The sequence below is a fragment of the Anticarsia gemmatalis genome, chromosome 8 (assembly GCF_050436995.1).
Source record: "Anticarsia gemmatalis isolate Benzon Research Colony breed Stoneville strain chromosome 8, ilAntGemm2 primary, whole genome shotgun sequence".
In the NCBI taxonomy this organism is placed as follows: Eukaryota; Metazoa; Arthropoda; class Insecta; order Lepidoptera; family Erebidae; genus Anticarsia; species Anticarsia gemmatalis.
In genome coordinates this window covers 9,481,615-9,744,942 of record NC_134752.1, presented here as the reverse complement: position 1 = coordinate 9,744,942, position 263,328 = coordinate 9,481,615, and the positions used below count along the sequence as shown (strand labels likewise).

Here is a 263,328-nt window from a genome sequence, read left to right as displayed (position 1 = left end):
GTGTATTTCTATATTATCGTTTTGTTTTGTGCCTATCCAGCGTGAAACTTTTAATTGATTCAGACGACAAATATCATTTCTGATGCTTATCCAATCGTTGAGAATATCTTTAGGTAATTGATCATCCCAACCGATATCTCGCTGCCAAACGTTTTGAAAAATTATTTTTAGTTTCGTTGATAGAGGTGACAGCCATCCCAACGGATCGAATAACTTTGATATATCCGATAATAACGATCTTTTAGTCACTGGCAATTTTGATGGTTCAATTTTTAATTCAAATTTGAAAATGTCTTCGTTAGGGTCCCAAATGAGCCCTAGTGTTTTTGTTGGTTCTGACTGCTTGAAACTGAAATTATCTTGACTGTTGTTATCGATTGATATGTGATCTAATAGTTCCGGCACATTTGATTTCCATTTTCTTAGATTGAAACCTCCGGACTTGAGAAGTTTGATAAGGTCTTTTGTCAATAGTTTTGCTGATTCAGCAGAATGTGATCCATGAAGTAAGTCATCCATAAAAAATGAATTTTCAAGGACTTCGGGCGCTAAGCTATTGGTGTAATTGCATTTCTCGTCGTGTGCTAATTGTTTTAGTGTCATCATCGAGAGAAATGGCGCAGCCTTGGTGCCGTACGTAACAGTTGTTAATTGATATTCCTGCAGATTTGGTGATGAATCACGCCAAATAATTTTCTGAAAACGCTGATCCTCTTTGTGAATCCTGATTTGGCGGAACATTTTTTCAATATCCGCAGTGTATGCAAATTGATACTGTCTCCATTTAAGGATTAGACCCTGTAGGTCTTGCTGCAGATTCGGCCCGGCCTCCATCACGTCATTTAAGCTATAACCTGATGATGTCTTTGCAGATGCATTGAACACAACCCTCAACTTGGTAGTGGTAGAGTCCGGGCGCAGTACATGATGATGAGTTAAAAAACAATCTTGTGTTGAATCACTGCTGTTCACTAATTTCATGTGACCTAGTTCTTGATATTCGATCATAAATTTTTGATACTCATCCCGAATGTCTGGGTGTTGTTTAAACTTTCGCTCTAATGATTTAAACTGTGCTATTGCTTTTGGTTTAGATGCTCCTAACATTTCCGAGAAATTGGGCTTTAGAGGCAGTCTTACTTGATACCGACCATCCTCTTGTCGTATGGTAGTTTTCTGATAATACTCCATAGTCTGCTGATCCCCTGATGATAACGAAGTTTTGTCAGTGATGTCTTCTATTTCCCAGAACTGCTGAATGTCGTCCAGGTTATTTAAAATTACATTGCACTGAAATGATTGAATGATATCTCCACTTAATATCCACCCAACTCGTGTGTTTTGAGCTGACGCAGATTCTTCGGTCTCTCTACAGACCCCCTCTAATAATAATTTTGAGTAAACACTACTGCCAAAAAGTAAATCGACAGGTCGGCTGATATTGAAATCGGGATCTGCTAATGTTATGTTCTCCAAATACGACCACTGTGGTTTTTCAAATGTACGATTAGGTAAGTTCTTGATTAATTTATTCATGATGTAAACATCAACATCAAATTCGAAGTTATTTCTCATTGATGCGCATTTAATACTCATAATACCCTTACAGTTGGTTTCCTTTTCGCCTACTCCCGAAATGATTCCCGGGCATTTTTTGCGTGAAATGCCCAACAATTGTGCTGCGTTCTCGCTGATGAGAGACATTTGCGACCCTTGGTCTAAAAGTGCTCTTAAAATATGAAATGATCCGTCATTTGTTTGGACTTTAATCATTACAGTAGGTAAAAGAACTTCAGGGAAATTATGTTGTAAAGACACGTGCGAATTGCCTCGTGACAGCTGCTGAGTTTCGGATTTCGTAGCGCCTGACGCTTGGTCAGTGACTTTTGCAATGCTTGCAACGGAAGTCTGGCTTGGTTGCGAAAACGCCGCATGTAATAATCTATAATATAAAAATAAGTCGGGTTTTCCTTCCTGACGCTATAACTCCAGAACGCACGAACCGATTGCCACGGTTTTGCATTCGTTGGAAAGGTCTCGGACTCCGTGAGGTTTGTAGCAAACAAAATTCAGGGAAAATTTCACCGACCTCCACGCGGGCGGAGCCGCGGGCGACCGCTAGTGTGTTATGATTTTCATTACATTAATCCATAGGTCGCTGGTTCAGATCCGGCTCGAAGGACCAAAAGAGATGTACGGTTTTCACCGTATCTCTTTGAGGAGTTGATATTGATAATGATAACTAAAGTTGATATTGAATGAAACTAGGAAATTAACTGAATGAATGTATTGAGTCCACTTGTAAAGTAATGATAAATGATAGATGTTGCTATGACGCGAACCGAACGTGAACTGACTAACATATGAAATGTATGGAAAATTAATACAGATTGATTTTGCTTACAATGCATAATTGCAATGTGCGGTTGCACCGTACAGAAGATAAGTCACAATATGAGTTTCCTTTAAAGCATCAATCAATAATATTAAGTTAAAGAAACTATAAATCAGAAACTCCCATAAAATACTAAAGTAAAGTATTTCGGCTCGTCTACTATTTCATTACAATTTTACTTATCGAAAAAATTTTGGATAAAGTCACAAAGAGTTTAGAACATCCTTCAAATATAAAATTAGAACCATTGTTACTCAAATAAAGTGTAAAGAAAATTTCCCTCTATTTTAATAATGACTTGAACAAAATGCTTAAAATTTTCGTAAGTATAAACCCATTCAAGTGCGCATCAACAATGAGTTCTATTGTTTCATGTTGCCATAGAAATGGAATCCCGCTTACTAATTAGGATGCCCGCTTATTTCTCATTTAACATGAAAAAGCATTTTGTATTTTTTTATAACACTTTTCCTACTTCGTGGTATAAACTATTTTTAAAAGTAATGCTTGCTCGTTCAGACTCTTTTTACTAGATTTTTTGTTTCATTATATCTGACTATATTTAGTTTTAGTTTAATAATTGGTTGAAATATTTCAAGTAAAAGCAACATTACCCCTTTTTCTATCATTCTATGTGATAGATATTGTAATGTTACATTTCAATAACGGGTAACAAGACGTCATACAGCCCTGAAATTTCTTTACACTTTAGTATATACGAACGTATCTAAAACTAGCTTAACCTTTTTTTTTTCTAAAAGTAAAAATACCAAGTTACTTAGCAACATAGTTCAAACAAAACATTCTAGATAACTATGACGAAATGAGAGTAACAAACTTGAAATCATTGGATAAGCAGCCTTGCTCTCTGGGGGCGGAATCAAAGCCATCTGAATCCGTAAATTGGCAATGGCCTTTACGCCGAAATGCCCTGGAGCAGGCCGGCTAATTCCAATTATTGAACACTAGGTAAGTGACGCGACTATGTCTATGACATCTAGGATTTAACATTACTTTTTCTGAGAACGAAAATACTAATATATGGAAAGGTGATGCATAAGAACTCTGTTTTTCTAATTGAAAAATATAATTTTTAAACTGGTTTAAATACATTAAACATGGTAATGCAGCAGTTGCTAGCGTGTTTAGTCTCATCTAGTACTTTATATGTGTACATGTTGAATGTTGAAAATCTTAAGAATTATATTGTACTCGTAATACGCATGTCACATAGCAGAATCCAAAAAGCCACCGAGCTAGGGTGATTATGTATTTCGAAAAGTCCTAAGCAAGCATTGTGCTTTGAGTTTCAAAATACTAGTGTATAACTAAAACGGGACTTCCTATTATTGTAAGGAACCTATCAAAACTAGTGTAAATGAAGAAATATGAATTTGCCTTCACAAACTAGCCTTCCAGGAACTTTTATTATTGATTACTGTTCAGTACACGTGGTAAAGATATGTCCTTTAATTATTCTATTTATGCTAGCATTTAGTATTTAAGTATATATTATAGTTGATATCAAATACACAATATATGTTCAAAGAATTTAACAAGTGAGATATTATCGTAATCTGAGGATATCTTATAAGTACTCACAGGATTGGTACCTGCTTAAATTTTATTCTTGAATACCTAAAAGGGTCAAACTGATTCAGAAGTGAAAAAATGAAGCGCATTTTTTTTCTAAAAATAGTAGCAGCACTTATCGAATTTCCTTTCAAAAAACTAATCTTCTTATGTAACGTGGTTTCCCTCAATTTGAAGTCTAAAACATCCATATAAAATAATATTATACATATCTGTAAAGTTGTAGGTAAGCTTGAGAAAGAGGTCCGCCAAAGTTTCTCAATCACGATTTACGACGCGTAGAGACTACTCCCCAAGTTTGTTATATTAAAGCTAGTATTAGTCTGCCCCTAAAACTTTGAGCATCCTTGGAAATTTCGACAGTGAAATAACAGACAGAGTGATTTTTCTCTCGTAAGTGAATACAGGTGGAATGTAGTGCCAAGGGCAGGCCAGTGGACATGGAAATGAAACTATAATTGTCAATCTAGGCCTTCATTTGGCAACGGATATTAGCTGATGGAACTAACGAGAGGGAAATTTCGCTTTCGTAAGAAAGGTTTATCAAAGTTTTTAACAGAATTAAGACATTAACGCGGATTAAACTAGAAGCATTGAATGGTACGCTCTTTAAACCGAATACTTTACAAATTTTGTGAATTTTGTTATAAGCTCTACAGTTATGACATTTGTCGGATAAATTTTGATTCCACACAACCTTGATACGACCATACATAATTCAGGATAAAACGCAAATATTCACCGCACCGGTTACCAATATTTATTTATTCACAGTGGAAGCGGATTATTCATTCGGAACAGTATAAAACTCTTTCAGTTGCACCGCAGGCAGCGGGCCCACTTCATCATGGCGGGTTTTCTTCCAGCAATAAATAAAAAAAGAAACTTTGTACCGTCTTCGCAGGATCTGCCTGTTGCTTCGACAGATTGAACTTTCTCAACATTCATCGACCGCTTTTCAAATACTTTGAAAGATATCGCTTGAGGCTTCGGGAATTGATGGAATTCTCACACAAAGTTTTACGTGGTGTTTTTTTACTTATTTATTTGGTTACTACATATTTTGTGACTTTCGTTTTTACAGTTGAAGCAAAAAAATAATGTAACGCAGTAAACTAGGTTCTTTACGAATTGACCTAATATTTTTGTAAATATTTTTTTAGTAACAAGTAATGGTTCTTGTTGTTCTAAATTTAAGAATCTAATTTTTAACTTTTTTCATGAATCAAGGAAATGGCGGAGTTCCCAAGAACTTCTGCCCGGATGGAAATAAAAGATTTGAACATAAAATATGTAAGATATAATTCATATGAGAGTTTTCAAAAAGCCTTGTAAAGGCATCGAGCGACAATATAATTAAAGAACAAACCACATGAAAGGCGTTTCGGGAGCATCTCGTTTAATTACACGCGTTCAGTACTTTCGCAGTGTGGTGTCAACCCTTTGAGACATGTCAACAATCTTGCTCTTCCCGTTTGTGGAAAAACATTTATTTTGGTAGAAAATATGGTTCAGTTAAATAATTGCTTTTGTGTACTCTGTGTCTTGGCTTGAACAATGATGATAAAGATTTGAACTACTTGCGACTTGTTGAAATATTTATCTACGTATATTTTTATGGTATGAACTTATAAAGCCCTGTTACCATGAAAAGAAATATTGTTTTGTATCGTTCTTATGTCAAACATTAAGAACGTGTTTCATTAGATCAACATTTTTGGGAATGCGAACTTTTTAAAAGGTTTTTTCAATAAATAATAAGCTTATAAAAAAAAATATTATCCACTACTGTCCCACTGCTGGGCAAAAGTCTCTTCCTGTAATGAGGGAGGGGCTAGGTCCTTGACTCCACCACGCTAGCTAAGTGCAGGTTGGGGAACTTTATTAACCTTAAAGGAAAAGACGAAGAAGTAAAAAAGAGTGTTAATGAATTAAAATTCAGTATTTTTGTTGTAGAAGGTTTCTTGACAAGTTTCAATGGAAGTTGCTTATGCAGTCTCAACTTAAAGTCGCTGAATTTTTCATTACTAATACCTTTATGGGCTTTACCTTACCTCAGCGTCTTTCCTGTCAATATCCATATATATTCAATACGTCAAAGTTTCATCAGATATAATTTATGAATAGCGTACTTCAGGCAGGTGTGTATCGTATTTTAATTTCTATTACGGATCAGTCGGATCCAATTAGCATTATAAACGATTTCTCTTCATCTAGCCAGTTTTAATTGAAAATGAATATTATTGGATTGCGATAGAAAATTCTTTTGAATTTTTCATTATTTGTTGACGACTTAGAGGAAAATTGTTCGTTGAGCTCTCGACAAATTAAACTAATAAAACGTGAAATCTTTTCAATACCTGTTTGAAGAAGCGAACTTAATCTTCAGTTGAGTTTCATTTTGCTATTTTAATTCGTAATACTAGGAATAACGTACTTTGATGTAGACTCTACTTAGTACCTCTGCGTTTTGATTATAGATTAAGTAAACCATTTAACGAGACTAATACTTCTATAATACAGTTTTAGTTCAAAACATTGTATTCATTGATTGTATGTCCCAGCGAAGTAAAATGAAAAATAATAATAGTAGTAGAAGAAAGCCAGATGAAGATATCTCAAAAAGAATTGAAGTAAGACTTAGGTACTTCTGAAATGAAGTGCTGCTACAGATTAGTTTCAATATAATATTCAAATTATACGGGTCATCACGGTCGATGTAATTCGATCGAAACGTCGGGTGAACAAATAAGGTATTCTACCTTTTATTTTCGATCGCGTCTAAGACCCGTTATATTACAATACATATTATGTGTCGATCCCGAGCGTTTAAATTCGTTAGTTTCAATATATTCGACGTACTCGATTACTGAATGGTATTCACCTGATTTATCTATGAAATTGAAACAGCAACGGAGTAGTTCGTTGGGCTTTGATACCGTCAAGTTACGGGCGTCGTCGTGTGCTGAAGAGGGACCAAGAGGCGCCTCATCTGCATAATAGGATTACCTGTCGAGACGCGACACCTTGTGACATATTACTGACTCCAAAATGTGACATGAGAACACTCGTTAGCACAGGGGCTCCCAACCTTTTCTTAGTCTGGAACCACTTTAATATTATTTTTATTAGCAGGGACCACTATGTAAGTAAATTCAAAATAAAGTGCAATAAAAATTAAATTTTAATTTTAAAATCATTCGCGGATTTATTTTGAATTCCACGGACCACTGGTGGTCCGCGGACCACAGGTTGGAAACCACTGAGTTAGCACGTGTCAACGAAATGCGTTACGAACTGATGAAGGATAGTTTAAGTGTATTTGTTATGAATAGGAATATTAATGAAATGAATTGATAGTGTTTTTCGATAGTTGATAGTAGCAGGAAATAGTTTTTTTTTTAATACTTATGAATGTTGAGAGTTCTGTTTAGAGATTTAAAATCAAATTACACATTCACAATTTTATAAAATGTTATCTATTTAAAATAAACTCACATAATTGAAATAACTTAATAATATAAGTTAGTTCTGAACTTCTATTATTTATTTACTTCAAGGTTCTGAACACTCAATTTTTTATAAGGTATCGTTATGAAGACAATACATGAGCTCATTATAGTTGTAAAAGTCCATAAAAAGAAAATAAATGTATGTACCCTAGAAACAAGTGACTGGCTCACACTGAAAAAAAAGTTTATTCTTTTTGTCCCCGTTCCTTAATAAATAAAAATAAAAAAGTTTCAATACTTTACGTTTTGTATTTTTTTGAACAGTAATCATTATTAATGTACGGTACTACTATCACCCATTGACAACCGACTAGCTATAGGGAAAACTAGCTGACCCGCACAACTTCGCTTGCGTCACGTAAGAGAGAATGGGTCAACTTTTTCCCCGTTTTTGTAACATTTTTTACTGGTACTCTGCTCCTATTGGTCGTAGCGTGATGATATATAGCCTATAGCCTTCTTCGATAAATGGGCTGTCTGACACTGAAATATTTTTTGATATTGAACCAGTGGTTCCTGAGATAAGCGCGTTCAAACAAACAAACAAACTGTTCAGCTTTATAATATTAGTATAGATTTGTATGAGAACTTGATCACCGCCCCTAACAGGTACCGCAGGAACTATTTGTTCAGTACATTTTAAATGTCAAATTCTCGATACTCTTTAGTTACCGACTATAGGGAATCGCGCTACTGCTTTCCTTTACCATTATTTAATTATTATTTGACAGTAAAATAAATACATTTTGTTTAAGCTTCGACAAGTCTGTCGAAGCTTTAAAAAGTTTTGAAGTTAATAGGTTTCCAGTATTTACATTATGTTTATATTTGATAACCTCCCCGCCAATATTGAATAACCTGGTAAATCACATGTGTAGACACTGTCTACTCAGGAATCATTTGGCCAGGTACACATATGAACACACCTGTAAAACGAGATCACAGTCTCTATGAATATATAGTAGTTTAGTCTGTTATAACCTTCCTCTATGTACCCCTTGTTTGTGCACAATTTTTTGGAGTTCTACGATGAGAGGCGACATAAAAAAAACAGTACGCTTTTACAAGTATTTTCTAAATATCATCATATCATCAATTATAAAAATAAAATATTGTTCATTGCAACGGTTTTATACATCAAAGAAAGGTATTCAGTACCTCGATTCTCTACCACTATCGACTACCGACAACCGGCTAGCTATCGAGATTTGACATTTAGAATGTACTGCCAAAATGTTTCATACGGCACCCGTCAGAGGCGCTGATCAGATTTTCATACAAAATTTCTCGATGACAGTTCGGTTGTCGGTAGTCGATAGTAGTAGAGAATCGAGCTACAGTAAGTCATTAGTTGTTTCTTTTTATGTGTGAAAAAATATATTATGATTTATATATTTAACCAATAAATATGTATATTCAAAAGTTATTATGGAAATCGAAAATTTTGTTTAACCTATTAGATTAGTTTGATAACGCTTAGATTCTGGGTGTCATATATATGTTACTGTAAAAGCCCGAACTGTGGTAAATCCTAAGATTTTCCGGTAAAACCTAAGATTTACCAACTCTCAATGGTAAAAGTCCGAACGTTCTTTTATTTCGAACTTTTACCACCATTTAATTGGCAAATCTTAGGATTTACATAATGACACGGTAAAAGTCATATTGTAATGTGTTTGAGCCGTAATATAATGATATTGCTAGGGATATAATTATATGCCGTAACATAATTATAATGAGAGTTTGAAGATGTCGCCGGAGCCCCGCTTCGCGGGGCTCCTCCTTCTGGGTGGTTTAAAAAAAAATAATAGAGTTATTCGGACTTTTACCGTTGAGAGTTGGTAAATCTTAGGTTTAACCGGAAAATCTTAGGATTGACCACAGTCCGGGCTTTTACAGTAACATATACACCTGTTATCCTGTTTAATATGAGTAGTGAGGTAGAGTAAGTCAATGTTGGATACAATACTCACCAGATAATGTCGTCTGCTGCTGTCGAGTCTTCTCATAGACTGATATATAGGCATAGTATGAACCCAGCCACGTTAAAATAATTTTAAATTGCGTTAACATTGTGATGGAGCACTGTATATTTTGACATTTTAAACCTTCTATATTACCTCTATTAACCTCTAGTTAAGTAATTTATTATGATTGGAACGACATTATACGTCGAGGAATGGTGACAGTCCGTATAATTTAACGACATTTTCGACCTTTTAAATTAAAGACACGCGAAAGTGTTAGAAAACTAAACAATATTTGAATCGAATAAAATTCAATGCGGAATGTTTACACTTGTACACAATTGGTTCATTTGTCCATAGTCTAGTCTGATCATTTATCGCAAATACCACAATTAGAGTGTTTTTGTTTACGTATTCTAGATGCTCAAAGACCGTCGTTATAATAAGAAGCGGTGTTCATTACCTGGAATTCATTTTCACTACTTCTTGTGGCTCACAAGTACGGATTCACATAAAAATGTAAGTACTTTAATAAACTTTTAATAATATTATTATAATCTTTGCCTATGACCAAATGGGGAAGGCTCACAATTTGGCGGTTTGGAATTGACTTTGGTTTGTAATGTAAGAATAAAAATATTACATTTAAAATTTTACGTGTAAAATTTTAAAAGTAATATTTTTATTCTTACATTCCAAACCAAAGTCAATGAAATTGTAAACTGCACAAAGGTGCAGTAGCGCGATTATCTACAGTCGGTACTATCGAGAAATAAGAGTTTGAAATTTGAAATGTAGGGACAGTGGGGGCTCTGATGGACAAACAATACAGTGAAATATCATTAATAATATAATTACGATCAAGCTGCCGCGCTTTTACTTCGGCCTTCAAATGCCACTTCAAATCGCGCATTAGTATTGCAAATAAAGAAGTTATAGCAAGTATAATAATACATTTATTTGGAAGACTCTTGTGAAGCCATGGAAATTTGCTTCTAGTTCTACGCAAATACAAGGCTTAACATTTATGTTTGTATATGTCGCAGTAAGATAGATAAAGCCGTAACATAGTTATATCCCTAGGGATATAATTATATGCCGTAACATAGTTATAATGAGAGTTTGAAGATGTCGCCGGACCCCCGCTTCGCGGGGCTCCTCCTTCTGGGTGGTTTAAAAAAAAATAACCACGAAGGCTGAGGTGGGAGCTTCGCTTCGCTCGCTCCCACCTCAGCCTTCTAACCTAACCTACCCATGTCGGTTTGCCCAAAACTTCTTCTTTATAACTATATTACGGTATATAATTATATCCCTAGGGATATAACTATGTTACGGCTTTATCTATCTTACTGCGACATATACATACTTGTTTGCATTGTATATGACCTATCAATATTTTCTAAAACAAGAGGTATCGCTAGTATTCCTTGTTTTTTCTTTAGTGGATGTGGCAGGCTCTCTCGTCATGCTACATGCTCACTATACCTACTATTATTGTTTTCGGCGGCTTCGTTTCCGTCGTGTGCTTGGTCGCATTTTTGCCTAAATACCTTGGTTTTGCGACATATTAGTAGTTTTTATTTCTTAGACACCCACTAGAGGCGTTCCTCAAGTTTTCGATACTGGTAGAAAATTACGCTACTGTAGCGCAATTCTCTAGAGTCGTCGCGTATCGAGGGTTTGACATTTATAACGTAGGTACTGCCAAAATTCCTACGGAGCCCGCTATAGCTGGTGATCAGATTTTGGTGCAAAATTTCTCGATAGATAGCCGGTTGCTGGTAGTCGATACAGGAAGAGAATCGAGGTTCTGTTTGTAATTTTATTTAACATCCCCACATACACACATCTCCCAATGTAACTAAAGAAAAGCTGTGAAGAATGAATGATGATTACGATAATTATTAATGTTTTAATGACTTAATATCTAATATTAAGACTTTTTTAGGTTCCTGTTAATTTTGCTTGTAGCATTGGAATATAACATGGACCAAACCCTAAGTAAAAGAATAAAGTACACATGGATGGAACATAATGATAATTACGATTTTGTTGTGGGTATATCTTACGAAGGCAAACCTTTATGTACTGGAGTGTGGACTTGGGCTTACAAGCTTCAGCCAATCCATTTCGGCCTATCACTGGCGCAAAAAATGATATGGTTAAAATGGAAGGTAAGAATTTAAAAATTCATGTTGTACGCGGTGACTGGACACAGAGCTATGCAATAGAAGCTGCTAATTTAATTTACCAATACGATATACTTGAGACTTCATACGTAGCAGTTCACGAGGAGGCGCCATTAATTTCCCCACTACACGACGTTGTGGCGCTGGCTGTAAAAAACTCAGTTCCAGTATCTGAGGAAGCTCAAAAAATGCGGCATCCGTTCATGATTCAAATGCCGATTAGTCGAAGAGTTAAAATAAAGCCTGACGGAATATTTAGTATAGTCGGTTTCGGTTTCATTGACCGGTTACATGTAAAACAAAACGTTCAACTAGATGCTGTTGATTACGTAGTAGACACTGTTTGGACGGACTGTGATGAATGGATTCCTAGATCTTGGGGATATTTTATATGTTTATTAAACATTGACAACCTTGTAGGAGTATCATCTGGTGCTGTGTTATTGCATAATGGTGTATTTTTGGGCTTGGGAAGCTTTTCTTTGCTAAAAGAAAATGAAACAATATTGGTGTTTACCGATATAAGAGCGTATAGATTCATACGTACCACTCACTATCCGGATGCGCCATCCGCCATATTTTAGTAAACAATTTGTTTAATGCTTTCACTAAAATCCGACTATAGCCCACGTTTAATACGACTGCGGCGCAAGAGTTCTTGGGTCGTGTCAAAAAGTTTTTTCTGAGATTAGCCACCTTTGCGCACACAGTCTACAGCACGTTCTTGGGAGAGCTGTCGCTCGCGATTTTCTTCGTGGGCTTGACTGATGAGCACGGCGCGTGGTTATTCCTTCCTTTCCCTGGTACACCCTCTCTACTTGCGATATTGTTGTTTCATGCGCGATAGAGTGTGTGTGTAAAGGTGGCTATTGCTATCTTCTTCAGTGCAAATACATATTTTATCCTTGCATTTTGATATCAACTGAAAGTAATGTAATAATTATGCATTTAATAGCAATAAATTAACCAGATCTCGATATATATAACTATGAATAGAATCATAATAGCGCGATGTAAAAGATCAACGACCTAAAATAGCTGTTTCCATTATTTACCCAAAATTAACCAGTAGCGCGATTCACTGCCTGTTTCGACTATCGACATCTATAGAGATATTCTGTAACAAAATCTGATCACTGCCTCTAGTGGGCGCCGTGGCAACTATTTTGTTGCAGTAAATTGTAAATGTCAGATTCTCGATACTCGATACGCTTTACGTTTAAGTTTATTATTAAAAATCTCCATAAAAAAATATTAGTACATCAAACATTGTAAAATGATGAAAGTATAATAATGCAATAAATGCATTTTAAGACAGTTATAAGGTCAAACTAGTGTAGAACGTTGTTGACTTCAGTACCTCGATTCTCTACCACTATCGACTACCGACAACCGGCTAGCTATCGAAATTTTGACATTTAGAATGTACTGCCAAAATGTTTCCTACGACACCCGTCTGGCCGTCAGAGGCGCTGATCAGATTTTCATGCAAAATTTCTCGATGACAGTTCGGTTGTCGGTAGTCGATAGTAGTAGAGAATCGAGGCACAGTTTGGGCTACTCCTGGTCGAGCTGTTATATATATAAGGTAAATATTGTACAACAGGACTATTCGGGATTCAAATGGATCATAGTTATAGGACAATGTACCTCTAATACATCTTTATTGGGATACCGCTCGGATGTATACGGCTGATGTAGTTGTAGGTAAATCAGCAATATGAATGCAATTACGTTATAGCTTGTAAACATTAGTACTTAACTAATGTGGATTCTAATAAAATAAAGTATTGTAATAAAGACTATCGTTTGAAGAAAAAAAATAATTGTAAGTAGTTTCATATTTTGTGTTGCAATTATAATGTTTATTAATAAAATATACTCTAAACACTACTTCATATTATTTCATTCATCTCTACGTGGCTATTTTATCTCTGTAATCGTGAATCGACGAATACTTATTTTTACAGTCAACACCAGACCCATAATAAAGCAAGTATAAGCGAAAGTTCAGATAAAAATAACATTTTCAGTACAGGTTCAAATGTTTGTAATAGCCCAAGTTTTGTTATCTATACTAATCTATACTAATATTATAAAGCTGAAGTTTGTTAATTGTTTGTTTCTTTGAACGCGCTAATCTCAGGAACTACTGGTCCGATTTGAAAAATTCTTTCAGTGTTAGATAGTTTATTTATCGAGGAAGGCTATATGTTATATACCATTACGCTACGAACAATAGAAGCAGAGTTCTAGTAAAAAATGTTACAAGAAGGGGAAAATGTTGACCCATTCTCCCTTATGTGACGCAAGTGACGTTGCGCGGGTCAGCTAGTAAATTTATATATAGATATATTTCTAGTTTAGATTTCGGTCGAACACAGCTGCCCATAGGTCTGGTGACGTACTTCTAAAATATGACAAATGTTTCTTATTATTATACCCGCTACAGCTATCAGCAAAAAAATGTGTAAAAACCTGTAGCTCGACTCTCTACCACTATCGAGTAATTAAGTGAGCGTTGCAGAAACCAATTTTAGAGTACATTTTAAAAGACAAACTCTTGGGTATATACTATATATGTTATACCCATCCATTTGCATAAATATCTAAATCACAGATAAATTCATCAAAAGGCAGTTTATTTTTCAAATTTATTCTTCAAAACAAACAGTAGTTTATGAGTTATTGCGTAGTACACTTACAGTTTGACGTAGTTTGTTTACGCAAACATTAAAGACATCTCATTAGGCTTCAGTAGACTGTGAAAGACAACTTATACTACTTTAAATATGCAAGGCGACGACGACAGAGTGTACTGTAAAACTATCTATGTCAGTGGGTGTTGTTCGCAATAATAGATCAGACATTAATTTTACTAGATGCTCCCATCATGCTTCCAATCCCATTGTCATCTTACTTATTAGCACCTTTGTATTGATTTTATTTATTTATATTATGACTTATGTGTGTTTGGTAGTGTTGGTAGCAGCTCCTTACATCATCAAAGATTTATACCTAATAGAAAGATTGTTAAAACTAATTGGCGATTAAAAAGAGTGGCCTGGAGTTTCTTGCCAGCTCTTCTCATTGGCCCTACCTTCCGAACTGGCGGTAAATTCACTCTCTGTATCATTGACTATCATAAGTGTCAGCATTTGACCTATATGAATAAATGATTTGATTTTGATTTGATTTTGACTATTTATTGATTCCGGTAGGGTAATTAAACGGTATTAAAATAAAATAAAAAAATTGTAGGACTATACCGAGTTATGACGACCAAATAAAATAAAATAAAACGTTATATTAAAGCTCGAAACAAAGTCAAATTCACACAAAACGTCTTTCATTTCCAGTCGACGTTGTACAATGTTTGTAAACCTTTTCAAAACTGTGTCACTCACTGGCCTTTGTTTTCTTAAAACAAGCTAACAATAGCAAAAGTAAATGTCAAATGTCACGTTAGTTCCTCGAGCGAAACGTTTCTAGCTAAATCTGTGGTCCCGAGAGACGAATTAATTTTATAAGAAAAAGTTCCTCAGTCATGTGTTAGTTTGTTTTTGAAAAGGTCACACAGAACTGTCACTTGAAGTTAGAGGGGAATTAGACGCAAACAGACTTGTGTAAATGGTTTAAGTACAAGTTGAAGAAAATTTAATGGAGGACAAATTTAAAATGTGTTAAAATTATTATCATCATTATACAGAAGCGCGATTCCCTACAGTCAATGCTTAGTAAGTACCGTATTTTATAATATACTGAAAATATAATTAAATAGCCCCCGCTAGAGGTACTGAGCAGATATCTATATAAAAAATCTCGATAGCTAGTTGTTAATTATTATTGATAGTGGTAGGTTTTTTGGCATTTTGACTACGTCTTGTACATTTGACTCTGAGTATCTCCATACCAGTATATTCTTAGTAAGTTTTGAAGGAATTCCTGAAGTGGAAACATATCGCTGCGAGCAATCTCGTGTAGATGACATCATAGGCCTAGTAAGTTTAGCTTAAGTTTCTAAACGCAATCTAATGTCCAAACTTTCTTGTTTAGTAGGTGTAGCACTGTCTTAAAATATAATGGGGTTACTACTAACTTTTAAATAGTTAGTGTGTGAGATAGTACACTCGATAGCCTAAAAATGTTTTCAGATTAACAACTTAAACGCCAAGAACCACTTTTAATAAAAATAATCTCAACTTTTAGGTATAAATAATTACACAGAAATAAAACCTTCTTTCTACTAAGGTTTGTGTACTTCTGGTAGAAAAAAGTTCATTCTTTGGCTTAAGGTTGACTCTGTAATAGTAAAAGTAAGCTTGTAAGTACTAACTAGTATTAAGTCGGAATATTGCATACACAAACGTATGTAAACACATAACAGAAGGTAAGCATTTAGATTAGAAACTTTATTTTTGTTTTAGATTTTGTATATACATATAACAGTAATTATACTTATGTAAATAATAATTTCACCTAAATTAATAAGTAATATAATATTTTGACACATAGTGTACACTCAAACAATAAACAAATATACAATGCTGGCCGTAATTTTAACACAAGAATAAGTTATTATAAAAAAAACAAATAAAAGTGGTGTACAAGTAATATAGTTAGGTAGAGTCCGCCCATTTAGACGGCGCGTGCACTCGACGGGCGCAATTACGTCACGACGTCGCCTAACGACGCTTCATGTCACCCGCGTGAACGTCTAATGCTAACGTCTTGACGCCTGTTCTGCAGACCGTACAATGCAATATATGTATAAGTATATTGCTCTTGTAGAAGGTTATTGACTTGACTGTGGGACGATTTTTAGTAACAGTACCTACACCGTAACTTCGATCATGTAGGAAAAAGTAATCAGTACCTAGCACAATTTTGGCGAGCGTTTGACATTTAAAATAATACAGAAAATAGGGGTTATTCCCTGAGTACCCCGATTCCCGAGGCCCCCGTCGCGGAGGGCCCCGATTTATTTTTAAAATAGTTCGTGAAGATAAACTCAGGGAACTCAGGTACCTACTCAGGCAATAACCCGAAAATAGCTAGTTCGCGCAGAATACACTAGGGGCGCTATTAAAGTTTATATATTTTTTTTTTCAATAGTTACTCGAATGTGGTTGAAAATTAGTATTTCTAAAGAAATATTGTTTCAGGTAGGTTTTAAATATTAAAATTTCTATACGATAGCGATGCTATAGTACTGTGTGCTGAAAATAACGCGGACTTATTATTCTCAACACTTAAAGAACGTAGCCGAATTGATGATGAATGATTAAACCCTTCTTCTGTAGTTGGTCAATTATATTATCTTTCACATATATAAATATTAAAGCAGGAAGTTGACTCACAGACTGATTGAGATCATATCTACTTACATTAAGACATCGTAATAAAAGTGATAAGAGACCAGATAACAGACAATCAACAGATGGAACTATAGTAATCTGATCGTCAATTTTACGTTTGAAAATCTGATTAGCGCCTCTAATGTCTTTCATATGAATTATTTTTCTTAAATGATGAAATGTTAAGCGTTCGCTAACCGATAGTTCTCTACAGTAGATACTATGGAGTTTCGAGTTTCTGCTAAAATAGTTCCCACGGCATCCGCTAAAGGCGCTGAACACGTGTCACGTATATAGTCGATAGTGGCTGAGAAGCGCGCTACTGTTTTAGCTACTTTCAGGATTTTTAAAACCTTTTTTCACGGTAAAGCACTGACAGCACGCGTAGCAAACGCGTGCTATCAGTCTATTCAAAAATTGCTATAGGTTCAGTTTCTTTATCTTTTGTTAAAAACTGTGATCTTATTATAGCATTGTAATATTAATACAACATTCAACCAGATTATCTTTTGGTTTAAGATAAGCTTAGACATTGTGGCCATATTATTAAGTGCGATAAATAATCGCAATTAACAGACATTTATCAGATAACGGTAAATAAAACCAGGAAATAGATGATATCACAAAAAAAGATTATTTATTAGGTACTAACTCTTAATATTAACTGGATTTCTGAAAGGCCTTTCAACAATATTGTAAAAGTAACAATGCGGTCACATCAAATCAGTAGCGCGATTTTCTACCGCCGCGCCGGTACTATCGAGTGTAGAGAGTTTGACATCAAAAATGTATTGCATACACAGTTTCTACGGCGACTGCTAGAGGCGCTGATCAGATTTTAGCCAGTTGGCGATAGTCGATAGTGGTAGAGAATCGCACTACAAGTATTTGAGCAGTATTGAAAGAAATATTACTATAATCTAAATAAGACCAATTTAAAATTGATTAAAAGTTGTTTGAGTTAATCAAACCATTCAATCAAGTAATTAGATGAATATAATTAGGTCGAGGAAAAAGTCTTTTCGCATTATAATATGTATAACCTTGTAATAAAATCTCTGTGGCTTCAAGAATCACAAATGAGTACACGGTTCATTAGGTTTCTTTCAGTGAGCTCGTGGGGTACCTACCCAAATATCGAGCTTTATTGTGTAGAGAAAAGATTTTATTACAAGTTCATACATACTATAATGCGAAAAGACTTTTTCCCCGACCTAATATTTATACGATGATCTTCCTTTCAGAGAGGGTTAATCTATTCTGACAGCCATTAACTTAGCTATCTTAGGACTGCCCTCGAAGCTGACACCGTGTAGTTTACCAAACTCTTCGAAGTCAAGTTCTTCCATAGTTTGCCATCCATCACGCTCTGCGGCTTTCTGGGTACCGATTGCCGTCATCATGGCGCATGTTAATGGTACTCCTTTCTCTTTACATACTAACCGCCTGGAATTAAATAAAAACTTTAGTCTCTTCGTTTTCCCTTTCCTTCGTTTTGAGATCCTCTAACGCAAAGGTTTTGTTTAAGTAGAATTAACCCTTTGACCGTCACGGTCGGCTATACTCTACAAATCAGAAAGTGCTCACTACGCTATATTTTTGTCGACATTTGCCGACGTAAGTGTCGTGAGCACTCAAAAATGGAAAAAAATGTTATTTTCTATTTTTAAGCATACTGCATCTGTAGGTATAACTGCTTAATGAGGGATCATCGATGAATTGAAAGAATTCAATAATTATTTTCGGCTTAACCCGTGTTTTGTAATTGAAATAATGGCAGCAGACAAATATCCGAAAATATGTTTCAGCATATCATATCAAGTCTGTAAATGTAAATAAATTTAATAAAGACTAAACTTGTCAGTTAATAACTTTGCATATCTCACCTGACTTTAAGGAACTCCTGAGCTATACCGCATCCTCTGTACTTGGAGCTCACCACGACTCCTCTGCCATCGTAATACTGGTCAATGTTTAACTCATCCATCTTCGTGGTCAAACTTGGTAAAGTGAGGATCATTTCGAAAGCTTTTAGAAGTTCCTTTGATTGCGGGTGGAACTAATCAGAATCAAAATAAATAAGTAACGGTCAGTTAGTACGGTCAAATAAATATTAGGTTGGGGAAAAAGTTTTTTCGCATTACAGTATGTATGAAATTTGTGTGTGTGAATGAGTACACGGTTCATTAGGTTTCTATCAGCGAGCTCGTGAGATACCCAAATATCAGTTTTTTGTGTAGCAAAAAAAAAATATTACAAGTTCACACATACTATAATGCGAAAAGACTTTTTCCCCGACCTAATATTTTTTTATTTACCAAACCGCTCCAAGATTTTTTAAATTAAATTTGAATCTAATTAAAATAATTTCCAGTGATAAAATAACAGGTATTGCAGTATTAGACTAGAAATAATAGACGTTTATTATTTTGTATGCAAATATTAATTCAATTAAATAAAAACCTGCAGTTCCAGAGGCGTATTCTTCTTTGTAAGTGTCATGAAAGATGCTCCAACAATTTCCCCAATTTCCTCATTGTCATTATCCACACAACACACAGTTGTATGAAATAACTCGTCACTTATGTATCCAGTTACCAATAATTCGTATTCTGCTTTCAGTGCCTCTTGGTCACCTTTCGGTACTCCTAAAAAAACAATTAAAACACGTTATATTATCGTCTATGTACCAATATTTATAGTTACCCTTTTAACAAAACCTCTTAATTATAATATACTTGAATAAGAATCAACCGAAACAACATAAATGTATTATATCAACCAGGTAGTCATAATTATTATCCTGTTCCCATAGAATTTGTTGAAAGAGGTATTGTATCATTATTATGACATTGTTAATAATTTGGAAATATTGACATTTAAAAAGAGCAAGCCGAGTTTCATCTCACGAGCAACAGTTTTTCCGAAACGGTGGTAGATAAAAAATATTTTGACGTTTTCAAATACTTGTTAAAGTTTATGAAATAAAGAATATTTGACTTTGACTTTGACTAACCCAACTTTAGATTTATTAAACATAATACCTACACATAGAGTCACCACTAATAATAGTATAGTATTTTTTTTTTGATAAAACAACTCCCGCACTAAGAATTTCTCTTGTGTCGCGGGGACTTTTACAAACATACAAACAACGGACACAAAGTACAACCAGACCCGAAACAATTATTTGTACAAAATTGCACAAACTTTTACACAAAGAATTGCTCCGTGTGGGAATCGAACCCACGGCCTCCCGACGCAATGGTATCGGCGTGGCGACATAAACCACAGCGCCACGGAGGCTGTCAAATTAATTGATTAACATCGAAGAATTGAAGGAGTAACCTTACCTGCAGCTTTGAAGATAGACTCTTCTTTCATAAAGTACTTATATACTAGATCCATGACGTCATCTAGCCGGTCTATCGGTGGTTCCATCATTTTAAACTTAAAGGTCTCAGTACCCTTAGTTACTGAGAACTTCGACCACACTTTGAAGGGTTCAGTCATCTTGGAGGTAGAACAAAGTTTGGAACTACACGTGTTTGTAACGCAAAAGAACAATTAATAGTACACGCAAACGCTCGATTTTTTTCTTATATGTATATTGTATCAAAATATTATTATTCATTATCTTATCATAATTGTTGCTGTTAATAAGATTATATTATGTAGAAGTTGTTTGAATAGATAAAGTAATTCGCCATTCAGAATCACGGTCACGCGACTAGCCGAAGTTCCCTTAAACATTTTCCTCAAAGTAATGTTTTGTAAACACGTAATGTTTATCTGCAATATTATTTGTATTTTAATAAAGCCTAAAATATATTGCCACCTTTGTCTTCACAAAAAACCCATATGAAGTGTGTTAAGGAAATAACAAAGCGGAGTGCAGTATATTTAACTAAACATTAAAATTCTAACTATTAAATAAGGTCAAAGTCTCTTTAAGTACTACGTAGTAAATATACTAAAAAGCTCAACAGTGCTGAAATAGCTGAATGGTACTTAAAGGTTTGTTGCTGTACAATATTACTGATTGTATTGGAAAGATAAGGTAAACAAATGATTGCTATCTCATTTTATCTATCACGGATCAATGTGATCATATGATTTATAAAGTTAATCATTTAGCTCACCGCTGTGCCTTGTATCCGGAGTTCAGGTACGGATTGGGAATTTATATTTATTTCTAGAACTCTTTAATAAACTATCAGACATGCAAGCTTTTTACGATGTTTCCTTTTGATTCAAAATTAGGTATGGAAATAAACAGTGCTAGAAATTGAATATTGACTTGATGGTAGTTTATGCGGCTGCTAAGCAAAGTTCGACGGTATGATCAAAAAATATTCCTGACTTTTTCTGTTAAGAGATTCTCAGTGAATCGCCCGAAGTCAAGGAGTTGAGGCCGCAGACCTCTGTGCCTCATTATGCACGTAAAACCTGAGCTGGTCCGCCACCTGACTTATCACTGATGGTGTTGGTTATTCGCCTCACCGGCCTACGAGAGTGAGAAAATAGGGAGTGCACCTGTATTCTGTGCACACACGTGTAAAATATAAACAACTAGAGGCCGCCCGCTACTTTGTCCGCATGGAAACCCTTCCCGTGTATATCCCGATCTCTCGGGAACTCCGGGATAAAAAACCTATGTGTTATTCTTGATCTTCAGCTACCTACTTACCAAATTTCATCGTAATCGATTTAGTAGTATTTGCTTGAAAGGGTAATAAACATTTATACATACATACTCACAATCGTTTGCATTTATAATATTAGTAGAATGTCCTGCATAGTTGGCTGGTATTAATCCTAGTTAAATATGAACACTACGCTTTTTGTTAATTTAGAGTACGGCCCATACTTCCGCTTGAATCACCACCTGTGCGTAGTAAGATTAATGATATAAATAAACCTGCACAATCATTGTATTATCCGCATTATCAGTTATTCATATCATAATATCATTGTGCAATTGATCTGACTCATTAATGTTCTTAATTTTCCAGATTATTTATTCATATTTAACTAACTGTTGTCACATAAAGAGGATATAAATTGCGATACCGAATATCGGAATCAGTCCTGTTACCATAAAAGTTGATTCATTAACCCCACCATAATTCCGGGAGGAGACCCTTACCTAGCAGTTGTATAATACTAAATTCTATTTAGATTGACATAATAATATAGTATACTAAAAAATGCTGTTTTTTTAAATTATATTTTTCTGATACACAAAAAGGCAATTTCTCACTACTATCGAATATCACTTTTACACTCGCTACAAATATTTGTGTGATCTACATGATTATTTGCCTGATTATATATCGTCTATTGTTTGTTATAGTCTTATCAACGTAATTTACAGCTGCTGTATAATTCTGCCTACTGCAGAGCACGAGAATCCTCCCGTTTAGCAACACATTCAATTTCATAGCGGGTTTTTCAAAACTGAAATAGTTTAATATGTAAAGGAATTTACTGAAACAATCGTAATCCGTATAAACTGAAGAACAACAACAGTTTATGGAATTTCTATGTCAGATAAACGTATGGGGGATTTTTATGATGTTTACAAAAGAACAATAAAACAAAGAAACAACATAAAACTAAATAAACATACATAATTTTCATGAATACGACAGAAGTTTTTTTTATATAAATCTTAGTACAACTATGGCATCCTTATTGTTAATACGTGTTGAAGAAATATATTACTTTTTGCTGTAAAATTCTGAGTGTTAACAACTTTGAGGACAATAAACGCGATTTATTACATGGGGTTTTTACACGAGGTTCAATCGTAACTAACGCACTGTGGATGGATTTAAATTGCTTCTATTCAGGTAGTAGGTTTAACATCTAATAATTTTAAAATATTTCTAAATAAGGCTAGTAGAATAATAAATTCTTTCTAAGGACCAACTGACATTTTCTAAATGTTCATCCAATATTTTACTCCCTTAGCCAGTAGATTTCATGCCATTCTTGTATACGATTTTACGATACAGATTTCTTTGGTAAAATTTCAGAATCATGGGTTATTAAAAAAAAATAAAATAAATAAAAAATTACCCATTACTTTCCCACTACTGGGCAAGGGTCTCCTCCTAAAGGTAATGAGGGAGGGGTTAGTCCTTGAGTCCACCACGCTGCCCAAGTGCGGGTTGGGGACTTTGCATGCCCTCAAATAATAAATAAATAATAATAAAAAAAAATACTTTAGAATTATTAACATTTTTGTTATTGGATAAAATATCTGCAAATATTTCGTCAACAATCTGTGTTTTCTGAGAATCTAGTATAATCCAACTTGTTTATGTTTACGTGTTTCACAGCTTTCACATTAATTGAAAACAAACAGTCTGTATGATATCGTTAAATCCCTACCCGCTGCTCCGCTCTCGTATTGGGGCTTTGGCCTTTTTATACAAAAATGTTAACGCAAAATTGAGTGTAGGATTAATTGTTTGAAATTATTTTTTTCGAATACCTGTTAATATACTTAAGGTCGAAATGTTAATCTTATAATCTTGTAGTATGTAGGTATTGTTTTTCAAAGCCTTACTTTGGCTCTGGATACATTTGAATTACTAGAATAAACATTAAACATCCTAAATAAAGTCATTGAAATCATCTGAAAAGAAGGTTTGAGGCCAATCACGACAGTTATGCCATTATCGTAAGCTTTCATCTTTGTGTTTCAAGGTGTGACAAAGATCTCGGTCTCTCGTCTGTGGCCAACAATGGTTTGCAGGTATTATTGCAGTTTATTATAAGGAAAATGACACTTTAACGTAATTCAGATATCTACTATGCAAATCACAGTGTGTAATAGGTAGGTAGATCATGGGTCTAATCAAGTTGGTCACCAAGATCGGGAACTTAGACAATCTATCTAGGGACTAGCATTTAGGTACACGAATAACGAACGGCTTTCGGTCCAACAGCATCAAGTTAGCCGGCTGGCTGAGTTCTATACCTTGGGGAAGGACAGGGGTTAACAAGATTAAACCACAGTCATAGAACCTATCGCTGGATTACGTCCTCTAACTGATATTCTAGATTACTAATTCCTGCATAATTGACTAACAGTTAAATTGAACCTCAGTTTTATTAATCTTTTTCGTAGGCTGGAATGGATATTGGTGAAGGTGCCATTTCATTTCATCTACTTCATTATTATACATCACTGAAATTTCTCTGGCAAGAATATCTACCGCCTCCATTTTTTTTAAATAAAAAATCTGAATCTTTGAAAAACATAAGAAATAACCCAACTAGCACACAAGCTGCTTATACAGTCGTTATACAGCCTGATAGTTGCATAAGAGTCGTTCAAATGCTGTACAATTCTCTATAAGTTGTATACTAGCTATTTAGAAAACCCTTTAACAGCTAGGCGGGACAGTAGCCGTTTAGTAGGAAACTAATGACTTATAGTGATATATGAGCCTGTAATTGCATCGCTAGACAGCCTAGGGAAGTATAACTGAGTTAATGGAATCTTCTATAACACCGTTAACTGTATAAGGGGACTTTAGGAGATAAAGGAGTTTAAACGGAGTTATGCGTTGCGCTTATAGCGCTCAAGAGCGTAAATAAGCTTTTTGTAATGCCTTAGGTTCTATAACAGATTTTTTTAGGGCTAGTGTATTACTCATCTATAAAAGAGTTGCGTAGGTCTTTAATAGCGCCTTGAGCGTTATATCAGATATTTATATGGCTTCTGTACGGCAAATAGATGTATGAGGTATCATTCGAAACATTTTTACAGCCATGGGGATTACAGAATTATGTTAAGCACCTAAAGCGCTATAACCGAGTAATATACCTTTATACTAAAGCTTAAAATTATTATCATAATATATTTACATAGGTGCAGTGGTGGTTCAGTCTGTCAACTGTTTTTAAAGATAAAATAAAATAAAATAAAATAAAATAAATTAAAATAAAATAAAATAAAATAAAATAAAATAAAATAAAATAAAATAAAATAAAATAAAATAAAATAAAATAAAATAAAATAAAATAAAATAAAATAAAATAAAATAAAATAAAATAAAATAAAATAAAATAAAATAAAATAAAATAAAATAAAATAAAATAAAATAAAATAAAATAAAATAAAATAAAATAAAATAAAATAAAATAAAATAAAATAAAATAAAATAAAATAAAATAAAATAAAATAAAATAAAATAAAATAAAATAAAATAAAATAAAATAAAAAAGATTTTCAAACTATTTTAATATTCAACGACTGACCCCTAAAAGTACGAGTAAAATGCTGGTGTGCGACCAAAACAGTTATATTGAAGCACTCCTATGCCACAACTGCAAAACCTTGAGGTCTACAACAGCAAACACTAGAGCCTTTGTACAGCTTAAGGCGCTACAGCAGATGTAACCAACTCTGAGAGCTGCTTGATCGAGACGCCATTATAGCATTTGGTAAACATATTTTTTGAGGTTATTACGATCTTTTGAAGATCATATAAATCTATAGCCTGGTAACGTTAACATAATTAAAATCATTTTTTATTACCTATAACCCTAATTAAATTATCTGTAACCCTCAAAGTCTTATTTATGTTTAAAATACAATTTCCAAATCCACATATCTATATAATTTTTGCACTTAAAACTGAATATTTTGAGGGCGCATGAAAATATTGACGATAATATACATATATATTGACAGCAAACTTGAACTCGCACTTTCATATCACGTACACAAAGAAATAAAAGCGATAGACTACTTGTTATTTTAATAATCCAATCCGTAAAAATAAAATGTCTCCTCATTTGTCACTGATGATTCATTTTAAAAAAATATATTTAGTTTACACCATAATAAACCGACTATATTACTAATTTAGAGCGTTAGCATTTATAACCGTTACACAGTAGCGCTAAAATAAGGTAAAGGTGGTATAATCGCGCTGCAAGAGCTTTTTCGAACGCTCGTGGCGCTAACCACCTCTGTACAACAGCTGGTAAGCGCCACGAAGCTGCGAAAAAGCTCTTGTAGCGCGATTATACCACCTTCATCTTATTTTAGCGCTCCTGTATTACTACTATACTACGTACTATTATAATTATTATTTACGACCACTGTAGATCCAATGTCGAGCTATAAGCTGGACAGTATGGGCCTATTTGACGCTACAAGAGATCTGTAGCCGCTTATAGAACCACTATACTTCTTACTAAGGAGCCTAAGGCGTTATAAAAATCCTTTAACCGGCCATTGTACAGCTTGTTATAGCGCTTGTGTGCTAGTTGGGAATGTAATAAGAAATTAGCAAGTTTGTTTTAAGTATCTGTAGTGCCAAAAGATTTAGGATTACACATATGCGGTTCGGCACGTTTGGTTCGGCAATATTTATCTACAAAAAAGCTCGACTCGACTTACTCGTTTACCTTATTATGCCCAGCAGGTTCATCATTAATGCCAACACGAATATGTGTAACGAATAATAAAACGCCAATATCAACAACATAATATTTATATTTTATAGATCATAAATTCGATAGTTGGAGGTGTATTTGGATCGTGCATTGCATCAAATTTAGTAATGAATTCGTGTCTATCAATTGTACACACTATTTCCCAGCCATCGCGCCGGCCAGCTTTCTGTGTACCAAATGCTGACATCCATGCTCCCGTTAAAGGTACTCCGTGTTCTTTGCATTCCATTCTCCTGAAAAAAGTGTATCATATTTTAATCTTTTGAAATGTGCGATGACATAACCAATTTTACATCATCTGATAATTTTATTCGATAATTATAATGTCTATGTAGATGTTTTGTCAAAATAATATAACCAGGATATGAAAAAATCAGTTCTAACGCAGCGCAGTGGAGAACACACAGTATACCTAATATTTAAACAAATTTGACTTTGACTGGACTACATAATATTGGTAAATTACCCGTAAGCTTGAAAATAAAATAACATCATCAGACTAGACTGCCTCTCAAAGTAATATGAAATCTCAGTGTCAGGGGTAAAATAACTCAAGGCAAGAAATGGAAATGGAAAAATGGCAAGAAATAAAATATTACAAACTAACCTGACTTTCAGGAATTCCTGTGCAATACCATAGCCTCTGTAGTCAGGATGAACTGCGATGCCTCTGTCGATATAATACTTGTCTTGTTTGTGTTTCACTGTGATATCATAATATGTTTTCATGCCAGCTGATAACTGCATAAACTTTTGATATTCTTTTGCTTTTACCTGAAACTAAATGTCAGAGTATTAAAATGAATTTATAATAGCTTTTTAAATTCAATCAAAAAGATTTTTTAGCAAAAATACTTCCACATTATTGTAACCATCTTTGGTAACAAAATTTTCTGCTTACTTAATGGTAGAAAAATTTTGATTTGGTAATGCTTAAGTTTGAGCAAGTCTTACCCCCGGTTTCTGAATACATTTAGCGGTAGTTTATCTATTCAATAGCGTTTAAACTCATATAAAAAAAAACTCTATTAAATAGATAAACTACCTACGCTTTGCTAAATGTACTCAGAAACCAGGAGTTAGCAGGTTTTGCCACGGGAAATATTATTAGGATTAAATAGGACTCGCTTTCAGTAACTTTGATAGTACATTGACCACAAAAATTACACTTCAGTTATCGAACATGTAGCGCTGTAAACGCATCTGAACATAGCCTTACCTTCTCAACACATGCATCCTTCGTGGTTCGCCACGTAACAGATGCTCCGACAAAATCTCCTATTTCCTCATCGTTGCCGTTATCTACGCAACAGACTACTGCGTGGTACGCTCCGTTGTTCAGCTGTTGTGTCATATAATCTCGATATTCTTTCAATGCTTCTTCACTATTGGGGACTCCTATAATGCAATAAATATATATTATCGACATTTCCAAACAGTAGCAAAACTCTATACAGTCGGTACTATCGAACGTCGAGAGTTTGACATTTAAAATGCACTGCAATAATAATCCCTATGACCCCCACTAGAAGCGCTGATCAGATTTTCATACAACATTTCTCGATAGTTAGCCGCTTGTCGATAATGATACAGAATCACGCTAATCATTTCGTTACTGTAGATAAGCTCAAGAACAAAAGAAAAACCAGGCGATAAGAAGATACTTTGATACATTTTTCAGTAGTTCAAATGTAGGCCACAATATTTTTACCATTTCCTTATTGTCATGTTTATCAAATAAATATTACTCAAACATGCAAATTATGTTTTATTATGATTACAAATTGTTATCTTAGAAGATGATATTTATGTAAAAGATAATATTTACCTGAAGCTCTAAAGTTATTTTCTTCCTTAACGAAGTAATTGGCCATGAATTCCGCTAATTCTTGGACTCGATCTAAAGGTGCTACAACTATTTTGAACTTTTTACTAGGGTCCTTAGACCCTGAAAATTTTGACCACACTTTTATATAACTCATAGTTAAAACGCAACACTCAATAATCTCCCTAAACGAAAGAGAAGAGATAAAATACTACGTGACTGTATAGAGCGAACTGTTTGATTGTACTGATACCAACTATCTCTACGTAAATGCATAATGTTACTCAACAAATAATTCTTAAATGTGTTTAGAAATGTGATAAGGAAATCTTGTTCCTGCCTATATCCAAAGAATAATACTTATAGAGATAACGTTGAACAGATAAGTAAATACAATTTTAAAATGCAGCCTGTGCTTAGCAACTAAATTGAATTAGTACTACAAATCATTTCCTCAACAATATTATAGACTTAACGCAGTGCACCTGTTACAAATCCGGCAAGTTTCGAATATAATTGATGGTTCATTCGCACTATAAGCCCCGAGGCCTCATCGCGGCGGTCATTTGAGCCGGCCGGCTTACCGCAAAAGCAAGCCGCTGGGCATATCATGTATGAGCTTGTATGTATCTATGTTTCGACAATGCCCGCAGCATATCCGCACGCCAAAAACGATGCATATTCCTGTCTAGCAACGAAGTATACGTATTATGAACTATAATTTCGGATTCGCAATGTTTTACCTAGATTTGAAAATCCATCCTCAATTTCCAGCAATTCTTTTGCAGTTACACTGTCTAACTTTAAAGTGTATGGTAGCATCAGAAATACTTTTGAGAATCACATAGAACTGAATTGAGCTTTTGGAGGTTACTTCAAAATACTAAATGAAACAAAAAAAATATAATTTTATATTTGTATTCTAGCAAGCATATACTTGATTGAAGTAGGTGAATACGGTTCGTAGGTAACTCCCATTTGTTTAGCGAATTCGTCTCTATCAACTGTGACCACTGTCTCCCAACCGTCACGCTGTGCAGACTTCTGTGTGCCATGTGCCGTCATCCACGCTCCCGTCATTGTCACTCCATGTTCTTTACATATTAAACGCCTGAAAAAAATGTTTAGCATTTCATTGTAATATGGAGAGTTGACGATAACGTAAATGCAGTAAATACTCCTAAGGTAACACATTCGGGACTATCGTGTCGCATTTGTATATTTTCTTTATTCAAATAATAGTTCCTTCAAAAGCTAGGGGCGCTGTGTAGTTTTTCATGCGAACATCTTTGATTTGCAAATATGATTACACCATACTCTTGACCTACAAATATTTAAGCAAGTAATTTGACATGGACGTCAACGTTTAATTATTTATTTTATACTTGAATATGTACACGACTTTCAATCTTACAGGTATAAAATGTTACTAACCTGGCTTTAAAAAATTCTAGCGCAATACCATAGCCTCTATAGTCTGGGCGAACTACGATTCCTCTGTCATCATAGAACTTGTCTAGTTTATGAACATTCATAGTATTGTAGTTACCATCTAATACATAAGACATCTCTATCAACTTCTTCAACTCTTTTGTTTCGGGATTTTTGTACTGTAAAAAAAATATGCAAGTTAATTTATTTTAAGAATTAGCGCATTATAAAAAAATCAAAGGGGAATAAATTAAGATTCAATCTTGTAAAATGGGTTTGGAATTATGTGTTTCATGACACTGAAGCAAGATTTCTTACACTGGGTGTCATCGATTCTGACGTGTTTGAATAATCTATTTGAAAAATGCGTTCGTACAAAATATGCTAGGAGCGCTGATTGATTTGCACTGACTCGTTTATCTTTACTAATATTATAAAGCTGAAGAGTTTGTTTGTTTGAACGACCTAATCTCAGTAACTACTTTTTGAAAAATTCTTTAAGTTTTAGATAGCCCATTTATCGAGGAAGGCTATAAGCTATATATCATTACGCTGCGCCCAATAGGAGCAGAGTACCAGTAAAAAATGTTAGAAAAACGGGCAAAATTATGACCCATTCACTCTTATGTAACGCAAGCGAAGTTGCGCGGGTCAGCTAGTATTCGATAGTGTTAAGAATTGTCCATCAGCAGATATTACTAAAGCAGTGAATTCATCGTGTTTTGCTTATTTATTTTTGATTTGACGTTATTACCATCTCTTTACTCTCTTCTCCATTGACGAGCAGTAGCAAAATGGATCCAGCTACAAACTCTCCGACTTCATCGTTGTCATTATCTTCACAACATACTTGGCCGTAATAACAACCGCTGCGTAAAAAATATAGTAAAGCTTCTTTATACTCCCTTATGGATTCTTCGTTCTGTGGGACCCCTGCAACCATACAATTGTGCACTCAATTATTTAGGAAATAATAAATTGATATATCACGAAATTAGATATTTAAATAAATGTAACTGGACTGTGTGTGTCACATGGTCATCGAACCCCAAACTAAGAAGAAATTGTATGTAGGTGCTAGACAACTAATAAGTATACTTATTTATTACGTACAGTCAGCTCCAAAAGCAGCTAAACCACTTCATATTTTCAAAACCTCTGTGTTACGTAACTTTAAAAAAAAGCTGATCAAAATCAGGTAGCATGAGTAGCATTTCAATCAATGGCAAATGTTTTTTCCATGGAATAATATGCACACTTCAGTATATAGAGTATCAAAAGATTGAGTATGAACAGCTACTTTTGGAGCTGACTGTACATGACATTAAACCTTAGGACAGATACTGGAGCTCATCAGACAAATATTATGGGTTCACTATTCTTAAAAGAAGATATATTATCAAATACAGCTGAAATCTGGGGTTGGTTGTTATCATTGTATACTATGATAAAATTTCTAATTAGAATTAAGAATTCTTCTAGTCATAATGACTACGCGTCATTTCATAATGAATGAAATGTACGGAAATTATCGTTAGCACATGATAACAATTTTTCATTCAGATATTCTAGGACAAATTTGATGTGAGTTACCCTGTACTAATGTTACTATGTCCAATGGTTACACATGTAGAGAAAAGACTATATTGTTTCTTAACTCTTCCCTATATCCACCACCACGAACAACAGTTAAAATAATTATACAACCTAAAAAAATATATCATTTACAAAAAGACTTTTATTTTAAACCAAACTACTACGCGGAAGAATCACCATTATATGATTAAAGCTGACTATAATATAAATTATAATTTTACCTGCGGCTACGAATGTATGTTCCTCTTTAATGTAGTAATTGATCAACAGATTTGCCAATTCTTCTGCACGATCGATAGGTGTAGATCTACAATTTTAAACTTTTTGCCTGTATCCCTTGAAAATCTTGCCCACACTTTTGGTGATTCAACCATATTGAAGAATCGGATGGTGACAATCCTGTTTATGCAAACAAACGATGTTTTTAAATATAAATTATATAGCGACTATCATGAGCAAATTCTACGAAAATACTGATATGACATAATTTACATTATTTATTTTCGAGCAACAAAAGTGTGTAATTCAGTAAAATCTTATCTTGACGATAAGATTTTTTTGAATTACAACTACAAGATTTGTAGATATTCATGTTTAAGGAGATTTTCCTCATGATATTATAAATGTTTATCAATGAAAGCATGATGACTCACCATCGCACTGTTACCATCTATAGCGACAAGGTAAGGTCGATAAATCAGCAGAATCATCGAACGAATATCGATTAACGACAACCGACTAGCTATCAAGCAATTTTGGATGACAAAAGGATCAGCGCCTCTAATATCGAGTATCGGGAGTTTTACATTTAAAATCTACAGCAAAAATAGTTCATACGAAAAGATTTCTTAGCAGTGCGTTATCTTCATAGAAACTTTTTTTGCTGTATATTTTAAATGTCAAACTCTCAATGCCCGAAAGTACTGATTGTAGAGAATCGCGAACAGTAGCTCGATTCTCTACTACTATCGACTACCGACAACCAGCTAGTCATCGAGAAATTTTATTTCAAAGTCGGTTCAGCCCTTCTATCAGGTGTCGTATGAACTATTCAGCAGCACATTTTAAAGGTCAAACTTTCGTTACTTGACAGTACCGACTGTAGATAATCGCGCTACTGAATGTTTTCAGAGAGCGATCAAATCATTTGAACTACAGGCGACGCCATTTCCCCATCCGCTACGACAATTGTCTAAGTCGTAACATTAACACTGTAATAACTGTTATACTCTCGCTATGATTACCAAACTCATTTTACGTTTGTTTTGCGACTAGACAAACATTTTTTCCTAAATAAATTCTGAAAGTTACAAATGATGGTGTTATTTTTGCTCTCTTTATTGCATACTCTAGTGTTTTGTTCAGAAGTAGGCAGGACCTTGTTTTTCTTGTAACTTGTTTTCTATGGTTATTTATTTGTTAGTTTTCCTGGATAATAATTTTATGTGTAGCTCGTATTTAATCAGGTTTGTTCACGGAGAACATCGTGTATCAAATATGTTTACTTATAAGGTTTTGCAGACTGTACGGAAGTAGAGCTTTATTCTTTTGAAATATTTTTCTAGAACAGTATTTCAAAGAGTTGTAGTATCACTCCGTAGAAAATAATTTATCTACATACATACAAACATACAAAAAATCCCTTTGTTTCCATTGAGGTAGGCAGAGACCAAAGAACGCCACTTGGTACGATCCTTACAATACTTTACTCATCTTACGCCCTTAAAATGAATTCAGAACATTTCCATCAAAAACACAAAATAATTTCCCACGTAACTTTTGAAACAACAAAGTAACAAAGCCAAGGTACATACAATTTATACAAAAACAATGATTACCGGGAATATGTCAGTGTGGTGACGAGGGTGTGATCTACTTTAGATAAAGGAAACGTGACGAAAGAACGAACGTGCCTCAAATGCGGCTCTTGATGAACAATATTTATACTCTACTAGCTGACCCGCGCAACTCCGCTCACGCTTTCTTGGTTTTATTTAATACGGCGATTTTAAAATGTATTCTCCTTTTACACCTTCTCTGGACTTCCACAAATAATTCAAGACCAAAATTAGCCAAATCGGTCCAGTCGTTCACGAGTTTTAGCGAGACTTACGAACAGCAATTCATTTTTATATATATAGAAGATTTTACCATTGACCTTACGTTTTAAAGGACCTTTTAACATAATTAAGAGGTAGTTAGATTAAATAAGTTTGGGCAGAAGATGTTATGTGTTGCCAATATGATTAGTTCACGTAGTATACCTGAGTAGATAAATATCATTTTTTGCGGTTATGAAATCCAAATGGATTCTGGGGGTCTTTTTTGTTTTTGTGTATTTCAGCATTTAAATCTGATTACTTTTAGGAGTTATTTATACCTAATATTTCGTAGATTTTCTTCACAAAAAGAAATAATACAATACTTTTTTAATGTAGGCTAAAATATTCCACTTGCCGTTACCATAATGGATTTCCAGATAATACATTAATAAAGATTCACTTAGGACAAAAATCTTATTAGTAGCAAGTAGGCAATCCTGAGGCTTTAGTCTAATCTCTATTTCATTTAGTCTCTCAAACGTTCAAGCCTACTCTCATCTATTTATTCTAGGAAATAAAGCTATAGATGGACTGTGCTGATTGTTTGCTGCAAACTTTTAGTTAACTGTTTAGTAGTATATCTTATGTTCAGAAAGTATTTTTTGTTTTCTGAAGACAAAAACAGTCTTAGTTACTGAGACCATTCTCGCTGAGAACCTTACGGTATTTAGGCGTATTACGTGTGGTAGGCGCCTTGGCGTTACCCTACTGACTAGACCCCAAAAGCTATTTTTTTTTTACTATTTTAAGCAGTATTCAATATTTAGTAACGGTGCTCTTTTATTTGACCATTTAAACAAACAGTCGATATTCCTCTAGACAGCTGTACCTCGATTCTCTACCACTATCGACTACCGACAACCGGCTAGCTATCGAATTTTGACATTTAGAATGTACTGCCAAAATGTTTTTTACGACACCCGTCAGAGGCGCTGATCAGATTTTCATACAAAATTTCTCGATGACAGTTCGGTTGTCGGTAGTCGATAGTAGTAGAGAATCGAGGCACTGATTGTCTGCCAATTGTAAATAATGCATCAATTCGTATAATTTTAAAATAAATTAGTCACAGAAATATAGGACAACAAAATCACGCTAATGAAATAATTAAATAAAAATTAATTTCAATAAATTAAAACATTAATTTGAATTTGGAGCAGAATAACAAAAACTTAATCTAATTACTCAAAAACAATTACAATTGTGTCACGAAATATTACAACAATAAAATTATTGAAATTAGGATGATATTTGTTGTAGTATTGATTTTCTTACCCTACTCTTTTACTGAACGATATATAGTTTAGTAAACAATTATTTGCTGCACTGTTGATTCACATACAAGGCACACATAATAATGTACACACGTCATAGGTGTGTACACATCATTATGGTCTAGTTTACTTTGCATAGTGCATTCACTATGTATGATAGAACTATGTGTAAACACTGTCTGAAAGTGAACTTACCAATATGTTTACTCCGTTAAGAAACTAATAGTCTTAAGTTTTTTGGAAGAAAGTTTATGTAAATGAATGTTTGTTGCGTAGTTTATGAAGACGTGACAAATAATATAAAATTGATACAAAAGGTAAAGTCAGAGACAATACGGTAAGAAATCACCGTCAAAATTAAAATTAGCATACCTATACTTATCAAAAACTGGGGAAACAGGCCTTTAATATATTAATTGCGCTGTTAATTTAGGTCGATAGGAGATATTGTAAGCTAGCTTGGATTATTTTATATTCACATTTTTTATCAGCGTAGTAAGTGTATTTGATAATATCACAGAGTTGTTAATGTAATCAAAGTAAAACAAACATACCATTCAACAAAGACAATATTTAACCGCCTCAGATTAAAATACGACTAATTAGTTGCAACCAAAAGTAGCATATTTGTATGATATCATTAATAATTTATTGACGTTTACTTATCGCAAATATTGGCGCATAATCAATCATTCATTGGCAATTTAACCACGTTGCACCAAATTGTATAATTTATGAGTGAAACTTGTGGCGTCCGATCAATCAATCAATTCAGCCTGTTGCAGTTTATTGTTGAACGTACATAGCTCACTCACACCACACTCCACGTCTTTTTGGAGATACATGAATAAATACAAAAAATAGGTCTTGCTCCAAAAAGGGTAGGCAGAAACGTCACTTGGTACGATCCTTACAAACGTACCTACTAGATTCAATCACATCTATACATCTTGTCAAAAGGACAGCCGGTTACGACTACTACGCACCTAACCTTTGCGTAAACATAAATTGAAAGTTACTTTACACACCTGTTTATCTATCTTAAGACCTCTTAAGATTATGTGATTTAATATTTACTAACTAATTTAGTAGATTTATAGTTAAATCTTTTCATGAAGACCGTATTGTTTTTGTGATATCAACATAACCTAAACGCGACCAACATAATAAATATTGCTACTATATTTTTAACACTATTTATGTACTCACCAGGGTTTTCTTTTAATTTGTCTGCGAAAGTACACTCAAACTCAACTCCATTTATTCACTGATTACAAGATTGGGTTTTTGAAATGAGTAATATTAAGATATGATAAAAATATATTCTGATAAATGTTGACACAGTGACACAACCGATCTGAACACACATGTAACATACTCGTAGTATTACATCAGACAGACTACGGTATAAATAGCTTAGCGTTATTACATTAACATCCATACCTTCCTCCATACTAATACTATAAATTCAAACGTCTGTCTATTCATTCTTCCAAAACTGTTTAACCACGGAACTGATTGTTAAAAAATCTATCTTTACTTACTTCAGAAACTAAATATTCGTATCACCTCCACGACAGTAGCGAAACGGCGAAGCCTTACATTTTTACTGATATGTAGAATGTGTGAAGTTAGGGTCAGCAGAGTGAAGCCGAGAAGAATAAAAAGCTTGACTCTACATGAGATCTGTAGCTCGATTCTCTACTACTATTGACCACCGACGAACGACGACGACTTAACGTAAATATATATTACCAAACAGAGCTTTCCAATGCATTCAACTGAATAATGAAATTTGTAGTAATCCTATGTTGACCTATTTTAAAATAGAATCAGTTTTTGTACCTGCATATATTTTACTGTGCGTTACTAAGTAATTAGTTGCGATAGTATTGTTTGTTTTATTCTGTACAAAATTTTTGAATATTAAACCTTACTTATACAACAAAATAATGTGTATGTAATGTTCTTCAAGCCGATTTAAAACGGCGCGGTGGGCAGTTTCAGTTTCATTGAAACCAGTTATTTTTGCAGCACTTTTTAACTTACAAGTGTGTTTACAATACACAGTTACCTACAACTTCATATACTAACACTCTGATCACCTGATGGGACAGCTAGCTGACACGGTCAGTAAAAAGGCAAGGCCGACGGCTTTACCTGTATTTACAACTATACATAAAATACATTATAATAACCTCAACGTAGAAACAATGTGCAAGGTTTCTAGCTAGGAGTGTTCCTGTGTCTCTATATTCCCTCATGGGAACAAAGTGTGGTTTTATATTTTTTTATGGCGAGTGTGAAAGTGTCTTCCTGAAAATGCTTAGCAACAATTTTCTTTCTAAATTTTGTAGCAAGTAAACTTAGGTTATTGGAATTACTTTGATGGAATAAGTTCGACGGCAAAATGGTGTGGAAAGCTACTGGTTTCAGATCCTGAAAAATATAATATATTTCAAATAGCATATAAACTTTACGTTGTTTGCGGTTATATTACCTACAGGCACATTTACTATTACAAAGTTAGCGCTGTTGATTTGCTTCGGGTTAAAAGTTTAGAATTTTTAATCCAACAACATCCCTCAATACCTGTGTCAATGGACCAAGACATAAATAATTATCAGAAAGAATTTATTTTCGGAAGACAATAAAATATCACTATAGCGAGAGATGGTTTTAATTTAACTTGTTTCTACGAGGCAGCATTCATACTCATATTTGTATAATATCATATTTAATAATGCGATGGCTGATTCTCTCCGACAGTCATATCTACGAACATTTCTTTGACACCAGACTTCGTATATTAAAGTAACGACTTCCACATAGCAGTGCCATTAAACAAACAGTCCTAGACGGTAGTAATTCTAGAAGAAAAAGCTAGTGTCCATAAAAACATTTTCTAGACAGTGTTGTCGGGACATTAAACGTTTTATGGCAGATTAACTAGAGTGTGAGAACAGAAGCTCCAAGTTGTCACACAAAACAGGTCAAGTATACAATGCGAGAGAAAAACAAGAAATTGAAATATTTAAACAGCGGAACCGCGTTTGTTTTACGATGCCTGAAACGATGTTAGGATAAGGGCCACCATGCGATACGAATATTGAAACTGGATTTTTGTACCGTTTTCCTTGTTAAATCTACAGGTTTCGTATACAAAATAGTGTTCCTTTAAAGAATTTCGCGGATTATGTAAGAATTTTTGGTAAGTTAGAACCTTCTAACTTACCAAAACTATTTACTTAGTAATCATCCCTACTACCTTCTTGTACATAGGACTTCAGTTAGTCACGTTTTTCTTTCGTCAGAAAACATTTATCGAGGAATATTTTTTAAGCTTTTTGATTTTGACAGACATATTATGTCAATTACGACAGAACAATCCTCATGCAAATTAATTTCACCATGGACAACCAACTTTTACTACAAAAATATTTTATTCTGCGTTTCTTCTACGTTATATTAATATTCGTTGGTCACCCTACCGTCGGTAGCGTGGCAATGTAATGTTGTTTTCCTTGCGGGCAGGCCGGCAGATGGCCGTTACGACCACTGATACCGATACCGTTGTTTAATTGTCGCCTTAAATAAATGCTGACCAACACTCTCTTTATTTTTATATGACGACGATCCCGGCTACTTTTATAGCCTCAGAGTTTTTTGCTCTCTATAAAACAATTTGTTGCGTGGAAAAATACGTGGGTATCGGAATGTTTACTTTTATTTTTGTGTAGAAGTTTTTTGACGAAGGAAGTTTTGGTTAGAATAACATAGCTTTATATTTATGGGATCTGAAACCTCTATTACATAATAACCAAGAATCCTCGTAATAACTACTCATAGGCTGTTGTCCTTTGAAGAACTATAACGAGATTACGGTACTGGTATATTTATGTATCGTATGGTTGGTGGTTAACTTAGTTGAGTTGTTCATGTTAAGTGAAGGCCTTTTGGCATTGGCCGATAGTTGGCGCAACTGATAGATTCATAAAAGAAATGAGTGCAATTAAAACATTTTTTCAGCGGTTGTCGTTAGATCTTCTGCGGTCAATCTAAATGGTACAATAATATTTTGAAACGTTTCTCAACCACTTTCTTGCATATTTTAATCAGCAGGGCTTATTACTTTTATATTGTGTTTATTATATTATAGCACTAGCTGACCCGCGCAACTTCGCTTGCGTCACCTAAGAGAATGGGTCAAAATTTTCCCCGTTTTTGTAACATGTTTCGGTGCTACTCCGCTCCTAATTACCGTAGCGTGATGTTATATAGCCTATAGCCTTCCTCGATAAATGGGCTATCTAACACTGAAAGAATTTTTCAAATCGGACCAGTAGTTCCTGAGATTAGCGTGTTCAAACAAACAAACAAACAATCAAACAAACAAACTCTTCAGCTTTATTATATTAGTATAGATATTAAATACTATTTAAATAAGCTTATTAACTACTGATAATAAAACCTCATAAACGTTTCCTTAATGACAAGCAGCTGTAATGTTGTTTGCAAATATATTAAAAGCAATATATTTGAGACTGTAAACTTCTAGCAACTTCGTAATTGTGTAATTGATGGAAAAATGACGTCAGAAGCAATTACGTCAAACAATTTTCATAAGGCTTCGTTAGATCGACAAAGTGAGCGAACAATTCACACGGAATGGTGGAAGAAAATCTTATTTTTATAAACTTGGTTACATAATAATGTATCCATTAGTTATAAAATAGCCGAGAAAATACAAGAATTTTGTATTTTATATGTTTGAAGGCGAAATATCTCTATTAATGGAATTAACGAGAGAATCTTTTTTCTGGAACCTTAACTAATGATATAATGCACTCGAGCATTGCAAGAATACTACTTGTAGCTGTATACCAAAGTTGAGTCTATTTGTCTACGAAAACCAAAACATAAGACTTCAAAAACATTTTAAATTAATTCTAAAAAGCTCTAAACAGATAAAGATCTCTACAAAATTAATTATTGTTGAAACAAAAACAATTACTTTGAAAAGCGATCACGATTCTTCAAATTAATTTTCATTTTGCTAAATGAGTTGAAATGAAAATTTTAGGAATAAGTTTTAAATCAGATCTAAATAGAAATAGGTATACCGTGGGACTTTAATCATTGAAACTTTTAATTAAAAACGAAACATCAGATATTTTTGAAACATTTAAATGTCTATATATATTTTTATAGCCAAACAACTGAGTTTGTTTATACACAGATTCTCCAATTTTTTGTAATTGTTTGAGGAAACTGATAACTTATATGACACATGTACTTAATTACATTTAATATAAAGCGTAACTTTTTTCTTATTCTTCTCGACAAAAATTCATATACGGAAATTGCTAACTTTATGGTCGTTTTCTATCGAGTAACTGCCATAGCAGTTGAAGATTTATTTTCGTTCATTTGCTCAGAAAAAAGACCACTATCAAAAGATATATTGACCATGGAGAACAAAGAGTGATGCATTTAAACTACGAGTACCTACTACAGCGCGATTCTGCACAGTCGGTACTGTCGATTATCGAAAGTTTGACATTTAAATGTACTGCCAAAATAATTCTTACGACGCCCGTCAGAGGCGCTGATCAAATTTTCATTCAAAGTTTCTCGATGATAAGCCGGTTGTCGGTAGTCCATACTGGTAGAGATACGATCGAGCTACTATTTGGATTAGAGTACTGGATGCGCTTAAGTAGGAGTCTTGTAACTAGTTGTTTTGTATACAGCTACTACTTTGGTTTGTAACATAATGGAGTATGATTCAATCATTACCAGTAGGGAAGACAATTACTTGAATATGGGTGTGGAATATGAATTTCATTTCTCTTCAATACCCTGAGGGATAATAACGCTGAGTCCTTCGTAGTTTGGTTATACACTGTACATTGTCATACATTATACATTATTCATACTATATGTATACGTTATCGAGGTCGTGAGAATGTCTTATACTAAACTCATTGTAATCTGTAGTTAATCGAAGAAATTGCATTTAGGTTGGAGGACTTGTATGGTAGGGTTTTTATCAAGGGAAATTGATGGCTAGATTTACTTCCAGAGTTAGTACAATTTATTATGACAAAAGAACTATTAAATCAAATAGATGTTCAAATAGATTACTCAAGTTTTATCAATTCATAAACCTAGACTGCTACTACTGCTAGTTTTTACAACTAAAAAAAAAAGAAAACTATTAACTATTCTTATTCTAGTTTTTCAACACGCAGCTAGCAGCAGTAGGCTGGGGAGGGTCCCACCATTCTCGAAGGTTCTGAACTACTGACTTGGTCTTCATTGTGACATTGTCATTCAACAGCGCGCACATGCGACAATATTCATCAGTCTCTGGACTATCCGTCGTTTTGTGGTACGAATAGTGGTTCCTCCATCGAAAATACTGAGCGTACAGTTCCGGCTTTTTTATTAGTCTGTACATTTTTCTTGCTAATTTATCCGCACTCAACTCTTTAGCATCTAAATACGACCCAGGAGGAAGAAATCTGAAATTCATACCACGTTAAATATTTGTTTTGATAAAAGAATATTGTTTAGAAAATGTTTACTTACTTTGAATAGTTAGCACCTCCGAAAACAATTGGTACTGCATAATTTTGTAAAGCAGTTAGCAACTTCTCAGTCACGTAGTCTTCGCTTAAAGAGTTCTCAAAAGCCAAATAAAAATAGTAACTTAGCTGAATCCTTCTATTACAATGTTTTGCGTTTTTACGGGGGCATTTCAAGGAATTACAACTTCCATAAATGTCTAGGTCTAAATTGTAAGGTTTCAAAGCTTCTTGTAAGGCATCAGCCACGTTTTCTCGATGACTGTACGTAAGGCAGTTAGACACAAACCACGCTGCAGCTCTCGTTTTGTTCTGAAGCTGCTTTTTTATTTCCGGACTGACGCGGTCCATTTCGTGCAGACCCAGCCAATGCATCTCATTCTTTGGACCTACGACGTTACCTTCACTATCTCTTATCACGATATAGCCCCAGCGCACTTCTGACTCCAGCCTGTACGTCCACGTCCAGTTAAAATATCCTTCGAATCTTGTAGAGCATATCGGGTAATAATCAGACGACTCTATACTAGCAAATACGTATTTTTGAGACTGCGATCGCTTAGATGGAAGTTCGTAGTCGTTCATGTAAGTAACCTCAGGTGCATTGAAAACGACTGCATCAAATAAACTAACGTCCAACAGTTTTTTGTCAGCTGTAACTATACAATTTGTAAACGAGCAATTTCTTGATTTAAATGTTTCTCTACCTTCTAGCAAGTCGCAGAACGGAACAGAATCCCGTAGTTCAGTCCACAACAATATGTATTTTAATTCCGTATTATCCAATGGCTTTATATCTGTTTCTTCTTCCACACGTATGTTGAATGTAGTTGTTAAGGCAGAGTTTTCATTAAAATTCGACGACAATGTTAAAAACATTATAGAGAAAGTTAAATATACCGTTTTTCTCATTTAGAAAGCAAGTAGATTTTAATTCACACACTGTAAAATTATCCGTTGTTGTGAAAAACAATTAAAATTTAAGTATGTTAGAGTAATTAATGCCTACTTATCACGCTGATTAAATTAATGGATATTGTATACGATTTATCAATAATGTTCGTAAGTAGTAAATATTGATTGCGTTGAACTTGGTTAATACGAGTATATCGTCTTCATTATACACCGAGACATGATGCTAATCAGCTGTGTCCTAGAATACTGGGATTTATGTTTTGTTAAACATATACCTGGCTAGTGTATTACTGTATCTATATTATCATAACCAGGGGCGTATGTAAGGTCAGTGACATAGCTGAGTCACCGGTACTTCATAGATTAGTAGCCGTGCGTGGTGCTTTGTACGGGAGATTACAAGATGCATAATATAATCGCATAGCCTTATCAAATTCTTTTTTGATTAATATATCTCCGTAGCCTTATCAATCGCAGTCACTTTAACTTTAGTGAGCTTAGTTACTAAAGACAAGAAAAGTTCATACAAAATGACGTGTATCCGTTAGAAAAGGTTAGTAATCAGGTAGAGTAAACATGTGAAAAAACTTAATATAAAAAAATATGATTAATCAATTTTAATATTAAGCCTGAAATAAGTTGAGCAATCTTCAACTTTCCATCGTTTACACGTTCTTTTTAAACTATTTTTTTTCTGAATTCTTAAAGTTTCATAGCAAAGTTTTTTTCGGTAGCATGCGGCACACTTGAGCCGGATATTTTAACCTTCGACGCAAAAAAAAAGGGTTTTATAAGTTTGACGTGTCTGTCTGTGTGTCAGTCTGTGGAATAATTTTTATTCAGATATACACAATATATATAATATTGTATTTATAATTTATAAACCATGAATTTATAAACAGGAGGCGGATTGTTCAGTGTAACATTAAGCAACTTGGCTATTTCTTCAGGTTTCACTTCAAATTCTGTAATCCATCCGTTCTTTTTAGCCGCTTTCTGTGTACCTTCTGACGTCATCCACGAGATGCACAGCCCGACATTATGAGCTGTACACATATCGGGTCTAAAAAAAATATACATTATTTTTTAGAAAGAGTAGCACGTATTAATTCAATGACACTCATCGAGTTTCGAGAGTTTGACATATAAAATGTACTGCAAAACTAGTTCCTACGACTCCCATTAGGGCGCTGATCAGATTGCCAAACAAAATTATTTGGTAACCAGCCGCAGCTACGTAATCAAAATATTTTCAGAAATTGTGATAATTAAGGTAACCCAGACATATGTAGGTATTTTATATAAAATGCATAAGAAAAATAATATAATGAGAAAATTAATAAACTAATAATATTGCATTATTATTATCAGTAAGTGAAATACACTCACGATTCGCCGGTAACAATATTGTTCCATGTAATAGAGGGAGAGCCTATTCGGGGCTATTATTGACAAATATTATTTTATAAATTAGAAAAGTCTAATAGCACTTTGTCTAACACAGGGAACGAGCCCGTAACCTCATGATCAACAGTAGACTGCCTCTATGCTGCGATTGGTAGTGTATCTGACACTACCAATCGCAGCATAGAGGCAGTCTTATATTCATAAAGAAAAAAATATATAAATGCGATATATACAAACCTTATAAGTCCCACTTGACTGGCGATGCCTCGTCTGCCATAATCGTGATGAACAGCCACCGACTGATAGTCGAAGATATTATCCACACCATACTTGTTCATAAGTTCGGGAATAGGACACAAGCTATTCCACTTATCTGATATTTCATAGAACCGCTTTACTTCTGTTGTTTTGCCCTATAAAAATAATTATAATTTAATGGTACACATTATGAGTACTACGTTGATATTATATACAAGTACACGCCGAAATAGACAACGATAATTGAATAAATAAAAATAAAATTAATCGAAATAAAAAAAAATCTGTCATCCGATTTATAGAGATTAAGTAACTGCCAATTAAAAGGTCTCCAGCTTGATAATCGGGAAAAGTTAAGTGTTTTCAGGTAAGTTATTTTTTGTTTTTCAATAGGGATTAGTCAAAATGTCACTTAATTATGGCAAAATGGTGACATCAGTAGCTCGATTCTCTACTTCTATCGACTCCCGACAACCGAACTGTCATCGAGAAATTTTGTATGAAAATCTGATCAGCGCCTCTGACGGGTGCCGTATGAAACATTTTGGCAGTACATTCTAAATGTCAAATGTCGATAGCTAGCCGGTTGTCGGTAGTCGATAGTGGTACAGAATCGAGGTACAGTACCTCGATTCTCTACCACTCAGATCATACAAAATTTCTCGATGACAGTTCGGTTGTCGGTAGTCGATAGTAGTAGAGAATCGAGCTACAGTGCCTCGATTCTCTACTACTATCGACTACCGACAACCGAACTGTCATCGAGAAATTTTGTATGAAAGTCTGATCAGCGCCTCTGGCGGGTGTCGTAGGAAACATTTTGGCAGTACATTCTAAATGTCAAAATTTCGAAGGCTAGCCGGTTGTCGGTAGTCGATAGTGGTAGAGAATCGAGGTACAGATATATATATTTAGACCCAAGTGTAGCGAAAAATACTTTCACCGTACATGGTCGGGTCAGGGAAAAAAGTATTTATTTAGCTATTGATAACTGTCACATATTTTACCTGAATGTCATCAGCCCAATTACTCTTAGTCAGTAGTTTTACTGTAGAAGCAGCAACGATTTTCGGCACAATTTCTCCATTAACCTCTGGACAACACATGACACTATAATATTGTGGTGCTTTTATGCTAGTGTATCTAAGAATATCCCTGTACTCGTCCATTGCTCTAACACTGAGAGGAATACCTGAAAACATGATCCCGATAAGAATATTAAATACCTACTTTATAAATTATTTTGTTAACGATTTGAATTAACGGCTCAGGGCTCCTACACACTACCGGCAGCGGGGCCGCCGGGCATGGACGCCGGGGTGTGCCGTTGGGTTATGCGGCTTGCCAGCGTCAGTTAGTGCTTCACATTCGAGCGAATGGTTCGGTATTGGCGGCTTTGTGCGGCTTGTATGAAGTAGCCTTTACAGTACGGCGATTGCCTATATTATCGCCGCCAAGCTATCGAGTAATTTTGTATGAAAATCTGATCAGCGCTTCTGACGGGCGTCGTAGGAACTATTTGACAGTATATTTTAAATGTCAAACTTTCCCGGCTGTAGAGAATCGCTTTAACTGATCTCTACCTCAGGCAAGTGACAATTACCTGCCAAGCGATGCATCAATTCCTTTTTAACAAAATGGTTCATTTGAAAGTCGACAAATTCTTCAAGTACACTGGCACTTTCTGGAACGTTAACTATACGATAATATTCAAGAACTCCATCACAATTTTTAGCTGCGAATCGTAGTATCGTTTTGAGAGCACTTTTGTTGATATGTTTTAACATTTTGAACAGAGGGGGTTACACTCTTAGACGTCAATGTGAATATTTTATTTCTAACACAGATAGAAGTCTAGGTACTAGTCTAGTTCTGATATTTATTAAGAAGAGTCAATAAACTTGTATCGATTTGCTTCTCGTTCCGTTACGCACTCTACCGGCAAATATTCTGTTCAAAGATGTTTATATTATGTCCCAGGTATGATATGAAATATGTCGTATTGAAACTTTACTAAACTTGCACGCGCCCGTGTAAGAATGCTACACCAAAGTGATGGACTTGATGCTCTAGCGCCTGCTTAAGTGAGCTACAAAAGTTTGCGTCATTTATTTTGTAATTTAAATATTCTAATATGATAAAATATTTGATTTTTGTTTGTTTGTTTGTGAAGATAGTAACATGGTAAGTACTGTAACTGATATTAATTGTATGTATGTCCATAAATAAGCTAATACGCGGCTTAATCCCGGGTCAATCATGCTTAGTCATAGTGATAGTAGAAGCCCTAGGGACAACGTAGGCTTCTTTTAACTTTACAAAAAAAAATACAAATTTCAAGTGAGTGGAATCGTGCATCTTTTATATTGTTATATGCTTAAGATTACTGCTACTGGTTATTCTTTGAGCATGAGAATTACAAGATGAACAAGAAATAAAAGGAGGTTAATGGCAGTTATGCTATGGTTTTAATCTTAAATTGTTAGCATTAAGGATAAGTATCCAATTAGACATTTTTTATTTCAGCAAATTAGTACTTGGGTAAAATAAGAAAATGCGCCTTTGACGAACCTTCTAGATAGTAAAAACGCAATCCCATTAAACGATCGTAAGATAAATACTATGGCCAGAGATGCGTGTCAACATTAGTAAGATTGAAAAACAACTTTATTTTACCATAAACCTGCGACTTAAACTATTTATTACGTATTCAATAATGGTGTTTGCATTCTTCAAGAAATTTATTATGAGAATTAAATGAGTACTTACCTCATAAGAATTATTTATGATATTTATACAATTGTCACAGATTTTTCATAATAGGCTCTATTATTATAGTAGCAGTTCTCTTATATGTTGGGAAATAAAATTGTGAAATTGCTACCGAATACAATGTATGAAATATTAAGTTTAACTCTGAACCTTCATTTAAATAAAAGAAACAATTTCTTCAACAATCATTTCTTAGAACGAAAATATTTTATTTTGTTTAGTGCTCGGGGAAGAAAACAACTAGATGCGTCTAGAAAAAGTTAACTTGTTTCTTTCAAGGTTAAACGAGCTAATTAATTCAAGAAATATGTTTGTCTTTTGGTCATTTTAAAGTTCTTCACACAATTCATCAAAATGTTAGTTAGTTAGTTTTCGGATAAATTATATGTAGACCAATTTCCCTACCACTATCGACTAGGTACTACTATGTAGCTATCGACTTTGTGCAAAAACCCGATCAGCGCCTCTAGCGGATGCTGCGAGAATTATTATTACAGTACATGCCGTCTAGAATATAGTCTAGGTATGAATCTTTTTTCGTTATAATGTGGATTGTCTCTGACATTGAAAAATTATTCACTCAACAGATTAAATAAATCAAATGCACAAATATTTTATTCTGAAGAATTGACAAAAACTTACAAGGCTAGTTTATTCTCTAACATTTTTTTTTATTAATTATCCAAGAATATAATAATATATTTTATTACATAATTCAAATAAATAAAAAATATATTATATTTTATATTAAAATACAGTATCTCGAAAATATCGTTGCTCCGATATTTGTTGTTTGTGTATCTTTATTAAATTCTACTACTTCTTTACAAAAAAATGTATTTTTATTGAAATCATTTTTACGTATAATTGGCTGCATTTGGCATTGATGAGACACGACATGACAATTGAGACCAGATAAATTCTTTATGGAAAACATTGTCTCACCCTCATGGTTCGTACTTGTTTATGTCGTGTGTCGCACCACAACACGTCCACTCTTCCACGATATACTCCGCGGTCCCTAAAGAGTAAATATATAGAGAAACCTCCAAAAAATTACGAGCACCATTTCATCTCGTTTTAGATTCATATTCCAAAGGTTATTAACATTAAAAACTTTAGCTGCGTTCCACATCCCCGACACCAAATAGAATCAAATAAATTCGTGCTAATAAAATATATATAGCTCGTATAAAGAATATTAAGCTATATATTTAGAAGTACGCTGTAACCCGATTTTATATCTACGAACTCGAAATATCTATATGGATCCGTAGAGGCTAAGTATTCGATGGATTTATTCAAAGGCATGCTATAATATAAAACATGCGTAATCCTCTCATTCGTCTTTTCAATACGGTTTCCATTTACATCAAATTGTCAGGTTATTTCCACGTGTACGATGCATTGGGGGCCCATACAACTGTTTATGGGCATGTTTAAGTACGCATACATTGCTTCGTCGGCTCGTTTAGAACTGAACTGAATCAAGTGTCTAGTGATTACGGTCTTTCAAATGTACTTATTTGGTAACCTGTTTTTTATTTGTAATGTAAACAAGGAAAGAGATTGTTCCGATGTCGAAAGAAAATATAACTGTGTAGCTTTCTATGGAGTTATTATCTTGTAAGTATTTTATTTGTGTAATCTATACTAATATTATAAAGCTAAAGAGTTTGTTTGTTTGCTTGAACGCGCTACCTCTCAGGAACTACCGGTCCGATTTGAAATTTTTTTTCTGTGTTTGATAGCCCATTTATCGACAAAGGTATATAGGCTATATATCATCACGCTACGACTTATAGGAGCAGAGTACCAGTAAAAATTTTTACAAAAACGGGGAAAATTTTGACTCATTCTCTCTTATGTGACGGAAGCGAAGTTGCGCGGGTCAGCTAGTCTGTAATAAAATTGCCCAAGTTGAAATTGCAGTTTATCAATGTAAAGTATATACATCGCGCTATACACAATATAATTGATCCTGCTTAATATACAATGTGGTTAGAAAAATCTTTACTATTTTCTTTTAAAGCAGTTATTAAATTACTATCATTAAAATCTCATTTAACTTAAAAATTTCATCAATTTACATCTACAATATTACACTAAAAATCTATAAAGAAGTTATTTTCGATACATATAAATTTTGAAGATTTACTCCAACTACTCTGAACTAAATGCAATACTTAGGTAAATTGAAACAGTAACACGTTCAATTGAGTGGAATCGTCTTCGGTATGAGATGTTGATTAATGCGGTAGACATAATGGAGCTATTAGGCACAGACAATCAACGCACAGTCAACATACTCAGGTCTTAATGATGTGTTCTATTATAAATCACGTGCCTACTCGAATGAGATTTCTACGAACCTGAAATTATTACTAAGATTTCGTATTACGCGTATCTAGAATGCTCTTTGAATTTTAAGTATGTTTGCATTTGATAACGGGTGTGTTCGTTGTAGTTGTTTCTATTATTCACACAATATTTCTATTGTACTCTTATTATATTTACTGCTCATACAAAAAGTAAAAACTGTTTTTTTTTTGTTTCCTATTTTGGTATAATTGTTTGCATTCGCAAATATTTGATTAAGTTTGGATAAAATATTTTTTGTCATGATCATGTTATGTTAAAATATTTGAAGTCAGTTCATCGACTTAATAGCTGCGATATAAAGATGTTTGTTAAGAAACTAGAGTAACCACATAACACTTCAAATCACCACTTTTCAGTAAGGTAAATAGGTGAAATTTTGATAATTATTTTCTTACATTTCCCTTCACTTTTCCTATCTGATACGTTATTCAATACTTATCCATAAACCGTGAAACTGGCTTCAAGTATTTGGACACATTTATTTTACAAAATCTAGGCATTCACATAAATATATCAAAAGTGAGACCGGCACATGTGATTTTGAATTATGTAATTTATACTCTCGTCCGCTGTACGTTTCGGTTGCGAGGCCTTGAAACACTGTGTGTCAGAGATTTATGTCCAATGCTCCGGAAATAAATATGAGGGACGTTTAAGGTTTAATAATAATATAAACGTAAGGCATTAAAGTCTAATATTTCTGTTGACGTGTTGCTAGACGGGTAAACGATTGAAAAAAGATTTTTGTTGGCATGTTTGAAAAGTAACGGTAACGCTGTTATGTCTATTGACTGAAATGCTTACCTTTTATAAATTTTGAACTTTTTGTAACCCATATTTAGTAATATTACCAGCTAGACTTATTTCATAGCGATAAAAGCTTTATAAAAATAAAATCAATTTACGAAATTTTACAAATAACCTGGATTTTAAAGTTTGTCGTCCTATTTGACTCATTTTACTACAATTCATTGTAAAACCATGAAAATATCTAGTGGTGGGTCAATTAATTAAGTTTCAGAACATTTTACTCCAAATACAATTCTTCAAACCCTATTTCCGTATCTATTTTCATCAGATATACAAGAACATCTAGTAGATTCCACATTTGTATATTACACACAAACTAACTTGCGGTTATACAACAAACGATGACAAAGTTACATCGTTAATAGATTCGTTAGGTAACTGAAACTTCGTGTCACTGGAAGTGTAGATTCAAGAGGCTTTTCGTACGAAACGCTACGCTCCAAGCGTCTGCACAACAGATTCTAGGAATATGCTCATCGGTTGTTGTTTTAAAGCTTTGCCGTTTCAGGTACTGCTTTATAATTAACTTGAGTTTCTTAGTCTTAGGTTTATTTGTGATAGAGTAATTATATGTAGTTGAAGTTGTGATTTTAAGGCATGCAAAATGAGGTTCAGTGTCGAAAAGAATGTGAGCGAGTTACGGTTTTTATCTTAATCATAACACTTACAATATGGGCCGCTTGACCAGTGTTTAGATATTATATAAAATAATCATTTTGATGTTTAACTGAATTCCGTGATTTCCATTTGGAATTTAAATAAATTATATCATCCGCAAATAATATCATTATTTCGAGATTAGTTGCTCTTTGTGTCCGCTGTTTGTTAGTTTGTTGAAGTCCTACTGTATTATCATTAAAACAAAAATTGTCTTCCTATAAATATCCACTGTACACCCTTCAGAAAATAAGTAAACCGAGGTTTTAAACTGTATTTTCGTTACGGGTTACGTCACGACCTTTTCAAGTAGACTGACATCTGGTATACCACATTACACATTTGTAATTCAATTCCTTATATTCGAAAGTGATTCGTTACACACAGCGCTAACGAGTTATCGATTAGTTAGTAAATAGTTGTGTTCCACTTATTTTAAGTGGTCCGTAATAAATTGAATCGGAATCACTTACGGGATTGCTTCCCGGGTGTTTACCTCGGGTCCAACCCTTCTCTCGTGGTAGACACCTGATTGTGACACAATTATTGCTTTACATACTTAACTGCTACTTTGTAAGCTTCCGTGTTAAGTAGATTCTCGTTAAGATTCATTGTTTTACTATTTATATTTTAAGAAGATTTGTAATTTTATCTCTGGATTAACATAACAAGGATTTTCTAAACCTAGATTTGAGAGGTGAATTTTTTTTATTTATTGAAATAGTAATGTGCGTATAATATAATACAATTTCTTGTATTTAATTACTAATGAGACACAATTGAGTACCATTAACCAATTCTAGTAAGAAAGCTTCAGACCACTTCAATCAGCAACCTAAATTATCATAAACATCAAACAAAAACACATGTTTACTTTAAACCAACTCAACATAATTAAATTTACAAAATTATTCGCTGTCATACAACGTGTACTACGTTGAGAGTTTCGCCTTCATGAGCGAGACAATTTATCATGATTATGTCAAACACATTTGAGCCACACATCATCTGTCAAATAAACAAACGTGCCTACAAAAGTTTTGTGAAAACATCTCGATGTATTCAAGTAAGTTCGACGTGAATTACGCTTAACATTATCCTGGGTGTCTCGCTTCGTTGTGTGGAATCCATTGTTCCTTTCAGTCAACACGGACATAGAGACGACACTAAGTTCAGACAAATAGGCTTCTTCTGCGACGTACATACGCGCACACAAATCATTATGTAGATTTGCAGGGATTTCGGCGTTATGTACCAAGTTTGTTTTGTACAGTCGTGATGTAAAGAGCTGTGTAGACTAGATTATGTAAATGAATTTGGATTAAAATAATAGTGTGACTTATTGTGTTATTTCTATTACTTGTAGAGTACATTCTTGTAACGCAGATACATCAAAACAGAGACGATAAAGGCTTATTTTTTAATCTTAAATAAGTATAATGAAAAAAAAACAGGACCTTTTTCAAGTCCGCTGATAAATTTGAACTTATTAAAACAACGTTGGCAGTAGATTAGAACAGGTTCACTTCAGACGGATAGAATACTCCATCTCGCAAACTTAGTAAAACGTCGCGTAATTTCAACGTGCACCACATTCCGTGCTGCGCCTCGCTGAGCACCTAGCTTTACCTAGCCTTTGAGGCAGAAAGTTAGCCGGGACGAGGCGGTTGAGCCACATCCGTAAAGAGACACTGAACCGAATCTGCATTGTTTAGGAGACACGACGTTTGGTAACTGGATGCCTAATCTGAAGAGGTGAACTTTGTGACGTCACTATTTGGTTTTGGTTGACGATCGTATTCAGTGGTCGGTGTTTGTTTATTAGGTATACCAGTTCATTAATTAGACTCCAAGGTTTCTTTGAATAAACTAACATTAACATAGCCCAATCAATCAATTATAACAATATGACTGATTTTAAGATTTAAACCATCAATATAATAATTACAGGATCAGTAGCGCAATTTTAATCAGATTTTGATTCAATTCTTTTCAACAGTTACCCGGTTATCGATACTCGAGAGTAGTAGAGAATCAGGCTATATTACAATGACTGCATTTGATGGACGTATCTATAGTAATTTTTCTGATATTATTGTATACACAAAAATGTTAATATGTATACTTAGTGTCAAGCATTGAAAATGCAGTGAAAGGACATTGCCCTCCGTTTTACACAGACATGATAATTGACCGAATATGCTTGCTTTTCGTGACGTCGTGTCAGTTACATAAACGATAGTATACATTTTGTAGTTTGTGGTTTTATGATGGAAAAATTACTGTACCGGGTACTCAAAATAAATAATGACGTAAATAGTCACAAAGTTCTATGAATTTAGAGATTAAAAGTACAAATCTCAGGTTTGTTGTAAGTACACAATATATACTTCTATATTGACTGTGTGTAATTTATGTATATTGAAGGATGTTAGGAATAAAACTAGAACCAAACTTTTTATTAGTCGGTAAAGAAACGTCTTAATACAATAAACTTATCGTGTACATAAGCAGTTTAAAGAATACAACAATTGTCTTTTTTACTTAACAACACAAACACACATTATGTAATTTTTATACTACAGGTATATTTCTAATTAATTTTATTCAATCAACTTCAAAGGAGCCTCTAGTTAAACAAGATTGAGAAAGTTTCGTGGGATCCCACCAGTCATACAGATTCTTGTACACAGACTTTGTTCTAATCGTATGACTATTTAAAAGAGCGCACATTTGACAGTACTCGTTCGTTTCAGGATCGTCTATTGTCTTATGGTATGAATAATGATTCCTCCATCTAAAATACTGCGCGTATAATTCTGGTTCTTCCATGAGATGCCTCATCTTCTCTACCAGGAGATATAATCCCAATTCTCTAGCGTTTAAATACGATCCCGGTGGTAGAAACCTATGAACAAAGAATTTAATTTATAATACTTTTAGTAAGTATTCTGAAGTATTATATTTTACAATGTATATAGGTTCGTTACTAAGCAAACGCTACTTTATATTTCAATCAAATGTAAGTACAATATCCATACTAATATTATAAATGCGAAAGTAACTCTGTCTGTCTGTCTGTCTGTCTGTCTGTCTGCTACTCAATCACGCCTAAACTACTGAACCAATTTGCATGAAATTTGGTATGGAGATAGTTTGATACCCGAGAAAGGACATAGGCTACTTTTTACCCCGGGAAAATGACGCATTTTCCGGGAAAATTCGAAGTCGCGAATAATCAATATTATAATGACATTAAATTAACAAAATTCCGTTGTCATGGCAACTGTTTTAATGGCGGATATGCCTTAGCGCGACTTCGTTATATTTAAGAGATATAAATAATTTTGAGAATATTTTTCGAGAAAAAGAGCATATTTTATATCATCACGCTACCAATAGGAGTAACAGAGTAACAGTAAAAAGTGTTATAAAAGCGTGAAAAATTCTGACCCATTCTCTCTTATGTGACGCAAGCGAAGTTGCGCGGGTCAGCTAGTCATCTATAAATCCCACAAGGTTATTGAAATTGTGTAACTTCGCTACTATGCTGCAGCGATAGCCACAAGTCACACCTGAGACCAAACTTCAAGCGTTATTGACAAAATTAAATGAAAGATACAAAGAAAACAAGTTTCACTTACCGGGAATAGTCAGCTCCTCCATAAACAATAGGTACTACGTCATTGTTTAAAGCTTTTAACAGTTTCTCAGTCACATAATCTTCACTAAGAGAATTCTCGAAAGACAAATAGAAATAGTATTTCTCTGACAACATTTTGTTGCATCCAGTCTCATTCGATCGAGGACACTTTAACTTATCACAATTTCCATATATGTCTAACTCCAAGCCGTAACGACGCAGTTGTTGGTCGAGAGCCAGTGCGAAACCTTCCCGCCGACTATTAGTTATACAATTAGACACAAACCACGCAGCAGCTCTCGTTTTGCTCTTCAACTTTTCTTTCAGTTTAGAATCGACCTGAGCCATTTTATTCGGATTTACCCAGTGCATTTTTTTCTTCGGGCCAACGATTTTACCTATTGAATTTCTAATGACGATGTAGCCCCAACGTAGATCGGAATCTAACCTGTACGTCCAGGTCCAATTGAAGTAGCCATCAAATTTGGTGCTGCATATTGGGTAATTATCAGCTGACTCTATACAAGCGAAAACATATTTTTGATGTGGCGATCGTTTTTTGGGGAACTCTTCTTTGGATAATTCAACAGCTTCTGGTGCGTGGAAGAGAATCGCGTCAAATAAGCTGACATCACCCAAAAGGTTCCTGTTACCTGTGACTATACAGTTTGTGTAACGACAATTTCTATACACAAACCCTGATCGTCCTTCTCCTATGTCAGAAAACGGTAAGCGGTCTGGGTTTGTCCACAGCAATATATATTTTAGTTTATTGCCGGTCAGTCCAACTGGTAGAAAATGCCAAGTAATTGAGTTTAAAAAGTTAATATTCCACATTAATATTATCACATATATCACGCACAGTAAGCACAGTGTCACTTTAATCGCGTACATAAACCGTATTTCCATTTTGCTTGTTTGTATCGAGTTCTTGAAGCGTCCGTGTTGGAATGACCAAAAATATGTGGTGAGTGACTGACTTGTAACTTGATTATATTATGAAATGTTACATAGTAGTGTAAATTGGTCGCCGGACATCGGGTTCCCTCGCTCTTGCTCTGACTAACAGTAAACAAATAATATCATGTACATATATTTCGTTCGTAATCCATAACTGACGTTGACTCTTTTACGATTCCGATAACATGGATATTTTATTCGTTACAATCAGCCGTATCAAGATGAAGTTATTATTTTTCAAGTTTATATGAACATACTTGACTCTAATACATTCGCGGAAAATATTGTTCATGATTTTACGGCATTTTAGCATATTCTATGAAATAAGTAACAAGATTTTTTTATGCAATAAGTGCCTGCTACACTTTTGTAAAAACTTTTCTGCAAAAGTATGAAAAATGTTCATGAAAGCCTATTAAAAATTCAGGAATGTGTACTAAATGTCAGTACATTTCTAGGTACAATGTTTTTTAAGTCTCCTATTTTATATTTCTCGGTTTCATCACTCCAATGGTCTTGAAGTAAGCTTTGTACGAAACACAGTCCAATGAAAATGAATAAAATACTTCATGGAATAAAAATTGGTAAAAATATAAATATGGTACAATATTGATACTAAGATGCTTCTGAGTTTACAGATCAGCGACCCAAACGTAAGCTACTACAATTTCATTTTGTTCATCTTTACAATGTTTCTTCTTAACAAAGATACAACAATAAGATAAAATAAAAATAAATTATTTCGCTATTCATACTTTTGGTCTCATGTTATTGTAATTAAATTCAATATTAGTGGCTGTCCGACGCAGAAATCGACATTTTCGATCAGTATCCCCAAGACCAAGAAGATTCATATTAGTAAAAGTATGGACTGGTAAATGGCTGGTAATGATTTTTTCATCATTAGTAAGTATACTTTTGTACTCATATACTCATTAAATGTCTTCTTCTAAGCTATTTTTTGTCTGAAGTGGATGGAAAAGTAGGCTTTAAATAATTTATGAATATTCTTATCTCCCATGAGAGGTTCTTATCTAGGCTTTCACAAATCGTCCTTAATTCATCAACGTCGGGGTTAATGACTTCAATTATGTGCTAATTGGCGCGGTTACAGAATTAAATACGAATATTCTAGTAGCCTTCGGTTAATCTTCTAAAGCATTCGTGATTAACGTTAAACCTGAAATTCTACGTAAATTCAATTATACGATCGCCAACTTATGCTCGCGGCACCGCCTGCTGTATTTTGTTTTCAACAAAAGGAACTGTGTCAGCAAACTTTATCCAAATCGGTTCAGCTGATTTGTGCTTAAACTCACGAGTTTATTATACATGCATGATATAATTGACTAGTACAAACACATTTCAGCCTTTTTCTGTTTTACTATTGAAATATTAGAAATCGCTATACATACTGTATAGATATCTTACTTGTATGGGACTATTAATCACAAAGTATTAATAAGTATTACTTTAGTTTAAAAGGCCTTTACCGAACCTCTCCTTATTGACCAAATCCAATTTATTGAATGCCTTAGTTCTTACCAATTACTGACCAACACAATAAAATAAAGTAGTCCAAACTTTATTTTTGTATCAGAAATTGCATGAAAATGTTCATAGAATCGATTTATTTAATGTTGGTAATAAATGCTTGGCACTCGATGGTTGCATTCCGCCGATAGGTCACGCTTTGACTGGTGGCGCCATCTAGCGACTGTTGTCAAAGCAAACGAGGATATAAATAAAATCTCAAGTCGTTCGTAACGTGTGAAATGATCGCGGATGCGAATGCATTAATTGCCGTGTTTGCGCAAATATCTGTATTTAGATTCTATTCTTGTCTTATTACGCATAAATAATAATATTGTATGCAGCTGCTCTATGTAAAATTACGCGATTTGATAGAATATTTGCAGCGGCACGATTTTCTATATTCGGTACACTAGCGAATCGACTTGATAAAATTTGTTCCTCCGAAGTACGCTAGGGGCGCTGACTCGGTTTTTTTTATAAAATCGTTTGCTTGTCGATTTTTTATATTAAAGGAAAACGCATTGATTAATATTTTTGGAAAATTGTAAGTGTCATGCCAGCAAATAATTTAAAAGTAAGATAATCATATTTACCTTAAAGAGAGTACGTAATGTACGTTAGCGAAAATGTTCCGTATTAACTAGAATAATCATGTTATTGTGTGCTAACGACGTGTGTTACCCCTTTGAATACAAACGCTATTACATGGCTTTATCACAAATCACAATGCTTTGTGTAAGCCAGATTACATGATTTATCTGTCCTTTTCATTACTCTGTGACCTGTTGAACGAAATCACTGTAGAGAAATTATCGTATATGTTTAAAAATAGCAATAGATCTATGAAGTTTTCGTATAGTATCATAAATGCTTTCTTTTTTCATATTGCAAGGCCAAAGGTATTCGCCTTTCGCAGTAAAATGCATCAAAACACAAGGAAAACTGTACGAGAGGAGCGATACTAAATCACTATCAAGTAATTATTCGAAAGATTTATACGGAATATTGACTCAACACACGCATCTTTTCTTTAAAAAAAATATCAGCGCTCCTAGTATATTCTGAGGAACTAATAATGTTTTAATTAAAAAATTACAATCTTCATCGAATTGAAACAAAAAAAAGTATTAATTAAAAAAATGCTTTACAATGCAGTTTGTCCCCCTAGAACTATATTCCCCTTGCCTAGTTTTAAATCATCATTTTCCACAGAATACAAGCGAACGAGATAAAGCAATTCACATCATAAGCTTTCTGATCATTAATGAACACGCAATAATCACCCCTACGATAATTTCCATACAAAATCCATTAGGCCGGATGTATTTCTATTAATATTCATTTCCCCGATACACGATGTACATATTTCATCTATCTACACTCCTCTTGAGATTGGCAGAGTAAATAAACAATAATGCATCTTATACTTATTTATTTGTATATTATATTATACTGTACATTTGACAATTATCTCAATAAAAAATTTGATTTTACTATATAAAATTACTGTCCTATAGCGCAATTCTCTACCACTATCGACTATTGACGATTGACTTGCTATCGAAAAGTATTATAAACCTGATAAGCGCCTCCAGCGGGCGTCGTTGAAACTATTTTGCAGTACATTTAAATGACAAACTTTTGATAGTACATACTGTAGAGAATCGCGCTGTTGGTTTATTTTCCGTACAAAATTCTGGCTTGTAGTCGATATTGTTTCGACGAAATGATGATCGTCGCAGTAAATTATGTTGAAAGTTGAACTTTAGGTTTAGCTGTCCGCAGTGAACTTAGGAACTGACTTAGAACAGCTTTAATTTGAACGACCTGCACTTCAATATTTAACTATCAATTAAACTATAATCTAGTTTTGGGGTAATAAAATACTTTTAACGTAAGTGTAACAAGACATTGGAAGTATATAAAATAATATATAAAATATTTTACCTAAACATTATTACCTTAAAAAAATACTGTGATACAAGCACAGGTAAAGTTGAGTCTAATTTCTTAGTTTCATTACTTAGTTCTTAGGTTATTCATCTTCTGATGTGAATGACAAAAATTAGAATACATATTTATTTATTTTTTTATAATTTTTCGGACGAACCTTTGCGTCCACACCACACCAAGGCGCGATAGTAGCAAACATACATAATAAGTTGCGGACATTGCATGCAGCAAATTACTGTATAGGGCCTCGAAACAATTCTCCAACGAATTCAATTTACAATGTTACATGTGTTAATGAAAATAAAAGTCAATGTAGCGTGCATTTTAATCACTTCGCTTTTAATCCAAGGTAACAATGCAACAAGCGAAGTGCGAACGTGGACAGTAATTAACTTTATTTTAAACTCATTTTATAATTAAAGCTTTTCAGAAATGCAACAACTGGCAGCCCTTATTATCAATTATTATTTATTTAATCATACGAATTCTCCCATTGCCATCTTAATCTGTAATGAAAGTGTAGTGTTAGCATTCGTTTTTTACGTAAGTGGTCGAGTCTTAGAGGCGTCGGTCCTAAAACTAAAGCTGACACTTGGTTTAACAGCAAAAAAAAAGCATCGTAAAGTACCCTTTATTTAAAATTCTTAAATGAGTTTATGAAAGAACTGAATATCCCTAAAGTAGGTACACTCGGTCAGGCTACGACCCATTGCCGAAAAATGACATTAGTTTATTACTACACAGTGGGACATTCGGTAGTGGATTTAATTTACTACCGGCCAACTTAAAACAAAATAGAAGAAAGAAGAAGGATTCTTTTCCACGCAATTATGCTACCTATTTAATAGTCTTATGATGTTCCATCCCTATATTTATTGTGGTCCTAATTATTGCGAGTTAATAATAACCCTTTTGCAATATCTAATAAAATAGCTTGATAACGTGAGCGCTAACATTGAATACCATGTCTGCATACTTATGAACTTGGTTAATATATCGTCTTCATTATACACCGAGACACGTTCATCGATCATGATGCTAATCAGCTGTGTACTAGAATACTGGCATTAATATTTTCTCAAACATACCTGGCTGTTATTGTATATATCATCATAAGTAAGGGCGATTGCCTTTCTGTAAGGTCAGCTACCTAAGAAAACTTCGACACAATCAGTTCAAAGACGGTTGACCAATGTGTACTTAGTGTACCTAGTATTTAAGCTGATCCCCCTGCTTCAACGACATATGATGAGATGATTGTTGTCGGTAAAGACAACAGTCTTAAAGATATACAGAGTAGCTTGATTCTCTACTACTATCAACTACCGACAACCGGCTAGCTATGGAAAAAAAATACATCATAATCTGTTAAGCGCCTCTACCGGGCTCCGAACTATATTGGCCGTACATTTTAAATGTTTAACACTCGATACTCGACAGTAACGAGTGTAGAGAGTTGCTCTAGTAGCTTGACATTAATTTAATAAATAATCCCATTAAAAACCCTACAACCGTGACGTGTGCTGCTTAGATATGGAATAGGATATGATCAAGTTAAAGACCAAACAGTGTGGTAATAAGTAAATTCTAGGTAGGTAGTAATTCTAGGGGTATCTCTTTGACTATTAGATAGGTTATCCGCCGCTTATCTTGCACTCGTGCGAGTGGTCTTCTAATTAAAAAAAACTGAAATGATGAATGATTTTTATATTATTCGTGAAAGAACTTGTGCAATTTTCAACTTTTCGTCGCTTACACTTTCCTTTGAAACTTCAATACGTATTTTTTTGTAAAGTTGTAAAGTTTCATCGCAAAGTTTTTCGGTAGCATGTGGTGCACTTGAGCTGGATATTTTAATAATATGCGACAAATAGCCGATAATACGATCAACTTTTCACGACACTTGCATTCAATGACAACTTTCAACAATGTTTTAATGTCCTATATTTTAAGAATTTAAGAACAGTACCTCGATTCTGTACATTCGATACTAACGTCACGCTATCGAATACCATACATTACTATCGAGCTACTCGTTAGGAAACCGGCAGCAATCCGGCAGAGAATCGCGACCTATCGAGTATCGAAAACTTGACATTTAAAGTGAGAAAAAGATTCGTTCTGAAAATTTGTTCTTTAAATAAAATTTTATGGGTAATAATTGTGTATAAACTAATTTTAAATATATTATATAGTGGATAAAAAATAATCATAAAAGGTATTATTCTCATCTATACTAATATAATAAAACTGAAGAGTTTGTTTGTTTGTTTGTTTGTTTGAACGCGCTAATCTCAGGAACTACTGGTCCGATTTGAAAAATACTTTCAGGGTTAGATAGCCCATTTATCAAGGAAGGTTATAGGCTATATAACATCACGCTACGGTCATTAGGAGCGGAGCAGTGACGAAAAATGTTACAAAAACGGGGAAAATTTTGACCCATTCTCTTAGGTGACGCAAGCGAAGTTGCGCGGAGCAGCTAGTAATTAATAATTATAGTCTACTTTAAACGGTATTAGTAAAAATAAATCAATAACATAAATATCATAATTAATGTTGTTCAACGAAACATTATCAACACAAAAAAAGAATCAGCGTCGTTTTTTTTCTACGTTGAAGCAGGCAAAGGAGACAATACCTTTTCAGCCTCGTTGGCCTCGTCTTCCTAAAATTATCTAATAAAGAATATTTAAATAATTTATTAAAATTAAAAATGGAAAGAACATTTTATTTCGAAATTCGATTTTCGAATTGCCGCTAAGTGCGCTGCAGCTAAAAAAAATATTTAATTTTATTTTATTTTAATGTTTGGTGGAAAATGGTGCCATTGAAGAACATAGTTGTTGCGAAAATCCGCTAGGGGCGCTGATCAATTTTTCATACAAAATATTTCGATAGCTACTCGGTAGTCGATACTCGATAGTTGTACAGAATCGCGGTACTGATAACAATCAATTTCTATCCATAAACTATAAATATATTTCGATTTTATTTTCTCATTCTCTTTATAATTTTCAAATTATATTCAAAGTTAAGCAATAACTACAATAATATTTTTAAAAGTTTACTTATTTTGAAAACTTTCATACCGTCAAATGAAATTAAGGGTCCTTACAACATTGATGATTCAAACTTAACTTTATTACACAAACATTAAGAACATGATTGAACACCAAAGCACAATACATGTCAACATTTTGAATACGAAGCGCGTTGTCATGCCGACCTTTCCGGGGTCCGTTAAAAATAATACACCGTTTCGTGGTGATGGCTCGATAAATCACCTTATTTTCTCTACGGAGTGTGAGGCTTCGTGAATAGACTCCGTAATCAGGTGGATGCAAGTTCGTCGAGTAAATCACTTCGTGCTTTATAGGACGTCAGGGAAATTGAGCGTCGGTTTTTGCTAACAGACTACTTATTGTTATCTTATATTATACGGGAATTAGTACGGGTATATATTAGTATTCACTTAGCTGTTTTATCTTTTTATCTCCAAAGAAACGTTCTCCGGATCTCATTTTTATTTAGTTACCTTTATAGATTATTCCATCATCATCTATCAACAAAAATGTATTTATAATTTATAAATCATGAACTTAAAAACAGGAGGCGGATTGTTCAGTGTAACATTTAGCAACTTGGCTATTTCTTCAGGTTTCGCTTCAAATTCTGTAATACATCCATTTCTTTCAGACAATTTCTGTGTACCTTCTGACGTCATCCATGAGATGCACAGCCCAACATTATGTGCTCTGCATATTTCTGGTCTAAAAAAACACATATCTTTTTTATTAGAAAATTTTGAAACAGGTTTAAGTAGCTTCTTTCGACTACCGCAGAGTATGCCGCTGCCGTAAAGAAAAATAAATATAATATTATGATATCTTTAAACAAACCTTACAAGTCCCACTCGACTGGCGATGCCACGTCTGCTGTAATCATGATGAACAGCCACCGACTGATAGTCGAAGATATTATCCACACCGTACTTGTTCATAAGATCAGGAATGGGACACAAGCTATTAAATTTTTCTACTATTTCATAGAACCGCTTCACTTCTGTTGTTTTACCCTATTAAAATTTAATTGTACACATTATGAGTGCTACTTTGATATTAAATACAAGTACACGCCAAAAGACATAATGAAAATTGCAACAAAACTTATAGACACGTCAAACACAATATACCTGAATTTCTTCACCCCAATTACTTTTAGTCAGTAGTTTAAACGTCGAAGCAGCAACAATTTTCGGCACAATTTCTCCATTAGCCTCCGGACAACACATAATACTATGATATTGTGGTGCTTTTGTGCTTGTGTTTTTAAGAATATCCCTGTACTCGTCCATCGCTTTGACACTGAAAGGAATACCTGAAAACATGACCCTGATAAATACATTAAATACATACCTAAATTGTAAATAATTTTTTCAACAATTTGAAATTGTCGGCTTCCAGTGGGCCGATATATCGACAACCGGCTAGCCATTGACAACCGGCTATCTATCGACAAATTTTGTATGAAAAACTGCTCATATTCGACACCTATCCACTATTTCAATGAGAGTAATTGATCAACAGCCTTAGCATATTTCAAGTCAGTGTATTATTCTGTTACGGATTTGCAGATCTCTACCCCTACCAAATGACAATTAGGTACCTGCTAAGCGATGCATTAATTCCTTTTTAACAAAATGGTTCATTTGAAATTCGACAAATTCTTCAAGGACACCAGCACTTTCTGGAACGTTAACTATACGATAGTATTCAAGAGCTCCATTACGATTTTTAGCTGCGAATCGATGTATCGTTTTGAGAGCACTCTTGTTGATACGTTTTAACATTTTGCCGCCAAAGAATGTTGTAAAGTTACACTCTTTAACGTTAATGTGATTATTTAATTACTTTCACTGAACTACTAGTCTACTTGCTTCTAGTCTAGTCCTGATATTTATTCAGAAGACCCGATAAACTACTACCGCCTTGCTTCTCGTTCCGTTACGCACTCTACCGGCAAGTATTCCGTCCAAAGATTTTTATATTACGTCTCAGGTTTGTTGTAAGAATGCTGGACCGAAGTGATGGTTATAATAGGATACAACAGTTTGCGTCATTTATCTTGTAATTTCAATGTGCTACTATGATAAAATATTTATGATAAAAAAGGATGTTAATGACAGTTTTTATACTATTTTATTTTAATTGATAAGCATTAAAGGATTAGTATCCAATTAGCAATTTTTTATTTGAACAAATTGGTACTTAGGAAAAATAAGGAAATGCGTCATTAAAGTACCTTTTGGATAGTAAAAACGCAATACCATTAAACATTATTAGTAAAATTTACTGTTTGAAAGATCGTTATCATTATACACTTGATTCAGTTCTAATATATCGCAATAAAATGTATGAAATCGAGCCGTAGAAGCAATGTATGCGTACCTAAACATGCCCATAAACAGTTGTATGGGCCCCCAATGCATCGTACACGTGGAAATAACCTGACAATTTGATGTAAATGGAAACCGTATTGAAAAGACGAATGAGAGGATTACACATGTTTTATATTATAGCATGCCTTTGAATAAATCCATCGAATACTTAGCCTCTACGGATCCATATAGATATTTCGAGTTCGTAGATATAAAATCGTGTTACAGCGTACTTCTAAATATATAGCTTAATATTCTTTATACGAGATATAGATATTTTATTAGCACGAATTTATTTGATTCTATTTGGTGTCGGGGATGTGGAACGCAGCTAAAGTTTTTAATGTTAATAACCTTTGGAATATGAATCTAAAACGAGATGAAATGGTGCTCGTAATTTTTTGGGAAGTTTATCTACATTTACTATTTAGGGACCGTGGAGTATACCGCATTGGAAGAGTGAACGTGTTGTGGTGCGACACATTTTTTTTTCGGATACGGATAATCATTACTGCAACCAGTGCTATCTTTTTATTAAACAATATGCACATTGCAAATTGCAGCTAGTTTTACTTAAAAAAGGTTTTCATCCAAAAACCGTTGCTATATCTATACTTATCTATACTTAATATTATAAAGCTGAAGAGTTTGTTTGTTTGTTTGTTTGTTTGAACGCGCTAATCTCAGGAACTACTGGTCCGATTTGAAAAATTCTTTCAGTGTTAGATAGTCCATTTATCGAGGAAGGTTATAGGCTATATATCATCACGCTACGACCAATAAGAGCAGAGTACCAGTAGAAAATGTTACAAAAACGGGGAACTTGTTGACCGATTCTCTTATGTGACGCAAGCGAAGTTGCGCGGGTCAGCTTTACAAATATTTTCGAAGTTCTATACCTACGTTATTTTTATTCCTTTGCCAACTTTAAACTAGCAAGCATCACATGCCAAAATAAAGTTATTATTCTTTTGGAAGATTGATTGGAACTTTTTGTTAGTGAATGAAGTAGCCTTGAAAGTTGTTGTCAATTCTTCAGAATAAAATATTTGGTGCATTTGATTTATTTCATCTATTGAGGAGATAACTTTTCAATGTCGACGGCAACATTATAAATTATAACTGAAAATAGATTAAAGGACCGTTTTTAGATCTACGTAGTCTCTAGTAAATTTAAACATTGACCCTTGCTGTAATTCCCAGAAGGCTAAAAATTTTCATAGATTCACAAAATTGTGTAAAGTTTTAGAATATGTTACAAACAGTTTAAGTCGCCCGTTTTTGGTAAAATAAAGTGGTAAAATTTTACTAATATTGTTTAATGGGATTGCGTTTTTACCATCCAGAAGGTACTTTAACGACGCATTTCCTTATTTTTCCTAAGTACCAATTTGTTCAAATTAAAAATGGCTAATTGGATACTAAACCTTTAATGCTTATCAATTAAAATAAAATAGTATAAAAACTGTCATTAACTTCCTATTTTTTCTTGTTTACATAGTTTTTATTTCTCACACTTAAAGACGCACGGTTTCACTCACATGAAATTTCGGTAAAAAAACAGAACTGAAGAACTGCACGTTTGGCGTGGCACCTCGCTGCAATAACCGTAGCGCCGCGAGTGGCGAGTTTGAATCCCATCCGAAGCAGATAGTTGTGTAATGAGCACGAGTTTCTAAGCCGGATTGTAAAATTTATCCATGTATTGTGTAATTAGAAGTATATATATTATGTAGGTTTATCAGTTATTTGGTAGCCCGATTTTTATTTATTTTATTATACTTTTCCGGCTGCATTATGTGCAACATTATATTAAAGTTTCAACTGTGACTAAAACTCAAAAATAAGAAAGTGAATTCATACCGTTTCTAAATATTCGCTACAAAAGAAGATTACCGAAAATAAAAAAAAAACATTTAGGAATTCATGTGGTGACTGTTTTTATTTCAATCTGTAGTTTTATAAATCGTATAATGTGAAGATAAACGAATACTAATAGTTAACTAACTGAGACTATTTAGCGAAACGAAGCGTGTGTTATAAAAGTACAATACTCGTACAATCTGTTCAAATAAGGGCTCAGATGTAAACATTGCTAAGTGCCTGTGTCAATGAAAACAAGTTGCGACTCTTTAATGTTTGTTTATAAAAGTTCTGATTAAAATCCTTAAATTTATAAGAAATTATGGATTACACATTAAGAAAAAAAGACCTACATTTGTAGTCACTGTAAGTCACAGAATAACATATAAGGGGTAAACAGGCATAGTTTATTAAACACGCATAAAATTTAATTGAGGATTATAGGTTTATTCAAACTCAGTATATCGGACTAATAATATTCTTTAATGGAAAGAATTGCTATTCTGCTCTGCCTCGCGCAAGTGAATGAAATTTGCAGCCCTAAAAATGTGCAGTTGAAAATTTTGCAAAATTTCTACTCTAAAGCTGTTCAGTGTATTCACTTTGTGACTTTACACGGGAATATATTAGTTTATTTTTAACGTGCCTTAGAGGACATATTCAAATGTAATAGATTCTTAACCAAATTTAAATATAAAGAAGTTTAATAATGCAAAATAGATTATTGAACATATTTCTTAGATTTGACATACAGAATAATTTGCTTATTCACTTTGATGAGCTCTGTCAAAGATAATAAATTGCTTAAATGTACTAAGTAGATTGAGATTACGGTTGCTCTTTATAGTCCGTGGAATTTAATGACATAAAAAGTCTGGCTTTGAAAAAACACAGCCCTATGTCATTTACAATGTCACCTCTTCAAGAACAGTGAATACGTCTACAATTTCAATTACACTTTATCTTAGAGAACATTCTTAAGCCAGTTCTTATTTCAATCAAAATGAGTTTATTAAATGTATAGTACCTAAATAGGATTTTAAGTATTTACTATGATAGTAATGAAACTTGATTTTAATAACGTTTATATAAATTCTCTTTATAATGTAATGTCATAAGAATCTTCATCCAGTTAGATACAGCTGTAAAGTTTAAAAGTCATCCAAAGGGCAATGAGTTATATCTGGCCGCAAGCGATAAATTAACAATCTATCTGTAATTAAATATAAGCATCACGACTATTAGATGGAGACCTAGATATTTAAAAGGCTAGGAGGCCAATGACGACTAGAATGAAGACAAGATCCAGACAATCCTGACTACTGTATTAAGGTTTTTTTTTTTTCAAAGTGGCGTACCTACTGTTAGTAAAATAAAATATGAAAAACGTACCGCAATAAAACGATTTTCTTCTTTATTCTACAACTCGCAAAAACTGAGCAAATTTTGACAAACAAGATGACCTCTTTTACGTCGACATAACTGAAATTAGTCACGGGGAGTGGGATAAGTGAAAAGGAAAAAGTCAGGGCGGGGCTGAGGTACCAAATTGCAGACAATATTTTACCTGAAGCGTACCATCTGGCCACAGCAAATGAAACACATTTAGATACTCAGAGGGATATTAAAAAGTCAGATCGCTCGCGTGATCTCAACATTCTCAACACGCATTAAAATATGAATGGTCTTGTAGATGCGTGCTGTAATTTTAAAATATACTGCTACATTTTTAGTGCTTCGTATTATGTAGAGTGACATTTAAGTTCTTGTGGGCAAGATTTATGTTTAAATGTAAAGATTTCAACTCGGTTTTTAATACATTGTTTAAACACGTAGTTTACTTAGTAAAATTCTCAGCAGAATTTTAAAAATACTGTCATATTTAATATAATGTAATAAAATTACAAATGAAGCCAAAGATTTTTGTCAGCCATTATTTATTGAAACCTGAAAATATTGCAGAATAAAAATTATCAAGAGAGGCATCGAACAACATTTTCCTCGTAACACGAAATACATTACTTCCCGTGTTGGTATCTAAGATTACTAAAACGTGATAAATTCGGTCACTCGATACTTATCGATGATTTCTTGGCCTTTATTACTTTTTAATATGCCTTTTAAGATCCGTAATATTTTTAACGAAAAAACACGCGTGAATCCTACATCATAAAATAAAAAATACGGTTAAAAATTATGTCTTTCAACGTTACGGAAAAATTGTCAGTCCTAAATTTTCAAGCGCCTATTATGTGCTTAACGACGTAATATAATTTCTTGAAGGAAACACTTAAACAGATCAAATTGATCGCACAGAATGACGCCAAGGAATCAAGTTAAAAACGGATCTCGAGCAATTTATTAGACAATTCGATTGGCACAATGGTTCGGATTCAATATTCGGCGGTGGAACGATTTGCATTTGGGCCGGGAGAAAAAATCTCGAGATTTGAACGATATTTGAGAGTAGGTGTGCAGGAATGTAATGTCAACCCCTAAGGAAGCTATTCTGAATCTATACTCACTATGCGAGATTTTACACGGGTTTTCCTTGTAGATTTGATTAAGTTGAACAACTGAATTTAAAAAGGTTGGTTTTATTCGCTTTGCTTGAGATATTTTTATTTCAATGCTCTTTTATTTTGTTACAAGGCTATGTGAAAGAGGTATGTAAGCTTGAATGTTGGCCAAAAATAAACTGCTTTTACTTGTAGGTATCTTAGTTTCAAATATATAAATATATATAGGAGCTAGTAGCTGACAAGATAAGTTTTATTAATAACTTAGACGTGGCAAACTCTGCAATGCTTTTGAAATCTGCACTGAATGCTTTGAGAAAACACGAAGTTCACGTCTCTACTCACAGACCTAATAATAAGAGTACCTTGTTTCCAAAAGTTCGTCTTTGTTAATAATATTTTATGATCGTCTGTTAGCAAGTTTCGCAATAAACTATTGTTTATCGAAATACGATGTTGACGCGTATTTTATGCGACTCATTTATGGATCTTCTGCTATACGTTTGTTCTTTACTCCTCTTCCGCTGTATACAAATAATAAATTTTATTTTTTCAACTCCAGACACGTCATTTTACGATGACGTTTTAATTTTAATGATGTTTGTTTTGGCATCCCGTTACGTTTTAAAACATCACTCAATTAAGCAGCTGACATGTTAAAATTAATACACAAATAAACGTCGAAAGGTCATTTACATATTTAATTATTACTGAAAATAAGTTCCACAAAGCTGAAACAGACGATGACGGACAAAAGTCATGTTAAACTTACGTAATTATTTGTTATAACCAAAGATTTTCGGTAAATTCCACCAGTCTAGCTGATGTTTATCGTTAGGCGAAAATTTATGAATCTCCAGAAATTCCGGGAAGCGTAACACTATAAGCGAAGAAAAATAGCATTACCGTATTAATCCGACACACGGTAATCGCGAGGCGCGCGAAAATGCGAAAATCAATTCGGTTTGTCCATCAATAGCAGCTACTTAGTGCTGGATGTATGGGGACGGTGCTCACCGTACCTGTAACAGGTATAGGGGAAGGCAGGGCGGGCGGGAACGCAGGACCAGTGCAACCGCCGCCGCCGCCCACCGTGGACGCCTCGCGCGCTCCCGCCGCACAACACGCGTCTCACGAACCCACCAACCTACCAACAATATACATAAGTGGACAAGTGAACTGTTTAACAGTGTTCTTTTCAAACGTGTTCTCGTTTTTTGAAGTATATTCTATTTTTTCTCCTTTTTGGTATTTTCGAGCTTTTGCGTTTGACTCCGAAATCTGCGATTGTTAATTATTTAGGTATGTACCTAATTATACGTAGATTTAATATAGATTAAGCACTTATAATCGAAATAATATTTACGCATAAATCTATCGACATCGATTAATATTTGTGTAAATATTCAATTAAACAGTATTGCATGATTAAGTTAAAAGCTACACCGAAAGCACCGACCTTTCATATTTTCCGAGAGCTTTTCCATACGCGATTACATTAGGATTACATGCATTAATAAAGACGCGGTACTGAACGAAATAAACTATGTACAAAAGGGGGTTGTAGCGGGGTTTGTAATAAATATAAGTGGTACATAATAAGAGAATAATCGCGGTAAGGTAACAAAAGACCCGCGGGTTACCGCTGGCTTAACTTGTTGCATTCAATTCGTACGAATCCTGGTGTAAAATGTTACCTACATTTTATTCAGCGCTCACTTACTGAATTTAATATGGCGGTATTAACATGTGTGGTCGAAATGTAATACGAAGAGTTCTACATAATCGATAACTGTGCGGGGAAATATTTTTTGTTTGAATAGTGCTTTAATGATGAGTAAGAAAGTATTACATTAAACAGACAATTTACTGAACTTCTGACAATAATCGCACATTTTCCATTTGAAGAAAAATCTATTTTTCATGAACAGCATGAAAACAAAACATTTCTATTCTAATATAACATTCGTGTCTGACCAAAGCCATCCAACATGTACCTGCAGTTTTTTTACACAGAAAAAGAATAGTAAAGGAATCAAATCTATTTAAAACCTAGCCATATAAAATAAAAACGAGCCATTTCCAACAAGCCGTATCAAATGCAGCTCTACATTATAATGACACGATAACTTTTAAAACAATATACGAACTACAAAAGTCATTCAAACGCGCCAAATAGTTTGCGATATTAATTTCCAGTTCGGCAAAACCAAATCAAGTTGTTATTAAACTCCAACCGGATTGTAAGTTGGGCACACAAAGGGTATTTCTTAGGGGACTGCTAATCTGTATTTTGGCAAGGTTCCAAGACCCGGGATTAGATAATATGGCAATGGTGCCCCTTGTTGTCATTAACTTTTGTTTTCTATATTGCTTTAAGTCCACAAACTGTACTACTGTTCACATTAATAAATATACTCTGATCGTTTAAGCGACAGTTCCCGTTCGTTTCTGAAAGTTGGGCTCTATTATACCCAATTGGCGTGACTATAATCTTATTAAAAGTATTTTGCAACAGATATAACGTCTCTAACTTTTTCTAATACCATAAACGTTGATATTACTTCTTATTTAAGGCCTATTATTCTATCGAATGATGTTTTATCCCTCGGGAGACAATTATAAGAACAACAATAACAATCAGAGAAAATATTTAAACATATTTGTTAAAACAGTTCCAAATTATTCCTCATACTTACAACGTTACTTGACGAAGAATAAATTTGCCCTAAATCTTAATTTCCAAAGGAACAACTAAAAACATGTCCGTATTTCATAAAATTGAATTCTGTAACTAATTTTATTAAGTAACAAATGTGTTTGAGCAAAATTAATGTGAATGGAAGCAAATGAAGGCAAATAGCCAAAATGTTGTCCTTGCTCGTTTTACTGAATGAATTGTAGGAGACTGTAATATAAGATGAGATTTGTCGTAAAATGCCCAACATTATATTTTTCTGCAGACATAATGTAGCAAATAAAAACCACATATTTTGCGCCTATAAGTTTAAGGGCGAGTTTCACAGGTTATAAATAAGTGTCGGTTAACTTACACGATAGATGAAGTGACAGGGAATGTATGAAAAAGAAATTATCATAATTCCAAATGGTAAAATAACCGCTAACTAAAGCTATAAGGAGACATTTGTGATTTTTTTGTCATTTGTATATCCAGGAATATAAACCCACGTCCGCAGCCGCTCATATTTTAACCATCAATAACACAGTTTTTAAGCAAGTCCCTGAGAGTGACTTGGACGTAATAACAAATGGTCACATGTCGCCAAATTTCAAAACTAGACGCAACTCATCTTAAAGTCAAGCGCCTGTACAAAAAAAATGGCTCCCGACAAATCATTTTAGGTGCCCCAAGTTGAGGATTTGTCTCTAGAAATATAAATATAATGTTTTATGCGAACTACACATTGCGTCTTCTACGATACAACATGGCGCAAAAAATTGTACTTAGGATCGGTTTCAAACCAGAACTTGTAAAAATCATAGCTATATCTGGTATCACTTTCAGTTGCGTCTCCAAAAAATTATTTTAGAAACTGGCTCAATCTATTCTCCTTATACAGAGCTCAAAAGTTTGTTCGATCGCGCTTATCTCAGAAACTACTGGTTCGAATTGAAAAAATATTTTTGTGTTGAATAGTGCATATTTTCAGGAATAATCAAAGTGTATTTTTGACTAATATACAAGCGGACGAAGTCAGGGACAGTCGCTAGTATTTCATACATAATAAGAAAACCTTAAAGTAAATAGTTATGACTAGCCTAACATAACTCAAATATTTTCTCATCAGAAATTAAAAAGTATCTGAAATTTGTTTAAGAATTGAAGACTTTATATTGGCTTAGTAAGGTCAGTCGTATTCAGAGGCATTTCCCACAAATCAATTTAAAGAACAAACCCCGGAGCATTCCGTTAAAAAATTACATGAGGAACCATTATTATAATTTAATGTTCTTGCACTTAAAACTTCTATGATGGATAAAGATTTTTTGAGAAATATTCAGATGTAAATGCAAAAGGTTTGAAAATAGTGATATAATTCCTGCCGAAAATGTTGATAAACTTGTAAGTACATAAAAAAATATATGTTTCACCTGGTCATTAGGCAAACAACACCTTTAAGAATTTTTATCCTATGTAAAAATTGCAATAATTTTTCTAGTCAGTTTTACAGACAGGGGACTGACAAAAATGTATATCCTCTGTATAAATGCAATAAAAATATTTCTGTAGACTTAGTAAGAAAAAGAATCGAGTAAGATAAAGTCGATACGAATCAATTGCCCAAAACTAATATTCTAAGTATCTAATTGAAAAGCAACGAGAGAGGGTGATTATTCTAAATTCGCCGTATTCGTATTGTCGCCGCACTTAACCCTGTTAGCGCGCGAGTTGTAATCGGTACGTGAGGCCTCTCAACACACCAGCGATATTACCAACAGTTTATGATTTTAGTTTGTGTTACATGTTCCGCATTATCATATTAGTGCGTAATTAACTCGCCCTATCCTTGTGGGGATGTAGATTTAGATAATAGCGGGAATATGCCGCTGTTCTGAGGTTTCGAACGACTGTTAGAGGTCTGGTTTAATGGCTGTGTGGTGCTCATATCATTACGTATTTGTTAGATGTTTTCGGGCTTTTGTGTAGGTAATATTTGTATTATTCTGCTTTTGTTTGAGCTGATTGACCGTATTTTTCAAGACTTCAAAATTATTGATTTGAGTAAATAACTTGCTAAAGTTAGTCCTACTGTATACGACCGACTGGTCAAACATTTTTTAAATTTACGATCATTTTTTATTATTATCACTCATTCTATGAATAAATCGAATTAAAAGATTACCCAATATATACCATATTGGTTTAACACACTCGTTTTATGTTATTAAATGAAGCATAATATCATGAACCGAACCTTTTTGAAGTCAGTTAGCCAAAGTGAATTCAGTCAATGTAAAGCGATTCATCTATTATCTTTTTCGGGACACAACCAAAACATGCTTTGCATTTCTGGGTCAGTGTGACAGAATTAACATACTGACACAGGAAAACCCACTGTCTATTATGTTCTAATAGAAGAAACCTTGTGTTCTATTCTTTGGGGATCAACTTCGGGTATATTGGTCGTAGATTTGCATAAGTTATTAGACTACCACTGCTTAATTATGATACTGTTAGTGTAAATTATGTTGTAGTTTTGTTATTCACTTTCTGTTTTTCTAAGGGAGACACAAATAATAGGTACTTTGGTAAAGCACAAGTGGTACGAAAAGTTTTTGAAAATTGTAATTTCTGAAAGTTGTAGTTTCTGTAGTGAGTGAATTTTTAATATTTACGGTAATCATGTGTGATGTAATATTTATCTCTGATTTTGTTGCTGCTATCAGCTCTGCCATTTCATATTTGGTATTATATTCGATATTATTGATTAAATGATGCAAATCTTATGCACTACTGGTAAGAGTTCCTGTCATTACGAAATTCTTTAGAAAAATCTTTTGCCGTGATACAGTCATGCAGGTTGTTACAATCCTTTTACGGCTCGTTCATTTGACGAGACATAGGGGAAGCACGACAAACAAAAATCGCGAACACATGGGACCAAGTGAACGAAGGCTTTACCTTCGGCGCAAATATTGGTGATCAAAGACCGTGTTTGAAGTTGCAACAAAACGTGAGCTCTTTCCTTGATTGAATATTGTTTTTAAATTCTAGTTTTTTTCGTTGTTTTAATGTTTTGTGTATAATTTTCTTTGGAGATGTATGTATTCTTTGGTTGTTTCAATTTAAATCCTTTAATAATGCAATTTTCACATCGCGTAGAGTATACAATAGATTGCAAGTCAAAACACTTCTTGCTTAACTATTTATAATCTATTATAACCAAAATAATATTGTTTCTGTCAGATACCAATTAATTTCAAGCAGGTGTAATAAAATACGACGTAAACATAAGTTTTAGTATGAACGAAGGCAAGAAATCTCTATAATTATATTAATTGTAAACAAGGACTTATTATCTTGATTATAATTTATTTTTATTCCACGCCCATTTCTATAGTATTCAATAAATTGGAGGGCAAATAATAATTAATATTTCTAAAGCTTTCTTCCTATATTCGGAGCTCTTTGGACTCTTTTCATCTGAGATATGAAAGCGAGTTATGCTCGAAATCATATTAAAAAACATTTTAATGGCTTCACTTCGCGTCCGAGATAAAGAATTTGGTAGGTATTTTTGTGCGTTGTTCGTATCAAAATGGTATAATAACGATGAAGTAATGTAATAATAAAGTTTTTCAAAGTCAAATGTTAATGTCATTAGAATATTCTAGGTTTTGTAAAAATGCTGTTCTTAGCTTCCACGCTCCACGCAGCAAAATGAGATTGTGTATTCGACGTATGGTATGTGTAGTGACTATCATCCAGTGTCATTTTCATAAAAATACATTGTTAAAATCGTTACTACGTTGTTAGAGCTTGAAAAACAGGTACTAGATGCTCAACCTATAATCCCAGGATGATTGTCGATAAGAACCGTATTGATGAAACGTTAAGTAAACGATCCATCAAAATTGTGGATTGATCGCGCCGGCCACCTTTACTTTAATACTAAAACTTATAGCTACGGACTTTTTGGTAAAAAAGCGATAAGTGGAATTAGCAACCTTCAATGCATTCATATAGACAAGATAAATGCATACCTATATAAAATCACGTTGCTTATTTATAAAAATAATATTATACGGAAATTTACACGAACATGCACTTGACCTTGGACCTTGGTGTTTCTGTTCAGTATACACTGGCTAAGGACCCAACATGAAATCGTGTGTACCTACAGTCCATACATGAACAGTTGAATAGTAAGCTTGGTGTCTCTGTGCACAGAGAGCATTAAATTCGACCCAGATTGTTATAAAAGACCATAATCAGTGACATATCATTCGAGGAATTCGAATAACTTCGAATCTTAGAAAATACGAAAGTAAGAAGTACTTAGTAACAGAAACCAATCAAGTCCTCCTCCCATTTCCAGATGATCACGGAACAATAAAGAGCGTAGTTCGTGTTAATCTCGTTGATGGCTAAATTATGAACGATAGTGGAATTCCTTCGGGATATTCTACAGACAGAGTACGGACGGACGTTTCGATTTTTCCCGTCGGGACTTCGCGGGCATTATTTATAGACGACGAAGCTTCGAGTCGCTCGATTCCGCCTGGATAAAGAAAACCAAGGATTGTTACTTACCGACTTCTGTAGACGATTTTAGGGCTTGCTGTCGTGGAGCAAACAATTTGTGGCTTAGTATATGCTAGACTTTTTAGACATAATTGAAAATCGGCTATCAAGAGGCCCGATTGTGTTACATGATACATTTTTTCCTAGTCCACTGAGGAACAAAATATTCACATCAATCGTAATAATTTCGCTAAGCTCGTTGTCAATAATCTTTATATCGTCTGAAAATAGCAAACAGTTTTCTGCTTACCTTGATGAGAGAGAATGCCTTTTGTGATCTCAGACGCAACTGTCTAGTGTCCCGAGCTGCTCTTAAGTATTTAATAATGCTTGTAAAGTTTTCAAATGAATTTATCTTGTTGAACTACAGCTTGCGGAAATAACTTTCCGGACGTTTTTTCGAAACTTCCGTGAATATTTTTGTGCAACGGATGTTTTACTACGTTTTATTAAGAAATATTTTTGAACCAACTGTTTAAATAATGAATGTTTATTGCAGCATTATAAATGCAAACGTCCAACCGGTTGTTCTGCTTTTATATCCAAACAGTCTAGCTGATTTTATAAAACTCAGAAAAACTTAGAAGATATTTTTTTTATTCAAAACCAACACCTCATAAACGGTATTTCTTGAGATTCATTTTATATCCATTATATTTGCAGCAGGCACTTAATATGAGAAGAAATCTTGACTTCTAAGATAAAACCACAGAATAACCCTGACCTGACACAACAAACAATATCAATGCACATATCGAATTACTTCTAAGTTCTAACATTGCAGTATAAGGCTGCGTGTATGGCATAGCAACAGGCCACGAGTTAACTCAGAGCCCGAGCAGTTTCGGATATATTTTTTATACGATTGTTCCATACAGAAAAACTCCTCCAATTTCTATTTTTTGATAATTATTTTATTAGTAAAAAATATTGGTTTCGTTTATGTTTCATAATAGCAACGTTCTAAAAAGAACACATGATTCGCCCATCCATAATATCTGTATACACAGAGCGCAGATATAAACCCGGTGCGAAATAATTTAATACGCTTTCCGAAGGGCGAACGGTCTACAAAATAAAAGTAAATATTTGATATATTTGATGGTAGCTCACACAATAACAGCGGTACTTCGGCCGCGCGAGCCATCGAACGAGACGCGTATATCACACGCACCTATAAACGTTTACTTTCGGATTCCAGTTCCTTAACACTTCACCGCTATAGGAATTAGCTGCTGAAATAGAATAATAATATATTGTTGAAAACTGATGCTTTGGTAAAAATCAAAAAATCAAAATCAAATCATTTATTCATTTAGGTCAAGTGCTGACGCTTATGATAGTCAATGATACAGAGAGTGAATTTACCGCCAGTTCGGAAGGTAGGGCCAATGAGAAGAGCTGGCAAGAAACTCCTGGCCACTCTTTTTAATCGCCAAATGATTTTAACAATATTTATGCTGGTATAAAACATTGATGATGTAAGTAGTTGCTACCTACCAACACTACCGAACACACTTTGGTCATAACATAAATTAAATCAATATATTAAGGTGCTAATAAACAAGATATAAATAGTATTGGAAGCATGATGGGAGCATCTACCCACATAATAATATAAATGAAATCATAAGAGGCATTTCAAGAGCATACTGTGGTAAAGGAAGTACAGTTAGTGAAACGTAGTTGCTTAAAAAAAAAAATATGGCAGTCACCACACCCAGGACGACCAGTCACCCCAAGCAGCACCCGTTCACGAGTATGACGCGTGGACCAGCCATCACCCCCTTCGCACATATTAGAGGGAAGGGGGTGACCCGGCACACGACGCCGCCGCAAGCAATGACATTTTAGTGAGCATGACGAACCTTGGCATGGGAGCCCGCCATTTCAATGAAAAAAAAGAAAAAAGAATACCACTGAGACTCGTGCAATTCCTCTCTGTTACAGAGTTGAAATGACTGATTAATGTTTATACAATGCAAAGATGTATATATAAATATATAGATATTTAATCTCGATTTCTGTAGAACGCGTAACTAACTAATCCCATGTTTTCTTATCCATTAAGTAATCGTCAACCTTATAATAACCCCTTTTAATAAGATGATCTTTAACAACTACTTTGAATTTTTGTTGGGGAAGATCCATAACACTGCTAGGGAGTTTGTTATACAACCGAACACCAAGACCTGCAAATGAGTTGTGTACTTTTTGCAATCTATTGCAGGGACCTACTAATTTGTGCTTATTTCTGGTATTAATGTTATGAATGTCACTATTCTTAGCAAACGAATTTATGTTTTGTTTGATGAACATCAAATTCGCAAAAATATACTGTGATGCCAACGTCAGTATGCCTATTTTCCCAAATACATCCCGCAGAGAGTCCCGCGCTCCTAAGCCGTAAATAGCGCGAATTGCTCTTTTTTGAATTACGAAAATTGTGTCTATATCAGCAGCTCTGCCCCAAAGTAGAATACCGTAGGACAAAACGCTGTGAAAATAACCATAGTAAACCAGTCTTGCCGCATCTACACCAGCAAACTGTCTTACTTTTCTTATCGCATAGGCTGCGGAGCTGAGCCTGCCCGCGAGCTTTGTTATTTGGGTGCCCCATTGAAGCTTATTATCTAAATCTATACCTAGGAAGGTTGCGGAATTGACCATTTCTAATACCTCACCATTTAGAACTACGTTCGTACCTAGATTCCTAGCGTTGGGCATGGTAAATCTAATGCATTTGGTTTTCCTTGAATTTAACAACAAATTGTTGGCTGTAAACCAATTGAGAACCTGTGTAAGAGCACCATTTACATCGTCAAAATCAGTTTTCTTACGATCTACTTTAAATATAAGCGACGTATCATCAGCAAATAGTACGATATCACACAGATCCTGTACCTGATGTGGCAAATCATTAATATAAACCAGAAAAAGGAACGGACCAAGGATAGAGCCCTGTGGTACCCCGAGACTAACCGCAGATCCAGTGGATCTTGACCCATTTATGTCTGTATAATGCACTCTCTCAGACAAGTAGGATGCAAGTAAGTCAAGTGCCACATCCCCAATTCCATAGTACTTAAGTTTATATAAAAGAGTATTGTGGTCAACACAATCAAACGCTTTGGAGAGATCGCAAAATACCCCAATAGCATCCTGCGACATCTCCCAAGCATCGAAAATATGCCTAATAAGTGTGACCCCTGCATCGATGGTAGATCGACCCTTTGTAAAGCCAAACTGTTCGCTGTGGAGTAAATTATACAAACTGAAATGGCTTTCTAGTTGCTCTAATATAGCCCTTTCAAATATTTTGCTAATAGCAGGCAAGATGGATATTGGCCTAAAGTTACTGGGCTCAGTTTTACATCCGTTTTTAAACAGGGGAATTATCTTACTGTGCTTCATTAAATTAGGAAACACACCTACATCTACACATCGATTAAAAGTTGCAGCTAAATGAGGTGCTATTTCAGCGATAATACTCTCAAGTAACTTGACAGAAATACCCCACAAGTCCGCAGTATTTTTGGAATTAAGCGACTTGAATACTCTGATTACGTCAGAGGGGTTTATATACTTAAAATAAAATGAGACATTGCACTGACTCACATTGCTCCTAAGTAATGATTCTGCTTTAGCGGTAGAGGAATTTAAGGAACTAGTCGTAATGACTGGTATGTCAGAAAAATAATTATTAAATGTTTGAGCTACGCCTAGGCTATCTGTAATAACCCGATTGTTAACATTTAACTCGAAGTCGTGATCGGGTGGTGTTGATCGTCCTGTTTCATTATTAATAATATTCCAAGTTGTTTTTATTTTGTTGTTGGAATTTTTAATCTTGTTGCTTAAATACAAAGACTTAGCAGCAGCACAAGATTTTTTTAAAAAATTTTGAATAATTCCTAACATATTCAAGAAAACCTGGATTGAAAATGTATTGTTTCATGGCATACAGCTCATACATCCTAGCTCTACTTTTGTAAATTCCTACAGTCGCCCAATCGCAAAATTTCAGTTTTGTATTTTCCTTAGCGATCGTTTTTTCTTTAAAAATCGTATTAAACTGAGATTCAATAACGCTAAACAAAGATTTATAGAGATCGTCTGGGTCATTCTGAGTAATATCAATGTTGGAAATCTTGGCGGCTACCTCATGATTAAACAATGTCAAGCGGTTGTGTGTAATAGGTCTAAAAGTTATCGTGTTAGATTTGATAACATTCTTCCTAGAGAAGACTGCGTTCAGCCCACAGTGGTCTGACGTTAAATCGTTAACTATGACCCTGTCTAGACATACGCAGTTGCTAAACATATTGTCCAAGCATGTGGCCGAATGTTCGGTAATTCTAGTTGGATTATTAAAAAGATGTTTTAGATTAAATGATTTGAAAAGAGTAATCAGTCTGGTGGTAGTGATGGACTGCTCCAATATGTTAACATTAAAATCACCACAGACAACCACATACTTGTTACTAACACTTAAACGCTTTAATATATCTTCAACTATAGTTTCAAACAAACTGAAGTCACTCATTGGTGGACGGTATATGCATACTATAACATGCTGCTCGAGTTCTACACAAGATACTTCGGCAGTGCGTTCTACTGACAAGCTAACTATATCCTTACGTTCTTTGCATTTTATGTCGTTGCTAACTAAGATCATTGACCCTCCATGTATTGCCTTCTTCCTACTGAATGCACTTGTCATAGAATAATATTGATTATTAAATATTAATTGGTGCGACAGCAACCAATGTTCGGTGACACAAAATACGTGTGTGTCATGTTTTTTCAAAAATAATTCTATCTCTAATTCTTTGCCGGATAAACCTTGTATATTTTGGTGTACTACGTTCAGAAAACCTGCCTGTTTATCCGTTGTCTTGCTTAAGCGTTTAAATTATTGTTGTGCTTTGTTACATTATGCGTAACAGTGTCCTTACAAACTAAATTATCAATAATATTAATCACAGTATTGTTAGTAAAGCAACTAGACAATACTGTTTCGTCCTTAAATCTAGGTTGTGTTATATTGCCTATAACTAAGTTAATATTATATGCTAACAAACTAGCATTTATATGTCGATTTTTACAAGAAAGAAACATTCTTTCTTTAGTTAAATAAAAATTACTAAGTAGTTTTTGAATGGAAGCGATTTGTGAAATTTTGAAAATGTTTAAATGTTTTTTGGTTTGTCCGTCTGAGTTATTCCCTCTTTACAAATTCCAATGATTACAGTTGCGTCTTTTGTCATCTCTCACAAAATAGTCTGACATTATAAATTCCCAATATTTTTCAAACAAAACTTTTGACCTCTTTGGAGTCGAAACCAGAACTTGGAAACTGCCGGGGGCAAGAAGGACACCCCACGGGTACTTATAACGACTAAGTCGAAGAAGCGGCACATAAAACCTTTAAATATTTAATATTAAATTCTCAGCGACTTCAAACGGCTTCTATTAAAAATGAATTACATTCGGGGAATAAATTATTTAATATTAACCGAGTCGGGCGACAGAAATATTGTTCAGTTTACCTTTTTCATTTTTATCGGCAGGCGAATAAAGCGCCTCCATTAGTAACGTACACATCGGCAGGTTATTTCACCCGGGGGAGGATACACGGAATTTTTAAAATCATAATACGAACTGTGCGATATAATAAAATACTGAAGCCACTGGGGGCAGACGAGGAAGGCTTCCCGAACTTTTAGACTTGAACATTTTTATGAGGACAAGTTGCTTTGTTTTCTTTTTCGCGCCGCGTTTATGGCTAAAATGTAGGCTTTTCATGACGCTGTTTTGGAGACAATGATGAGGCACTACATAATCATTATGATCATAAAATTACGCTCATATTTTGCTGTGTTTGGATCTGTGGTCGGTATGAATTTATTCTAATAGAGATGACTTACGCTAAAAATACACTTTTTGTTTTTCTGCAGTAAGTCGGGAAATATTAATATAAAATGTGGGGGATGGACGCTGAGCGAGTACCGGCACAACGGTTGCGGACGCGACGGAAGCATTTTTGCCTTAAGCCAGCATTTCCCTACTTTAAGAGAACCGCATCAATATTGGATAACGGTTTTGTGGATTTCTTTTTTATTTATTTACTATGAGCTTGTTTTGGTAAATCTGCATGAAGTTGTAAGGATACAATATTTTTCTAGGCAAAAAAGTTGTTATACGATATATTGTATAATGAATTTACTAACGGCTACTTTATATAAATTAAATCTTAGTGCCTAAAACATACCTTACTTGTGACGGATAATAATGTATAATGCACATACACGAATGATACCTCGTATGTTTGTTATTAAAAGACATTATAACGTGGGTACGGCTAAGCTCTCGTTTCAAATGTAACATGTATCTTTTTATACATTTGCATAAAAAGATCGTTAGTACAAGTATGTTGAGTCAAGTGAGTGTTTATAATGACCATGAGATAAATCATCGTCAACGGCCTCCGAGTGCTACAAAGGGATAGTACATTCCCTGACAGATTCACCAAGTGGGAGGTAGTATCCTCATTCGCATGGTACTTCCACATGCTGTCAAAGTTAATGTGCTCCGGAGCACACGGTGGAAGGTTGGAGGTTATTCCTCTCGAGGGGTACCCTCACGAATTTTTAAAATCACAATACAAACCCCCGAATATAATAAAATACAATTCCCCGCAGAGCGCGCATTGAAAAGGGCCTCGTATTCAAAATTTTATTCACAAAAATCTTATTTTCATGTTTTTATTGTGGCACATATTTCACAAATGCCTGCCTCGGCCGTTCGGGAATTTTAATGGCGTGTTTATTATTAAGACACAACAATGAACATAAATTAAAATTTCTACCACCCTTATTTGTTACTTATTCATTAAGTCACGATATAAACACTCTTAACTCTTCAATTATTAAGCATAAGCTATTCAAGAATTTATTACGGCAATAAAAATTAGATGGTTATCGTTTATTATTAAAATTCTTATAAATTACATGAGTTAAGCGTTTAATTTACGATTACGGCTAGTAATTTTTACAAGCAATTATAAGGTATTAGCAACACGAAGCGTTGTGATCCCTTTTCCCACAGGTGTCTCCTTGGAATAGAATATCAAAATCCATTTTGACCTACTTTCATCTAATTGATTCAAATCCCTCTTGAGTACTGCTCTAATGACATTATAACAAAAAGTTTCGTTTAATTTTACGTTACTATATTTAATTCTTTAGAAATAAAAAAAAAGATTAAAGTCGGAAAAAGTGTGTGTGAGTGTAGTTTTTTTAGTCCATCTATACAAGCCTCATGACAGCATTTCTATGTTTGAAAAATCCTACATTGATACGAAATAATAATATAAATAAATAAAAAATAGACCCACAATTTATCTGCGTAATTTTAATGAACGACATGGTGAAGTTATAAAAGATATTTTATAGTAAAACTAGATAAGTATAACAATACCGTCTACCGAACTTAGTCAAAACTTTAATTGATAAATACTTAATCACTCGAGTGATCAATTCACGAGAATTGTCAAAAAGTTGGAATTACTTAATTTGAATTTCTTGCCAGAAATTTTCAGCTACTGACGAAGATGAACGACATTGTTTCATTAAACTTTTAGTTATTTATTGGAAATACTAGTATTTGTTTTAATTTGATTTTGTTTTGACAGTTGTTTAGAAAATTCAACGGTATTTGGCCGGCAATGTCACTTTATTTTTCCTTTTCATATTATTATAGTTAACTACCAACATAATGTCATAGTTATTCAAGCCGCCTCAAGCTCTTTGATGTAACTTAACGATTTTACCACATTCTCTATACTTGCTAATTTACAAATTTGTAAAATGAGAATAAGTTTCATGCGATACATTATCTATAAAAAAAAGATTAAAATACACTATCCACAAGAAAATGAGATGTGTTTTCACAAAGAACGTCACTGCTACGTTGGTAGCAAAGACAAGGGCAAGAAATCTTCTGAATTATTGAGATTCCACTAGAACTGTAGGAGCGGAATGTCAATTGCTTGACTTCTTGCTTCAACATTTTTATTCATGCATTTTCTTAGCTTTCTTAACGCCATCTCTTACACTAACAATGAATTTTGTATCACGGGAGACGCTACATACAATTTTTTAAATTAAATTCTATTGAGTTTTCTTACTAACTTTACATAATATATGCATCTTAGTATGTTTGCTTTATTTGCACCTCTGTTCTATGTACAAATCAAGGCTAGGTAGATGAATACAGACTTACTCAAAATGAATATGAATAACTCAAATACTAGTACCGTGTGGAAATTGTAGCAATGACGGCTACACCCAGTGCAATAGTATAAGTATAGCAGACACCAAAATAGGCTTTGCCCCTCCGTATATAATACACATACGACATAACATAACAGACTCAGTTTCACAAAGTGACGTATTATACAGAGCCGTTTGACTTATTTTTCATTATACCCATATTCAACCTAATGGAAGTCAATCGATCAAAACGGCCTGTGTAATTGTCTATTGATGAACACACTTCCCTATAGACGCCAACAATGAATGATTGGTGCAGATACAGGAGAATGGGGAATGTAGTAAATACAAGCAATAGTACCACAAAGCCTATGTATTCACTGATCAATGAACAAACGGAATTAAGGAATGTTCGCTTTCGCTAGCATTTCGTTAGAAATTACAGTACTCTGGGATCAAAACACTCACGTTTAAAGCGACGTAGTAAGAGGGAACACCAAAAATTGCCTTCTATAATATGTGGACAGTAATATCATATTAAACAGACGGAATGGATTTTGTAGTAAAAGCTTAAGCCACTCCCAAAATCACAAAATACTTTCTCCAGCGTTTCTTGCTACAAACGGAAGGGTGTTTTCATTAACATATTAAAAGCAACAGATTAATTTATCAGAATATTCTAAGTTAAACTGCCTTGAATAATTTGACACTATCAGTGCCTCGATTCTCTACTACTATCGACTACCGCCAACCGAACTGTCATCGAGAAAATTTGTATGAAAATCTGATCAGCGCCTCTGACGGATGTCGTAGGAAACATTTTGGCAGTACATTCTAAATGTCAAAATTTCGATAGCTAGCCGGTTGTCGGTTGTCGATAGTGGTAGAGAATCGAGGTATGGATCAAAGAAACGACACACATCACTGGCCATTATTTGCCTTAACTTTTATTCACCAAACAGATAAACCTCTCCAGTTCCATATTCACAAACATTGGAACTAAAACACGCGGACTCTGGAACCAAGTGACACGAATAAAGGCAACAAGGTGTTGCAGGATAACGTATCGATTGACGTATCCACCGCTGTGCCACTACCGAGTGATTAATGATTCCGTATTCCGCCCTGCACCGACTCTATCAAGCCAAACATGCTTTTTGTTCGGCCATATTTCGAGGAAAACTCTTTTTACATAAAAGCCTACATTGTTTTTTATGGGAAACAGTTTTGTTGTTATTTAGTAGTATAGTTGAGGGAAAGTTATTGCTGTAACTAATATTAGTGTCGCCTTAATTTTATTTTGTGTTAAGATGTTAGTTTGTTTAGTGGCAGAAAAATTGGCTCAGAGCAATGAATTACAAGCTTTCATTGGCACATTTTCTATATTTAATGTTACGCAGATCCTTGACTACAGTCTTTGAGCTTTACTGGATAGCTAAGCTGTATTGCTAACCCAAAATGCTACAGTAATACTGAAACAATTACAATAAAATCAATGTTGATTAAACAGATTCTTAAATAGCAGATACCAAAAAACAAATTTAAATGATCTTTAGTGATTTTTTTCATAATAGTTAAAAGCTGTTACAATTTCCTCTTCTTGCAATGTCTTAAGTACTAGGAAACTACTTAAAAATGTTACAAAGCTACTCAGAGACATTGCAGTGTGATGTATTATTCCGTACTTTACATTTATAGCTCCGTTGTCTTCAACGTAACGTTGACGAGCAAAAAGCTTGAAAGACTACAATGTAATGTTCTACAGTATATTTTGTTTGTGTACTCTCCAATTTTGTAGGTTTCGATAGGTTTTACCTCCAATTTTGGATGCGAAAATATTGTGAGAGAATCTGCGGTATAGAGAACAAATAAAATCAATAGGCAGACTGTGTATGAACATGAAATACTGTGATTCGTTGCTCTACAGTATGTGAGACTGTGCACGTCGTTTCGGTGCCTATGTTGGTGATTGTGATTTGCTTTTTAGGAAAATTATTCTTCATAATGTACTTCATTTAAAGTCAGTAGGTTTTTCGGATTAAAATTTCTCTCTGGTGTCATTTTAACGGTTAAAATTGATACTGAAATTAAATACAATGTTCTCAATTTCTAAATACTATTTGTAGGAAATAGTAGAAGTTTTTAGTTCCTATAGTGGTTTAAACTGTTGAGTCATTCATTCACTAGTTTTCAGTACAACAACTATAATTTTAAACAAAAGGCAAAGTCTACGCGAATGTAAATAGTTTTCCAGTGACGGACATTTAGACGCAAACCTCGTTAAAAGTTGAGACTACTTATTACTTGCAAGTGTCTATGGGGAGCAAGTTTCTTGGCATTAAGAGTTGCCAAGAGTGGCTAGAGTACGTTTGGGAAAGGCCTACTTTAAAACAATACTTATTCATTAGGAAAACGCTAATAGTTCCTTTGAGAAGTCTGTCTGTCTAGTTCCTGTTAAACAGCTTTATCCGGGACTTATCTGCGACACTATAAAAACTAACAGAATGCAAGATATTTTCAAAAAGAAATGCGTTAAGTCTGCAATTATTGTATGGTTAAATATGCTTTCCTCCAATACATAAGCGACAATATTTGGTGTGACAAAATTCTTTATAAATGTAAGTAAATAAATCAGGTGTCCCTATAATGTTGGTGTGTGGCCCTACAATACCACATTCAAATTCAATCACAAACTTCAAAACAATGCTCAATCAACCCTCAAATAAAATGCGAATCACAGAGTTTTCATTGTTTTGACTGTGGAGTACATCAGTACATCGGCAACAATTGCGCCTTTCACAGCCAGACAAGAATGCTTCAAATATATATTATTGGATTTATTTTCTCGTACAAACGAACAAGGTTTTCGGGTCAAGAGTCGGCTTCGAGTGCGCATGCTATGGATGGCTACATCGGCAACATTGGCTAGCAGTCGTTACGCTTTCCATCGCAATGTTTACCAATCATAAAGTAGGGAAGTAACGCTATTTGCTACCGTTTATATTGAGTGGTGATGGATATTGGGCGGGAGATTTTGTTGGGAGTTTTCCTTGAAATAAAATCTTGTTTTTATGAACTTTCTTTCTTTTCACGTTTGATTTTTTGACTCGTATTTAGCCAGTTTGAACGTGTTCGAATGATAACTAAAACTAGTTCTGATTCAGAAAGTATCTCATAATAACATTAATACCATACAAATTAGTCTAGGCAGCTATTTTTAATATAAACTAACTCTTCAAAATAAAGCTCCGACGTATAAAGAAAATGTTTCGTTCAGAAAACCTAAAGTTTATCAAAGGAATAAGACGCAACAAGTACATGAAACAACAACTTGTACCTGACTTGTGTTAGGAGAGGTTTAAAATTTCAAACGCTGTAACAAGGGTGATTCCGTTAAGTTTATCAGATTAAGGTAATGACACTTAAGTTGCTTACTCGAATCCGCGTCATGATAGTCCGGAGATCGGCCCCTCTGATTTCCTCCTCGCCCTCTGAAGTATTGCCCTCTACTGAAAGCCTATTCTGTAAATTTTCCTAATGTATTCAATGGTTATAGTCGACTGTTTCTAATAGTAAATTAGCCTTTATCTCAGGTACGGTAATTGAATGTCTAATAGACGATTACAATTAATTCGGATTTAACATTTTCATTTAGATTTCCGGGAGATGACCTCTTTCATTTGTAATTATATTTTGTTGTAATTTTAGATCAAATTATACAATTTAAATATCTATTGTTTTTGACTACCATACCATACTAAATAGTTTAAATATGATTATGATATGATTCCCATAATGTCAAAAAACGGCGAATGAAAATAAAAAGTAAAAATTTCATTAAAAATAATTGGCATACCTCACCATTCATACGAAGCAATTATGTAAATACCATAACGAAATATGCGAAAAGAATCCGCACCAGATAACACATTCTACTGAACATTATAAAAGTGAAAAGGTCGCCATTACCTTTCACCACACCCGTTCATTCGGGCGGAAAATATCGCGCACCGAAAAATTCAATAATAAAAAGTTGTAAGTCCGAATCCGGGGCCGAGATAGGAACGGCGATTTCTACGTCATTTGTCCCGTTGAGATGGGGTTCAGCAGCCATCGCACTGATCTATTGTGCGATCGAGCTCGTGAGGACCGCCTTAAGTGAATATTTTTCTGACTGCCAACCGCTCGTGGTTCCGATCGACTAGAACGAGTGGAGAGAATTTATATTGTTGAATTTGGAATCTGGTTCGCGTATTCGTCCATATTTCCGGCAATATTCAAATAAGAATTGTTACATAAAGTATTTTGACTAGTTTTAGCAGCTATATTTTAACAAATAGTAGTAGTTTTATAACATTTTCGCATATCATACAAAATATTCAAAATTTCGTCAATATCACAATCCGTGATTGGAACGCAAATAGTTTTCAGCATATGCGGCACAGTTATCTGGATATCGTATCAATATTGACGGCAACATTGCCTTATTAACTAATATAATATTATGTGATAATGCAGCAAAATTAAAATGGAACTCTAACATCAGCAAATATTGAAACCCGAGAGTTCATTTTAAACTGTACGAGTTTTAGCACGCTGTCTAAACGCTCGTATTTCGGACGTTTTGCGACAGTTTCTGTTCGTTATTGAATGCAATTTAGTTTTGAAATCAAATAAAGACTTTGAATTTATTATGTTTGTATGATTTTGACAAATAAATATTAAAGTTGGGAAACATTGACACATGAATATCGCCGACCTGAATGTATTGAAATCTTTACAAACAAACGTAATTAAATTGAAAAAAAAACATAAAAATAATCTATTTGTATATAAAACCTAGGAATATTGTGTCCACTGACACCTGCATCGGTACCACATATTGATAATGAACGAAATACTCGTATTCTCTCGAGTGGTTTAGATAAGCCAATATGCGGGCTTAGCAAACACTGTTTTATTACTTTTTATCTTTATTTCAATTTACAAAATCACTATCAATAAAATAAAATATTTTCCGAGAAATGAGGAAAGTTTTTCAAATATTGAAAAGCTTTTTATGAAATTGTAATAAAAGCCGATTACGTGCGTACGTCAATATACGCATTTTACGTAAGCTTAAAGCAATGAAATGTGAATGAAGATGACATTAATTTAGTATAAATAATATTTATAATAACACTGTTTTATAATATTTTCCTTACTTGAAAATACAGTTCAACATTCTATTTATTAGGTCTTTTATATTCATGATCCGAAAAATAACTAAAATTAGCCACTATCTGTCGAAGATAATGTGCCTAGTTATTACAATAACCAGAATAATATACAATGGCCAGTACTGTCCAGTAAATAATTTGTTAGAGGGTACTCAAAAAATACTATCGCTCATATACTGGAGCCATTTAGATCCCCATTTTATGTATTAATATTTCCTTCAGGCTGTTTCACGTTTTCGTCGGAACGAGATAATAGGGTAGTTTCCGTATGTCCGTCATACTACGCACAAATACCTACGAGTTTTACGAGAACACATTATATAGATTGATATGGGTTTGTGGACCGCCTTTCTGATTAAGAAGATTGACTTTTCACAGATGTTGACAGTAATATTTATGGTGCACCTTTATGTTCGTGTGTTAGGCTTGCTACACACATATTCGGTTCGGCACGCTCGGTTCGGCAATATTTGTCTAACAACAAAGCCGACTCGAAACAATACTACTCTTGTTCGGCTTGTGCCCATTGGGTTATTCTTTCGGCTGAACAAATCATTTAATTCGATCTTGACCCGTAACAACTACTACATAAGGACTTATGTCGATCGCGTAGGTTCTTCGCGTGTGATCGTCACATTCCGATTTTTATTAAGCCATGGCAATGTCAAGAGGCATTTTTGCCGAACATTTATCTACACATATTTGATTTTAGTCCAGTAGCTAAGCTGAATCATGCCGAATCGAATATATCTGTTGCAAGTCTGATAACTTAGTCATAAAGTTCTACTTTTACGCTTATGTATTTCTGATATAATTGCCTGGTTCATATAGAATCTAAGTTAAGTATTCTGTTCTTGGTTCGTATTGAATCTAAGATGAACTTCTGCTGCGGTTTGTGTCACACCGCAAGCTTGTTTCAATCAATGAGTCTATGTAATAGTTTCTATAGGTGAAATTACTATACAGATATTCAACTGAAACCAGGTGAATTCCTCTGTGTGTAGTCGCGGTTTGCGATCTTGATCTTGCCCTATATCTTAATTGTTCTTTAATAAAGAGAAGAACAAATAAAATTTGCCTTACGTTAAGTGATTTATTTTGGCACCTTATTTTATTTTAGCATTACGTTTTTTTCTCGCTAAACATTACAGAATCAAGAACATAATCAAACAAATACACAAAGAAAAATTCATTTATACTTAAATATAGTTTGTTGTTTTGTAGCACATGTTTTATGTTAGTAGGTACTTAAGTATCAATACAATAAAATAGAATCCACACGTGTAAGAGATAAGAGAGAATTGATATAAATTACTCAATCTACATTCAGTTCTCTGTTACGATCAGTAAGGATCTAATTCGTAATAAAGTCTTTTCTATCGGTATCTGATACGTGTTCGTTGTAACAATGAGTGCAACCTCGGCGCCATTGGCCTACCGACTATTAACTCGGGTTATATACTTTTGTTCGAAAATAAGGTAAGGTAATATTTCCACTACTTTAATATTTTTAAGTAATGGGAATAAGAATATTAATGTTAGTCAAATTTATGTTAGAATAACAGACGTTAGTTTTAGTTATTTATATTTTGAGGTCCCCCTTAATAGCTTTAAAAATATATAAAGATGTAACAAAATAAATAAAATGAAAAAAGTAAAATGCTACAAAAAAAAACTTAAAAATAAACGTTTGCGTCAGATGTGAATTCTTATGGTATGTTAGGCTTGCTAGACACATTTCGGTTCAGCATTAATTGGTCTAGCCAGACGGCAAAACCAAATATGTGTAGATGAACCCGATCGGCAAAAGCCGAACAAGTGAGTCGGGTCGGTTTTGTTCGATAAATATTGCCGAACTGAATTTTATGTAGCAAGCCTCACAATTACTAAATCTTCGGAATACAAAGACAAATAGAAAAACTGGAACATATTTTCTTTATAAGGTATTTTTTCAGATCACATAAGTTCGAAAGCATCACCTTGAGTACCTAATCGTTTGTTACAGATTGTTATACCTAACGATCTTATGATTCCAGATAAAGGAAATGGACGTAATCCATCATATTATTATATTATATCGTGAGAACAACATAGCAATGAAAACGTTGGCTTTTATTACAATGATTATACTAAGATCTTTGATCGTACCACTTAGTCATCACATATGTAGGTCTAACAAAATAAATGATAACTATTGTTCTTGTATGTTGTATAAATCTTACCTTTTGCAAGCTATGGATTATCAAAGCTTTTTATCCGATACATACTCGAGACTTCGACCGCGAAAACATATCACATTAACAATGCAAGGTCTCCAATCTGCTATTGCGGTGGTGGACCTAAGGCCTAAATATTCCCTCTTTCGAGAAAAAACCCTTGCCGAGCAGTGGGACAATTATGTAGAAAAAGAATCTCGATTATTCGGGATCGAAATACATAATTATTTGTTTGCGTAGCGTGTATCAAAAATGTTGCCGTTATAAGTAAGATTCCTTATTTATTTAAGCCTAGCTTTGTTCTGGCTACTTGAATAAATCTTGACTTGTCATAAACGTAAGTAGTTGCTAAGTAAGATACAACAGAATCACCAACCAGAACGGTAGGAAGCCCAAGTTTTTTTCCTACTTAAGCACAAAGGAAACCATTTGGGAGCCGGAAAGACAAACATTGTCACAGGACTGAATAAAACGTAATTCACACTGTACTGTAGAGTTCTATAACCTGAAATGTACTCGAATAAAAAAGTTCTTCATTTCAAATTGTTTAAAAAAGTCTAGTTAAATAACTTACGAATATACTTACAACATTTACTTATATAAAGTGGTCGCAAATGTATGAAATTATATCAGCTTAGCCTTTTTCCAAACTATGCTGGAGTCGGCTACCAGTCTCACCGGATGCAGCTGAATACCAGTGTTTTACATGAAGCGACTGCCTATCTGACCTCCGCAACCCAGTTACCTGGGATCTAACACGATACCCTTCGGTAAGACTGGTTGTCAGACTTTCAAGCTTCTGACTACTGTTAACGACTGTCAAAGATCTTCGAAAATGACAGCCGGGACCCACAATTTAACGTGCCTTCCGAAACACGGAGGAACTCGATATGAGTTAGATGATCACCCATCCACAGAACAACCTCGGCAAACATAGCTTAATCTCAGAGATCGATCCGCGCGGCTATCTTTAGCTAAATAATAAAATCGAACATATCTAAAACGAGCCATAAAAAAGCAAAAGATTCGTGAATTTAATTTTCATATCTTAACGCTTTTGCAGAACTGTCAAAGGACTAGTTTTAATTAATCCTACTCAAAGCTTGAATGCTGAGAACTTAATACTTAGGTCACTATTTATATTTTGAGCCTTGACGAATCTGATTGTTTTAGACCCAATTTGGCGTTTTCATCGTAAAGTTTGATCTTTTTGACTACTACATTCCTAAGAAAGTTTTGAAATCTGCGCTGAAAATATTTTCAACATCGTCGATCGAAAATTGTAAGTGTGCGGGAAAATGGAATTAGGATGTTAACATTTTCGTGCAAATATTTTTTAGGACTTTCGACGTGACTTATAGAAACAGTCGTGTCTATATCGACTTATTTATTATTTTGGTGATAAAGTCTGATCCTTTGAAAATTTAAAACGCCAATAAATAGAGTTCTATCATGATTATTTTTCCATCACCAATGAAATTCCTGAAGGTCGTCCAAGGTCACCAGTTGTCTCCGGAAAAATTGATGCTGTGGGAAAATTTATTATGCATTTTAGTTTCCTGATACAAGAAAAGAATGACACAATCCTAAACATTATTTCCACTCTTAGATATAAAATATTAGGTAACAACATTTCCGATTAGAAGATTTTTTCTAAATGAACCAATTTTTTTTCTGCAACAATTCGAGAAGGTCCTCGTGCCGATTAGTGCAAACAAATGCTTGAAAAGTCCATCGTTTGGCTTCAAAATACGTGTGTCAAATTGTGATAAAACAGGGATCTAGGATATAATGCGCATGAGCCCAAAAATAAACACCAGTCGACTTTATGGAAGCTTTAAAATGAACCAAATCCAGAAAAAAATATTCGCGCTTGAAGCACTTCGGAACAAATGGTCCCTTGATTTTTGATAAAAACTTTGTTACGGTGAAAAGTGCCTTTAGAAAAATGCAGAATGGTTGATTCTTATTGATTTACAACCAAAAATTTACCTAAAAACCGGTTTAAAATATGGAAAAATCACAAAATCCTACAGATCGAGCTCAATAAAATCAATGCCGGCTGTAACGCATCTCGCTAAACAGCCGGCTATTATGTGCACGAAAAAAACTAATTAATGAGTTTCTCGTAATGCCGTTACAGTTTGACATCAAATGACTTTATTAAGATCCAAAACGTCAAAAATAAATACCGTAAACATTGGTTTTTCATCGCCTCAAGAAACAGGTTATGCTTTTAAACACCCTGTTTTTGAGGGGTCTTCGGGAAAGAAAAAAAAATATTAAAAAAATATTTCGATCGGATAAAAATCTATCTAGATCATGCATAAGAATACCCGAGAACACGATAAAGTAGTTATCACTCACATATTTACCGTTTTTCATAGTTAGGCTCAAAATATAAGTAGTGGCCCACGTATTAACTCTTATAGAGGTATTTCAAAATGTCAAATATTCAAATAATAATTATGGATGTAACTATTTTGATTGACGATGGTAAATAGTCGTCATCTAAAACATAATAATCTTGCTGGATATCTTATACGTGAGGTAGAAACAGCCGGCGTATTACAAAATAATATTAAGGAAAAGAGAAAAGGTGTTTGTTTGTCTTTAAGACAATAATTGATTAGATTCTTCGTTGATCGAATTTCGTATCATACTTCCCAGAAGTGTGAATGGGCTTTTGTTTCTTAAGATCGGTGCTTCTACCGTAGCTTTTTTTTTGTAAAATAGAGTAATATCTGATCTTCTGCAAAATCTTCTAATTACAGTTCACGATAGAAAACACTATTTTTAGTCTTTTTTAACACAGCGTATGTAAATCTCGTCCTATCCTACGACAAATATACGTTTTAGAAAACTATCAGTTGATTAAGGCCATGAATTTTAGTAACCTTTTTGCCATCAGAACTCGGGCTAGTTAATATTTGGTAAAACAAAACTAGATACGATTTGTAACCGAAAAAATAAACAACTGAATAAATAGACTCGATGAAGTTCTTGTTGGCCCACGCTTCAAAAAACTGTCCTTCTTCACGAAAAAGTTGTGAGCCCCTATACTAGATAAAATAAGGAGTAGAGGGCAAGCAAGTTATCGTGAATCAACGAGGTGACAAGGAATCCTGTCTCGCTTGCAACTCCCATTGCAAGGATATGTTTTGCCGTCGACAAGATTGTCGCACAAGCAGAATAATGTAACGATGTGTTTCCGTTTTGCTTGCAAGACTTTTTATATCTTATTCAAGATTAAGAACCTGAATACATGCATCATTGAAAACAGTAAATTAACTAATTATATAAACAATTTTTGCCTAAAAGCATTACAGAGCTTACTCGTTTGATGCAGTAAGTTGCATATAAAAAACTCAGTTCTGTATTCTTGGCAAAATCATTGTTTTTTTCTCTCCATAAAAATGTCATCTGAACCCTGAAGTGAATCAGTCGAATTGGTCATTTGACTAACTCTTTTAGTCGTTTTGAGAACTATGAGACGTTCTCGACTTTTTCACTTAGCAACACAAATGACTACTCCCTTTGATTTTTGGTTGTTATTCGTTGCAGTACAGTGTTTATTAAAAAGCATAAATTATTTATAGTACATGATGAAATTCGACAAGCTCTTAATTAAAAACATATGTAAAGAAAAATACAGCCCTCAGCAATCAGTCAGCTTGTATTTTCGTGAAAATTTCGATATGAATTTTTACTTAATATTTCAATCAGAATTGTAAATCCTTTTCTGTATTTTGTGCAGCAGTTTTCTGGAAATATTTTCGCAAAAGTATTTTTGGATCTCAATGAATAAATACGTGAAATTTTTGTTCATTTACTTTACGCACTTTGCTATATTGTAAAAGAATATTCTCAATGAAAATTTACCTTACTGACGTACACAGATACTGGATTTCGTTCAAAATTAGTTGAAAATTCGTTCTATAAAACAAATACACGTACGTTTTATTTACAAATTCTACAACCAGCACAGATTTTTATAAAAAGAGGCTAAAACAAATAAACAAAAATTAAAAGCACTGCACGTTTTTTGTAAAACATTCGTATTTTTGAACAAAAAATATATTAAGCTTTTAACTACAACATTTAATATTCACAAATCCATTGTGCAAACTAGAAATATTTTATTAAAACCGATAAGCGTAGGTACATTCATTCATCTCTACAAGCACTTGACAAATAGAGCGAGAGTAATCTGATATTTAGATAAACCTATAGTCCCTACATTTGAGTCGGCTTTGGATATCAGCTTTTGATGTTATCTACTCAACTATACTTATCTTCACGCACTTATGCCTTTATAGGATAAGTATAATAGGAATTCGTATTTGTGTTGATTTCATACCAAAGTGAAAAAGACCAACTTTATCTATAAAATCTATCCGCACTTACTTCTTGGTAAAGCTACGACGTTACTTCACGTTTTCATGTTAATATCGTCTATAAAAATAGATTTACTACGAACTAATAGTAAAATAATCTTTAAAAGTTTGAAACAAATAACATTTTATACTAAACCTAGAAAACATTTTCGAGCTGATTTACAGTCGCTTGTTACCTTAGCACATTCAGAGAAAAGAAAATAATGCTCCGATATTCTAGAAAATTTATTAACAACTCTATTTCAATTACAACGTTATTAGATCTTAAAACAAAGAATTGTATCCATCTATTACTTAAGTAAGAAGAAATACGTCGTCGAGGTGGCCGGTATGAGGCCAGTCTTCTTCGCTAGGACAATGAATGTGTTTTATTTATTTGGTCTAATGTAACGACGTGTAATCACGGTAATACCACCGGGATAACGTGCTTATAAATCCTTGTTACTTTCTACAGTAAGTACTGGGAGTTTTTATCATTGTTAATGGTGAAATGTCTCTTGAGATCACCGGCAACTTATTCTGTTATAATTAGACAAGAACTCCACTTATTTATAAGAAGGTTACGTCCACATAGTGTTTTTAAGAAATTAGAGTAGCGGTTATCCAGTCGCTACTGGAGAACTATGTAGATTTTTATGGAATTGTTTAAGAACATGGTTTGTTCTTATGGTTTTAAATGTCAAGAATACGAGCGAATACGAAGGCAATACGCTACCAAAGAAAGTTCAAAATCACGTTACAGTTCATTTCTGTATTCCGTACTGTTGTAGAATTTAATCAAAACAATTACAAAGGAAATCAGAGACAGAAAATGTATTCCAATTGAAATCCAATTTCATTGGAAAGTGTCAAAGTCGTGCTTCCGTATCAGTTGTTAATCTCATAACGGAGTGAGTGACGTACATCAAATCAGTCCCTTGGAGACAAAACAACGCGGAACGTCATTGCTCATTCGCTCGACTGAGCGTCATGTCACGCGCAGTCGTCACGCACGCGTCAAGCTTCCGTCACGCTCCCGCCACGTCACGATAACACGCCAGTGAGATGAGATGGAAACCGATGCGTTATTAGTTTGTGGATATTAATTTTAGTGTTTCAAAACATAACGGCCTGTAATTTAGGTATTCAGATTCGTGTCTCGTTCGATGTACTGCTCTACTGAAGAGTTATGAGATGCCTGGGTACTTAGTCACACCTGTTACTAATTAAAAACAAGCAGATTGCCGTCTCCGCTTTTCTGCGGGCTCTGGCCGCTTCGTAATTTACCGAGCAAGTACAATTTGTAAAACGAAAAGTATCTTCCACATATTTTCTGTACACTTGATTTTTCCCGTGATTTCACTTACAGTAAGATACCTGTATTTTCTGTAATTAGACAACTTTTGTGGCATTAAGATAGATTTTGGAGAATGAGATGGTAATATAATGTTTAATAAAAATTTACTTAACAATCAAATCTTCGGTACGTAATTTTACTCTTATTTTGATTGAGCTTTAACAAATTCATTTAGAACATTTTCTTATAGAGTAAAAGGGTTAAGTTATTGATATAACAGAAACAATTCGCATATTGAGAGAGTGGTTCAAAGACACGTCACGGGTGTCTCCGGCCGGTCGATTGAGCCGACACGTCATGCGAGCACGGCGTCACGCTCGGCACGACACAATCACTGCGCTCGCATGCCACGGTATGTTAGTTGATATTCTGTTTTTTATTTGTTGTATGGATTCTGTTGGACGATTTCAATTTTTGCGGATATTTTTTTGATATGCATTGGATGGCTTAGAAGCTTTGTTTTTTATTATCATATTGATCGAATGGCTTCGAAAAAATAAAATACATTTTAATTACGAATATGCATTGTTGAGTTGAAAAGTTATGATAGGAAATACAATTCTTAGTTTAAGTCTATCCTCATAAGAAAATCACTTACGGTCACAATCGAGTTACCTACGTTTTGAACACAAGCTTTTAACTAAATTACATGGGCGACCTCAAACTTACTCAATTATGATGATATTAGTCCATCAGCTTATTGTATCACTAACATTGTACACTATGAATGTATTCGATAATCAATATTTTCAAGAGACATACATAGATTGAAATGCTTTACTGTATAGGTCACGGCTATCCACGTTATATTTTTCCTGAAATTTGTCATTCACTTTGCGGTGCCGAATGTCAGCATTGAAAATTTTACACAGTACCTCGATTCTCTATCACTATCGACTACCGACAACCGGCTAGCTATCAAATTTTGACATTTAGAATGTACTGCCAAAATGTTTCCTACGACACCCGTCAGAGGCGCTGATCAGATTTTCATACAAAATTTCTCGATGACAGTTCGGTTGTCGGTAGTCGATAGTAGTAGCGAATTGAGCTATTGACCTTCGTTTCTAGAATAAAGAAGTAACCAACAACGTTTTCAACTTATGTTACTTACTTAATTACAGTTATATAAATGGAAGCTTCGGCTGAGTAAAATAAAATCACTTTTAATGAGCACGTAAGTCATCACCCACAGCTACAATAAAAAAGTGTTTTTGCTGAATAAAATCGTGACGGGCGTTAGTAAAATCATTCATTTGTTACTAGGTATATGTTTAAATAAATATAATAAACATTGACGTGGCGTTTATTGGCGAAGCCCGTTGATTCCAGTATAAACAAGACGTGCGTTGGTTTATGCGAATTTGTCGCTGTTTATATACTTTCGCGTAAAAGATATAGAAATAGATAGCTTGCTGCCTGGGCGCTTACTATTCAACAAAAACGAAACTTCGCACAACATTTTGAAATTCTTACCACTTCATTCATCTCCAAGCTTTCACTTCAACCTCGCTAAAGTACAAAACCAAACACTAAGACACAATCATGATATGTAGTTATCGAACATTGAAGTCGTAACAAAACGTCGGATTTACGAAACATAGTAGGCCTACTGAACGATGATGACGAAGTAATACGCCGTGCTAAAAACAAAATAGAAAATGTTCTGATTTGTCAGTTCCAGAAAAATGTTTTTCTTTTGTTTCACGTACGTAAGTAACTGTTTTTCTCGTTTCATTATTATTGTTTAATGTGACAAATAGTCCAGTAGGACTAAAACCGACCGTGTATTAATCAATACAAAGTTTACCGTTGGTATATTGATTACAATATTTAGGCATTGTTAAATAATTTTTAAAAAATATTTTTATTATTAAAGTCGTCAATTTTTGTTGTATATTTTAGTTTAGTTAAAAAATAAAAACAACATACTAGTCAATATAATTGTCATTACCACTGAAACAGATTCTAATACTCGGTATCTCTTGTAAAACAATTATCAATAAATATTTTACTTCTGTGTAAAGCGCGTATCGCCTCGGGTGGCAATCGCGGTTCCGATATTGTTATGTCATTTTCAGACATTACGTAACGAATAAAAATAATATTTTTTCTCAAATCAAACGATATGAACGAAATATACATCTATCTATGTGACAATAGGAAGTTTAATTATAGAAAAAGGACTCTGAGAACTTGATTTTTTACCTATGTAATGCACGGTACATGACATAGGTCAAATAGCGTATAGACATTCGATTATAAAACCCTGATAATAGTCGTAAATAACACAACAGTCATCTACAAAATTAAAATTAGGTCTAATGGGCACAGTAACTAGGCGGTAGTTTTACAAAATTTCAGGAAGCCTGTATCAAAGATGACTTGAAAACATATCGCCATAAACGCTATATTTCTTAATACTAAAAGGACGCATTTATAAAAAAATCCCGCTTGTACCATTACTGAGATGGCACATTACCCCATATAAAGTTTCCTATCGATAGAAAAACCGGTCTTTAATAAAGGAAAATATTATTTCATAATGGAAAGCAGATTTCCCTTGTTATTACTTAACTTTCCGTTTGTATTAAGTTCCTGGGTACGGCAATTTAGTTTGCATGCTCTGTTGGCTCTGTAACTAGTGAACTAGTAACTGGTTAATTTGTAGCCACTAAAAGAAAAACAAGTCAGATTGTTACTGAGTTTATAAAGTTAGGAATTTGTATATTTGTTTAACGAAAATTACTGATTGTTTTAAATTGGTTATTAAATTTAAATTGGTAATTGCGTAAATATCGTTAGTAGCTTAAAGCTTTCCATTTTACTAATAAAGTCCATTTTTAGATATTGATGGAAACCTCAAAACATGTTTTGTAAAAACTTTGTAGAATCTGTTAAGATATTATTTATCATCTACAAAGTATGAAGGCGGGCCATATCCCCGTTGTAGTGCGTAAGTCAACTTACGCGGGATCGTGTCGTGGAATGTATCATCACAATAATATTTCAAACACACTGTATTTTTGTAGCTTTGAATTAATTTCATTGTTCGTCATAGGACTGTGTTCATACGTCCAATACATGCGCAAACTAAACTATTTTTCAAAAAAATAAGCGTCATAACGAAAAGACATTCAGAAAATATTTTTGTAAAGTTCGGAAACTCCGTGTGATCGTTTGACGCAGTCGATGCGTGTTTTATCGTTCACTCATATTTAGACGTCAGTGCAGAGTGACGACATCAAACAAACTGACACGTGGACCACTGATTGAGACCGCGATGAGGTGAAGGCGAGAAAACACATTCGTCGATGTAAATAATATTTCGGATATAAAACAGAGTAGCGGCAACATTACCAAATTGATTTCGAAGCTTAGGTGCTATTGATAATTTTTATTTAAAAAAATTACGTCGTCATCTTACCCTAACTGGAAATGTACAAGAAAATCTAGGAAAAGTTTTAAAATGAAAACTTTAACTTAACAATTTAAACACATTTTCATTAAATTCACAACTTGATTTAGGGCAATATTATTCTTAAAAACAATGATTAATTTTTAAAACGAATACTAAAACTAAAAAAACAACAATATTAAAAATCTAAAAATATCTTAATTTTGTTTTTACTTAGTACTTAGTCTCTACGACATTTGAATTACTGACTGATACAACATAAATAAGACATACGAACTGACGGGTAACGGTCACAGGATATTATATTATCATTCTATACAAAGATCCAAGCGGATATTAACTGTATGTTGGAGATATTTCGAACATTTCTTCGGCCGATATTTTGATATTCAATTCAACATAGATATTCAATGAATATCAACACAACATACTACTTATTATTACTGAATAATAAGTAGTATGCTTATCAAAATCGCCGATCTTTATATACCACATTTATATATCCCCTTATGCACAAGAAAGTACCTAACACACTATTAACGTATCATTCTTCTACTGTAAGAAGTAAAGTTGAGTCTATCGGAGTATGATTTAATTTAAGTGCGGATTTGTTGATTTGCATTTTCTCAAGAAAAACCCTCCGAGACTGTTCTAAACACCTCCGAGACTCATAAGGTCCAATGTTTTCTGTCACTATTAGTACAGGTGATATTTTTTAGAAGTATTGTTATTTTAAGATCTTCTGGGATCTTTCATAAAGACATAACAGTATTCTCATAGCATTTAATGAACAAAGTATTATTTTGACTAAACATTAGGAACGATAGTAATCGTTTTACGTATAACTATAGTACCATTTTAAGGTTTTAGTGCAAGTAGTTTGGCCAGAATTCACATCAATATTTCAGCTTTGAGCAGGTGTATTTTGCAAACTTATTCACGAAGTATAAATGCAGATAATATTATTACCTAGAGTACTGAATTTCAAGTTTATTCGGCTGCAAATAAAAATATACGTTGTTTATTTATATTGCCGGTGGCACTGCATATTGTATGAATTTATTCATGTAAAGTAGGAACAGCTTTTACATAGCCAACACTCGTTACAATCATGCTTCTTAAATGTTCCCTGTTACAATAATAATTTATGTGTCCCAGTATTTGTGACGAAGTATCTTAGCACATGAAGCCCGATCGCTGTATTTTTGTTTAAACGCCTTATCAGCGTATCCCTTTATTTATTGATGAAAACCGTATGAAAATATTTTAAGCAGTGTTTGAGTATATCGCCAATAGGGAGACAGACGCGGTTATAGAATATTTTTTACAAAAATAATATGTACAGATATTCAAGAAGGAACTATTTTCGTTTACATAATTGTCTTTTGTTCCTACAAAATGGCCTCTCATAGTCTAAATATAAGTACACCACACTTAGATACAGTACATTATTTCCGTCAGTTTATAATAGAGCAAACTAGGGCCTGCGACATCCGTACAACAATCCTTTCGGGTCGGAAGTCAAAGTTCCTGTGTTTAGCAAAATTGTAGTCGCAAAGCCCGCATGTTCGAGACGACGATAACAATTGTCAGGTTATCAGTCTATTGTGGGAACGTGCAATACCATTTGTGCAAGTTGATGGATCAAAGCTGGCGGTATCAAAAAGACAGGATTTCATGTGTGGGAACGACAGCTGCGAAATGACAGGGATGCTTCGTTTAATAGCAGAATTTGTAATTGGTTTTGTATTGTCAAAAATCATTCTTCTCCTATTGGTTTAATAATAGATCTCTTTATTCATTACAACGAAACGAAAGTCTTTTATAAAAAGTATGATCGAATTTTTTTACAGCCACGTCGTAATATTAAATGTGTGTTTATATTTAAAACACTTGTACAGACGTTTGTATTATTGAGTGTGTCTATTCTTTGATAGTGAGCTCATGAATATCAATGTCACGTGTATTGATACGGGTATTTGCTTAAAATAATACCGTTTTATAAGTGTTCATTTCTAAAACAGTTATTGAAACGTTCTATTCTCGGAAACTGAATACAATTGAATATGTTAATTCGAAAAAGGTACTTATCTTATGTCTTTGTTATGTGAAATGTTCCCTTTTCGAATTGAATTATATTTAAACAGTATTGCACTGTAATCTACATAGATTAGTATATTTACTTTAAACAGACATTTAACAATTGAATTCTCGAAATACAGAAACACATGTCTAGTATCAAAACACATTAGCCATTTGAGCATTCATTTTATCGTAGTACAGTGGCTTAGTACATCTATTTTACGTTTGAAACCCTGTATTACATTATTCGATTCACTCAGTGTGTTCATTACTAGCGCGGAGATACGAGAATGCAGTGATAAATCTCTACGAACACGTATTGGATAAACTACAAATGTTACTAGCTAATGCATAACTTGATAACTAAAAGCTTTGCTACGTCAGTGTGTAATCCAAGGCCGGTATTGTACCGACGTTTGCTGAACTACGCGCAAAACAATGTTGCATATACAAATACTACGAACTTGTATTTGTTGATTGATTTTGTTCGTGATATTATTTATTTATTTTTTATTCGTAGCTTCGCTAAAAAATAATAATAACGCCCTTATTGTTTAAAACTTACTGGAATAAAAAAATATGTAGGTATTGAGACTGCTAGTTTATTATTCAAGGGCTGAGTTATAACGTTACTTTCAAACACCGCCTAAGCGCCTCTTTACTAAGTTTAGGCATGACCTCGGGTTATATTCAGTAATCAGCCAAAACCTGGCTATTCCACTTAAGGCCGAAAGGAAATATTTCAGGCTTCTTCATTCACAGCTTCTCGAATTGAAGTCTGCATAGAAAACTCCAGAAAGGTAGATTTCAATAAACCTCTTGCGGACCCGAGTTTCTCACAAAACTGAATTAGTATTCCTGTACCGTCCAGTCGAATAAATAAGTAAATGTTTACCTCGATGCAAAGCCTTTGAGCTCTGTGTTCGTGTCCGAGCCATTTGCTTCCATATCAAAGTGCGAATGAGATATACATATGTTTGTTTGTTAATTTGCTGCAAATGAAAAGTCGAGTGTAGAATATGTCCGCGACGAAACATAAATTCCATCTTTTAGTTCTTTAGTGTACAATTTGATTAAGCTTGTAGATAGAAATAGCGTTGTAATAGAAAAGGTTTGTTTACATTAAATAAGCGCAGGTTGCATTTGTAACGTTAGTTGTTTGCGTTTTTAGATTAAACATTTATAGGAGATAACTACAAATTACTTGAGACTTTCATATTGAAAATACACTTCAATAATACATTATAGCATTAGTATATTTCATAAGTACTATACTTTAAAGTGACACGTCAACGCACGAAAGATTAAAGTCTGATTGGAATAATATGTGCAATTCTTTTTACAGCATATAGTATAAAAAAATATAATATCGCTGTGGCCGCACTGAAGACCGAATTTGAATAATTTGGGAGCCCTCTAAAGGCAATATTAAATAGATCTTCAGATATTACCGAGCACTAGCATTCAATGCATAATCAAGACCGTTTCATGCCGGGGAGGGTCCTTGTGATGCTAAGCAGCGGCTTAACGGGCTCTACGGTAAAGTGGCACGGGTATTATATGCAATTAGTGGCCGGCATTGACCACATGACGATGCTTAGTTCAGATTGATTGTTGAGAGGTTATAAATACCATTAATAAATGAGAAAACTTACAGAGATGAGAGATAATTTTTGAAATAATGTTTCTTTAAGCGCTCTTAGATAAAAGGTAACTCTATAAGAAAGATTTAAGAGCAAACCATGAAAATAATTAATTGCAACTTCCGCTACTGGTGTACTGTACACTCAATGTTTATTTATTGGGACCTATTTTTCAAAGGCATCATAGGCACATGTCCAGCTAAAACAAGTGCGTGACTACAAAAATCATCAAAACTGAAAACAAAATTATACTGATGCAAATAAGTTTGACATAGCCTTGGATCGTAAAACGCACCACACACGTTTTTTCATAAACTTACAGAAAACAATATCGTAATCACTAAATTCATAGGCCTCAAACATTGTAGGAAGTACGAATAAAAGAAAAACTAGTTTGAAAGGATTTTAAGTATTTGCCATTGCGTCAAGTTATTTACGTTCTGACTATATTTAGCAACTTTGGTTACTGACGTTGAAGTTTTTATTCTAACTCTATATTTTAACAATAGCTGCTATTGTTAAAACATAGAATAGAACCTTTACAAGTCAAAACAGATACAGTTATCATCCGTACAATCTAAGACGTGGAACGATCGTTCTTTTAGTGCTACGAGTATATTATCGTGATACGAAGCGGTTATGTTGCGTGATTTGCAGTAGTCAGCAAACAGCAGTTACAATCGCACGTCTTCAATAAAAGTACATACCTGATACAGACATTATCAAGCTTAACTACATGAGTAGAAAATATATCTTTCAGTTTTGCCAAACATCCATTAAACTACTAAATTAAGAGGTAGTATGTATTTTACACGTGGACTTACAATTACAATCAGTTTTCGGTCCGTATGAATGATGTATAAACGGCGAAATGATTTTAGATTATTGATTGATGGAAGGGAATTGTTCTCTGATTAATAAAGGCTACATTATCTTGTAAGTAATTGATTAGAGAAACTAGAATGAGTTCCAAAATGTTTTCTAAAACAACGGCGAAATTGAATCGTATTAATCGAATGCAAAACAGCTTAATCTTTCCTTCATTGGTGTTCCACGTAATTTATTCGCTGAACGCAGCGCTGCGGGCGGTGTGCGGGCGTTGTGCGGCCGGACTGTTGTTTCAACAATAAATTGATTTATGCGCTCCCCGTATTTGTAATACGTCTATTTTAATATATTAGACAGGAATGTCTATGAGTTCCGACTGAAAATAGAACTGCTACCATTGCGAAGTGCATAGTTCGGTAAATCTGGATTGCTTTGTTTGATTCGCTCGTGCATAATAGCCCTGATTTAATGGTACTTTTGTGAAGTCATTGCAACCGCTTGCCAAATTAATGCTTCAATTATTATTGTGAGTACAAAGAAATAAAAAAAGGTATCTAATAAAACTTCAAAAGCGTTTATTGCAAATAAAAAGAGCAACAAAATACCACTTATTATGCTAATGAAAGTTTACAATTCTCTTATTATTTTTCCAGACTCAAAGAAACGCAATAATGGAAATAAAATAACGCCACTTAAATAATAAATATACAAATGTTTGTGAATACAAAGACTACAGAGTAAATAGAGTTCATTCTCTACTATCCATATAGTTTTAGAGGCTTTTACAATATCTTTTATTCTTATTTTTTCAAAGTAGTGTGTCATTATAATGTTTACCGAAGATTCATAGATTGATTGAGAAAAACCAGTCAATATTATTATTTTACTAGGCGTTGACTTTATTTTTATGATTTTAATCAAATATCTCAAATTTTATTAAAAAAATGTTTTGTTTCAAACCGTAAAAATATAGTAGACGTAACATAGAACTACAATTGCTGTTTTCAATCAACGTTAATTACCAAGATATTAGAACAAATTTCTACTAAAACTATCTATCAGCCAAATCGACGTTTCTAAAGCAAAATCAATTTATACATCTAAACATGTCAAACAGAAAACGTTTGCTACTGCAAATTACTAACGCAATACAGATACATGGAGCACTGACTGACACTCCATTAAAGGCACGGCATACAATCAACATCTATCCATCAATTTATATAACCGAGCTTAATTAAAACCGTCTTTTGTACTTCAAAAATTCAATTACGAAACTTTGACTGAAATCTTGTTTTAAAAAATGGAGTTTGTTTTAGTTTTATTTCTTTATAATAAAGTGTAGATAAAAGATGTTTCACTTGTTTCAGATTCACCTGTCTTTTCGTGATAGCTAACTAAATTAAAAGTTTCTTGGATTGGGTGCATTGTGCCGAACGAAGTTTGATTAAATTCTTCCAACTGTTCAGTTCGGCTAATAAAGGTGAGTGATCAGTGTTTTCTATACACATGATTTAATGTTTTCTTTTATGTTTAATTAGTTACTAAGAAACTTGCGTATTAAAGTTTTTATTAAAGAAATTATAATATAAATTCGACCCCGAATCGATTAGATTTTTAACTTTGAAATTAATAGCAATTGAAATTGGTTTGTTTGCAAGCTTATTGGAAACCATATTAGTTGCCATTGTCAGTATAACCTTCCCCAAAATGTCACATAACCCAAGATAATAAATCATAATTGCATTCATTTCCGTGTCAGATACGAACAACGCAAGCCTTCAAAAATGATAGAACAGAATTAATACACGAACAGTCACATCCTGATTCCCACTCATTCATCTGATCGACATCATGAACGCTTGACTTGGCGTTTGTAGCACAATTAGAACCGTTTGTTCTGAGTCGTTGCGTCCACAAACAGCCACAAAGTGATACATTCGACCGCGTTTAGGCAGATGCCGTCGACACAACGTTTGCACTCCACCAAGCCGCTTACTTGAGCTTACAGTGAGCTCTTCAGACGAAATAGTGCGCTGTGCCTAATTTAAATGACTGCTGTTAGGGATACGTAGAGTTGCCTTGCTTTTGTTACTATATTGGTGACTTTGCTTGCTGTGCCCCAGAGCACAATGTCATTACAAACTTAAAACTTTTAGGTATAATTTGTTAATACAGTCTTGAAAATCTACTATTCAAATGGCATCCCCAGCAATTACTTAAAGTCAGCAATAGTCCTTACTTACTTTACCTTACTCCTACCTGACAAATATATTACGAAACAGATTTGCCATGTTCACGTCAAAGAAGCAATAACACACAATTACAGTATAACACTGGTAAAAATTATACAATGTTAATAAACCAAGTAGTACTCACATTGTACCTTGTACCTAGCCACAATGAAACTACATTATGTTGTGTAATATTAAGTAACTTGCATTATTCAAATTGTCTAAGGGCATTAACCCCGCCGGAGCTGCAATTTGAGCTGTTTAAAAATTAAACAGCTTACTTAAACAACTCGTACTAACCAACCTCGTGTGGTACTCGTATAAAACTAGCTTATATTGTATATTAGTATTGTCTTTACTGCTATAAAACTACTAGCTTCGCTCGCGGGTTATATGTTTATTTGTTTTGTTCAAAACATAATAATAGCTCATGACTTTCTCCGGAACACATTAACTATAAATTGGTGCAATCGTTGGGCGTGAAATAAGGAAAAGACACATTAACATTTACATTATTAGTATGCTAATACTCATGTTACCTCGCTGATTTATCTGCCTGGCATTTATATATTAGTAACTTAAAAAACTCAGCAGATTTAGCTAAAATTTGTCATTAGATCTTCGAAAAGATCCTCATCCTTGTTATATTATTTTACACAAAGAGCACTTTTTTACCGCGGATACAGTAACTAGTAGAAACTAGTTCATGATACTCTACTAACCAGTTCAAATTAATATTCTCAAAGCTATCGTTACCTATAAGAGACGATATGAACATTATCGGCTCTTGGTCCACAGGTACGCTATAACACTAACTGTCGGTATTATGCAAACTACAGTGAGTCTGATGCTCATTATACAGTCAACTTATACTGCCCCTATGAAAACTAATTAGGTGAGTTTCGCATTTATGCGATCATTAACTGTCAATGCTAATTTGAATGAAGCCCAAGTATAACAGTCGTGATATTATGCATGTATGTTTTATTTGTTAGGATCAGTGACTGGATTCTCTACTACTATCGACTAGCGCGATTCTGTACAGTCGGTACGGTCGAGTATCGAAAGTTTGACATTTAGAATATACTGCTAAAATAGTTACTACGACGCCCGTCAGAGGCGCTGATCCGATTTTCATACAAAATTTATCGATGACAAGCCGGTTGTCGGTGGTCGATAGTAGTAGAGAATCCAGCTACTGCTAGATAGTCTTGCACCAATAAGAGGTTAGGATACATATATACAACTGTATTATATGTTTACTTTCTGATTCTAAAGATAACAAATACTGGTAATAAAACATAGTATACAGCAGTATGTTCCCTGATACTCACCTGAGACTCTTAAATAAATAAATATTAAAGCAAAAGTAAAGACCGGAAGCTATTTGAGTAATGAAAAAAGTAATAAGCGAAATTTTTATTTATGCATAACACAGTAACAAACATCATTATAAATATTCACATCAGAAACAGTAAAACGAACAAAATACACATTTTAATATTACACCGGCAAAAGTTTATTCGCCGTTGATCGAGTGAAAAACTCTTTTATTTGATACGTGCGAATTTAAAACGAATTCTCTGTGCCTTTTCATATTTATGTTAATGTATTTCAAAAGCTATTTTACGAGTTTGCGGGCAACTTGTACACATGCACATATGTAAAACTGGGTAACTTATTTTTTCGTACAATATGGAGGTCGACTTTCGCATGAAAACTATTATTAAATGATGGTAATACCTATTGCAACAATGACACCACGATTGAAACTTTTTAATAATAGTTTTCTGCACAGGCGATACAATGGAGTATATTAAAATGTTCCTTTTTGTTAAGAATAGTTTTTACGGCGTTCGCTCGAGGCGCTTATCTAGTCGGTTATCGAAAATGGACATAAGAATAGAATCACGTTATAGTTTTATGTATATTTTAAAGCACTCCAAACAAATTGACTTACAAAAACCTTACATAAACTAGGACGAGCCAAACAAAATGTAACATTTTAGTCACTAAAATCGTACGAAACATCTACCTAGTAACCGAAATATACTCGCTAAAATCCATCGTACGTTCACTCTATCAACCGAGGGATCAACATCGCAGTACCTAACTAAATTCATCAATCCGCGCCCTCATTTATCCCCGAATCCCTCATAAAGTTTGCTCTTTATAACACTAATATTATAATAAGGTTTCGTACAAAAGCCGTGTGATAAATGACATCTGAATGTATAAAGTACGCTAGATGGTTTTATTACATTCGTGTCAATAATAAGCTTTTGCCTCTTTCGGTTATTTTACGAATACTGAGTTGTGAGCCATTCGTCGTGAGCCGTCGTCGTTTTTTTTTACGTATTCAGCTGTATAAGGATTTAATGTCTGGTTATAGTCTTTGAGCGGAGTACGGTAATCATCGTGAATTACTAGCAGTGACGAATGTTTATTGAAATTGATTATAGCTCTATTTTACTTTGACATAAATCAACCACAGCGTTTACTTTGTTTTAGGTTTCTCTTTACGCATTGAAATAATAGTGTTTTTACTAAGGGAATAGGCAGAGACCAAAGAACACAATTGGCTAGGATTAATACGAATTTCTTTGTGATCGAACGGCACCAAAGGGGTTTGTCGTTCTGATACACTTATTAAATTTTTATTTACTTTCTAGATTTATCTATAATAATTTGAATAATGATAAATTTAGTTCGTTAATAAAATAAACTATAATTCCATGTAAACAATACAGATAATCTGGTAGTTACGCAATACGCATGTAACACAGCGTTTATTGATTCAGTGTCAGTTATTACGTTCGCACTGATACAAACAATGGGATTACATTATTAATACGCACCGCCATTGTTTTAGTTCCCGCTTGATACAAGATCAAATAGATAGTTGTTACAATAATAAACTAATAGGAATTATACTGAATATCGGATTAACTGTTCGCGACTTCGTCTGCTTTTATTTAGATAGGTGCATTATATGAAGTAATTGATGTTTGTAAGTTACAGTACTACAGTTGAAAATAGATCTATGATAGTCCTTTTCCGACTAAGTTTTTTCTTTGAAGTAAGTAGATACTTAACACGCGCCTTTGGGTAAAATATACTTTTTTTTTATCTAGCCAATTTCTGTGTCCCACTGCTGAGCGAAGGCCTCTCCCCTAGACTTCATGTACATATACTTACTTGACAAAATTGCATTAATTTTTTTTGTAGTTGTTACCACATATATGAATGAAAACTCTTTATTGTACATAAAGGAAATACGAACAAACTTAAAATAAACTTAAAATAAAAGTACAATTGGCGGCCTTATCGCACAGTGGCAATCTCTTCCAGGCAACCATTGGATGGAGAGATATAAAAGCAGTTGAATGAAGGAGGGCAGTACAATTGAGTGTAGATAGTGAATATATAAATATTGACATATACGTATATAAAAGAGTAATATAAACATACATATATATAAATGATACACAAATAATATATTTAAAATACATACTTAATAAATACATAAAATAAATAATTAATTTTGTAGCGAAAGGTAGTGTTCCTTAACTTGTTTTTTAAAAATGGGTAAGGATTGAGCACGTCGTATTGACACTGGTAGTGCATTCCACAATCGTACAGCTTCAACAGAAAATGATCTATCAACAAACTTTGTGGAATGCACTGGCATCTTCAATCTTAAATTTTCTGATGATCGCAGGAGTCTTGAATGCGTGTCATGCAAGAAATCGAAACGTTCTTTAAGGTATGGGGGCGCTAAGGGATTAAACAATATATTGTACAAAAGAGAGAGAATGTGAGCATTCCGGCGTGAACGTAGGGGTAACCACTTGAGCTTACGTCTGTATTCAGAAATATGATCATACTTGCGTAAACCAAATATGAATCTAATAAAGAAGTTTTGAAGTCGCTCAAGTTTATTCAATTGGTCCTCGGTGAGATCAAGATAGCTGACATCAGCATAATCAAGAACGGGAAAAAGAAGGGATTGTACTAACGCAACTTTAGTCGTGATGGGAAGAAAATTACGCAGTCTGCGCAAAGACCCCGCCGAAGCGAATATTTTGCGACTGACGTGTTGGATTTGAGGAACCCACGACATCTTCTTATCAATGAAGATACCCAAATTCTTAACTTTGTCACTGTATGGGATATCAATACCGTCACAAGACACGGGGGGTATCAGTGACCAGTCGATTCTCGAGATCATTCTCGAACTGCCAACAACAATTACCTGGGTCTTATCCGGGTTGACCTTTAACCCGTACGACTTGCTCCAGTCACAAATTCGCATCATGTCGGTGTTTATAGTTTGAACAGCTTCCGTCAACCTATCTAGAGGAGCGTGGGAGTAAATCTGTAGATCATCTGCGTAGAGGTGGTAGGAGGAAGTCAAGAAGTTAGAAATTGAGTTGATAAAAACTGCGAAGAGAAGAGGGGATAAAACGCCGCCCTGCGGAACGCCAGCATATGACGGGCACCATGCGGAGATCGTGTTATCGATGCTGATACGTTGCCGGCGCCCAAACAGGTAACTACGAAACCAGTCAACCGCTGTTGGAGATACGTTAAGAGAGCATAGTATCCCGAGAAGTACATCAAAGTCAACAGTGTTAAAAGCGTTGCTAAAGTCTAGCAATGCAAGCACTGTTAGATGACCACCTTCCATTGCTGACCTAATGTCTTCCGTAATATGAACCAGGGTTGTGGTGGTACTGTGGCCGGGACGGAAACCAGACTGGAGCGGGTTAAGGAGTTGGTTTTCGGAAAGAAAGGAACTAAGCTGATCATGAACGAGGCGTTCAAGAACTTTAGACAGGAAAGGTAGGATAGAAATGGGCCGGTATTCAGAGAAGGATGAAGGGTTACATTTTTTAGGTAGAGGTGTGATTTGGGCGTCTTTCCAAGCTGATGGGAAGATGCCCCTGGAGATGGAGAAATTAAGGATATGACAAATGACAGGGAGTATCTCATCAAGGATAGGAAGGATCATATTACGGCTGACGCAATCGGTACCTATTGCATTCGAGGTAGTAGATAGGATGCTTTTCTTAACGTCACAAGCAGCAAATTGATGAAAGTCAAATGGGAAGCAATCGGGAGTCGAACTTAGTGAAAGAGATTTTAGAGTATTATCTTTTAGTAAGGGGTCAAAGTTGGGTAATGTAGTGAAATGCTGGTTTAAAGCGTTCAAATCGAGAGATTTAGGAATCGTGTCTTGGCGCGATTTGCCGACTCCCAATGATCTCAGAAATTTCCAGACTTTGGCTGGATCTCCGTTTTCGACAGATGCATGAATATGTCGGCGTTGTGCATTCCTACACACCTTACTGCAGTGATTACGTATTGCGACATATTTATTCCAATTAGCGTTGGTTGGACGACATTTAAATTTCGTTTTAGCAGCAGCTTTCTTGGAGAGTAATGATTTAATGTCGTCCGTCAGCCAAGGTGACGGAAGATGTTTCACTCTTATTTTACGCAATGGTGCATGAGTGTCGTAGAGTTTTATCAGACTGGAGGTCAATAGCTCAACTTTCTCGTCTACATTTTCGGAATCAAAGAGAGAATCCCAGACAATGTTGTTGACATCCGCACGAAGATTTGCCACATTCATTTCACGAAAGTTGCGCTGCACCAGGATTTTAGGTTTAGGTTTCGGAGGTCGGACACGGTAAGACAAGAAGAGGAGGTCATGATAGGAAAAAGCATCTGCAGAACACTGACCATGCTTGGAAACACGATGAGGGGAAGAAATAAGGATAAGGTCAAGCAGGGACGGAGTACAGTTAGGAAAATGATGAGTAGTATTAAGAGGAAGTATGGAGAGGTTATTGGAGTCGACAATTGATTGGAGTGCATAGGAACGGTGATCATTTTTGAGGAGGCAGGTGTTGAAATCGCCCATGATTATGGTTTGACTGTACACGGGGAGAACATTTTCTAATAGAATTTCAAGAGAGGTGAAGTAATCTACACGTAAAGAAGGACTATAAAAAACACCGAGCAAAATTTTGGAGTGGAGAAGTTCAACTTCGAGAAAAAGATGCTCGCCAGCATTTGGTGGTGGGGGCTGCGGTGACATGCTAACTATGGAGAAAGGAATATTATGCTTAAGATAGATAGCCACACCACCCCCACCTCCCACTGCGCGATCGTTTCTAATAAGCTCATAGCCTGGGAGTGAATAAGCAGAGGAGACTAAGCATGGTTTAAGCCAAGACTCAGAAACAAGTATTGCATGAATATGTGTACAGTCGAAAGTAGCCAGCATATCCGGGAAATGGGCCGGAATACTCTGAGCATTAATATGGACCACATTAAAGTTCCTGGGAAAATCAGAAAACTGGGACGACAGTGTCTCAGCAAGAGATGGAACACTTACGAAGCTGGTATCACTACTTGCAGAAAAATATTCTTCATTATCTATGCTACTGTCTAATAGTGACATAAGTTAATTATTATAGTAAAGATAAATAACAATAAATAATTAATAAAAAATAAAATAGAAAATACAATAAAAATAAATATATAATATATATATAATAGAGGCTGATAAACAAAAGTTATTGCTCCATCTGCCGGCTGCGAGAACAAAACAGGTACATAAAAAAAAAATAATAATAATAATTAACACCTAACAACTAGTCCAGGTACGAGAAAGGAAAAAAGAAAACATAGAAATAATACGACAGTTTCTTAAACAGGATTGTATAGAATAAATAAAAGAAGAAAATAATAATATTAATAATGTTACTAATAATATGTGTATATAAATTTAAAAATACTAGAGTCGAGAGGTAAGAACGGTAAAAAATAGATTTTTAATATGGTAACATTAAGTATGAAGTGTCAGAAATGTCAGATGTCAAAGTCAGTCAAAGTCAAACGGGAGAATAAACATATATATTATAATATTTGTGGAAGGTAGAAGAAATGAATTATGCAAGTAAACATGCGAAGTATACCTGGACTAGTTATGAACTCGGATGACTTCACTTTTTGGGGGCTACTCGCTTCGATTTTGAGGCAACCAGTGGTTTGGGCCCCGAACTCGGCTTGGGCAACAGCTCGCCGACCCTGCACAGCTCGGCTTGTGTTGTCACACGGTGCCTCACGTCGTCCGGTCCCAGAACATGGATTGCACCATCCCGAGTCCAGCACTTGTTGACCCCGTACTTCTCACGAGCCGCCATGAACACATCGTGCCTGCTCTTGGTGAGGAACTCCGACATGGTGACTCCGGAACCCTTAAGCTTCGTCTTGGAGAACCACAGCTTATCACGCATCTCCAAGTCCCTCAACTTAACCAGTATTGGCCGGGGCTTCTTAGCCGAAGTCTTCCGCCCCATTCGCTGACAGCGCCTAATGTCATCATTGGAGAAATCACCAATGCCCAGCTGCTTGACAACGACGCTAGTGAGTGTTTGGGCAACGTCTTCATCCTTGGCAGGCTCCGTAACACCATGAAGCAGCAGTATCTTCCTCCGCCGCTGCATCTCCATGCTGTCGACTGTTCGTGCAAGCCCATCAATTTGCAGTTGCAGCATTGTCAGGGCTTGGGTAACAAATGCCCTGTACGCAGCAAAGTCGGAGGCCAGGCTGGAGACACTCAGAGGGGCGGACTTCAGTAGCTGCGCTTCAAAATCAGCCATTCTGCTGTTGATGCTGGTGCTGAGCTCATTCAGTGTTGCTTGCACGGTGTCCATTTTGTGTAGTTCAGTGTAGTCAATGGTAGATAGTGAGTAGTGAGAAGTGCAGAAGAGAAGGATTCAAGGAAGAGAAATATTGTAACCGGCAGGTAGATAGATGAATAAGAAATTAAAACATAAAATTGTATAAATAAGATAAAATAACTATTAAAATTTAATTAAAATACGCAGAGCAGAATTTTAGTTCCTTCTTCTTGCAACTACCCTCGCAACAAAAACAAATGTATTTCTAGATTTACCAGCCGATTCAAGATTTTTGGAAACATAATTTCAGCATAAACCAGTATTTACGCTATTTTTTGCCGCAATACCAATACTGTATATTTCCGACTATAAAAATGTATAAAATATCGTTCATACAAATAAAAAAGGATTATTATAAAACTCCGCAGCAACATCAATCATTCAACTTTAAACCAATACATTAACTAATAACAAGATTGTTTCGTAACTGAACTATGATCTTTCGCAGAGCAGATAGCAGGAACAAAAGTGTATTGTTAAAGGCATAATCGCCACGGAACCGCGAGATAGCAGCAAGATACGCGTATATAGTGAAACTGGCCTAGTTTACACCCCACTCGTTCTTGCAACGGGTTGAATAGTGCTTTCTTGACTAAATGAATGTTGCGCCTTCAATGTGGTTACTGACTGACGGCTTTGCGTATAACTGGAGATGAAACGTAAATTGATTATATCTGAAATAGTAATGGCTGATGTAGGTAGTTGCTGTTTAAAAAGCCTTTTTAATAGGTTCTAAGAATAAGATTAAGTTTTTAGAAATCATATCTATAATATAATATAGGCTTCTGATTTTCCCAGCACATTAATATTAAGGTACACTGGACTCCATCCAACTGAATTTAATTTCGAGAAAAACCTAGGAATTTATGAATTAATCTTGCAATGCATTTTTATACCAAACAAATTAACATTTATTAATTTAGGCGCGAACAAAATACTCAAAAAGACGTTGAACCATTTTTAATACATATTTTAACAAAAAGCTTCAACGGTTTAGGATCAAAATCGAATTAGTTAGTTTGATAAACTTATTTGTGGGTTACGAAATTGAGATTTACAAAATCCGTTTCCGTGAATATTAGTCAACTGGGTAAGGGTTCCTGGAAATTAAACCAACTTTAGTATTTCTCGCTACAAAATATAATGTACAACGATTTTATATATTCAAATACTAGGTGTAACTGCTTAAAATAGCAATACAAAACTATTTGAAAAATCTCAATTCATCCGACGAACAACTACACATATTTATCTTTTTTAATTCAAAAAGAATTTAGCAGACGACAATCACGGACACAAATCACAACTACACTCGAAACAATTTACTGTGCCTCGAACAAAAGACTATCTAACAGCAATGCAGACGCGATAAAAGCTTTGAATTAGTAAGCACATAGTGAGCCCACTTTACTAATTTACCACACAGTCAAAGTAGCGTCACAGGTCGTTAGTTAGAACCAAGTACCAACATAAATCACAAAAGCGATTTCAGTACAAGCAATCAGGAGCAAACACGCTTTTCACGTAGAACATTTTTTGCGATAAAGCTCGTCAGTCTTCAATCGATGGCAATACGAGTGCAATAAGAAGGCACTTCGGTTATAACGAGCGGCGAACAATTTGCTTTAACGAGTGTGAACAGAACGTTATGAGCGTATGACTCAAATCATTATCCTACTTATAGATGTAGAATTGGTTTCGAAGAATATTTAACCAGTGATATTTATGTCTTCATTTCCATTTTGATTCGAAGTAGGAAACTTTATACGTGTTAAATCAAAATACGTAACTGCCGAGTTCACTTCCTTGATTTTTTATTTAAGGAAACCAACTTTCTAAATTACCGCACGCACGGTCTTATTAAATATTTAAGTTAAGAAAGAGCTTTAACTAAATAGTTAGGTGAAGAAGAAAACTGTATAAATAGACTTCGAAAGGAATAAACGGGGAATGTGGTTCTAAAAATAGTAGAATACCGAAGTACTACAGAGTACACGAATTTTATTTCTACTTTTGCCCTTTAAAGGGGTCGTAATCTGACGTAGGTCTCATCTTTCAATAATCAGGAAACGTAATAAAATAAAGATTTCTCCCACGCAAACGTTGGGAAAAACTTTAAGGTTAGGTATATAAAGATTTCTCTCTTCAGTGTACAGGTATTTTAGTGACTTTTAAAGATGTTTTGTTAAATAAATTAAATTAAAGGGCTATCTTCGAGTTACAAGGATTTAGGATGACTGTATCCATATCGCCAGAAATTTTATTGATGAAAAATCAAAGCAAACTGACTGCTATTATTAAATTATATAAGCCTTTATCAATCGAAAATGTACCTTCTCTAAAATCCAACATCTTAATGAATAAAGCACCTGAAAATTATATCTTAACAAAGTAGTTGGAGAGAGTAAGTCGTTTAATTTCCTGATTCCGTCAGAATCTCAGGTCTCTTAGCACAAAATGTTAATTTGTTAGTGAACTAGTTGGAGGTCCTTTTTACTACATTAAACGGTGAGTAAATGGAGTAGAAAACATTTGCTTTAAGGGTCGACTTATTTTAAGTGAATTTCTAAGTTCTACTTAACTTGTTTTGGTGTAACTTTATATTCGCGTTCACCCTTTTGTACATAATCTACTTTCAATGTAAATAGCATCTTGTAAATTGTTTTAACCAGCTGTGAAAGTCAGTAACTCGGTCTTCGTTGGTATTTTAGCAGAACCTCCCAGTAGTTTTATGCGTCATAACTTTTAAACTCTCGTGTTGTAGGATTATTATCAAATATTCAAGTATAAAAACTTCCTAACATTAGACTTCTAGTTTAACTGGAAGGACTATAAGAATTGCTTACTTAGTGTTATTATAGAGAACTTCCCCCGACTTCCCATGACTTCGACCTCATGAATACATTTTCCGGGATAGAAAGTGTCCTATGTGTTATTTAAGTGATAAACTACATGCGTACTATATTTAATTAAAATCCATTGAGTTTTTTTGCGTGAAAGAATAAGAAACATACTGGCATACATATTTTTATCTTTATATTATTAGGATAGATAAATAAGCGATTACCCTGAATTTACACTTGGTATGTATAGAATTATTATCGAGACGTGTAACGATTACTACGTCGTTGTATTTTGATGATGCCATTGGACGTTGGCTCATGCATTTAAATTGCAAGCTCCAATCAAACACCTCGTGTGATAACTATTTATTGGTATGATAACGATATTGTAGTCATTTGGCATTTAGTTACGTTAAATAGAAAAGTATATCGGAAATGACTCTTTGCCGATTTTATAAGCCGCTTATTACTTTTATGTTTTCTTCTTTCCAACAATGTGGTCTTGTTAAAGATAAATCTTTAGAAAAACTAAGAAAAATATTATCTGAGAAATTCTAAAACTGTCATAGAATGTCCGTCTTCTAAATTTTTGCGTATCTAGTTTATCATATTACATAGAATACGGGAATAAACGCTAACGCATATAATTTTAGCTTGACGTTTTGGCGCAGATTAAACTAGCCATAGTCACAGGCTAGCTGTTAGTATTCTATTATATTGCAAAAGACTGTTCACAAATTGCTACATTTACATCAGGTTCATGAATACCTAGAATTAAACGTATAAAATATGGTTGTATGTATTTCAATAAATATTCTCTACATTTCTTTCGACAAAGTTCTTTAAACACAACCTTCAATACAAGTATGATATTGAGAGCAATTTCCTCCTGAAGCCTGTCATTCGAAGACATTACGTCACGTCTGCGTTGAATATTAACATCAACTGTTTATTGAAGATAGTAGACACATGCTGTTTAATAAGTAAAACGAAACGACTGACTGACATAAGAACAAATTTCAAATTTTCAAATTCAAATTATTTATTTATCAATTTAGTATACATACAATAAAATGTTTGCGGCGGTCCCTGCACTAAGCTCGTGGCTTGTATCGCAGGGGCCAGATAATACATTTATGCATAGAAGACTATTAACAGTATGCGCAATCCGGTTCAAAAGGATTACTTAAAAGTATAGTTACGTACATATGATTTTAGTTTTTGTTTTACCTATAAAAGGGTACGGTACGATTACGAAATATTTATAGTTGTACTCAAAATGAAGCTTATAGCTTTAGACCATTGTAATGAATATCTTTGCTATTCAATGTTATTAAATATACTCGTAACATACTTTCTTCATTAAAATACAATTTAAATTTTACTCTCATATAGGTTTATATCTCTCTATAGCAAAAGTCTTGACCATTTTTGGTTTCAATTTCATTAAAAAATACGTTACATTAATAATATTTCTTAGGTTTTTCAACGCTGGAATTGCGAATTTCCTCTAAAATTTCAATAGTTTTAGGAGTATCAATGACAATAATTGACAGGCACTGAACAAACTTATCTAGTTTGACTGCGAAGGGGATAATGTTATTGACAGTTACGCGGATTTTCACTAAAATCCATCCACGTTTACTGTGTAGTGTTCCTGAATTTACTGAGAATTGGTGAGTGATTCCGACTACCAACTTTCCTTGTTTTAGTGTTTAAACCATGTTATTACCATTTCATGAAACCTATACACTATTATTGTTGTTCTCGGTAGAATTAGTATTTTAAGTACAGCGAAACTTTTATTTATTTTCCCTCAATTTAAATCCCCATTCAAGTTATTAAACGATTGTAACTGGCTCTTAGATTAATAAAAACTTCTCTTATGGTTAAGGCACATGGCTAGAAGCAAAGGTAATAATGCCTTATATAAAGATAAATCAATTTGGTACCAAAACGATAAATAAGCCAGCTTAAAACAGTCTTTGAATATATATTTTTAACAAAACACACGCTAAAGCTATTCGTTTTCTTTCATTCAAAAGGATCCTTTTAATTTTATGTTTTGTTAAGCATTTCCGTAACAAAATGTTTCTGAGAAATGTTCCATGATTCACTTCTCATTAGTAAAGTTTGTTTTACTTGTTGAAACATAATATTTGACATTTTCGGACGTTTTTACAAGCAACATTATAGTTTGGACTACTTTAGTATAACAATAAACAGTAGTTTTGTATTGTGTGATCTTGAATTACGTGTAGATAAATATTTACTATAGTAATATTACTTACGTATATTGTACAGGGGTACCTATTGAAATGGCTACTGCGTCGTATGATTGATTTTGAGTATAAAAGTTTAATGAAACGCGACTAGTGAACGATGGTATATAAATATTTGATTCCATTATGTGCATTGAGCTGTACATCTTATAGAAACAAATAGCAATTTATATATCAATATTAAAGTTGGCTCATTTGTTTGTATGTTTATAGCACCAAATCAAGAAGTATCATGTATCAGACAAATATATAACTCAAATTGCATGCATTTTATGCCAAAAATAAACCTGAATGTCAAAATATTTCAACGGGTTTTTTTCCCATAAAACTATTTTTGTTTTACACCTCTGTGTACATTACTGCCCAGCAAAAATTTTTTTCGAAATAACAAGACCAATTTCATAATTTAATATAGTTACTTACGTTATCAAAAATCCCTGTCTATTATAACTTTTCCAATATTATATTTATAGATAAAATCAGTAAAGCCCTCGAAAATCATCCACCTTTCCTGATCAGATTACGTGAAGGTAGCCGTGTCGTCCTTGAGTCGTCATCGTTGCGTGTCCTATGAAGGACTTATTGAAAAACGATCGGATATCACACTGTGATCCAATTTTACTTCTAATTGACACGTTAATTATTATTTTTTGTTCCATCCTCGCTTTAAATTGCCTTAACTTAACATATGTGAAGCAGTACGTATGAAATTTTATTAGGGACTTTATTTAAAGCTTCTGAAACCCCCAAGAGTTATGAAAAAGAAAAGAGTTTGAATTCGACTGATTAATTCTCTCATAAAAGAATACTATTTAAATTTGTAAAATGTATCTTATTTGTTTCCGTAAAAAGGCATTTTTTTCATTTGGATGTAAAACAGAAAAATAAAGCTACGTATCTTAAAGTTACATATTCAAACAGCTTCCCGTAGCTAAGCAGATAACGAGGCACTTTATGAAATATCCATTAAACTCGCTTTTCGTGTAATCCTCTGGGAATAAATAACAAAAATATAACACAACGTACAAATAGAGGCTTTAGTCCCGAAAGATTGCGAGGTAAATGCGTAACTGTGCCAAACAAGGATTCAGCTTCCGTTGTGCTTCACTTTCCATCAGAAGCTATTAAATATCTTACCTGGGCTAAATTCCGGCTGAATATTTTAGTACTTATGGCTTTAGAATCTCTTATCACGGCATTTTCTTTCCCAGTGGGATGTACTAAGAATTTTAGGCTATTATTTAAGAACAAATGAAAAAATAGGAAAAAAGTATTTTTGCCTTTGGGAGAAAGGCGTGATTTTATGTACTTAGACGTATTTAAGAAATAATTTATTTTGATTCGATGAATATAAGGTTTTTATGCTAACAATTTATTTCTATGCTCCATTCAGAGACATTAAAGGGAAACTTAATATTGCTGCGCAGTGGATAAAAAATATTAATAATAAAGTAACTAATACTTCTTTATATAGTATCAATTATTTCAAACCAAACTAAAAACTTTAGAACTAGACTAATAAAGGTAAAAGCTCCTTTTCTTCTACATCTACGAAGAACCAGCAAAAACTCACGCCTTCTCTTATAGATTCGTAAGCTAATGGTTCCGTCTTTTCTTATTCAAAACGTCTGGCGTTCTTCTTTAGCATTACGTACAGTGGAGTCTTAACATAAAGTCGTTACTTCAGGTACTATAATGTTTATTGCTTCTAAAATATTAAAAGGTACTTAAGAACATGTAACTTACGTATTTTCTATGACGCAAGTACTCATCGCTCGTTGATGTGGATTACCAGACGTCTTCAAATGTTAAATTATTACGAGATTAATAACTTTCCACGTGAAATACCTTCAAGAGTTTCGTGGGTTTGAATTACGATTAACGGTGTAATCGACTGAAGAATTGTTCTACCTGAAAATTCTAATTACGTATTTTAATCTGTTGCGTGATCAAGAGCCTTCGATAAGATAATTTTAAGTTGCCTGCTCCGCTATACTTTCTTTAATTTTACATACACTAAAGACTGCTCTCGGTGAAACACAAAGACAAAGTTGAAAAGATTGATGATTACTATTCGGTACTGGATTAAATTCTAGTAACATATCAATATTGAAGCCTTCGAGTGAGTAGGTATACAGGCTAGCACGGGTACGAAGTGCGCAGTTACTAATACATAGAGATGCATCCGTATAATGTCAGATCACCAGCGTCAATACTGACGTCATAACATTTACGTACACATAAATCTGGCAATTGCGTCATAAATAAAAAAGCGCCCATTATTTATATAGGTAATATTTATACTGCAGACGTCGAGGCAGGGTGGCTACGTTGTTTAAAAATAAAAAAGAACTGCGGTTGAGAGGACGCTCATCCCGGCGAAAGAAGCCAGCCGGCCGAGTTACTCGATAGACAATTTATAATGTAGGTACTGTATTTTACTACCTATTTGTGAACGCTCCATATTTTATACGACAAAAAGATAACGCAGAGGTTGCGGGGTGTATTTTATTTTGTAAGAGGATCGTTGTAGCTTGTGCCAGGTAATAGTGTTCATAAAAAGGTCATAATGTAATCAGTATCGTGCTTGTAATATTGTAAAGGTGAGGCGAGCCACGATCACTTTACGCCAGTTATGTTGAGCTCGGTGTTGTGTTGTAATGAACTTATTGTCAGTTATCTTGCATAGTTTCAGTCTATAGGTTTATTAACACAATTTCCACGTATAAACAACTTTGAAGGCCAAAGTGAAAAATACCTGATTTGACGACTGTTTCGAGTATAATTAAAAATATATATTTTTGCAGAAATATTGTAAGTAAAGTAGCAGAATTTACTTACAATATTTCTAAAAATAGATACAGTAGAAGATTGAATACATAAATCCAAACTATAAAGAAAATTGTTCACGTAAACTAACATGATTATTTGTATAGGGTTCCCAATAAATCATCTACACCTTCCAGAAAAGGTAGCTTAAACGTATCTTCAGGCAAAAAAAAATTGAACAGTCTGCCTTAAGTATATCGATTACGGATTTGGGATTCAAATTCCTATACAAAATCCTAATCTCAGGGAACAGGGATAATCTGCCGTTCTCAGATTGTTCATGCAAAGAAATAGTTTCTTCAAAGGAACGTCTTGAACAGACATCAAGTTTATACTTGGTGAAGCGGATATTGAAATCTGTGATACAAATATATACCAAATTATTTTGGATCAAAATCGTAGAAAACAGTGAACGAAAATATGAAATTTAGTTAACTACTTTAAGTGCAACGTGTAAACGAAAGTTTTATTACCAGTTCAAAACTAATAAAAATATATATATGATTAATATAATAAATAACAAAATCCGACGTGCGTTCCACTGCTTGTCAAGTGCCTTCTCCCGAATGAGGGACGGGCTAGGCCTCGAGTCTACCAAACTGGCCAATTACTGATTGGGATCTTGTTACTTATGTTAACTAGTATAAATTCAAAATTAATGTTTTTGATATACCCACTAAGGAAACCCATTTCCGAGTTGAAAATAAACCAGCTAAACGATACTGAAATGAATTTATTCACTCAACCTATCTTATTTGTAATTTCCTCCTTAATGAAAAACTGTAACACGAAACGCGGTATGTTTTGTATGAATACCGTCGTATCTATTCAAGACATGACGATATAACATGCCTATAATATGGATCTTATAAGGCTTTTACACACTCCGTCATGCGTGGCGAGAGATCTCCTTAATTACATCGCTTCACGTTACGCAAGAAACATTCTTCGCTCTTCAACATGGAAATTTTACAGAAAACCATATTGTATGTCCGTGTATTGTAAAATAGGATATTTACTTTGAATATACAGGATTATTAATATGAAATTCCATCGATTTCGATGAGAAAATAAACTGTTTTGACCAAATATAGTTTAATCTTTACGTATTCGATATTCTATAACTTTATACGGTGAGGTCGTGTGTATCATGAATAGTTTAGCTTCAATTGAGTCTGTAAATATTCACGGCTATAAAATATATCTCTTCCTATACGGAATTCCTTATAGTTTAATTTATTCCCCACACTTTACAAGCGGTCAATCTCATCAGACAATATTGAATAGTAAGAGTTTTGTAACTCACTGTGCGTACTACACAGTCGTTACAACTGGATTTATTCCACTAAATAAATGGAATTGTTGGAATCATGCCATAATATTGACAAATAAATTGGCTGGCCTTGATAATACTTTGGAATGTTTACTACAGAAAATATGAATGCCTTAAATAAATTACGCTCAACTCTTCGTATATTTTAAAACATGATGTTTTGTCATAATGAAGACGATTTGTAAAATTGTTTAATATTATATTTTGTCGGACTGCGTTATTAAAATAAGAATTTTAATACGCCCTACATTATTGTATATTAGAGGAAGTGAAATCATATTTTTATTTGAGCTTTTTCTTTGTCCAGGCCATAAAATGTATATTTATAAAATAAATGTTGAGCACGTTTCAGCAGTTGAGTTAAAAACTTCTCGCGTGAACAGTGGAATATGTTCATAGTTTTCGCTGGTGTTAGTTTAATTAGGTTTATTATAGTTTACGAAGGTGAGTCGCTTTTATTTTCCTACAAAATATTGTGTACAACATTTTAGTTGTAGTTTTAGTTAATTTGTTACGTAAAATTATATATTTACGACACGGGCATTGGGCAGCTGGTATTTGTTCATATGAAACATTATTGTATGAGATTCATATTTTGTAAAATATTATTGTTTCTCTAACGTTACCCTTAAATTCATAGGCATTCAAAGGTTTTAAAATTTAATTCGTGAAACAATTCTTATAGTTTGATATAATTTTAAATAAAATCGATTAACAGAACACAATTCACAGAACATTGAATTCTCGACCAAACTCCCAAAGCTCACACAACAGTTGCTAAAGTCAATTTTATAAAATGTGAATAAAGAAATATGAACAAGGATTTTGTAAATTTCTCACCATACATCACATAACACCCGCTGGCTACTGTGGCCAGTATCAACGGTCTCAGCTGACTGACCCAAAAAAGTTGGAAAAATCATTTGAAACTCCGAAAAAGGTCCTACTCTCCCTGAATACAATGAAATGCTCTTTGCGGTTTTTCCAATGTGTATACTGGTTTAATGTTTTCACGAGAAGTGTCCTTAATTTTTTGTTGCTTTGTAATTATTTTAATCAAAGAGAAACGTTGTTTGGAACAAAGGAATCGGACTCATATGAGATGTATGTATGCGATAAAGCTTTTTAATGATGGTGGATTTTTGGTCGAAACGAATTGAAATGAAATGAAATTCTATTGAGAAAACGATGAAATTATTGTATCTTTCGGTATTTATAGTAAATTTTTGATACTTGCACTTGATGGTTGTAATTTTTTTGTTCATATTGAGTTTTTTGAGGGATGTAACAAAAGATATTTATTGTCATTGAGTGCTAATACCGCAACTGAAAAGTGCCGCTGTAAGTGCATTAATCATTTACTTTGCCGTAAAAGAAAGTACACGCTTTACTTTGCTATTTATTTTAAACTTATTTTACTCTAAGTTAGTAAGTAGAGTTCCCCTTTCTTCCATTCAAGAGCGAAGTATTCAAAGCCAACCTCGTCCTGATTTAACTAGATTGTACAAAATAATCCAGTTTGAAATACTATTGCTTGTATCTTCAGTTGGCCTTAGAGAGAAGTGCATTTGTTCCAATAAACTTGTCTTGCAAGTTTTATCCGTACTTACAAACATTATGACAAAGATAGAAATGTTGTTTAAAAGAAAAGTACATAATAAGTTATACTAAATGTTATCTAAATATTACACTTAGAATTTTTTATGATATCGAATCCACAAACAATGGAAAATTGAGAAAGAATCTGTCCTTAGATATGTACACGTATTATATATTTTAATGTCATGAGGAGTCAGAGGTCAGCGAATGTCGCTTAAAAATGTAGATAATAGCGTTTGTCGAAAATTCAAATTCAAGTCGTCTGCCAAAATGCGCCATTTCCAACCTCACAAAAACGGACTTATATTTTTATGCACCGCAACTCTGTTGTTAGAAAGAGAGACAAAATTGCAACGACTAACAATCCTCGCTAACTGCAGGCACAGTTAAAAGACAATGCCTCCGGTTGAACGAAAACGTCCGCCCTGTGTAAAAATAACGGGTGCCAAATGACCTTGCCTATCTAATTCTGCGGCTGCATCTATTTTTCCATTTCTATTTTAGATGGAATTTAAATAGAGACATGTATTTTGGAAGTTTGTAGTTTTCTAGTACCGTAAACGATACTATACTTACTTTTTAATATTTAATTCCTCTGTTAACAACATTTTTTGAAGATGAAGCGTGATTTTCCGCACTGACTATAAGGTACCATTTGACTTTAACAATTAATTGTAAAACAAAAAAATGTGGTATACGCTAGAAGCGAAGATCAGTAAAAACTGTGCACTTAGCTCACTAAGTCAGTATCATTTTACGTCAGGTTGATAAAATAACATATAAATATGACGTAGGTAAATGTGTACGAGATACAAATATTAATTTAATCCGTAAACCAAAAATACGTCATGCAGAAAAGTAAATACTTTTACAATATTCGTATGGAAAATATTAATTTGCTTTACTATTTGCTCGTATCAAGTAATAAAACCAATGGACCGATTAATGATTATGGCTCGTTATTAAAAGTCCCCGCTGCATCGCGTATTTACGATTTAAAAGAGCATACACAGTGGAAATTGTGATAATGCTGACAGCAATCGATCGGGAAATTATTTTACAAAACGCACTAAGAGACGGGAATTTTATATGGAAAAAAACAATGACTTTCTATTCTGCGATATAATAGCGGATGTTATTAAACTTAAAAATTACAAAGAAATTATTGCATTTTTTTGGATCACTTTTAAGCATAGAACAAAGAATCAAGACAAAGTACAACTAATTGCGAAAAAACTCGTGTAGACCACTCAAACATTTCTTAAGTATAGGAATTCATTTCACAATACTGTATTATATCTTTTTTACATGCATAGTAACTCCCATGTATTGTTTCAAATCTCCATATAACATCTTGGAAAATCATATTCAAAGCATGAATATTTCATAATATTCTCGAGTCACGTGTTAACCTCTATCTTACTACGTTTGTCCTTATCGTGTATGCAATTGTGAAGCGCTTTGTTCTCCCACGGGATCTTGCAGTTGACTTCTAAAGCCAATAAAATAATGTAAAACCGTCTGGTGCGGAAATTGAAACGGTGTCGTGTGAAAGAAACGTCGCAGTGTAACTGACACGAATGAGCTAAGCTCTCTCTGTTTTAGTAATAGATTAGTTCATTTTCATTAGACGTCTGTCGCAGAGCACTGGCATTTTGTACTTTTAATAGATTTGCTATGTTGTGTGTTTTTTTATACTCTAGCACATCTAAGAGCGTTGGATACTTTAGTGTTGCATTATTTTAGTTCGTCACTATAAACAATAAGAACATGACCTGCATCAAATTGTCAAGCAATCTAAAGTAAAACGCATGTTCGAGTAATACAGTCTCATTCATTGCCGAACATCTTCTAAAATATCACTTATTTAATAATAAAACTGTTATTAAATGAGAACAAATGAACGATCGTTTAATATACCTTGGTGGCCTCATTACACCTGTCGCCACAGCATCGTTCCTCATCGTTACTGCAGTTGACTCTCACGGTCAGCCGTGATTGCTTTTCTGATAAATATTTGCAGTGGGTTCGCTCATTAGCCTCACCTCTTTTTACAACAACGTTGATTACCGGGTTTTGATTAACGATAGAATTTGCGCCAAGCCAATCTAGACTGTAACAATCAAAAACTTAACAGCATTTTGTATAAAAAATATGTGCTCGAAATGTTACTTGGGGTCACCACTGAACATCAGCGCTGTTTTTGTGACTCATATCACAAACACAACTATAAGCTAAGCGGTGACCTCATTGTTAAGCTACTCAAGCAAAAATAATATGTAAAAAGGTACACTAAGTTGTAATTTTTATGTAATAATAAACATCTTTCTTTCTTTCTTTATTAAAAAATAAAAGAAGTTCAGAACAAACTGACGAAAAATTCAAAATTCACTGTGTTTTAAAATTTTGTGTAGCGAGCTAACGTCCCGTACATTCCTGTATGTTCCGAAAAACCTTGCATTTTTTCCACTCAGTAATAAAGTCGCAGCTATAAAGCCGTTACTCATAACATTACCGAGGAAGGTGACTTGTCACGCGAAAGTGATAAACGACGCACTGATAATAACTCATAAAATTACCACTACATTCATTCATACAAAACGTAACGAGAAAACGAGCTTTCGTCGAGCTAAATAGCAACTGTTGCATAAAAATATTCTATTAAAATTTACAGTTTCCTTTTGCGAGATAAATTGAAAAGGTAGCCATTGCAGCGGGTCGGAGAGGAAATGCAAGTATAAACTATAAGAGGAAGCGGTGCGCGATAGCGACCCCACATCACGGTGTACCTAAGCTCGTTTACCGTTGGATAATGTTTACTGTTAATGCTCCTACTGTTTGTATGCTCAGCTGTTTATACTTGTTGTTGTTGTGGGTTAAACTCGAGTTCCTGATAGTTTCGATTGTTACGCTCCATTCGAGATGTGAGGGGTTACGGTTAGTTTGCAAGATCGTTGGCTTGTTCAAAGTTGATCTAAAGTATAAGGATGACAAAACTAATTGAATCGTGGATTATGATGCATTATTTAATTTCTTTACATTAACATACACATAAGCCCCTCACTCATCATGGAGACCCTTGCCCTTAAATTTATTTATTAACATACACAGGCTTTAATAAAGATAGTATTGTATTCGGTTGCAAACAAATAAAATGTGTAGATGTTTCCGGATGCACATTTTCCCTCAATACATTATTTGTCCTCTTTCGTTCCGATATTCGCTCAGCCACCTTTTACGAGTCCCACGGGAAACTGGGGCTGACTTTGGAAGCCATGTTAATATTTTAACTTTATACGACTGGAATAAATACGACTTTTGGCAGAAAACTGTTCGAACTTCGCACTTCGTTGAATCTGAGGGAAAGTTGCAATAAAAAGTTATTCTTACTTTGTTTAGAATATATAAGTGCAAGGCGAAATAGTTATGATAGAATTAAGAGATAAAGAACTCGTTTAAATATAATGCGTTTCAAATAAAGATGGAATTTAGAAACATTATTTTTATTTATGTTCAGGATTTGTAGTTTTGTCGGATATATTTTGACATTCATAATATAGCAGACGTAAAATAATATTCGCATGCGAAAGTATAGTTTATTGTATTTATTTTGAAGCTGAATGTTTATGTTAATGTTAGCCGCATTTTACGATATGCACGATACACGATGCAGGAATTCACGTGTCTAGAATTTTGAACAAACACACGGAAACATATTCATAACCTGTAGAAACTGAACATGTAAACTTTCATAAATAAATATTGTAACATAGCGCGATCATAACATTGCTGAGCAAAATATACGAATACCGGATACAAGTTACATCAATAAATGCATTAATATTAATGGATATCTGCATCCCATTTTCCCACGCAGTTTATTTACTGCAAAAGAGAGAGATAGTAACTATTTTCTGCCTATCTTTCTTTATGACCAATGTTGAAATACTCTACATTATTCCCGAACTGTATAAGACGACAAAGACGTTGGTCAATAAAATAAACAAAGCCATATCCATCTCATGACTCAATTACTAAAATTAGACGATTAGTCTATCTATAGAATCCGTGCAGTACTCTGATTGATTGACAAGATTATGCTACTAAATTGCCTGAAATTAATACACGCTAATACGCATTGATTTAATAGTCTAGCTTCGTACGATCCACAGATGGTTTTTTGAAGTAGCTCTGCTATTTCATAAAAAAAACGAAAGGTTACTTTGTACCCAAAGTTATCAAATCATGGGTTTACTACAAACCAAAAGCCTAGCCTTTCTTCCAAATATGTTGGAGCTTCCAGTGCGGCTGAATGCAGCTGTATGACAGTATTCTACATGAGGCGACTGCCTATCGGACCTCCACAACCCCGTTATCTGTGTTATAGCACGATACCCATCAGTAAGACTGGTAGCCCGACTTTTAAGCTTCTGACTACTGTCTTACAGCGCATCAAGGGTTAAAATAACGATACACATTTTCTCAGAAAGTTGAACTCTAAGAGCTAACGAGCCTCTAACGATAACGCCCTAGAGAAGCGTCAAGGCGACTTCCGAAACCACTAGTCTATACGCGCCAGCGATATGAATCGTAAAGTTCTTCCCGTTCAGTTATATCCCCACCTCATCATACAATTTATTTATTTTATCGATAATAATTTTAAAATCTGGCCATGTGGTCGACCAAGAATAGCCAGCTCTTACCGTGAGTGGAACATAAGAGTTCGATACAGACTTCAACTATGTAGGTATACTTCCAGTTATTAAGCTTGCGTATTGTTGTTCTTTTTTCGTATTTTTCCTTCCCTGATGTAAACGATTGCTCTGCTAAACTAAAAATTACCTCGTTGAGTAAATTTTGTCATATAACCTGAGTTAACTGAGAGTCTTCATCAGTAATCATTTGCAGCTTTTTATCAATAATTTGTACCAAAAAACTTGTAAGAGGTCGATTTAAAAAAGTAGCTAAGACTTTTTGGCCCGTTTTTCTCATTGGTACTCCTTTTTGAGCAGCCGTTAATTTCCTTACATACTATTTAACCAAAGTAAACAAAAAATGTCGTTTTTATCGAATTCATTTTTAATCTGTCCGAATAAAGATGTAAAATTGTAAATTACAAACAAACGTTTGCGTGAGTCTAGTTCAATCAATATTCCACTTCCAGTTCAGCAGCCGCTGCCCTTCTCCCTTGTCACGTGGCAATGAACAGTGTTTTATACAAACAACTGATACGCTCGCTTGGAAAACACCCCATTGTCATACGACTGTCAACAGTTCCTTTAGGTCTATGACTTGTAAACAACGATGAGTATATGTTTGTTGAGAAAATATTACAAACTACATTACATAATTTATTGTTGAGTAACTTGATGAAAGATCAGTAAAACTAAAGTTATTATCAAGAAATTGTTTCTTTTCCACGTAATAGTCATCGCTTAATGCGGAAAACACGGAAAGCTAGGTTTTCTAGAAATAAACATTTCAACTTTTTAAAATTAAAGCAGATCCCTACCTAGGTTCTACGTGTAATGTTTAAAATACTTAAACTACCCCTAAATAGTATACCCTTCGTAGTGACCCAGTTTATACGTCAGCTAAAGTGCAGAATTATACGATCGACTAATCCGGCGCCGGTACATCGCGGACTATCTCTAAACCGAAACATCGGAAGTCGAGATAAGACGTTCCGTTTTTGACACACGACACGGAACCGACACGGACACGACACGATATGTTACGTGAATATCGCTTAGGTATGATGATATGACCCCCGGGAATCCGTTAGTTGGAATCGCTGCTTAATGACCGGGCTTAGGGATAATTTGAAACGGAATATTTGTCTATTGCAGGAAGATACATAATACTGTCGTGGATTCAGTGCTGGAACTAGGAATATAAATGTTTGTTTAAAGTTTATACTCGTTCAATCTGGGTGAGTTTGATGAATCATATGGTTTTGTCGTCTCCTAGGGTTAATAACTAATCATAAGAGGACTTAAGGTTGCAGACACAACATGTTCTGGAAAAGATAGTAATGTTACATTGAAAAATGAAAGTGTCTCATCAAATTCCTACAAGTGATCTACAAAGTTGCATACATTTTACGACCTAACCCGATGAGCGATAGATTGCTATTATCATAAAAATCTATGAAGAAGTCTATCTCAGCTTCAGAGCTCCACTTCCATCCGGATAAAAGTGTTCATACAAAGTCTCCTTATTATGCGATTCCGCTGTGTCATACTCCCGAACGTTACACTCAAAGTTTCCATAAAAATGGCTTGAATTGAAATAAAACCTTATCGCTAGTAGTTAACTCTGAAATATGGCGAGCGTCGCCGTAATTTTCAAAGGCAAAAGATTCTTTAAGCACTTTCCAATGATATTACGGGAACATATTAGCAGCACTTTATTTCAATTTAATGCTCTAATATAGGTTTTATATGGGTTTCTTTTTGTGACATATAGAGGTCCTAAAATTTGTTACCTAAGTGTGTTGTATGATAATGCTTTTGGAATACGTGTCTCAGATTTAAATGTCTTGGCCAAAATCCCAACTCAAATTTCAAAATATTCAATTTTCCGTTTCTATAATCCACAAACTGCTTTATTGAGCACGCATATATGCAGCAAAAGTTTAGACCTTTGTCTGTTTTATCCCAATTCAAACAGCTCATACTCATACTTGGTACATAATACATTCAGAACAAATGAAAGCAAATATAGCGCTACAAGGACTAACATTGTTTCACCTCAATACACTTTAAATATTAGTTTCGTTGAAGCGAAAATGTTTTTACAAGTACGGCAACGTTATAACGAGTTGCATAAATGAGGTCTCTTATTAATAAATGAGTGCAGTGTTTTATCTTCTGGTAACACTCGGCGGTTTAATTAAACCCTCGAGGTTTAAAAGGCGTAAAGTAGGAGATTATAAATTGTATGCAACATTTTTCAATACGTCAGCAGACAGATAAGCAAGTGGGTCGGTGCCTGTAAGCGATATTGAGGAAACGATGCGGAGTTTTTGTCGCTTAGTTCCAACATTGTAAGTTTTATTTAGAACTTTAAATTGAAACATAGGGGATAAAAATTTACTTATTGTTTTATATTGTTTCTAGTTTCATTTACTTGGTATTTTATCAGTGTTGATACCTTACATATAACTACGACTGTAAAACAATGATTTAAAATTATCGACTTATGTACATACACAATTTTGATTTTAACACTTATTATGTTTTTATTTATTTAATTTGGCTCCTCAGCAATTATTACACTGTTACAAGTTAAAATAACTTATAACAAAGTGTCCCCTTAGTTATAGCACTGCATGAATATGCAATACCAACAAAACCACACAACAATCTAACATTTATAGATACAAATATGCCTAATTAAAAACCTATTTTCAATTAGCCAGATCTAAATTGAGCCTGGGATCGACAATCAATTTGTTGGTTAATCGAGCAAATGGCCCAGTGGTGAAGAGACCGCTAAACCACAATCGTGATTATTTTGTGTTAACTGGATGATAATAGGGATAATAGCCTATTAATAACCGACTTCAAAAAAGAAGGAAGTTCTCAATTCGGCAACATTTTTGTCCCTTTAATATTTTATTAAAAAATACTAGCCGAATACATATTTTTCTTTGTATCGTATTAAAAAGTGTGACGTTATGGATAGGTATACTCAGTTCTTATGTCATTTTACCTCCTCTACCAAACTACGAAATTAAAATAAGTCGTCTTTTATTTATTTGGAAAAATAAAACCCTTTTCAATATACTCAAAAGCTATATCACATACTCCGTGTTATCTGGGGGCACGGAAGTGCCCCCGCAAGTCGAGCAAAAAAAAGCGGCACGGCCGTAACATCCTTTTCTCGAAGCAATTCGGGCTATTTTTGACACCCCTATAATTTCGTTGTGGATAAAACAAGAAGCCTGGATTTTCAGCAACTAATTAGTCATTGTATAAACACGGTATATTTAAAATTTCAGTCAATTTGAACCAGTAGTTTAAGAATGACAACTTGTTAAAATTTTGAATTTTGTCACTCACTGATTCACTGACTCACTGACTCACCGATCATCAAAAGTCTAAGGTACTTCTAGCAGACTTAGAAGCTTAAAATTTAGAATACAAATAGGGTTTAGTGTCTTAATCATGGGAAAAATTTAATATTTTCTAATTTCGGTCCAGTTTTTTAAATACACCAACTGCAACAATAACATTGTAATCCCATATAAATGTATAAGATTACAAGGTTACATTTGCAGTTAATGAATTATTATTACTGTAGAAAATAAAATAAATAGGTGTAAATAGGTACCTACTATATGAGGCATAACGGGAGGGGGTATAGGGTGGGTAAGGGTGTGTAGCACATGAAACTGAACAACATTCCCATAGGAAAATATGTTCAATTATGAAAAAAAAACGTCTTTCCATACAAATTGGACTTATGTTCGCTCTACAAAAAGAAGTGAGATGCCACCAAAAACATTCTATAAAAACCTCAAGTCTCGCCGTAAAAAGTGGTGAGATCTATATAATACCAAGTCGATTAATCTATTTAGTCTCTACTTAAAGGACCTTCTGTCTTAAGTTATTACGTATGTTATTATCATGACAATTTAAAAAAAATACCTTTAAAACAAATAGATCGACTTGGTCATCGCAAGAAAACACAAATTCGCCATTAACATTTCAGGAGCATTAACTTCTCGTAGTGTTGTGTAGTGTGATACATACTAATAATTAAATCATGCGATGGCCAGGTCAGTCTATTTGTTTTAAAGGTATTTTTTTTAAATTGGCATGATAATAACATACGTAATAACTTAAGACAGAAGGTCCTTTAAGTAGAGACTAAATAGATTAATCGACTTGGTATTATATAGATCTCACCACTTTTTACGGCGAGACTTGAGGTTTTTATAGAATGTTTTTGGTGGCATTTCTATTACATGAAACATACTGATACATAAATCATATAGGTGTGAGTTGTACAATCGCTTTAGTTAGCAGGTTGCTTAGCTAAGCGTAAACACTGTAATGAACTATTGTCCTAATTAGGAACCAATATCTGGTTCCATTGAAATTCGCGTTGTAAATGATTTATTGTTGATGCTACATATGTATGTGTAGGTCTACAATAGTACCTATCTGATAAATTAAGTTCTCTGTATCTCGATTCTTTACCACTATCGACTACCGACAACCGGCTAGCTATCGAAATTTGACATTTAGAATGTACTGCCAAAATATTTTCTACGACACCCGTCAGAGGCGCTGATCAGATTTTCATACAAAATTTCTCGATGACAGTTCGGTTGTCGGTAGTCGATAGTAGAAGAGAATCGAGGCACTGTAAATTGTTATTTCAAAATCACGCTTAAGGTTTTCAAAATATCAGGGGGTGATATTACTAGACCCTTTAGGAAAAAAACCACCGGAAGAAACATAGGTTTCTTGTAAAATTATAAATTTTATTATTATTATAAATTGAAATTAATTAAGGAAAAGTATTTAGAAATACATCTTTTTACATTCAGTTCTTTGTATCGTAAAGAATTCATGACGGCAATAATATGTCAATGTAGAACTAAACTCGCATTCGTGAGTTTCCAGTATGAAAACTCCTTCTCTCATTAAAAGTATTCTATTATTTCCATAAACCTACTTTATTAATATGAACGAGTACCTAACAATCAAAACTTTCCATTTCAAAACACGAGTGCGAGAAAATTTATGAATAGTAAAATGTAAAACTGAGATAAAAAGTGAAGTAAAAGCAACTTTATGAATTATTTTGCACTGATTATTAAAATTTTATTTCGAGCCCCTTACAGAGCTTGCGGTCACAGACGGACGACCAACTTGTTTTATTACAATTTTATTACATTTAAAGCTCACTGGCGCTGCTTTTTAACACCTAGACGAAATACCAAGTGCAGGCGAAGTGTTTTAACAGCCAATGTCGATAAAACTGTGTTCAAGACGATACTCGTTAAAACAACGCTTTGTTCAAATGTTTGGCCTTAATGCTAAAAGGTGCACTTTCGTTAATCTTAAACATAAATACGTAACTCCTGCTTCAATTAAAGGTTTTTCTTTAAAATAATATTGGACTATGCCAAAATAAAATGCTGAAGCTTGTAAAAGCAATCTATCTTAAACGAAAACCGTAGAATTTTTAACATTCCCGTGAATTTAATCAAAATATTTCCATTCCTTTGTTTCTGTATCTGCAACATCAAACAGATCGTCGTCAATAAAGTGTAATTGTTCGATTTATTTATTGAAAACGTAGACATCTGATGTAAAACAGCAGATAATTACTTTTCTTTTTCTTCTCGTTTAGCGATGTCCCAAGTTTTTATCAAGCGGAAAGGTCGGGCTTTTGTTGAAAAACTTGGGCCCGGCTATTACGGCGGGACCCTTCTTTAAATAAACAACACTTTTCTTTGATTTATTACTTTTACTTAACGATAGGTTGTGCCACTTTGTATGACGGTATATAATGTGATATTGAGTCATTTCATTACAGGATAACATGCTTTGGTATGTTTATGATATAAACATTAATAGCTTTACTGAAATCTAAATCATTCGCTATTTAACAATGTGTAAGTTTATTCTTGCCTATTTATAGAAATGTAGTTCTGTATTTGTAACGATATTTACCTATATACATATAGCTATTCGTCAAAACGGAATGTTCCACAATCCATTTTTACTATGATAAACTTTAAATTACTAATACTTTAATTTACTATATTCTCTTTAGAATATTTTAGTGGAAAACAATAGGACGGAGAGTAAGATGCAGCGCAAATTCCTACGCAGATTACACAGCCCTAAGGCTGTGGCCTGGTTCCTAACTACTAACTAGAACGAATGCATTTAAGCTCTATTTGCTGAAAATTTTCTGTTACTGCGAAAGGAATGTGTTTATAAAAACAACAAATTTATTTAATTTTGATGGTGACACAGGTTGAGAAAACAGTTATTTTATGATATTATATATTTTTTTAGAAAAATTCTAAAGGAGGATTGACGTCAAGCAAGCAGCCGGTTAGAAGAACATCACCCGGGTCCCTTGTCAGCCTGTTTTTGAGAAAAGACATGCATTGCTGATCCCACTTATCATGGGATAAAGACATGGCAAAAGCAAACCACACAAACAAACACCTTTTGGTTTCATAAACCCGTTTGGGGAAAACACATACATACCTCCAAGCAATAGCGCCGCTATCCATCATTAATAAGTCATTCGGTTTCCTCATTTATACTTTTATTCTTCTTGACCCAGTACTCAATATTGATCTTTGCACGCAAATAGTTTACATTACTATCAAATCAATTCGCTTAGTCTGACAGATTTTGAAGTGGATCATGATGACCATTGACATACCTGAGCCTAAAGAGACGTGTGCAAATTGAAACTGGCTCCCAATTACGATAATTATTCCATATTGGATCGGATTCAATTATTGTAATACATAATAACGGTTTAATGATAATCTGGTTACCGATACTGATTGCAATCATTATTATACATACGAAACTATAATGTGTTAATTTTATTATATCTAGCAAAATCTTTTCGGTATACAAATTTGGATGATAAAAGAATCAGACACCAGTTAATAACAGGACATGTCATTATATATCTAAAATGTAACGAATTTAAGGCTTTGGTAGTATATTATATATAAATACGCCAATGTCAATAGAAAAGGTCAAGTGCATAGCACTCGAAACTTGAAACACGTGTAACGAAAAGCTCAAAAGAGAACCGAAGGGCTCGAAATATTTCTTCCACGAACGCGATATGATACATTAATTTGTTTATTAAGACACATCACACAAATCAAAACGGAAAGCCCAGTAAAAATATTACTAAATATTCGCCGTAAAGTTATAAAGCTTTTAAACATTACGTACAGTATTTAAAACAACAATCTTTGAAGAGGCTGACGTTGGTTTATATAGCGCGTTGTATGTGGATGATAACTCGTCGTATATAGTGGCACTTGAGTGATAGAATGTTTAAACTTGTACGCGTCAGTCCAGTCTGTTTGTCTTTGTTCGAAGAATATACCGGAATTGTTCCGACTTTCTGTTTATGTGATATGTCTTTTAGTTTATTTTAGAATTTTAGCTATGTTTGAAATGTTAGACGTGACGTTTATTTATTTCTTTTATATATGATGTTCGCTAGGACAGGAGAATGTGAAATGTCGTAATTGATTATATTAACAACTGAAAAACAACAGATCAATAACTTACCTTAGCCTAAATTGGTTACTTCTTAATCGTGCAAGTTTTTAAATCAAGAAACAATCGTACATTGTTCTAACAAGAAGATAACAAAGTATTCACTAACACCCTAAACTGAAATAAGAAATCTTCATCCACTTTTGATACAAATATTTTAGCCTTGATTGAATAATATCCATCCCTTCAACCAATGAAATTTCCTCGTACCCTTCACATCTACCTGGAAAAGGTATGATGGGTAAATAGATTGGCGAATCCTACCATACCAACCCTAAATTTCCATGAATATCGTGATACAAGAACACTGTGACGAAAAACAACGTCCCAACCCATTTTTCTCAACCGTAACATCAAATGTATGTCCATGACAGTCACTACTTTATTTTCGTTACACATAAAACATGGCTAGGCACAACAGGCCTTTGTGTTACACGTTTGAGTGACGTGACTTTGTCCGCCATACTATGCAGATCGCGCTTTAATATTTCATTCGACTCTTTGATATCTGCCTCCAGGCCTCAATCTCGTAGTTAGTGTGACTTTTCAAAGTAGGTGATGAGACGTTTGATTGATCTCTGATTCGACCTACATTACGTTGAAAAGATTGATCTATTCTATATTGTTTTATACATTTTCTATTTAGGCCTAAACTTGAGCCTTTCTTAAAAAACTTTTCAGTATTCTTCAAGAATCTTAATTGACTACTCGTGGCCAATCTTGGGAATCCCTTTCAAGCGTGCTTTCAAGTGCTTAAAGATTCAAGTAGTTCAAAATGAATGCGTACCTACCAACTGCTATTAAAAACTGTGGAAAACCGTGCTTGAAGGTGTCTTAAAATGAAAATTAAAGGGTTTTTATGCGCGTTTTTTCAGTGCGCGCGAAGCGAAAAAACACTTGAGTGGTGTAAAAATTCTCGAAAAAACGCCTAGCGACAGACATTTTTGTGACTACCTTAAATAGTATTTTTTTTAGGATTAATTCAACATAAAGTCTAAATTAATGAGTAAAGCAAACACACATACATATGTTTATTGTACTAGTCGTGAAAATATCGGGCGAAAAGACCACCGGGAAAATAATAGATATAAGATATTCCACTGCAGTAGGATAGTACTTAAAATTCTACACAGATCTTCGCCCGGCCACGTGTTTGCTATTAAAACTGATACGATCAATTATCACCTCATTCCTGAAACATTGTTAGTACAGTCGTTACAACGCACATGCATCATTGCAGGTGCAATTGTTATAGATTATCTGTCAGTCTTGCAATACGGTTCTGAGGAACCATAAGATTCCTATAATAAACATATCAAATGTCTGTGCTGATTTGAAATGGCAGTGAAACTATACATCTTATATGAGTTTGTTTTGACTTATTTATGTTAATTATTATTAAACTATTTATTTTTATAATATAGTAGATTCAATCTGCGATCCAAACATTCCATCGTATGCTCTTAAGTTAACATTCTGAAAAATAGATATCAGTGATATGCTTTTAGAACCAAAGTTACCAATTCCGCAATGAAAAAACAAGCACGAATTATCGTATCTGAGTTATTTCTCCGACCGCCTTCAACTGCGAAAGCTTTCAGTGATAGATGTGCTATTTATACAATGATCGATTGTAGTCAATCCATGATTTCGAAATAGTCAATTGTTTACACGACATTTTTGTTCTGGCCACATGTTTCCGGCAACCGTGGTGCAATCCGAGGTCGGACTTCCATTTGGCTGCTTTTCAAGATATTCAGCGGTCGATGACACATCTAGCTATACGTGATACCGTCCTTATTCAAAAGTAATAGTGGCTATAATACTAGTTCACACATAGTGTAAACATGGGATCATTGACACATGATGGTTTGGGGATCTGATAACAAATTGTGACTCAGATTACAAATGCGTTGTTTTTAAACCTTTCCTTAAAAGTTTTACAGTTTGGAATAACAATCAAAACAGCTATAACTGCGGTGTAATAAAACCTAAACATATCCCACGGAACCCTTTATATATAAAACTCGCTCTTGGCTGTTTTTCATCATTAATGTTCCACAGCGGCTACCCCTTCCTGTGTTTTTATTACGTTGGCAACCGACTCTCTTCCTGTAAATTTGCAGCTTCCAAGGAAAAAATGAAAGAGCTCCTCGTTAAACATTAACATATTCTTTGAAATTTTAGATCTTTGTACTGTCACTGTAGTAAACAGTTAGACATGTTGTTCAAATAAAATACAGTTATATGATACTAGTTTTATTATAGTTGTCAAATATTTTCTATGATGAAAGACTTCTAAAAGGTTCCGTGAAACAAATAATTCCCGACTTTGTCATACTTTAATAACATCTTTCAAAGGGCCCCTGCCTTTGATGTAAAGGTCTTCATGATTGAAACTTATCTCTAATCTTTCAGAATATAAATTAATAGTGTTCTATAGAAATATTCCAGCCATATTGAATTACATTCGGTCCTGAGAGAAAATTCGCCATCGATCATAATTATCGGATACAACGTGGCAGGTCGTGGAAGGATAATCTATAGAGCAAATGTACGGTACACCTAGATTAATGCATCTAATCAATCAAAACCTTAGCACATAGAATTCTTGAACAATTTTAGAAAGGTATGTAAACAGCACCACTTTTATAACGAAGAAGATAAAGGAGAAATTGTATTGCACTAAGAAAAATATTGAAAGTACGAAAACACATTGATTTTTATCTAATATTTATACAGCCATTTTCATTTTAAAATCTACGTCTCTATGCTAATGGCTAATACAGTCCCTTCCACTGTCTCTTTGTCCACAAAATGTATGCATTCATTTCAAAAAAGTTTGCAGACATTCTTAAAATTGTCTGCGATGCTAAACCGAAAGTTTGTACAATATAGACTCTGGCAGTTCAATGCCAGTTAAAAACGGTGCACTTCAATAAACAGTTCGATGAACTTAACCCGAAACAAAAATAACATTCAATTAAAGGAAGACACATACCAGATGCTATGTAGCTACTTACGGCCGATTGTCAAACATGCAGACTGAAATACTTAATACAAAACTCTGGCATTATTACACCAATCTGTTCATCACAAACGTTTGAGAAATGCAAAGTAATATTCATTAATTTGTCATTCAATAAATTTATTTGTTCGAAACATTGGGATTTATTTTCGTTTTCTTTTGCTAATAAAAGCCAGTAAATAATAGAGCGTCTGTCTAATTGGCAATATCTATTGCGGTGCGCGAAGATACAACACATTTATCTTAATTTCAAACCTTTCTGTTTTATTTATAAGAGTGAAACTAAGTGATTCATCTGGTAACTTTTGTATTGCCACTTTGCAACGATTTCGTATTTAGGTTTACGATGCCCGGTAATGAGTAATATCTGCTTTGTTATAATAAGATTATTTTTATTATAATGTAACGGGTCTTAATCGCGATTGAAAATTTAAGGTTAGAATACCTTATATGTTCGCCCGACGTTTCGATCGCATTACAACGACCGTGGTCACGAGCTGACTGATGTGGCTGCTAAGCGTCGTCTCCTTGCGGCCCGAGTTTCGATGCCTACCCTCACTTGGTTTTCACTGAGTGTACATTGTTCGGAATTGTCGGTACTTCGACACACAACACTAACGACGTCTTTACACTGGCGCGTTACGTCATGCCGGCGACGGCTGCACTTGCTGATGACAGGATTCCACGTAGATGATAAACGGTATCCATCTTCACGGTTGAAATTAGAGTGTTTTTTGATTTCAACCGCTTCTCGTACTATCCTGGAGTAATAGTGACGATCTGTGGAGAGGACCCGGGGTTGATGTAGTTCGATCCAGTGATTGGTTCCTGCTTCCAACAAGTGCTCAGCTATCGCGGATTTGTTGACTTGCCGGTTCTTGACAGCTGCGATATGTTCCTTGACCCTTTCAGCTATTGTTCTTTTGGTCTGTCCGATGTATGAACTACCGCAGCTACAATCCACCTTGTAAACGCCAGGTGTCTGAAGAGGAATTACATCCTTTGGCGTGCGCAAATGGTTAGCTACTTTGGAGAACGGACTATATACAGTCTTTATGGAGTATTTCTTCAGTACTGTTCCAACTTTATCCGTTACTCCTTTTATGTAGGGCATAAAAGCTGGTACTCTGCTAACACCAGTCTGATATTCTTGCCTCTTCAGACGCCGTTCGGTCCTCCTGTATCCGTTCCGCTTAAGTACCTCCTGAACGTGTGAGAGTTCACCGTCTAGGTGTTCAGGGTCACATAGGTCGTATGCTCTATTTGTTAGCGATGTCACGACGGATTGCAGGTGTCGCGGATGGTGATGCGAATCTGCGTGAAGATACCTATCGGTGTGTGTCGGTTTTCGGTAAACAGTGTGGCCCAAGGTACCATCTGTTCTCACCTTTACTTCGACGTCGAGAAAGGCCAACGATCTGTCTGTCTCCATTTCATATGTGAAGTTGATATTAGGATGAATGGAGTTCAGGGTGTTCAACAGCCGTTCTACGTCCTGTTTATCTCCTCTCATGATACAATACACATCGTCAACATACCTTTTCCATAGCTTCACATTGTATGCCTGCATGTCTATGGATTGTTCGAAGTGTTCCATCCAGATGTTGGCCATAACCGGTGCCACTGGGCTACCCATGGCCACTCCGTCGGTCTGGAGGTAGTATTGTCCACGATAGAGAAAGTAGTTTCCTTCTAAGCAGTTCTTCAGTAAAACGACGTACTCACTAGACAGACCGGTTTCCCTCAACTTCATCTCGACGACATCAAGACAGTCCTGAATGGGAACGTTGGTGAACAGTGACTCCACATCAAAACTCACCATAACCTCATCCGGTTCCACTCTCATGGTCTTGATGATATCAACAAAGTGACGTGAGTCTTTTACGAAGGATGCAGTCTTACCTGTTAACGGTTGCAACACTGACGCGATGTGTTTCGCCAAATCATAGGTGGGAGAATCGATTTGACTCACTATAGGGCGCAGTGGTACACTCTCCTTATGTACTTTTGGCAAACCGTATAACTTCGGCGGCTGAACGCACTTGGGTCTTGCGAGACGCTGAAACACATCCTCCGCGAAAAGGTCTTCATGGTCCCTGATGAGTGAACGTATACGTTTCGTCACTCTGGCAGTAGGGTTATATGACACTGGTTTGTAAACAGAAGTGTCACTCAACAGACTCCGTATTTTTCTGTCATAGTCCTCTGAGTCCATTACTACGGTGGCGTTTCCTTTATCAGCCTTAAGCACTAAGACATCACGATTAGCCCGCAGTTTCGATAGTGCTTGACGCTCTTCCATAGTAACATTCGATTTCGGCAGCTTGGATTTTCGTAGAATAACGGCAACATCCTGTCTAAGTGTATCCGCATCGTTAGACGGCACCTTGTTACGCGTTATTACTTCCTCAACACCACTTATGACATTTTCGTACGGAATCCGTTTCGGAGTTACTGCATAATTTAACCCCTTGCTCAGTACACTGTGTGTGGCATTATCAATTGGCGAACGTGACAAATTAATAACCGTATCACGCTGGGACGTGGCCGGTGTTCGGGTTTTACCGATTACCTTCCCGCAACGGTTAATTAACCTATCAAACTTTGCATCGTGACGGGCAATGCACAAATCGTAAATACGTGGTGAGTGAACTTTATGACCTACATACGGAATGCAGTGCGGTATTATCAGTGGATGACTTTAACATTTGTGATCGTGTAACTTACAACCAGGCGTCTCGTATTTACGATTTGTGCATTGCCCGTCACGATGCAAAGTTTGATAGGTTAATTAACCGTTGCGGGAAGGTAATCGGTAAAACCCGAACACCGGCCACGTCCCAGCGTGATACGGTTATTAATTTGTCACGTTCGCCAATTGATAATGCCACACACAGTGTACTGAGCAAGGGGTTAAATTATGCAGTAACTCCGAAACGGATTCCGTACGAAAATGTCATAAGTGGTGTTGAGGAAGTAATAACGCGTAACAAGGTGCCGTCTAACGATGCGGATACACTTAGACAGGATGTTGCCGTTATTCTACGAAAATCCAAGCTGCCGAAATCGAATGTTACTATGGAAGAGCGTCAAGCACTATCGAAACTGCGGGCTAATCGTGATGTCTTAGTGCTTAAGGCTGATAAAGGAAACGCCACCGTAGTAATGGACTCAGAGGACTATGACAGAAAAATACGGAGTCTGTTGAGTGACACTTCTGTTTACAAACCAGTGTCATATAACCCTACTGCCAGAGTGACGAAACGTATACGTTCACTCATCAGGGACCATGAAGACCTTTTCGCGGAGGATGTGTTTCAGCGTCTCGCAAGACCCAAGTGCGTTCAGCCGCCGAAGTTATACGGTTTGCCAAAAGTACATAAGGAGAGTGTACCACTGCGCCCTATAGTGAGTCAAATCGATTCTCCCACCTATGATTTGGCGAAACACATCGCGTCAGTGTTGCAACCGTTAACAGGTAAGACTGCATCCTTCGTAAAAGACTCACGTCACTTTGTTGATATCATCAAGACCATGAGAGTGGAACCGGATGAGGTTATGGTGAGTTTTGATGTGGAGTCACTGTTCACCAACGTTCCCATTCAGGACTGTCTTGATGTCGTCGAGATGAAGTTGAGGGAAACCGGTCTGTCTAGTGAGTACGTCGTTTTACTGAAGAACTGCTTAGAAGGAAACTACTTTCTCTATCGTGGACAATACTACCTCCAGACCGACGGAGTGGCCATGGGTAGCCCAGTGGCACCGGTTATGGCCAACATCTGGATGGAACACTTCGAACAATCCATAGACATGCAGGCATACAATGTGAAGCTATGGAAAAGGTATGTTGACGATGTGTATTGTATCATGAGAGGAGATAAACAGGACGTAGAACGGCTGTTGAACACCCTGAACTCCATTCATCCTAATATCAACTTCACATATGAAATGGAGACAGACAGATCGTTGGCCTTTCTCGACGTCGAAGTAAAGGTGAGAACAGATGGTACCTTGGGCCACACTGTTTACCGAAAACCGACACACACCGATAGGTATCTTCACGCAGATTCGCATCACCATCCGCGACACCTGCAATCCGTCGTGACATCGCTAACAAATAGAGCATACGACCTATGTGACCCTGAACACCTAGACGGTGAACTCTCACACGTTCAGGAGGTACTTAAGCGGAACGGATACAGGAGGACCGAACGGCGTCTGAAGAGGCAAGAATATCAGACTGGTGTTAGCAGAGTACCAGCTTTTATGCCCTACATAAAAGGAGTAACGGATAAAGTTGGAACAGTACTGAAGAAATACTCCATAAAGACTGTATATAGTCCGTTCTCCAAAGTAGCTAACCATTTGCGCACGCCAAAGGATGTAATTCCTCTTCAGACACCTGGCGTTTACAAGGTGGATTGTAGCTGCGGTAGTTCATACATCGGACAGACCAAAAGAACAATAGCTGAAAGGGTCAAGGAACATATCGCAGCTGTCAAGAACCGGCAAGTCAACAAATCCGCGATAGCTGAGCACTTGTTGGAAGCAGGAACCAATCACTGGATCGAACTACATCAACCCCGGGTCCTCTCCACAGATCGTCACTATTACTCCAGGATAGTACGAGAAGCGGTTGAAATCAAAAAACACTCTAATTTCAACCGTGAAGATGGATACCGTTTATCATCTACGTGGAATCCTGTCATCAGCAAGTGCAGCCGTCGCCGGCATGACGTAACGCGCCAGTGTAAAGACGTCGTTAGTGTTGTGTGTCGAAGTACCGACAATTCCGAACAATGTACACTCAGTGAAAACCAAGTGAGGGTAGGCATCGAAACTCGGGCCGCAAGGAGACGACGCTTAGCAGCCACATCAGTCAGCTCGTGACCACGGTCGTTGTAATGCGATCGAAACGTCGGGCGAACATATAAGGTATTCTAACCTTAAATTTTCAATCGCGATTAAGACCCGTTACATTATAATATTATGTGGACAAGTCGCGACAGTTTAAAATCGTTAAGATTATTTTTTTAGTGTGTATTAAGCGTCGTCGCTTTTGAGTGGCCTGATTTAATTCGACATGACCGTGGGTTTGAGCGTATTATTTTAATTAAATCACTACGCAATATTGGTATTAAACATTCATCAATATACGAGTTACGAATCCTATACGCACAATATACGTGATGTTTTTCATTGTTTCATACCAGCGTTCAAAGTCCATGAAAACGTGTAGCGTATAATACACTGCTAAACCCAAGGCATAATTAAATATTAACCTTATTCATCTCCATTGTAACCTCAAAATAAAACCGAAGTGTATGAGCGTAAAATAACGCGGTTCCACCAGTCTTGACCTTTTCATTGTGTAAAAAAATGTTTATCCCGACCGGCCGTTACTATGATTCATGGCTAGCCCGAGCTACGCCAAGCTTTCGACGAAACAAAATATGCACTCGATAAATCAAGTATCATAACAATCGTTCCAGCCCGAAGTAAATTACCAGCGAAAAGCTCCACGCGACCTTGTACCACACTGAACATATGCCGAGCACACCATGTTTACATTTAGGGACTTACCAGAAATGAAAATTTACTATGTAATGATTTAAATTTATACACTTTAAAATTATAGCGAAGTGGGTGTTGTTAATCATGTACTAGAATGTAAGGGAGCGATCACACGGCGAGTGTATATTTAGTTGAGGAATAACGGGCTCATCGACGCGCCATTGTCTCGTAGCCTGGATTGCAGACATTGCACAATGTCCGGTTCCTTTCATTAAAAATGATTCAGAACAAGCATTTAGCGTGAATTAATTTCAGTCTTACTCATTAATATTCTGTTGTAAGAACGTAAATACTGAGCTTTATGATAAAAATGAAAGAAAATCATCTCTCTTTATGCATCATTCAATCATGTTTCATCTGTAGATGCATAAAATAGTTATTGAATTACGTCACGACGCAACAATATACGAAAATTAATTTAAATTGACAATTCCGTATTTTCTTTTTGCCTTTCTATCTTCAATTGCTTTTAGTCATGTGACGATTCAAGTTAACACCAAATTGAGTCAGCCCACAAAAAAGCCCCAACTAACATCATTCACTCTGCTAACTCAATACACATGGCACTTAATCAAAATCGATTACACAAACAGTACAGTCATGAACGGAGCCACGTCGAGTGTGAGGTGACGAGGTACAATCACAAACAAAATGACAATACCTATGCTCTTTGGTACGAGCTCGCTTTTCACCACCAAGGAAATGATCACCAAATAGCGACTGTGATTTTCATTTGCACAACTCCGATATTATAAAACAAAAAAAATATTTGCAACTTGTTACTGTGAATGATGTTAACTGCTGGTTTGCGACCACAGCCAGTGTAACCTGAACAGAAATGAAAAGCATTTCAAGGTTAAATTCATGTTCGCATTAATTTACGTAATTAATATAAAATATGCAACGTGAAAGTTTGAAGGCTGCTCTCAATATTTTCCAAAAGACCTGCTATTTTTACAGAGCTTAAATGACTAGAAGTTGTTATCATTGTATCGGAAGTCCGTGAGCGTACAAGAGATATCACAGCGGTAATGTCAGTGCCAATCTGTGGTCATTGGCATTGGTCGAATATTGGGATATTGGCCACTAGCTACATTCACGTGCAAGATATCAGCGGGCATCGCTGGCCAGTAGCGCAGGCATGCCAGCGGCCGCAGCGCTCTATTAGTCCACATGAGTGTGTCGGCACACTGCCAAATGCGCTAAGGTTTGCAAACTTAATTACCGTGCGCTTTGCTTCGGTTTGTTCAAAGGCTGTTTTGTCTTCATACGAAGCGACGGTTCAGCTGTTTTTATTATTATTGTTATAACTATAATTCATGAATCAGACTAATAAATGTTGAAGTCCGTACCGCAGTCCGTCTAATAAAACGAATGAACACTGAGCAATTCTACTAACGGAATGTGAGTCTGCTCGTTTAATATTATGTATTTGATTGTCAAACTGCATAACAACAACTCTGAGTCTCTCTGTTGACTGACGTGATCTAAAAGATGTGCAAAACATAAAATACGTCAGCTAAGTATAAAAAATCTAGATAGCGTGTAGTCAAACAACATTTATCTCAGTGATCTAATGTAATGTTTTTTGCAGAACTCATCAATCAATCTGAATGCATTATTGAAAACATACAGATGCCAACGGTTTAGAATAGCAAAACTATAAATGCAACTAAATAAAACACACTTTTCAATTGTCACAACGCTATTTTGAATTTGTTTTGGACGTGAAAATAAACGGGCGAAAATTTATCGACAGATTTACAGGAATTCCTGTCAAAATATGACACTGTTGTTAATTCCAGCACCGGTGGCTAATTTCAAAATTTGTTGCTCTGAGAACACATTCCGGGAATATACCTACGTTTCGCAAAATATGAATTTGCAAAAGATCTAAATTATTTACATATCAGCTCGAACATTTGATTAATCGTATATATCTTTCGTAGAAGAAATAGTGGTAACTCGCTGTCTCGCGAATCAAAATCATAAAAGTCGACGATGATGTAAAGCAACCACGAGGTGGGGAATGATTTATGTATTTGAAATTTACTGTTGTAGCTCCTACCTTGGTTCTGTTCAACCATTTTCATTATGGTCACATTCCTTAGTATCTGTATTACAGAACAATGGGTGGTATTCCAAACCAAGACCTCTAACCTGCAAGTCTAATGCCTTAGATATTAGGCTGCAACCACTTTATGTACCTAATACCTGTAAATGTGTAATAACTTGCAACGCAGCCTCAGCCTTAACCATCAGCGCGCGAGTTCGTTTATAGTAGTAGTAGATATAACACGTCTAGCAGCCACCATTTTCGAGAAAACTACACGATTTTCCCAAGAACTATTATTGTTTGTAGGGTAATCTGAACCCACAGCAAACAATCAATATTAATAGTTCACTCAACATAGCTAATAAACGTTGATGTATGGCATCGCCTCGGCATATTCATAACAGGATATGTCATCTGTAAGCACTTAACCCGTTCGCTTGTGTACATTTGCTATGATCGGAGCAACATCTTGATTCAATCACACCGTATTATTAGCTGATTCACATCTTTCAGTAGCAATTTTGTTTGGTGTGTTCTATTTTTGAGTTCCCTTGAACAAACCACTTCATTGATACTACAATCTGGATTTACGTTAATTATACAATCTGGAATGCAATGTGCGATTACACGGTCGGGCTTTTATCCAGTTAAATATGAGACCAAATGCTCAGTGTGCACGGTCACGTTTTCATTGCATCACGCTCATAAAGTGTAATGTTTAGCGAGCGGCGTGGATGAGATGCTCGAGTGCACATGTACCGGGAAATATCCAGTGATAGGATATGTTGTAATGGTGAATACCGCCCACAAAAGGCGTGCTCGACCGCAGGCGTTGCCCGTTCGATCGGTCCTCTCACGGCGGGCCGTAAACACACGCTAACAATGCCCAGATGATGGACATCCAAAATAGAATGTAAAGTAAACAATTGGCAACAAAGCGCGCGTTGCGAAGTCGACGGTGCGGTGAGATTAACCAACGCTGAGCAAGCTTTTGATATCCTGTAACGTCATACGGCATGCGGGCTGCACGTGAGTATTGAATGCTAACCGCTGATAACGCTATTGTCGTGTTTAGTGCAGCTCTCGACGTTTTGATGTGCACTCAACTGCGCAACATTAAATCTCAAATGGTTACAGAGATTCGTCATATTCCACGTGCATCATTTTCGCCACGATTTAGCGCAGATATGTTCATTTCCAGCGTGATTATGTATAAACTGAAAACAAGTCTGTAAATAGATTCATTGAAAAGTTGCAATGTTTTAGTTAATGATTTTGTAACAACAGTGTAATATATTACGTAGATGTTAAAGCATAATAAGGTTTGCAGACGCACAAAACCACTTCTAAGAAATTTGCTTACGAAAATTACGCTGTAAACTTATGCTGCATATTTTATAAATACATATACATATATGCACATCCGCCGGCTCACGATTATTTAATTACGATAAAATATTATATTGAGAAGAAGTAGTTTCTATTAATTAGAAATGACTAGAGCTGTAGTCGAACCATTATCATTAACACTCATACGATTACAAAGTAAGTTCATTACAATCGACGAATTAGCCCGATCTAATAAATTAAAAATATCACAGAATAGTTTCCTCTTTGATTTCCGATGTAAAGTACTTAGGAAATAGGTTATAATGGTGCTTTTAGCGATGACCTAGCCTCCATTACCTAGATACACAGTTCGCACATACATTATGTAGTTGATTGATTAAATTCAATGGCTTCGTTGTTGAGCCCAGATCTAGAGCGTGCGTAAATTAGTGCGAATTCATGTTCGTCCCAAATCTAATGAACTGTAAACCTCGAATACCGCATTAATATTTCAAAAGAGTTTAATTAAAGGAAATGGAAACTTTTCTCTATTCGCTTATGAATGAACGCCTTTTTCCACATTTTGTAGGATTGGAAATGTATAGATCTAAAACTCAACACAAATCTGTCATAACTATATTGTTCTTTGGTTCTTTTTTTTTAACTTCATTGAACTGTAGGAAATTTTTAAAGGTGGTATTTTTCCCGTAATATTATACTCTTCCCAAATCCACACTATATTTTTGATACAGCCGTCAAATTACATAGAGGAGAGAAGTGAAGGCAGCGACTGTCAACGATTCGTACACATCGTGGACGATCGATCACCGACATGATAATTTCTGTCCCAACCCGTTATTAGTATTGCCATGTGCCTGTTTCAAAGCCTGTAACGTGTAATCATTCTGTGTCCGACGGTATGCACTTGTGTGCTCATACGGAATATTTAAAGTCGTTTTAATCGATCGCGTTATCATTTTTTATAGTTTTATAGTAAGATTTCATTAGTTTTAAAGCCCGAAATGGAATAGTGTAATATTTAACTGTGAGTACAGTACAAATTTTTTATTTGTTATTAATTCTCAATTATTGGCTTGGCTTATTATATGGGGAAATATTGCTAACTTCCAGTATCTACTATAAACATTATCGTAACATTTCCATTACTTATTCACTAAAGCAAATATTTCGAAGGTGTCCGTAGTATTTATATTTGCGATCGGCACGCCTCACATGATTGGTATCGACAGCGACGAAATTTGTAAACATCGGTCGCTAAAATAGACGCCATTTAACCGTCGGCGACGCGACATCCAGTTAATCCGCACGATAACGACGCGGCTTTATTTGCGATTTGTCGTCTATTTGCATAAGCCCTAATTGCACTTAATACAATTACGTGTTTTTCGGTTGAATGTTAGGTGTTAGGAAAAGGTCAGTGGCGTTTGGAGGACAGACATTATTGGAACAAATGACGTCAATTTGCAAGCTTATTTTCGGACAGGTGGATACTTAAATTCTTTGAAGTGGAACGGCTTTAGAGAAATTGGTGATTATCTTGTTCTTAAAGTTAAGAGTGCTAGTACGCGAAGAGCTTAAATATAGTAAACTTTAAAGGTGATTACTATAGTTATTACCTTACGTTATTTAAGTAAAAGTTAACCCACAGTATTACTTATTTAAGTAACAAGGTCGATGTAACTTTGTATTTTAATAAAAGGATCAGATAGACCGATTGTGGCCTTCCAACAAAAAGTATAATTGAGGCGACCGAAAGTATCGAATGGTCTTACGTATATAGAAGTCGAGATTATGATCTGTGCCAGCAGTTTTATTAAAAGTTTTGTCTATTACAATACGTACTGGTCAGAATTGTCGTACAGGGGTGGTTATTGTGATTGAGTTTTGAAAAGAACCATAAGGTCGACAGTACTGATAGCGGATAAACCTTATCAATGTAAGTTATCTTTTGTATGATCTTGTGAAACATAGTTATTTCAAAAATGTCTCGTTTTTGTTATGAGTTAGTCTCTAACCTTATCAGTTCGTTTTATTTCAGCCTTTACATATTTTAGATATTTATACTTTATTTTAAGTTTTTTTTGTCCGTAAGATGGTTTAATAAGTTTACTAAAATAATATTTACAATATAGGTACCTATATTATTTACCGCAACTGACTACCGCAGACTACATAATATATTACAATTATCTCCTTTTCCTGCTTATTCCTTTTTCTCTTATTGAAAGGAGATACTATATGAAGATATATTCACTAATACTCGATATCTAACACATAAAGTCAAAATATTGCTGGAATATGATAAACCTTAAGTACGTTTGAAGTAGATATTATGTTGAGTCAGTTTTGAAGAAGTTCAAGTGCATATTAGAACTAAGTGCATGCGCACCTAGAGAGTTTATTTTTAACCGTTGAGTGTTATGCAAAATATTCATGCGCTATACTACTAACTATAAGTTATAGGCATTATTTTTAACTCTTTACTATTGTTTTATCACGAGGTTTTTATTGCTATATTTCTTATCGCATTAAGGGATTATAAATGTCACGAAAGACTGAACTACGCTAATTTAGAATGTGTATACGAGAAGATTAATATGTATAGAGAAATATAAATTTATTCGATTGAATCTACTAAAACTTGTGCAATGATAGCGAGGTAACGGAGACTGGGGTGACAATTCCTACTATTATATTAAGTATATCAACAACCTTCTAGCTATCAACAAGTTAGCGCCTCTAGCGGATGCGGTAGGAACTAATTTTCCAGTACATTTTAAATGTCAAACTCTCGATACTCGATATTAGTAACTATAGAAAATTGCACTACTGTAACTATAGTGCTATTTTCTGCTAGTCGGTAATAACGAAAGTTGACTAGATATAATCTTATTAAGAAATCGCCTCTCAGATCCATTGCGGAAAAGCTTCATCAGCTTTTATAGCAAACGCTATCTCAGATACGTTGAAATTTTCTGTACAAACACTACAATTTGCAGCTGAAGAACTAAGAAATGCGATTGAGTTCACAGCGTCTCACAGTTATTGTTGACGTGTTTGCTTTGAAAATAAACCTCTCGCCAACATTGTAACATATAACGTTATTAACACGAGCAAAATTATTGTTTATTTGATATGTTTCAACGGAAATTAATAAACTGATCCGAATGCAGATTACGAATGGATTTAGCTTTTAGCTGGAAATAGATTGTTACGAAACTATATTAAAATAACATGTTATTACATGAATAGGTACATACAATATAATCACGCCTGTTGCCCACAAAGGTTTAGGCAGAGGTATATGACACCCACGTTCCGCCAATAACAAGTTAGTCCCATGAAAAAGGTGGCAAGCCTATTGTCAATTACCAGGCACGTTACCAAACTCCGGGTTACTAAAAAAACATACACATTATTATTATCACAAAAATGCAATAACGAGATTGTGCGACGAGATACAACAATGTCGATTAAGTAGAAAGGCATGCAGTGATCGGAACAAGTACCTAACATTCTTTAGTCCTTACTTACTCTAGCTAAAACAAAGCATTATTATGTATAACAACTTAAAACCACACTTAGTAGTGAACATGTGTGGTTTAACTCTTTGATACTATACATTAGTTTAGACATAACTATTGTACAAAGGAGTTATGTGCCAGTGGTTTGCATCTCGACATCTTATCTTCACTAATGAGTTAGTGACATAAGTTGATAGATATAATACTCTATCTTCGTAATACTGTTGTAGTGTTCGTGAAATGTACCATTCAGCATTCGCCAACAAGCTAGGTAAATAGGTAGCTAGGCTTAAACCTACTCATTTTGTGAGTAGACTAATATCTAAAATTTGACAATACGAATGAATGGCAAAAGGTTCGCCTTTTATTACATGAGGTGTAAATTGTTAACCACGAAACGTACTTCATATACCTCTGTGTACACCTGTGGGAATAACAGGCGTGATATTATGTATGTGTGTCTCTAGTACTCAATAATATGGAATAAAAGACATGTATCTAGTAATTCTGTTTTATATCTCCCAAAACTTTTGTATTCACGAAACATCTCCAAAACCCAATTATATTCCTTTGAACATCAAACACATTACGTATCACAGAACACCTGTTCTTACTCAAAAAATCTGGTCTTACATAACAAGCAAATTGTTCCCTCACACGGTTATAACAAGGGTAACGAGAAGCACACAGGGCCGACGCGCCGAAGCCTCTCGCAAAATCACTTACCTAATGAAACAAAGAGTCGGGACACGTACGTCAAATGAGCTCTACTGAGTAATAAGTCGTGTTCACTTACGCACCGGAATGTTTGTAAAGAAACCTTTTTCATACGATTTATATGTCAATAGCTGCGGGCAGATTGTTCAACATGTTCTACTACTAGCTTACGGACCGTTTTATTCTTTGTTCTCAGCGTTTGATGTCTGTAGGATCGTTTTACATCTGTCTTTTATGGAAATCATTTCAGCCTAACAGAATGTGTGTACGTACATCTGATTTATGTTTAACAAGAGCCGAGAATATAAATTGTTACTATGCTAAGAAATGTAAGTGTAATGGATATAAAAGGGAGCTTATATATTCTGAAAGTTCAAAGAAAATCTTATATGAGAATAAGGTGCCTAGAAGTAGACGTATACATGTTGCTACTTATCTCTTAGCAGCACTTTAGCACTACAATAAAATTTCCATTGCTTAGTAACTAGAACACCCCTTTACGCCTTTACAAGGTTTACTTTTTGTCAATTTGTTGAACAAAGCCGTCTGGTCTTTTGTTCACAAAGCAGGTGAGACCGCTGAAATATTATTACTTGACGTTACAATAAATTAGCTAATTAATACCGCTCCGTCCGCTAGAGGGCGCTTTCACTCACTGAAGAATAGAGTAATGAAGAAAAATTGCAATTAACGTTTTACTCCAGCAAGTTTATAAAGTCTTAAATATTTCGATAAATTGGCTCTAAAGTTTCAGTTTGAAAGACTAGCTAAAAGTTAATAGATAATCTAGAATAATGAAATAATAGCAATTAGTTTCGTATTGTATTAAACATTCAAACTATTGTCAAAGTTATAATCTTAATAAAGTTTTGCAAAGTTGTTTAATTAAAAGACAACTGTTGCAACTTAATCTGGGCAATGACTTACGTCTCGAGAATCGAAACTTAGGAATAAAACACAATAGCTCTCTCTTCAGATAATTTCATTCAAGATAGCATTTTTGAATAGAAACAAATAACACAGATTCACGATGACAGTTGTGATTTCACCGTAATCCGCAACACAATCTAAGTAAGATTTAATCATGAACTAACACGAGGTGTGAGCATCTATCAAAATCATATTCCGTACTGTCACGTCCTGCCACACGTGACTAGAACTATGCATGAAGTGATTAACAAGACAAGACATGTTGTCTTTAATTGAATATGTTCTAAGGAATTTAACATTTGCATAAGATAAACGACCTGTCGCGATTTAGTACTGCGCTGTCGAGAGAGAGCCGACTTCAGCTTTTACGATGGTTGTTACTATGCGAAGTTAGTGCAAGAGTCCGAATTCCAGGCAACAAGTTGTTCTATGGAAGTTTGAATTCTTATTAACTCTAATTTCCACGTCTATATTCCGTCTAATAAATTTTCCTTGAGGACATATGCCATTCAATTTACAACTATAATAATACTTTATCGAATATGTTTTCAATAATAGGAAAGAACGTACAACAAACTATCACTGGAATATCAACTTAAGTAACCTTGTATGTCACTCATGAAAGTGTCGCTCGATTAAAGTGTTTTGAATTATTTATGACAACGAAAATAGCAATTTGTTGAGTAGTTTTGACAGCACTTTGGGTACCCATTATATGTGTGGGCGTCAACAGGCGATTAAGCAATTATATCAAAATTGAATTGACAAGCTTTTATTTCAACATTCAGTATAAATCTTGATAGTCTGTTTTCAACCACTTACCGATGTTTGATCGAGTATCTTCTTAAATAAATAATTCCAAAAACTATGGCATGACAAGGTGATCTTAGCTGTTTTCTGAACCATAATACCTATTCATATTATCATATTCTGGCTCGATTTCAATATGTAGATTGATCAACGTCTATTTGAAAAACAATTCAATGTTACAACTAGCATTAAGGGTCGTAAAAAACGGCTTATTGTAAATGAAAGTACCGAAGTTACATCGAAAAAAATATAAATACAAACCAATATCGCGTGACACACAGAAAAATAACCTGTGACATTGATAAACACAAAGCCCCAAAAAAGCTGAATTCGTCCTTTACAGACACCCAACTGTATTATAAAAGCGAATACATTCCGAAGCTAACAGATACGTGAGGGTGAACACAAATTTATTCAACAGTGCGTGCCTACCGATGTTTACAATCAATATGTAGATAGTGGCTACATCGACAGAGACGTTACGAGCTCCGCGTCTGGAGTCATGGTAGTCGTACAGAAATAACGCTCACCTATTGTGCCGCCCCGATACCTACATTCTACATCACACATCAGAAATACGCGTATAGCTCAATACACTTTGCATCGATACAGGGCTGCCGATACGTATTCATCGTGTGAAAAAAATACTCTAGCGTTGCCTGCTTCCCTATTCAAGTACGAGTAGTGTTCATTGTAGTGTGAAAGCTTCAGCTCTGATTAGAAAGGGAAAGGTAGAGTTGTTCTGAATGGAAATGGTATGATTTGTGTTATGACACTTCTTCATTCGTGTTCGATATTTGCCTATCAGGTATTTTTGGTGGCAATTATAAATGGAACTATTTTGTGGTTGTTTATTTAGCTTAGTGAAGTCCATAGTAGATGTAAGATTTAAGATAACATCAAAAAATGTGTTCATTGGAGCTCTACGGCAGCGAATATCAAGTGTTCTATCGGTTGTCACTATAGCATTCACAATTGACTGTTGTTCGATTGAAACAAAAGCTCGTGAAAACACCAGTGCAACGGTATTATTACAAATTTTTCGTGAAATCTATTGTCTAGCATATATCATTGAAATTATCCATACATATGTTACGTAGAGCGCAATACGCGATTATAAATATGTATGGATATTTTCTACCATCGTATTAAAAATTATAGGTACATTGAATATTTTGATGATTTGTAAGGTTTTCTACATGAACAAAGAACGCAAACATTCTTTTGACTATAAAAGGCTGTATAAACATTCAGAACTCGCTGAACAAAAAATACGAAGGTCTATCGAAGTCTCAACATTGAGCCCAAAATTAATTACAAAACATTTCGTTTGACAAAATTCCAGTATCACCAATAACCACACTCGCTCAAAACATTGTTCGGATAACCAACGTAATTCTGTACTCTCAGTATCGACCTTATTGGTTTCCAATACCGCCATGTGAGCTTAATATCAAATACCGATACGTTTATTAAAATACACAGCCCTAAGTTCGCTTTGATCTGTTTGCACTTAGCTCGGTTAGGTTATAGGCGATCATTCACTACATACCATTTCACGTACGTTTCGCCACGGCCGCTCTCGAACAAAAACATTGCGCGACAGTTCACATTCCTTCGGCAAACAATGAGACTTCCTGCATTACTTTGTAGTAACACGCTTGCTAACTATTATAGTATTCATATGCTACAAGTGTAATAATTGTAGGTTATAATCTGCATTCCTCATTTTTAGTTATTTTATCCATATTCCACTACTTCGTACGACATTGCTGAATTTATAATTTTCATGAATTACTTGATACCTTTATGGATAGGATTTATGCATAGCAATCGGAATATCGTTTGCGCCAAATAAATTGGAAATCACCGATGAACCGCATCAAATGAAAACGCCATTCCGAATTCCGTGCAATTAATTGGCAATATCAACGGTTTATTATCTGTGGTGAAAAGTTTTAGAAATTAGCGGTACGCTGACTCTTCATAATCGCCGTCATAAATCCGACGTCTTCCGGGTACGATTTAAAAGAATAATGAATGAGAAAATTGTGTTTTTATCAGTATTCTGAGTAATGTTTCCAATAAAACCGATTTATAAGTGTTAGGAGTCGGTGACTGGCACTGAGCAGTTCCGAGGGAAGGTATTGAGAAAACAATACGCCGCGGCACTGAATAAAATATTAGAATTTTACTTAACATCGTGGAGCTTCGGCTTTGTGAGAACATGGTTTACTTCGTGATTTATGAGTTCAACGTGTTACAGCGACGCGACACTGATGGACCTGTTATTTTGTCATTTGTATGATTAATATTGAATAGTCTATTTAGAAAGTCTCTCTCATGCTACAAGGATGTATTACGGCAGATGTCAGTTGTCATTGATATTTTCACAAAAGCCACATGCTATGAATATTAATTTGATGAATGAGTCTTACCAGTCACGCTTGGATATAAATAGTTGACGTCTGTATTACTATCTCTTGAACCAACAAATAATATTGACATACCAACAAACATAAATATAATTTTGTTAAAAATGTTGAAATATTAATGCAAATAAAGTTATGTTTAGTAGTCTTATTCTTAATCGTATGGTTAGTGGTCAACCTAGTGTCAAAGTTGTTCAAGCCGCCCGAAGGCCTTTGACGTGGCTTAACGACTGTTATCTTATTGATAACAGCCGGGACCGACTTTTAACGTGCCCTCCGAAGCACGGAGACGCCCAGTTCAAATACCACTATGCGGTCACCCATCTATGGAATGACCGCGCCAATGGTCGCTTCACCCACTGATCGTTTAGTGTAGTTATCTCCATGTAAATTTGAGTATGAGACCAAAACTACATAAACCTTGTATCGTAACCTAACCTAACATGTTCTATAGGTTGCATGTTATCTTGTACCTTTATTGGTGAGATTCCGGCGGTCGCTGGCGCGGCGATGGCAGGAAGTGGCCCCGTAACGTTAATTGCCTGCTTCACGACACTTGCCAGGAACACTTCGTTTAACGACACCTGCCCAACTTAATAACAGTTTTTCCTACTTTAGATGTCCGCCCGTCGGCCCTGATTTCAGTTAGTTTCCGTTACAACTTACTTATTTGTTGCATTACGTAGTTTCTCCCCGATTGAGCAAATAAGCGCGCGTGTTTTCATCATGTTAGTTTGAAAAGCTGACTTTTTGTTTGTTTATGTTATTTATTAGCTTTCAAAGCTGGCAGAACAGTCGAGCCGCGTTGAAATATGAGTTGTATCTCACGAAGATGTTAATTAAGCTAAAAGCCTGACTATTTGAAAATCATATTGAAGTTCATCAGTGCAAAGAATATGTATATAACACAGTTCTACACAAGGCGATTCATCATTTGCAGTTTAACTTTATTGCTTTTTAAAAGTACCATTTATTAAACGTCAAACCGCTTTTTAAGATGTGAACGCAAGCAATATGTTATTTTGTATAATGTACGCGTGGCGCTGACACCACGGCGCTGAGACAAATCGCATTTCAAACGCGATATAAATCAGCAATAAAGCAAGGCTAGCGACGTACTTGCTCACCAAACGATATATTTTGAACACTATGTCTAGACGCCAGTCGCGACTGTACGTTCATACGAAATAAGTCTTCCGATTTCTGCGGTACTTTGTCGCAAAATGTGTTTACGATGTCTCTTCCTTTAATATTAAACTGCCGATATCAGCTTCCATAAATATACATCAGATCGGTTCCCTAAATTGTTTGTGGTCTAACGAAAGAGATATTCGGTATGTGTGCGGAATTTCCTTTGTCACGCAGTAAAATATCTCATTCCTTATTGGAAATACTAATGGAAATACTTCGATAAGTCCGCCAAATAGACGAACAAATAAATATCAGAGTGACTACATATATAACACAGTTCTAAATGTCTCACTGAAAACTCACTGGGGACTTAAAGCCATTTCAGTGAAACATTCTCTGTAGCCTAAATTACACATGCATTAAGAGCCAGCGAGCGAAAAACTAAACAAAAAAATGCCTTAAAATAAATAGCTGTTCAGACATTGAGAGTTCTGTTACTTTTCGCACGGTTGAGAGAAATGAACACAATTTGTCTTTATAACAAAACTTTTATATAAAAAAAAAACAAAAGAAAAGTATCATCTCTATTTGTCTCCCAACATTCATTCGAAACAAAAAGAAGACTTATGTTTAATATATTATGTGGTGGCACTATTAACTCCAAACTATTTTAACGGTGACTAGTTGAAAGCAATTTACGATCTAAGTCTAAAGTTTAATAGTTTATTATTTGAGGTGTCTAGAAAAGATTAACTGTACAAGTTATTGTTTGAAAGTAAAAAGAAAATGTTGTGAACGAAGTGGAAATACTCATATAATGGAAGAAGTAGTGGCGTTCGCTGGGACAAATAGTGCGACGATTGGCTCGTACTATCTGTATGTAACTATGTATAGTGTGTAGTAACAAGTTCTTTCAGAACTAATACGTCGTAGTAGGTGGTAGTAGTGTCGCGTTTCTACAAAGTGTTTCTTTACACTGTGCTGCTATTGTTCGTGTTTCTCTCTATTTATTTTTGCGTTTATATTGTCTTGAACTCCGTTATTGCTTAGAAGTTTTTCGACTATATTGTTGTGATATTCTGATTGTTTTTTTGCAACCCAAGCGACCTAACAGTACGATCAAAATTTTCTGTATTGAAACTGATGTTCGGCGGTAAAGGTAAACACGTTGAAAATCATCTATCAGAATCAATTAAAAACGTTGGAAATAATTAAAATGCACTCAGATTTTCACATTAACGCAAATTACGAGGAAATATTATCCATTAAAACCATAATAAATAAAACCGTTTGTTTTCGAACAGTACACAAAAGCAGCATTTTCGGAGTCAATTTCGCGGAAAATTGAAATGAATGGAAAAAGGGTTCTCTGTATCGGGGCGAGGAGTTTACATAAATGTTTATTTTGAAACACTTTAACATAGGTCTTTCGTAGATTTCTTGATACAAGGACTATTGTCAACGCCGCTATAGATCAAAGTGATAAAGGGTAGGAGATTCCTATTTCGTAAACGTCTTTTTGATCCAGGCCGTTCACGAGATCTCGAGTAGAATGTTCTGCGGTTCCTGAAATATGACAGTCGTTTCATATCTCCACATTTTCTCTCCGTTCCCAATTGAATTTCTCTGGGAAAATTTATTTGTGATGCCGATATCTGATATAACTTTTTGCAAGGCCTCTTCTAGGAAACGTTTCTGTATTATTGCGAACTGAGACGCTAACCTGCCATGTGATAATGGATGGTGTAATTTCCTCTGAACTAAGCTTGTGCATTTAAACGTTTCAAATGCAACGACATTTCGAAGATAATAAGTTTAAACACAAGGACTTGGAAGATTGTTCCGTTCCTCTAAACCTGTTAGCTTAATGAAGCAACAAGCAAACATTATCTTTATTCCTTTTATTGTTTTTCCAAATCAATGCTGAACATGTTGTTTGGATTCTTATATTGTTACGGAGACTTCCGTCGTACAATTGTCTTTGTTTTTATTTTTATTAGAATGGCTTCGGAAACGCTCAAAGAAATAACTTTTATACTCGATAATACATTGACAACGGACGTAAAAGCTTGCATATCCTCACTACATATAAGTATCAAATTAGTTATGCATAACAGATAAGAGTTGAACGTAATTCGTGGAAAACATCTAGTAGGATATTATGAGCGTAACACATTTTATTGGGCGGCGTATAACATGAATGTTTACATACACTTTTACGTTCTTCCTCTAAATCAACAGGATTAAATTGCGAAAATATTGCAGTAATACCGTACCCAGATTACATTCGTAAAATTTTAATACCGTTCGAAGTACTAATAAAGCAACATATCTAACCGCGTAAGGCGGGTGTTTACGGGACAAGCTTATGGGTCCATTACAGAAAACCTGGCCGACCGCAAACACCAGTGTGCGACTATCAAAACGAGGTATAAACGTTAGTTAATAAGCTCTCGACATCGTTTTAATGAAGATGGAGCGGTAAAGTTGGTGGAGCCGCTGCTATCGGTGAGTACGTATAAAATTAACGCACCAGTCATTTGGCCGGTGGCCGTCGCGTTTGAACGCCGGTTCGGCTTAATTGCCGGCTGTAAAATTTTTGTTTGTGTCCGAAATCGTTCGGCATCCGCTGAGTAAATGAGAGCTGCATTCGTGTGCATTACAAAGCGCGCTTTTCAACTCGGCAGTTTCGAAAATTTCGTATTTATTTTGCCTTAAATGTTTTGTTCTTAGGCACCTGTAAGTTCAGTGAGGTTATATTATTATAATGAGTTTTGTTCTCCGTTTTACCATAAATACAGACTGAAACACCTTTTCGCGAAAAAAGTCTCGTGGATGTATACGGGCTATATGAACAATGTTATAAAGCAGAAATCTATTCAATTCTATAGAATACTGTTCAATGAAATAAAATGAGATCAGATTACGAATCTAGACAGTATTTTACTGTTCCCTCAGAGAGCAAAACGACGTAGATAGCTTAATTCAATAAAGGTAATATTGAAGTTTCAGACAAAGGAACATACTAAATTGACCGAACGGTTTATGAGATTGTTGAGAACTATTTGAACAATGAGATTCTCAAATACTTTTATTTATCGTAAAACAGTTTAGTAGGTAATTCCAAGAAAACCTTGCTATTTATGCCTTATCTACGCCCGGTTTCACCATTTCTGGAATCACTCATAAGTATCAGCATCATCTCGGATAGCATAGCAGATAGAATTGTTCCGGTTATTTTCATTATTTCATACTTTGGCTGCAACTTAAGTTCTATCAGAAAGGCTACCTGACAATTTGTTCGTTATTATCGTTTAAACAAAAAAAAAACTTATGATGTTCTGAATACAGACTCAATCTAGAAATCGTCGAAATTTTCTATGTTCCAGTTGCTCTATCCACTATTTTCAATAACATTAATCTGTTTATATTCTGCTCGGTGACCTTCTCTACAACGTATATCACGCTCATCAATGAAACTAAACAGTTTTGCGAGCAGCATAAAATTACGTTACATTCTATTAGTAATGCAGGTACTATTTTATTACACGAACAGGCGGTCGGATACGGTACAACTTCTACATTATATTTGCAAACTATATTAATGTTTTAAACCTGATTTCTCGAGAGAACTATTCTTGGCTACAATACGATAATAGTTTCTTTAGAAAGCACACGAGAGTCATTAATTTATTTAGTTGCTTTCCTTCGAATCATTTCTATTATTTAATGGCAATTAGATATCAATTATGTGGTATTAAGGCTAATCATTGATAGGCTATAATTGATCAATATAGTCAATCAAATAATAACGATCTCGTGGGTCTTAAAACGACAATAACATAGTACTCTGATCGTAGCTGGAGTCGCAAAACGAGTCATGAATTCCTAATTAAATATTATGAGCTTAGATTATCGTTTATTCTCTAGTTGTTGTATTAATCTGTGATAGCTACGATATAAAAAATATATATTTTAGTAATAAAAGAAAATATAAAGCAATTAGCTTCTTTAACATTTAATCACTGTTATTATGCAACACATTGTTAATGATTGTTATTTATACACAAAGGTTTTTATTTATTAGTATGCTGAGTTCTTGATATGCCTTCGAAGATTCCAGAGCTCGGGTTATTTAAGTGAATTGTTTCATTTTACCTCGGCCCTCCCTCTCATAAGTATTACAGGCACGCAAGAATTCTATAAATATTTTATTGCTTCCTTTGTGTACGCAGAAAGCTCATTAGTCATTTTTGTCGTCGTAATTATGCGGTGTCGACTAGCCTTACTTTCCTAAACATAAATGAAATAGCGAACACGTAATTGTTCGTTCATTTCATGTTTACGAACTACCAATACCTCCCATTTATTATATAAATGGGTATTCGATACATTATGTGCGCAGTCATAATAGATTCAAACTTTCATACTTGCTTCAACTTTCTCTCAAGAAATAAGCTTTCCTCACAAAAGGCTTACGGAAAGTTTCGGAACTGAAAAATAGTATGAATGCGAAGCGAATGAAACTATAGTGAACAGTAAATGTACTACTTTTATATTACTTTCCAAATGAGTTTTATTATATCATGCTTAATTGAATAGTAACAAAGTTTTTATGAATACTTTATGTTGGTGTTGAGCCCTCTATGATAACTTTGTTGCCACTTATCGTGAAATCTGAGTGACCTATTAATATTAATATTCCCAAATTACTTTCGGGTCTGATATGTAAATTGTTTTTTCATCTAAACGACCTTTACATTATTCAAAGTAACACATTATTTATTTAGACACACCTACCATTCTAACATTTATTGAGGGCATGCAAAGTCCCCAACCCGCACTTGGTCAGCGTGGTGGTCTCAAGGCCTTATCACTCTCTCGTTTAAGAGGAGACCCTTGCCCTGCAATGGGATAGTAATGGGTTAAAAAAAAACATTCTATAGTATATAACATCACGCCTGTTGTATCAAAGACGTAGACTTCTAAATGAAATATGATGAGATTTCGTCATTTATATTGATGGTCCAAACTGATAAGGGACATCTTTTGTCATGTAACAACCACATCCCCCAGCAACACGCTGCCCCACGGAAATGGAATCATGATGTCTCTCACAAGTCTATTATTACACTACTGCTCAAACCTTAAAAGGAGTTCACGAATAGATAGAGTGATTCTTGGGGCAGGCTATAGGGTATTATTTGTAAGGTTAAACATGATGTAATAATATTGAATTAACGTGTTGTTATCTGTTGTTTCAGATAGTGTTGTCCGCCATCATCAAACACGTCGACGATGGAGTTCGTGTCCGCCGTTGTGACGGAGCAGTCAAGTCACACGCTCCCGTTACAAACGGACACGTACTTGTACAGTTGAGCCCGCGTGGAAGATGGTGAAGTAGTGTTCATAGACTGTTACTAAGTGATACAATGAGCTTATAAGTTTAAGTGGATGTCGGGCGAACGGGAGAGGATGCCTTACTACGGCTACCGGGAGGGCGAGTCGGACTCTAGTGGGGGGTGCTCGGAATCAGATGGGGGGGAATCGGACTCGGAGGGGGGGTTGAGCACGGAGAGCACAGTGGGGCAGGGCTTGCCCTACCCCGGCTTCACCCCGGTCGCTCTCCGGTACTTGACGCAAGAGACGAGGCCCAGGAGCTGGTGCCTCAAACTCATCACTAATCCATATCCTTTTTAATATAACTTTATATTACTTACATTTTTACATTTCTGTGTGTACTGTGAACATATTTTTTTATGAAATGTTAAGAAAATTTCGTGAAGGCAATATCCTCTTCTTATTTCAAGAGAGGTGAATAACTTCAGAGATTTAACCGTATCCTGTTACCATGACGATACGAGATATCGGTAATAGATTTTGAAATTTATTCACGAACGCTGATATAAAACCGCATTGTTTATGTGCGACCACGAACGTAAAAATGTTTAAATCCGCTGAAATACTGAGATCTGCTCCGAAACAAAGGAAGAATACTGCGAATCGAAACTGTTGCAATGTTATAGAAAACATTCAACTACCAAGTATTTTATCATCTAGTATTTCATTTTGTTCAGACTATAACTTGAGCGAGATGTAATTCGTTATTACTATAAACTCGGTTAAAATAAAACGACATGAATCTAATATTTTGATACAAATAAAAAAATCGCAAAAGAAAACACTAGAATTGTTTACGTGGACTTCAAGAGACGGCAAACATCCAGTGTGATGACGGATTTATGGGTCGAGTGGTCATTCGAAAGATTCTAGTGGCACTCACGATGCGAAGGGCTTTGTCTACAGTTCGATGCTCTCCAACTGTCCGAGTATCAAAACTTTCCTGTCTAGTGTTGAAATATATACCAATAAATTCACGTCTCGAGACGTAATAAATTTTGTTTTGAAAACTTTCATCCTTATAATTTGTGGGTAATCTTTTAACAGGTAGCTAGATAATTTATTGGTTATATAAATGTTGAATTAGGTTGCGTTCTTGATAATGAAATATTTTTTTTTTGAGGTAAAAATATAGTTTTTAGAGGTCACATATTAGAAACTTGGGCTAAAATAGGAGTTAATAAATTACATTATATTAATCCTACATTAAAAACGTAATAATAATATGTTTTGTGAATTCACTATTAGATATTCCGGTTTCACATAAACTATCGATGTAACGTTATCACGAACATCAAATACAAATTGGAGCAATCTACATGAAATCAAATACAGCAAGTGATACGAGGTGTTGCATACGAAGGCACAGGGGGCCTGAATAATTGAGACCGCCCGCTAAGATCAAAGCTTTGAGCCGTCTATCGGTCGCGAGGACCGCCGTGCGCATGTCGTCACACACTTGCACATGTAAATTTATTAATACGGTATAATCACTAACTGCGGTGACCTTTACCAAGCCCCTCACTTTATCGAATCCATGTTCGACTCAAGCCATTCGGGAATCAGGCTTAAACATGATTACGGATAAAATATTAACGCTCTATCAGCTTTCCGTGCTCAATTTCAGAAAACCCGAATAAAAATCCGAATTTATGATGATCCCTGAAATACGGTTGAGACTATTTCTTAATAAATATATCGGGAAATTGAGCATGAGAACACTCTATATACGGATTACGCACGTTCCACCAGTCAGATGGAAAATTCTTTAACAATAAAGAAAGAGATATGAATCAGATTTATACACGCCCATTAGATAATTGAATCTCTCAATAAAGAGCTCAGAATTCGCTGCCTGAATGCGATATGAAGGGAGTAGAATGTTTCTGGAAGAATAAATCATTAATGAATGACGGCATCCCGTCCGTCACGACATTGACCCGACGTCTTAAGACGTGACGGTCAACAGGCAACACAGTTTGGCCTTCAATGTTTACAAGCAACTACAAAATAATGAGGACATTAAAAATCATTATAAATATACTTTTCCTCATACTCATACATAAATATAGATGTAAAGAAAACTACGTTATAGGTACTCTTCTGAAATATTATTATCTAATTGCTTTCGAATTCGATTTATTTGTGATAAGCTAAGATAGCTCTATCCAATAGAAACACTGCAAGACGAACATTTAATTTCTATTTAAATTTGACTTTGACAGCATTTGTTTTATTTTCACATTTTCAGTGAAATTTTAATAATTACATTCACAAAGATTGCGTATTAAATATTACTAACTTTTCTTTAAAATACTTTTCTCTCTTTAAAAAGACAGCTGCGTTAAGTTTAATTTAAATAGCATCTAAAAACAGAATTACATAAAAGAGTGTTTTTAAGATACAATTAAAGTTGCAAAATGCATACATTTTTACACAAACAGTTTTGAAACTTTTATCTTTCAATAAATAAACCTTTCGAAGCCTAATTCATAAGTACCTCTTTATTGAAGCGTCTGCATAAATAACTAAGTAACTGAAATTTCACTCCACTCGATTACCCGGTAAACATAATTGAGCAAAAAGACGCCATTGTTAGCAAGTTACCAACATAATGAATATGTAAATTTAATAAAACGTATGTGTTTCAAGCGACTTCTAATTTTCTCTCAAACAAAGAAAATTATACATATTTCAATTTGAACTTCCCGGTTAGACGTTTATTCGGTTGAACATTGTTATGGAAGCTCTCGACTTTTGAATATTGACTAATGAATTTCCGAATTCAATTGTCTGTGACAATCTATTTTCGAGGACAACATTTTGGATTGTGAGTGTTATTAACGAGAGTTAATTAACTTGATTGCCTGGTTCATTCCTGGATAAGAACGAAAATTCTCAATTTGAAAATGTTTATTTTAATTTTTAACCTAGATTCGCTTGGATGCTTAATATTTACTGATTATTAAAACAATTTCGTTCAATGTTCATGTAGTGTGTAGAGCGGCTCCTGAATCATAAGATAACACGTATCCGTTTATTCCATTGTGCAGTGAGATCCCCTAAGAGATAGGCAAACAATCAGTCTGAGAGCCGACCTCGGAGTACTTCTCGTGCTTTCATATCTCTGTCCAAATACCGTGTGTTGTTTTTGACTTTAAACCAATCTTGCGTATATACACATTCTACTTTAGGAAGATAAATCACCGTTACGTTGATCCCTCCCATCCCTCAGTATCTTTCATTTCTAAATGGATCTTCCTTAAAAACAATTATTTTCTTCATTTCGCTCGCTATCAAAAACCAGTTAGGAAAATCTACTTTATATTATTGAGGCCTTGTGCACTTACCGAAGCTTTTATTCTTTTCTATTTACTTCGTAAGCTCCTTGAGTCTCATCAATTTCTATTTCGGCGAACAGTTATTGAATTTCTTAAATCAACATACAATCTCTCTCGGTCTCGCCCTTTATTGCCTTCGAGTTACATTATTACATTTTTAGTTACCAGCGCAATAACTACCACCCCTACGATACTTAATCATTCCTGCTAGAACATTTTACCAGATATTAATTTTCTTTTATAGTACAAACAAAAGTTCAAAGTAACAATACCAAACAGAATCATGGTGTTACTACAGGAGGAGCTAACTATCATATAAATTATGAAAAACAAATCTGGTTAGTCTCACCTCGACGCATCTGTGTGTGTAATGAATCTAAATTGTTTTATACCGCCAAACTTTTCTACAGGGCGTATTCTTTTGTGGTTTCATTCATGGAATTACCTTCGTCTTAAATTGTGTATCTAACCTTGTAAAATTTCCACCCAGTGTGTCTGCAGCCTCATAATATGAAAAAGTTAATAAAAAAGTTTAAATGAAAAGGTAATGTGTAACAGCACTTTTCACCTTCCAGTTTTTCTACCCATTTCATCTCTGATGGTGTAATTTTCACTTTGTTTTTGTTAATTACGTAATTATGAGAGAAAAGTTAATATTCTCAAAGGATATTAATATCTCTAACAGGCTTACTTACTTTAAAATAATTAATAAAATTATGCTTTATGGAAAATTACAATGGAGAAACACAAACTTTTACGCAAAAAGAATAAATCTCTAAGAAGTACACGCTGTATTCGATCAAGAGAGCCGCGTCGCTGTATGAGTAAGAATTACAAGTTCTACATAAATTCACATGTTCTAGGTAAGACGAGTAAGAAACACGTTTTCTCTTCACCCCAAAATAATTCATTATGTGTATTGTAGTTGAGAGAAGTAGTAATACAATAATTCAGTCATGTCGGCACAAATCTCGGGACCCACCTCACTGTCTCACTGTCAGGTTATTTCAAGAATTCTGACACACTCCTATAAATCTTACTAGAATTAAGGAAGGGAGAATTACGAATACAATGTGTCTAAATTCGAGTCTTCATAAGAAACACTAAAAATGATAAACGGTCAATAAACCGCTTGAATCATGAAACGTTTTGTCGAAAAATTCATGAGTCACAGTAGATCCGTTTTCTAAATGTCTGGATATGGTTTGTGAAAAATGAATCATAGAATTAAATTTCACATTATAGCCGGTTTTACCATACGTTACAAATATACTTAGGATATTAAGGGTAAATTGCAACGTTTATGAATCACAAGGAATTTTATCTACGCTTTTATAATTAAATCAGCCAAAGCTGCTACTAAAAGTTAAAGCATCTAAAACATTCACACCTTTGTGATTTACATCACAGAGGCTACAGAATTTGTCAGATGCAGTACTTCAGGCCGCCCTTGTCTTGTAGAGCACTGAATAAATTAGGTTCTACAGTTTCAGTGGGGGGTGAGTGGTAAACTAGAGTCTCTTTGTCGTGTTCTGATTGTGTAGGGGCGCGACGATTGCCACGTTACCCCACTTGCTCCCAATAACAGGTTTGTTAAGGACGCCGTGACATTCACATCCTCTACGGCACACCTGATAATTAAATCGAAGTTTTAATCAGAATTTAATTAAGTTTGCCAGTCTAAATTGGAATTTCTGTACAAGTTTTGAACACGTGTAATGCGAATGTCATGTAAGTGGGTAGTTTGTGAACGCAACATTATTTCGGTGTTGAAATATTTCATCGTAAATTATGAAACTTATTTGGGCTGATTTGTTTCAATTATGTATTTACTAATTGTGAAAATGGATTCGGCTGCGTTATGCATATCGATATATCATTTAATTATTTGTTTGTTAACTGGAATTCGTAATAGTTGGTAACGTAGGTGTGAATGCAGCACGTACTAATAAGCTCTACATTATAGAGAGAGACTCTCTCGTGGAGAGGTAGAGTCCTATTAACACGATGCACGTCGTTATTACGTTCGTCTAGACGGCGTTTATTACAAATACCTATAATCCCAAGTCCCATGTGGAAGATATGCTATAAATTGGAATACCTCATTTGTTTATCAAATGCCCGTTTGCGTTACACGTACATAGAATTGCACTTACAATAAAGTTTATCGGTTTGAATAATTATAAAGAAGATAAAATCAGAACTATTTTTTTTTCTAGCATTTTTTCAATTACAAAGTGAATTACTAAAAAAATTAATAGTAGCAACAAGTCACAAATAACAAAAAATATGCCAAAAGCATTGTGGAGTTAAGCCTGCTTTTAAGATACGAACTGATACTTTAAAGGTTTGTAAATAACCAGCTACATGGCAGCATAATGTATAAGACTACAATTTTATATCAGTAAAATAATACCTAGTTGTGTATATAATAACAGTTTACATAGATCGGTTACAGTGATGTGCCAAGTGGCAGCGCTCAAGCGAATGCCACTCAGGATCTCCTGTTGGATTCACGAATATCATTCAAAATCCATGTAGCCCATTGCAGTTTGGCGTTTGTTTACCTTACAGTTGCAATAACGTATAGCATATTGCTTTGGTCATAAACAAATAAACATTGCTTAAAGTCTCAGATATTTCAAGACCAAAAACATGTATCTACTTCTAAGAGAGGTGGCAGAATTTTACGCCAACTATAAAGTTCTGCTGAACTCTATAAGACGAAATATGCAGAGCTGATTGCCAACCTTCACTAGTTGGAGAGGCACTTTAAGAAGAAGAATAAAGTTCTGTCTGGTGGCTATGATTAATTTATGCACTTAAATCTTCAAAAACTATAGCAAATAACGACCAATGTATAATAAAATAATATAACCCTAAAAAAACTGCTGCATATTTCTACCAATTTGTGAACCCAATAATCCAATTAATTAAATTTGACGGCACTTTGTCGTAAATCTATTGTAAAATAATAATTGGAAGTGAAAGCGGTAGATTTGATTGGTGCCTCACCTTTGGCTTGACAACCCTAACGATTGTAATAGAAAAAGGTTGTCAAACCGAATTTCAACATCGTTAACCTGAAATGATTTTCTTTTTGGAATGATTTTCCCTTTTCTACTTTAAAAAAGTTTAAAAATATATTTGAATGAAATTCGTTAATTTATTTTTCTTGATGGAAATATGATTTCTGTATACTTAAACATTTTATCAATTTATTAATTTACTGCTTGATCAATGATCAGCTCTCTCTAAAAACTTAGACTTAAAAAACATCAACATTTTTTGCCGCTTCCTTTGACCCAATCTTTAGTAGTTCCCAAATATTATCACAATGGAACTGCAAAGTATAATAGAAAACAAATCCCAGGGTAGTCCCTTCGCTAGCCTATAAAGTTCCCATGCGCCATAACTTCTTAGAAATATTGTAGGAAAATTAGGTAAGGTTATGGAAAACTATCCTTTTCTTTTTCTACTTGCCTTTCTAATATTCTGGCGTAGTAAAAACATTATAATATTGTAGTCTTACGTGATTGAACGTGATAGGGTAGAACGACTTTGGCGTAATGATAGATCACATTAGCGATTCCCGTCGCTAAAATCGGTTAGAAAGACATCATTATCTTCATAAAACTTTAGTCTACACGACTATCTTTATTGCTTGATATTTTAAAGATGCTTTGAAACATTGAATTTTATATTATGCAAGGCTATTCAGCCTGTCTGTGACGCTGTAAATTGTAGACGGCTAAACCGAGGTTAAAATTTAGCAAGGTAATAGGTTGTTTTACAGTAGAAAACATAGCAACATAGGTAACTTTTTCCAAATTGAAAAGCAAACGGGCGTCGCGAACAGAATAATTGCTTCATGCTTGCAGAACTTTTATAGACGATTCAATTAAACCCATTTCAAGTATGTAAATAATAATAGTTGCTATAGTCAATACCTACTACTGATATTTCATCTAGCGTTTAGGCGTTGAAAGATGGTTACCCTTCTTCGTTTTGCGTGACTTTCACACATATTTTGCTTACATTATGTATGTTCCCCATCAAACTATGCAAGTATTTTAAACTAGTATATTGATGTCAACGCACTAGGCGAGGTTCGATTTGATTTGGTCACGCGTCACTGCTTAAGGTAGCTAAACCCAAATCAAAATAGAAGTAGTTTGTTCCTTTATGATACACTACGATAGACTAATTACAAAATCTGTTCCTGTACTACGATCAGTGTAAAGAGAATGCCGGTAGAACATCCAGTAATGCGTGTTAATGGCCAAAGATTCCATTACGAGCAAAAGGACGCTAGTTTAATCAGTATCCCGGTGTGTAACGACGCATTAAATGATACGTGCAGCCCTAGTAATAGCATGTCCCGTTGGATCCGTGCCGAGATACACGATCGAACAACGATTGTTACCGACGCTCGCCCGCCTCGCCCGCCGCGCCAGAACGACCACCTATTTGTTATCACTACCCTACAATTATGTAAATACCAACGTACACGGTACTATGCGTGACCTGAAAAGCTTCGATGTTTTTGCTCATTTCTATTTCAGGGATGAGAATCTGCCCGTATACAACTAAAGGTCGAAGTTGAAAGCACTGATGAAAATTGAATAAGTTCATGAATTTCCAACGCTTTGATGCCGTTATATTAAAATGGAATGTTTGATCAGCATCCTTGGGTCAGTTACCGCAAAACTGATATTCTTATTTGACGGGTAAACCGGTTCATAATCAGTTTTTCAGTTATGTAAATAGGTTTCGTTCGAAGGCGGGTAAATAATTCTGCTAGCCAATTTGGTCTATCGCACAGCATACAAAATATATGAAATATAGTTTTTCTCTTTGTGTAATATAAGGTCTAGTAGGCAGTAACAGTATTTTTCCCTTTATTTCAATACCAATAAACTAATTTGGCATTTCAGCAAATGTGGCTAACAAACGATTCTCATTTCCTTTGACTGCCTGTAGTAATTTAGTAGTACAGTTACACCTACGGTTCTGGTGTTGGCAAACAATATTCTGAGAAAATTGTTATTTTGCCTTGTAGGCACTTTAGCTATAGTAGTGGGAATAATTTCATGTAGTCGTTGTATAAAATGTTACCTTTGTTACATAATAGAGCCAGTATTTCCACGAACGTAATTTTCTAACAACTGTCGTTATATACGAGTACGTTACAGCTTTTTTCTTTACATAAAGAATGTAGGAATCATTTCAAACTAAAATAGTTAAAGCTTCAGCTTTCATATACGTTTTAAATACTCCAATATTAATTGAAGCCGTAGACTGAAAGTATTTTTACAGGAAGTATTTTTAGCTTACGTGGGAATCACTAAAGGTTGGATATTTTCTCTCAAGTAAATGCAATCGGAATCTCGCTCAGTGAGGCTGGTGTTTAAAATATATGTACAAACAAATAGTCGTCGGCTGAAGATGTGGGAGATAGCCTGCAGAAATAGGTTATTGTGCTGGTGGGTCACGGGCAGACCGCCGCGCTTTATGCAACTCTGATCTACTGTTGTGATAATACTGTACGACATTTGTTTATTCTATCTATCTCATCTCTATATAGCATCGTGGATAACTTTCTTCTTAGCAATTTTATCGCATGTATAATATGTTAGTCAAATACAAAACATTGATATTTTAAAGGCATGCAGGCTCCAAAACAAACTAAAAACAAAATTAATTTTACACATATTTAAAGAAACCAACATAGCACCATAATAATAATAAAACAGGATTTGGTATCAACAATTATTATTTAACCATAATTTGATTTGAGTCACATGTTCACATTTTAAAAAGCAGAACACTATAAAATCAACAATATCTCCCATAACTTTATTCAGTGTTCATTCAATAACAACAAAACATCATAATAGTTTGCGACGACGAAGGCTAATAGCGAATGAAATCGTTAGCCGATGATGTGGCGAAAACGGATATATTAGGAATTTTGGATAACGGCTTCTACGTACTTAGTATTAATTTTGTTGTTCACTGTACCAGACCCAGGTTTACCGAGAAATTCACGAAAATATCTATTTAGATTAAATTTTCATACACTATGGAGTTAATTTAGAAAATGTTATGGTATATTCCCGTTGTCCACCCCCTGCTTGTCCACCCCGGGTGGACAGAGACACAAATCTTTTAAAAAGTTCTCGGTGTCCACCCCTGGGGGACAGCGAGAATTCATTTTTAAATTATTCCCGCTGGCCACCCCGGGTGGACAAAGACACGAGTTTCATATTACTACTCTCGATGTTCACCGCCGGTGGACAAAGCCACTGCTTAAATAAACATTCTCAATGTCCACGCTTGCTGGAATTGGGTGTAAATAATTATAACAAAATTAATTAAGTAGGTACGTAGTTTAACCATATTATCAACATCTCTAGGGTAAATAGAAGTAGGTACACTATCTATTGTGTGTTTTACCATATAATGTTGATTGACCCTAAGTTGCGGCACTCATTAAACCAAGGTATAAGTTATAACAATAAACGTAAAAAAATATATTTTAAGTGATCATTTTATTCACGACATGCGAATAGGACTTGTCAATGGGGACTTCAATATTGATTTATTTCTAGAAAGGATGAGGATGTAAAGATTTTTCTGTGACTTTGATTAATACCTATTGTGATAATTATTTGTGTAGATTGCAAAAGTAAAAGATGTCCACCCGGGGTGGCCAGCGGGACTAATTTAAAATGAATTCTCACTGTCCCCCAGGGGTGGACACCGAGAACTTTTTAAAAGATTTGTGTCTCTGTCCACCCGGGGTGGACAAGCAGGGGGTGGACAACGGGAATATACCAACAATTTTAGGTTACCTCTTTAGGTCTATTGACGGCGAGAGCATATTTAGAATATATCTTAGTATCTTAGGAATGTAATTAAGTACTTGGTTCTTAAAACAGCTGAAATTTCCACGTATCAAGTGATTTGAAATCGCAATATTGAAAGTCTAATAAACTCTTTACCTAGCTCAGGTACTCATTATATAAAGTAGAGAGAAGTTTTCAAGAAGATAACGTATAGAAATTGATCGAATTCGTGTTCAGCGTATCTCATCTCAGTAGGATAAGTGAGTAAACATGTTTACGATCCCTGAAAATTAGATAGGTGAAGGTTTGTTGTAAGTATTTGTAAACAACTACGTATTTGATTACTGGTTACGAAGAAGAAAAGCTCAAAAACAATGCTGTTAAACTAAGCGCATTTAGTAAGGTATAATTGACTAATATTTTTGTAATGTATACTCGCTAATCCGTGCAATTGAAATGAGTTTCTTTATTAAAACGTATTGCAACCGACACCGAGAATATCATCCAATCAAAAGCATTTCGCTTTGCTTTTAAAACGTTTCACTTACATACTTTTATCTTTGTACAAATTTCGTTTAATAGCAATAAACACTAAAGGAGACAAATATTTTTTGTTGCATTTCTAAACCTATTGACAGGGTTCTTGATAAAACTTGGTATCTTTTTTCTTGCATCTTTAATTAAGAAAATCATTTAATGAAAATACCTGCCTGAATACTCAATTGCAAGTCTGAAATTACACGTAAAATACCTTTTTGGATCCAAGCTTATACCCGCCTTTTACAGGCAACAAGTGTACTTTGTACTCTTTCAACTTGTTTTCCATTCTAAGTAAAAGCATTTTCTGCACTCTGATAGCGATCTGTCCTATTTTCCTGCAGAAGCTTCAAATCGTTTGATAGAAAAAGAAACAACTTCAGTTTGCACACGGAATCGGGTGGCTTTGTAATTTTGTTTTTAGCATTTACCGTGAAACGAAAAGAAAACAGAATAAGGTAACGTGTGCATCAAGCGCTCTTATGCCAACTGCGTAAGGTTTAAATTAGATGTATCAAAGAAGACTCATTGAGTGGGGAGTTTTACTTCTGTTCCAAAACGTAGAAGCACAAAGCAGTGATGCTTGCTCGGCACGCTTTGTAACGTTGCGAGAGAAAGTTTAAGCCATGTGAGCTTATTATTTACCCGCATGTAACAGAAATCTGTGATCCAAAGAACATTGCACACTCATAAATGCATTTGAGAAATTTAGTTTATATAAATTTCAACGTTTCTAGATGGTTTGTAGAAAAATGTGAAAGGTAGACAGGCGCTTTTTATCTCAAAACATAATTGGAATTTTTCATCAGAAAACAAAGCAAAAGATAATAAAAAATTGACACTCTCCTGGAGAGCTTTTATATCGAGTTCTGCATCTAATAAAACAGGGATAAAAAGTCGATTCTGAATTAATAGCCCAGATTGAGGAGACTGGAGCCACGCTCAAACCAATCCAATTAACTTTTAACGTCACTTTGCCGTTTGTCAATTAGAGTAAGATCCCAGAGCTGCCAGACCTACGTCATTTTAGCAAAGCTGAAACTTTGAGGATTGTTAGTATAAAGGGTCTGTTAAGAGGTATGCACATCCACTACCTTGAAAGCGGGGCCGTTTCTGAGGTAGCGCGGAGTGAAGGTGCGTAAAAAACGACCCAACCTACGTCATAGTAGCAAAGCTGGTTTTCAGATATGTTATTAATGATATTATGTAGAATTAAAATTGACTATTGCCAGACCGTTTCCCGGGGCCGTTACTTCTGCCAGACGCCTTAAATGTTATAAAAAAATGAGGTCAACTACGTCATAGTAGCAAGCCTAAATTTTATATATGTTATTAAAGGTACACTTTTAAGACCCCCTGTATGCGGACAGACCATTCCGCAGGGCCCTTCGTCCCCTAGACGCCATTAAACCTTCCCTATGAGTGCGAGAGTAAGAGCATTATTCATACAAATAAATGAAAAACAATGGAATTAAAAAAATAAAAATTGAAAAATTATTGAATACTAGCTGACCCGCGCATCTTTGCTTGCGTCACTTAAGAGAGATAGGTCAAAATGTTACATAAACGGGTTATGTAACATTTTTCACTGGTACTCTGCTCCTATTGGTCGTAGCGTGATGATATATAGCTTATAGCTTTTCTCAATAAATAGGCTATCCAACAGTAAAATATTATTTTATTCGCACCAGTAGTTCCTGAGATTAGCGCGTTCACACAAACAAAAAAACTTCTCATCTTTATAAAATTAGTATAGATTAAAAGTTCTTGGAATGTTTAGGAAGATAAGTAACATTATTTTGGGAATTATTTAAAAAATAGATATGGTTTACACTATTCACAAAAATTATGAAAAAAAAATTGTAGTCATTCATCTTCATTATCATCATCATCATCATCATTATCTGAGCTCTTACTTCCCTCATCAAATTGAATATTTAAATCATCTCCACCATCGTCTTCATTGTTACTTGAATTCTCTGTAAAAAAAAAATGTAGGTAATGATGTTGAAAACAGTTACAAGTAGGTATATTGAAATAATTTATTGTTAAAATAAAATACCTAATTCGTTTTCAAGTGATTCTCTTACGAAACTTGGCAATTGGTCACCATCAAACCACTTAAAATGATAATGGTTATCCTTTAAAACCCACCCATTATTTGCTGGGCTTAAAATGCTAGGACGCTTTATATGAGCATTTCTCCATACACTCGCAATGTAATTTGCTCGTCTAAATTGTTGAAGCAATTCAGATTTACAAGGAGGTAAATTACTAGCGTCGAATTTTTTAACATTTTGCCGGTGGAATTTCTCATTCACATCGCCGACTGTATACGTGTTAATGAAAAGTTGTAGCCGTGCAGCATCTATATCAATTAATCCGGGAACATTATATAACTCGCAGATAAATTTTTGAATTACATCAAATATATTTTGTTCCTTCGCTTTATCAATAGATAATTCAACTTCTCCGAATTGAACAAAAGTTTCTTGATATTCTGGCGATTTCGATTTATAGGGAAAGTTTAATGGCGTCTAAGGGACGAAGGGCCCTGCGGAATGGTCTGTCCGCATACAGGGGGTCTTAAAATTGTACCTTTAATAGAGCTCAGATAATGATGATGATGATGATGATAATGAAGATGAATGACTACAATTTTTTTTTCATAATTTTTGTGAATAGTGTAAACCATATCTATTTTTTAAATAATTCCCAAAATAATGTTACTTATCTTCCTAAACATTCCAAGTACTTTTAATCTATACTAATTTTATAAAGATGAGAAGTTTTTTTGTTTGTGTGAACGCGCTAATCTCAGGAACTACTGGTGCGAATAAAATAATATTTTACTGTTGGATAGCCTATTTATTGAGAAAAGCTATAAGCTATATATCATCACGCTACGACCAATAGGAGCAGAGTACCAATGAAAAATGTTACATAACCCGTTTATGTAACATTTTGACCTATCTCTCTTAAGTGACGCAAGCAAAGATGCGCGGGTCAGCTAGTATTCAATAATTTTTCAATTTTTATTTTTTTAATCCCATTGTTTTTCATTTATTTGTATGAATAATGCTCTTACTCTCGCACTCATAGGGAAAGTTTAATGGCGTCTAGGGGACGAAGGGCCCTGCGGAATGGTCTGTCCGCATACAGGGGGTCTTAAAAGTGTACCTTTAATAACATATATAAAATTTAGGCTTGCTACTATGACGTAGTTGACCTCATTTTTTTATAACATTTAAGGCGTCTGGCAGAAGTAACGGCCCCGGGAAACGGTCTGGCAATAGTCAATTTTAATTCTACATAATATCATTAATAACATATCTGAAAACCAGCTTTGCTACTATGACGTAGGTTGGGTCGTTTTTTACGCACCTTCACTCCGCGCTACCTCAGAAACGGCCCCGCTTTCAAGGTAGTGGATGTGCATACCTCTTAACAGACCCTTTATACTAACAATCCTCAAAGTTTCAGCTTTGCTAAAATGACGTAGGTCTGGCAGCTCTGGGATCTTGGTCCAAATAGATTTACTCTGAGATTTAATTCTAAATTGAAATTCAAACCTTCTTATTTAAAAAGCCTTATTTAGTTTGCTGATCCTTTTTGTTAATTAAATTTTCGTTTTTTCGTTTATCATTCAAAATTCCAAGATGTTTATTATATTTGAACTTTTATACAGATTTTAATCACTGGTCTTTTTGCCTCATAAATTATTTTATGGCAGGCTCCCTACCTGTCAATAACACTCGAAAATTCTTGAATATAAAACAGAAATTTACGTCTCAAATAATTTCTTCTAAAATACGAGTGCCCAATAACGATGCTTTTAAGGGCGAGATATAATATCATTCAAATAATAATGGTGTTGACTCAGTTTTTCATTGGAGCAGAACTCGTTCAGAAATGTCAGTCCATTTGTAAAGAATGAAATATTAAAGCGGGAGACTCGATGATTTGAAATCAGAGCCGCTATCGTACGCTTCTTCACTTCAAGATAAAGCCTCGTTTGAACGTAGGCACCCTCACTTGCCTCAGTCTTTTTTTAAGTTCCTAATTGAACTATGCAAAGAAAAAAGTTTCATAAAAATTTACAAAATATGAATGTTCTGTTTTGGTGTGCCTAATTTTTAAAATTCTATTTGCAGAATTACATCGTAAGAAATGCTTCAAATATGTCCTTAAGTTGCATTTTATCAGTTTTTTTATATAAAACCAATTCAATGTCATCGTATATTTCTTCCAGTGAATTAAAACAGTGAACATTACATAACGAACATTCCCGAAAATAAAACTAGCAATTGCATAAACAAAAGACGGGCGAAACGTTCAGGTTATGGCCGTTTTACGGGCAATAAAATACGTATCATACACAATCAATGACAATCATTCAACGAAAATGCGGATGCCAATATCGAGGCCATTATGATTTCGTGAATAGCTTATTCGGGATTCATAAAAAAGCTATTTGCGTAGATTTTGTGACACCTGCTTTTAAGTATGATTATTGTGGGGTTTTATCGTAAGTGCTTGTTTATGAAGGCATTTAATTTATTGCTTTTAATGGGGAACCTTTATTCATCGCATTTTTGATTTATTCCTATGGAGTAAGATTGTATGATATTAGCAATTCGTAACGTATGTTTTACATTACGAGTTTCACAGCTACTATCACTAGTCTACTGGATCGTGTAAACGCGCGTCGGGCGCCGCTTGTCGGCACAATGGGTAGGCCGGTGGCGTTTCCCTCTCATAACACAAACCTTTTGTGATACCAGCCGGCTCGATCCACATAATGCAATGAGATTACTCATTAAAATCACCGAACAGGACCGTCGCTCAATAGAAATTCATAACGTATTCGTAAAATATCAAAGGTCCTTCTAAAACGTTTGATTGGTAGATCCTTTCATGTTCGATATCAATTATGTGAGAAAAGCTTTCGATACATCATTAGAGCTCATTTAAATACATGAATATCAATCATTTGAAACTCTGTGATTAGGAATAAGTACATTACAATTTCCTGATATATACGACGTAACATGAAAGAAAAGCTTTAAATATAAATAGGTTTATTCTTTCTCGCAAAAACCCTCATTTACATAATAAAAATATGGAATGCCAGTTTAAGCAATTTAAATAGAGTCAACAAATAAAACAGTTTTAATAGCCATAAAAGAGCTAAGGCACTTTTTATTATTTGCATACTAAAATTCACTAAGGGGCAATGTGCCTAGAATTCTAATAAGTAGTCGACAACAGACAAGTTAAAGTTGCAGCTATTTGTCAGCTTATGCAGCTTAAGGGCTAACGGGAGCTAAAGGTTGGATATTTTTCCCTGTCGTAGGTTATGAAGCGTTAAAGGGTCGGTGGGCGTAGGGATTCATTTTACAGGTCATTAGAGTAAAAAGGGTAAACAAAATTGTGGCTGCGACCTTTGTTCGTGTTAAAACAAAATCATTTCTTTTTTACTGAATAACACGCATCAAAACACGTATAATGTTTATAATATGGAGATGAATATACTAAATGAAGTCTAGCGTTGATATTAGGATGTGATAATGTTTCATTGGTCAGTTTGGTGAAAACATGAGATTAAATTACATTGGTTTGTAGGTAACAGTTGCAAAACACATGTTTGTTAGCAAGTTTGTTTTATGTCACACATTTGTAGGTTTTGAACGCATTTTGTGTAGGAGGGTGTTGCGTGACCCAGTTTTTGTTCGTCCGAGGGATGCGTGGCTGTGTTTGTTTGTATAATGTATGTTGCCGACGTTCTACATCAAGAGATTTGTCCGCCCAGCGTGAAATCTGAGATAAATTGCCTTCTAGCAAAACCTTACAAAAATCGCGGCTTATTGAATCACTTTTGGCGACTCTACTCTCTCGTCTCGTGAACTATAGATCAATTATGTTCTTTAGTTTACAATGGAAAGCACAAAATGATGACTAATAAATATAATGTTCACATTAATAATGTGAACTCAACATATTCAGCATTTACCACACATTCTAATAAAAATCATGTCTAACAATAAAATCATGACTAAACCTAAGAAAATACCACTGAGTTTCGGCACAATTTAGCATACGTTCAATAGCTTGACGGGCTTGATACAGTGAATGCGCAACCCCAGCGAGACGTAAACTTCCTCCGTAATGACGACTTGCCGTCGGATTTATTGCCCGTCGCCTCTTATTGGGCTTGACTGCAGTTTATAGTCGCAGTTTGAGTTGAGCGAGCGTTTAATGCGCTCAAACTCGCTTCTTTAATTAGTTGGAAACTTGTACTTGTTAAAAAGAAATTGGTCAGATGTTTTTATGTTCAATGCTGTTTGGACTGGATTTCATTGACTATTTATAGTCATTGAAATGAAAAGCTTGGAATTCCGTATTGTAAATAGAACTTTAGTATAGGATGTGAAGATTTTAATAATATTATTACTTTCTTCGATAGTTTCGTTTAGATACATTTGATATGAATAATGTGTATTAAATTTTGCTTTACAACATCATAAACAGTACCTAGTTACAGCATCCTAATAAAAAATCCAGTGAACATTTCTCACCAAATCATTTGAATGAAAAAATAGACGTTTCGAGTGGTACAGTCGAACAAAATAAAAGATACATAAGCCGGTAGCTCCGTCGAGAGTCCACTGCTGAGCCACTCCAACGACTGTTGACGACCAAGAGAGGAAAAAATGTCGACGACATAATACCAAGATGACAAATACCACGTTTTATACTACATTCCGTGACGAGAATTTTATTCCGTTTTAATTTTGTTCAGGAAAATTATATTGTCGTGCTAACGCTAACTTTTGCTCGCGAGTTCAGCCACTTCAAATATTCTTTAAAATAATCCGTGATGTTAAAAAACTGTGTGTTTTTCTTTTCAATCTTTTCAATTCGTGTTTAAACCAGTAACAAACACACAATATACTGAGAAACATACGAGCTTTCGCTGTAGAAGTGGTTTTCTATTCGTTTGTATTCGTCTGATGTCGTTAATTCTTCACATTCAATATACCCTTTGCATAAAACAAAACCTAGAGGAACAGTTCTGAGCTCCCTATAATTACTGGTAGTACATTGCTTTGCATACACACTACTGTATTTAGGTATACAAATTAACGCAAAGTGCAATTTTCGAGCGTACGCATGACGTATACAAAATCAAAAGCATGATCTAAACCTCAGTGACCGGCAGCATCATTGAAAAGCGTCGTTCAATATACATTCATATGTACATATGTATAGACACACGGGATTCCAGATATTTAACGACAGTTTTATGGTCGACTGGAGCCGCGCTGACTCAATGCCGACACAGACCAGTGTTGCGTAACCTCTAAAAAAACTACAACACTCGCATACTACTTAGCATACAGAGATCTTTTAGGCTGGACGTAGACTGCCATGTTACATTTAAATATTTGAGGAATTTTCCCAAAGCTAAAAGTAAAAATATGCCAATATAACGTTTTTATTAGACTCGGAATATATATTGAAAACCTCACGCCGCAAATAAAGTAAAACTTATATATTTCTCGCACTCATAATATCTAAGAACCTTACGCTACGAAGAATCGTAGTATTTTTTCGTCTTCGTTCGAGTCAGTACTTATTGTGAAACATTTAATGTGATTACTCCCACATGACCAGCTAAAGAAAACACTCAAAGGAAACAAAATTCTATTTCGTTTCTAAATCAACTTAGGTACGTGAAAGAACACACTGTGGCTAGACAAATGGTTGAACTACTCTTAAGCTTTTAATACTTTCAAGCTTGGTGACTGCGAGTAAAATTAGGTCCGTTCTGTCTTCTTTGTTACTTTGTTAGCACGTTCCTTTGTATGCCTAAATAAGCCCCTTTTGGCTAAGCCAAAGATCTTCCATAAGCTAATTAAACCCTAAAGCATGACGTCGACGATATAAACAGTGTAAATGGATTAAGCTAGGATTTATTTGTTGAAAGTCTTCTCCTTTTCAATTATATCTGTATAGTTTATGCTTCAGATATCAAAAGTTCCAAATCCTTAGCTCTTTGTTTTGAACACTTTAATTACGTGCCTCTCTTTAGGGATGTTAATCTCCGAACCAATCTTTCAGGCTTTCTGAACTTTATATTTGAGAAACATTCTGTCGTTACTCATATATTTTGTGAAAATAAGGATTATTACGTAGCACAAATTGCTCCACACGGCTTTATGTCACGGTTTGCCATCATTCTGACGATGAACGTGATTACGGCTGTTATCGACGTTATATTTCTTCCTAATGGGTAATAGACTAGCATGTTAGTAGCGTCTTCCGGGAAAATAAAACATAGACTTATTGGCAAGTAGTAGGGGTAGGAGAATTTTTGCCTTATCATGTCCATTAACTTTACAGCTTTTCCGTTTGAGAACTTCAAAGTGTTTAAGTGCAATAAAAGCTAGCCTCAAACATAACAATGATAAACAAATTAGCGCAAGCTGATTTATGTAGCAGGCACATTGACGTAATCCCCTTTGCTCAGAGCATACCATTGTAAAGGCCTTTTAACGAACAGATGGGAAGCATAATAGAAAACACGAGTCACGGCGATACGCGGTTTCTAGTCTCGCGGGGAAATCTTATGCGTTCGATTTAGACGTCTTGGGGAAATACAAGAACATTTACAATGCTAGTATAAACCACTTGTTGTTTTCGTGAAAACAGATCTTGGAAAAAAAATCGTACACAAATGTGTCATTGCTAAGAGAGTTCGGTCAGCAACAATTGTATTTGGCATTCGGACAACGACCACATCACTAACCGATGCAACTGTAACAGGCCACAAACACGGAAAGCCGAAACCGCGTTTCCGTATCCGTTAATTAATGCAAGCGACCCGGCCCAAAATAATGAACATCACTACACCAGTCGTAATGGAGGCTACCTTTATACTCGGTATTATTTCACTTATTATAATAGCAAGAAGCGTTGTTTTGAAAGCCTATGAATGTAGACCTTTTTGCCTTTGTTCCGTGTAAACGTTTTTATAGTTGGAAGTAATTACGGATATGACTGTTAATGTAAAATGGAGTTAGTAAAACGACCACATTATTATGCTTTGGTTTATTGATAGTACTGTGGTAACGTTACGCAGTTAATGCGTTACAAAATAATATTAAACCAATAAGGGCAGTAAAAAAATAGAACAGATATAAAAAGTAATATGTTACAGATTATTATGAATATTAATCCAGGCAAAGGGACAACAGATTCCTTATTAAAAAGGTTGCCCATTACAACATAAAGATAATTCCGACCGCGTTTGAACAACTAAGCCTCTCAAAGTTGGTAATACTCGACAAAATGTGAACACATACAAATCGCTTCTGACAGCAAAACACTAAAACTAATCCGACGTAAGCCACAATACACGCAATAGTGTCCAACCGCAACTGGGCTTTGTTTCATACCACTGAATTTGCGACTAGTCAAGAAACAGAAGGTTAACCACAGTTACCAACTAACCACGGCATTGTGCTCCCAACATTTTTAGAGCCCTAATGATATCTACCAAACGGCATCGTATTACCACAATAATACAATGTCTAGGAAGAACCATAAAGTACTCTGTGAGATGAACATTCGCTCTAACATTACGAAAACGAAAGAAACTTGGTCTTTTGTCTGTCATATGATTAATAAAAAATACGTCGGTTAAGGTTTTATTAGTAAATATATAATACTAATGAAATTATCACGTAGACAATTTTAGTGAGTAATTCTGTCGATATATTTAGCTTTATATCACTCATAATATATTAAACATACCATTTCGCTTTCGTGTGACATCTTAATCTGTCGTCACGTGCTATAAGATTAGGTACTGAGATTGTTGGTCTAAATACTAGGATTTTAGCTGATAGACAATTAATTACGGACATCAAAATAACTTTATCCAAATCAATTATCATATTTTAAGTAATGCCTTTAATGTTACTTTGTATTTAAAAATTTACAAAAAATTGGCCGAAAGGTTTCAGAAATTGAATTATTGAAATATGTTTTAAGGTCTTTGTCCTATCAGTAACGTAACATTTTGTAGCAAAGCATAAACGTATTACGAAGATTAACTACCAAAATAAAATACCTATTGTTTTTATGCCACTCCGCAAAATGAATTTTACAGTAAATGATTATAATACTTTGTACAACGTGATCGTTGACTAAGGTTCAAATAATGTTATTTGCGGTCCCAAAAAGGACGACAACGAAACGACATTACCTAATTAAATTAGGTTGTATTTGAATATACTTATTTCAAATTTAATGTTGTTGTTAAATATTTATTCCGACCTGCAAATTTATATTTTAACAACCTAGAAATGAATTTCGCTTGGTTCGTTATAATGATAAACAAATACAAAATAATAATTAATTTTCAACATTTCGAAATAGTTTTGTTAATTATGTTTACTTTTAATTAGTAAGGCAGTACTGTGAATTTTGTAGAATTTATGTCAAAGGCTTAAATCAATTAAAAAGATAGCGATCATTAGGGGCCGGTCTGAAATCTATCAAGGGACTACATCCATTGATATTTAATTTAAAATCGAGAGCTTTCTCTTTGACGGTACCGTAATTCCTCTAACGAATATTTTACAAACAAATATTTGATTTTAATTGAGAATATTCAATTAAGAGAAAAGTATCTTATGTTCAAATTTACTTAGTTCTGGAAATAATAAAATGATTTGATTTTTAACACAATTACACACTAAACTAGCGTGTTTAGACTCAATACCATATAACTCGATTTCTCATTCCGGGATCCCGCGGACAACACAGTAACTAATTATATAGGTTTTTAAACACATAGATATTTATATGATGAATACTTTTTCAGTAGTACGTAATGATTTCCTTAACTATCATTGCACGTGGTTCGAGAGGATATCAATGTTGGTGATCCTGTTGAACTGCGTCACCTTAGGCATGTACCAGCCGTGCGTCGACGACCAGTGCGTAACGAATAGATGCAAAATATTACAGGTAAGGTGGTTTACTGTATTTTCATAATCATTTAATTAAATTCAAGAGAAATTAAAAGTAGGTTCATCCACTAAACAGGTGTTTAGTTTAGTTTTACTGGTGTTTAAAAAGTTCATACTGAAACTTTTTGATAATTATTTATGTTTGTTGATATAGACTATTAGTACTGTTATTTCCATTATTGTCATTCCATAAACGTTTAGTATAATTAGTCCATTGAAATGTTACATGAGATTTACATTTATTAGAGGACGCAATTTTATTTTTGGAACATGTAGGGGGGGTCATTAGAAGCTTAACTTGAAGTTTGTGGGGTCGCCACCCTTGTCCCCCGGCCGCCATCTTGGAAAAGGGGGTGGAAACACTTTTTTCACTATATCTCGGAAACTATGCGTCTTACAATAAAATTGTACATGCATAATTTGTAGCAAATTATTTTGCCTACAAATATGTTTTATAGCCCTTTGCCCTAAATTAACAATTAAAGAAGTTATAAGCAAAAAAGTGCAATTTATTTTATAAACATTTTCTTTATTGCTCTATAACTTTTTTTAACAACAGCCGCGCGGATGAATGTCTGAGGTTAAGCAACGCTTGCCGAGGTTGTTCTGTGGATGGGTGACCATCTTACACATATCGAGTTCCTCCGTGTTTCGAAAGGCACGTTAAATTGTGGGTCCCGGCTGTCATTTTCGAAGATCTTTGACAGTCATTAACAGTACTCAGAAGCTTGAAAGTCTGACAACCAGTCTTAACCAAGGTATCGTTTTATATCCCAGGTAACTGGGTTGTGGAGGTCAGATAGGCAGTCGCTCCATGTAAAACACTGGTATTCAGCTCCATCTGGTGAGATTGGAGGCCGACTCCAACATAGTTTGGAAAAAAGGCTAAGCTGATATGTATATATACAAAAAAAGTACCTCAGACCAATCTTCTAGAGTATTTTTCAAGGAATTTTTTTTCCTATATTTTTTTTATTTCATTAATTAGAAACTCACTTACACCGCTCCGAAGTAGACCGGATTCGGAAAGAAAATTTTTGTAAAAAAAAAATCACTTTTTTGCTTATAGCTTCTTTAATTATTAATTTAGGACGTAAAGTTATTAAACATATTTGTAGGCAAAATAATTTGCTACAAATTATGCTTTCACAATTTTATTGTAAGACGCATAGTTTCCAAGATATAGCGAAAAAAGTGTTTCGACCCCCTTTTCCAAGATGGCGGCCGGGGGACAAGGGTGGCGACCCCACAAACTTCAAGTTAAGCTTCTATTGACCCCCCCTACATGTTCCAAAAATAAAATTGCGTCCTCTAAGAAATGCAATATTCGGCCCTCAAATTGTAACATTTCAATGGACTAAATACGCGTTATTCAAATTCCTAAAGTAACACTGAATTAATCAACAAAAAGGTTTCAAATAACCTAAATACACAAACGCAAAAAGGAAAATGCCAGATATCACAAATGAATAAAATCAATTTAAAAATGGAAGTACTAAGAGCAACGAAAAAAAAACAAATAACAAAGAAAAGATCCGTAGATCAGCACAAAACAATACAAAAAGATAAAATAAAAAAGTATTCATGGTTAAATTCTGTCTTGACGCGTGCACTTGGCAAAATTAAAAAAGAACACCGGCTGACTGACTGGCCGAAGAGAAAAAAAATTGCGGCTTGAATTGAAATGATTTTCTTTTGTTTTAATTTTTATTTACGCGCCAACGAAATTTATTTGCACGTATATTTGAATCTTGCAAAATTAAAAACAGTATTTTATCACAATTTATGGTCGTGTTTTAATTTAACGTGTGTTACAGGTATTCGATGACATAATATTTGCATTTTTCACTTTGGAAATGTCGATCAAAATGGTGGCAATGGGTGTTTACGGACACGGAACATATTTAGCAGACTCATGGAACAGACTGGATTTTTTCATAGTAATGGCTGGGTACGTAAACAATTTGATTTAATAATAATAATGTCCTCCTAGCCGATAGACGGCTACGGCGGTCAGTTTCATTGAAACTGGCCATCTGTGCACAGAGGCAGTGGCAATTTGATTTACAACTCCTTTGAAGGCATTATTTTAATGTATTAATTCTATTTTCATAATAAATGAACATTCCAACTGGGTTCACGCGTGGAAATTTATTAGTCGAAAATTAGTAGCAACATTAAATCCTTTGACTATAAACAGTATTTGAAATAGAATGTTAAATATATTCGGATACTCGTACATTTATTCCAATGGATACTAATTAAAGTAATGGTTCAGCTATCAGAGGGATTTGAAAATTAAACTGAATATGGTCTGATACTGGTTGTGAGAATATAAATAAATAAATATTATTGGACAAATCACACACGGTCATTTGATTCCAAACTAAGCAGAGCTTGTACTATGGTAACCAAATAACTGATAAACATACTTATATACTTCTAAATACATACTTATATAGATACATTTACATCCAGGCTCAGAACAAATACTCGTGCTCATCACACAAAGATTTGTCCCGGGTAGGATTCGAACCCACCACACGCGGCGCTACTAATACTTATTACGTTTATATTTGCATCATATGAGTGAGTATACTTAATATACACGATCAATATTTTACAGGGCACTAGAATACGCACTCAATGTGGAAAATATAAACTTATCAGCGATCAGGACTATTCGAGTGTTAAGGCCGTTACGAGCTATCAACAGGATACCAAGTAAGTAACTAGGTTATTTAATTTCCTTTTAAAAAATATTGGTTAACTATCGTGAATGACAACAAAGTGCGGTGGACTTGTAGCATGATGGCCCTTTCATTAATGTGTCGAACAACAGTTTCGCGCAAAAAGTTTTCGTATCTCACACACCGGTTGTTAAAATTCAAAACGGCATATTTTTATGAAATCTATACAAATCTTGTATCTGGTGCGTAGTGGTCATAAAAAGCGGTCCTGTATGACAAAATGTATTGATGTAAATGAAGCAAGGGAAGTTTGTAAGGAGCGTGGCGTTTTTTTGGTTGCTGCTTACCACTATGGGAAAAAGACGTGATTTTTGTGTATTCAAATTCAAATTCAAAATATCCTTTATTTCGTAAACTTTTTACAAAGTATTTGAAATAGTCACGTATTTGTATTTCTTTTGTCCGTTTCGGAAAAGCTGGTTGCTCGTCAGAAGAAACGGCAAGAAACTCACGGCTTGCTCTTTTAAAAATGTCAATTATATGTATCTAAGTATCTACTATTTATTGTCTTTCTCATTCCTTGAATATATTCATATGTTTCTCATAGTCGCAATTCAATAGGATTCCGTACGTGTGCAGTAAGAATGATAGGTCGTTTGATGACGTGCCGTGTGGAATTTAGTGTTTACGGCCGTTTTGTAATAAAATTCACGTGAGAGAGGGCAATAATTCGTCTAAATATAAAGACTGGTCAAGTTCAAGATATCTCTATTCATATTCTCAGTGGAAACTGTCTGTTGGACATGTCTGTTCGTGTTTTAATAAATACATGCGTTTATAGACAACAATGCCTTACAAACATACTTTGCTACAGATCTTTCCTCCTTATAATATTAGGATTAATAAGTATACTGTATAAATGCAGTGACTTTAGATTATGTGGCTTGATATTTTTGTTGGATATGTGTTGGTTTCATTTAATATATTAAATAAGAAACACAACGCAAAGTACTACTCGCAGTGTACTACTTTGAAATCTTTTCAAAATATTAATTACATGTAAATCTTTGGGTATTTTTTGTTCTCTTTAAATACTGCTACGAATTAAGCCGATAAAAAATCTACCGAATAAAATATGTATGTAGACTTAACATTGTCAAAGAACACTTCATTATGAGTAGGTACATGGCTTAGGGACCGATTTTTTCACAAAGAACGCTAATTCAATATTCCTCTTTGAATTTCACTGTGCAAATAGCCTCTACAATATAATCCAACTGGATGAACGTAATAATTCATGTTACTAAATGGAAAAAATTACGATCCCATTTCACTTGCAAAAAAGTAACGTGCTGTTATTTGATATTCCCCGTAATAAACTTTACTGGCGTCTCCTTTATATTTCGTGAATGAATTGACTTGTAATTCAAAAGTATACTTTGTACGGATATAGAAATTTCCCTCTTAATTTTTCTGATGAGTTCAAAATCTTAATGCAAGTAAACTTATTATAATAATTTGCTTAGTTATAACAACTAAGAACGACATTTCATTACTTTTATAATTAATACTGTCTAAATTGTGTTAATGCCCTTAATACTAGAAATACCGCTTTACCAGTAACATAAATAGAGTAATGTAAAGTCAAAGGAAAATACTTCACCACATTTCCTCTTGCTCGCTTAACGAACTCAACCCTCACGTAGTTACACTAAATTCTTTTACGAAAATTACAAAGGGGAAAAGAATTAAAGTGGTTTCTATAGCTAATAACGAGTGCTTTCTTGCAGTAAACCTCAGTGCTAAAGTGAGAAGAGCTCTTAATTCGAGAACCCTTTTACTTTGGGTGACCTCCGGCGCACTACCGCCTTTGTTACGTGTACGTAATTTATTACGTGTTTATTATTAGGACCAGCCCCTTTGAAGGCTTCGTAGCTTCCAAAGAGAACAGCGAGTTTATTTAGGTATCAAACTAAATATTATTAACAGTTAAAACATTTTATTAGGGCTTTAGAAACAAAGTCACGTAGAGGCCGAGTGGTTCTGCAAGTGAATGTTGAGGAAGGATATTATATTTGCATAAGTAGTCACTGTTACAATAAACTTGAGCTTGATACTGCTATAAAATATTTTGTCTTTTGTATTTGTAAAATCACAAGTATTGAAGGTTTTAAAATTTGACACGTCAGAGGCAAAATTATTACAATTTAGTACAATTGTTACGTGTCAACAATTTTTCCCCGAAAGTCTTATTAACATTAGTCTCGGGATAACAAAGAAAAATCTCACAAATTTAATTTGATTTCATCATCTTACATCATTCACAAAATATCCATAATATGGGCAGAGCATACATACTTAACTAAATGAAAATTGGACTGTACAAAAGAAATCCATATCTTGGTGGGTACTTATAGAAATGAACCCAAGTCGGGTCGGAATGAAGAGCGAGCGTGGGCGACGATCGATGCGAGCAACAAGTGAACTCAAGCCACTACGTCTGTTACTAATTATCTAACAGACATATTAGAACTTGAACAATCTCGTAGCATTTTAATGTTTTCAGTTCAAGGAAATACCGCGCTCGTAGATTAGAATTGACTCTAGCATTTATTGTATTTGAATTTTAAGGTATGTATCCTTTAATATGTAAAAGTCTCCTTTGAGTTTTAAGATAGACCTTGAAAATGTTATATTAATTTGTGTTTGAATACCCGAAACCACAGTGATAAGATTTAACTCTTTTCAATTTACATTTCAATTATAATAATAAAACCTGTTAGTTAAAAATGCCTCACTACTTTTCGCCAGGGTATACCTTGTGAAATAACATTTCTGTAGCACAAAGGACGTTCCTATAATCGGCTCTTATGACGAAGCACCGACTGCCTAAAAAAAGAAACCCAGTAGTGCTCGAACTAAGGGCAAATGTACATTTCAGTAAAAGTACAGGTATACGGATAGTGCGCCAACTGCCAATACGAATGGTACTAGATCGGTAGGACTTTCACGGAACGAGTATTACTGTAATAACTGTAATTAATGTCAATATCGAGATACGAACCTAGTAAATGTTGACCCTTTAACACGAATACTAGATTACTTTACTTTAATAAAAATCATTGCCACTCTCTTCTGTTAACATTATTGTATAATAAAAAGCACAATATAGTGATCTTCTGATACTAAAATACAGTAAGAAGTACTGATAAGATATTCAATAAGTACTCACTCGGAATATGCATTCTGTTACGTCTCCAAAACAACTGTTGTACTGTGCTAATATTGATGACACTGGTGTAATGTCGCAACAGGACAACTCTAAGTACTTAAGACATTAATCATGTTTTAATTATTGCGCCCTTAACGTTTACAAGACGGAAATTTGCCTTGCGAGAGTATCTCTATAATCTACTTTCCACCAACCTGTGTCTACCTTCCCTATCATAATATTTACCTACGTGTAGATTTTATCTAAATTTGGCAAGGAGCTGTATAAATAGGACAAGGTAATGTTACAACATTTGCTGAAGGTTCGACGACGTTTACTTTACTATATTATTAAAGTTTATGACAACAAACTGAGCATCACGTTTTATATTTACTTCTAGAGTAACACAAGATACTTGCTTATGATCAACACTTAAATAGTAGGTTTGTTTGTTCAACGCTGCAGTTTGCTTTAGTGCTATTACTGCAAACTTAATTTATGATCCTTGCATATGACAACACTGCTATAAATCATAACGGTTTTTTGGTCAAGCTACTGGTAGAATCACAATAGGTATTACAATTGCATGCAGAGGCAACGTTGAAATTCAATAATAAATCACTACAAGAGCAGACCGTCGCGACTTCCAAACGGTTAGCATTGAACATTCAAACAAAAGACGGGCTCTAGCTAAAGTTTCGCACAAAACCCCATCTGGGGCTCGCAAACAACTGGGACAATGCAACTCTGCCGCAAATTAAATCGAGCCACGCGCGCCCGCGGTTACACATACATCGGCACTAATTTGGCCTCGCACAATTTATTGCTCCCACGTGCCTTTTTATTCCTTTAAATTGAAATACACGTTTAGGTCTGTATCCCATCCGATACGTTTCACTTTACATGTTTACCGACCAGCTACCACTGTATCTAAAATTGTGTTCACAAATAACGTAGCTTTGCAAACGTGCAGTAGTTAATCCTCTTCCGAGTAGAAACGCCTATCCGCGGAACGAATTAATTGAAATCCATCTGATCGTTCATGTGAAATTGCACTTCAGCAGTAAATGAATTCACAAGGTTCAGCAATAGCTATAAACACAGTTTATAATTATACCTGAATAATTAGACATCCTGTATTATTTTAACTCCGAGAAGCAATAGTACTCGTAACCAATTCCAGGCAACCAAGTTTAATCTAATGTTTAAATATTAATGTATACCTAAGACTTGTACGTATTCCCTTTGCTTTTCATTTGAGGGTAAATTCATTATAGATTAGACTGAGAAACGCCTACATATTTATTACTTCTCGTAATTACTTTTCTTTGTATAACTTTACGTTATTTACCAAATCCATAGAAATGTGATATGTTTGTTTCTATACTTATGAATTTGACAAGTGTTTTAATTTTCACAGGTATGCGTATTCTGGTGATGTTGCTGCTGGACACCTTGCCTATGCTAGGCAATGTTTTGCTGCTGTGTTTCTTCGTATTCTTCATATTTGGTATCGTTGGAGTCCAACTTTGGGAAGGAATTCTGAGACAGCGGTGTGAATTCGTCCTACCTCCGAACGTATACCGACCCAAGTATGTTATAACATAGTTTCCGCTAGTGTACTCATAATTGAAATGCATTATGAGAGATAAGTTTTAATTCCGTCTGATACTGCCACCTTTGTAATACCGTTACTAAATGAACTAAGCTCACAGACGTAAGTGTTAATTAGCGTTGAATGGATAAATACCCAAACTTGGATGACGCAGCATATTGAGTGATAATGTTTGAAGTTTTGTGGATGAAATTGCAGCTGAAATGACTTTTCATTTGTTCCATTTGCTCGAGAGCGCTCGTCTTAGCGGCACGTCCCATTGCTAACGTTGACTGCATGCAATATTTAACGCTTACATCCTCGACGAGCACATCCATCGCTGCTCTATACATCATTTTGACGTTTTGTATTTTGTCATTGCATATTGTTTTGCACTGTTACTAACATATTAACAAACGCGCATGTTAAAAGGTTCAGCTTACAGTCAAACCTACAACACACTTAAATATTGCATTCCGTCAACACTCACATTATAGGTAAAATAAGACTGAAAACACACACATAGGGAACTATTCGAGAATGTAATAGAAACTATACAATAATAGTACGCACTTTACAAATATTCCATTCATATTATGTTAAACGTGTTACATAAATTCTGTTACATTCGGTGGTTCTAAACATATCGATCCAAACATAGAACAAAGTAGAGTATTACCGACATAGCAAACATAAACCAATTATAACCATTCATAGCCGATACTGACCAAAACATTTAGATTTAGAACAAATAGTTACAAACGAGATATTGGCTAATGATGTGGTTTCATACTATGTTCCTTCAAACCTGATATTACTGTAGTCATCATGTATTTATGAGACCACGTTGTTAGAGAATAATACCTAACCTTTAGAAATAAACCTAGGTAGGTACATAACACCCGTCACGGCTTCCTCAATTTATGTTCCAGAGACCTGTCCGATTGGTACAGAGTGCGCGTCAGAGTGAACTCGTAAGGATTTGCGATCAAAATTAATGTGTTTCTATTAAGAACATTGCGAACTGTTGTAACGTGTACCTTCACACATCTGCCGTCCAGATGTGCTATCGTATTGCTTCCCTTTCACGAATTGGCAGTTTCTATGAGGCATTAGGTCTCTCATTACTTGTGCTATTTCAAATTGTCACACTTAATTTGCAAACACTTTACAACTGCCGATTTGTTTCTGAATAAAAAGTACAATATATGGGTAGCTCTATCGTCTTTTTTAATATTTAAATTCTGTTTCCTCTACTCTTATACTTTTTACAATCACATTGATATTTGAATTAGATACTCTTAATATATGTAAATAAGCAATAAATAACGAAGTAATGGTACATAAAAAATATTATAAACACAAATTCTCTAAAACAGATTGTCACTCTTTTTCGAAGAACAAATACTTATACACTTCAGTTCTACATTTTATCATAAATCATTCAATAACAAAATCATGTTTTGACATAAAATTATTGCTAAAAAAGGCTTTGTTTCAACCATTGTTTTGTCTGATAACATGCATTTATGCTAAGGATTTTTTATGTTTGTCTCTTGAAGCAAATAACATTTCGACTGTTACATAAAATGCGTATGTGTTATGCGCTAGCTGAATTTTAAAAGCTTTGCACGACTTTGTGAGTCCAACAAGTCCAAGTATTGCAGACATCGGTGAGACAATATCATCGAAGTTGGTGACCACAATCAAGCTCTTATAAAACCGTGAAGAGTCCAAACGCCGAAACGACCGGTCGTTCAAATGATGTGGGTTACGGCCAGTGCTCGTGTTTCAATGTGTACCTTCTGTCGTTAAACGATAACGAGCCGAATGCTTCCGAAGGCAACTGACGTTAATCTGCTCCGACGATACTCCGCCGGACTTTCCCCTGCCATCTTTATTAGCGCTACCATTACCATTAATTGGGGCTGCTATCGGCCCTCGATTCCTCTCTTCGCTTTCGTGTTAGCATGTGTTTGCATGCTTGTTGTGAATGTGCTACTAAATGTTTTCGGCATTTGCATGGATTTTAGCGGTAGTGAAATCCAGTCGTATGTAATAGTAATTGTCAAAATGGTGCTATGCTATGTAACATTAACATTTGTATAACAATCCAAGGTGTCCCAATAGTTTTGAAAATTAACTTTAGAAGTATCAATTCGCAGTATTTAATATTCATTTTCAAATTAACCAGTCATACAGAAATCAGTACTTACTAACGATAGATTCAAAAGCAGATTAAGCTCATTTGAAACACCTCATCCGACACAAAACAAAAATATTTTTGACAGTTCTAAAACTTAAAAAAAACATCATCATGCCTCGATTTTCAAAATAAACTAGATTTGTAAATGCCGTTTATTTACTTCCATTCCTGCATAACTTTATATTCACTCGAAATTCGAGACATGAATGAATAGCAGAGAAACACCAATACTGACAAAGAATAGCATAAATGAATGTTAACTTATCATTCATTTTTACATACAAAAACGTGTATTAATAATTGTGTTTCAGTATATCGTTTTACTACGAGTTCTCCAAAGAGCTGGATTACATTTGCACGACACCCGAAGACAGTGGCATGCATTTGTGTGGAGATTTCCCTCCATACCGCTATGGGGCTCTTGTTTGTAACGAGACGGCGAAGCCTTACTCGTACAACTTCCCAACAAACACATCTTGTGTGAACTGGAATCAGTATTACACGAACTGCACTCAAAGAGGGAACAATCCCTTTCAAGGAACGATCTCATTCGACAATATTGGACTTGCTTGGGTCGCTATATTCTTGGTAAGGCATTGTGGCAATAAATTGAGTATTTCAAATCACGAAATGTATATTCAATAGTAATTCGTTTGCAGGTAATTTCATTAGAAGGCTGGACTGACATAATGTACTATGTGCAAGATGCTCATAGTTTTTGGGACTGGATATATTTCGTATTATTGATTGTGGTAAGTCTTTTTCCAGTTGTTATCATATTCAAAGCAATAGTTGGTATATGATATTGCAAAATTTTTAAAACCTATTATATTACACTTGATTCTCTCATGCCTGTTGCAGATCGGATCATTCTTCATGATCAACCTATGTTTAGTCGTCATTGCGACTCAGTTCAGTGAGACGAAGAAACGCGAGATGGAGCGCATGAGAGCTGAACGTGCTCGGTTCACGTCGTCATCAACCCTCGCATCTTCAACAAACAACAGTGAACCAGCTACGTGTTACGCAGAAATTGTCAAATACGTCGCCCACTTGTGGCGAAGGTTCAAGAGACGAATGGCAAAGAAAATCAGGTCCAAAATAACCCTTATTTATAAACATCACATGTAAATATTCCACACCCCTTTATCCCTTGTGATCGTAAATCTTACGTATTTCCTTATTCGCAATCTATTCCAGATATCGTTATTGTGCTCTCTGATGTTGGCGAATTGCTACCAATATAATTTCCTTTTCTAGAACTTACAACATTTATACTAATGCTCCTCATTTCCATTGCAAATCCCAATGATTACTTGGTTGCAAATGGCTTACATATTTCAGTTGATATTCGGTACGGATATATTTTCCTTTTCTTATGAACATTTTTATTTACTCATATAAAAAAAAGATTCATTATAATGGAATACCCTCTCTGACCTTCTGTCGGAAAGTATTATTACTTTGCAGCGGTTTAGAGACAAATATTTGGTCTGAGTCCAAGGACTTCTAAAAGTTTAACACAGACAATTCACTGCAGTAAAAACTTTTATCGTGTCGTGTATCAGACATATTTCATAACTGTTATTCTTTTGCAGAGTGTACCGATATCAACGTGCACAGCTGCGATGGCGGACAAGTAGAGAAACTCTACAACTACCAACGAACAAGCCGAAACAGCACCATCCATGTTGTCCGCGAGTACATCCACAGGTAAAATAAACTCATTGTATCGATTTTAGAACAATTAATACACTTCACATTGTTTATTAAGAACAATGGTATACCTTACTATTGAAGTTGTTTATTAGCAACTGATACCATAATGAATTCCCTCTCAAATCAGCGTAGAAACACATTTATAAATCCCTCAACAATAAGCCCCTTTCAGTATTGTGATTCCTAACTTTCTCTACATTTTCTTTGTAACAAACAACAATTGCCTCAATACCCTCAGAACGGCTTCTCGCTACTATGAATCAAAGTTCATCAGTTCATTATTACCTTTAAGATTACTTTGAACATTCTCATCAACCGGTTATAATGAATTTTGAAATAAAATTTCTCCAAGTTTTCCGGCCGTCTACAGAATAGCTACATTCTTGAGACGGCAGAGTTATAATAAAATATTCGTCAAGGTCTTACAAAGCCTCTTCCGTGTCGAGGCCATGTATTGTATTGTCGCTGACTCTGTGTAATCATTATGAGGCTTTCTCTTGCTAAGCCCTTGTAAAACACGCGAATAAAATTAAATATTATTTGCGATGATTAATTGTTCTTACCTAAACAAATTAAAGTTCTAATTGTCCTCCAGCTTTCAACTTATGGAATTAAATTGTACTTCATTTAAATAACTATAAAATCTTTTTACACTTTTGCCATTACAGCGTCGTTTATTTTCTTCTGAAATATGCATTCGTCCCCGCTCGTAGCACTTTGCTACGAACGTGCTACGAGATTTAAAGTTTGTGTGCCAATGAATGAGTACATTCCGCATTCGAGAGTTTTATTATTTTCAAAAGCTATAATATTCTGAATATTTTTTTTGCTTCCACGATTTGACGGCACTAGTAATTAATATAATAATTTATCGGTGCTATCATTAACAATTCAATTTAGATTTAAGCTGATTGAGACATAATTTTAATATTTTATAGAATCCAGTCATAAAAAGAAAAGTAATGTAATGTAATATATGTGTATTTGTTAGGGTAATGGTGGTAAGACGGTGTCGGAAGAGGGGGGCGCGGGGGGTGACGAGCCGCTCAGCCGGCCCAGCCTGTTGCGCGTACCCTCGCTATCCGCCGCTGATCTCGAGGTACCGTCTACACACATATTATTCACACTAATATTGATTTTAGACACGTCGTCCCACTTACTACGACATTTACTTGTGTATACCCGCGTTGTAATTACTGCAGTATCGTGTGTTTGCATGTCGCTTTCAAATATAAAATAATGTAACTTTGTAACTTTCTGGCTCATTTTTCTAACACTACAATAATCAAGATTTAATCAATAATGTACTTACATGTTTGTTTTTGTTCATTTATATAGAATGCGTCCAACTTGTCGCTGCTGTCACCGCCGTCGCTAGCTCGTCGCAGGTCATCAGTGATGTTTAGTGACACTGTACTACTTCACGCGCCGAATGCTCCGCACGGAGGACATCCTCTCAACGTTTGTTCTTCCGAAAAAATGACACAAACAGGTACAAATTTGACAATCATTTTAATAAAAATAAAAAGTCGTAAATAACCTTACAACAAAACTAAGTGTTGTAAAATGTGTACAAAACTAAAATATAAAAGCCCACCTACACGCTACTAAGAAACACCAGCCACTTACTTTACCTGTTGCTTGTACACACTCGAAACTTTCTCCATCTTACTCTGAACAAAACTCAACTTGTGAATACACTACAAAACACTTTACATTCAATAGTGCTAAAACTTTTTAACCATTCGAATGAATATTTGTAGATTCATTGTGTCAACGTGACTGGCTTAAGAGCCAAAGTGGTGAGTCTAGAGGCGGTAGATCTAGACGACGCTATTAGACGGGCATGTGCAATCTAATTTAAACTTCTCGCTTTCCTTCCATCTCTTTCTTCATAGAAATACTCAATAGGACTGGGACCTACTACGATGAAACAAAAGTTTTCTGAATTTGATTTTGGCTTATCCCCCTTTCAGCATAGGTTTAGTACTCCTACACTTTTGAAATGTGAAAATCTTTAATCTTCCTTGAGTTACCTATTTTACCTCGAAAGCATCTCATTATATTCGAGAATGCTCAAGTATTTTCTTTGAAAATTTTCTCTTGACTTTAATAGCCGACCTGGGACCGGGGGAGGAACAATAAATATTTAATGCCGAACTGATTACGTCGGTTATAAGTTATGTATTGGCAGCATTCTTGCTCCCGTTCTGAATGAATAAAAATACCTTTATTAGTCATTTACTTTTGCACTGATTTCTTATACTTCCTCTTTTCATTATCTTGATTTGGCAAGGCAAAAACAGAGTATACCTCTGCATAATGTTACGAATGACCAAATCATGATTTCGATCCACAGTGTACTTCTAGATCCACATAATGAATGATATTAGTATATTTATATTTAATGCTATGATCAATCAAAAAAGCCTATTTAAAGGTTACGAATTTATAGCGAAACAAAATAATAGCCTTTGATCTTTTTATATTGGTTTCAAAAATGGGATTTATAACCTCGTTAAACTTTAATGCCTGCCAACAACTAATTTAAACGTCGACCTCAAAAACTGTAAGTTGAAAAATCGTATCAATTTGAGCGTCACTATTTTAATATAGATTGAACCGATTTAATCGCTTTGTGTTTTAAAATCAGAATATTTTCAGTCGTGATCATAACACGGGAATTAAATTTAATCATAAGAGTCCGAATAGAAAAAACATGAGTTTTAAATGAGATGCTTTCGGGGTATTAGCGGTGTTTTTTTTAAGATTGTGTGGTGTAGTGACATTTTATGTTGGGGACGTAGAGTTCGACCTGCCGACAGGCGAATGCGAGGAGCGCGCGGCGGCCGGCGGCACCATGTCTTGTCAGGAGCTACTCGCGCTGTCGGGCGCGCTCTCCGCCGCCCTGCCCACCGGACAAGTAGCCCTCGACTCCTTCTTTGAAGAGCTCACTAAGGGTATAAGCAAGAGGGCCGGCGAGGAGAAAATTGATACTAGAGTAAGTGATACTAATTAAATGAATGGTTTTTATCTTCTGTGGCCACGTTGGTTAAAGTTAAGCTATGCATGGTTAGTTTATTATTTAGGCTTAAATTTGCTGCTCGTCATATGTAAGGAATACACATACTATTCTTTTTTTACACACTCATTTATGCTCCTGTAAGAGTTGAAATTATACGCTGTTATACGATATTGATTTGAACCCGTTTGCGTTAAGAAAATAAATCTTAACTTAAGCATATCATATAACTTCTATCATTAATTTCAATTATCAACGGCTGTCAACTAACATTAGAGAAATTGTTCATTTTGAATTCTCGACAACTTGAAATGGATAACAAATGAATCAACATCTGAACAATAGATCAAATCTATCCTGAGGAAAGATGAAGGTATCTGAAAGTTAATTCATCAGTGTAAAACTTGTATAATTTATAACCTGTTCGCGATGTATCTGTCATCGTAAAATGTTCTATAGAAAACTTCCAGGAGCAAGTTTGTTCAAGACAAGTTTTAGACATTTAGAATATCCTAAAGGAAACTCTTCGTAACTGTGTATAAATTAGACACAAAACATGCCGTAAAGCTACGGCGCGGTATAAGCTATACTATTTGCAGATATATATTATAACTTTTAAACTCTCCGTGGTCTCGCCGTGGTCGCAGACTGACTCAGTCAGCATGCGACCACGGCGAGTGCAACCTGCGCCGAAACGTTAGGCATTCAAGGTAAAATGCGTGTTCGCGTTAATCCCGTATTCTATTATACATAAGATATATATTACGTTCGATTATTGTACTAACCTGCTTTTTACCTTCTTACTACTATAGCGCTATTCAGTAAAGCCGACACCATCGAGTATCAAAAGTTTGATACTTAAATGTACTGCCAAAATAGTTCCTGCGACGACCGCTAGCGATTATGATCAAATTTTTACACAATATTTTTCGAAGGCTAGGTTGTCACTGGTCGACAGTGGAAGAAAATCGAGCAACTGATATTATACGTTCTGTCTAATGTAATTTTTGAAAACTCAAATGTTATTCAAAATTGTTGTTCGTATCTAGATCGTGGAGATAGAAGACTTCTCGTGCTGCGCGGACCTGATAGCAGCCGAGGCAGCTGCTAAACAGAAAAGAAAAGGTCGCTTTAATACCGCGTGCCGCAAATTCTGGTTCAGAATAGCCAGGTGGCTCATCAGAATGAGGAAACACATCAAGAACATTGTCGACCATAAATATTTTCAACAAGGTAAGAAAACTGGTTTAGAAATATCATGAATGTAAAAATATGGTAGTAAATTAATTAAGAAATTATTGATGTTAATTTGTTGGATTAATAGTTAAATTGGACATACCCAAAACGGCAATCCGTTTTGGGTATGTCCAATTTAACTCTGATAAATACAATTTAAAATTGTGTTTGGATATTAGCGTTTTTCAACTTAATATTATTATTATTCCGTCGCGTAAAACATTTTTGCTTGGTACACTTACCAAAGTTGAAACAATTTTAACAAAAAATTGGAATTATAGAAAAAGTACTTTCGTAAATCACAAACCTCGACAATGTTCCTCATTAAAACTTCAAATGAAATCTTGAATGATTTATCATTCGCAGGTATATTACTGGCGATTTTAATCAATACGTTGTCAATGGGCATTGAATATCACAATCAGCCGGAGGAGCTCACAGTGATCGTAGAGATCAGTAACATTGTGTTCTCCGCTATATTCGCCGTTGAAATGTTGCTCAAAATTATTGCCGAGGGCCCATTCAGATACATTTCAAATGGATTCAATGTCTTTGATGGCGTCATTGTCATATTGAGGTAAGATTTTGAATATTTTATTTACATCTAACGTTTATACATAATTTGAATTTATGATTAAATCATACAAAAGCTCTTTAAAAAATCCGTAGTCCTCACAAAGTGTTTTATGTAAAACCACCTCTCAAATTGAATTTGTGAAATATAAATGTATTTTTCAATACGTACGAGTGGATGTATTAAAAAATGAAAATGAGAGCTATATATAACCTAATAATACAGTGTTTGAGCTTTGATATACACAATTTTTTTTACATTAACGAAATCGAAAATGAAAGTCTGTGTTAATCCCGGTTTACGAATAAAATATCAAAGAAGAATGCTCGATAAACGTACAGTACATATTGAAACAAAGCGAGATACGAGTATTATCAAATAACGTGGATTAACGTACGAACACGAATAACTCGATACCAAGGAAAACATCCTCTTACTGTTTGTTTATTTATTCGTTTTTTAGGAATAATTGAAGGTACACAGGCTCATTTATATAACAAAACAATGCCACGATTTTTTGGGAAATGCAGACAAATTTTCGTTTTCGAAGGGATTTATAGGGTTCGGTCCCGACTTTTAAGGTTTTGGGGGACAATGAGCGGACAGGGTGAAATATTGAGCTCGATACCTCGGTAGCCCGAGCCAGGGGTGTGTAATTGACTATCTGTGGTTTTGAACCCCGGCTCCAGAATACGAGTAAAGTAATGGTGATTTACTCTACATTCACCTCTTGTTACGTGAACACTTAACTGAAAGGGAAATAAATCTGAACATGCCTTTGGAGTGTTCTAATAAACCTGAATGTAAAATGCTTTCAAAAGATTATGGCGCAATATTTTAGAAGCCTTATTTCCTGGTACAGTTAATTTATTTAAGAAATAATGACCCCAATTTGTTTCAATTTCTTTAGCTATAGAACACACAATCATCAAAACAAACCCATGTAAAACTTATATTTACTCTCAATTTTTACAACATTTAATTTGATGATGTTACGAAACAGCGCATTCGAACTGGCCCAGAGCATGGGTAACGAGAAAGAGCTAGCTGGGAATTCAGGTCTCTCGGTACTTCGAACATTCCGCCTGCTGCGTATCCTCAAGCTGGTCAGGTTCATGCCCAACCTGCGCCGGCAACTGTTCGTGATGCTCCGCACCATGGACAACGTCGCCGTCTTCTTCTCACTACTAGTACTTTTTATCTTCATATTCAGGTAAATATACAATACCATACGATACTACATATTGATCGTCATACAACGGAGACAGATCAGGTTATTCAATTGACGTTATAAATAAAAGGTAACTGAAATTAGAATGACCGATAAACAAAAATGATAAAATGCATGGTTTAAAAAATACTGTTAAAATACTAGGTTCTCTTTTTGGTTGATTACTTTCTATGCGAAACTAATCTTTATGAGTTTCTTAAAAATCTTCCCTTTTCAAGATTATTTTAAGACTTAACTGTCCTAAATTCTACTAATGAAGAAGAAGAATTATTTGGTATTTTTTGTTGCTTTATTTGATCTAAACAGAACTATTCAAATTCAATGTCCCACTAGGGACGTAACTAGGCACTACGTTAATTATATCTGTCTATTAATCTGGCTTTCGGAACCCAACTCTTTATTATTTGTGTAAAATCTGAATATTCCTATACCTCACACTGTATCGTAGCAAACGAGTAGTAAAACATCACGGCCCCAGCAATCATCCATTGATTGCTCAATCAGATTTTTCATTTTTCCGTAGCTAAAGAAGATTTATTCGACTGTCCATAAAATATGAAATTCTGAATGTTTCTACTTAACTGTCACACCCGCATCCCTTAACCTGTGCACTAACTGTGAGTGATTTCTCCTATTTTCTTTTCAATCTTATCCTTATGTGTGTCAACCACCTCTATCTGTGACATCCACTACACACTGCCACTATCCACACTCTGTACAACTTTTTCTCTTCTATTTATTATATCTTACCGATCATAGTGACTTCACGCTTTTGTGCTTTTCGTCCACTTCAGTTCTTTTACACCTGCACTCGATCACTCATCTTCTTAGAATATCTCGACACATATATTTATATTATTGTATGTCCTTTATGATTTTGTATATATATATTTATATTCCCTCCTTATGTGTGGAAAGGTTTATGGTAACCGTATTATTCTCTAATCGCATATTGCGTGGTAACGTTCAGCATCCTCGGTATGAACCTCTTCGGGTGCAAATTCTGCGAGAAAGACAAGCACGGCGATCAAGTGTGCGACCGAAAAAACTTTGATACGCTCTTGTGGGCCTTTGTCACAGTGTTTCAGGTATTCAACCTTTTTGAATTAAAATACCTAACAGACAACCCAGAAACAGACTGAACTTGCAACATTTACTAAACGCTTACCCACGGGTCCGTCAGCAGCCAACACTCATGACAGTATGACAATCCCCAATAACAGAAGATTGTCTTGTGACGGCTAATCGACTAACCACGAGAGTACACAAACGACCGTTCACTCTGCTGCAAGAGACAATCTTCTCGAACATACAGAACCGTACAGCAATCAGTTTACACTATCGGAGGAATAACGCTTGCAGCATTGTGCGTTGTCAAACAAGCGTTCAGTCGCGTAACCGCTACCCTAGTTCCCGCGTAGTGAGATCTAGTACCATCCGTAACAAATCGATCAAACATCATCTAGTGTCACGTTCACCATGTTGTTCGTACAGTACTCCCATCAGAAAGTTGTCCAGAGCACATTACTTAGTCAGTGAGCTTGGTTGAGTAGTAGGTTAGCTTGAGGTCGTTCGAAGCCGAGTCGCGGGTTAACCTGTTCGTCAGTTCCTCTACTCCCACTACTACAGCTGCACTCAGTTTATACAGTATATCTATCACTCTGCATGCCGCTTCTATTATTTAGTACTAATCTTGAACAGCTTGATACCAAGTTAATGGAATACTGCGTTATTTATAGATAAGTTGTACATCTAAGATTTTTATAAGTGCGCTATTAAACTCTAAGGAATTTTGTGACAATCTGATTTCCATCAGTTTTGGTATCAATCCCAGCATCCTTATTTTTAACTTCAGTACTTAATAATCTAATTTTCAATTACTTTCCCCTCTCTACTTTTTGACTTCCTCTTTATTAATAACTGCAAATATTGATCCTCTCATCTAAATTCTCCTTTTTCTCTTTTCCGACTGCATTTCTCAGGATGAATTATAATTTAAAAAATTACTGCATTATAATTTGAATGACTTTTTGCCACAAGTAATATAATGAAACAGTATGAATGAGATTTACTTTGATTATTATCTTTTTCGCACTTTACTTTCGCCTATTTATTCCTCCTCCGGATTATTTTATTGCATTTTCTATTTATATAATCATGAGGCAGTATATAAAGAATGAAACATAATATTGATATTAAGTTTGAGGAACTTAATTGCACTAAATAACACGATGTTAATGAGAGTAAATACATAATTTAGATTATATTAACACATCCGTTGGTTGTAGCGTCCCAACGGCGATAACACTGCATAACCAATTAGGCTTTTTTTATTAATAGTTTTTACATCACATTTCAAATTAAAATCATGGACAATAGTTTGAAGTAAAACTAATTTTACGGCACGTCAACATGTAGATACACAATTACTTTTGCACTACTAATGAATACTTACTGTGTACTGTGCATACTTGTAGAACAATTCAATATCGACGACAACGTTGATACTGTCTATGCTCTGTTTGTCATAGCACTAACTGCACACAGGTATGTCTAGCTCCGCTGCGACACTGTGTGGAGCCCGTAACGTTAGTATTATTTCATGGAGTATTGTCGAGAGCAGATTGCAGTGTTACCGTCTCGTACGCAACAATAATGTCGTCAGGATGACTCGGTCGCGGCGTATGCGCATAGCGTTTTGTTTTTCTTTCATTTTTACATCGGCTCCGCGACGCGCAGTATTCTGGGCATGTATCTATTCGGTGGTAAGTTTTGCAAGTACGTCGAGGACAATGGCACCGAGCGGGATTGTACCTGCCCTGAGATCATCTCGCACCATCCCAAGTGTGAGTGCGACAGGAAACATTTTAATAACATCCTATGGGCTACCGTCACCGTATTCCAGGTAAGCCTTGTGCGGTACGATAAAATAGGCTCAGTAATAGACGGTTTATTTGCGATCCCGTATATTTTTTAGATAATAGACGCCGCGTTTTTCTCGTAAATACCAACGTAAACTGATTGGCACTGTATACAATATTTTGTCTTATTTGACAACTATAAAGGTTGTGAGACAAGACGAATGACAAAAATTGACAAATTAACATGACTAAACATGATTTGTACATTACTACTTGACTTGGCACAAGCGAGAGATCCGCCGTAGTTTGTAGAACTTACATTTTGGTACTGCACCATATGGAGCGCTCCGTAGTTAGTTTGCATCTTGCTTAGTAGTGAATAGCATTAGGAGATGCTGGACCCTGTATGCTTGTGTACTCAAACTCGCCGTCTGTGTTCCCTTTCATTACTGTGTATTAGTGAACACCGACACAACAACATGACACTTGTTAACACTAACACGCTGGTTACTAACAGATGTTTTTGTATTGGTTTACTTTGATTTGTTGACATTGGAATTACTTAACATTTTATTACAAACACCAAAAGGCACGACTTGATACAATATGACAGCACACCTTGCTTATTTTGATTTATTAAACAGAATCGGATTTAAAGATATTTGATGTGGTAGAACGATTTGCGCAGTTGAATTGAATTCTTACTTTGATGTGTGCGTTTCAGGTTTTAACCCAGGAGGATTGGAATGTTGTGTTATTTAATGGCATGGAAAAAACAAGCCATTGGGCCGCATTATATTTTGTGGCTCTTATGACTTTTGGCAATTATGTATTGTTTAACTTACTAGTAGCCATTCTCGTCGAGGGATTCAGTTCAGAAGTAAGTTAAAAATGTTATTTTCGGTACATCAAATATTGGTGGCGCAATCAATTATAATTTGTTTACAAAGAACAAATCTTTACCTTAATTGTCAAATTGTCTAAAGTTACGGCCATACAGTACAAATATCTACTTTAATTCTATCTTCATTGCGTCACCAATACGCTGCTCTACATGCCTTCAATAGAATTCACAATCAAATTCTCATGTGTAATTCAAATCTCTTAGCGAAATGAGAGAAGGGAACGTGAACAACGCGAGTTGGCGAAATCAAAATTGTCAAGCGAATGTTTCTCAGAAAATAACGAATTGCAGTACGACGAGTCGTCTTCGGGATCACATTCCAGCGACAGTTTTTCGCAGGTAAAGTATTTTCGATACCATTTTATTGACTCAAACATAAAAGCCGCTATTTTCATTTGAAACTTCGAGCTTTCAAATTCTTCACATTCTTTCTCATAAAGTATTCAGGCGATCTTTGAACAACATTTTATGTTTGAACAGAATGAAATAAAAAACTATTGGCGTTCGGCGGACGATGTACGTAAAACGAAGGACAATGTTAACGGTCACAAAGAAAAAGCAATGCGCTCGCGTCGTAAAACTAAGTCCTCGACGCACCACCCTACACTGTGCAAGGACTGCGCGCAATCTAATAAGTGTAATTTACAAAAAGTAAGTAAATGCAAATCAAGCTACTGAAACCATTATTCAAATCAGATAATTTCAAATGAATTTATCAATATTTGTTTTCTATCCAAAGAAAATCACATAAATTAATCCATAAATTTCTAATTCACCCTAAACTAACAACGCAGTTATGATAAAATATTTGGCTCATAAATATTTGAGCATTTGTTATTGCGGTGTACTTTATTTAACATCGTGAAAATAAATCTCATCTGCAGTACTAAATAATGACATTTATTGCACATATTCTTAATATGTTTCGAAATTTGTTTAAAATTATAAAGATCCACGCACAGGTTCACTGCAATAATAAGATCCGAGAGCCGTCCAAATTCAAAGTCAAAGAAGATCTTCGGAGACAGTGTCCATTAAAATTTACGATTTTATTCCTCGTAAAATATTTTATTACTCGCTTTCATTATTCGTTTTGAGTTCTAAATCTCTCAATTAGAAGCATGAAACTGTCTCATTGCTCTATCTTTCATATTTGAAGCATTAACATTTTTCACATTTAATGTTTTTATGGCCATCTTCATTAATTTTGTTTTTATGTTAGGAATCAAAAATGCTAGCAAGCAGTGGCGCTATGCCTGAAGCGCCAGTACCGATGATAACCCACACAGCTGCTACTCCTCAAGATTCGCCGTCTACTACATTAGAACCTGGAGCATCGTTCAGAGACTTCAACGTGGCTTTGACCTTAGAAAGATCGTCCATGCTTTCTAGTTTGGACTCCATAGACCGAACTTCTGTATGTATTCTAAATAAGTTATTTATTATGGAAAGTTTAAGATAAAATTCTTGGAATAGCATAATCAGTATATTTTTATTTTTCACTGTTTCTTTTGCAGTGTGCTAGCATACCAGGTCTTTTGAAACCACCAAACAGTTACACATTGACGCTCCATTCGGCTCAAGCTCAACTAGGTGCAGAGAAAACTCGGCTTCCTCCCATTTCCCTTGCCCCTCCACCTTTAACCCTCGCCCCACCTCCCCTCAGGTCCTCATCAGCAGCACCTACAACACCGAGTACTCCACGGTCAATACCATCGCCGTTATTACCAGAGAAGAATCTGCAAATCACGATAGCTAAAGATGAGAATTGTTTGAATACAAGTGACAAGTCTAGTCTTCTAAGTTCACAAAAGTGAGTATTTTTTCCCCTTTTTTGCACTAAGTAGCATAAGTACTGGCAGCGATGGAATGGAAGGAAGACCTATACAGCAGAACTGCGATTGATGAGACAAGCGCAGGATGTAAAAATAGCGATATAAGGGAGACCAGCACCATACTTAACAGTGGTAGATGTGGACTGAATAGATATATAGATTTTTCACACCTTTTGTCTTCATATTATTGACAGGATATATTTCATGTATTTTTTATTTTATTTTTAGGAATATAAGTGTGGTAAGCACAGGTATTAACGGTGAAGAAAAATGCAGGGTACAACGTGGCTGTAGTTGGAAACTATCAAGGCCCAGTCTGAGGAGAAAGCCCAAACAAAGAACAGGCTCAGATTCAGACGCCATAATCCTGAATAATGGAAGAGACCATGCTGTGTGCAACGGTACTTACATAGAATAATATAATATCAAGTTCTTGCATGTAAAGCTTTTGCACCCTAGTTAATTGATGTTTTATAGTCATAACTTGTAATTACTTATATACCAAAATGGTGTATGTCCATAAAGGAATAAGAGATGAGAGAAAGTTTAACGGTTTATCCGTTTATTAGTTTTACATTATATAAGCTAACCAATTATTATCCAGAAGCGGTTACACTGAATATAAAAAAAAATATTTACTAGACTCTTTTCTCTACCCATTTAAAGTTTTTGGTGGTAGTTTGATAATATAATTTTTGACAATAATTTCAACCGCTATGTTTATTGTCCCATCCGTTAGACGTGAAAGAAACATAACTAATCAATTTAACATTCTGCTGCCATCTCCAAACAATATCACCATTAATATTAATGAACATACCAGGTTCGAACATCCGCAAGAACGAGCTCCTGCTATCATCATCGATGGTGATAAAGAACGACACACAGTCGGAGTTGCCGAACAACAGAACACGAGGGCAGTTGCCGGCGCCCAGAGTACTACCGCCGCCGACCGCAAGACGAGTGTCAGCACATAATGCACCTTTATTACCTGATGTACGTATCAAATTCACACTATACATACAATACCGTAGACTAACTTCTGCCTGTAAAAGCTTTCTCGCGGGAAAAGTACATTATATTGTGTTTATCCACGTTTTAAACTATTTTGTAAATTGTATCAAAATCAGTTCAATAGTTGTTGCGATAAAAGTAACAAATAAACATTCTATCTTTACTTCTCTACAAATTGTCGTGTTAATATTATTAGTAGGACGTAACTCTATCTGTTTAGCTACTATTGTTAAACAGCTAACCTTTCGTTAAGAAAGCTTTTACACTAAAACAGGGTAAAGGACTCTTCCATGTGAAAAAAATGTCAGGAAACTTTGAGGAAAGCAGCTTTCATATACAGATTCTGTGATAAAACCGATTGTATGCTTTGCCGTACAAAATAACATTTTTGCAAAAGAAGTTATAAACCATGTTTGATGTTTTTGTTTAGGTGTCATGGAAGGCGCCAGAAGCAGGATTTTCTTCTGATTCAACAGTCCGTCTCGACTCAGTCAAGACGCCGCCGCACAGACTGTCTCTTACCAATGATTATTTAACAGGTAGGATTAAAATGGCAAAGTAATTGTTATGCAATCGTTAATCATTGAGATAAAGTATTATTAAGTATTATTATTAAGTACTATTCAATAAACAAATCGAATTATTTGGAGATGTTTAACCGATCTGCTAATATGTAAAGGAAAATTCGATTTTTTGTTTTCCGTTCTGTGTGTCTTACCTCGTAGTTTTTTAGCTAAATTGTTACCTGAATATGAACTGTTTATATTTTTATAACAGTGACGACAGTATGCGAAGTAAAGTCGAGCAACTTATCACCGGTAGTATGTAGCACGGGCGCGGGTGTAGTGACGTCACGCGCAGCGCGCGAAGTGCCCGCGCCCGTGCGCCCCAACAACCAACCACTACCGCTCATGAAACAGATCAACGAGGAGGTGAGCCGTTGGAATGTAAGGACTTTTACAGTTTTAGGCACTATAGTGATCACTAGCTGTTGCTGATACCATAATCATTATAGTGATGACTAACCTACATCAAGCTAGGATAGTGCCTTTAACTAAAATATTGCTTTTCAGGTTATATTACAGGTTTTTTAACAGCTACAGGTTTGACAGGTCAGATTTGCATTGCTTGCTTTTAGAATCTTTTGCTGAATGACCTCACATAGTTTTTTACGTATGTAATGCCATTCAGTAGAAGTTCTTAGTGATATATTTTAAATTGAATAAGGAAATCTGAAACCATGAATACAGAAATATGTGACCCTTTTTAAAGTATGGTTTCTGATTTCATCATATTATCTAACAAGCAGGAAGAGCTCTTAATCATAACGAGCTTTGCCATATCTCGTTACCAACATTGTACCTAACCCTATAAAATAGTAACACGGTTCATCCAACCGTGTGCATCATTACATGACTAAACATAACGCTTCTAGTATACATGTAGACTAGGCACGTTACATGTAGAAATTTCCAGAGTAACATTGTTTTCAGGTGGCCATAAATAACGTGTGCATGTTATCATCAAGATTCGACAGGCGACGTTACAGATTCAAAGACCTTTTTCGCTTTATGGAGCCGACGGGCTGTCTCAAAGAAAAAGAATTTTACTCATTGTACATCTTTTCGCCCGAAAACAAGTAAGATTATTGCGACCTCAATTCTTTTATTCTACTCAAAGAATTTTACCGCTCCCGTAATGAAATAAGTACTTTTATGTATTCGACGCTTTTCTAAACAAATCGTTTCAGACTAAATCTCATTACATTCACACCTGTTCTGTGATTCCGAATTTCCACATTCTACTTATTTTTTATTTTCATTGGTAATTTGTTTTTTTTTTTACTTATAACGTAAGAATTACACAACGTAGGCACAAACATAAAAAAATATCTATATTAAGACTGAAAGGCTCAACCGAGAAACTTTCAAACATAATTCTCGAACGGAATAAAAAGTACTCTTTCATTCAGTTTCCATTCTTTAAACATAATTCAATGAAATACAATAACATGAAAAAGGCATACACACTCAACATTTTTACTTCAATATTTTTAATAACTTTACACAGGATGCGTAGATTTTGCACATGGGCGACGACACGGGGTTGGTTTGACAACATAGTGCTATTATTCATCGCACTGAACTGTATAACACTAGCCATGGAGCGGCCGAACATTCCGCCCGACTCTAAGGAACGCGCCTTCCTCTCCAGTGCCAACTACGTGTTCACCGTTGTGTTTGCTGTGGAAATGTTTATCAAGGTAAGAAAACAAAACATTAATTACAAATGGTACTTCTATATAAAACAAACTATTTTGTGCTCGCGACGCTTAAAATACAGATACAAAAATTATAGCTTCTATTATCACCATGAGTGGTGTAAGAATTAACTTGTTTTCCCCTTAACAATTGTTTTTTTATGTAATTGTGTCTATCGCATTAAATTATTTTCTTAATTTAACTTCACATAGTTTTCTTAGGTGTTTCCGAAAATTACCATTCTAAAGCCATTTAACGTAAAAAGCCGTTGTTGCATCCAATTAGTTAGACTCGGTGTTTAAAAACACGCTAAGCGCTTTCCTGGCCTTCGAGAATCTTCAAGCCGTGCTGTAGAGTAAACAGACGCTCAAACTCATTAACAGCTATGTGAACTAAACAAAATTCGTTGTGAATGCTGGTATATGTATAGAAATATATATTAAAACCTACCCGCATTTACTACCCTACATTTTCTGACTCGTATTATATTTAATAAGCATTACCTTCTTGCGTGGGTTTTGATATCGGAGTAACGACTAAGAATGAAAGTATTTTTATACGCAAACAACCTTCCTATAAATAAATTGTAATCTTTGAAGTAGCTGTAAGTTTCGAAGAGCCAATTAAAATGCCTTGGTGCTGAAAACGTAGGTTTAATGTTTGTATTTAATTATTTTATTGAAAACATTATTTATTAAGCTTCTGGAATAGAGTTATCCAAAAATTATCATAAGAACGTTTTATAGAATACTCAACATGTAGATAACAAAATAAAACGAAAGGAGGTTTCTTTACGTGTTCATCATAAAAGCACACGGTAAAATTTCAACACTTCTCGTATAAGAAGAAACGTTTTACAATCGTTTCCGCCTTTGACTTTACTATTGTTAGAATGGTACTTGCTCCAAGTGTGGTTAAGAGCAGTCGTTTGATCCTTCCGTAAAGGATAACTTAACTCAGCTGAACAATGACTGCTTCATGCGTCCTTCATCGTTCACTTTTATTACGGCTTACATTTTACAGCTCCCTTACAAAATGTTAACGTGTACGAACTACTACACTGCCGTTTAATACTAACTAGGTCTGTATATTCCATGTGATAAAATATGTTTCAGCATCACAAGACGAAAATTTGCGATGCAATCTTCGTCGTAAAGGATCAATTCTGCCAATATTTACACCCCACTACACTTGATTCTATATCCTCCGAGTTGTAAATAGAATTGGATTCCAATTTTTCAATCCATGCATATTAGAAGTTCGTTTCAGTAAATTTTAAGGAAATAAAACTCGCTAAATCTGCATTGCTTTCGACGAACCTTTTTGAATATTTCTGTGATTTTATTTTCGCATGCGATTGTTCCTAGGTCGTTGCATCGGGAATGTTTTACGGGCCAGACGCTTACTTCACTTCAGGATGGAATATCATGGACGGTTCATTGGTCATTATTTCCATAATTGACTTATTAATGTCTCTAGTATCAGAATCTAGTCCGCGTATATTTGGAATTCTCAGGGTAAGTTATTATAATTTGTAAACTTGTGTTATGATTGAGATCGTTACCTTATATTTGTTATTCATCTTCAGGTATTTAGATTATTAAGATCATTGAGGCCATTAAGAGTGATAAACAGAGCGCCTGGTTTGAAGCTCGTTGTGCAAACGCTACTCTCATCACTGAGACCTATCGGAAACATTGTACTCATTTGCTGCACATTTTTCATCATATTCGGCATTCTAGGAGTACAGGTAAGTTCATACGATTACAAAATTCCATATTTAATTAAAATTAACCTTTGCTAAATAAAACCATAAAACGTAAAAATACTAATTATGAATTCGTAACTCCCGCAGTATATGACTACTTGTTTAACTTAGTTTGTCAACCACAATGCATCGTGCAAACGTTCAATCGTTAGGTTGGACAAAACCCCTTAGGAGTACACGAGTACGACGTCGAGAGCTATGTAATTATTTCAGTAACATGTTGAGGTACAAGTTGGATGGATCTAAGCTGACCGTCTCCCTCGAGTAATTGTGTACAATCGGCTTACGCAGTAATCAACTTAATATATCGATTGAGCGGATCAAATTGAACGTATAACCCAAATGGGTTTTACTTATTTATTTGAAATTCATAGTGATCAATTATTCTTACCTGAAAAAAGCTTATCTTGGTTATATGAAATTACATTTTAAGAAAAAGTGAGCTCATCAAGGAATCTTTACGTATTTTCTTTCAGCTATTTAAAGGGGCGTTCTTCTATTGCGAAGGAGCGAATATAAAAAATGTAAAGAACAAGTCAGACTGTCTCGCTATAGACGGCAACGTTTGGGTCAACAGGAAATACAATTTCGACGACTTGGGCAAAGCGTTGATGTCATTGTTTGTGCTCAGCTCCCGAGACGGATGGGTGAACATCATGTATACAGGGCTCGATGCAGTTGGGGTGGATCAACAGGTAACAGGAACATTTACTTCTACGTTTATAAAGCTTTAAATGTACCAGAAACTACAATTCCAAGTAATTATACCATTCGAACCAATTTAAATGTAATTATAGTCAAATACCCTCAATTTGGTCGTTTAATCGCTGATGTCACTTTGATGACAGCTTCTTAATTCGCTTTTAATTCTTTTTTTCCCTATTTGTCAACAAAAGTTCTTTGACGTTCACGATTTATAGCGGCAGATGGTTGGAATGGTCAACGGTAACGATGTCATTATAAGCTTTCAAAACGTTTAAAGCTTACCACTTTCAATTTAGTTAAAGATTTTGTTAAAATACTTGGCCTATAAAATTGGAATGTTGAAAATAAATGTGCTGAAAGTAATTGAGCTCAAGTTTAACAACCTCAATATTTTAATTTAATGCCCTTTTTGCACTGCAGTTTTATGTTCGCACCATTTGTCACCTCTTACGAAAAAAGCAATCGTAGCTAGAAACTACGACGCATGTAAAAAATAGATTTATTTTTAATTTGTCGTTTTTTTGCAGCCAATAGTAAATTACTCGGAATGGCGGCTTCTATACTTCATCGCATTTATATTGTTGGTTGGATTTTTCGTCTTAAACATGTTCGTGGGAGTCGTAGTGGAGAACTTCCATAGATGTCGAGAAGAACAAGAAAAAGAGGAAAGAGTGAGAAGGGCAGCCAAACGAGCATTACAAATGGAGAAAAAGAGAAGAAGTTAGTAGATACATGAGAATCGCTTTACTGTGTTTCAAATAGACCTTCAACTTAAATGTTTTAACACTATTTCACATGTTTGTTACAGAAATGCATCAAAGACCATATTATGCAGATTATTCTCAAACACGCTTATTTGTTCACAATGTAGTTACATCTAAGTATTTCGATCTAGCTATAGCTGGAGTCATTGGCTTAAATGTTGTGACAATGGCCATAGAATACTATAGAATGCCACCGGCACTACAATATGCGTTAAAAATATTCAACTACTTCTTCACTGCTGTATTTATCCTCGAAGCGGCTATGAAACTAGTCGCTCTAGGATTCAAAATATATCTAAAAGACAAATGGAATCAGCTTGACGTAATTATAGTCATATTATCCATAGTTGGAATAGTTTTAGAAGAATTAGAGACTAATATAATTCCAATAAACCCTACGATTATGAGGGTAATGAGGGTTTTAAGGATAGCCAGAGTGCTGAAGCTCCTGAAGATGGCAAAGGGAATAAGAGCGTTACTTGACACAGTCATGCAGGCCTTGCCGCAAGTTGGTAACTTAGGACTGCTGTTTTTTCTGCTCTTTTTTATATTTGCGGCGCTCGGTGTCGAACTATTTGGAAGACTGGAATGCTCAGATGAAATTCCATGTCAAGGTATTATTCTTGACTTGCTAATATTTTCTAAATAATGTAAATATTGAAGTCTCTTTTCAACATTTATTTTTATTTTTCTAAGGTCTGGGCGAACACGCACATTTCGCTAACTTTGGTATGGCTTTCCTGACTTTGTTCCGTGTGGCAACCGGAGACAATTGGAATGGTATCATGAAAGATACGTTGCGTGAAGATTGTGACAGTTCTGTGGACTGCGTCAGGAACTGCTGCGTGTCAACCATCATAGCACCGATTTTCTTCGTTGTGTTCGTGTTGATGGCTCAATTTGTACTAGTCAACGTTGTCGTTGCTGTAAGTACTTTAACAGTAACATACAGTTCTCTTAAATTGAATAAACTCTTAATAATATTTTGTTGTACAGGTACTCATGAAACACCTAGAAGAATCCCATAAACAAATGGAAGATGAAATCGACATGGATGTGGAACTAGAACGTGAGTTAGAAAGAGAGGCGGATGACGAGGAGGACAGAGCGCTCTGCCGTGCTCTCGAACAGTGTATGAGTCCACCGCGGCCGCTCAACAAGGTACCTTCCCTCCCGGCGAACTTCACGTACAGCGAACCCAAACAACCAGTACCGTCCCCGGCACGCCGTCGCCGCACGCTACACTCACACACAGCTTTGCTACCGCAGTCGCTACCGCCGAGACGGGCTTCTTTATCTCCTCACGCCTTCGGGCGGCGCCGGCAGGACTCGACCTCGGACCCGCCCGCCGCTCTCTACGAGGAGGACGCGCGCTTCATCGACGCCGACGACGTTGACGAGCTCGAGCCAGGCAGTCCGCCGCGGCGTGATTCCTTCGCTCAAAATCGCCGGCAGCGCGTTGACAAGAGGAATTCCCTTCGCGGCGAAGAGGCCCGCTTGCTCCGACCCGTACTTCTCGCAGTACCTTCCACCAGGCAGAGTCTAAGACTGACCGGATCTAAAAGGAGATCCTCTACAGAATCGGCGGCGACCAGTGACGCGAGCAACGCGTCGCGGACGTTAAATCCGGTCACGCCGGAATCAACTGAGCAGCCGATTAGTGAGGAGGAAAAAATAAGAATAGTTATAGCTGAGAGGCGAAAGATGGACGCGGCGAGGCCGGAGCCGGACGACGTCGTGGAACTGGCGGAGCGAGGCTCCTAGTCCAGGCGGGGCCGGCCGCAGCAACACCATGAAGTCTACATCTAGACGACGCAAAGCGACGTCTGGGTGGACCCCTCACCTCTCTCTCCCTATCCTCTCTCGTCTATAAGTGTATGCTCAAGGGACAGTGAATGCTTGAACTCGGTTGCACAACAGTGATTGCAGTGACGATTTTTAATAATGTGGACTTTGGTGCATTTCAGTGTTGTGTTGCGTTGTCAATAATAAAGAAAGAAGGATTGCCTGTGGAAAGCGACTTCCTCCTACGTTTACTTTCACACATCCGACCTTACCCTCACCTTCACCATTTGCGGCCGGTTCAGCTACTTCATAAAAGAGACTTTAATAAATTTAGCGTAAGATGTATAAAATATGTAGATAGGAGTTAGAACTAGTCAATTTGTTGTGGTGGGATGTTTTCTACGAGAGCTAAAGTTCACTTCGTAATTTTATTATTAGTACGGTGCTTGCTGTTAAAGGTTAATTCGTTATTTATAAATAGAATACTGTAAGTTTCCAAAACCTCAACGAAGTGTCGGTTCGTAGATATAAAATAGTTTCTGTTCATCGTGCAACCGCCGACTTGTTTGTAGGTGTGTGTGCAATTAAATGTTAGAATTTATTTACATTACGAAAACGGGTTTCAAATCATTGAATTTTAGTGTTTAACGATTTATGTAATCCATCGACTCGGATAAAAGCCTATAATATTATAATTTCGATGTGGATACTTAGTCGTGATTACTTCCAAAGTAACTAACTGTTAGCCAACGACTGTGTAGCCTCGTAGTGTATTGTTACTAGCTAGATCTTTGTCAATCTAATGAATATCTAAGACGGAACCAATCGTTCGAGAATTGATTATTATCTCTCTAAAGATGAAAAAATAATATTTTCTGAATATAAATGAATCCTATTTTCTTACAGAGTCATGTACGTAACTTAGACGTGTAACTGGCAATACGCACATAAAAGTTAGAGAGTAGGTAGTATTGAAGTAGCAATGTGATCATCTCAAAACTGGTCTATTGTCAAAATTATAAATTGTGCTCTACGATAGTTCGGACTTAGATTTATCATTTATAAGTTTTGAATGTTTAGTGCAGTCTCTAGCCGTGCCAAATCTACAAAATCTTTTTAACTTAAGCGAACATTTTGTAAGAGTATTTTAATTGAGCAGTTGATACCTAGTTGCTTGTCTTTCAAAACTTTTCCGCTTGTTAAATTACTTACTGTCTACTTTAGAAAAGGCCACAGAGCACGAGACAAAGTAAGTTAAAGTACCTAAAATATCAAAAGAAAGTTTTGTTTAAATCACAAACTGCTGAGTTTATTTTTGAGACGTGACTATGTGGTTCTAGTTACTGTAAAGAATCGTACCTAGTTAGGGAAGTCAGCAATAAATTTTATACTTCGACTGTGCCTTTCCTATTTCTAACGTATTAGCTTGTGAAGTTGAATGTGGGTAGTCTCTGAGATTAAATGTATACTGTAGGAGTTGGAGTGTAGATTACATTGTATTATGATTCTTGTTGAGTCTTTATTAAGTTTTTGTTAAATATATGTCCTGTGAAAAGTTTTGTATTGTAAGATAATTCCCCGAGAATATGAAATTAACTTTGCCATTCCGAAATAACAACTACTCTACTTTGTTCTAACAAGTTGCAGTATATACGACAACAATCAGCATTTACCATTTAGAATTTGTGTCGATCCATTGATTTCGTTTCATTTTGTAACAAACTGATGTATGTTGTTTACTTGAACGCTTCTTCCGCAACACTCTATTTTTTAATTACATAATGTCTTCCATCTCTACTCAGTCTGTAGCGTTGACTTGAAGTGCTATCGATCAAAGTTTTAATGAATAGCTACAATAGATTTCGTGTATAATAGACATCGAGTGATTTCAATTTTAATTATTTATATTTTCAAAGTTTACGTAAAAGAATTGATTAAAAGGAATTTAGTAAAATTAAGTATAGTATTTTCGTGATAAAATGTAAGTTCGTGATAATGACGAATAATTGTTTTTCGGTACTGATCGTATAATAATTTGTAAGAGGTATGAACAATGTTCATAGTTGAGTACACCTGTTATCTTAGCTGGTGATCTGTCGAGTTAAGAAAGTTACGACAATGTTAGGTTGAAAAAATAAATTAAAACTCAAATCTGCCTTTTATTTCACTTCAACCATAAATTAACAGAAACATTCAGCTTTCTTATTTTTTCTTGGTATTTTTATTATTTGTACATATAAGCAATGCTGGCATGCATTAATTGGAAATAGAATATTATTTTATTATTATTTTAAAGTGGCACGTTTGTTTGGCGTCGGCGGGTAATTTGCCAGGCACAGGTACCCCACAAAGGAAAGAGCAACAGGCGAACTGAATTGAGTTTAGCAACAATCTTTGCGAGCGTCCTATCTTGTTAGCGAGCGCTTACAATCTCATTTGCATAATTCCTTGGAACGAATTTTAATGGGTTCTTTATCGTGTTGAACAACATAATGCCGTTTTCGTGAAAAGATGAAGACGCGCCGGCTCGTTACCGAGCGAAAGGATTTGTTTGTCAAATAATTAAGACTGACCTATTCAGCTAAGAGAAAATCCTGTTTGAATATTCAGAAACGCAAAGTAATTATTTTCATATTCGGGGTTTCTTGTATAAATATATTTAAGAGCTCCCGAGTTTGATGTAGCTAATTAAACCTTAATCCTTTTATAATCAAATATTGATACTATCTGCTGCTCAAGTAATGCTGCTGATCATGAGAAAAAAGTTATTCCTTTCAAAAAATATATATTTTTAATATTTATCGTACCTTTCATCGTGTTTGTATACTTTAAAACGTAACTCTCTGTAATAATATATTTAATGCATGATACACAATATTACATAATACGAACATAGAATTAGTTCAAAACTCATATTATAACGGATGTGCCAGCTATTTCTCTGCATACGGATACCTTATCTACTGAAAAGAGGCCATTTTAATCAAAATTTCTAAGAAATGCAAAGCAAATAGCTGGATATTAAATTACTTCAAAGAGATGAACATAATAAATCCAAGTAAAATGTAGATCCTCGTAAGTTGAAAAACAAGCTTGTTTTCATTCCGTGACTCTGCCATCGAAAGGAACACTTGTTTTCATAACACTAATTTAGTTGAATCTTTTGTTAAAGGGCGCCTGTCCGGAGCCAACTTGACCCAAATGAAAACTACAATTAGTGTTATTTCATCTGCGGAAGTGTTTCACAAAAATAATATTTGGACGGATAGAACTTCGAGTGTCAGGCCCAAAAATGATGAGAAATACTTTGTTAATAAACAAGACATCAATATTGTGATTGTTAAAATTACTCTGATTCAAGTTCGGAACGTTCATCATTATATTTTTATTGCTGACTAGCTGACCCGCGCAACTTCGCTTGCGTCACCTAAGAGAATGGGTAAAAAAATTCCCCGTTTTTGTAACATTTTTCGTTGCTACTCCGCTCCTAATGACCGTAGCGTGATGTTATATAGCCTATAGCCTTCCTCGATAAATGGGCTATCAAACACTGAAAGAATTTTTCAAATCGGACCAGTAGTTCCTGAGATTAGCGCGTTCAAACAAACAAACAAACAAACAAACAAACAAACTCTTCAGCTTTATTATATTAGTATAGATGATATAATGGGAATTTAATTAATAGTAGTATATAATTAGCTTTCTTCTCCTTTTCTTATTTCAAGATAATTAAAATTCAGTTATTCATATTTTTCGAAAGCATTACATGCGCTATGGAGCTTTCATTTACATACAGATAGGAGAAAACACTAGCAACTAAACTTTTCACGAAAAACTGTGTATTTTATTCAAAAAAGTGCAAAATTGCCATCCGCCTCTACAAACAAACCTAAAAAATGTGAGTTGGGAAACGGTTTACTGATGAAAAACGTAGCATTTTTGCGTCGATGTTTCATGATACTCCTACATTTTCATTTAGACCGCATCCATTTTAAACTACCTCAATATTGAACCTCAAATTCTTAGGTCTTTTTAACCTTACATTTTAAAAGGCTATGCATTGGTGAAAATCTTCTATTCCAGCCTGAAACGATTTTCGTGTCGAACAAAGTTCTCAAGTGGATCGCACATCGACTTCAACTGCTAAGGTTGGCGAACTTTAAAAGTGTTTCATAGTTCAAATTTTGCGGCGCGACTACCTATTTAACGAAGTAGCAAAAATACTTAGCGCACTTTGTTTAATTTAACTCATTAAAATGTATGAATAATCTTTGGACACAACTTTTGGGTTTTCGATGTCTTCACAATAAAAATCGTCACAAAATTTGAGAGCTCTAAATCAGAATTCTCTCCGTAATATTGACCGAAGAATAATAATTGTAAGTACCTATCCAGTATTATCAAATAGCAATTTGACGCATAAATTACACTGGAAGTTGGGTCTGGTGCTCTCAACGTTAACTATTGGAGTGTGCTCGACAGACTATTTGAACGTAATCGGTTACTCAATGCGGTCTCTAATCGGTTTACTTGGAATATTGTTTGACAAACACAGCCAAATTAGTTCTGACCAAGATAAATGTTAGGTGAGCACTCGATAAGCCGAGGTACCTATTGTGATTTTGGCTAAAATTAACGGAACTACAAAGGATATTCAGTAAATTCCTAGAAATGTTATAAGTTTCCTCACTATATATCAATTCTTCAGATAGGTTTACCGGTACCATACATATGCTATATTTACAATAATTTCTTGAATTTAACAGCCCCATAATATCATGATTCTATGATGTACTTCGTTTTATACGTACAATTATGACGACGGCAGATGTGATAATCAAAGCGAGGCCCTCAAAATATTAATGGACCGTCACCGCCTTTGTTACCACAAGAGCAATGAGGCGACACACTTCACATTAAATAAAGAGGAAAAGTTTTCTATTTCATACTCATTTCTATTATAATGCGAACGAATCTCCCGCCTCTCTTTTCATACGCGTTTGTTCTTTCATTCTTACATGGAAAAAGCTACAAACTCAATATAAATTCCTCCGATAACTCACTTTTTTGCTAACGATCATATCATAACTTCAGATTTTAATTTTATCGTCAAATATTTACCTGAAGTACGAAATTAATCATCAATATTCTAACAAAACCAACATTAAAATAACAGAAAGGCCGACACTTGATCACGTTGAGTGGGCTTTTATTAAATTAATTGAGAGAGAAATTCAATCAAGGTCCATACTTCAAATTAATCCCCACACGGTTGCTTTTCACTCATTATTGGAAACCGCTTGAAATGAAACACTGCCCAATTATTATATCAAAGGGACCAATCAATTTATAATATCGACACTCAAGAAAGAAATCACGTAAAGAAGTACAATTCAACATTAAATTACGTTGCACAAATAAAATATCTATCACAAACTTTATTTGTCTTTAAGTAACTTGTTTAACAAAATTGTAGAAACAAAAGATGCCAAAGGTATAAACAGAAACAATGCCAGCAAATATCAGTTTACCAAATCGGTGCATCCATTCAAAATACGTGTGCTGACAGTTTCAGAACAACAAAGCTTTTCTACATATCTGCGAAACTCTTTGATACCAACGTAAAACGTATCCTTTGTAAGAATTTCATTGTAAGTGAACATATTAAAGGTTTAAATACAAACTACATTGGTTGGTTCAATTTAAAAAGCTAATCCGACCGAATCACCATTTCACTGTATTAGAATGAACGTATTAACATTCAAGCCTTGTGTTATTTCTGTATGTGGAAAAAAAACATTTAACAGTACAGTATTGTATGAATAGGAGTCTAGGCTATTGTACTAGTACTTGGAACAGACATACTAGTGAGCTTCATAAAAATTTCAAGAACTACCAGACCGTAGTTTGGAAACAAAGACTAGATTTCTCGTTGGTACAAACAACGTAACAATACTTTATTTAACTTTACATTTTACATGTTCTTTGTTGATGTTGGCTTAGTGTAACTATACGTAATCCCAGAGTTACTGTGTAACTTTATTATTTTAAGACTGTATTTAGGTTAATTTTCTCACTTTCAAAATTGTTCTGTCACTGCGGGCTAAACAGATCTAAATAAATTCGTTCATATTAAAGTTATTATAAGTAACATGTTTATAATCCTTATAATTCTGGCACACAATAGTATTTCGAGCAATAATAACATGAACAAGTTAAGCTATTATTTACTTTACACTATATCTATTCGGGGCGAAGATAAACATTAGTAAATTAAACATAACAACGTCCGTAGACGTCCGCGCTCTAGGTACCTAATGGGCTTTGTCTAATGGAGGTTTTAACGACCTAAAGTACCGACATTCCGCTGTATTGTCTCTAATACCACTCCATGTAACCAGAAAAACAGGGAACAAAAAAAATAAAAAATGTACTTCAACAGAATCGTGACGGAATTCAACGAAATTCTTCCTGAGATATATTTTAAGAAAAGTAAGCAACAGACCAATTTAAAACATTTGTATCTGTTCCTGATACTTGGTAAATGTTCTCACAAACATTTTACACAGCCGGAGACATTTCAAAAACATTCAGACTTAATACTGTAATCGCGACTAATTTCATTTCGTGCAAGTGAAATAACTTAAACTGTTTTCGTATTCTACTGTGAGTCTAGTAACAGTAAACTGCTTGCTTTAATACCTAATATGAAAAATATGTACCTGTTATTATGTGGTGAGGAGGAAGATGGCACAATATACCTATCATTATCTTGAGGTTTTATGCTGTAATGAGCTTGGTTGCTGTTCATTATAACAATGTACCGTTATATTGAGTGTTTTATTCGCAGGCATCCTATTTCGATGTCTTGTCACGTCTGTCTGTCGCCACAGTCAGGTACTCTCGCAGATGAAACAACATCAAGTGAGTCTCTCGAGTTCACCTCGTCATATTCCCAATGTCTCAGACTCTCTCGCTATTGTTCCACGCGTGCCTTCAGACCGTTTCCAGTTCACATTATTTATTAAATATTCAACAGAACTTGATCTCTCGTCGCAAGTCAAAGGATGACTGTGAAACTAGTGACGTTTGTTTTTTACAATTGGAGGTACATTTCATAAAATAAAAGATGTTAAAGTGCAACACTTTTGCTTTTTTGCTCGTATATTTATGTCTATATGTTGATCTATACTTTTCAAACTATTGATAGATTCAATTTACTTACCTACGTTAAATTGCATTTACGAAAAACCTTGTTTTAAATTTAAATGTTGTTCTCATTGAAATCAAAGTACTTGAACCCATTTGTTTAAGTTTCAGCTGAGTCATTAAAATAATTGAAAATAACACACGTTATTTCACATATCGAAATTGAGCCAGCAGCCATACAAAAGCTTAATTAATACTCAAATTCCCATTCAAATAAACGTATGTATATAAAATCAAATACATCGTGAAAGGTTGAACATTAATCGATGAAACACTTAGCTAACAATAACTTGAAGTTTGGCCCGTCCCTTGAGCTTAAGTTCATTGTAATCTATTCACGTGGCCGCCTAATTTACTAGAACTTCAATTTACTATTAAGACGAGGGCGAAACCCTCGGCAAGAAAACCTTTACGACATAAATAAGTAATGACTTCGAATCCTGTGTAGTTACATTAATCTTTTGTGTACACAATATGTATAAGAGCTATGTATCGTACACACTACACACCTATTTACTAAGACGTCTACAGGCAACTGTATACGGAGAAACGAACTTTTATCTTGTACTAAGAAAACTCTGAGAGGTATTGTATTCGACCTGTTGTAAGACTTTTAAGGTATTGAAAAAAATACATTTGAATTTCAAGGCGAAGATGTACTTAGATAAGTTAGCTTTAAGTAAAGTGAATATTTTTTTTGCTAATGTAAAATAACATAACATTGCTTTGATTACCCGAAATCTTTTTCAAGTGGTTTGTTAGTACCAGTTGCAAAGGTTTATTATTCAACTTTCGCGGGGAAATCCGTCTTATTAACGTAACGAGTCACAAACGGTTTAGATATTCAAATATCATAAGCTCTTTGAACAAAGGTACCTTTGTAACACAAATAGGTAACACACCCAATTTGGCGATAAGAGTATTAAGTTGTCATCTCCCCAAGTCCCTTGAAATATTCTAATTTGTTATGCTTACCGTGCAAAGCTTCCACTCACTATCAAAATCTGACCCACCACTAAATTGAAGCGGGATCAATCATAAACTGAGTGCTGTATAGGCTATGCAGAGTTTACAGTTGTAAGCGAAAAAATATGAGTATTTGAGCACTAATATCCGGCGCCACTGCATTTCATTTTAGAAAATCTCTATTCTGATTTATTATTCATAGGTTGATAAATTGTATTTAGAACCGCACATAGAACATTGAAAAATTGTTATTTACAAAATAAATATTTGCGACGAACGTAACATGTTATAGCTGCGCTAAAAATAACCATTTTCATATTTTAACGACATTGTTTGAAAATATAACTCTCAGCAATTACTGTAACAAGTAGTGGGCTAAATAACAGTAGTTACCTGCTTCCCTCAAACAACATAAAGTGGGTTAATTATGCCGCAGCCTACATACAGCCTGCAATTTGCTACACTATGCAGTATTCATAGTGCTGCTATGTAAACTACTCATAATTATAATCTATACAAAGAAACATACATGTAATGCGGTTGGAATTCCAAACTTCACATTCTCTATTAACTCTCAATATAGTTCAATATGTAATATCAGAAATCGTAGAAATACCACTGCTCTATTTAGCTGCTATTTTCAGCGGTGTTATATTCACTCGTATTTAATACTATTGAATTTGGCGTGTAATGGGATCTTATATAATCCTGAGCTTCTATAAATACAAATACTAATAATGTAATAGGATTAGTGGTATAGAATCTATTTTTGAGACTATAATAATATAGTGGTGAAACACTATACTGCATTTTATCATATTATATTACTCATAAGCATCATACATGACATAAAAAAACCTAATTCCAATTATCCTTAACACAAAAACACTCACGGCTAAGTATTTCAGTATCAGTTTTAAACTACTAAGTATCTTTTCGAACACGTTCAATACCGCAAGGAACATTTTCCAATTAGCGTTGTGAGTATATTTTACTTTACACAGGTACATACGAGGTTGTAAAAAGGTCGTTAAATTGCACGCCGTGAAACCTTCACATTACGTGCATGCATCATAGCCGTCGTTACAGCTTTCTCAAAATAAAAGAGCACGGATTTTATAAAGACGTGAGATTGCATCCCTGAAGAGCATCATCAAAATAAAATGTATACGAAATGCCTCATTTCAGTGTTCTAAAATCCTTATTTGGGAGTCCACTTTATCTTAATTTGTGAGAGACTAACGCCGTATTTGACAAGTTAAATATTGATAGATCATCTCTGCATAAATATACGTTAAGTAACACATTGGCAAATGAACACGTACCGTACATCATACACACCTACTGCTAAATAAATTCTTCTGTATTCGATTAATTTAAAAGCTTTAACATTCCCAGAAACCAAAAGTAAAGGTGCGAGAGGTGTCATTAAATCATACACGTAAGACCTCATCAGCGAACAAGCAATATCACTTACGATTTTAACATAGAGCAAATGTATCTCTTTATCAAATTAAAGGGAACATATTCTCAGTCGAATATAACTCACTCAAACGTTTGAATATATACTCATATTTATCACTGACCTCATTTTCATTACAGTAATCTGGTTTAGAACTCGTATGGTACGCTTCAGTGTGAGTACGATAACTTTATTAGCCCGAAGTGCCGTGTCAAGAACATTTCCACTATGTAGATACCGTATGCTCTAACATAACTAAGTAATTAGTTCTAAAACTAGTTCTTGATACGTATTAACATATATTATGCAATGAGATATCACAGTTAATCGGATTATCTTCGCTATTAGAGGCTTCAGGCTGTTACAACTGCCTTAACAAAACAACTTTCATTAGATTTTATACCAAGCTTGAGTTTGTAATTAAATCTCTGGGATCAGAAATACTGAATAGTAGAAAAGGCCAAGCAATTTAGTTATTCACTCGCAACGTTTATTTGATGACAAAACAAACAAAACAAAATCATAAATAACTAGTAGTTTGTCGAGCATTGTCATAGTGATCACGTAACCCCAACAATCGTCGTAAATAGTGGCAATCTTCCGCCGCTGATGTCCTTCTACTTATACGTATTCCGAGATTATCATGATATATACCATCGAATATTAGGGAAAAATGCTTACAAAACAAGGAAATATTGTGATTTTTACTTTTCCAAACAAAGTGTTTCCGCCTTAACTTTGTCGAATTATTATAAGAATTTAATAGACGGAGGAATTCCATTTACAAAGTAAAAATTCAAACAATTCGTTTTTAATCATCTGTTATTTCAGTGGAATAAAATTACAGTCTGTATATTTTAACTTTACATTTTCCTCGTCTGCAGTGCTCTGCGTCCCGCTGGGTTCTTGACATCAGCCTCGCTTGTCACTTTATTGTATTAACAACCACGTTTCATACGTCTCACTTCACTCTGTCGAATTGGCAAAGTATTCGAAAATACTCGGAAATAAAAATAATCAAAGTGTAGGCAAAAACCGCTTTCTGCTTCACAAAGTTATGGAAGCGTGGAAAAATCGACATAATTTGCTGCAAGCCACAGCAAACTGGAAATTCATCGCTCTTTTTTCTATTTTACTTTAGTTGGGAAACGACGCTCTAGCGAAATCGGCTTGCAGACTTTATAGATCTGTCGCTATCAACGTATTTTTATTTTAGTTATGAACTTATCTCAGACTTTTCCTACGGGTACTATAAAATATGTAACAATACCTTTTTAAAACACATCCATTGAATTTTATCATTTAGTTATACTTTCGACATAAAAAATATATTTACTTTAATAATAAGTACATACATGAAAAACAAAGTTCAAATAGACACAATAAATAACTCACAATAGAAGTTTACTATGTGGGCCACAAGTTTTAATATAAAATGTTTAGTACTCTGTTTATTCGCATTTTGCTTTTATAAGGAAACTTTATTCTGGTTTTGTAGCAAAAATTGGTCCAAAGAAAACGTCTGTTGTACGTAGAAAGTTACTGAGACAGATGTCTGAAACTACTGCTGCGATGAATACCTAACCACGCTGAAATACATATAACTTTTGTAATGTTAAGACCTATAACAGTTTACGTACGGTGTACTAACAATCTCCTTTTGTAGACTATATATATTTAGATACATATTCTTCTATAGGAAACAGTAAATATGTTTTGCAGCTGCAACAAACCTTTACAAAAAAATATTTGGTTTCATTCATTTTGTGTTGTGGACAAAACCGCATTGTTTCGCGATTGAAATCAGATACTGTTATGACATTCACACAAATTAGTTAAATCTGGCTGCACGTTGAATGAACAGTGAACAATGTTCAAAATATTTCATTGTACTTTTCAATTCAAATACATTGCGAATACTGAATAGAATTGGTTAATTTACGTCCACCATGTTGCGAACATTCACAATAAATATTCGTCATGTAGTGAAACTTCGGTATTGTGCAACGTTGCTGAACATTTACGCGACAAATAATACGAAGCTCAAGTTTTGTAGGTCAAACTGAATCAATATGGGATGTAAATGAATACTGAGTCCCAGTGTTAATTATTTATATGTGATATGTGTGTTCCCGTATCAATCGGAGACGAATGAATAAGGAATGTTTACCGAAGGACTGAAGGACGAGAGCTCCATCGTATTCACTACATTCGTCACCCCAACTCGTTAATAGGGTTGACACTTTATCAAGTTTGGTCAAAGTTCATAGCGTTGTTGTCACGATACAGTATGTATATCGTGTGTTTATTATACTGCGGCAAAAAGCTGCAGTGAAAAATATTTTGCTGCGTGCATAATTATTGGGCTGTTGAAACGGGTACAAACGTATTTGTTTACATTCATAGCTTGAACAAAAGCACAACTTTTACGTCAATATAAGTTAGTATATTATGTAGCGAGCTTTATTCAAAAATTTTGCGCATTTTTATTTATTTTACATACCGTCCTACTATAAACTCAACGAAAATGAAAAACAGTAAAGTAATATCACAGCTCTCAACTCTTAACGTTCCGTGCGTGACTATAACAAAACCATATACCCAGAGCCTAATAGAAAATCAGTGCTTACAAAAGACTAGCAACAATTTCTCAGCCCTGGACATAGGGTCAGTCTGGAACTGGCGTAAACGTCGATCACCATTAAGGCGAACGGAGCGGAAATTACGACTCATGTCTTAAGACTTTGTCGAGAAGGTACCCGCGATAAAATTGTTCCGACACGGAACGACATACGGAAACGACCTAGACTTTTCTATTGATACTAGACGCCTGTAATTTTGCCAATCCGAGTATTATTTATATATAAGATTTTACTTCTATTTATATACTTTTGGTTAAGTAATAAAAGCTGTTAAAAGTCCACACGAAGCCTTTAAGAAACCAGTTCAGCGTTAAATTTATTAATAAACCTAAAATTAGTTGGGAGCTAGAGCTAGCTTTATTAAAGAATTTTACTATTACTGCTTTCTCAAAGATTATTATGTAAAAAAATCAACCGACCGTATTAAAAATATAATTTTCCAAGCTTCGATAAAGCAATTAAAAACGCTATTAAGCTCTAAACTCTGTGAAAATCTAAAAATTGAACAAAACGTAAAAGTTTCTGCTGAATATAATTAGCGTAGTTAGGTCGTGGCAAAATCCGTCGAATCGAGTATCAGATGTTAGGGCGGAATCTATTACGGCGCGCGCCGATTGCGCCCCCTCATCCGGAAATTATAACTGGTAACTCGATCGAACACCTAATAGCCGACGCCGCTGCCAGAAAGTGGAAATATCATGACTTTAGACAACCTGACCCCGTCAGAAATAACCTAGCTAGTTTCCATTCAAACTAACTTTTGCGATGCAACAATTAGTTCCTCGATCAAAACTCGTTTCTGCAAAGCTTTGAGAGTATCATCATAAAATCCTTATCATGTGTTCTATTAAAAAATGAAGACATATAACACTATAATAACAGTGATTTCCAGCAGTTGTTTTGGTCTCATTAAAAACGGTATCAATAACTTGTGCTACACAAACACTGTTGCCAAGTTTATCTCACAGCAAATGAGCAATGCCACAAATTGATTCCAGGAATAACCAACCTTTTTGAAGCACTAATCGATTAATCAGAGTACATAAGTAGGTAACATGTATCTATAAATACCATATTTGCCGAAAGCTTAGCAATCAACGTAATAAGCAATATCTACTTAATTTCTGTCATACATTATCGTATTATAACCGATTAACGTCGTAGGCGATAACACGCTCTTTATTATTGCCATCAAATAAGAAAAGTACTAAGAATTAATTAATGAACAAACAAAAAGCAATTTCCTTGCTAATTATACAGGCGCAACAATTATGAAGTTTAGCCGCTTGTGTAAAAACTTTGCACGTGTACTAAGTATTAATGAAATTAATTAGAACAGAGTTTAAGAAAAAAAAAACATGAGGATACAAAAACAATGTGTAATATTGATTTTGTATTTTTGTGTTTTGAGAACTTATACGTATCATTCAGATTAAGGCCGATTTTTAAGTTTGCCAAGGAAGTATACTCTAATAAAATTATTCCTCAAAAAGAGTTATTTGAAGATCTAAAATCTGGCCCTTAAAAATCAGGCAAGTATTTTAAAACATCAATTGAATAAAACCTATAAGTTTTCAGAATATCAATTAAGTTAGACCTATAAGTTCTAAAATCATCTCAGGTTTGATGTCAATACTTTAATCATAATAACGACACTTCACACGCGCGTGGAAGATACTTAATCATTCTCGACTCCTGCCTAAATTCCCACACGTAAAATATTTCATGCGCTATAACTTTGATTTGGTTATGATATTGAAGTGAAGACCTGCTAATAACTTATCGGAAGGTTTGAACATAAAAATAAGCCGACGTTATCCTTACCGATTTTGTGATAGCAATGTTGAACAAAACGTGTTTATGGTTTTGTTAACAACGGAATGTTTTACCCGAAGGTGTGAAATAGATATATTATACATGTTTCGCCACTAACAATGTTCGTTCCATGTACGGGAGCACCTATTGCCATTTCCCGACCCTAATATTACTGTAAAAACTCCTCAACTAAAAACTTTCATAGACTTTCCTTTCTATTTTAAAAACATTTAACAAACTATGAATAGTTGTCAATCCTGCCTAATAAAAAACACATGATTACTACCACGGTCATATTTCTCAATTTAGTCGAGAAATAGTTGTAGGCTTATACGATAGCGGAACAAAAATCTATCATAATACTGGCACTTAGAAAATTGCCGAAAATTCCAATAGGCGTTTTCCTGTACACATTATCCGAGTGAACGGACCTCTATAGTATTTTTTTATGGATACCGACTATCTCGGCTTATGATATACGTTATTGTTACACGACATGACAATAGAATTCCACCCGTGGTCAACATATCATGTGACCTTAGATAACATTGCATTGGTTTTGTTTATTTACCTATGCCGATATAATAACTCGTAGTGTTTGCATTGAATAAAATGATCAAACAGTACTTTGTTTTACACGACCGTGTACAACAGTCTAAATGACTAAAAGTCTAGAATCGACTCGAACAAATATTAACATGACAAAACATGGTACTATTAATCACTATACTAGGTAAATACTTAAATACTCGAGCTTACTCCAACGCGTGAAAAGAGCAAAGCCAAACTTTTTAAATTAGGAGAAGCTTGCCAGATTAAATAGTAGTTCACAGTGAGAAATCTCTGTTGATCAACACTAGGGGCATTCATATTACTTATTCAACTCATTTCGGCGCGGAAGAGGGTTTATTAAAAATTTACATAAAGACCTTTCTATTCTCCTCTAGTGCCCTCCTGTTGTGCTCATAAAAAATACAGTCTGCTAGTTGCACGTATACATGTATGAAAAGAACTACCCCGCGGTGAGTATTCACCTGAATTTATGTATGTATGTGTGTATAGTTGTATACAGTGTACGTTCCGCGCAGATGTTGACCTTGGCTTAAACGTAGGCTTCGACTCGCTTCGATTAATAATTTAAAATGTAGGCTTGCCGAGCCTTAATTTATATCAAACGATGTAGATTTATCAACGAGATTCTGCTGACTCTACTGAGTAAATACTCGCGTTATTTCCACCAAATAAATACTAACGAAACCAATGGTAAGACATACTTTATTTTGTCAAATATTAAAACCTTGAAGATTTCATCAAAATGTTCTACAATTTAATAAATTAGAACAGAAGTCTACAGGGAAATATTTGAGTATAAACGGAACATCACAGACAGGTACAAAAATGTAGGCATATTTAAATAATATTGCGTTTCTTTTATATAAAAGACCGAAGCTAGCGTACCTAATGAGGAATTATTCAGAGAGCAGAGGGCTCGGTGGTCTCATTAAAACGAACGCACTACTCGCAGACAGGCGGGGAAGATGAATACTTTCTTGTATAGAAAAGACATATATGAACACGCTAGTAATAATAAAGTTGATTGATATTCATTCATACGTAATTAGAAATAGGTGTTTCAATATGAATCAATAACATTAATACATTTGCTTTCGATAATATACTAAATACTAAACTTAATAAACCCGAAACCATTTTATCAAATTGAGGGTGTAGTAAAGTATTACACGTTTTCACCAGATAAGTACTAAGTAACAATAACATAAGTTTAATCTCGACGACGATTAAATGGCACAAAAGGCAGAAGAAAATAAAAAACATATTCGAATCACACAGAGAGAGAAATATTGGCGAATTATCTGGGCGGTCCGAAGAAAGGTAAAATAATTCTATCATAGTGAAGGGCGGCGGATTTTTGGCCGTCTGCGGTCGCTGGACCCCCGGGACCTTAATCTATTTTCAGAGCGTCTAATGGGACCTGTAAACGACTTTTTTATTCACAATATTTTCTTTTCGAATACTTTCCTTAACGTTCCCTTTGAACATAAAATAATATCAAAGTTAATACAAAGTATTTATGGAATTATTTTCCTTTAATGTTTGAGTATTTTGTACTACAAACATATTAACTCGTATCTACATTGTGACTTGTAGCAAATAGCGACGACTTGTTGAATGCTGACGAGATTTATTTTCGCTGGTCTTTATAATAAGATTTTCTACTTATTCATCAAACTTCGTTAAGAATTCTGAAGTATATTTCGATTAAATGAATTCATCGTATCTCAGTGCTGACAATAGGAATCATTATTCAACCGAAAGGCCGAACATAATGTTGTGTCCAAGTGTAAATATCTAATGAATAAAATATTATGTTCAAGCAACAAAAATGAGGTCAACACAGGACGAATAATAAAGTAAGTGAATTTCTCCGAGGCGCGCTGCCGACGGATAAAACTTGAGATTCCGAGACTGATGGGCAAAACACGAACAACCGAAAATTGTTTTTCACCTACCGAACTTTGTTCTTTACTTTGGCAGGAAATATTCAACTTTTTTAAGATATAATACGTTCTGTTATGGAGTTAAGAGTGTTTTCAACAGATTTTTGTTTGTTCTTAACTTTTCTATCACATGTGGCTACAACAACTGTCATTGTTTTGTTTCGTTGTTTTAAATGCTGCGGAAAATTCTGACTACCGAGACAGCATCTTTTTTTCCTTAATTGATAAATACAATGCACATATTGCTTGTTAAATAGAAAAATACGTACATTTTAATTTCTATTTCCATCTATTTCACATTGTTGCGGTCACAACAAATTAATATATTTGTAGAGCTATTTGCCTAATTTATCATATTAATAAAGCTTCAACATAAAATATGTATAACTGATTATGTTATTGGGTCAGCATTACAATAGAATTACAGAGCATTCCGCTCTATGTTGAACATCGACCACAACAATCAACCACCGTGTAATCTATTAATGAACTACTGTTACCAACACTAATAGTTTTGTTGAAAACTAAATTAATAAATAAACGCCTAAAATTCATACAAAGTGTTAAGTAGCGCAATTATTATTCTCTGCTGCCAGCACTATAGAGAACCGAGTGTTTAACATTATTTCAATAATAGTACCTAAGATGCTTTTAGTACTGGTCCGATTTTCATACATCATTTGTTGATAGCTAGGCTGTTGTCGATGGTTGATAGTAGTAGAAATTCGCCCCTCAGAACGCGACTAGACCTTTCGATGACAAATGTTTATTTTTTTGTTTGATAATAATCTGTTCGTTGTAAGAAAACCTTTAACTTATCAATTTATGAGATTACAGTCATTTCAGTTATAAGAAGTGAAAAGAAGATTAAAAAGGCGTATTTCAAATATCAAATAAGAAATACGAAACTGAATTCTACTAAATAACAATTAATTAATAGTTAATTTGTCATAGTGTGTGAGTGTAGAGTTACAAATTTAGATCGACATCGGACCATGGTCGTCCAAATTCAATGTTAGAACACACGGCTATAGAGACGTAGTGTAATCCATTAGCGTGAAACTGTTAGGACAGTCACTGACGTCCTATACTTGTTGTGTATCTACGTATATCTTTGAAACTATTAAATTAAATTGTAAAGTTAAATATTTCCAATATGATTGATGCAGAACTCATTCATTTAACGTTTTCGAATTTATGGTTTAATACTGAACAGATTATGATAAACTTTAATATGGTGATTGTTATAGACGCGGGATTAGACCTATTTATATTAGTTAATATTTTTTAAATGAAACCTTAAGTAAACGGGTAAAATAGGAAACGAAATATTGTACTTTAGCAGAGCCGAGAATATCTCCAAATCATATAGTAATAAATCGTACCTGAATAACGTAAACGAAATTTTAAATTTGAATATGTAATATATTCTTACAAAGAGATACCGTAGATATTCCCAATTGTTTAGTAAACATTATTAGTGTGGCGAGTAATAAAAGCTTTCCTAGGCATTAAGAGAGAATTGAACCCATGTCCTTAATAGCATCATCCGTACTTAATACAAGCAGCAAACGAGGGCGATGTAATTACATTTGTAAAGTACCTTGGATTAACTAAATATTTTCCTCTTAGGGCTTTATTTCTCTTGAAATGGACTAAAGATAGCGGTACAAACAAGGTTTTATATTATGTGGTACAATCATTGGTAAGTACATACATACATACAATCACGACCTTTTCTCATATGGATAGGCAGAGACTATTATAACGCCACTTGATACTATCCTTACAAACTTCCCTAGCTTCATTTACATACGTACATCTTATCTGTGTTATAGCTTATGTACATTTAGGCATATTAGAACATTTACAACTAACATACCAAACTTGAAATAATTAGACTTCATCGAAATTTGTCGTCGGAATAGTTTTACTCTTCTACAAAGTACTGTTTGATTGAAAGTGTACTTACAAAAATAAAACTATTTTTTACATTTAATTTGTCAGAGACGTTTAAATCCTATCCCAATTTTTCTGATGTATGTATGTTTGTTACTCTTTCCTGCAAAATCTACTGAAGGAATTTGGATGAAATTTGGTACACATGTAGTCAATAACCCGTACACTTTTTTCCTGGAAGGATTTTACCGCGGACGAAGTCACTGGCAGAAACCAGTAAAATATAAATTGTATTTAATCACTTCAATCACTTCGCACAGACACCATTCAAGGTTATTATAAGTCATTTAGGACACCCAAACTGGCAATAACATCTACATTTGCAGACGATCATAAAATTGTATTGCAATAATCCAATACTGCACGTGATATTACGACGTGTTTATGAGTTAAGCTTGAAAGGCGAAACGTATTTAAGAAGGTGTTATAGAATGATAACGAGCTATTATTGAAATTATTTATCTTACACGTCTCGCCGATGCATTAAATATACCTCTGTCTAACTTTCGGTATAGGCAGACGAAATACATTCACGTTCACCCTTCACTTTGTTAATTAATCTTATGTAGTATAAGGCTAGCCTTTTGCCACATACATACATACAAACATAGAGTACCTAACTCTAGACTACTATTGCGACGCATACCAATCATTGGAGAAATCTAATAGCACTTTCCCTGAATAGGGAATCAAAATGAATGGTAGTTGCACGAACAGTTGGACCATAGACGAGACCAGTAAGTATTAACTTAATTAATATACAAGTGCATACACAGATCGTATCAGTGATGTCTTGCAAAACGGTCGGGAGTGTAGTCCTCGTAACTGGTGGTCCAGTATGACAAGAAGTATGGATGTAAATGAAGCAAATGAAGTTTGTAAGGATCGTACCAACCCAACTAGCACACAAGCTGCTTATACAGTCGTTATACAGCCTGATAGTTGCATAAGAGTCGTTCAAATGCTGTACAATTCTCTATAAGTTGTATACTAGCTATTTAAAAAACCCTTTAACAGCTAGGCGGGACAGTAGCCGTTTAGTAGGAAACTAATGACTTATAGTGATATATGAGCATGTAATTGCATCGCTAGACAGCCTAGGGAAGTATAACTGAGTTAATGGAATCTTCTATAACACCGTAAACTGTATAAGGGGACTTTAGGAGATAAAGGAGTTTAAACGGAGTTATGCGTTGCGCTTATAGCGCTCAAGAGCGTAAATAAGCTTTTTGTAATGCCTTAGGTTCTATAACAGATTTTTTTAGGGCTAGTGTATTACTCATCTATAAAAGAGTTGCGTAGGTCTTTAATAGCGCCTTGAGCGTTATATCAGATATTTATATGGCTTCTGTACGGCAAATAGATGTATAAGGTATCATTCGAAACATTTTTACAGCCATGGGGATTACAGAATTATGTTAAGCACCTAAAGCGCTATAACCGAGTAATATACCTTTATACTACAGCTTAAAATTATTATCATAATATATTTACATAGGTGCAGTGGTGGTTCAGTCTGTCAACTGTTTTTAAAGAAAAATAAAATAAAATAAAATAAAATAAAATAAAATAAAATAAAATAAAATAAAATAAAATAAAATAAAATAAAATAAAATAAAATAAAATAAAATAAAATAAAATAAAATAAAATAAAATAAAATAAAATAAAATAAAATAAAATAAAATAAAATAAAATAAAATAAAATAAAATAAAATAAAATAAAATAAAATAAAATAAAATAAAATAAAATAAAATAAAATAAAATAAAATAAAATAAAATAAAATAAAATAAAATAAAATAAAATAAAATAAAATAAAATAAAATAAAATAAAATAAAATAAAATAAAATAAAATAGATTTGCAAACTATTTTAATATTCAACGACTGACCCCTAAAAGTACGAGTAAAATGCTGGTGTGCGACCAAAACAGTTATATTGAAGCACTCCTATGCCACAACTGCAAAACCTTGAGGTCTACAACAGCAAACACTAGAGCCTTTGTACAGCTTAAGGCGCTAGAGCAGATGTAACCAACTCTGAGAGCTGCTTGATCGAGACGCCATTATAGCATTTGGTAAACATATTTTTTGAGGTTATTACGATCTTTTGAAGATCATATAAATCTATAGCCTGGTAATGTTAACATAATTAAAATCATTTTTTATTACCTATAACCCTAATTAAATTATCTGTAACCCTCTAAGTCTTATTTATGTTCAAAATACAATTTCCAAATCCACATATCTATATAATTTTTGCACTTAAAACTGAATATTTTGAGGGCGCATGAAAATATTGACGATAATATACATATATATTGACAGCAAACTTGAACTCGCACTTTCATATCACGTACACAAAGAAATAAAAGCGATAGACTACTTGTTATTTTAATAATCCAATCCGTAAAAATAAAATGTCTCCTCATTTGTCACTGATGATTCATTTTAAAAAAATATATTTAGTTTACACCATAATAAACCGACTATATTACTAATTTAGAGCGTTAGCATTTATAACCGTTACACAGTAGCGCTAAAATAAGGTAAAGGTGGTATAATCGCGCTGCAAGAGCTTTTTCGAACGCTCGTGGCGCTAACCACCTCTGTACAACAGCTGGTAAGCGCCACGAAGCTGCGAAAAAGCTCTTGTAGCGCGATTATACCACCTTCATCTTATTTTAGCGCTCCTGTATTACTACTATACTACGTACTATTATAATTACTATTTACGACCACTGTAGATCCAATGTCGAGCTATAAGCTGGACAGTATGGGCCTATTTGACGCTACAAGAGCTCTGTAGCCGCTTATAGAACCACTATACTTCTTACTAAGGAGCCTAAGGCGTTATAAAAATCCTTTAACCGGCCATTGTACAGCTTGTTATAGCGCTTGTGTGCTAGTTGGGAAGTGGCGTCCTCTGGACTGCCTACCCCGGGAAAGTGGGAAACTTATGTATGTATGTTAAATACAAGTGAATGGAAAACACCTTTCTCGCACTGATCGGTTCTTCAACACACGACTTTTAAGGCGTAATTTGTGTCGAAAATAGGAAACCCTTTTTGACAGTTTAATCGAGTAGGAAAGCGGTCACGTCACTCGACGAGCAATCGACTGTCGTTCGGAATTATTAATGTGTGTAACAAAATAGTAGGCTACGTCGGCCTAGAAATCCTACTACTGATGTGTGAAATAATTTCCAATTTTACATGTATAAAAGTAGGAGATGTGTATGAAATTTATTTACAGTTGTACTTAGACCATTTAGAAATCTTACATCTGTTCTTACGATGGCCAATTTACTGTACTCAAAAACAAGGTACGTAAGATAATAGCCACTACACACTACATGGTTCCAAGACGCCGAAAGGAAAACTACACCTCTCCACAGATTAAGCAATTAAGGGTAACAGAAAAACGTAACAATCCTCCGTAAATGTATTACAGTCGTGTTTACAAAGAGGCAGCTAGCGGCCGGTGATTAACGAGCTAGGTAATTTGCGAAATAGAGGTCGCCGGACATTACCGACAACGACAAGAAAACGGCCATCTTTTGAATCGTTAATCCGTGAGTTCGCGACATTCCGATGGCCATATAACGCACTTCCCAGATAAAAAAATTAAAAGTAAAATGCTTTTACACCAAAAGCCACCATAACGGTTACGGTAACAGGCGGGAGCTTCGGCTTTTTGGTTTAAAAGGGGTGATTGCATTAGAATTATGTTTTTGGGGTTTAATAAAGCTTATCTCGAAGCTTGATACAATTATCAAGTTAATCTTTTAACCACTTAATTGGGTGATAAAGGATTTGGGAGATATTTCGGAGATAAAATACGAAATTCAATTTTGTCTCGTAGATTAATGTTTTGATTGTCAAGCAAATTAGTATAATCAACGTAATTAAACAAAACAAACACGCGTATATTTACGGATAAACATAAACAAATGCGGAAATACTACACTAATCACCCTGTGTACAAAATACAAGATCGAAAATTTCAAAGCATTTCCCGTCATTACTGAATGGAATCGCAAACATTCGCATTAAATACGAATGACGAAAACAAACCGTCTCACTCCCCTGATCATCCAAACACAGCTTACTTGTAATGATAATAAGACGTTATTTAGACGAAGGATTAGATGCTCACTGAGGCGAGCAACTTGTTAAATACAGACTATTTACACTCGGAACAATGCTTACATTCATTTATCTGAAGCAGGTTGATAGGACGCGTCTAGCAACGATTTATGGTGTCGAGTACAGCTTAAAGAAACAATGATGTCTAGACAAACTCAATATTATACAATTTGATTGTTGAATATGAAACTGATAGTTTTTTTTATTTTATCGTATTATGGTTAGTGATCTAACCAGTGTCATAATTAACACTTGACCTATTCGCCCGAAAGGCCTATAACAGTTTAATATGAATTATGCAATTGGTTATAAACAATACTTTCGCGATCTGCAAAGGATTACTTCAGACCTTAGTTCACCTCATACTGTTCAATATTGAACAGACAGTAACAGCAAAAATACCCGCTTAAATCAAAGTAAGAAGAATCTAAGCGATATAAAAGATCAACATTTTTCTTATAAATCTTTTGTAAAGTTCACACTTTAGTTATTATAAGGACCTCACTCACAAAAGTTTGTACTCTCGATAATTTACTTAAGCAAATCCTCAATCAATATTGTTGAACAAAGTTTTCGTCTAGACTGATATATTACAGATGTTTTAAAGTAAAATGGTTTGTCCTAATTGACTTTAAGAGAACAACAAACAAAATTAGTTAGATAGATTATTAAGAAACTTTATTAGATCTAAACATAGCTTATAAAAGTATAAATATAATACAAACAAACTAAAGACATTGAACTTGATTTTATAAAATTATTGTTTAAAATATTTAAAGTTATTCGATAGAGCTTAAAACTCTGTCAAAATATGATGAGAATAATTCAATAAATTATAATGCTAAAATAATCCAGCTAACTTTTTAGGCTGAAACTAAACAGGTCCTCCTCCATTTTCATTTGACGTCGCCGTCGCTTAAATACATTTCATTAACGTTATTAACATACTGTGTAAAACCTCATTTTGTTCTACCTGACCTTTCCTTATCTCACTAGTTTGTCTTTAGATAATTCCTTTACTATTCGGTGGGGACCGGCTTATCTTTCGACAGGTCACGCAGAATTTAAAAGCCGAATTCGCTTTATTTTGAAATCTTAGAATAATCAGATATTGATAAGTACTTTTTTGAATACCTAAGCATTTATTCCGTAGCATTTTGTTCGTAAAATTTAAGGAATGGAGGTTACAAATGGACAATACTGTAAGGATTGTTAAAGTTTCTTTAAAAACTAAAAATACGGATTACTAAAACAAGTCAGCGTGAAAATAAACCTCAATTTCAGTCACCACCGTTCTATTTCTCGGTATCATCTTTTTTAATCCCGTCGAGTCAGCGAAATAAGCGCAGCGTAGTTGTACTCGCGTCAATTGGCTTCAAAAGCTGATTTCCGAGGCGCTGTTTAACGCCACCAATGATTCGGAAGCCGGATAATCGTTCGCGCTACCAGTCGCGCCGATAAATTATAATCCTCCTTCAATTTTAAGCCCCCGGCTTTCAGTCGGTGGTAAACAATTCCCTCTATTGTTACCTCCATACACGCTCAGGTAAATGAACCTTTCTGTAACGGATAGCTCCTGAATAACGACTTACAAAAGGAATAAAATATGCGTGACGCTTGTCAAAACAAATAACGAATTGTTATTTCAACACGTGCAAAATATGGAAATCCTGGAATACATTAATACTTAAACAAAACAAGAACGTTGTAAGCCCTACTTCTTAACTATAAGTAAGACAAGACGTAACCCTGAAACAGGCTTGGAAATAAAATACCTAACTCAAGAAAAGTTTTTCTTTGCGCGATAAAACTTGAGAATATTTTGGGGGTAAACAAAAAGTGAGTTTATTGTGGTGAACGAAGCCGGCGAGACTATAAATCACCGGGCACCGCTGCTCCTGAGCACCTATTTGATGTAATAACAGGCTACATTATTTATTAAAATAAGGTCGCGAGTGTCAGATGTTATAGATAGCAGCGTGAAGTTATGGTGGACCGGCGAACCACGGCGTCCTGCTCGCTATAAACTAATACGACGACAATTTGCGAGATAACACGACCTAAGAGTGCAAAGCTACATTTTAAACTACGACGTCATAAATTTGTACTACTTTCGGATGTGTTGGATTTCATGTATGGTGTATCACCCATCCTTAATCTCCTTTAAAAAATAAATATGCATGCAAGTTTAACATTACGAGTTATATTCATTGGCTAACAAGACCATACATTAAATAAACAAGAATCGAAAATAAAGCAGTATTAAAAGCGCGTCCACAAATTGCTTTTCACTTAAATGGTTATTTTCCACATCATTGGCACGAAGCATGCAATATCGTTACAGCACCGTGGCGGCAGGTATACGCCACGGACGGGCACACACGTCGCTAGTGGCTACAGTCCACACACACTCCGTTCAACAGGTAAACAAAAACGTTCCCTTGTTCCCTCTCCACGATACCCATCTCGAATATTTACCTTTTTTGTAGATTTAATTCAATCGATTGGTAATCCCTTTGTTTCTGGAAAAAGTGGACATGCCTTTTTTGTTTATGATACCTCGATCAGATTTAATTGCATAAAAGCACTCTTTTTTCGAAGCAGAATTATTTGGAAAAAACACCATTTAGGACAAACTTAAATTAAAATAAATAGAAACCTCAAAACTGCATCTTACTTATAAGTAGGTGACGAGTACTAAACAAACTCGGTCCCTTACACACATGCGTACCTTTGACGGGCTGATTAAATTTTGATCCTCTTACAAACAGTATGGAATTGTCCTTGCAAACTTTGTACAGCTGTTGAAAAATATTTAAACCATTCAAACAAAAGACGCGGGTATTATCGTAAATTAGTAATCTATGGCCAACGAAACTTTGCGAAAGGTCGGATTTAGAAAGCGAAGAGGGCACAAACAAATATTGATTCACGGCCTTTAACTTGAAGGTCCCTTGCAAACAGGACTAAGGGTTAGGAGATCAGCATACAGAAAGAGGTTTGCACAATATATCACACTCTACGTGTGCGTGTCACGTAACGTAAATCATTGCGGTTGTTTCATTTTCAAATTGCAATTATAGAAGTTCGTTTTAATCGGTTCAGTGCTGGTTGAATGCCGATTGGCTGGATATATCGGGAGCCATACGTTTGCGTTTGACATTCGATTATGAATGAGTGTGCTTACCTCCAAAAGGCATATTAATAATATGCTGAATCATTTCAGGTATTATTAAATCACGCTTTTACGTCATGTTGCATTCATGCAGGCTGTATAGTGTATACTCTAACACTACAATGTCTTATTTCACTGCAATCGTGGAGCGGTCGGTTGACAAGTCGGTAGCTAAAACAAGCTGAAGCTAGTGATACACAAAACTTTTTGTTGGTTCTGGTATCAAAGAGCTATCTAATTGACACGAAGAAGAAGAAGACTATAATTCCTGAACTAAATCAGCCATTGATTTGACGAACAAAATATTGAAGCAAAATGCACTCTACAATTTAAAAAATATATGAATTAAAATGGAATATTCGATTGTATAATTTTACACATTTTGATTGGATACACGGGTAATATGTAAAGCAAGTGATGAATAAACCATTAGTGAGGAACATCCATCATCCAACATCAGAGTACAGTCGCACACAACACATGCTGCACCTGAGGTTGCAACATGTTGTAAATTGTTATATTATATAGCTTAACGCGTGCTCGACTGTACCAAGTGTCTCTAACAATACATATGCTACAGACGAAAATAAATCATAAAGTTTCATACATTGCTGTATTGAAATGAAAGGAAATTCGTAATTTTTCAGATTTAAAAACCAGACTTTCAGATGGTTCGAATCATTTACAGAAATATCGGTCAGAAAAGTTTTTCCATAATTCTAAAGCTCAGAAACTTAATCAAACCTTGGAATATTCAATATCGGCTGCAGTTTTTTCTTCGATTCTAAGAGCAACGTCTTAATGAGAATTTAAACTTGTCCATTAGGAAGATGAACCGGCGAGTTTCTACTCCATTTTATTAACAAGTTCGCGTTTTGTACTTTTGCCCGTCGGGGACGTTCAATTTCTCCAACTTTCTAAAATATATCTAAAAGACATATATTTCAACACCCTGTGAAATTAATTCAGTGCGCAAGTTATACAAGGTGTTGTTAATGTACGCAATACCCAACGAACCTCAATTAGTTTTGAATTTCATAAATCATTTAATGAAACCGTAGCTAGCAACTATTTGTATCGGCTGGTGTTGGGTATAATTGGTAATTGTGGGGCATAAATAAAAAGTTTTATTTGAACCATAATTGCAAATGTCTATGAATTATCGAATATTCAAAACGAATCCAGAAAAATATCTACTAGTTCAACTACAGTGTTAAATGCGAAATGTATGAGATTTTAAAATTTTACCAAAACAATGTAACACAATATGAAACGAGTAACATATTTTCGTATAAATTCCTAAACAACCACAAACACAAACCGACTAAAGACAAAACAATGTTCGCGAAACTTTTAAATCTCGTAGTAGTTCGTAGCACATTCGTAGCAAACTGCTACGAGTAGAACAAATGTAACAAAATAAAGAGTACATTAACGAATTCAGTAGCAGTTTCTATTACAAAGGATAGAAACCCAGTAAGTGATTATTTTTGTTATCTACTTCTACAACTTTGTTTGAAATTGATTTCCTGTACGTATGTTCACAAAGTGTAAGTTGCATGACCTCCAGTCGTAATTTTTTTTTTCACCGTATATTGCTTCTATGGATTTTTAAACCTTGCCGTCTCAGTTTAACAGTTAACTAGCGACAAGAAAGGTTTATGTAGTTTTTTTTTTGAAATAATATACTTTTGTTAACTTATAGATTTTATACAGCGAACCTTAACAAACTTATTCTAACCCATATTACAAGTCCAAGCAAAAAGCCACGTAATATTAAAATGAAAATCATCCGCGTATCTCTTACATAGTAACGGTTATACGCGCTATGGGGCTCTTTTAGTGGCGTTTTTATATGTCAGGAGGGTTGCTTCCCTAAGGGTTAAATGGTAGGTGATACAATGTGCTAGTTCACTGTTATAATACTTAACATATGTCGCAGTTATGAGGCGGGAAGGTTTCACGAGTTTTTCCTTTGAAAATAGTGTGTAAGGCTTGCTTTACAGTGTGTTTTTACCGTAGGGATGTTACTAGCTCCTACTGTGACTACAAGTTAGAACTACTGAATGACTTTGCACTTCTTACTTCATTACAAATATTTTGAACCAGGGGAACCAGAATGACAATTTACACCTTTAAGTCTACAAATAATTGTGTCTGATTGTTGGCGCAATTCTGAATTAGAACGCAGCACCTATCAATCAAATAATTATAAAGTCAAAACACATCTATTCTAGGGATGTTTAAAGAGCTCTAACCTGAACCAATACTTTCGTCTACAGTTTCAACTCTGGTTTCAAAACCATCTCGGGAGATGTAACATCCTTATTTTATTGAAACATGGGGTGCAAAGGTCGTGATATCTAAGTGCAATTCCCCAGCTAGAGGTCGTTGGTGCAATGTAATGGAGCTCTAAACGGTATGGCGATTGACGATACTCTCCTGGGTACTGTTATAATCGGGACTGGGAAGCAAGCATGCATACGTACTCATATTTAAATGTGAGGTTAAGTAGATAGTTTAAAATGGGTTTCTGGTAACTGAATATAATGTAACTGTTCACATTTAAATATAGATAGCTTAATTAATTCTTTACCGAAAATAATAATACATTTTGATTTTACTGATTGTCTTCGTTTAATTCCACTTTAGACGTAGGTAAGTCCAAAGTAATCTATAAAATTGATTTAATAACAAAAATATTCAAAATTGATACGAATCAAACTTGAATGATAGTGAGTAACTATATCAAAATTATTAAACGCCTGCACCACCTAAATAAAACAGTTTTATCAGAACATGTCACACCGTCGCCATATATCATAAACATTCGGCTACCGAACAATATTTTTTGTGTCGAGAAAATTGGCAGACAACAACAGAATATTAAACATTCTATAGGTAGGAAAAATAACCGACAAACATTATTGAACACACGTCGGCAGCGACGTGACACGATGCGATAATTTAAATAGACCTTGTTTAAACAATTGTCGATCAATGGCCGCGCCATTTTTCCAGCAAAACAATCATTTTTATTATTTCGTTGTGGACGCTTCGCGAATCGACAGGCATTTAATTGAAACACCGTTGCATGCCGGAAATGGACGAAACAACCTTTACGTTGTACGTGAGCACACTCACAATTTATACAGATTTATTTTCAATATGCTCAAATATTAAGCCTCACGTTTTAATGGCTTCAATTTCGAACTTGAGTAAATCGGATCATAAGTTCAGTGAAGTTTAAATTTTCCGAAGCTTAGCGCGTATCAATTAAGAACCACTTTCTGAGACACTTGCGCGTCACACTTTCACAATTTGCTGGAAATAAATCACGTCCCCTGGGCGTCGTACAGTGTGACACGAGGATAAGCAGCAACACTCCATTATTATTGTCTGATTAAACCCTGTCACGTATTATACGCATCCGGCATTTTGATTCATGGTTTGTTGTGCATGACGTAAAAGTCATATAAACTGGTACTTAAACAACATTTTGTGAATAAAAAGAAGGAAGTTTGTAAGGATCGTATCAAGTGACGTTCTCTGGGAACCCCACCCATATAGGAAGAAGGTGTGATTTTATGTATATACATAAGTAAGTTAGTATTGAAACAACCACAGTATTAACTTGAATTAAACATACAGCTGGTCAATTCAAGAATGAGATATTCATTTTCAGAAAATGAAAATATATTTTAGCAGAGTAGTAGTCGGATCCAAACTTCAACCTAATTCAGACATTACGTTTAAGTAAATAACCGAATAGGGAATAATTCCACACAATCAGCCTACAAACTTGAATTCCTAATTAAGCTTAGTTATGCTTGAGGCATTAAATAGTTATATTGTTGTAAAACTCTATTACAGGCTTAAGTACTATAATTATTATTAGGCTGGAAACGTTCACGAGATTTTCGTATCAATTAAACATTACAATCGAAACAGCTTTTAAAGCAATCATTGTACATTTAACTACCTTTGCACACGGCTATATCTACCGTAGATGATTATCATATGGTTTTGTCAATTTAACCTGTTTATATTTTAAATGCCATCCAATCTCTGTTAATAGTAATAAATCAAACTTACGGGTCGTTACACTTTCTCGAAGCAGTTACCAAAGATGCAGCAGCAAGAAGCTAGGACGTTGAAGTAATTTAATTTCCATAATTCTGAAATTACGACATGACACATTTGTAATGAAAACCAGACATTAAATAAACCATATATTTTTAATAAATACACTAACAAATAATTTTAAATACTTCATATGCAAAGGATACGGTTATTGTATGGTATATGTTTACTTTAATTATAAAAAATTACAGCACTGTATGTAATTGTAAGAAAATCCTTCAAAACTCTTAGGCTCCATATTGCGCGATCCATCATAAGATAAATATCAAGTTGTGATACAAATGATCGATTAAACTCTTGGTATGTCTGGCCGAACGAACAATTTCCATTTTACTAAGCACTTTCTAATTTAATACGGCCCGAGACGAATAATTTCTCTGGGGCTTTCGCCTCGCCGAGATAAACTGACACTGACAGTTTACTTTTTAATTCAATTAGACTTTTCCAAAAAGAAAAACGGTTTTGCAAACAACATTGCGTTTAGGTTAAATTAACCTCTTTGGGTAAGGATTGGAAACGATTTTTGAACGAATAAAATATAACGGGAAATTAAAAAATGTTATCTTTTAATTTTGTGCGTACGTGTCCATGAACAATAGTGCGGCTTAATGATGATTTATTTTACAAAATTGGTACTATTTTAGCAAGTTATAATTGTCACTCTAAATGAATGAATGCATATTATTATGTTTACAGTTACAGAAGTAAAACACTTATAGTTCTAATAACAGTTCCCTACACCTACGTCTCGATCCAATATTCGTATATACGAAATAAATTTTCAGTATTTAAGTGCACTTAATAGTGAATTTTACGGCATCAACAGCTGCGCTTTAGTTTCACTCTACCTCGTGGGACTTTAAAATTTATAGTCAATTACGTATTTTCATTGAAACATTAGTTCATTAAAATATTATTGATGTATTGAATTCTCTCGTTTTATTGCTTTAACAGACTGCAAAGGTTATTATTGAAAATATATTCTAATATAGTAAATGAGTAAAATAGACGTAGTACTACAATATCAAAACACCAGAAACTATAATTGAATTACGAATAACACAAGCTTACTCCATTACGTAATTAACTAATGGGCCACGCTAATTTCCGACCAACAACAATACAGATCGGATCCATCTAAAAATAGTCAAGTCGGTAATAATTACGTTTTGAATAATCAGTGATCAAAATAAACGTGGAAGTCTTATATTTAGCCTGATAATATAATCTAATCTACATAATATGTTACTTTAAAGTGACTGACTGATTTGGTAATCTGTCAACGCACAGCCCAAACCACTCGACGGATCGGGCTTCATTTTTTTATGCGGGTAGATGTTATGACTCTACAAGCTCTGAAAGGATTTTGATTAATTCTACCCCCAAGGGGATAAATAGGGGATGAAAGTTTGTATGAACATTCTGTCTTAAGTCACAAACCACGTGGACGAAGTCGCGGGTAAAAGCTAGTAATAATAATAAGAGCCTTGGCATTTATTCTTCCTAATATCATTTTCTCACTATACGACCTTGCACGCTTTATGGCTCCAATTTGTAAGCCCTTTTCTAGAACATACGAGCTCATAACTTCGCACGTATAAAGAGAGAAACCGACAATACATCTCTTTCTCTCCGTACAACCATGAAGATGTGCAATAAATCATTTGTGTGAGGCGTGGCGCTAACGACCGATACATCTGAGAACATCATTGTACTCGACTGTACGATGATAGTCGGCTGAATAACTTCGCAGAAATCATGACATTTTTCCTTGTTCGATTTTTATGCCGTACGCTCGCGCACACAACTTCGGTCAGTGAATGTTTTAATAAAAATATGCACGTATTCTCTCTGCAGCATGTACGATGAAAAACATCGGGATTCAATAATAAAATATCTGCGATGAATATTGAAATACGAAAGAGCTATCGATCGATTCGGGGAGTTTTGTTTTGAACTACCTAGTGCAACTTTATACAGATACATTGCAACACCTATGCAAAAGTTCATGAACGTAGTTTTGAACTGAAAGTTGAACAAGGTATAAGTATAATAAATATCTACCACTTGCAAACAGAATTCTGAAGAATCCAGTCACACTGGCGCCCGTTCGAATGTTACGCTACTTACAAATTGAGTGAAATCAGTGTTTTCCAAAGTATTATCGAAGTAGGATTTTTGTGAAGTCTTATGAAACCAAACTTTTTTTATACGCTTTTGGAGGAGTTTGTTAGAAAAACTTTTACATGTACTTGTAAGAGAGCATACTTGTTTTTAATGCTTATCCAATCACGATAAAAGTAAAAGGGAACCATACGACCAATACTCAATTTTAATGTATTGAGTACATAGTAATAAAACAAATGTTAAGGAAATTCCATGAAAAATGTTGCCCAATTACGGAGGCCCGCCCGCCGCCTAAACACACGCATCAACACATCAGTCCTTTGAAAAAGAGAATTGTTTACAAATGTCGTTAGGACGTGCAGAGCTACGCACGTGGAGATACGCTAATTACAGTATGTAGTACAGTAGAACGTGAAAATTAATTAAGGCGGGGTTTACAATGTTCATTTAAAGTTTCCGGGTCGTCGGTCGCCGCGAGCAACCATTCCGCGCGAAACGACGGATTAATTCGTTACATCGCCCAAAACACTGGCTCCCAAGCTTTTTTTTTCATAGCACTTATGTGCACGAAGGTCAAAGTAAACGCCAATTTTATATGATTGTCAAACATCGTAATAATTAAGTTGAATTGTTAGTAAAATAAGCTTAGGCTAACTGTTATGCTGCCGCGTTGTTTAATATAAAAAAGCTTGTAAGTAAATATGAGAACACCGTTTGTAATACATTTTATAACTTTTGTAATTGTTTAAGCTATTTTTTGTTGAACAAATATAATAAAAGTAGGGCAGGTGATGAAAAAGCACTGTATAGAGACCAATCGAAACACTACTCTTATTTCTTTAGTATCGTTACACATGAGTGGAAATCAAAGTTCTAAAGAAAAGTATTGTAAAGGTTTCTAATTTGAAGTAAATATCTCATCCATTTTCTTTTAAAAACAAACTTATTTGTATTTAAAGTTGAACCATTGTAAGATTTCGGACTTTACTATGATATTATTTGTTCGAATAGTGATAAGAAGCCAACCACCCTCGATTATGACAATGTCCCGCCACTTTGTCTTCACGGAAGTTCCAACAATGACAATGACTATTATCTTTTACGACAATCAGGACACTAAAGGATATCCGATAGCGATTGGATAACCTTTAGTCCGATAACGGTATCGGGTTACCTGGGACGACTCGGTTTTATAACGAAACTTTTCTGTTTATAAGCGAACTACATTTTGGCAGCCGTTTTGGGAGGCATTTGCATAATCAGGAATTATCTACGACAAAATATTTCTAAGATTCAACAGCGACGTGTAACTAGAAGTCGAGGAAATATTTCTAAGATTCAACAGTCACAACAAAAACATAAGCTTATAACTAGCCTGCTAAGTAAATTAAATTTTGCCCTAAAAGAACATCTTAAACACTAACTTACGCTTATACGCAAAAGAACATCAAGTATATATATCACCAGGTTTAATCAAAACTTCCACCAGTCACCATAGGTAATTTATATCAACAAGTAAAACATTAACAAACAAAAACTCCAGGCCAAAGTTAACGCAGAATTTGTGATCAGGTGTTAAATTAGTAGCTAGGTGTAGGGTGCTGCGTCGTACCAAATACATGTGTTAACCCATACGTGGGGCAGTAATTTACAACTACCCGCAAACTGACGACTCGTTAACGAGACTGTTAAACAGTTTAAGCTATTCATTTCGTACGAACAAGCTTTTTGAGTCCCTGCTACTTCCAAATGGGAGTTCTCGTTTTGTTTTAACGACTTCAAGCGATATTCGAACGAGTTTTTTGAAGAATCGACACTTATTTTTATCAGCGAACAACATAATCATTAGGTACTTTTAGGTTCAACTTTCCATGAGTCTTGAAGACTGCCAATTAGAACTTTCGCCAGTTTTGTGTAAATTTCACAAATATAAACTTTCAACATATATTTTACTTCTGAAATACAACTTGCAAACCGCCTTCTCATTTTATTTACTTTACTTATTAACTTGAGAAGTAGGCAGCTACCTAATGCTTATTACTTTTGCCTGCGTTATCTTAATATTCTAAAGTCTTTCTCTAAATTAAAACTTGATGTGTGTTGAAGGATATTTAACTTAAAAGTTGAAACGACTTCAAGATCCGTACCTATGATGGTGATGTACTTTATCATTTATTCGTTTATTGATATTCAAAACCATCATGAAGATGCGTCATTAACAGATTAAAATATAAATTAAAGTCGCCGCTATGCAATTTGCTCAAAGCACTTCCTACTCTGGCATTTCTGCATTTGTTACCAGAAAGAATTAAAACAATTGTTTTGGCAGCAGAGTAGCTAAGTCAAAAATATTGTGCCAACATTTAGATTGCCTACTTAGCCCTCTCCAGATAAAACTTTAGCCAAAATCAACACGAACTTGGCACGTGGTCAAAACACTACTGTCCAGTTAAAATAAAAATAATATCATTTAAAATCAACTGTGTGTATAATAACTGTTGTAGAGTAACGGATACAACTCGTAAGCACTATGTTAATATGAGAAGGCAATCATTAAAAAAAAATAGTGATCCATTCCAAATGAAACTTCAGATATATTACTGAAATAATATATTTTAGGTTTAGTATAACTGTGGGAAAAATCAGTGTTCATTGTCGAACTCCTCCAAAACTACTTGACCGATTTTACGAAATCATTTGTATAGGTATATTCCGTTGATCTAAGAACATGTCTAAGGCATTTTTTTAAGCAACGTCTACCGGGTCGGCTAACTATAATATTTACAAGAGAAAACTCAACAGGTTAAATGGAATTTAAGATGCAGTCTTCGCCGTGGGCTAACTAGAAACGTGACCTAACCGTTCCAGCAGAAGAAGACAATTTACCGACGAACCTAGTGCTAACCTTCTGTGCACGGTGACATCATAACTCCCGTTTTAGGAGGCACCGGAAAAACGCAAGTAAATATAAATTTAAGTTTAGGATGTAATATTGGTTTTGTAGTTTTTAAATTGTTTAAACAGTAAACTTTACATTTAGTACAATAAATGTGAAGTTTACTGTTGTACATTATGCAACTTTAAGCGTGTCCTGGCGCCATGTCAAATCAAATTAATATTATAAAGAAATCATTTAAAACTAGTAGAATATTAAGAAAAAAATAACATCGTCTACATGATTTTATCAAAGCAAAAACTTTTCCAAATAATAAGGCTCAGGAAATTAAATAAAGTGCCTGAAGCGCGTGTCAATAGAACAAGTTAGTCAATTTCGTGCACCTGGCGGTGACGGGGGTCCTCACAATATTCCACCTTTTATTCTTTTACAAACATTTTGATAAGTAAGTCTCAGTTCTTCCTCATACGATAAAAAATACATGCTTATAGATACGTCACCCATGAATTCTATTTTTAGCTTTTTGAAAATTGAAGTTGAACAAAAAAAAACTAATTCAATCTAATCAAAGACCTTGCTCTTCATGTGTATAACATACTAATTGTCTTTAGTAATCATTAAAAAATCATCACACTAAATCCCACTAATGCTTAATATTAATTAGAGACAAGGTTATAATTACAAATAAAATAAATAATAATGTAGCTGTTTAATGACCTTAATCTCTTTGGCAATATTCTGTAATTCTATATCATTATTATAGCAAACCAAAATGGACAAAATAAAAAGATAACGAAATTAAATTCGGAGCGTCTCTAACGACTGCCATTATACATTTATACAGATAAGTAAAGCGAGATTATGGCCGAAGCCATAGCAACCCATTTCCTACGCCTCTAATTACACGGGCCCACTGGAAAAAGTTTGCGATGTTTCAGATTTAAGGAAAATTGAATAAATATTATTAAATTATATACAGGACTAATGCTCTGATTCCTCCCTCAAATTAAGGAGAAGACCCTTGTCCAGCAGTGGGACAGTAATGGAATGTGCAGAGCTTGGTTACATATTTTTGCTAACGCCAAACAATCACAGATTTCTAATACTTTTCTTTCCCAAGTTCTTATTAACATGTACGTTGGAAATATTTCGTAGACTCTGCGATTCGTGATAAGATGAAACCCATTATCCAGCCTACATACCCATACACACAGTCACAAGAGAGTGCTACACACGCCTTTACGATTTTCCACCCAAATTATATCAACTTGTGTCAGACATAGTTGACCTTTCGTGCAAAATGAAGGAGGAAGGCGGAAAGCCGCCGGTGACCGCAAAACCGTTGAGACAGTTCCAGTGGTGTTAGTACCTAGTGACGGTCGTACACACAGCTTTGTATCAAATTTAATTGTTACTTGAGCTTTTCAAGACCTTTTTTATCCGGCCAAAATTGTTCCGTATGTATGAAATAAATCTTTTTTTCTTGTTTTAATTGAAATTAAAGCTTGAGCTTTGTTCATGTTCATTTAAACAAATCGACGGTCCCTACGTACAAAAAGACATGTCAAAAACCGAGGTTTACAGGAGAGCATAATTTGTATTCAAACCGCTTTAGAAATAATTCTATGTGCAATTATCAATATTTTATTTCTATAATGTCTTATGAGATTTAGGAACTTTAGAATGGTATATATACATATTTATTTATTTTATATTTTCCTGGAAAAATTGATAGGTGACTGTTTCTAAGGTGATATTAAAATAAAAGCGTGTCAGACAAGTATAAGATATCTTTTTATACGCAGGAAAGAAGAAAACAGTATCTGAAATAGAATTTAAATTAAATGTCAATGGATACAAAGTTATTTCAATAATTCAATAACATCTATATAATCTGGTAGTAATACCTCTAATACCTACACAGCCTACTTCTATCAAATAACGACTGAACAATACGACCACCAAAGCTTTTCTATTCATAAAAAAAACTAGAATGTTGTTCGCCATTCGTCTAATTTCTTCTGTTTTTACTCACAAAGCAAGCTAACAAGGCAGAACTAACAAAAAGCTTGCAGGACCACTAGTAACGTTTTCTAAAAACGTTTTACAGAATGTATAAAAGATGTAGTTACTAAAAAGCCGCTTCAGTGGTTTGGTCACGTAGCAGGAACAAGCTATGGAGTCGAAGCCACTTCACCTAAAGTCACGTTTTCACTTAACAATCAGATTATGACAAACTAGGTATGAACGAGCGTTTCATAAAGTCTTAGTTCCTATTGTTTCATATAGTGATTCATAACGCATAGGCACCTATGTGTTTTCCAAAATTGGGGCATTCTGATTTTTTAAAAATACTATTTATATTTTAAGAAATTGCTAATGCGTAGTTTACCTAAAACACAAAACAAACGATAAACTAAACTTAAAAAAAAAGCATCTCAAAACTAGGTACATAGGTGATATTTTTTCCCGAATTAATATGCCACTAGAAAATATTCATCCACCTAATGTCTACCAAATGTACAAGATCCCTTACCCCAGTGGTGAATGTAAAAGTGGACGTAACAGGTTGTAGGTAGGTAGGGTTGAAACACGGCTGACCATTCCGCGTAATGAGCGCGCGGAGAAATGACTCGCTCAATGGAAACTGAGCCGGCACACAGAAATGACTACAATAAACGGAATTGCATAACGTTCATTGCAAACTACATGTGCTGACCTAACAATAGACGGTGTACGGCTTTAGCTTTCTGTCCCAATGTGACTGGAGTATAACGTTCAATGGAATAGTCAATTGGATACAATCTGAAGGAATCGGTATATCTAATTGTCCTTGCTGTAATTTAGACTTCACACACCCACAATTTTGAACAGGGTTTATTTTTTGCTTCTTTTCCATTACAGAACGAATTATGTAACATGTTTTAAGTATAGGTCATATTGATAGCTTCTAAATTCTTGTATAATATTTTGTAGCTAATAACACTTAACACGTAAGGTGCTAAATAAAATGAGTAGTTTACTAAAAAAAAACAAAATCACGCGATTTTATTGCCGTAGAAGATAATTTTAGCAAGATCACTAAGGTACGCGCCTAGGTTAGCGATACTGACGGAAAAATTTATTGCCTGCCCTACGGCTGCACTAAAATAGCTGTAAAATCTCAGCAGCTTTGCTCTAGAATGTGTCGCCATTTTACCGTTAAAATATTATATTATATTAGTTTGTTGATAGCATAGCGTGATCGACTTCTTAAGATTTATCTACCAGTAAAATTTATACAAATAGTTACATGAAAGTAAGTTTATTTTTCATTTACTGTGCTGAAAGTGCTCGCGTTATGCAAAGTTTATGTCAAGATATAGAAAAGGTTTATGCAACAGATATTCGTAATTATTTAAAACGCTAAGAGCTCTGCAAACGACCGACTAAGGAACGTTACTTGTAAAGAGGGAGTAACTAGGAGCATTAAGTAAATGCAGTTGGAACATGAGTTTCCTAATTTACTAAAACTACTCTTTTCACTCGAAAGCTTAGAGATTTTACAGTTATACCCAACTGCATTCGTTTTAGCGTCCTCATTTTAGTTTTATAACATTATTTTACTAGCAAGAGAACTTTACTGAAAACAGTTTGACAAATACAATTTTCAACGAAGCGCGGCGTTTGTAAAAAGAAAACCAACCTAATCTAGAAACACTTTTGTCCACCTTTTCCTTTGTTCGCATATAAAGCTTACACGAGTTAGTTTAATCTAATATTAACATTCTACGACATTTTCTGTACTGCGGTCCTTTAGGCTTAATAATTACTGTGGTAGTTACATTCAAGTAGAATTATTTAACTGTCCAAGTACGTACGTGTCTACGCTGCCCCTAGTTAATTACATGGATCCTAACCTCAAGAACAAAAGCCCCGAGAGCTTGAGAATGTTTATCTACCTATTCTGAAAAATTCTGAAATTTTCTCGATCTTTATTCCACATCACCGCGCTTAACGAGGACGCTGCAAGGCTATGAATAAAATAATAATTTGCGAGCAATGGCTGTTCTATCATTAAGATTGTTGTTGCGATAACCTGTATTTTCTTGTCAATTTCAAGATAATACTTACAAGAAAAATGATGGAAGTCTTTTGAGCTTTAATGAAGTGCCTGTTTTAAAATATTTTCTTGCTTTGTGTTTCGTTAGGTACTCTGTCCCGCGCTCATTCTTATACTGTCTTATTAGCACGCTTCTCCTATGAAACAGCACCTTAAGAATAGAAGGGTTGTAAGTTGAATACGAATAGTTTAACTTCTGAAATGACCACATTTGAAATGCCCGCAGTTAGCATACCGATTCGATATTTGATAGATGCGAGTGCCTATCACGATCATAGTGCTCTATTAAACCGAGCATTTGTCGTTAAACCCAAAACGTGTGGAATCTGTCACGTACGCTTACAAATTCGACAGCACATTTGGGATCGAACTTCGATGTAAAATGTTATATTGCAACCGTGAAATATAGTTTCCAGACAGATACGTATTTCCGACGACTTGACTGTATTCCGAAGGAAATTGTCCACATTCACTTGAAGCACCGTGTTATGTGAACGGGATAGCATTTGTAAGATAAAGTATATTTGCCTTTACAGGTTTAATTTCAGAGAGTTCGCTATTTTATACAGAATTATAACAAGCTGAGCTGACTTAAGAATTCCTGAACTATTATTAAAAGTAATAATTACATACCTTCCTTTGTCATAGACTACAGAGAATACGTACAAGATCTCGACTAAGTTCTCGACGATATTGAGTCACTTGTATTGCAAAAAAAAATTATAACCGAACAGTACTTTATCCCGTGCCTGAATTAGACCACGTCGACATATCAGTAACAACGATATCATGTTAGAACTTTAGTTCATTACTCTCCACTAACTGCCCGGAAACGCATACGGGTCTATCGACTCAAATTGTTAATCTGGTTAAGAAGTTTTGTGGAAATTGCTCTCGTCTCAGAATGAACACGTTCAGACCAGATTCTGTGCGGTAAGTAAGTAGGTACCTACAGCTTACAACGCACTTCATTTCACCTTATTCGGTTGTTTCCTTTGTGTTGAGCGCTTTAAAATGTGAGAGTCGTTACATAAGTAAGTGTTAAATGTTCCTAGGAGTAGGAAATTATATAAGATACCTGTTGCGACTATAAATCTAAAACTAGTTACTTATTTTGCAGATAGAGTAGCATATTTTAAGCAGAAAAGTGCGAAATGTATGTATTAAGAAGTACATAGACAATTTCCTAGTTCAAAGATAAACTTATAGAACAATTTATGTCGATTCTTAGTACCTACGATCTCAAAGCATAATTTATAATCTTCCCGATTCTCCTAAGGAAGATTCATTTCGTTATTTGCTAATAATTATAAAGATAGATTGGTGTGTACCGTTGTAGCTTCCCCTGTCTTAATTATTCGCATAGTCTATATAATCAAGAAAATTAATGCTCATTACTCTCGCTATCGCCATTTTCCTTGTGAATGTTAACAATTTCACAAATCCTGTACCAAATAGGACGAGCTGCCAAACGTATAAAAAGTAAATAGGTATATGATAGAGATTTCTATGGGAAATAAAAGTTAATAGAATATCAGGAAAAAAGCTGTTCAAATGAGAATTCCACACGCGCTGGGAGTTCCGTACCATTGACTGTGACCGAGATTATTACACAGATTCCATCCCATCCAATCAAATTTATCGACTGCAAAATTAACTATATTTCGGGATTTCTATGATCATCACAATTTTTTCTCGTCTTCAAAAATCTACAGATACTGAGCAGCACTGATACTTCGACGAAACGCTATGAAGCATAAACGGGAATAGCAAATGTGATCGGCTAAGCTTGACTGGGCTGCATGCATTACCATAATGTGAGCAATATCGATTTTTCTTACCAGTCTTTTAATAGAATTACCCCCGGTTTCTGAGGTATATTTAGCGGTAGTTTATCTATTCAATAGCGTTTAAACTCATATAAAAAAACAGTTTGAATAGATAAACCACAGCTAAATGTGCCTCAGAAACCGGGAATAATTCAAACTTTACCTCGTATCTATATTATATTGCGAATATAGCATAATCATTTGTTGATTTCATTTTACATTTCTCATCGTTAAATACTTTAGCTATAGGTAGGTACTAAGTAATACACCAACCTGGAATATTAATTACGGCCAACAGTCAACAGTACTGAAGCCTCAAAATAAAGGCCTCGCTTATAAAAAGCCTTCGCTTGAGTGTGCGCCACACAAAGCGACCTCAGCGAATCGATTGAGCAACAGGTCTATACCAGGGCTTTCACGATAACCTTATAACTACGGCATATGCAATGGCTTTTCGACGCCGCCTTTGAAAATCACTCGCGAATTCGACGGATTGTGCATTGCTAACGACATTTTCGTTTCACTACGAAATAGTAGCATAGACTTTGAATTATACTGAAACCTTGACGTTCACGTGACTATACACATTTAGCCATATTTAAGGCACCTTTAGTGATATTAATACTTAGCATTCTGGCCGATACACTTATGTTTTTTTATATTAGGTATATTATGTATTGAGATAATGATTCTAGATAGTGGTCAACGCGCATTGCTTGTTGTTTATCGTATTTTACCATTTGCATAGGTATTCATAATTAATGCGAGAAAAATATAAGTGTTTTACATTTTCACAAGGACAGCAGTTATCCACATGATGAAGTACTTAAATAAAATTCATGAAAAATTGCTGAAGAATGCATCACCTGCCATTTCGCTTCATTCATCATTTCATCAAGATAACCACCAAAATCATCAATTACAATCAATCACAATATAATAATTACATCAACAATAGAGGCAGTAAAAACATTGAGGGATCGGAAGAAGTAAAGCTAACTCCCAGCGGCCATCTATCTGTGTAGACGTCGCACATTTATCCCCAAGGCACCAATCCGTTTAGAACTGTTCCCGAATCTCTTGCCATGAGTAACGGCAATTGATTGAGCGGAAAAAAATCTATTAGCGCATTGGCGTTTTCGATATCTTTATCTACATTATGATACACACATAATAAGTAGATTATGTTCGTAATAATCAGTCAGCCCGTGACTCAGTTGATGCAATTCGATCGAAACGTCGGATAAACAAATTCACGTTTAAGACCCGTTACATAATAATATAACTGACCCGCGCAACTTCACTTGCGTGACATGATCATAATTTTCGCCGTTTTTATAACATATTTACTGGTACTCTGCTCCTATTGGTCGTAGCGTGATGGAAATATACCTATACACTTCCTCGATACATGGGCTATCTAATGCTGAAATCGGACCAGTAGTTCCTGAGATTAGCGCGTTCAAACAAACAAACAAACAAACTCTCCAGCTTTATAATATTAGTATAGATTTAGGTATACAAGTCACAAATTTAAAATCGTTAAAAATTAATAAGTAGACGATATTCTAATAATATGTAGGTACCTTTAGCATTTAATTTTATTCAAAAGTTACTATTTGTTGTACACAATAAACTATGAATTTGCAACTTTAGTGACCACGACCATACAAGTTTAAACCAATACACCAATACTCTAAACATAAACAACATAAACTAAATTTATGTAGAGTAATCTACATAAATTTAGTTTTTATGGTATATATTATAATGTATTTTGCAATGTATATAAAATTACATCACAATAATTATTATGCTAAACCTGAATAAGAGACAGCCAGACTGCTATCAAACTATAATAGAGCCAACCAAGAATATCAAAGAAGTCAATATAAGAATATCATAAATAAATACCTATCTATAGAAAAAACAAAACAAACTTATAATAAAGTACCTACCTATTTATTTTACCTTATAATACTAAAACATTTTCAATATTTAAATTATTTTCAACACATCAGACACAAATAACAGACATTATTTAAACAGTTATTTCACTTTTAACAACAATGAATCTATGGTAATTGCACTGGATCATTAAATTGTATAGCTAAAACATCTGAAGACCTTAAAAGTGCAGAGTCCATTTTAATTCCAGAAGGAGTGTCTAATTCCCTGACTAGAAACTCAGAGCCATCAGGATTCATGCCGGAGAATGTTGCATACAAAGATGTCTGCTCATAAGTAAGGATACTGCATGGTTTACCTGCATAAAAAAACATATTCCGTACTTAAGAAATACCTTTCAAAATAAATTAAATATCAATCTGCCTGAACTATATAAGACAAAGGTGTCTATGTTAAAATAAATTTAATTTGAAATGCAGTATTTTGTATGTACTATAACTAGCTAAAGAAGATTCTTTAATTCTTACGTCAATGAGTGTGTTTTAGACCATAACTTTTTTGATAACGACGGACAAAAACAACCTCCCTTCTGAACATGGTTACTTTGTTATTCGGGAATGTATTAGTGTGTATCACTTATATCAATCGTAAAAGGTTTGTTCTATCTGTAAAAATGTAATCCAAATTAATAGCTTACCATATAACTCGCTAGTTGCTTTCAAAAAAGATTCACGAAGTGCCGCTCTTGCTTTCTGCTGGCGTTTCAATTTATCATCATTTTCTTCCATATCCGGTGAGACCATGATAATATTTTATTGTTATAGCTTATTTACAGGTTTAGATTAAAAGTTATTATTGTTATAATACTTAGAAAATCGTACAAACAAGTATTTGTTTGTATTTTGACTTGTTTGACAACTTTGACATAAGGCGCTACGGCCGGCATCGCATGGTGTTGCCCATTGTAGAAAAATCACATGATTTTTCTACCTCTTCCAAAAGTGGGCAAATATTCATAATTACAATTCTTCTCCTAGTTATAATGATCTAATTCATCAATGTCCATTTACTTTGTGAAAAATAAATCAATCATAAAAATAAGCGTTGACACATATTTACTGCCTTGTATTAAAAAACTCGAGATTGGAAAGATAAAGCGGTAAAACAAAAGAACATGAGAGGACGTAGTAGTATACCTATCTATATCTAGTATTTTTAACTGTTCTAATATGCAGCAACAAAATGTATAAATTGCACACTAAAGTGTTACCGTAATATAAAGTTATTAACACAAACTTTAACTGTAGCTTTGCAAAGCTCGCGTCGCGAAACTTGGTCCACTCGCATCTTCTAGGAGACACGGACAACTATTTGTTTTCATTTAATGAAACTTTACCAAACTTTCTATTCATAACGACGCAACGACCCATTATTAACGTCGCGTCGCGGCGCTACTAAGAACTACGACCATGGAATTATAACTTAAAATACATTCCTGGCTACTTTAGTAGCATGAAACTTTTTGTCATAAAATATAATATAATCACACATTCGTAAGGTGGGCAAACATTACACATAATATTGCTGCAGTTTGTTAGGGTGTAAGAGCTATGCATTTAGGCGCATAGTGCCATTTGTATTGCAATGTTATGTGCGTCTTTTTCATGTCATACAAACAAGTTATTACCTATAGTTATTTGGTTTATTTTCATAACTCGACAGAAATAGATCGGATAAACCCTCCAGCTAATAAAGAAACGCTACCTCTATCTGTAAGGCCCATAGCACACGGCGTATTTTATACGCACAGACGACGCGCAGATGACGCGCGTATACGCGCTTCATACGAGATTTGAACGCAACCTTGTATCTTAAGCACACAATGCGGCCGTGAAACGCGCTTCTACTGCGCGTATACGCACTTCTACTGCGTGTATACGTGCTGTAGTCGCTCGTAGCCTTTGAGTTTTGATCAGAGACTCCTCTCTCCAGTTGTACAATGGCGTCCGTTGATATAACACTGCGTACACTGGCTTGAGGCGCGGGCG

General features: G+C 34.8%; 10 protein-coding genes across 12 annotated transcripts; 2 read left to right on the top strand and 8 right to left on the bottom strand.

The window, feature by feature from the left end:
* Nucleotides 1–17,669: 17,669 nt before the first annotated feature.
* Nucleotides 17,670–20,600, bottom strand: LOC142975052 (uncharacterized). Its single transcript, XM_076117696.1, has 4 exons — nucleotides 20,367–20,600; nucleotides 19,477–19,661; nucleotides 18,900–19,072; nucleotides 17,670–18,459 (listed from the first exon to the last, which is right to left on the bottom strand). Exons 1-4 carry the CDS (start codon nucleotides 20,524–20,526, stop codon nucleotides 18,264–18,266), a joined length of 714 nt encoding a protein of 237 aa, XP_075973811.1. The 5' UTR covers nucleotides 20,527–20,600; the 3' UTR covers nucleotides 17,670–18,263.
* A 5,868-nt stretch (nucleotides 20,601–26,468) lies between these two features.
* Nucleotides 26,469–29,093, bottom strand: LOC142975021 (uncharacterized). Its single transcript, XM_076117648.1, has 4 exons — nucleotides 28,325–29,093; nucleotides 27,716–27,894; nucleotides 27,104–27,276; nucleotides 26,469–26,729 (listed from the first exon to the last, which is right to left on the bottom strand). Exons 1-4 carry the CDS (start codon nucleotides 28,476–28,478, stop codon nucleotides 26,534–26,536), a joined length of 702 nt encoding a protein of 233 aa, XP_075973763.1. The 5' UTR covers nucleotides 28,479–29,093; the 3' UTR covers nucleotides 26,469–26,533.
* Nucleotides 29,094–29,223: 130 nt separating this feature from the next.
* Nucleotides 29,224–36,292, bottom strand: LOC142975022 (uncharacterized). Of its 2 annotated transcripts, none has more exons than XM_076117650.1 (5): nucleotides 36,269–36,292; nucleotides 31,570–31,747; nucleotides 30,507–30,685; nucleotides 29,756–29,931; nucleotides 29,224–29,432 (listed from the first exon to the last, which is right to left on the bottom strand). In XM_076117650.1, exons 3-5 carry the CDS (start codon nucleotides 30,507–30,509, stop codon nucleotides 29,231–29,233), a joined length of 381 nt encoding a protein of 126 aa, XP_075973765.1. In that variant the 5' UTR covers nucleotides 30,510–30,685; nucleotides 31,570–31,747; nucleotides 36,269–36,292; the 3' UTR covers nucleotides 29,224–29,230. The 2 variants fall into 2 exon arrangements, with proteins under 2 accessions (XP_075973765.1, XP_075973764.1); XM_076117649.1 differs by lacking the exon at nucleotides 36,269–36,292 and adding an exon at nucleotides 35,934–36,124.
* A 4,518-nt stretch (nucleotides 36,293–40,810) lies between these two features.
* Nucleotides 40,811–42,299, bottom strand: LOC142974711 (alpha-(1,3)-fucosyltransferase C-like). The gene is made up of 2 exons (XM_076117183.1): nucleotides 41,319–42,299; nucleotides 40,811–41,251 (listed from the first exon to the last, which is right to left on the bottom strand). Exons 1-2 carry the CDS (start codon nucleotides 42,224–42,226, stop codon nucleotides 40,960–40,962), a joined length of 1,200 nt encoding a protein of 399 aa, XP_075973298.1. The 5' UTR covers nucleotides 42,227–42,299; the 3' UTR covers nucleotides 40,811–40,959.
* Nucleotides 42,300–43,099: 800 nt separating this feature from the next.
* On the bottom strand, nucleotides 43,100–45,820 carry LOC142974904 (uncharacterized). The gene is made up of 4 exons (XM_076117475.1): nucleotides 45,498–45,820; nucleotides 44,902–45,086; nucleotides 43,874–44,049; nucleotides 43,100–43,292 (listed from the first exon to the last, which is right to left on the bottom strand). The coding sequence occupies exons 1-4, from the start codon at nucleotides 45,679–45,681 to the stop codon at nucleotides 43,100–43,102; spliced, it is 738 nt and encodes a 245-aa protein (XP_075973590.1). The 5' UTR covers nucleotides 45,682–45,820.
* A 7,169-nt stretch (nucleotides 45,821–52,989) lies between these two features.
* On the bottom strand, nucleotides 52,990–55,271 carry LOC142974578 (alpha-(1,3)-fucosyltransferase C-like). Its single transcript, XM_076116995.1, has 2 exons — nucleotides 54,160–55,271; nucleotides 52,990–53,423 (listed from the first exon to the last, which is right to left on the bottom strand). Exons 1-2 carry the CDS (start codon nucleotides 55,065–55,067, stop codon nucleotides 53,123–53,125), a joined length of 1,209 nt encoding a protein of 402 aa, XP_075973110.1. The 5' UTR covers nucleotides 55,068–55,271; the 3' UTR covers nucleotides 52,990–53,122.
* A 14,242-nt stretch (nucleotides 55,272–69,513) lies between these two features.
* LOC142975020 (voltage-dependent T-type calcium channel subunit alpha-1G-like) lies at nucleotides 69,514–220,525 on the top strand. Of its 2 annotated transcripts, none has more exons than XM_076117647.1 (36): nucleotides 69,514–69,731; nucleotides 106,482–106,594; nucleotides 165,095–165,517; nucleotides 186,888–186,999; nucleotides 188,819–188,952; nucleotides 189,628–189,725; nucleotides 194,323–194,494; nucleotides 197,014–197,290; nucleotides 197,362–197,454; nucleotides 197,564–197,796; nucleotides 198,301–198,415; nucleotides 199,413–199,520; nucleotides 199,760–199,913; nucleotides 201,229–201,422; nucleotides 202,493–202,676; nucleotides 203,046–203,256; nucleotides 204,257–204,466; nucleotides 205,455–205,572; nucleotides 208,070–208,225; nucleotides 208,454–208,588; nucleotides 208,730–208,900; nucleotides 209,472–209,666; nucleotides 209,767–210,062; nucleotides 210,313–210,485; nucleotides 210,908–211,080; nucleotides 211,529–211,637; nucleotides 211,876–212,030; nucleotides 212,592–212,737; nucleotides 213,169–213,361; nucleotides 214,727–214,876; nucleotides 214,948–215,109; nucleotides 215,604–215,822; nucleotides 216,360–216,552; nucleotides 216,641–217,210; nucleotides 217,293–217,522; nucleotides 217,593–220,525. In XM_076117647.1, exons 3-36 carry the CDS (start codon nucleotides 165,285–165,287, stop codon nucleotides 218,358–218,360), a joined length of 6,840 nt encoding a protein of 2,279 aa, XP_075973762.1. In that variant the 5' UTR covers nucleotides 69,514–69,731; nucleotides 106,482–106,594; nucleotides 165,095–165,284; the 3' UTR covers nucleotides 218,361–220,525. The 2 variants fall into 2 exon arrangements, with proteins under 2 accessions (XP_075973762.1, XP_075973761.1); XM_076117646.1 differs by having other exon boundaries at nucleotides 211,876–212,045.
* LOC142974903 (uncharacterized) lies at nucleotides 116,181–143,608 on the bottom strand. Its single transcript, XM_076117474.1, has 2 exons — nucleotides 142,845–143,608; nucleotides 116,181–116,202 (listed from the first exon to the last, which is right to left on the bottom strand). Exons 1-2 carry the CDS (start codon nucleotides 143,606–143,608, stop codon nucleotides 116,181–116,183), a joined length of 786 nt encoding a protein of 261 aa, XP_075973589.1.
* LOC142974902 (uncharacterized) lies at nucleotides 144,385–145,528 on the top strand. The gene is made up of 2 exons (XM_076117473.1): nucleotides 144,385–145,148; nucleotides 145,483–145,528. Exons 1-2 carry the CDS (start codon nucleotides 144,385–144,387, stop codon nucleotides 145,526–145,528), a joined length of 810 nt encoding a protein of 269 aa, XP_075973588.1.
* Nucleotides 220,526–260,959: 40,434 nt separating the features above from the next.
* Nucleotides 260,960–262,212, bottom strand: LOC142974692 (gem-associated protein 7-like). The gene is made up of 2 exons (XM_076117158.1): nucleotides 261,978–262,212; nucleotides 260,960–261,638 (listed from the first exon to the last, which is right to left on the bottom strand). Exons 1-2 carry the CDS (start codon nucleotides 262,081–262,083, stop codon nucleotides 261,448–261,450), a joined length of 297 nt encoding a protein of 98 aa, XP_075973273.1. The 5' UTR covers nucleotides 262,084–262,212; the 3' UTR covers nucleotides 260,960–261,447.
* Between the last annotated feature and the right edge of the window lie 1,116 nt (nucleotides 262,213–263,328).

Excerpts from the sequence above, each read along its gene's own strand:
- LOC142975052 (XM_076117696.1), bottom strand. The coding sequence starts at position 20,526 with ATGACTGAACCCTTCAAAGTGTGGTCGAAGTTCTCAGTAACTAAGGGT. Across the intron at positions 19,662-20,366 it reads GTCTATCTTCAAAGCTGCAG|GAGTACCGAAAGGTGACCAA; the intron begins GTAAGGTTACTC and ends TTGTTTTTTTAG. Across the intron at positions 19,073-19,476 it reads ATACGCCTCTGGAACTGCAG|TTCCACCCGCAATCAAAGGA; the intron begins GTTTTTATTTAA and ends GATTCTGATTAG.
- LOC142975021 (XM_076117648.1), bottom strand. The coding sequence starts at position 28,478 with ATGAGTTATATAAAAGTGTGGTCAAAATTTTCAGGGTCTAAGGACCCT. Across the intron at positions 27,895-28,324 it reads AAATAACTTTAGAGCTTCAG|GAGTCCCCAATAGTGAAGAA; the intron begins GTAAATATTATC and ends ATTGCATTATAG. Across the intron at positions 26,730-27,103 it reads CAGGAATTCCTGAAAGTCAG|GAGAATGGAATGCAAAGAAC; the intron begins GTTAGTTTGTAA and ends CACTTTTTTCAG.
- LOC142975022 (XM_076117650.1), bottom strand. Across the intron at positions 29,433-29,755 it reads CTAGAATTTTTTAAAGCCAG|GCGTTTAATATGTAAAGAAC; the intron begins GTTAGTAACATT and ends CATTTTTTTCAG.
- LOC142974711 (XM_076117183.1), bottom strand. The coding sequence starts at position 42,226 with ATGAGAAAAACGGTATATTTAACTTTCTCTATAATGTTTTTAACATTG. Across the intron at positions 41,252-41,318 it reads GGAGGTGCTAACTATTCAAA|ATTTCTTCCTCCTGGGTCGT; the intron begins GTAAGTAAACAT and ends TATGAATTTCAG.
- LOC142974904 (XM_076117475.1), bottom strand. The coding sequence starts at position 45,681 with ATGTTAAAACATATCAACAAAAGTGCTCTCAAAACGATACTACGATTC. Across the intron at positions 45,087-45,497 it reads ATTGATGCATCGCTTGGCAG|GTATTCCTCTCAGTGTTAGA; the intron begins GTAATTGTCACT and ends TCATGTTTTCAG. Across the intron at positions 43,293-43,873 it reads AGTCAAGTGGGACTTATAAG|ACCCGATATGTGTACAGCTC; the intron begins GTTTGTATATAT and ends TATTTTTTTTAG.
- LOC142974578 (XM_076116995.1), bottom strand. The coding sequence starts at position 55,067 with ATGGAAATACGGTTTATGTACGCGATTAAAGTGACACTGTGCTTACTG. Across the intron at positions 53,424-54,159 it reads GGAGGAGCTGACTATTCCCG|GTTTCTACCACCGGGATCGT; the intron begins GTAAGTGAAACT and ends CTTTGTTCATAG.
- LOC142974903 (XM_076117474.1), bottom strand. The coding sequence starts at position 143,608 with ATGGAAGAGCGTCAAGCACTATCGAAACTGCGGGCTAATCGTGATGTC. Across the intron at positions 116,203-142,844 it reads AATGTGAAGCTATGGAAAAG|GAACCCTTACCCAGTTGACT; the intron begins GTATGTTGACGA and ends TTTAATTTCCAG.
- LOC142974902 (XM_076117473.1), top strand. The coding sequence starts at position 144,385 with ATGGAAGAGCGTCAAGCACTATCGAAACTGCGGGCTAATCGTGATGTC. Across the intron at positions 145,149-145,482 it reads AATGTGAAGCTATGGAAAAG|GAGGTACTTAAGCGGAACGG; the intron begins GTATGTTGACGA and ends TCACACGTTCAG.
- LOC142975020 (XM_076117646.1), top strand. The coding sequence starts at position 165,285 with ATGTCGGGCGAACGGGAGAGGATGCCTTACTACGGCTACCGGGAGGGC. Across the intron at positions 210,486-210,907 it reads AGACCATGCTGTGTGCAACG|GTTCGAACATCCGCAAGAAC; the intron begins GTACTTACATAG and ends TGAACATACCAG. Across the intron at positions 217,523-217,592 it reads TAGTCAACGTTGTCGTTGCT|GTACTCATGAAACACCTAGA; the intron begins GTAAGTACTTTA and ends TTTGTTGTACAG.
- LOC142974692 (XM_076117158.1), bottom strand. The coding sequence starts at position 262,083 with ATGGTCTCACCGGATATGGAAGAAAATGATGATAAATTGAAACGCCAG. Across the intron at positions 261,639-261,977 it reads AGCAACTAGCGAGTTATATG|GTAAACCATGCAGTATCCTT; the intron begins GTAAGCTATTAA and ends TTTTTTATGCAG.